At 41.6% G+C, this 288,358-nt stretch overlaps 1 protein-coding gene and 1 pseudogene across 1 annotated transcript; both read right to left on the minus strand.

The window, feature by feature from the left end:
• Positions 1 to 46,682: 46,682 nt before the first annotated feature.
• On the minus strand, positions 46,683 to 167,986 carry KCNK2 (potassium two pore domain channel subfamily K member 2; the record flags this gene model as incomplete). The annotated part of the gene is made up of 6 exons (XM_077811947.1): positions 46,683 to 47,000; positions 80,791 to 80,930; positions 92,467 to 92,653; positions 97,625 to 97,785; positions 148,417 to 148,531; positions 167,672 to 167,986. Coding segments are annotated over 6 exons (1,236 nt in total), but the record flags the coding sequence as incomplete, so codon positions are not given.
• Positions 167,987 to 276,318: 108,332 nt separating this feature from the next.
• On the minus strand, positions 276,319 to 278,369 carry LOC144262438 (E3 SUMO-protein ligase KIAA1586-like; annotated as a pseudogene).
• Positions 278,370 to 288,358: the final 9,989 nt, after the last annotated feature.

The raw sequence follows: 288,358 nt of genomic DNA on the forward strand, positions 1-288,358 counted from the left end.
CTGCAGCTGTGGCTGTCTCTTTCCATAACTGGTATTTCTCAGAGCTGCTTGGGGCATGGCTAGTCTTGCTGTCCACGGGCAGGGCAGGTTCTTGACCCTTTCCTGCCTCTGGTTTTGTAGATCCCATCACAGTGTGGAAAAATGGAAGCCCAAGTTTTATGAGTGAAAGTTGTGTACACATAGAAAACCAGGCCTCAGTTAACAATGTACCTTATAATATTAATTAAGCCTGACTTAAGGAAAAGAGGAATGTAATCAACTAACATACATTTCCTATTTAGTGAAATGTTAGACTAAAAAACATTTTTAAAATCGAGTTAACTTGCAGTTTTCACCATTTTTAGTGTGAACCTTATTCCTTTACCAGGTTTGGCCTTGCCTATGATACTAGATTGAGTTATTTAAGGTGTGGATCCATAGCTGACATTAAGAAGTTTAGAACAGTATTAAGACAGAGTAACTGTATCACTGCATATTAATGGCATTTATGAGTGACAACATAACTATTACAGAATGTTTCAATTAATGAGGTTACATGATGAGTCTGGTGGTGATATCACATGTTGTTAAAAGATATTTCTGTATATTCAATGGGTTAAATCCTTATATTTTACTCAAACTACCTCGAGTCCAGTGATGTTGAATAGGGTGTAAAGTCAGTTAAATGGGATGTAATTTAAGAACCTTAGAATATGGCGCAAAAATTTTAGTATACAATTGTGTTGATTTTCCCTGTGGGTGATATACTTTCACTGGACTTGTTAAGTACAACAATTACAGGTATATCTAACACTATAATTTTGTCTAAAACAAATAAAATCCAGTTAAACCTACTTCATACTACCCATAACATTCTTCACAACTTTTCTAAACTGAGAGCAACTTCCCATTGATAATTTCAGGCAGTTATTCTAAGTTAGGGAAATGAGATTTTCATCTACAAAATAGCTTGCGTGTGTTTATCCTTACCCACTGTGAGGAATAATCCTCCAATAGATTATCCACAAGCACAGCCTCCTTGTGCTGATGCTTCACTAGGCAGACATCATGCAAATTTAAAAAGGTGATTTGCATGAAGCGACATATGGTGTGTGAAGAACAGATTATATTAGGAACAGTGTAATAGTGAGAGCAGGAGCTGGAAGTGTGTTTAACCAGAAATGCTTTGGCTGGCATCACCAGCCCTTAAAAGGCCTTATTGTCTGTGTTAAAGACATGAGTGATGTAGTTATTTCCAGTTCCTGTTTAGGTTCATGCATCAAAAAAGTGATGGTTTCCATCAACCCAAATATAAAACACTTTCACAAACAGTTGTGGAGGACCCTCTGCATGGCTGATCTCTCTATAAAGCCCTATCATGGGGTATAGCAGCATGGCCACTTATTGCCTCCCATCTTGGTTTGGATGGTCTCCTCTCTATTTCCCCTTCGTCCTGGCCCCATAAAAACCACCCTCAGGGCACATCTACAATAAAAAAAGGCAGCCATTCTCAGAAACTGGGTGAGTTGTCTCAGGCTCACACCATAGGGCTAAAAATAACAGTGCAGACACTCCTGTTTGGACCAGAGGCCAGGCTCTGAGACCCACTTACCTTACCAGGTTTCAGAGACCCAGAGGGAACAGCTATACTGCTGTTTTCAGCCCCATAGCACAAGCCCTAATCAGCTGACCTCAGTTCTGAGACTTGGTATCATGGGTTTTGTTTTGCTTTCCAGCATAGACCAGTGGCATAGCTGGCAGTGGGAATAATAGGTCAGGGAAGGCTTAGCCTGGGCAGTGGTGCCCCCCACCCCCTCCCTGAGGCCTCCACCACCTGCTGTTGCTGCCTGCCGCCAGGGCAGGCAGGCAGCCTAGGGAGGCGGGGTGAAGAGGTGAGCAGCGGGGGTGGGGTCTCACGGCAGGCAGGAGAATGAAGAGGCAGCAGGCGAGGGGGGTCTTGCGGGAGGCGGGGGAGTGAAGAGGGATGCAGCAAACAGAAGACATTTGGGGTCTTGCAGCAGGCGGGGAAGGTGAGGAGGGATGTGGCAGGCGGGGGGGGGCGGGTGAGGAGGGACTTGGCGGTGGCGAGGCCAAGCGGGGAGGGGGCTGAGCGGAGGCAGAGTGAGCGTGGAGTCTGGGCTGAGGGTAGAAGAGGCGGGACAGGGAACTAGCCTCCCCCGGGGGAAGCTTCACCCACCAGCCATGGTGGGCCTCGACCTTCAGGCAATGACAGTCTGTGCTAGCGGATCATCTCCCCCAACGCCATGTCCCCTTCCTAGGGCAATCACCACCGGCAGCTCCTTCTCCACCGGGCTCAGCTCACCTCGCCTGGTGGGGGGGAGCCATGGCGCCTGCTCCTTGCCCCGTGCTCGCAGGGCCCAGGCGCGGTGCTGTGCATTACTGAACCTGGCAGGGACCCGGCACAGCTCCCCCGCTACCCCTCTCAGCAGCTGCTGGTGGGGGCCCAACTATTCCTGCTCCAGCAGTGGGCGGGGAATGCGGCAGCCTCCCCTCACCGTGCACAGGGTTGATTTCCCAGCACAAACGGCCCACGCTGCGTTTGGGAGGGACTAGGCCCCATGATCAGGGTGGTGGTTCCTGTTGCCTCCTTTTCAATCCTTTCCCCTTGTGTTAGCAGCCCAATGGCACAGCCAGGCAGAGGGGGACGGGGGGGCGAATACCTGGGGTGCTAATGTGTCTCTGTGGCACCGCCCCCCCAGGCCACGCCCCAGCATAGACGTACCTTCAGTCTCCAGGGCCCTTCTAAGATCAATCCTTTAATTCATTCCTCACCAGTTCCTCTCAGGCTAGCAAGAGGGTTTGTACTCAACAGAATTCAAAAGTCCAAGACAAACATGTTTTTCAGACCATCTTCCATGATGTAACACCCACTCCCAGGGTTTAGCTGGCTAGAGTGCAGCAGGAACCAAACTCATTCCACGTAGCTGTTTCTTCACCCAGCTACACAACTGCCGGTTTCCTGCATGTTCCCAGCTCACTGCCAGGCTTCCTACCTCTGGCAGTCTCAGCCACACACATCCCTGCCTACACGCTCCCCCTGCCCTTTATATTGGAACTGCCAATTTGTCTCAGGTGGGGCTGATCTTGAAATCAAGGCTAGCTTAGCCCCAGCCTCTCTAGCCCATGGGCAAGCCAGCTTGTTACATGGGGCTTAAGTAGTACTGAGGACCTTGTGCAGGTATCTTTCACTCTCGGGTGGGATATACAATCGTACTCAGCAATGGCCTAACTGTGCCTCTGTTGAAGTCAATGGCAGTTTTACTATTAACTTCAGTAGGAACAGAGTTAGCCCAATACTTAGTATTTTTTAAAATCCCACGTTTAACATTTTTAATACATTTCCTCTCACTTCCATGTGATTGTATGCATTCCACTGCCGTAAAAGTCAACCAAAAATGACAATTTGGAACTAAATTGATTATAAGACCTGATATTGTATAACATATGATTGATAATAATACATACTCATCTTTGTGCAATACAGAGACTTCCTTGATTATAGCCTTTTGAAATACACTTACGACTTACCACCACATCAACTGCCAACCACGTTGCTTAGTATTAAACAGCTAATTTTCCCATGAGCAGCCTACCTTCTTCCACTTGGGGTAGCTGACTGAACCCTTTCTCCAAACAGGACACATAACGCTTTCAAAATTTTCCAGCTTATGACAGCTATTTTTAACACTTTTTAAAAAAACAACCCTTTCTAAAGACAGATATAGAAAAGATAAATCCCAGAATCCCCTTTTCCTGTGCTGATTTGCTTATTAGTGCCATCTATTGGGAATTGTCTACTATATTATAAAACAAGGAATAGATTGTCTTCTCCCTGATGCTCTCTATCTGCATGCACAGTATGGAATGTAGTCTACTACTTGGAATAGGGGAGTACGAGCCAACCAACATCCAATTTTATTAGCCTCATATTAGGGGAAGAGTGTAATAGCTGTGAGGCTTAATTAAATGTATGTTTTTAAAGTGCTTTGATTTCTTTACATGAAAGGTGATTTCTAAATGCCAAGAGTTATTATCTCATAATATTAACATACTGTGCCTGATTTTCCACTCACAGCAGGTTTTACATTCATTTAACTCTTGACTCTTAATGGAATAACTCATGATTTCTTCCAGAGTAAAAGAGGGCAGGATCCAGCTTACCGTTACGTTGGGGTATCACTTAAAGCAACTAAATATAAAGGCCCTAAAACACAAACATCTCAAAATTATAACAAGAAAAATTACTAACAGAGTATTCACAAACATAAGACATTGGACTTTGAATACAAAAAAAATCCCCCGACAAATCTATGTTTGCAGAAGATAAAGAAATATTGACATCAAAGAATCACAGCATGGTCTCCAAACCTCCTTCCCCTCTTAATAGATTAAGGGGGAGAGTAGGATAACACATACTGAATATGTGACAGATATTGAAATATAAAAATGAAAAATTGTAAGGGTAAGAGCTTTGATAGTTATACTTTAATGATTTGTAATTATGCACAGTGAATGAGTTTAGATGAGGTAACACTTAGGCCAAGGCCTGGCTGGTGTAAGTATGGTTTTGCCAATTCTTCTCTTACGTAGAATTACTGATCAGCTTAAAATAACAGAACAAAGGTAATACGTTGTGCTGGAAGTTTTGAGGTAAAAAACACACCAATCTGTAACAAGACAAAGACTTTTACTGGGAAGACATAGAATGACATGACATAAACTGCATAAACAACAAAAAATGAAGAAGTTGGGTAAACTGAAGGGAGCACATGTGTAAAGAACAGATTATATAAAATAAAAATGGGTGATGTCCTAACAGCTGATTGGAGAAAAGTTAAGCAATACAGAATTTGAAAATGTACAAGAATCCAAGTGGCCCAAATTGGAGAGACATTGGACAAAAAACTGAAGGAATGGAACTGAAGGACTAGACCAAGGGATCAGAAGAGGCAACGACCATTATGAAATATAGAACTTCCTGGTGCCCCAGAATGTGCTAATTTGGGCCCTTTACCTATTCCTTCTTGTCTAATACTATTGTCTAGCATCAGTACATGTTCAGATAAGTGACAATATAAGTGACAATAATTCTGTCTGCAACTGTATAAATAAAGCCCAAAATGGATTAAGCCTATATGGGGTGGACTTGTGACTCAGTTTCCCAATTTAACTCCCAACAGTTACCATATAAGAACCATGAAAAAAATAGCTATGTGCTCCCTCTATAAAAAAAAAATGACTGTATAAATATTTGCCCATATGGGGTTTTTAAGTGGCTGGAATGAAAAATTGTCTTGTTTTCAGAATATATTTTTTTCACAAATGTTTTTCCTTTCTACTGTCTCAAGCTGTTCTTTAACAGTGTTAAGGAGGAAAGAAACATCAAACAAAGAGTTTCTGTTAAGATAATTTGATAAAAAAGGGCACAGAGTGTCAGTTAGAGCCATGGGACACTTTTCAGTAAAGCTTTAGGACATTTGTGAAAATGGAGAGGAAAAAAACAAACCTGTCAGATGTTAAAATCAGTCCTGAAATTATGAGCTTTAATGCTCTGCAAGCCACAGGAGGCCCTTTAGCTTGGCCTTGATTCTTTCAAGTAGCTGGAAATGAATGCATGGTGCAGAGGCAGCAGCTTCAATTAGATGTAATATTGAAAAAAAGGTTGATGGCTCTTCCTTGTTAATGAGGGAAAAACAAGTGTTCCATTCTTTGGAATAGTGCCAATCCACCCTGGTAGTCAGTACCAACATAAGATGATCACACATATCTAAATGGTACATAAAGCAGGGCACCTTACAAATGTGGTTCCACTCTGAAAAGTAACTCCATAAAAATGGCACCCTATTCCTCTACAGACCATCTCCCTCTGTGTATCAAGAGACTCTCTCTAGTGATTCAAATAAGCTTTGATATTTCCCCCCACTCTTGTTAGCACCGCAGAATCACCACAATCAGAGAGAGGGAGAGAGAAAGCTGGCTTCTGTTCTGGCTCCCAAGGCATGTAGAGGGTCTGATCCAGCTCCCCTTGAAATCACTGTTACCCTCTCTGAGGATGGTGCTTTATTTCTGACTGAGAAGAGGCCTCTGAGCCTACTCTGGATGGATATTGTTCATTTAGGAACGAACTTTTGTGGGGCATAAATGCCCCTCTCAGGGTATGTCTACACTGCTTTCCAACTTGCGTAGATACACCTATGCTAGTTTTGATCAAACTAGCATGCTAAAACCGGAGCATAGCTGCAGCAGCAGAAAAGGCTAGCCATCCCAAGAACATGCCTACGATGTCAGATGGGATTGTACTCAGGCTGCTCCCGCCACTGTGGTTACACTTCTATTTTTCACATAGTAACTCAGTCAGAGCTAGTGGTGTATGTCTACTCAAGCTAGAAATTACACCTCCAGCCCCAGTGTAGACATACCCTCAGTTCTCAATCAGCACAACCCTGCTATTTAAAATATGCATCACTTAATGGATCCCCATCTTGACTTGTCAGGTACATAATCCTTTAGTCACTTTTTAAAAATACTGATGCATCATTTAATAGTTAAAGTACAAGAATGGGAGTCAGAAAAATATAGTTCTAGCCCTGGCTGAGCCACAGGCTTGCTGGATGATCATTTAACCTCTCTGTGACAGAGTTTCCCAATCAGTAAACGAAGAGAGATAATACCTGCTGCATAAATAGGGCCCTACCAAATTCACAGCTGTGAAGAACACATTATGGACTGTGAAATCAGACCTCCTCCATGAAATCTAGCTACTGGAGGGGCAGGGGTAGGGGTAGGGGCACCACATCTGGGGGCTCATACCATTCACCACAGTCCAGCTGCTAGTCCACCAGGCTGAAGAGGGATGGGACTTCCTCTTCCCCTGCATGGCCACTCCTGGGGCTGAGATCAGACCCATCTTCAGTTACCTCCCCCGGTTGCAGGAAGCTCAGAAGCCAACACAGAAGTGAGGGTGGCAATACCCCCTCCCAAGACTGCTTTGCAACCCCCCCCAACTCCCTTTTGGGTCAAGACCTCCACAGTTATAACACTGAAATTGCAGATGTAAACATCTGAAAACATGAAAAATGCTCAAGGGAAAAGATTACAGGACTGATATACAAATACCAAACATGGATTTAGCATCTAATCATCCTGACCTTCTTAAGGAAACCACTGACTTCATTGGGAGCTTTATCCAGGTAGCACTGCACAATTGGGCCCATGTTTATACATGCCTGGGCTGATTCTACCACCCCTAGTCACACACCTTACTCCACAAAAAGTTCTACTGAACTCAATAGAACTATTCATGCAGTAGGTTAATACTCAGTGTAAGTAAAGATGCCAGCATATGGCTAACGTGAACATTTATATTGTTATCACTGAGGCTGGGTGAAACCTCACTGGAGCTGGCAGGCATGGCAGTTGCCCTTCATTCAGGATCAGGATAAATGTAAGAAGCAGTGAAATTTGGATGGCTTAAACACAACGACTAGAGGACCCTTACAGTCCCTTCTAACCCTATGGTTCTGTGATTCTAAGCTCCTTTTTGGAGTCAGATCACTGAAACAAGAAGTCATCACATGAAACACAGGCCACATGCACGACCAGTCAGAAACTGAGCTGTGTGAGCAGAGAGGTTTTGCTGGATATTGTTTGATAGTGGTGTCTGTGTCTGTAAGCAGAAGCAGCAGAGAACAAGCAGAGAGAAACAACCAATAAAACAAGCATAGAGGAAGTGAAGCACTGGAAATGTGGCCCTAAAAGAAAGTAAAGAGAGGGAGATTTTGGGGCAAAGCGATAGCTAGAAAGAGGCTTGGAACTGTGAGCAAAGAAACTGCCTCCTGTTGTTTGATTGCTACTGTGTTTGGGGAAAATAGGACTTTGTACATTCTTTGTAAATAAACAGGATTGCATCAAAGAAGTACCTGAATGCATTACCGCAAACAACCTGAAAGGCCCCGAATATCAGTTCTAGAGATATTAAGGATGTGAAAATCTGCATGCTTTTTCCTTTTTTTTTTTTTTATAATTGGATTTAATTACAATATATTTAATTAATAAAGTTTCCCTCCTTGAAATATGCTACAGATCCTTCTTTTAGTTTCATGATTCTGTATGAAGAAATGTTGCAACTTACGGATTCTGAAGTCAGACCAGAAATGAAGGATGAAAGTCCAAACTTTCCCGAGCGACTGGAAACATTAGAGAAAAGGTAGACATGTGAAGGACAACTTTCAGTTACTACTGCAGTGTAAAAACACCTACAACAATACAGTTAATTTTGTTAGCCTTTTAAAAAGGCTACATTGGGATGCTGACCACAAGGCAGCTAGTAGCCTCTAAAGTAAACTCCCCTATATGTGGAACAGCTGATCCCCTCTGAGCAACCTCTTCAGTTACATTGGTATGTGACCTACTTTTCGGGACTTCCTGTAGTATAATGAATTAGGAGTTAGCATGTGCTATTCTTGTCTGCATCTACTAGGGGGCAGCAAAAATCCTGACAAAGGAGACTCTAATTCAACTGACCAGATGCTTGCATTAAGTGAATAGTGAGTACTTCCTCCTAGTTTTGGCTGGAGGTCAGTAATACTAGCTAAAAAGCAGCACAGCTAATTAAGAATGAGCCTTGCAGAAGTAGTGTCTGCCTCTTCCTTACCACACAATCCACCAGTAACACCATGGAAGAGTGTCTTGGATCCAGGTAAAAAGAAAAGGAGTACTTGTGGCATCTTAGAGACTAACAAATTTATTAGAGCATAAGCTTTAGTGAGCTACAGCTCACTTCATCGGATGCAACAGGATCCAGGTGTAAGGATTGGGCAGAGTCCTTCTGCTGGGCTCAGAATTTTTAATACTAGTATGTTTGTTAGACTACCCTGACCAACCTCCAGACAATGAAAGGAAGAGAAATCATATGCAGCCCTTTCACCAAGCTGGTTTGGTTTTGCAGTGGTTGTGTCCTAGCAATGCAGTGGGGGAGCTGATTGAAATATCATCTTCTGGGGTTCAGGAGATCTCTGGAGAAGGGATACCAAGTCAAATACGCACAAAGATACCAACTAGCCAAAACAAACTCATTAATAGAGATAGCAGAGTTATTAAAGGGAGACTAAAATTGCCTCCAGCATGAACCTTCATCCAAAATGCAAATCGAACTTCAACTGATGGGATTTTTGCTTGATTGCATGTTTTTCTAAAGTAGCATAATCTAGTGATAAAATCATGAAACTTTGAGCCAAGAAACCTGAGTTCCATAGCCAGCTCTGCCACAGACGTCCTATGTGGCCTTGGGCAAGTCAAAGTCAGATTCAGATTCCTACACTCTAATTCCTGTCGAGTATTACCTTATTCCACGAGTAACCTTCCAGATTTCCCAGTGCCATGGAATACGGGTGGCTGCATCTGGCCTTTATTTTCTGTATCGCTGAGGACAATGATGCTTGCCTGTATGAAGTACTTTAATATCTCCAGATGAAACATTCTAAATGCAAATATGATTATTTATAAATGATGGTTTAATTCCCCTCCACCATTATTTCTCATCGGTGCATGTCTCTGTCAGGACCAGAGGTGAAAGTGACAAAATACAATGAAAAAAACAAAACAAAACACTCTCCCTCTGGTATTTCCAGCCTGCTTGGAAACATGAATTTTAGTAAATCTCACAAAATAGCTTCTTTTCCCAGTTTTTCCAGCTCAGTTTTGGAAATAGAAAGAGGTTCTGATGGGAGTTGCTTGTTACCTTTAGAGTGTTTATCTGAACCAAACCGTAACTTGGACCTTTTGAGTTTAGACAATTGCTAATGATTAAAGAACAAGTCAGTGTAAATATAGGGAGAAAACATGGTAAGTTCAGACCTGGTGTGCTATTTATATCATTCATGTTCTGAACAGGCTGTTGTATGTTTTTTTTTTCAAATCCTATCAATTATTGTGATAGTGGAAGTTTTTGTGAACCTGGAAAAAGTTTTTCAAACCAGCTAGGCTTATCAATTTGCAAGTGAGTTGTCAGCACTGAAGCTAGCAAAATGTAGCTTGGGGAATTGCTTGGGGGAAATAACTTGCCTAATTAACTGGTCCTCACTAAAGGGATCTTTAAAAAATATTGCTTTGTCAGCAAGGTACCAGCATTGTCTCAGGCACCATCATCAAAAGTGTATTAATTAGAAACAATTCTGTGATCTTTTAGAATTGTTTGGATTTCAAACAAAACTCTAGAGCCAGGCTACAGCTCTAAACTCTAGATTTGTATAGACTTTGTGACAAGTCAAGTATCAATCTGAACTAAGTATAGAACCAGACCATTTTGACCCCCTTGCTAGAAATTGATCCAGGTAGTGCTCAAATTGCAAGGATTTCCTCAATTCCCTTTGGGATTTGCCATGGTGATGAAATCTGAATACAAACATTGCTGTTCAGACTTATCATTAGCACAAAGCCATGATTTTTTTTAAGTTTTGGAACAAAAGTAATGGGATAAGATGTTTAGGATGTTTAATTTAATATTGATTTTTAGCAAGAAAAGATGGTAAAAGTCACTCTTTCCACAGAACCTACCATATCCTTGCAAAAAGTCAGGTAATTTGATTTACTGAAATGGACAGAATTTCTTTCCTGTTGATTCAAGAGGAAAAACAATCAAATTTGACTTCTATTTTAAGTACATAATGAAAACATTGAAGGGTTTAGCTGAGGTTTGGTTTTAAGTTAATTTGGTTTAGTTAATTTCATAGGCAGATGTGGGTCTAAGATCTGCACAAAAAGACCGCTGATCTGAAACACACACGCCCAAAGCCAAGAGTGCCCAAGGATTTTCTTCCACTTTTCTGCAGGCTCTCTCCTCCCCATGAAGAAGGGAGAGAGGTTTCCCTGTCAACTATCTTCTCACTCTTTAGTCCAAAATTACACTGAGGTCTAAATATGAAGTTTGCCTAGCAGGAGGCCTGAAAACAGGCTCTTGAGATTAATGGACAATATTCAGGATTTTCATATTCAATATAAATGCAATAGCATATCTATTCTTTTATAAATGTAGTATCTGCAGATAAACGTGGGGTGGGGCAAGGTTGCAATGTGTTTGTTTTTATTTTTAGAGTTTGCAAGCTGGGGTTATTATGGGTCCCCAGTTGTTGGATAAACCTACAGCAGTTTCTACAAAGGCAATTTTTCATCTTTGTTTTCACTTTAATAGATTGAAATTGTTGGTTTCAGCAGTGGACCTTGTTATCTACAATCCATGCCTTTGTCACCTCCAATTTAGTCTCCTGAAAAGAATTGTATATTGGACGACACTATAACATAATAACATTACATAGTCCCATTTGATCTTTTGGTAAATATTATATGACTTTTGGGGTCTGATTTAGCTAACGCTAAAGTCAATGGGAGACTTGTGATTAACTACAATCTCCCACTAGTTGGTAAACTAGTCCTGGTACTGCTGCGTACCCACTACTTCCACAGATTTCACTAGGAGTTGCATGTGCTTGGAGTCACTGAAGATCCAAGCTGAGACGAAGTACCACGTGCCAGAGATCTAGTTAAAATCCCCTCTGATGGACACTTGCAAGACTGCTGTGAGGGATCCAAACACTTAGCTTGTTGGGGCTGGCACAGTTTAGGCACTGTCCCTGGGTTTGGGCCTCTAAGCCTGCACTCCAGGTGCAGACCTTGTGCCTGACACCCCTCTTGGCAGATAAGACCCCCTCAGTCCAAATGCCTATGCCCCAAAACTAGTGTTCTCTCCACCCAGCCTCCCCAGCAGCTCCTGGATGTTCCCCAGACTCCCACCTTCTGGTTTACAGCTTGATTCATTGGGGATATGTGACAATGGAAGCAAACAGACAGGCATTGCACAGGGTTCTAAAACAAACACATTGCTCTTTTCTTAGTAGCACAAAGAATACATTGATCTATACAAAATAATAAACACACCTGTGTGTATTTCACTGTCTCAGGTGCCTCACCACCCTGAATTGTTCTTTGGGCTTGGGCAGAGTTCACTAGGGTGTCCAGGATTCTTCTCCCATAGCTCATGAATCATAGAACCTTCTCAGCTCAGCTCGCTTTTTCTGACCTTGGCTGGTCCCACAGTTGAACTGGACCCCTGCCCTACACACACACACACACCCTGCTGTGAAAGCCTACCCATCTTTTCCTTTTCCTGCCCAAAATTTCCTGTCCCTCCAAAAGCCTTCTGGTTTGTTTCTCATGTGAGTCCATTTTAAACTCCTATCACCTCTGTCCCTTTCTCCTTTTTGGAGATTTCCCCCTCTCTCCACTTCTCCCTCCCTGCAGACAAGATGGAGCAAATAGCTTCTCCCAGCTCCAGCCAACCCCCTTAGCATGTCTATTGTTCAGTCAGAGTACAGTTATTGTTAATGCTCTCCATCGTCCCTCTTCTGGTAAGTACAAAATAGTGGATTCCACATCCACATAGAGGCATTCCCTGTTGCAACAATTTTATAACAACTTTATAACATCAACCAGTTGTATATATATTCCCCAAATTGTCACACCACACTATGGCACAGGTCCTGCAATGAGCTCCACAATGAAGACAACAGAGTTACACCAGGGCTGAATTTACCCAATTGAGCAAAAACAATTGTCATTACCAGAATTGTGCTTTTCACTTACAGTGAAATCTGCAAAACCATGCAGGGAAACCAATGAAAAAGTCAGATTCTTTGTGCAACTTCTCCCACATTCTTTCCCCATCCTGCCAACATAGAATCATAAAGGATTGGGGTTGGAAGAGACCTCAGGAGGTCATCTAGTCCAACCCCCTGTTCAAAGCAGGACCAACCCCAATTAAATAATCCCATTCAGGGCTTTGTCAAGCCGGGCCTTAAAAACCTCTAAGGATGGGGATTCCACCACCTCCCTAGGTAACTCATTCCAGTGCTTCACCACCCTCCTAGTGAAAAAGTTTTTCCTAATATCCAACCTAGACCTCCCACACTGCAACTTGAGACCATTGCTCCTTGTTCTGTCATCTGCCACCACTGAGAACAGCCTAGATCCATCTTCTTTGGAACCCCCCTTCAGGTAGTTGAAGGCTGCTATCAAATCCCCCCTCACTCTTCTCTTCTGCAGACTAAATAAGCCCAGTTCCCTCAGCCTCTCCTCATAAGTCATGTGCCCCAGCCCCCTAATCGTTTTCGTTGCCCTCCGCTGGACTCCCTCCAATTTGTCCACATCCTTTCTGTAGCAGGGCCCCCAAAACTGGACACAATACTTCAGATGTGGCCTTACCAGTGCCAAATAGAGGGGAATAATCACATCCCTCGATCTGCTGGCAATGCTCCTACTAATGCAGCCCAATATGCCATTAGCCTTCTTGGCAACAAGGGCACACTGTTGACTCATATTCAGCTTCTCATCCACCTGTCCTTTTCTGCAGAACTGCTACTTAGCTAGTCAGTCTCCAGACTGTAGCAGTGCATGGGATTCTTCTGTCCTACGGACTCTGCACTTGTCTTTGTTGAACCTCATGAGATTTCTTTGAGCCCAATCCTCCAATTTGTCTAGGTCACTCTGGACCCTATCCCTACTCTCCAGGGTATCTACCGCTCCCTCCCTTTAGTGTAATCCGCAAACTTGCTGGGGGTGCAATCCATCCCATCATCCAGATCATTAATGAAGATGTTGAACAAAACTGGCCCCAGGACAGACCCCTTGATACCGGCACTCCACTTGATACCGGCTGCCAACTAGACATCAAGCCATTGATCACTACCCATTGAGCCCAACGATCTAGCCAGCTTTCTATCCACCTTATAGTCCATTCATCCAATCCATACTTTTTTAACTTGCTGGCAAGAATACTGTGGGAGACCATATGAAAAGCTTTGACTTTGCTTTCCACGTGCAATTGATCAGCTCATCCACAGAAACACAGAAACTGACATACATGTTTGGAAACTTTTTAAAGCGCTGGGTAACATTCTGTATGTATGTGCTCAAGCACTTATAAGGATTTTCAAATCTTGATGTCTAAAAGATTGGGGTCTTTTTGTTTGTATCTGTTGGTAGGGTTTTAGTTATTTTTTTTAGGTGTCAGAAAGAAATAAAACTCCCATCTTACAGGTACACCATTGCACAACTGCCCAGGTGCATTTGGGGATGTTTCGTCTTCTGAAACATCAGGCTGGAATCTGAAACATCAGGCCAGATTATCAATTTAATGGATCAATGGTCCAATTTTGAATGGCAAATTAAAATTATTCTTATATAACAGGACCAGATTATATGGCCATGTTATGACTTTCACCTGTACAAGTGTAATCTTTAGTTTTCAGTTAAAAAAAAAGACATTAACTTAGGGCAACTTCTGCCATTTAGACTAAAGCCAAGATTTTCAAACTTGGGTGCCTAAATTTAGGCACCTAAATCCATAGTTAAACATCTTACCATTGACTTTAGGGGCAATTCTGGGCACTCAGCACTTCTGAAAATGATTAGAACAATTTGACTTTCTTGCAGGGGGAAGCAAATATTTCTGTAGCTAAAAAATAATTTGAATAAATTTGTTACAAAGAAAATCAAAGTTAATACCTCTAGGGCAAACTTAAAATTCAGAAATATTTTTAACAAACATATGAAAATGTTCCACTGAGGACACAAGACTAAAGCCAACAGAAAAATAAGGTCATTCCTATTAGATTCTTAAGATACATTTAAAAATTATTCATTTGCATGGCAATTAGTATTCAAAACTCAGCTCAGGAAAAAAACTGCATATCCTTGGGGATCCCAGTTCTATAGGTATTTTTTAAGCTGTCCAAATGTAAATATAAAATCACTCAGAGGATCAAAGCAGCAGAAAAAAATTAAATTGCACTGTTTTTCCCTACAGCAAGATAAAGCAGAGTCATGAACGGAATCAATAAAGTCACTGATGTCACTGGCAGCACAAGCACTTCATTAGTCTAGTTAGATCGGAAGTAAACATTAGGAAGAAGCAGATTAGCTTCCATAGCCATGGAAACAGGAACTCATATTCCAGATGTTTTTTGGAAAATCTGGTAAAAATCCAAACTTCTACCCTCCTGAAAAGAGCCATGAAACTTCTGGTTTTGTCTTTGATTCGGAAAGGACAACTACATACTCCTATGCTCCACTTTTTATTTCCTTGGTTAGAAGGATAATGTCTTCATGGCTTATGCAACATCTTAAAATCTAGATGAGAAAAGAGACAGAAAAAAATGTGTGTTGTTTTATTTAAAAAGCTTAGATATCTACTATCCAATCACTCATACTTTGATTTAGCCAGGTTTTATGCTAAGGAGGTTTTGGCTGGGTCAGGACTTGAATAGGAGACCTCAAACGAACACCTACAGAAAGGTGCTGCAGAAAGTAGTGTTGGTGATTCAATGAGTGGCATTCTTCACTCTGAGTCAATAGCGAACCAATGCCTCACAATGGTGCTGGGGGCACTATGCTGCTGGAGGAACCATCTTTTGGAGAAGACAACAAAACAAGGTCTTGGCAACTAGTGATCATTAAAGACCCCATGACAATATTTGCAAAAGCAGAGATGTTGACCCTAATGTCATGATCAGATCCTAGCTCAGATAATGACATTCTGCCTACGTAAATTCCCCCTGCTTGTTCAATTACACATGGTATTCTTTCCTATCCTAAATTGTTGTAAAGTATTGCTGTGTGTTGTTAAATGGCTGCTGCCTTCGATACTCACAGGTGGTATTACCATATATCCTTTAAGTATGTTCCTGAAGAAGATCCAGATGACTGGTAACAAGTTGGTGGTGTGCTGATATTTCAAAAAGGATAAATAGAATGACTTAGGTAAATAATAGGCCAGTTAGCCTGACTTCAAACCTAGGCAAAGTACAGTAACACCAACTATGGAATCTCAGTCAATAATTAAAAGGATAGTGTCATAATTAATACCAGTCTACATGGTTTTATGGAAAATATAACTTCTCAGGTAAACTTGAACTAGTGTCAAAAACTATATCAAGTTTAGTTGATAAGGACCGCTGTGTTTGGACTAGGTGATCCTAATACACTCTATAACCCTAAAAATCTATGAATTACCAATACCTACTCTGAGCTTTAATTAATTTTAATTTATGCAAGATGCCAAAATCTGCCCTCAGCATAAACACAGAGTCACTTTGTTGATGCCTATTGAAATATACCTAATTTTCAACAATGAAAATTGGAGTATAATTTGGCCCTGTTTCTGTAAACTGCTTTGCGATCTCCCAATGATAGGTATTTACAAAAGTGCCTCTGAAATACAGTTATATATGTCAGATTTAGACTAAAGATTTAAAAGCAATAAGAATAATACTTTGCATTTCTATTTTTCATTGTTTACTGAATAATTAATTTTTACTGTGAACTCTTGATGACATAGGCACATATGTGTTCTGTACCATTTGCATTTGAGTGCAAGACATATACTTGATCACTGTATGGAATGCTCTTCAGAGTCAAAAGTTTGCTTTTTGGCACCAACTATCAAAGCTGTCCCAATGCACTGCATTTGTTTGGGTGAAATTCATTCATGCAAGGGAGATTTCCTAACTTTGAATATATTGCCAAGCACATTGGCCTCTGCTAGGTATTGCTTGTGCACAGGAATGAAGTGTTTCATTATCAATCTCAGTCTGGATGCCTAACGCTCATTGTTATCTTTATCTTCCTAAATGCAAATAAGTATGTTCTAAGGGACCCAAATAACAGGTCCATTGCATATGCTAAGCCAAATCCTGCAGTATTTATACAAACTGCATTAGGACCAAGGGAGTTTTTGCCCATTCTCCAGTGGATGGTTCACATAAGGAACATAATTTTCCAGACCACTCCGCATTGGACTTAACTCTTGTCCCAGTGAAATCTTCACTGATCCCACAGAGGAGGTTTATGAAACTTCTGGCCAATGGATTTAACACTTTTAGCAATGAAGCCCCCATGTTCAAACCCTATTGTTTGCCCATGCAAGGTCAGTTACACTTACTCAAACAAAACTCCAACAAATGTCAATGGTAGATTTGTCTGGATAAGTACTAAGTACAAAATTTGGGCCATCAAGACTAGGAGGGTGAACGCAGTCCTTGTAAAATAAAAAACAACCTGACACATCACCCAGAACTTGTATTAACTCACATTTCTTTTGTCTGTTTGAAAAAAGTGTTCAGACTTTTTTGTTGTTGGGAGTGGAATTTTCAAAAGTACTTGTTTGCCCAACTCCACAGTGGGACTAGTGCTCCTAAATCATTCAGGCATTTCTGTGAAAATTCCATGACCAGTTGTGGTGGTGGTGGATTTTGTGACGTGGACATCTGTACACAGGAAAGACGACTCAGATTACTCACCCCATTTCTCCCAAGTCACCAGACAGCACCCATCATTGACTAAATCTGCACGGGGGAAGTCTGATGATGCACTCTGAGTGATGGAAGAAAGTATTTAAAAATAAATTCACATTTTCACTTACAAGAGACAACGCGTATGAGGATGAAGCCTGTTCCTTCTACTTATGCCCTAATTTTGTTACTGCCTTGGGGAGTGACGCAAAACAGTAGTTGTGACTACTTTATTCAATACAGTCTAGTATAAACTAATTTATTTTCCACATAACTATATTTGATTTTTGCTTGTGTCTAAGCTTCAACTAATATTTTCCATATACAGCTGTGGGCATGCAAAGGAGAGGGAATTTTCTGAACCTAGTAAGCACTGAAGAAGAAAAATCAGTGTATTTTTTTGTTCATAGCAGAATTTGTAGGACTACCACAAACAGCTTGGAGCACAAGGGGTCCATTTTTCAAAAAAAAGGCCTCTAAATAGGGCATCAAACTGGTGCTTGATGTTAGGCTGACAATTTTATGTTTAGGCACCAAAATAAGTGGCTTGATTTTCTAAAGGGTTGAGCACCCAGCAGGTCAATTGACTTCTGTATGTTGCTGAGCAGTCACTTTTGAAAATATACCTAAATATGAATTACATAGCCTAATTTTTGGGCACCCAGTTGAAAATCTTCACCAGGATGGCCAACTCCTATATTTTGGCATTTTCATTGTTGCTAAGGCAAGTAAAATGAGTATGGTGTGCCTACTTTCCATTCTCACTGAATATAGAATTTAGATCTCCTGTTTAGGAGCCCCTTTTTTGAAAATTAGGCTCATTGTCAATAAAATATTGACATAGGAAATTCCATTTGAAATCCTTCCTGAACTACACCTTTAAGAAAAGCAGGAGAGTTTATTAAAACAAAACAGTTGTACTATATTCTAAAGAGTTACTTTTGTATTGGAATTATCTCGCAAATGAAGACAGTACACACTTTGGAAATGTACTACTTTTATTTAAATGTTTCTTGCCTCACCTTCGCCAACAATCATAAGATCATTTTCCTCTAGGGTATGGGGTCACCCCAGAGATTCATGGATTTGCAGGATTGAGCCAGATTTGGGAACTGCACTGCATGATGCTTGGTATGACACCATCAGCCATGGTCAGTCTGGCTGGAGCATGGACCCCAATAAACTATGTGAGTTTGATGATGATGGTTTAATTGTGCTGTGATAGGAATTCATTCTGCACCACCCCATCTTCTACTTGTCCTTTTTCAAGCTACACTCAATTACAGTAGCACCTCAGAGTTATGAACTCCTCGGGAATGGAGGTTGTTTGTAACTCTGAAATGTTCGTAACGCTGAACAAAACGCAGCTCCAGCTCCAGCAGGTCACACTCCAGGCCAGCTTTCCAGAGGCAGCTAGACAGCTTCCTTACAGGCAGCTTCTTTCCCGGGCCCAGGCAAACCTGTCCCCCACCCGACTGAGGTGGAGGTGGTGTTGGTAGGGTTGCCCACTTTCTAATCACAGAAAACTGAACACCCTTGCCTCACCCCCTACCCTGCTCCTTCCAGAGGCCCCACTCTTTCCCCTTACCTTCACCGAGGCCTCACCCCTCACTCACTCCATCCCCCCCTCACTTGCTCTCCCCCATCCTTGTTCACTTGCTCATTTTCACTGGGCTGGGGCAGGGGGTTGGGGTGCAGGAGGGGGTGAGGGCTCCGGCTGGCAGTGCGGGCTCTGGTGTGGGTCTGGGGATGAGGGGTTTGAGGTGCAGAAGGGGGATCTGGGGCCGAGGGGTGGGGCTGAGGGGTTTGGAGTGTGGGAGTGGGCTCTGGGCTGGGGCAGGGAATTGGGGTGTGGGAGGGGGGGTATGGGCTCTGGGCTGGGGGGGTGCAGGCTCCAGGGTGGGGCCAGAAATGATGGGTTCAGGGTGCGGGCATGGGCTCAGGGCTTGGGCAGGGATTTGGGGTGCAGGTGGGGGTGCAGACTCTGGGAGGGAGTTTGGGTGCGGGAGAGGGCTCAGGGCTGGGTCAGGGGGTCAGGGTGCAGGCTCTGGGAGGGAGTTTGGGTGCAGGAGGGGGCTCAGGGTGGGGGCAGGGCGTTGGGGTAAGAGTACGGGGTACAGGCTTCAGGAGGGAGTTTGAGCGTGGGAGGGGGCAGGGGATTGGGCCACGGGAGGGCGTGCAAGCTCCAGACAGGGCTGACCTTAGGCGGCTCCCGGGAAGCAGTGACATGACCCTCCAGGTCCTAGGTGGAGGCGTGACAAGGTGGTTCTTCACCCAGCAAATAGGAGCTGCAAAGCTGGCACTCAGGGTGGGGGCAGCTCACAGAGCCCCCGTGGCCACCCCTCCACCTAGGAGCCGGACATGCCAACTGCTCCCCAGGACCCATGCGGAACCAGGCACAGAGCCTGCCTGCCTGCCTTACCCCTGCTGCTCCGCCCACTTTTAATGACCGGAGCTGCCAGGGTCCCTTTTTGACCAGGTCTTCCAGTCGAAAACCAGACACCTGGTAATGCTAAGTGGTGGTGGTGAAAACAGCACATCCCCCCTCCAGGCAGGTGGGTGTGTGTGTAAACAGCCCCCCCTCCCAGCCTGGGGAGGGGAGGTGAAAACAGCATCCACAGCTGACAGGAAAACAGTGCAGACCCCAATGCTGTTCCTGCTCTGGCTGCCTTGGGCTGGCAGGGGGCTCACAGCTTTGCCAGTGAATCTCAGAGTCTTCAACTCATAGCTGTAAGTGGGTGCCCTGCAGGTGGGGGTGGGAGTATGGGTAGGAGTTGGGACAGGCAGCCCAGATATACCTACCTTTCAGATGCAATTACAGACACAGTACAGTATTTGCTTTGTGTCTGTCTGTCTGTCTCCGCTGCTGCCTGATTGGTTACTTCTGGTTTCACATGGTGTCCAGTTGACCGGTCAGTCCATAACTCTGGTGTTCATATCTTTGATGTTCTACTGTAGTAACATCACATTCATTTCGATCATGATATCAAGAAACCTTAACATTTGCAATTCACTGTCCCTATGATCGGTATCCTCAAATTCCATCCCTATGGGATGATTGTGAATTTTGGTCTCCTAATCCAAAACCAGTAAACCAGGTCTTACTTACCTTTCCTTACTACTATAATTAATTATTATTATTTATTATTTGTTGCATTAGCACCTGCAGCCTCCAGCTGAGACTGGGGTCTCATTGTGCTAAGGAGAGAGTATGAAAGCAAAGTAAAGGACGCATATAAGAAAGTACAGGGAAGAATAGGGACTTACTTCTGAGGAAACCTGTGTTGTCTGACTATGTATAGAGTAAGAACTCTGATAAGATCTTCCCCCATTGACACATGAAATGTAGTCAATATTACCATAAAAATAAAAATAAAATAATAATATAATTACTTAAATAGTGTCCCTAGGAGTAAATCATAGGCAAGCACTCTCAAGAAGGAGTAAGAGGTAAGTGACCATCAACACTATTGTCTTTTCTGATTTCAGCCTACTACATTTCAGTAAATGGGAGAGTGGTTGTGCAATAGAAAAAACAATATCAACCATCAGTCTTAATTCTGCTGCTAAGGGACAGTGTGATGATGGCTCCAGCCGTGTAAAGCTAGTAATAATTTCTTTAAAATATTTGGATTTCCTAACACCATCTATATTTAAAAACTGAGGACTCAGTCCTGAGGCTTCACTGGATTCAGTGAGGTTATCAAAATGCTACTTGACTGTTAACATTTAAAATGTGTGTGGAAGGGGAAGGGAAATTGGGAGAGTGGAGGGGGTAAGACAGCAGCAGTATAGGGTGGGAAATAAAGGTTTGAAGATTCAGTTCAGAAAAAATCCCCCAGAAGTCTGCAGGCCAGATTCTACCCTGCTATAAGCACAGGCTACTCCCACTGCAGTCAGTCAGATGTGTTGCAGGGGAAAATTTAGCCTGAAGGACACAGTGTGGACACTACCTTTAACAAATAATACATCAAAATAAGAACATAAGAACGGCCATACTGGGTCAGACCAAAGGTCCATCTAACTCAGTATCCTATCTTCTGACAGTGCCAATATCAGGTGCCCCAGAGGGAATGAACAGAACAGGTAAGCATCAAGTGATCCATTCCCTGTCGCTCATTTCCAGCTTCTGGAAAACAGAGGCTAGGGACACTATCCCTGCCCTTCCTGGCTAACAGCCATTGATAGACCTATCCTCCATGAATTTATTTAGTTCTTTTTTCAGCCCTGTTATATCTTGGCCTTCACAACATCCTCCAGCAAAGAATTCCACAGGTTGACTGTGCATTGTATGAAGAAATACTTCCTTTTATTTCTTTTAAACCTGCTGCCTATTAATTTCATTTGGTGACCCCTAGTTCTTGTGTTATGACAAGGAGTAAATAACATTTCCTTATTTACTTTCTCCACACCAGTCATGAATTTATAGATCTCAATCATATCCCCCCTAAGTCGTCTCTTTTCCAAGCAGAAAAGACCCAGTCTTATTCATCTCTCCTTATCCGGAAGCCGTTCCATACCCCTAATAATTTTTGTTGCCCTTTTCTGAACCTTTTCCAATTCCAATATATCTTTTTTGAGATGGGGTGACCACGTCTGCACGCAATATTCAAGATGTGGATGTACCATACATTTATATAGAGGCAATATGATATTTTCTGTCTTATTAGGTATTCCTTCCTTAATGATTCCCAGCATTCTGTTTGCTTTTTTGACTGCCGCTGCAAATTGAGTGGATGTTTTTAGAGAACTATCCACAATGATTCCAAGATCTCTTTCTTGAGTGGTAACAGCTAATTTAGACCCCATCATTTTATAATTATAGTTGGGATTATGTTTTCCAATATGTATTACTTTTCATTTATCAAAATTGAATTTCATCTGCCATTTTGTTGCCCAGTCACCCAAGACTAGAATAGCAATAATAACTCTCTTTAATGAAGGGATTCAGCTGGAGATATCAGGTAAACAGGATCTGTCTCTCCCACTTTCTCTGACCCCAAATACATCCTGGTTCTGGCCAGGTCAGAAAACCTATAGGTTAAATCCCGACTCAGTTGAAGTCAATGGCAAAGCTCATTTAGTTCAATGAGACCAGTTATGAGAACAGCTTCTTTCTTGGTACAGCGATATGAAAATACCAATCTGGAACCAAGAATTTAGAGGCATGTGGGGGGAAAAATTTCATGACCATTTTTTAACTTCAACAAAAGTTTGGGTTGGGTCTGGCAATCTATAATTCGATCACAGATCAAATTCTTCTCCAACTCTCAAGCACCTCAGCTGCTCTCCCCGTCCCCTTTTGGTCTGAAAAAAAAAGTAGAAATGAGATAAAACTTGGATGTGAGGTGTAGTCCTAGATCTGGTATAGATGGATCATTGTTCTTGCTGGAGAAGAAAGGATCGGCCTCTTGTGTAGGGGATCAGCACCAGTGCTGGGACTATTTAATCAAAAGAGTGTTGAACAGCATTAGGTAGAAGATTTTTTTAAAAGGCGTTGCTAAGGGTCTGATGCAAAGACCATTGAAATCAATGGGAATCTGGCCCTTCATGCAGCTTGACCCGGACAATCCATGCTTGGTTTTATCAGCATATTTGTGTATCAAGAGACATAATAAATTACTAATCTGACGGCTTGAAATCAATTACCTTTGTACTGGCAAATCAATAGTAACAGAACTAGAAATCACAAAGCACGGCAGACAAACCTGACTTGGACTGTATATATTTAATAAACTGTGTGTATGTAATATTGTTTATTTTTTTACTCTGTGTGAGGCTTACAGAAGATAAAATGTCCCTGAACTACAGGCAATACAACCAGTGAATCATTTGGTTATAGATTTGGAAGTGAATTGATCAAATAATGATGAATTTATTAGAAAAAATGAATAGTTTGACTGCTGAAGACCCTCGTCTTTATGGGTATAAATAGAACAACATAGAATAAAACATATTCATGAATCTATGGTATGTGTTGGAAAGCTGATACTTCCTTCAAATCCTGGTCTGTTGTTGCATTGTTGCTGCTTTTATATTAATCTTCAAATGCACTGTCTCATTAGTTCGGGAGCATTGATTTCAAGTTAAAATTAAATGTTTCTCAACAGCCGATCCTTTTAAAAAAAAAGCTTTAGCTCCTTTTGGGTCCATATCATTATCCACACCATATGGCCATTCTGCTTGTTTCTTTTCCTCTTTTGTCCTATCTTCTTGACAAAATAATATATTACCTTTAATCTGCTAAACTTCTTCAGAGCTGTGCTGGACATCTAACATCTCATAGGATAAAAACAAACAATCTAACGAAGAATCAAAAATAAAAAGGTCTGGAGAGATGAATGGGGTGTTTCACAGAGGAAAGTTGGCAACATTCTCTTTTTTTTTTTAAACAACACAGCAAGCTTATGGAGAAGGTCAGCTCAAAAATAAGCAATGTACACCTCTGCCTTGACATTTAAAGAAAGTAATGTATTAAATATAAACATCTTCCTGCATTTCTTCTCTGGATACATTTCTACTTTTAATTTCTGTAACATTGGCCATTGCATCAGAGTTGCTTAGAAAACCAAAACCCAGGAACACTTTTTTCCCTGTGAAATGTAATATTAAATAGACTTCTTAACCTCTGGTTCATTTTGAACTTAGGGCTTGTCTACACTGGCAAGTTTTGTTGCCAAAAACTGGCTTTTGGCGACAAAATAGTGATAGCATACACACTGCAATGTGACTTTTTTTGAAAAAAACACCTAGTTTTGGTGACAAAAACTTCCAACCCTGTGAGAAACTTGTGTCTTTTCCCCACCCTTTATTGTCAACAAACATGCAGTATAGATACCAATTCCCATGCTGCCGCTCTGGTCAGCGGTTTGAACTCTGCTGCCCTGCAGCCAACCTGTCCCTCCCCATTGCAAGCCCCGGGAATTTTAACTCTGATTTGCTGCTTGCTGGCTTCCAGAGGAGCTTCCCAGGTGGCTTCCCAGTTGAGCATGGCTGGCTATTGCACCAAACGCGCTCCCGCTTGGACCACTGCTGAGTTGTTGGCTCTGATCAGTATATGGGGAGAGGAGTCTGTTCAGTTGCAGCTGCGAGTGACCTGTAGGAATCGGGACATACAGGGGCAGATTTCTCGAGGCTTGTGTGAAAAGGGCTACGATCGGGACACACAGCAGTGCAGAGTGAAGATAAAGGAGCTGAGGCTGGCTGACCATAAGGAGTGGGAGGCGAACCATCACTCCGGTGGTGCACCTAAGACTGCAGCTTCGACAAGGAGCTGAATGCTATCCTTGGTGGTGACCCCACCTCCATCGCCGATAGCCCCGTGGATACTTTGCAGGCAGCAGAAAGGGGGGTAACCCACAGGCTGAAATTCTGGATGAAGAAGTCGAGCTAGAAGAGGATGTGGTGCTCCCAGCAGGTTTGCCCGGTGGGGCAGGCAACCAGGAACTTTTCTCCACTCCAGAAGTGCTCAACAAGGAGCAGGAAACACATGAAACTCTGGGTAAGTTGCTGTGGCTTGTGTAGAGACTCAAAAAGTGGGAGGCAGGTAGTGTTTTCTGTGAGCTGGACATTGCCCTGTGTAGCTAATCCGCACGGCCAAGCAGGGTGTCGAACATCGAGACCTGCAGGGAATCCTCCAGAGAGAGGCTCTGGAAAGTTTCCAAGAGGTACTTGTTAATCCTCTACCTCAGATTCCAAGGGATTGCAGCCTTGTTAGTTCCCCCATTGTAGGAAACTGTATCATGCCATTTAGGAGTCACTGGAACTGGGACCAAAGCGGCACATAGCTGAGCTGCATGTAGACTGGGGTGAAAGCTGCAAGCATTCAGCAGTTGTGCCCTAGTTTCTCTGGTCACCCGCAGCAGCGAGAGGTCAGCCAGCAGGTTGGCTGCTTGTGAAAAAGTGTGGGATAATTTTAGAATGAATTCCCTGCAAAGCTGCCCTGCAAGCTGTGACCTTTTTGTCCATACGCAGAATGACCTTCCCTGCACTCCTGACACTCACCATGACTGGGGTGCTCGCGGAGCTGTGGGCCTGCCTAGAGTCTCAGAAAGAAAGTGATTTCTACTAGCAAAAGGCCCTTTTTACTAAAATGTTTGAATCATTTGCTGGAATATAACAATCCCTCTTCTGTTCAGCGTAGACCTTGAAGAACACACCCTGCAGACCAGCTTCGGCAGATAAGAAAAAACCCTAGGCACAGCAAAGAAGACATGTTCCGCGAGGTGCTGCAGCGCGATGAGAGACAGACCAGGGAGCGGAAAGAGTGCTGGGGAGCCAGAAGGCAGGGCAGAAAAGAGAATGCAGCATTTGCTAGGCAAGTGACAGAGCGGATGATAAAAGTGATGGAGGATCAGACAGGGATGCTCCAGTCTCTGACACAGCTGAGCAGATCCGTGGTCGACCTCCCCTGCAGCACATGCAGATGCACAATTCTTTGCCAACCCTACCCACCTCTATGCCCACACATTCCTTTTCACTTCACAGCCCTCCTGAGCCTCCCCATCACTCCACCCCCTCTCAACAGCTCGCACAATAATAGCTGGAGCTATACACAGTTGGTGGTTTTATCTTTTTTTAACCATAAATAAAGTCGAAGATATTTAATGGTACAGCGTTTTTATTCTGTGTTCTACAAAAGCGTATAGCAATCAATTCACTCTCGGGAACAGGCTTCTAAAGCATTGTGTTGCATGGATCTTGGGCCCCAAAATTGTACAGGAATGCAACAGGGAAGCAACTCCAAAGCGGACATGTCTTACTGCCCCTCATTGTCAAAGTGGTTTCTCAAAGCCTCTCTGATGTTAATAGCAGCCCTCTGGGCTCCTCTGACAGCCCTAGCATCTGGCTGTTCAAACCATGCAGCCAAGTGCTCTGCCTCAGTGCTCCACACCTGAGCAAACATTTCACCCTTAGATTCACACAGATTATGCAAAGTGCAGCACGCGAATATGACCACGGGAATATTATCCTTGGTAAGGTCTAACCTGCCATTTAAACAGCTCTTGTGAGCTTTCAAACGGCCAAAGGCACATTCAACTACCATGCGGCACCTGCTCAGCCTGTTGTTAAAACGGTCTTTGCTGCTGTCCAGGTGCCCTGTTTAAGGTTTCATGAGCCAGGGCTGTAAGGGGTAAACCTGGTCTCCCAGGATTACTATGGACATTTCCACACCCCCCACTGTGAACTTGTGGTCTGGAAAGAAAGTCCCCACCTGCAGCTTTCTGTACAGACCACTGTTCCTGAAGATGCGTGCGTCATGTATCTTTCTAGACCAGCCTGCATTGATGTCTGTGAAAGGCCCCCAGTGATCCACAAGCGCCTGCAACACCGTGGAGAAGTATCCCCGCCTATTCATGTATTCAGAGGCAAAGTGGTCTGGTGCTAAAATTGGAATGTGTGTGCACCATCAATCGCCCTGCCACAGTTCATAGAATCATAGAATCATAGAATATCAGGGTTGGAAGGGACCCCTGAAGGTCATCTAGTCCAACCCCCTGCTCGAAGCAGGACCAATTCCCAGTTAAATCATCCCAGCCAGGGCTTTGTCAAGCCTGACCTTAAAAACTTCCAAGGAAGGAGATTCCACCACCTCCCTAGGTAGCGCATTCCAGTGTTTCACCACCCTCTTAGTGAAAAAGTTTTTCCTAATATCTAATCTAAACCTCCCCCACTGCAACTTGAGGCCATTACTCCTCGTTCTGTCATCTGCTACCATTGAGAACAGTCTAGAGCCATCCTCTTTGGAACCCCCTTTCAGGTAGTTGAAAGCAGCTATCAAATCCCCCCTCATTCTTCTCTTCTGCAGACTAAACAATCCCAGCTCCCTCAGCCTCTCCTCATAAGTCATGTGTTCCAGACCCCTAATCATTTTTGTTGCCCTTCGCTGGACTCTCTCCAATTTATCCACATCCTTCTTGTAGTGTGGGGCCCAAAACTGGACACAGTACTCCAGATGAGGCCTCACCAATGTCGAATAGAGGGGGACGATCACGTCCCTCGATCTGCTCGCTATGCCCCTACGTATACATCCCAAAATGCCATTGGCCTTCTTGGCAACAAGGGCACACTGCTGACTCATATCCAGCTTCTCGTCCACTGTCACCCCTAGGTCCTTTTCCGCAGAACTGCTGCCTAGCCATTCGGTCCCTAGTCTGTAGCGGTGCATTGGATTCTTCCGTCCTAAGTGCAGGACCCTGCACTTATCCTTATTGAACCTCATCAGATTTCTTTTGGCCCAATCCTCCAATTTGTCTAGGTCCTTCTGTATCCTATCCCTCCCCTCCAGCGTATCTACCACTCCTCCCAGTTTAGTATCGTCCGCAAATTTGCTGAGAGTGCAATCCACACCATCCTCCAGATCATTTATGAAGATATTGAACAAAACCGGCCCCAGGACCGACCCCTGAGGCACTCCACTTGACACCGGCTGCCAACTAGACATGGAGCCATTGATCACTACCCGTTGAGCCCGACAATCTAGCCAGCTTTCTACCCACCCTATAGTGCATTCATCCAGCCCATACTTCCTTAACTTGCTGACAAGAATACTGTGGGAGACCGTGTCAAAAGCTTTGCTAAAGTCAAGAAACAATACATCCACTGCTTTCCCTTCATCCACAGAACCAGTAATCTCATGATAAAAGGCGATTAGATTACTCTAATAGTTAGGGAAACCCATCTCTGCAAAGCCATCCACTGTGTCATGCACATTTCCCAGACTCACGGTCCTATGCAGTAGGATGCGATTTATTACCCTGCACACTTGGAGTAATACAGCCCCAACAGTGGACTTTCCTACTCCAAATTGATTTGCAACTGACCGGTAGCAGTCTGGATTCACTAGCTTCCACATAGCGATTGCAACACGCTTCCCTACCTGCGGAAGGGCAGCTCTCAATCAGGTGTCCTTGCGCCGCAGGTCGGGGGCCAGCTCAGCACATAGCTCCGTGAAGGTTGCTTTACGCATCCTAAAATTCTGTACCCACTGGTCTTCATTCCACACCTGCGTGACAATGTGATCCCACCAATCAGTGCTTGTTTCCCTAGCCCAAAAGCGACAGTCTCTGTATGCAGCTGCTCTGTGAATGCACAAAGCACTGATAAGTTGCTGCCATCCATATCACACGCGGGTGCCTGCGAATCATCCTCTGCTAACTTTGCGAGTAACTGTGCTGCCATGCGCGATGTCCTCACAACAGCTAACAGCGCATAGGAGGGAAGTGTGGGCTCCATCCTCTCTCACTGCAGATGCTGGCACGCACTACAAAAGACTGACAGTTGGAAAAATGGCATGAAAGGAAGCCAGAAACCTTTGGAGGAGTGGGACACAAAGTGGTGCATGATGGTACATTTTGCACATCCCAGGATGCGCCACGCTCCGTTTCCACATTCCCACAACACCTAGCGACGGATGGTGTCGCCAGGCACTGAGGGATACATACCCACAGTCCATTGCTCTCGCTGTCGACAAAGGTGCCCCAAATGTGGACACGATCTGTCGACAGAGGGAGCAAATGCAGACACGCTTTGGCGACTTTGCTTTTGTCGATTTTTCCTTGTCAACATTAGTTTCATCAAAAAAACTTGCTGGTGTAGACAAGCCCTTAGCAATGAAAAATGGACTCAGTGTAAGAGGGCAAACAAAGGTGCTTAAGTGCTTTCTTTAACTGGGGCCTGAGTGCCTTCAGCATATGGCAGGATGGAGTCCTTATAGAAATTTGTAAAGTTTTGTTTGTTTATTTTGTATGACCATAAAGAAAGTTGTAAACAGCATAACCACTAAGTGCAAAACCCCATTCTGACACCTTCACTCATATTTTCCTATGTGAGTAGCACCATGGATGGGAGTAGCATCCTATATGTGCAAATAGTAACTGCAAAAACGTGAATGACTTAATCTGTTAGCTGTAGGTGGCAACGTTAGCCTGTGTTTCTCATTCCTTAGGGCATCACTACAGAGGGGTAGAATCAAGGCAGCTAGAGTGCAATCTTATATGTTTTGCCTGGGCTTTTACTTTTTAACTATAATGAAAGCGAATATATAAACTCAAATCATTGAAGCGTGCAACTTTAACTTCACCTTAAAGTTTTCTCTGTGTGTTGAGGTTTTACACACACACACACACACACGACCGGTGACTTTTAGGGATGCACACATGTAAATGAAACTGATAAAAGTATATGTGCATTAATGTCCAGTATTTAGGCTTTTTACTTTTAGCAAATGAGTTTTCTGATGCCAAACAAAAAATATTCATGTTTTCAACAACTAGGCCATTGACATTCACTGTACTGCCACTGATGATCATACATTCACTTGGTAATATGGTTTTTAAACCATATCGTGTTTTGACGACTGCTACAAAAATACTATTAAAATGTAGCAGATTGTAACAGAACAAAATAGCAGATTTGAATTTTGCCATGCAGTCTGATGGTTGAAGAATTGATTTCTAAATAACAGCTCTGTTCACTAAGGAGATGATCCTGCATTTCTTGTTCACCTATCCCTTGCACATCAGAGTTCACAGGGGATTTTGGGTGTGGAAGGAATGTAGGCTAGGCCTTGTTAATAAAAGGACACTTTGAAAGACTGCTGATTTTTAAAATTTAATATGGAGGAGCCATGCCAGAATGACAACAATAAAGAGTAACAGTGTCTATGCCTGTTTAATTTCAAATATCTTTATATAAATAATGCATTTAGAGCTGAGAACAGGTTCTGAACAATGAGCCTTGAAGAGTGACACCCTTTGTTTTATACAGAATAGGTACATAGACAAACTTCTGCCCCACTGTCCAGCCAGTGTATCTCAATTCGGACCCGGGAGGGTCTATCTGTGCAGACAGTGTTTCTGCCTCTATACCCATTCAATCCTTGGTCTCTCCTGAGACTGCCGATAAGCCTGTCCAGCTGTAATGGTTGTATTTTGATGAGAGCTAGGCAACTTTCATTTACTATCAATCTGGATGCTTTGACTTGGTAAAAATCTTTACATCCCATAACAAATCCCCTGAGACATCTTGTCGCCTGTCTGCACAGATTCTTAGATTGCACTAGGCCTGTCATTTTATTTCCATGCCTGAGTTTCCCAGAAATTAAACATCAAGCATAATAACTTGGGTGTTTTTGTATTCCGTTGATTTACAACAGCCCAATTCCAGATGTCACTCCCACTTTCAGTAACTGTGCCATTATAATTGTTGTCCAAAAATATCTATGTATCTGGTCTACTTGTAGCATATTTTGCGCACATGTTTAAACTGCATACTGTGGGGCCCAATCTTGATCCCACTACATGTGCTGGCAAAACTTTCCTTGATTTCAATGGGAGCAGGGTAAGAACCTACGAAATGTGCTGTGCTTGGAACACTGAAATCTGAAATTGTAATCTGTTTGTACTGAGCGCAATGAACTTCGTAGCTTGTTAACTTCAAGCCACTCAGATAGAGTATAGAAATCAATAACAGACACTGACTGACTAATGAATATGAATGCAGTTCTTCACATAGTCTGTCTAGACTGGGATTTAAAAGTGTGATGTTAGATCACATTAGCTAGTTCAGTCTAATGAACACCTTCTAAAACTCTACTAGAGAAAAGACACATTGTACTTTAGCATGTGCTAAACTGATTGCATAAAACCAAAGGGGACGTCTAAGCTTTAACTTGAGTAGTTTAGTATATGCTAAAGTAGGATTTATCTTGTCTTGACTAGAATTTTAGAAGGCGTTAGATCAAGCTAACAGGATCCAACAAGACATCTTTAAACCTTCATTTAGGCAATGCCTCACACATTTTTTTTACTTCATTTAGCAATTCCTTGAGTAGCCAAATTCACCCCAGAGCTGCAAGCCTTGCTAAGAATTTCTTTTTAAACACACTCTGTATCTGACTCTCTTGGAATAGTTGTGAATCTTTACTGCAGTATACAGAGTATCGTGCCATTCGGGATCAAAGCCAGCGAGAGAGAAACAGGAAACCAGGGGGCTGGAAGTTAGAAAGTTCAAGAGTTAGTCTGCACACACCTCTCCTTCCTTCTGCACTAAAATAAAAAACTGAACCAGACTAATGTGTCTGGCTTAACTGCCTCTCTGCATGACAGAAGCCAGCTGCAGACATGGATACATTATTTTATCCTTACAGTTTTATTGGGCCAAAAAACATATTCGTTAAGTAACCTTCAGCAATAAATATGACAAAACATGTTCTTAGGGAAATATGAATACAATAAATGTGAAGAGGAGGAACAGGCATCCCATCTTTTCCTGTATTACACATTCACCTTCCTCCTGGGCATTTCGCTGATGCTCCTTGATTTTCTCTGTCGATACACTGTGGTTGCCATTAAGATCTTTATAGTTTTTCCTAATTAACGTCACTCGGATTTTCCCTATATACAGGGAATACCACAAATGTGGAAATGATAGTTACTTGTAAATGCAGGTTGTAAAGATTTTCACAACAAAAACAGTATAGGTAATTTCTCCCATATGCTTTCTATGGTATCAATCTATCTAAAGTATCTTGGTATTTTTATGACCCTCATTGCTAAAGTATGCACGTGCCTTATAATCGTTAGTGGGTTTTATCCTCACTACACCCCTGAGAGGTGGGAAAGTTTTATTCCCATTTTACAGAGGAATAATAGAGGAGCAACATAGATGTTGGGCTTGTCTTCATTGCCACAGTTAGCTCAGTTTAGTATATTTGAGTTACTCCACTTAAGCTAGCCTAGCTTGCATGAGAGAAAAGTGAGGAAAATCACACTGCGAAACAATACTCTAGCTACACAAAAGTGATTGGATTAACAGTTGATGAGCTGGAGCTACTGCTTCCCTGCTATATCACTAGCTGGAGCAAGAGCAACAATCCAGCTTCAACCCACCCCTGTATGTGCCAGCTAACATGAGCTAAAAGCACCGCTTAACTTGAGCTAGCAATTTTTGTGTGTAGACAAGAGTCAGGTTAGGGGGAAAACTCAAGTTATACCTCGAGATAACGATGCAGTGAAGACAAGCCTCAGACTAGGTCTTGCCCATGGGAAACATGTGAGTAAGCTGGGAACTGAGTGCAAATCTACTGAAACCCAGCACTGAGCTATTTCCATTTAACTACTAGTATATGTGACAACTCCCTAGCTGGCCATCAGCCGGGACTGAACATATGAGCTCTAACTCTAAAACCTATACCCCACTTGAGCTAAGGGACAAAGTCATCTCTCATTCTCTAGCAAGCTATCACTGTCCGCCACCAATTGGCCCATGGTGCCAGCCTCAACTGCCTACTTGTTATATTTTCAAACAAGCCCCTTTGTGCTTTCTCCCGTGTCACCCCACATGCTTGGGAGGCACTTCCTGTAAACATCCACAAAGCTACCTCATTGTCAACCTTCAAATCCCTCCTCAAACTCTCTTTTGCCTTGATGCCTACACAAAAACTTGACAATGGGTAGGCTGTTGGTGTGATCTCTGCACACTAACAGCCTATAGTGCTGACCAGTATTGTCTCATTGTGTCCCAGTACTCCTCCGTCTGTATCCATTTGTTGTCTTTTGTGTTATACTTAGATTGTAAAGTCCTGGGGGCAGGGACTGTGTTTTAATCTGTCTTTGTATAGCACCTAGCACAATGGGGTCCTGGTCCATGGGTAGGACTTCTAAGTAACACTAAATCTTAGAGCTTGTCCACAGGGTTTGGGGTGCAATCCAGACCAGTGAGGTCTTGCTCTACCACTTGCTCAGCAAGCCTTTACAATGGTTTGCTGCTGTAGCTCCCAGCCTGGGATACTAACAACCAGCCTATGAGCTAAAATTGTTTTGATTCCACTACGCTTACATTACATAGGAGATAAGTAAATTGCTGCCTTCTTTGTCTGGAAGGGAAACTGTTTCTCCCTGTTTGGCCTCAGACTTTAAAGCATAATATAATTAAATACCCATATTTCTTCATAGAGTATTAATACATATATTTCACAATTATATTAATCACCAGTGAGTCATTAGCTTTCAGGAAAGACCTCATTCTATACTTTAATAATACAGTAATATGCTATACAATCAGTTGGTTCAATTGCTTATCACTTCAGATTCAGCCCCCCCGTCTTCATCGACCAGTATACCTTTGCTATGTATTCTTTGAAAAATAAAACCCAGACCAAGTTTCTCTTTCCTGCTTGCTGTAGACACCATGCTGTTTCCTCCCTCGCTTTTTAACTTAATAGCTTTATTTACCTAATATGTAAAAATGGACATTCATTGTCTTTGCCTGAAGACTGGGCTTGTTAGAGAATCAAATGCACATTCCTTTGTCGAAGGCAGTCTGTGCTTATGCATTGCTTGCCAAGCACACTTTAAGAATATAATGCTAGCGCATCTTAACATCATAACTGTTTGTACACATCCTGTGCATACATCATGCAAGAATTTTAATGATTAGTGAGTTATTAATTTTCCAATGATATCTTATGTGACACTTTTCAGATAAAGATTACAATCATAGTGAGTTGGATACACTGAATTGGTCAGGCCAGCTGAAAGTCATTACCTGATACCAAGGAGCCCCTTGCCCTCTGGCACTGTAACGCTCTTAGGGCTGCAGGGATACACTGAGCTGAGATGTGAGTTATATTGATATTAACTACTGCCCCTCTGGTTAGTCTTTCAGCTTTTCCATTACAAAGCTGTATTTCAGAGAGATGACATTTTCTCATTTGATCGGAATTGTCTACCTCTTCCCTTCACTCGCCATGATTACTGGTTTCAGATGTTCTGTGGTGCTCAGGTAACGCAGAGATGAATTGTAAAGCAAAAGTGATTGTGTTTCTGCCCTTTTCCTGTTCTGTGGTGCTCAGGTAACCTAGAGATGAATTGTAAAGCAAAAGTGATTGTGTTTCTGCCCTTTTCCTGCTTCCGAGGTAGTAGCCTCAGAGTTTTCTCTTGATAAAATATTTTCCCTCTTACATTAGGTCTTTCACTTCCACCTAGTGGCTGGATGATTTTGACAAGGTCTTTTACCTCCTGAATGGTGACATCACAGGAGGTAAAATTTGACCTGTAGCTCTAGCAGACCTCAGTTGTAACATACAAGTTGTAAGCTGATACACTGAGGTCATATTTACGTCTCTATGATATAAATCTTTATTACATTTTATTCATGATTTTTCACTGTCAGGAGGATGTTTGAAGAGAAACTGCCAAATATTTTGCTTTCTGAAAATCTAGAAGACATCTTTGCCACTGTTAAAATGATCAGTGTTCTGATATCTTTTGAGATTCAAATATCTTTTGGGTCCTACATATACCTATCACAACAGGTAGTGTACCTCATCCCAGTCACTAAATGCCCAATAAGAACTATGTGGGTGAAACCAGACATAGGTGCTGACTCTGTGGGTGCTGGAGTGAGAGCCTCCCCCCTCCTCCCATGCACTTCATGCCCACCACAAACAGCTGTTTTGTGGCATGCTGAGAGGAGCAGGGACATAGTGTCCTCAGGGGAGGGGGGGCAGAACTGGGCAGGAAGTGGCAGGGCGAGGGTAGGGCTTTGGGGGAAGAGGTGGAGTAGGGGCAGGGCCTGGGACAGAACCAGGGGTCGAGCACCCCCACCCCCACCCCCGGCTGTTTGAAAAGTCAGCGTCTATGAACCAGACAATCACTATGTTCTCAAATGAACGCACACAGGAAAATGATCTAAACAAAAACACCACGTCACCTGTGGGTAAACACTTTTCACAAAGCGATCACTCCATATCTGACCTATCAGTGCTCATCTTCAAAGGAAACCTGCACAACACTTGCAAAAGATGAACCTAGGAGCTTAAATTCATAACTTTGCTCAACACTAAAAATTATGGACTGAACCAAGACACTGGCTTTATGACTTATTACAACAAATCTGTAAGTCACTAACAATCACCCCTCCCCTCTTCTTTGAATGATCCCTTGAAATATGTGTTAAAGACATGCGCTAACCAATCTTTTCAAATCTTGTATTTAGCAGTGACACTCAGAGGTAGTTTCCCAGCCCTGAAGGAGAGTTCTGTATAAGCTCAAATGCTTGTCTCTCTCACAACAGAAGTTGGTCCAATAAAAGATATTACCTCACCCACCCTGTCTCTCTAATATCCCGGGACCAACATGGCTACAACAACACTACATACATTTTTGCCACTGTCACCAGTGCTGAGTGCTTGGAACAGCAATAATGTGTGTGTGTGTCACTGCATGATTACACTAAGAGAGGAGGATAGGCAATTAGAAACCCAGGTCCATGATGAAGTTAAACTGATGTAAGTCCTGCTATGGGGACAAGGAGAAGGACATAAAGCAGCTTGCTCAAAAGGCCAAGTTGCTTCTCTTTCCCCCACCGTTTCCTACCCTTTAATAATTCACATTGTGTAAGTCCAGGGTCTTTAAAGATACTGCCAAATAGGAAGACACATAGCTTAATAGGAACAAGGGAATCTCTTTCTGGTTTTTCTCAACACACAACATAATAGTATCAAAACTCTGAGCAGCTAGGGACCTGAGCAGTGGCTGAAGATCTTTGTGCCACTAGTAAAATGCAAAGGGACCTTAAACCAGCCCTAAGTGGGATGATGAACATTTTCCCCAGTGTGGATGAAACCTGGACTAGTGTAAAACCATGCAACCTGGCTTTATGCTAGCCCCTCCTTGCATCTCCCATGTAGGGGGTGAGTGGGAATGGCTGGACATGGTACAAGGTGAGGATGAGGCAGAGCCAGAGCATGATGTACCATGCCTGTTGCTGGTCAGCGGAATAGCCCGGAGGGGACCATTCCAGGTGGCACAATTTAGAACAGCCCTATAGATGCTCCAATTTGCGCCAGGGCCACTTTGACCCCCTGGCAAGCCCAGAAATGGAATAAGTGTAACTGTGGCTTAGAGCCACCTATGCCTCCACACGCTCTCCCCGCTCTGCTGTACTGAGATTGCCGTTGGGGCTTGGCTCCAGGTCTTCATGCTGCTGCTCACTTTTTTCAGATTCAGCACTTGCCCTTTATATTGAGCTCACACTTCTCATTTCTAATAGAACAAAACAAAAGGAGTGCAAGCCACATACATACAGCAAAGAAATTGTTTAAACTATAGTCATTATGCAGGATGGCACTAAAGAACATAAAAATGTATTAAGTTAATTAACTATCGTCTATGGATTGAAACAGCCACATAATAATGGGCACTTACTTACTCTTATCTCTTTAGCCAATTTTACATTTACATATTGAATTTTTCAAGTTGGAATAATTGGGTTTGATTTTGTAATGAAAAGGGAAAAAGCCTTATTGTATTCCCTGTAGCTAAGAGTCTATACATATTTTCCATTGCCTTTCTCCACTTTTAGAGTGGTAGGTCAGAGCCTGCTCTCTAGGACACCAAAGAAATATGGAGTAACTCTACTGAAGTCAATGGACTTACACTGAAATCGGAATCTGACCATAAAAATTTGTTTCAGGTCTAAACTTGGCACGTCTGGTTCTCAGCCAAGAAGCACATTTTTTAATTCACCATTTAAAAAAAAAAAAAAAAAAGAAAAGCACTATGTTCATGTTTCCCGCTAGTGTAAAAAACCTTAGAAAACTACAAGTGCTAATTTAGTTTTAAAAATAGTTCTAATTTAATAAGAACTGTTGACCAAATTCAGAGGAGGAGCAGCAGTGCCATAGGTGAGACTGGGCTACAGCTTTGATCCTAGCTTGGCAGGTTGGATTTCATTCTTCCAACTCTCCCCTTCCCTCTCCCACACCCCCCAGTAAAATGCAGTTCCTGAGGCTTCATGGAGGTGTCTGTATCATTACCAGTGACTCCTTATTCCCTATGGCTGCTTTAATCCTACGAGCCCTAAACCTATTTCTTATTTCATACCCCCAAAAGGAAGGCTAAAGAATAAGCTTTGTTCACCTCTCATGATACACAATCTTTGTTGTTTGGCACTGAAATAAGACGGAATAAATTCATTTTTAATGCATGAACTGAGCTAACAGCAGCATTGCCTTATGGGGAAGTTCACTTCTGAGTCCTCCAGAAGGACAATAATGATGAAAAGAAGCCTTTGTGCCTATAAGCTTTAGGGCTAATTATACTCATACAGTAAGGGGCATATTTCTCCTATCACCACTTTGCACAGCAGAGCCTAATAAATATTGCTGTTTTGCTGTAGTACAAGAAGATGTATTCTCCTGAAATTGATATTCACATCCAATGACAACTACACAGTGGGAAAGCAAGTATGACTATTGGGCGAATTCTCTGCTCCATTCTGCAGCACGCTGGCTTCACATCAGCCAGATTCCCACTGAAGTGTTCCCCCTCCACCCCCATGTAGGAGGAATCTTTGCTGCTGTTTAGCTGGCAAAGGTGGCATAACTTCTTATGCCAATCCCCCTGTGCAGGGCATGGGGAAGGAGGAGCTATACTCCTCTAAGTCTCAAGCTCCACCAGATTAAAGGATTTTGCACCAGGGGTGTAAATTACAGCAGTACCCCTCCTGCTCCAATTTATACCAGGAGTTAGTAGTCCTGAATTAGAGAGCTAGCAATGGCTCTCTGCAGTCAACACTTTCCACCCTCTGCAAGCACAGCCTGTATTTGGAAAGAGTGGCTCTTTTGGTCATATCCTCAGCTCGTGTAAATCAATGTGACTCCACTGATGTCATCTTATATTACCTGAGGAGCTGGCCCCACGGATTTTCCCAAGAATCAGATTTAAAAAAAAACAAACCCTCAGAAATCTTAGTTGGTTTTTCCGCAGATGATTTTTTTCAGGAAAATTCTGAGTAGTATAAAATAAGGGGAAACTTTGGACAAAAGGACCATCTTGAAGACAACTTTAAGATAAATCTTAATTTGTCCTATTTAAGGGTTCCTTAACTTCTGAAAAGACCCAAGTATTATTACTACCATCTTCACAGACAAGGCAAAAGCCAGACACATGTAGGGCCAGATCCTTGGCTGCTCTAAATTGGCATGAATGGAACTAAGCCAGTTTACAGCAGCTCATGGTCTGGCCTAAAGTAATCTAGCAAATTTAGTCTCTGTCTCCTCTGAACCAAATTTGGCTAAACTGCGGTGATGTTGAAAACTCATATGTATCATTTTACAAACACTTTTTAGACCCAGCTATGTAATATAGAGTATCCAATTACTAGTGATAAAAATCAGTAGTAGATGACTTTTTAAATTATAAAGACTAAAGCTATTTCAAGCTGCTGTTCATCCACCAGAAAATACTGTTATTTATTACTAACTAGAGGATGAGTTTTCCCCATCTGGTTCTTTACTGTATGCACATCACATGTCTTTCCCTGGAGAAGGAAGATCTGACTGCGTGCATTTATTCTCTATGATTAGCTAGCATTAACAATTGGGTTAATAAAGTAAATCCCTTTCAGGAGTAGCCACTAAGCAGATTTACTAGCAAAAGTCATTGTAAACATGACTACAGAAATAGTCCCCTTTTGTCTGTAGACACGGTACTGTACCCAAGCTATCTAATAAATGGAAATAGAAATGACTAGTAACAATGGAGAAGAAATTGACCGAATGAAGGAATTCTGCTATTATGATTCAAATCACAAAAAGCTTTAGATACCTGAGGCCCTGTCATGGTGTATTTTCCAAAACATAGAAAAGTGAGTTGTTGTCGCTATAATTTGCTGTGTAGCAATTAGAATGTTCTTAATGTTACAACATTCATGAAATTTGTGGGAAACCTTTTACATATTCTGGAATGGTTAATTCTTACTTAGGACCAAGATATAATAGCCAGACACTGACAGAGTTGCCCAGTCATCACTGATGGAGAAAGATTGCTACTGATGCATAAAAAGTCATTGGATTCTGAAAAAAATACTGAACCAAATTGTACCATGCCACATTAGTGTCGAGAACAGTAAAATCTATACTGCTGAATTTGGTATTGTAATTTTAAAACGATGGACTACATTTTTATATTACGGTATCAGGCACAAACAAACTTGGGTCCCAGAACAAAGCAGTATATCAGCTACTGTCTATGAAATAACAGAGAATAAAACAAAATTATTCTATGATAAATAATTAGGTTTGTAAACTTTTTCAACAAGTTGATTTTATGGTTCCTGATTGCCAGAACAGCAATGTAAAAAAAATGGAAATTCTCCAGCCTTCTAGTTATAGCATATAGCACTCTATCCACAAGGGCTATTGGGGTTAATGCTCTCCTCCACCCCTACCCCCACCCCATGCTGGTTGTTTGGGAGCACAATAGTAACTTGGGCTAAGGTAAGCTCTCTCCCACACCAATCAGGTCAGACGAGAAGGAATTGCCACTCTGTGACTCAGTCACAATTCTTCCTGTGGTTGTGCAGCCTACGTGTAACGCCTCATACAGGGTTAGACCTCAGGGCATAAGTTAGAATTATATTGTCAGCAGTGTGTTTGCAAAGTAGTTACTGTATATTGTCTGAGGAATCCAAAAGTGTCATATTAGAGAATTCCAACAAATAGTAAGCCTGCTGCACCAGACATAGCACAGGCAATGGCAAAGACAACAGAGGTTTTATCCAACTGCTCCACTGACAGATTTCAGCTCAGGTTTACTAATACAATGTGTTATCTGTCAAGGAGAAAGAAATGAGTCATATCGTTCAGTGGCATTTGAGTCTGTAAAGGTCACAAACATGTCAGATCGGTCAAGTCATTTTGGTGCTTCTATGACCGCCCCTTTTTTGTGCTATTGGCTTGTGTTCATTAGTCATGAAATTGAAAATGACACTCTACCAAGATATGTAAAAATCTTGCCCAGCCTTAATAAAGCAGCAAATGCCATGGCAGGCTGAGAACAGTTCTCTGCACATACAAAGGAAAATAGGTCTAAAAGGGGAATTTGGTGCAGTCCTAACAATAGTTATTATGGCTCTACATTGGCTATGTTGGACTAGCATATTTAATAATTTAACACATTTGGAAGGAAAAAAGGAGCTGTCCTGGAACTTCAAAAGACAAGAAAGATCTGATTTTTATGTTAAAACATATATTTTTGCCAGTATGTTACAAAAATAATAATAATAATAAGATGATATCTTTCAAGAAGCTGTGTAAATGCATGTTCAGCCCCTATAGAATTTGTGATACGATTCTGTATCTGGGGCAGTGGGGGAGTGGGGAGGAGGAGGGGAGAAATCTTCAGCTAAAATTAATGTTACAGGGCCTACCGTAAACTCCACCGATTTACACCATCTGACCTATTGCACATTTTTGTCTTCATTCACTAAACTTCTAAACACTAGAACAAAACATTTTACAAATAAAGGCCACACCCACCTATACTTTGTCCCATTAAGACAGGATTTGGCCTACAATTTAAAGGGAAAGAGATAATTTCTTGAGAGATAAAAAAATGTAACAGATTCCCTGTGTACTGAAGTCTTAAACAGGAGTCTTCCCCCTCCAAATCAACTCCAAAAATCATTGTGAATAAATGTTAAAATAATTTAACAAGTAGTAATAATAATAGTGTGCTTTTCATCCTAGGATCTTAAAACAATGTACACCTCACAGCAGGCCTCTGAGGTAGCAAGTGTTCTTAAAATACCCCATTAGAGCTTGATAACTGGAGACAAATAGTGTTCTCTGATTTTGGATGATCTAGGTTTTAAGTGTCCAACCCACAGGCCTAATTTTCAGAGGTACTGAACACCAGCAGCTCCCATTAAATGTAATATGCTCAGCCTCTCTTAAAATCAGGCCCAAAGTGTCTCAAGCTGGACTCCCAAAAGCACTGGAAGCACCCACAATTAATAAACACTTTTGAAAATTTGTGCCTAAGTGACTTGCCCAGGGAACACTGCAAATCAGTGGCAGAGTTAAGAATAGAATTCAGTAGTAAGGAATGTGCTGAATGTAAGCACAGAACTCCAGAACCCCCGATATCAGAGTAGGAAGATGGGGTTCATTTAGCCCCCCATCTGCCCTTCTCACAGGTGCCTTCCTGCTAAATCCCCTACAACTATCCCCTCATCCTAGATCCGAGGGCACCCACACATTACAATAAATGTTTTCAGGAGGCCACAGGGTCCTGCTCCCCATCCCTATACCCATCCCTATGCTCTCTACCCTCTTGGTTTTCAAAAGTGTTGAGAATGATTTAGGAGAAAGGCCTTGTACAGGTCACTGCTGCTCAATCCATATAGTGCATCTGGGAGTGCAGAGACCTGATAATCCCCTAGCATGTTAACTAGGAAACCTTAGGAAGATAACAAGTGTATAGCTGATAAAGCTCTCAGGGTTTTCCTCACTATTGCATTAAGAATTATGAGGCATCTTTGTTGTCTGTTAATAAAGTATTTATTTTGTTAACATTGCTATCGGGGAGTGGAAAAAAGCGTATCCCTAGGAGGTCCACCCTTGTTGGAGGAAACAGCTATCTGCCATCGGGAAGACCCTTGTTAGGGCTGAGGGGGCTGTTGCCTCAGGAAGATAATCTCTCTGAAGACACCTAGTTGCAGGGGGTGGCTGTGGATTTCTCCTGGAAGTATGAGTTCTGAACCACCCAAGTGAACCAATACCTGCTGCTTAACCCCACTTGACATGGCTCACCCAAAATGAACCCTGCAAAATTTACACGCTGATGAGTTCTGACTCTCAGTGCCAAGCTCCAATCACTATATTTATGGGTCATCATATGGACCCACGGGAAGGAGGCCCTGGAAGAATTCCACCTGGATTTCAACAATTTCCACCCCACCATCAACCTCCACCTGGACTAGTCCACACAAGAGATCCACTTCCTGGACACTACAGTGCAAATAAGTGATGGTCACATAACCACCACCCTATACTGGAAACCTACTGACCGCTATTCTTACCTACATGCCTCCAGCTTCCATCCAGGACACATCACATGATCCATTGTCTACAGCCAAGCCCTAAGATACAACCGCATTTGATCCAATCCCTCAGACAGGGACAAATACCTACAAGATCTCTATCAAGCATTCTTACAACTACAATACCCACCTGGGGAAGTGAGGAAATAGGTTGACAGAGCAAGACGGGTACAGAGAAGTCACCTACTACAGGACAGGCCCAACAAGGAAAATAACAGAACACCACTGGCCATCACGTACAGCCCCCAGCTAAAACCTCTCCAGTGCATCATCAACTATCTACAACCTATCCTGGAGGACGATCCCCCACTCTCACAGGCCTTGGGAGGCAGGCCAGTCCTCGGTTACAGACAGCCCCCCAACCTGAAGAAAATACTCACCAGCAACTACACACCACACCACAGAAACACTAACCCAGGAACCAATCCCTGTAACAAACCCTGTTGCCTTCTCTGTCCCCATATCCACTCTAGCAACATCATCATAGGACCCAACCACATCAGCCACACCATCAGGGGCTCATTCACCTGCACATTTACTAATGTGATATATGCCATCATGTGCCAGCAATGTGCCTCTGCCATGTACATTGGCCAAACCACACAGTCTCTGCATAAAAGGATAAATGGACACAAATCAGACATCAGGAATGGTAAAAGCCAGTACAAAAGCCAGTAGTAGAACACTTCAGTCTTCCTGAACACTCAATAACAGATTTAAAAGTAGCCATTCTTCAACAAAATAACTTCAAAAACAGACTTCAAAGAGAAACTGCAGAGCTACAATTCATTTGCAAACTTAACACCATCAATTTGGGCTTGAATAGGGACTGGCTGGCTCACTACAAAAGCAATTTTCCCTCTCTTGGTATTGACACCGCCTCATCAATTATTGGGAGTGGACCACATCCACCCTGACTGAATTGGCCTTCAACATTCGTTCTCCACTTGTAAGGTAACTCCCTTCTCTTCATGTGCCAATATATATTTATGCCTGTATCTGTAATTTTCACTCCATGCATCTGAAGAAGTGGGGTTTTTTTACCCACGAAAGCTAATGCCCAAAGAAATCAGTTAGTCTTTAAGGTGCCACTGGACTCGTTGTTTTTGTACATTTACACTATGGATCGAACAATGGATAAAGGCCATGAGATAAGGGGGACCCATTCCACTCCTGAAATGATATCAAAGGAATATCTGTGAATAGTATGATAACTTTAATTTCTTGATCACCTTTGGTTTATTTTATTACATAAAGATTAAAGATTGCTGACTCAGTGTTGCTAGTTTTAGAGCCAAATTCAGCTCTGTGTTACTTCATTTACTTCAGTAGGGTTTCACAAGTGTAAATCAGGGCTCAGTTTGGCACTTATTTTGTCCTGATGAATTTAAGTGTTAGATGATATACAAAAAAGTATATCAGTAGGTACAGTATATTCCAAGGGAAGGGACTTATACAGTATATATTGTGACAAAGTTTCTCCTCTGCCTTGGTGGGTTCTGCGCTTTCTGGCGGATTTGCTCGCCTTAGAGATTCACGGCAGCCCTCAGTTTGCCCGCTTTTGCTAGAGGGTCAAACCTGCCATTTACTCAGCTAACCTCATCACTGGCCAGCATGGGGGAAATGGAGAACAATCTCCGCAGTCTCTGTTGTCCCACCTAGTGGGTTGGGGACAGGCCAGATCCCTTTCCAAGTTAGACCTTCCCTTCTGGTGTGTCTCAGAGACCAGGTCAACTCCTCCTGTGTCAGACAGGGAGTTGGGGCGGGGGGGAACCTCTACACTGGGTTCCAGCCCAGGGCCCTGTGGATAGCAGCTGTCTAAAACGTCTCCTGTATCAGCTGCATGACAGCTACAACTCCCTGGGTTACTTGCCCATGGCCTCCCCTGAGCACCTTATTTATCCTCGCCGCAGGATCTTCCTCCTGAAGCCTGATAATGCTTGTACTCCTCAGTTCTCCAGCACCACACCTTCTCACTCCCTGCTCCTTGTGCATGCCCCACTAACTGATGGGAGGTCCTTTTTAAACCAGGTGTCCTGATTAGCCTGCCTGCCATAATTGATTCTAGTAAGTTCTTAATTGGCTTCAGGTGTCTTAATTAGCTTGCCTGTCTTAATTGATTCTAGCAGATTCCTGATTGCTCTAGGGCAGCCCCTGCTCTGGTCACTCAGGGAACGGAAAACTATTCATCCAGTGGCCAGTACATTTGCCTTCTACCAGACTCCTGCCCCCAACTGGTCTGGGTCTGTCACAATATATACATTATATTCCAAGACTTATACTTTCTAATTGAAAAGTGTATTAGAATCGAAATTCAGTCCTGCCAAATTCCTTTAAAAAATGGCCACAAAACAAAATTTAAAGGTGTAGCAACCCGAAGAACATTACTGTTTAATATTTAGAAAAAATGTTTTGATTGTTGGAGTCAAGTTCTTCTTTTCATTGTTAAACCATCTTAAATTCAAGCAGGCTGCAAACGAGTATAAAGACTGTAACCTTTGAGCCCTCAAACAGCTGGTGTCTCAAGTGATTTCTCAGCATTCTGGTGGGACAGCAGCAAGCAGGAGACTCAGAAAAGCTTATTTTAAGTAAAAACTTTATTTTTCATTACAATTCACAGTTTATACATGGCAAGAAGAGCTTCTCACCACGTGGACATTCAGAACACTGTGCTGGGAGAGACAGGGGTCTTTTTCTTTTAAAAGAGCATGGCCTGGTACTAATTCATGGAACTTTCCTTAATTTAAAAGCTTACTCTCTATAAATGTTAATTGACTGATATTTACACTGATAGCATTGATTAATCAGAGAACAAGATTAAGCATCCAGAACATTAACATTCATATTTTGTATGTTATCTAATGGTCAGAAATGCTACAAATTTGTCATTTTCATCATGGCCAATCAACAAAGTCTAATTTTTCTTTAATTTGCACAGAGCCTAAATTATTCCCTTAGGGCTTGTTATATTCATTTTATGTACAGCCAGCTTACAATAGACTAAAATATGAAAAAATTTTAAAAAGACAAAATTATCCATTCCTTGTTTTTATCCTGCATTCCTTCTGAGTCTCACACACAACTATAAACAAAACAACAGATATAGAATTAAAGTCAATGCTTTTCTTTAAAACCAATACAGAAACCCCATGGATTGGCTTCAGATCTGCATATCATCAGCCTGTCCTATCTGAACAATCATCGGCATTCAGATTGTGCTATTTATCAGCTTTCCTTCATGTCTGTATTTGTATTCAGAGAAGTCTGTATTTTATATGTAGAAAGTCACAGTGATACCAGTTTCAATTGCATTCCCACATCAGTCATAGTTCCGGTGTAGGCAACCAATGTACAGTGTGACATTCAGGAAAGCACTCCAATAGGATCCAGTAGGAGCCTGGTGTGACTTGGCTTAAATAAAAAGTTTAAAATTCTTTTCAGAGAGTAACTTTCTGGCAGCAGATTTATGATTATTAGAAATTGCTGTGGTATTTTTCTGTAATGTTTTAATGAGTATGGTTATTAGAATGCACCAATTAAAAACATTTCCACATTGTATTAACTTCTACTTCCTCTTGTGATCTAGCAAATAATTTAATTACACATAACTGGAGATTTTTGGTAATCTGACACATGGGATAACATTGCTAAACAATTCTTGAAAAATAAAACCCAAAATGGATCCATAAATTCTACAGGTCTGGTTCTAATATAGTGTGAGCTTGCATCACCTGGATGAGAGTAAAATAAATATTTTCAGGGGACATTTTTGCAACTCTTGTAACTGCCGTGCCTTTAAAGCTAGATTTAGGAGTGTCGCTTTGATGTCTGTTGATTTTTGGCATCCATTCTCAATGCTGGTATCTTCACTAAAGACACCTTTAAAACATCATCATTTCAGGCAAGATGAAAGCTCAAATGAAATACATTACTCATGCAAAAAACAAACAAACAAACACAAACCATGTAAGAGTTATAGAGGTTCTGTTTCTTCAAAAGATAAGGCACTGACAAAAATTTCTTAGGTAAAAGGCTGCATAAGAATTTCTTGCCATTTACAAATGTGTTGTAGTCCATAAATGGTCCATTCCTAGGCTCAGTAAGGTAGACCCTGAAAATGTAAGGACTGATCCCTCAAAGCTACATTGTTAACATAAACAAATATAATTCATTATTTAGGCCATATGGCACATTAGGAGAAATGAACAACAGTCTGAGCACAAAAAGGCATTGGACGTTGCTTGCTCCAGCATCTATCAACAACAGAAATTCCATTCATCTTGTGTCTGAAGAGGTATGATGGTGACACTGAATCCCTATCGTGGTGGTTTCTGTTGAACTCATGCACATGTATAAAATGTTACTATCATCAATCATGGATAGGAAAAAAAAAGAAGTATATGGCTAGTTTAAGCCAAAAGCTTCTCCAAGGATCGGCATCCAAAGTCAGCACTACTTAATGTTTTCAATCACAGCAATATCTTCCGCTGCACAGTGAGGAGTCAAACCATTCATATAAATGCTGTCTGTCTTTGTTAGAGCAGGCAAGATGTCCTTCTCGCTGCAGAGGTGGTTGACTGACAGGGTTCTCTTGCAAGGGGTCAGATCTTGACTGTGGTTGACAGCGAGCTCTGCAGAGAGCTTCCTTTTGATGGAGGTAGCCCGTTGAAACTTGTCATAAATCTCCACACTTAGACGCCTGCGGGTTTCTTTGAACTCTGCCGTGACATTGGCTGTCCATTCGGCAGCGTGAGCTCTGAACTCTCCCACCTGCAACACACACAATGAAAGAGAAGGGGAGAGAAACACAACATGACTAGGCACTTCAAGGATGGTTTATATTCAGGACCCCAGAATGAATAGAGAACAAAACTGTTGCCCATTGGCACAACTCTTTTTTGGTTCAGGTTTACCTTTTGTTAAAAAAAAAAGTCTAGTTTCATAGAGTTATATTCTTTCATCCAAAAGGAAGACATATTAATACAACAAGAGCTAAGAATGACACTAAACACAACAACAACAAAAATCTATACAGTGAAAAATGTACAAGCTGATTTATATGGAATCAATAAGGGGAAGTTTCCTTTAAAAATGAGGTCCTGACAGTTGAGAACAACCCAGCTGGCCGGGGGGGTGTTGAATTCCCAGAAATCCAGACTGTGTTATGTATTGTTACCAGGGGAGATGTACAGGGTTATTTATGGACACACTTACTGTCTGTGTAAAGATCTCTGTGAAGCTTGCCACAGGATTTTCTAAATATAGATGGAAAGGGCTTTTTAAAGAAAAATGGCAGCTGCTTGTATTCTATTTTTAGCGCATGTTCAAAACAAGGATTAATGTAAGTGACAGTTTTAGTCAAGTCAGCAATATGCTTTGCTTTTTCTTTCCATTTCAACTAAGTCTGTTATTTCAAATAGAGAAAGGAATAGGATTACAATGTGGGACTCGAGGGCTGTCACTAATTATCCTGAAATGAAACCATGTCCACTAGTCAGAGAGCAGAGATGTTGTGGAGTCTCACAGCTCTATGATTCTATTGCCATTATGAAAATCCCTCCATTCTGATTGGCTACGGGAGGTGTTCTGATTTGCATAATGACTGCTATTTCTCAATTAGGAAATATGCAGATTCCTGCACTATGACTGGTTCCTGCTCTCAGCACTCCAAATGCATTTGCCAGGAACCAACACAGGGGCTGATCCACTCTCAGTGAAGACAGCAGTCTTTCAACCATGTTTCTCCTCAACTTTACACTCCGCTTAGCTTTCAGTATCAGCAGGCCTGAAGAACATGTGTGCGCACACACATGCATATGGGTGTGGGCAGGGGGTAGGGAGAGTCCAAAATTACCCTTTACTTCCCAGTGCCCAAAATGTTCAGCCTTTTGACCACTTGAAATAGGAAAGGCACTCTTTTTTGGAGAGGGGGTAAATGGAGCAAAGAAAAAGATAAGAGGATGGAGAGAAGTAAGGGAGATGGAAAGTGGGGGTGGTGAAAAAGGAGAGAAAAGCTTTTAAATATACTGTTACAAAACTTATTTTTTTTAAGGGAGCTGTGTGGAGGTTAGGGTTTCTTGCTAAGTAGCAAAGGCCTGGGAGGTGCTGAGGTGTAGCAATGGGAGGAAATGGATAAGAGGAGGGAGAAAATGTTTTCATATAAATACGTGGAGGGGGATTCCTCTAAATTTGGCAATAACCTTACACTGCGCTGATATGAACCTCAGCCTCTGACTTTATTTAACATTAACACACTGGCCTTTAACTGTACTTAGCCCAGGATACAGTTATTACACCAAGCAGAGAAAACCCTCCATTTCCCATTTAAAATAAATGAAGAGGACTCCTTGGAATGATTAGGTTGTTTTTCAGGGTTTTGTGTTTTTTGTTTTTTCAATTAAACTCAGGAACAGATATTTTTGGAGGTTATTTTTCCCTTAAATCTCCACTTTTCAGACTGTTTTAATGGTAAGTTAGGCTCAGAAAGGAGATGGTAGAGTAGACTAATGTAAATCCAAAGCATAACACATTAAAAGAATTAAACCACTTAAACAAATTACTCTAATTTGTAGTGCGGAGTCCCAGAATTTCAATCACTGGCAAACAAGCAGTGACAAGGTGAGCACATATTTGTTCACAAAAATCAAATGAAAATAAAGTCAGAGAAAGAAGAGGCTTTGCCTTTAAAATGATTATGTACATTAGCTCTGGAAGGTGGCCACAGGGCTATGTATATTTTGCAGTGCCGCTGGAAACGGAAACAGAAACACAATGGTGGTAAAAGTTATCAGCTCACGGAAGAATGATAAGGGGGTGTTTAATCCAGCTTTTCTTCTCATTGCACAAACAAAAAAGCCCCCAGATCCAAAGGTCATGTTATTAAATCTGCACATCATTCAACTTCAATAGAATTACACCAAAAATGAATGGGGCCTAATATGTATATTTTTAAAACAAGGATTCTTTTCAGTTTTGCATAGCAGTTTACGCTAGCTGAATAATTAATCAGTATTCAAGCCGGGCTAAAAGTAACACTGACATATGTACTTCAGATTTTAGAACAATAAAGCTTGTGATACCTACAGATTTTATCTGTGCCAGTACTTTTCTTAATTGTAAACAAGTAATGAAAAAAAAACCCCACCAGAACAATGAGCTAGATCCTCCCCTACATTAGGGCAGCTTTGCCCTACAGAACTGGTGTAAAGCTATCCTAAGAATGGCTTTCCCAACGACTAGAAGATCCCCTTGAGAAGGGGAATCCTTAGATGGCACAGAAAAAGCGTATGGGTTGTGTTATGATAATTGGCTCTACAAAGTTACCCTAAGATCCATTGTAAAAAGTATGTGAAAGTTCATAAGATGTTACAATAACCACAAATAATAGGTCAGTTGTTTACAATGATGAATGTTACAATAGATGCAAGAAAACCACACAGAGAAACGATTAGTCCAATCCAAATGGCCTACTGATATAAATCAAGGACTGTGGTGAGATTATACTTGGTAAACAAGACAATGTGGGAACAAAGTTACCTGTGCCAAATTTGTCCTTACAGAAATGGATTTAATTGGTGGACAAAACAATGAGGATATATGCCAACAGCTTTAATCCTTTTGGGACAGTTCATCCCCTAATGTGCCAGCATTCAACGCCTCTCAACTCTTCTAAAGGACTCACTTCCTGAGAGGAAGGCTGGCTGGCCTTGCTCTTGTTTAAGGAACTTTGTCTTCCCATTTAAGAGCTGAAAGTCATTATATTATCTTGACATCCAGTCTGCGGCGAACAGCAGAGAGGATAACAGAGGGAGTTTGCCTGGGATCTGTCTGAGAGGAGGTACGCTAAGGGATGCATTAGGGAGGCTGTGTTGGTGAGTATCTGAGGGTCTGTTGTGGGGACAGTTTGACCGTGTGCTTGACTGGTTGTTTGAAAAGTGTGAATTGGGAGTTCTTTGTTCCAGGTGAGCCTTGAGTGGGCCTGACTGTTATAAAAAGCCAGTCAGCTGAGTGGCGAACAGCAGAGAGGCTAACAGAGGGAGTTTGCCTGGGAGTTCGCCCGGGGAGAGCCCACTGAGGCTTACATCTTGCTGGCTTCTCCAAGCAGTTTCTACAACTCCTGAGGAAGCTCGTAGAAGGAAGGTAATATGGATGGGGAGCGTTCAGCTGTTGTGACCTGCACTGGATGTGCCATGTTAGTCTTTCTTCCACAGGACAGAAGCGACTTTGTCTGTACAAACTGAAAGCTGGTCTCCATATTGGAAGAGAAGGTTCAAGGTCTGGAGAAACAAATATTGACCCTGCGTTGCATAACACGAAATCTTCAGTTTCTCGACAGACATCAGGATATGGTTCTACAGGCACAATGTTCTGAAGATTCAGAGCAGGCTGTGCAGCGGGGACAGGAGGACAGTGAAGAAATTTGGCAGCATGTGACCTCCAGAAGAAGAAAGGGGAGCGTCCATGTACCAGCAGCACAGATACAGGTAAGCAACCATTTTCGTGTTCTCTCCACAGGTACTAATATGGAGAGTGGACTAGATAATACATCTGAGGGAAGGGAACAGAAGGAGACTCCGCCGATTGGAAGGCATGAAATGCACTGTCCTAGGGATGGGGGTTCCATGACCACCGCTCCGAAGAGGAGGAGGCAGGTGGTGGTGGTCGGGGACTCTCTCCTCAGCGGGACTGAGTCATCTATCTTCTGCCCCGACCGGGAAAACCGAGAAGTCTGCTGCTTGCCAGGAGCTAGGATTCACGATGTGACGGAGAGACTGCCGAGACTCATCAAGCCCTCGGATCGCTACCCCTTGCTTCTCCTCCATGTGGGCACCAATGATACTGCCAAGAATGACCTTGAGCGGATCACTGCAGACTATGTGGCTCTGGGAAGAAGGATAAAGGAGTTTGAGGCACAAATGGTGTTTTCATCCATCCTCCCCGTAGAAGGAAAAGGCCTGGGTAGAGACCGTCGAATCGTGGAAGTCAACGAATGGCTATGCAGGTGGTGTCGGAGAGAAGGCTTTGGATTCTTTGACCATGGGATGGTGTTCCAAGAAGGAGGAGTGCTAGGCAGAGATGAGCTCCACCTAACGAAGAGAGGGAAGAGCATCTTCGGAAGCAGGCTGGCTAACCTAGTGAGGAGGGCTTTAAACTAGGTTCACCGGGGGAAGGAGACAAAAGCCCTGAGGGAAGTGGGAACGTGGGATATTGGGAGGAAGCATGAGCAGGAGAACGCGAAAGGGGAGGGCTCCTGCCTCATACTAAGAAAGCAGGACAAACAGCAAGTTCTCTCAAGTGCCTATACACAAATGCAAGAAGCCTGGGAAACAAGCAGGGAGAACTGGAAGTCCTGGCACAGTCAAGGAATTATGATGTGATTGGAATAACAGAGACTTGGTGGGATAACTCACATGACTGGAGTACTGTCATGGATGGATATAAACAGTTCAGAAAGGACAGGCAGGGCAGAAAAGGTGGGGGAGTTGCATTGTATGTAAGAGAGCAGTATGACTGCTCAGAGCTCCGGTATGAAACTGCAGAAAAACCTGAGTGTCTCTGGATTAAGTTTAGAAGCGTGAGCAACAAGGGTGATGTCGTGGTGGGAGTCTGCTATAGACCACCGGATCAGGGGGATGCGGTGGACGAGGCTTTCTTCCGGCAGCTAACAGAAGTTACTAGATCACAGGCTCTGGTTCTTATGAGAGATTTCAATCACCCTGATATCTGCTGGGAGAGCAATACAGCGGTGCACAGACAATCCAGGAAGTTTTTGGAAAGTGTAGGGGACAATTTCCTGGTGCAAGTGCTGGAGGAACCAACTAGGGGCAGAGTTCTTCTTGACCTGCTGCTCACAAACAGGGAAGAATTAGTAGGGGAAGCAAAAGTGGATGAGAATCTGGGAGGCAGTGACCATGAGATGGTAGAGTTCAGGATCCTGACACAAGGAAGAAAGGAGAGCAGCAGAATACGGACCCTCGACTTTAGAAAAGCAGACTTTGACAACCTCAGGGAACTGATGGGCAGGAGCCCTTGGGAGAATAACATGAGGGGGAAAGGAGTCCAGGAGAGCTGGCTATACTTTAAAGAATCCTTATGGAGGTTACAGGGACAAACCATCCCGATGTGTAGAAAGAATAGTAAATATGGCAGGCGACCAGCTTGGCTTAACAGTGAATCCTTGCTGATCTTCAACACAAAAAAGAAGCTTACAAGAAGTGGAAGATTGGACAAATGACCAGGGAAGAGTATAAAAATATTGCTCAGGCATGCAGGAGTGAAATCAGGAAGGCCAAATCACACTTGGAGTTGCATCTAGCAAGAGATGTTAAGAGTAACAAGAAGGGTTTCTTCAGGTATGTTAGCAACAAGAAGAAAGTCAAGGGAAGTGTGGGCCCCTTACTGAATGAGGGAGGCATTAGTGACGGAGGATGTAGAAAAAGCTAATGTACTCATTGCTTTTTTTGCCTCTGTCTTCAAGAACAAGGTCAGCTCCCAGACTCCTGCACTGGGCAGCACAGCATGGGGAGGAGGTGACCAGCCCTCTGTGGAGAAAGAAGTGGTTCGGGACTGTTTAGAAAAGCTGGATGAGCACAAGTCCATGGGGCCGGATGTGCTGCATCCGAGAGTGCTAAAGGAGTTGGCGGGTGTGATTGCAGAGCCATTGGCCATTATCTTTGAAAACTCATGGCGATCGGGGGAGGTCCCGGACGACTGGAAAAAGGCTAATGTAGTGCCCATCTTTAAAAAAGTGAAGAAGGAGGATCCTGGGAACTACAAGCCAGTCAGCCTCACCTCAGTCCCTGGAAAAATCATGGAGCAGGTCCTCAAGGAATCAATTCTGAAGCACTTAGAGGAGAGGAAAGTGATCAGGAACAGTCAGCATGGATTCACCAAGGGCAAGTCATGCCTGACTAATCTAATTGCCTTCTATGATGAGATAACTGGCTCTGTGGATGAGGGGAAAGCAGTGGACGTGTTATTCCTTGACTTTAGCAAAGCTTTTGACATAGTCTCCCACAGTATTCTTGCCAGCAAGTTAAAGAAGTATGGGCTGGATGAATGGACGATAAGGTGGATAGAAAGCTGGCTAGATTGTCGGGCTCAACGGGTAGTGATCAATGGCTCCATGTCTAGTTGGCAGCCGGTATCAAGTGGAGTGCCCCAAGGGTTGGTCCTCGGGCCAGTTTTGTTCAATATCTTCATTAATGATCTGGAGGATGGCGTGGATTACACCCTTAGGAAGTTTGCAGATGACACTAAACTGGGAGGAGAGGTAGATACACTGGAGTGTAGGGATAGGATACAGAGGGCCCTAGACAAATTAGAGGATTGGGCCAAAAGAAATCTGATGAGGTTCAACAAGGAGAAGTGCAGAGTCCTGCTCTTAGGATGGAAGAATCCCAGGCACCGCTACAGACTAGGGACCAAATGGCTCCGCAGTAGTTCTGCAGAAAAGGACCTAGGTGTTACAGTGGACGAGAAGCTGGATATGAGTCAACAGTGTGCCCTTGTTGCCAAGAAGGCCAATGGCATTTTGGGCTGTATAAGTAGGGGCATTGCCAGCAGATCGAGAGACGTGATCATTCCCCTCTATTCGACATTGGTGAGGCCTCATCTGGAGTACTGTGTCCAGTTTTGGGCCCCACACTACAAGAAGGATGTGGAAAAACTGGAAAACGTCCAGCGGAGGGCAACAAAAATGATTAGGGGACTGGAACACATGACTTATGAGGAGAGGCTGAAGGAACTGGGATTGTTTAGTCTGCGGAAGAGAAGAATGAGGGGGGATTTGATAGCTGCTTTCAACTACCTGAAAGGGGGTTCCAAAGAGGATGCATCTAGACTGTTCTCAGTGGTAGCAGAAGACAGAACGAAGAGTAATGGTCTCAAGTTGCAGTGGGGGAGGTTTAGGTTGGATATTAGGAAAAACTTTTTCACTAGGAGGGCTGTGAAACACTGGAATGCGTTACTTAGGGAGGTGGTGGAATCTCCTTCCTTAGAAGTTTTTTAAGGTCAGGCTTGACAATGCCCTGCTGGGATGATTTAGTTGGGAATTGGTCCTGCTTTGAACAGGGGGTTGGACTACATGACCTCCTGAGGTCCCTTCCAACCCTGATATTCTATGATTCTATGATTCTTCAGCCCACCAGTTGGGATATCTAATTGCCAGCACCACAAAGGTACCTAAGATCCTGTATTGTATTCCCTTCCCTTGTGTTATTTCCTGCCCACTGTTTCTTTCCTTCTATCCTATCTCACTAATGTGGGTTTTCATCAAATCCCAAAGTCAACTATGCTGCATTCATCTAAACCTGCCTTGTCTAAGGAGAAAGGATCCAAACAGATGATAGCCCTGACTAAATCATAACTAACCGGAGTCCAAGCAGCAGGTGTTGTGGTCAATGTGCTAGCCAAAGCATCCACTCATAACTAACCAGAGGTGCAGCATTCCAAAAACATCAACAAAAGCCATATTTCACCTATCTTTTCTATCCTGTCTCTCCTCCACCTTGTGTCTGTCTGTTTGTTAAGAACAGGGTAAGTGAAGGCCCTTCACATCAGGGCTGAGAGTAAAATTAATCTTTTCCTTTTCATCAAAGAAAGGCTGTTCTGAAAATAAGAGACTCTGATACTTTAACTCCAAAAGGAGAGGAGACTTTGATAAGGTCTGAAGTTTGTTTTGTATAATCACTTAACCACAGTTTCAATATAAATCTTGTTTTACTTTCTTCTTCTTTGTCTGGGAGTGTGAGAGTTTAATCCGTAAATATTCAATTTGAATTAATGCTTTTGGGTGTTTGCCAAGTAACTAAGTAAAACCAAGGCCTCTGTTTAAAATTCACCCCAAAGCTATCTATCACTGTTTAATGTTGACCAGTGATGAGTTTATAAACACCTTGAACTCTTTAGGCCTTTGAGATCAATATCCATACAACAATTCCCATGCTGTCCCCACATCTTTGCATCTTCTCAGCTGTGTGAGTACTTCTCGGCTATAGCTAAGGATCTAGCCCAGATATTTCACTTTGAGACACATTGCTGACAAGTCACATTTCAAGGGATGTTGTCAAGATTGGTACATTTAAATTTAGACCTGCTGAACTAGCTTTGTTTTGATTACCATCCCTCTGCTCTGTCAGCCTGCTCCATTCTTATGCCCAGGCAAGCTACTGAAAGCCACAAGCATTCTGAACTGACCTACCCACCACCCTTTTAACCTCACTCTTATTTTTCTTCTATTGGCAGCTTCAGCTCTCTTCTCCCCACCCCCATGCTTTCCTCACAAATAACCAACTGGCTGTGCTGCTGGCACAACTAATTATTGGCAGTCCCGAAGACATGCTTTGTATTCACTATTCATGGCCACTCAGCGACATGCAGAGGACCATGCTATCTTCATAACACTTGGCCACTTGCTGTATTTTAACTGTTAGGCACATTAATTATTCAATGGGATTTTAAAAGTCTAGTTATTAGGTTATCTAATAATGAAATTCTAATAAAATCTCCTTTTTGGGGGCTAGGTGGTGTAATTGGTGAGGCTCTCCATAAATATCCCTTTGGAGACTTGGATTCAACTCCTGATTTAGATAATAAAAGACATGAATGTTGTGGTCTTATCATCTGCTCGTGTTTCAAAACTATCACACAGTTTGCCATAAATCAATTCTTATAAAATAAGAGAAAGAAGGATTGAAATGCAATGGTGCTGCACGGGGAAGCTGGAATAACCACTGCACAGGGAAGCTGGAATAAGTGCTGCGTGTCCTATGTCTGGCCCAAATTGCTGCTTTCAGCCCCTAACTTTTGTGGGCCCTGGAATGCACTTAAAGAAAATTTTTACCCTTTCAGAAAACAACATCTTTTACCATGTAACATTTATGGACTCGAGCTCAAGGGGTTATTGAAAGAGTAATGTGCAATTTCTAAAATTGCCAGAGCACATAAGCAACCTGCTCTTGTAATTTAATTCCTCCTCTGTTCATAATGACATTTCAATGAATGTTCAGGTTCTCTCAGTCCCCAAGGTATGACATTTCCTCATACTGCATTCAATTTTAGCTAAACTTGGGGTCTGGTAGCCACTTCATATCTGATGCTAAGTGATTGAAATGCCAGTTGTCTGCTGTTCAAAACCAAAAATATCTGCACATAAATTTCTACAGCAAGAACTGTTTACTTTTTCTTCAAGTCCCCTTGCCTCACAAAAATAGATTACTCTGCAGACTCCATAGGAGACATGTCTGCTTTTTTAATCAAATAATTCTGAACCATATGATACACTGATGAAGACTGCTAATCACTAACATGGAGTGCAAGGATTGGAATACGCACAATATTTCTTAAGTGCTGGTGAAAGGTATCGGAATGACAGCCCAAGACTCATCCACATAACAGATAGTACAAGTGCCAGCAGCCCAATATCTTCTTGCCAATAGAAACCTATGCTAGAACACCATCATTAAATGTGAGCAGTTCCAAGTCCAACCCCAAGTGTTTCTCTTTTTCTACAGAGGCAATCAAAAATAGATTTGGGAGGAGTTAAACATCCTCATTCATCTCAGTGGAGTATTAACTCTAGAGCATTATGATGGCAATTTAAATGTCAACAACTAACTTTTCTGATAGTTTTAAAGAAAAAAATATCCAGCTATCTTGTGACTGTGGCTAAGTCCTGAATTTGTGCACAGAGTATCTCTAACCCCAGATCAGGCATTCAGGTTATAGGTAGTTGCAACTTTTCTTTTAACCTCTCTGATCTGTATAAGCAATGTGCACTCATTTAGAATTTACAATTTATACTTAATGTGGTAATTTACGTATTCAGTACTACTTAATTCGCTTTTAATAGGAATTTTCAAACACTGCTTGTTTGCTTTGGGCTCTCCTGATCATGGACCTTTATGCTATTATGTTTCCTGACCCAACAGACACCACAGTCCCACAAGTCTTTCCATAGCAACTTCAAATGTAGCATCAGATTCTTCCAGAAATATGGTAATGCACTTATCATGGAACAGGAAAGAGCTCACTATCCTGAATAATGGAATTCATATTGAACCAGATACGCTTCTCTTGAAGAAAGACCATCAATCTGCCTAAAGTGAAAATATCAATCTCAATTGGTTATAACATAATGTGGAATATTCTCTAACTTACAAATCTCTGACACATTTATCAGATAATATAAAACAGTTAGCCACCATTTTAGTGTGACACACCTAAAATACATGAACTTCCCTGTTCAGTAACGAAACAGACCTTTGCACAGACCTTTTGCTGATGCTACTATTAGACAGGCATGCAGGATTTGGCAGGACTAGGGAAAGTCCCCAACAGCATTAGAGTGGGCTAGTGGTTAGATTAAGGAAGTCAAACCCATTACCAAGAAGCCATGAAGATAAATGGAAGTGCCCTGAAATGGCTTGAGTCATTACAAGCAGCCGTCCCTGCACCTCCGGAGTCCTTTCATTTGGAGTGCCACAAGGCTTAGTCCTCAACACCATCCTAATCAATTTCTACACAAAACTGTTGGGGGGATGGTGAGAGAGCATGGGCTACAATACATCAGTACCCCGTATGTCAAATGTAATCAGCACCCTCTTCCAGCTTTCTCAACACTTATCTAAGATCAGCACCTCCATGACGTTTCATATAGCCTACGGCCAGAAGGGAGCATCTGGCTTTTTAACACAGGCAAGACTGAGATGATGCTACTGGGACGGAAAGCACTTTGAATAGGGTGACCAGAGAACAAGTGTGCAAAATCGGGACGGGGGTGGGAGGTAATAGGCTTCTATATAAGAAAAAGCCTCAAATATCGGGACTGTCCCTATAAAATCGGGACATCTGGTCACTCTAACTATGAAGGACTTGTGTCTCTATAATTTCCCCCGCTATGTGGGACCTTTACCCTCAGATTCTCAGGTTTGTCTGCAGCCTTGCGATCCTTTGGGACTCCTCATTGCAATAGGTGCCCAAACAACCACAACAAATCACAATCAACAAAAATTCCTGCTTCCATCCAGCAATACTGAGTCCCATTCTATTAGACAGCGATCTGACCACAGCAAGGCATGCATTCATGACCTCCAAGCTTGATTCAGTCGTACTAGGAATGAAACTAAACACAATAAGAAAGCTCTAGTTGGTACAAAGCACATTAACCGATCTTCTTAGTGACACAGATTACTGTGAGCACATCACCCAGGTGTTCTGTTCTTTCCTCTTGCAGAGAGTTAAATTCAAAACCTCTCTCCTGATATTAATAGCCCTTTATCAAACTGATCCTAAGCACCTGAAAGGTTGCCTCTCCTTCTGCAACTATGACTTCCAATAACAGTTCCTATGTCCCACTGGAACTATGAAATTGTTAAAAAATAGCACAGGAGTTGCGAGAGACTTTGGAACTCCCTACCAGAAGAGGCAAGAATGACTATGGACCTTTCCACTTTCAGAAATAAATGCAAAACTCATCCTTTGACATAGCTTTCCCACTACAAGTTCATTCTCTCTCTCTCTCACACACACACACACAACCCCTATAATCTTAGCAAACAATTTACTTCTATTTACAGGGAAGGAAGGGAGATATCACTATTTCTAATTAAGATGCACTCAACTACTGTGATAATGGATGCTATATAAGGAGATAGATAAGTCCTATGTATCATAGGAGAGGAAAAAGGAAATTTTATAGTAAGTATTTCTATTTACTTTGTTTGTTTTTCCTTGACAGCTGTACTTTTACATTATTTTCTTTGGCTTGTGCATTTTAATCATTTTCCTAAAGCTACTTTAAGCCAAAAATAGGAATTAAATAACAATTTGGTGGGCTGGGGCTGGAGATATCCCCCTATTAATTCTGTAGAGAAATATGTGAAGCCTGGTTTACAGATATTCTTAAAGCACATGCTCCCAAGTCTGTAATGTCTGACAATTACCACTAATACATTCCTCCCAAGCATTGCAATTTCATTTTTCCCTGAGGTGAACTCTTCTTCAAAATAAAACTTTGAATTAATCTCTCTTGGACACAGTAGTCTGAGTCAAAACTAGAAAGAGTATGAAAGTGTCACATTGTCCTCGCAAAAGAGGAGAGTACATCATGTTTTGTCTTTGGAGAAACTCTTATGCAATATTCTCAGAAACTGTACAGTTCAGCTCTTTTTTTTAAATGTAATTCATATAGATAGGAAACAAGGCAACAGGGCAATTGTTGGGTGGGTTGATACATGGCATGAGCAGCAGAGCTGGCCTATTTCCTCCCCTACAGCTCTTCTGGCCTCTGGGCATTACTGCACTGAACTAACTTAGTGCACAGCAACAACCTTAGCCACATACAGAAGTTACTACTGCCCCTCTGTTACAAAGAGGGGTCCTCTTCAAGGCTCACGCTGCTGAAAGGCTCTTTGGGCTTCCTGGCTCTCTTTTCCATCTTTCTCACTATCTGTCCTCCTATCTCTCCTCAATGCCACTACCCCACCAAAGTAGCTTCTTCTAGACTTCTGTCTGTCATTCCCCACAATGATGGGGGAATTATTACTAATTATTACTATATATTACTATTGTATTATGATAGTGCCTAGCAATCCCAGCCAAGGATCAGGGCACCATTGTGCTAGATGCTGTACAGAGATGTAATGCAACCAAGGACAATTCCTGCCCCAGTAAGTTCATAATTTACAGTTCAAATAGTATGCAACAGGAGGCTAAAGCAAAATGATGCTATAAGAAAATGAACAGAATTGAGGAGAAAGATAGAAGTCATCAACTAGGTCAATCTAGCTGGGAGTGATTTGCATGCATTACAGCAAAAGAAAGTATTAAGGAGAGATTTGAAAGTGGAGTGGCTCTACAGATCTTCAAATCCCTTCCAGTCTCCTAACCACCCTCTACCCACTCCTTGTCATACACTGGATGTTTGCTGCTGATTTATATAAAATGCTTCATGTAAAAGAGGAGACTCTGACATCTATTTTTCCGTACTTCCATTGACGTATAGATTTGTGACTACCCATTGTAATGCTTCAGAATATGTCAATTTGTAATATTCAGGAAGGTTGGTTTTTGACGGTAAAACAAACCTGACCATGTAAAGCCATATGCACAGGTTGTCACTGGCTCAATATCTACAGGGGGCTGAATGTTTGGAGATGCAGGTTTTAGAACAGGGGTAGTCAACAGGCAGACCTTTGGCCAAATCCAGACCACTAGATGCTTTTGAATGGACCCTGAAATCTTTTTATTTACTTATTATCATTATTGTTATTGCAGTGTGAAAAATGGTTCTCTGGAGTCTGGACGTTGACTTTATCTTGACCAAAAAATTTGGACCTTGATAAAAAATAAGACTGCCCCTGTTCTAGAACCAAATTTTCAAGAAAATTATGAAGGCACTGTCCCCCTCCCATAGGACAGTGAGAGACGGGAAATACTCCAGAGAGATTTATTTTGGCTGGACTGGGCTTCTGTTTGGACATTCAATAATTTCTTTGCTCCCAATAGTATTCAGCAATCATGCAGCACTTTACATTTTCATAGCACCATATAAGCTTTAACTAATTGACGCTCAAGTGCTACTTGTTGAAAATTTTAGTGCATGCCCAAGTAAGAGTTTTAAAGATGTGGCTCACTTCCTTCTTTTTGATGGAAACAATTTCCTTCTCTCTCAGACAACGCACAACCGCAATGATGATGAGACCTACGAATGTTTATAAAAAATAAAGCCAGCTTCAATTACCTACAACATTATGCCAGGGAAGAGAACCATCAAAAGTGAGCCAATGTATTAAGGGGACACAAGGATCATGTAACTGAGTAGTGGATAATAGAGAGTTCAGTTTATTGTGCAAGCATTTCTCACAGAAGAATCCCAATATTACATTATCAGTGGCTAAATCTTAACTTTTAATGTCAAGATTTACTTGATCCTTTGACCCTTTGAGTTATAGTCATCTCTGGTTTAATTCCATTGACATGGAGTGGAATTATACCAGGAATTGATTTGGCCCATAGCTTTGGGACTTAAAATCCTAAAAACTGGAAAGTGCTTTATTTTTAAAAATAGAGTATGGATACTATTGGGGAAAGATATCAAAAGGGTATTCGAGAGACATGGTCATATCTTTTACTGGCTCATGAATAAAGTACATGCATTTAACACCTTTCATTTGGAAGGCTCCCCAGGCACTTGATAGCCATGCAATGCCAATTTGCCAGAGAAGGCGGGCACCTCCCAGAGCATGTATGGCAGTTAGGCACACAGCAGGTTGCCCAACAATAGCGGAAAGCGATTTGGAAAGCTAAGGATCCCTTTTCTCATTAAAAGATGTCACAGGAGCTTCAGGAGCCACACAGAATACTAAAAAGGGGTACTAAAGTTTCACTCCAAAAGTACTAGACTCCGTTTATTGACATTGGAAGGCTGAAGGACTAAATCAATCCTACTGGAATTTGAACCCGTGGTTACAGAGAGCTATTCTCAACTCTGTCACAAAACCATGGCTAACTTCAAGTTTCTTATGTGCTCATTAGCATGACTTTGCAACTGAAAAAGCACACTGAGCTTATGAGTCAATTATTGTCTCTCCCCTATGGGATTTAAGTTAACACACTAGCCTTCCACTTCTGGAGACCTGGGTTTCACTATGCTCCTAGCCATATTCTAAAAATGTTTGCTGTCTGCGGCTGCTACGGGGTGACAATTTCCACAGAACCGCCAAGGAACACAGATTCTTCTGGTGAGTGACCTTAAGCTCAGGAGCTAGAACTTTGCACAAATATTCAAGGTAATTTCTGCTGACTAATGCTGGAAGGTAGATACAGCTAACTCCAAGCAGGATAATAGAAGAGATTTGAGTGTCTCTCTGAGGCAGAAGGAACACAGAGCTGGGATTGAGAGAAAACCCTAAAAACAGCCTACTTGGGTGAGAAAGATCATCCATGGCTTTTTCCTTAAGTTATCAATAAAGTCAAACAAACTCCAGATAAGCAGTAAACCTGGACTATATATGCTGTGTGCATACTCTCTTCAGAACAGGGTGGGAACAACAGCTGATTACAAATACCTATATGCTGAGAAGTTGAAAAGAATGATTTCCATGAGCTATCTAGCAGTAGAATAGTTCAATGTCTAAAAATAATCCTTATGTGCTTACTCATATTTAACTTTCTGAAAAAGAACTTAAGGGATAAAAGAATACAGTAACAGTGAGTGGTTGTGTGTTTGAAACAGAAAGAGGCATGTTATATATTAAGTAACATTCCAGAAGAGGGCAGCTATTGGTTGAACATGACTTCTTCATTTCCACAATAAAGGGAAACATTAGCTAATAAGAGGAACATGAGCACAGGACAACTATTAAATGATTAATATCATTTATTTATTTTTATTTTTAAAAACTAAAAGGGTAATCACTGAGAGATCTCATATGAAAGATGTTCTTTGGCGATGAAGGTCACAAGTAGAGCTGGCTGGAATGTTCCAACTATTTGTTTTTTTATGCATTTAGTGAAAAAAAGATTTGACAACACCAAAACAATTTGTGAATTCGGACTGATTTCACAAATGTGTTTTGGTTGAGAACAACTTTAAAAAAACCATTAGACTCAAAACAAAACATTTTTGACTTTTCTATTTGCCAAAAATTTAGGCCTGAAACAAGTTTTTTTTTTTTAATTCCCAGCAAACTGAAATATCCATTATTTGCATAGGTTCAAATCCTGACCCCTCGCAGGTGGTAGAGGCCAATGGTTAGGCACTGTGGCGCGTGCTTACTACACTAATCATAACTAAGGCTCTGTGTTTATTATGGATTCCGTGACTTTCTGTGACCTCTGTGACTTCTGAAGCAGCCCGGAGCAGCTGGCCTGGGAGCCACCTGAGCAGCTCAGGCAGCCCCTGGGCCAGTTGCACTGGCTGCTGCTGGGGCAGTCTCAGGCCCCCCTGCACCCCAGCACAGAAGTTTGGGGGGGACCTCAAGATTGGGGTGTGGGGCAGTGCTTACCTGGGGGGGGCTCCCCAGAAGGGGGCTCCCCTCCCTCAGCTCCTAACTCCACATGCTGCCTCCGCCCACAGGCACTGCCCCCACAGCTCCCATTGGCTGCGGTTCCCAGCCAATGGGAGCTGCAGAACCAGGGCTTGGGGCAGAGCGGCGGCAGTACATGGAGCAAGTAGCTGGGGTCCCCACTTCTCAGGAGCTGTGAAGGGAACCTGCCCCAGCCCTGCCAACCCGCCACCCCTGGTCCCCAAGCAGCCACGGTGTCCCCTGGGCCACAATTCCCTCCCCCGAGTACCTGCGGTGTTTCCCTGGCCATGCCCCTCTAGCACCCCAGCCCCCCCCCCCCCCCATGAACACCTGAGGTGCTTCCATGGACCATGCCCCCTCTTAGCTGCTTCCTGCACCTGTGCTCCCCCAGCACCCACCACACCCCCTGGGCTGTTCCCCCAGCACCCGTGGCACCCCCAGGGCCACCCCATACAAGTTTTAGTCAGGGCTATATAGTAAAAGTCATGGACGTGAATTTCTGTTTACTGCTAATGACCTGTCCATGACTTTTACTAAAAATACCCTTGACTAAAATGTAGCCACAGTCATAACTACCTTGCTGTTACCTTGTGGTCTCCCCTTCTGTTTGCTGTATAAACCAGCAGTCTTGCTTTATATTTAGAAACAATAAGTGAAGCAGGGACAGTCTTTTCATTATACAGATATACAGCACTTAGCACAATGAGGTCCTCATAGTTGATTGGGGCCTCTAGGCACTACCACAATACAAATATTAAACAACAATATCATCACCACCACAACAAAAACACCTCAGGCCTGATTCTGGTTCCTGGCTCTGGCTCTTTTGTGCTCCAGCATTTCTAGGGGATGGAGAGAGCTGGTCCATACCACTCACCTTTTCTTTCCCCTTACCCAGATTGAGGGGGCCATTCCTGCATGGGCCATGAGCACGAGATGGCCAGAGACAGTGCTCTCCAATGATCACAGATGTCTAGGGGACTGCTCTAGTCAGCATAAGTTAGAGTAGTTCTTAGGCTGCTCTAAGGTATGCTGGGACCTGGTTTGGCCTCTGGTCAGGATGAGGATGAAAAGAGTGGAAAAATAGCTTAGAATCATCTTGCCATCTATTCCAGGTCATGCACAAGGCACAACTCAGTTGTTCTAGGGCTCAGTAGACTATGAGCCCGAGGAGTGTCCCTGAACTAGATGAACAGACTTCTTCATAGAATATCAGGGTTGGAAGGGACTTCATGAGGTCATCTAGCCCAACCCCCTGCTCAAAGCAGGACCAATCCCCAATTTTTGGCTCAGATCCCTAAATGGCCCCCTCAAAGATTGAACTCACAACCCTGGGTTTAGCAGGCCAATGCTCAAACCACTGAGCTATCCCTCCCCCCATCTTCATGTTATGTGCACTTCATTGCATTTCGTAGCTATGTTCTCTTTGTGACAGGTGCTCAGTACAGGAGCAATGTATGGTGGACTGCACTGAGCATTTCATAATTAAAACCAGAATCTACAGCACTATAACCCAAAATCGGGAAATATTGTTTTGAGAAGGGGGAAAAGGCCAAATTCCACTCAGAATCAATTCTGCCAGATCGCCACTAATGGTTAATGATACCAATACTCCTGCTCACTTAGCTAATTGCCACTCTTTTTTGAATCTCTCATTAATAAAAATCTCTTTTCCACTGATCCTGTTAGCATTGTCTGACCTATTTGGTATATGGAGATGGTCACTGTCATCCAGTATGAAAATTACTACTTCAGGGACATATGCAAAAGAGACAAAATATCCATTCTAATCATTAAAAAAAATTCCATTGCAAATTTTTTCCAGGATATGAAATTTATCAGCTAAGTGGAGTAGATTTAGAAAGTTTTCAAAGTGCATGGCACCATAGAGCAATAGCCATCCAGTTAATACTTTTCATTCATAACACCACACAAAATGTATGAGAGGGGAACTGTATCTCAAATAGATTTTTTTAAAATGCAGTTGTTGGATTAGTACATCTGAGCAAAGGCATCTGGATATATTTTCTGCCAGAACCATTTATGAGTTTAACAGTGCTTTGGGCCTCTCTAACATCTGATTCAAATATAAACGCCTAGAAACTATTGCCTTTCTGAATGCAGCACTTCTCTATAAAACACACCTCACCCAATATCCTGGATTGACTGAACAGACTCTTGGATGTGCCAGCTACAGTGAAGCACACTCCTACTCAAGATGCAAAAGCATTCGACAAAGGCTCTCATTCTTTCACAAAATAATACTAGAATTCATAACTATAAAGAGATAAGGGATTTATTAACTAAAAGTGACCTGTTTTCCCCTTTTCCTCTCATAATAATCCATTCCTCATTCTAAAAGAAGAACATGTTATCAAAAGCTGTGCACTTCCCAATTGTTACTTACATTTTGAGAGAGAAATTCAAGCTGGGCTAAAGTCATCACTGGTGTAACTGCACTGACTCGAACATTTACAGTAGCAATGAATTTGTCCCATTATACAGCACTGTGCAATTGGAAAATATTTAGGAGTCATTCAGCAAAGACTACTTCTGCATCGCCTTTCAGTTTTTTCATGGGTCTCCTAAAATTTAAATATTTGACATCTATGTCATAATATCATCATCCATTTGTATTCCAGTGGTGTCCAGAGGCCCCAGATGAGATTAGGCCACAAAGCGCTAGATGCTTTACATACACATAGTAATAGACATCACAGTGCAAATGTACAAAAGGTAGAATCTCCTATTTTTTGAGTGTTTGACTTTGCAACCTTTTCTTATAGTTTTTTGTTCATTATATCTTTTCACACACCGAAGTTAATGCAAGATTCCTCACTATAGTACATTTTCTACTCAGACCTAGTCCAATTATACCATTACTGAAGTATAGGGTCTCTCACCACTCCGTAGAGAAGTTTACTCCACAGACTAATTATCCTTGTAATTAGGAAATCTTCTATGATATTCAGCTTAAATTTACCCCTTTGTTCACCTTTCGCTCCAACTTATTTTTGCAGAGCTGTCCAGTTCTGTCCAGTTCCATTTGTGAAACTTTATGCAAATTATTTGCAAAGATACGAATTAGCTCACTGCATAATTTACATATTTTCAAGTAGTTTGTATATGACCATAACCTTCAATTTACCTAAAGATGCACAAAAGGTGGTAGCTGTGGTAGGCAGTTAGATGATGAAGGAAGCCTTGGGAATAGGTGGGTGTCGGGTAGGGCTGTCTGAGGGGAGGAAGCCAGGGCATGTGGGTTTATGAGGCTGTTTGGGTGAAAGATGAGGGTGGATGGGGGCTACCAGAGGGTCTGGGTGGAAGAAGCTGGAGAAAACTGGGAAGTAGCTAAGGGAAGTTGTGTTTCTGGGGGTGTCTAGGCACAAAACTGGTAAGGGAGGTTGAGTGAATCTAGGCATAGCTAAAGGAAGGTGGATTTGTGGGGGTGTCCGGGTGAAGCAGGGAGAAGATGGAGGAGAAATGAGTTTGTGGTGTTGTCCAGTGAGATAGCTGGCTGACTAGTGATTGGCTGAGTGGTAGCTAGGTAACCAAGGATGTAGCTGAGTAGAATGGGAATAAACTGGGGGCTAACACAATGCCCAGAGGGAAGATGGGGGCAGCAGGATGGAGTTGCTGAGGGTTGGGCAGATGGGAGTGTCTGGGGAGGAAGCTGGGCTGGTTCACCTGTGGGTAGTACAGCCTCCCCCCACCCGCATCCCTGCCACTACAGCCTCCATGTTCTCCTGCTATCAACGCTGTCACTAGCCTGCTCCACACCAGCTCCTCAGATGCAGCAGGGGAAGCAACAATATAGAAGCTATTTAGGCCACTGTGGTGCCTGCTCAGCTGGCATCGCTGGCGTGGGGAGGGAGAAGGGGGGCTCATAATTGCAACCCATTTCTGCAGACCAATAGAATGCGAGACATTCAGTCTGGGCTGCAGGAATACATGAGTGGTGGCCTGCATGAGTGTCGTGACCCTTGGCACGGCTGCACGAGATATAACCATTAAAGGAAGATAATCTGCTTCATTAACAAACACTGGATATGCCCTAGATTTCATTAAATTCATAAGTTCAAAGGCCAGAAGGGACCATTATGATCATCTAATCTGAGTTTCTGCATAATACAGGCCATAGAATTTCACCTGCATTGAGCCTATAACTTCTGCTGAGCTTAGGGTGACCAGGTGTCCTGATTTTGTAGGAACAGTCCTGATTTTGGAGGCTCTTATATAGGCACCTATTCCCCCCACCCCCGCATCCTGATTTTTTACACTTTCTGTCTGGTCACCCTAGCATAGCTACAGGTTTATATTTTAGAAAGACATCCAATCTTGATTTAAAGAATGCCAGTGATACAGAATCTACCATAGCTCCAGACAAGTTGTTCCAATGCTTAACTACCCTCACTCCTAAAAATGTGTGCCTTATTTCTAGTCTGAATTGGTCTAGTTTCAGTTTCCAGCCATTGTACTTTAGGCTAGCAGACACACATGTAGCAAAGTACTCTCTGCTATCCTCTCCCCTTGTGGGTACTTACAGACTGTTTTCAAGTCACCTCGTAACTTTATCTGGAATAAGCAGAATAGATTGACTTTTTTACATCTCCAACTCTAAAGCATATTTTACAAACCTGAAATAAGTTCTGTAACTCTTTTCTGAACCCTTCTTAATTTTTCTACATCTCCTTTGAAGTGTGGAGCACAGAACTGGATGGGACTAGAAGCAGTATTCCAGTCATGGTCTCACTAATATTGTCTGTAAAGATACCATTTCCTTTTTCCTACTCGGTCTTCTTCTGTTTACAGCGATGGATTGCGTTAGCCCTGTCTACCACAGCGCTGCACTGGGAGCTCATGTTCAGCTGGTTATTGACCACAACTGCTAAGTATATTTCAGATTCACTACTTTCCAGAAACAGTCCTATATCATGTGAGTGAGACCTACACTTTTTGTTCTTAGATGTATGATCTTTTATTTGACTTTATTAAAACACACATTCATATGAGCCCAGCTTACCCTGTATCCATTTGTAGAACTGACCTGACTTTATATATATGTTTACCATTTCACCAATTGTTTTGGTCATCTGCAAACTTTACCATCAATTATTTTATATTTTCTTGCAGATAATTGAAAATGCTGCATAACAGGTGATATTTCCTTGAAAAGAGTCCCAGCCTTTCCATTATTTTGAAAGAAACAAATATAGAGTAATATACCACTTAAGATCAAAATTTATTTTTTGTCCTTGTAACATACTACATACTTATGTAAATATACTCCCAGTGACAAATTGCTTTTATTCATAGATTCCAAGGCTAGAAAGGACAACTGTGATCATCTAGCCTGATCTCCTGGATAATAAAGGTCATAGAACTTCCCCCAAAATTCCTAGAGCATATCTATTAGAAAAACATCCAAACTTGATTTAGAATTTGTCAGAGATGGAGAATTCCAATAGTTAATTACCCTCACTGTCGAAAATGTATGCCTTATTTCCAGTCTGAATTTGTCTAGCTTCAAGTTCCAACTATCAGATCTCATTAAATCTTTGTCTGCTGGACTGAAAAGCCCATTATTAAATGTTTGCTCCCCATGTAGATATTAAGACAGTAATCAAGTCACCTCTTAACCTTCTCTTTGTTAAGCTAAATAAATTGAGCTTTTTGACTCTATTACTATAAGGCATGTTTTCCAGCCCCTTAATTATTCTTGTGGCTCTTCTCAGAACCCTCTCCAGTTTATCAACATCCTTCTTGAATTGTGGGCACCAGAACTGAACACAATATTTCAGGAGCAGTCACAGCACTGCCTAATACAGAGATAAAATAACCACTCTACTCCTATTCAAGATTCCGGTTTATGCATCCCAGGATCACAATAGCTCTGCTGGCTGCAGCATCACATTGGGAGCTCATGTTCAGCTGATTATGCACCAAAACACCCAAATCTTTTTAGAGTCACTTTTTCCCAGGATAGAGTCCCCCATTCTGTAAGGATGGCCTACATTCTTTGTTGCTAGATGCATACATTTACAGTTAGCCACAGTAAAATGCATATTATTTGCTTGCGCCATTTACCAAGCAGTTCAGATCTCTCTGGATCAGGCTACCTGTGCTCTTCATTATTTACCACTCTCTCACTTTTTGTCATCTGTAAAATTGATCAGCAATGATTTTATGTTTCCCTCCAAAAAAATGTTAAATGGCATAGAGCCAAGAACCGATCCCTGCAGGACCTTACCAGAAACATACATGCCTGATGACGATTTCTAGCTTACAATTTGGAGACCTATCAGATAGCCAATTTTTAATCCATTTAATGTGTACCATGTTAATTTTATAATCAGAATGTCATGTGGTACCAAGTTAAATGCCTTACAGAAGCCAAAGTATATGACATCAATGTTATTACCTTTATCAACCAAACCTGTAAGCTCATCAACAAACAATATCGTTAATTTGACAGGATATATTTTTCATAAACCCATGTTGATTTGCATTAATTACATTCATAGAAGATTAGGGTTGGAAGAGACCTCAGGAGGTCATCTAGTCCAACCCCCTGCTCAAATCCCCAATTTTTGCCCCAGATCTCTAAATGGCACCCTCAAGGATTGAACTCACAACCCTGGATTTAGCAGGCCAATGCTCAAACCACTGAGCTATCCCTCCCCTCAGTAAGCTAGGCCTTAAAAACCTCTAAGGATGGAGATTCCATCACCTTCCTAGGTAACCCATTCCAGTGCTTCACCACCCTCCTAGTGAAATAGTGTTTCCTAATATCCAACTAGACCTCTCCCACTGCAACTTGAGACCATTGCTCCTTGTTCTGTCATCTGCCACCACTGAGAACAGTCTAGCTACATCCTCTTTGGGACCCCCCTTCAGGTAGTTGAAGGCTGCTATCAAATCCCCCCTCACTCTTCGCTTCTGCAGACTAAATAAGCCCATTTCCCTCAGCCTCCCCTCATCAGTCATGAGGACATTAACCTCCTTTAATTCCGTATTAGTTGAGCCATGTATCAGCATCTTGTAACTTTTAACATTTATTATAGATGGAGCTAGACATGTTTGATGATACAGTAGTCTTTCTGGCATGGCGTCTACGCTGGGAAGTAGACTTACATGACAAATTGTCAATTTTATCCATCAGACAGCAGATGGACTTGACGATTCACAAGCTACTCTAAAATCCCTCACTTAAATGTAACTATTAAAACCTTTATTTTTTTAAAAAAACCCAAGACTTGCTTTACATTGCTGAAATTCTATTTACAACAAACTGATGAGAGATTTAGCATTTTCCTGCAAAAAACCACAGTGTGGGATTTTTTGGTCCAGCCAATCCCACCCACAAAGCAGTACATTTTACCTGCTCCCTCATTAGGGCAGCAGGTCCTGCATCCCTAGTCCCACAGCAGTGCTCTACCTACAAGTATAATAATTTTCCCCTCAAATTTCAAAGCAAAGTGAAGTCACTATTTTTCATTGCTGAAGTTCCAGATCCAGTCTTTAAAGGCCTTATCCAACTCCGTTCAAGTCAATGGAAATTATCCCATAAACTTGAACAGGAGCTGCGTCAGAGCCTGAGGCTGCGATTTTCAAAGGAGCCTAAGGGAGCTAGGTACTCAGCTTCCATTGAATTTCAATGGGATTTGAGCTTCTAAGTTCCTTAGGTTCCTGTGAAAATCCCAGCCTAAATTATTAAAATACTTGACCTGGGCATGTATTCTCACAGGAAACACAGCAATTTAAGAGCAGCAGCACTCAGAAGTCAAGAGAAATCCTACAAGGGAGAACTCCTGCTGAAATCTTGCCTTTCAAAGGAACATATAGTCAAAAGACCAAATTAGAGTTCAGAGTAATCGAAGTCTAGAGAATAATGAAGAGGACGTTGTTTGAGGAAAGCTAGTACTGTCAAAGCTGAACTTCAGAGAGGCAGATCGCCTACTTAAGATTAGTGCGCACAGCATGCTCCCCTGCCTTTCTGACTCCTCGTCTGTCTTGCTGTATGAATTGATTCTAGCAACAGATCTAGCCTCCAAAAACTCCCACCTCTGTCTCTGCTTGTCTTTCACTTCCCACCCCATCTGATACATTTCAAACTCTCAAGTGTGCTGCAAGAGTCTAAATTAGGGTCATCTGAACTCCTGACAGGCATGAAACATTGAGATATTACTGAGTACCCCCCATAATTAAAAATCTTCAGCAATGCAATGGCATTTCATCAAAGTAATTCTATTTTAAAAATATGAACAATTCATTTAAAAAAATCAAAGGAAGTGTATCATCAATGGGGCGGTGTAGTTTTTCATCACACCACCACTTATTCCTAACAGACTTACCTGTGGGATCTCAAAAATGGTATTATGAATGTTATTTCTGTTGGGACAATAAAATGTATTATTCCCTCCATACCTTCTGTAAATTCCTTTTTAAGCAAAATATTAGCAAAGGCAGGAAAGGTTACATAGGACTGTAGAACTTAGACAATATTAATCATCAATAAGACCATCTCCTAAGTCTCAATTAAGGACTGATCCGCTACTCTTGACTTTAGCAAAAAACCCAAGCAACGGTAATAGGGTTATGTGGATTATTATGGCCATATATGGAAGTAGCTATCAAAGACACAGACTAAAACATGGTTGATTTGTATAGGAGCTGGGGAGGGGGGCAGGAGGGGATGGGTGCTTTACAACTGGGGCTGGACTGATCCCTGGAGCAACTTAGAACATCTTGAGGGCTGCTCTCAGTTGTTTGGGCTGGTCCTGGCATTCAGAAGGCTGTTCTCCCAGTTGGAGGTGACCACAGCGGAACAGTATGGCAGCCATGCCTCCTCCCCCTATGCCTAGGGCCAGTAGTGGGGAGGAGGGAGTAATTTCTCTGTGCTGGGAAAATCCACAAAATGACTGGTTAAAGCTGGCTTTCGGACTACTTTGTGCTGCCATACCAGATTACAGCAGGTTGAACAGGGATCCAGGACCTATTCCACAGGTGTAGTTTAAAAGACACTTATTCTTAATGAGTTAATGTCCTTAATAATAGGGCTAATCTGCTCCTGATTCAGGAATTGATGTCAGGAATTTTGCTATTGATCAGTGGGAACAGGGGCAAAGCTAATGGAATCTTCTGCTTTTAGAAAGGCAGGCCTGTCGCCCTTGAACAATAAGAAAAAAAACAAAACCATGGTTAGCTGTTAATACTATTAAAACTTATATGGTCCTTGTAAACCAGGCTCTGCTTTGGCCAGCTAACACTCCCTACCAAACCTTACAGAACTGCATTAATAAGGAAATGCTGTGTCTTCCCAAATCAACTAATTTACAATCAGTTCTACTTTTCTTAGTAAAGGGTCATGACAAATCTACCATAAAACCTGGGTAATTTGCAGGCCTTATTGCTGTATTTGTAATATTTTTCTAGCTGTGTAACTCTACCGTAACTGTTGACATTAACAACCGAGGACTGTCATCAGCTACTGCAGCTTGGTTGAATAAAACATATGTTGCAGTAGCAAAATTTCTTTTAACCAATATTTATCTCATCAGTTGGTTGGACAAAAGTTTTTAGCTCTTTTCAAATGTTCTCTCGGACACTGTGGCAAATTAGTGGAGTCATACTGTAGTTTTGTTGAATCATACAGCCCATGTTAGTGCCTTTCAGCAAATACTGAAGCTGCATTTCTTCAATACTAATAGAATATCATTCATCTACATTTAACTTCTGGAGGGCACATCTTCATTTTTGGATGGAGCTCTTGAGCGGCCTGCTACAGTACTTATCAAACAGATTTTCTGAAACCTCTGGCTCTGTGTTCGTATCTGGAGAGAGTCCAAGTTACTGCATGTTTGAATATATTTTAAAAAAATATATTCTTAATATTATATTTCTTGTATAAACTGTTCGAACAACAAAGGAGAAAGGAGAAAAATACGCACACGATTCTTTTCTGATAGAAAATGTAATAATTTATGCAGGCAATACTGTTATTCCTTTTCCAAAGGGTCCATAACGTTTCTTCACAGGCTTTTAAAAGATGTCAGAATTATTCTTCAATCTGTACATCATTCCTTCAGAACCTGCTGCCTATTTAAGTGCAATTCTGTTTCTCTAGGGGGACAGATACTCTTTCAATGGCACAATTGGTTTTGCCATTATGAAAGCTTCATGTAGCCACTTCTTACAATAAGGAAGGATAGCTAGGATTAATGTTGTTCACAATACTGCACAGAAGGCTGCGGTAGCTTATTATTATGATTGGCCCATATCCTGCAGAACTTTCTGACTCAATGTTCTCCTTGACTTCAATGGGATCTTTCCTGGATATGGCTGTTTAGGTCCATCATTTTTAAGTCACTTATTATAAATGTATATTGTGTTTAATTAATAGAGCAAAACAAAATGTCTTAAAGAATTTACAAGCCAAGTTATCAAAGACAAACAAATGAGACAGGACTATAGTTCAGGTGAGGGAAGCTCTGGAGATTATTGATGATGAGAAGGTGGTAGGAAGAGTTACTGGAAAAAAAGCAGTGGATTGCAAGAGCTAGTTTGCATATGAGAACAGTGAGGCAGGCAGTATGAGTGAAGGTGTAAAGCAGAAAGTGGGCGGAGGAGACAAAAGGAGAGAGGATTGAGAAGGCATAAGGAGCAAGTGGAGGAGTACAGGGAAATGAAAGCAGAAATGTAGGCATAGCTTGTATTTTGACATCTAATACCTCTTTAACCTGTCTCATAATCCATCAGTTATGCATGGTTCTACTATCCATGATATACTAATGCTTTGCAGTTTCTACTTCACACCTTAGGCAAATCCCTATTGTCCTTAATTTTAAGCAGAATATTTTAATGGAGTCCAATATATTCCACTAAAGAGATTGAATTATTTCAGTTTTAGCCATGCATCATTTATGGCATTATAGATTTTATACTAAACTCTCTCTCATTGGATTTCATCAATTTCATTTTTCTGAATTATGACACAATGAGCAATTCCTCCAGAGTTGGAAAGAAAATCAAATGTCCCTGATGTGTAGTAAATCATCAGGCTGCTATTTAAAATTTTCTATTGCAGTCATCATTGTGGCATCTGAGTTCCAATTAGGGACCTCCACCAGAATCTGCACAGTGAAAACCAGAACAGACCATGGGTGAACTTGGCTCCAGTGTCTACCTGAACGCCAAACGAATACAATACTCAGGTTCACTCAGAATCTGCTCTGACTTCCTCGAGTGCAGAACCTTGTGGGGAGGCCAGGATCACAGAAAGTCAAGTGGGCATTCCCAACAACGAAAGAGAAAGGGGAACAAAGGAGCACCCATTTAGCACAAAATCAAGATGTAAGGAATAAAATTTTAATCAAGGCACCAGGGAACTTGAAGAGAAGAAATTCTTAAATTGACTGTGCATCAATGCTAGGAGCCCAGATAATAAGATGAAATAGAATTGTTCATTTATCAGTATGAATTTGATGAAGCTGATATTACTGAAACCTGGTGGGAAGATTCACTTGATTGGAATCTTAAAATCCTTGGTTATAACTTATTTAGGAAGGTATGAGTGACCAAAAAGGGAGGGGGAATGGCATGCTATTCTGAATCCTTATGGATTAATGTTCTAACAGATAAAGCACAAAATGGAATACTAATTGGTGTCTAAATGACAGAGAACGACAGCCTAGTTACACATCTATCTACAATGTGTAGGGGTAAATATCATGAGGACTTAAATCTGAGTGACATATGCAGGTGATCTCATGCTGCCAGGACTAAAACTTCCTTGACATTTCTACAAAATTATAGACAAATTTCTCACTCAAAAAAATGTTGCATCCAATATATGGGGAAATTCTACATTAGACCTCACATTGTCAGATAAAGAGGGACTTGATCTCAGAACTAAAAAAAAAAAAAAAAAAAAAAATCAGTGGTTGCTTTGGTGCAAGTGATCAAGACTGGATTACATTTGTAACGTGCACACATAATAAACCAATAGTATATTTATGTGGTGCTTTTAAAAGGCCAATTTCCCAAAGTCAAAAAAAATTCTGAGCCAAATCAGCTGGAAGAAACAATTTAAATAGAAAAATGTGAATAATAATTGGGAATGGTTTAAGAATATTTTACTGAAAAAGATTTGGGAACCATAGAGGAAAATCCACTGAACATGAACTCCCAGTGCAATACTGTGGCCAAAAGGTCTAATTCAATCCTTGGATGTATAAACAGGGATATTGAGTTGGAGTATATTACCTCTATGTTTGGCAGTAGTGCAATCTACTGGAGTACTGTGTCCAGTTTTGGTGTCCACATTTCAAGCAAGATGTTGAAAAGGGTTCAGAGAAGACTAGGATAATGATTAAAGGATTAGAAAACATGGCTTTTTCACGAAAGGTTCAAGGAGATCAGTCTCATTGTCTTATCAAAGAGAAGGTTAAGGGATGACCTGATCACAGTCTGCAAGTACCAACTTGGGGAACAGGAATCTGATAATGAGGGTTCTCCAGTCTAGGAGATATAACAAGAACCAACAGCTGGAAGTTGAAGCTAGACAATTTCAGATGGGAATGGTATGTACATTTTTGGAAGTGAGGATGATTAATCATTGGAATATCTTAAGGGTTGTGGTGGATTCTCCATGCCTGGAAATTTTAAAATCAAGATTGGATGTTTTTCTAAAAGACATTCTCTAGTTCAGTGGTTCCCAAACTTGTTCCACTGCTTGAGCAGGGAAAGCCTCTGCCGGGCCGGTTTGTTTACCTGCCGCATCTGCAGGTTCGGCCGATTGTGGCTCCCAGTGGCCGCAGTTCGCTGCTCCAGGCCAATGGGAGCTGCTGGAAGCGGCAGCCAATACATCCTGCACCGCTTCCAGCAGCTCCCATTGGCCTGGAGCGGCGAACTGCGGCCACTGGGAGCAGTGATCGGCTGAACCTGTGGACGTGGCAGGTAAACAAACTGGCCCGGCCCGGCAGGGGCTTTCCCTGAACAAGCAGCGGAACAAGTTTGGGAACGACTGCTCTAGTTCAAGCACAGCTATTGGACTCAAAACAGGAATTAATATAGGGAAATCTTATGGCTTGTGTTAGACAGGAGATTAGTCAGGTGATCATAATGGTCCCTTCTGGCCTTAAAAATCTATGAACTTCTTCATCATGGGGTCCTCAGTCAGTCGAAAAGGCAACCTCAAATTGTACTAATGGAGTAGCATGTTTGACCTTGAAAAGTCACTTGTAGAGCGAACTCTTTGCACAATAGGGCAGGGAACCATCCTGTATGGTTGGAGAAAACACTGAATGAGGTAACTGGGCTTTTCAAGTTAAGCTTTTACGATTTATCAACATAGAAAAAGCTTCTTCCAGACAAGACTTAGAGCATAATACCATATACTTTTATACAACTTCCTTTATACAAAGTGCACAGGAGTAGAATAGAAAGATAGTGTTTTAATATTTTCTTAGAATAGCACAAAAATTGCCAAAACTCAGACTCCACAAGCTGATTTCTGTTACTTCTAAAACCTTAACAGCTATGGCTACAACATTCTCTGTTGTGAGTACTCACAGACATGCCTGAGCAATGGGTTAAAGAAGCACACAGTGAGTCTCTGCATCTCAACATGATGAAAATTTCAGTACCTGAGGGATGCAATTACTTGAGCAAATAGTGCCAGCTATTCTAAGGTTGTATTTAATCTGACCTTAAAAAAAAAAAAAAAAAACCAGAGAGAGAAGTGTATGACAATATCCTGAACCCCTGCATTAGCTAAGGGAACATGAATATACATACATATATATATGAAGAATGAAATGTTCCTTTCTGTAGCCACAATGAATATGCTTGTTGAGGCTACAAAAGAGAGAAGGGAGGGGAAAAGGAATAGGGTATGCATTCTTGGTGCTTGAGAGAAATCTGTTTGGCACTGTACAGTGCTGCATCACCTGGCAAGTATCATTTTACTTAACATGCAATAGGGGAATGAATTTAAAAGCATCCATAGGCCTTGCCAACTTGTATCTGTAACTCTTACCAAGGATTGAGTTTGGACTCAAATGCCTACAGTGCATAGTTAAAATCAACACACGTGAAGTTTAAAAAAAAATCCAGGTCCAATTAATAAAAATAAATCTTAATGTATGACACGGTAGTACATAGAGGCCCCAACCAAGATTAGGGCTCCATTTTGCTAGGTTCTGTACAAACGTTTGGTACCGATAGTGCCTTACCCAAAGAGCTTACAATCTAAGGCTACATCTATATTTGGACCAGGAGGTGTGATTCCCATCTCTGCTCGAGCTAGTGTGCTAAAAATAACAGCGTAGCTGGAGCAGCATGGGTGGCAGCTCGGGCAAGCCATCCTGAATATGTACCCACCCAGACCCTCTGGGCATGTACTTGGGCAGCTAGCCAGAGGTGCTACCCATGCCACCTCAGTGACAGTGTTATTTTTAGCATGGCAGCTGATATGTCTACGCAAGCTGGGAATCACATCCACAGCTTCAAGTGTAGACATAGCCTAATAGAGAAAATAAAAGGGTACACAAAAGGAAGCTTTATTATCTCTGTTCTACAGATGGGAAACTGAAGCACAGAGAGATTAAGGACCAGGTTCTCATTTATACTCTGCAATGAGAAGTTAATGTAAATGAGAATCAGTTTTACGTGACTTGCACAAGGGGACACAGAAAATCCATGGCAAAGCAAGGAACCTAACCGAGAATCCCAAGGCAGTGCATCAACCACAACACCAAAATGTTCCAAAAATATTAAATTAAGTCCTTGCAGTTTCACAGAATTCAAAGCATGTTCACTGAAACCAATAGATATGGTAAACATTAATTTCTGGAGAGCTTTCAAAAGTGTAAACGGGATTTAGGAGCACCAGTTCTGTTGACTTCCAATGTGACTTTTGCCCCTAGGCAAGGCCTCTTAGGCACTTCTGAAACTCTCTCCCTTAGTGATGAAGTGCCCATCGCCACACAGAGTATCTGGGATACTCAATAAGCTTTAGATAGAACGTAAACAAAACATGGATACATGCCCAGAGAGATCAGCTTGTTTCTTTCACAAACTGGATGAAAGAAAATAGTCCAAAAATAGCAGATGATGAAGAAAAAAGGAGATCGAATTGGTAAAGATGCACTGACATGAACAGAAAGGCCTTGATCTAAACCCTGAAGAGAGCCACAAAGGGAGCCTGGCACAAATCCTCACCTAGGAGGTTCCAGAAATTGCTTTCCTGAGCTAAGACGGCCCTGTAAAGGAAAGATTCAGATGGAATATCAGGAGTACTGTACAAGAATTACCTAGCTGACTGCAATTGCCTCAGTGTAACATAGAGAGAGAGAGGTTTTTCCTCAAGTGTGTCAGGCTCAGATTCATGGGCGGCGCGGATAAAAGGTCAGGGGAGGCAAAAGTCCACCATGCAGCGGGGAAAATGGCCGTGGCGTAGGTCACCCCTCCAGAAGCGCGCCAGCCTGCCACCACTTTTGGAGTGCCGTAAGCAAAGCTCGATAGAAGGGGGTGGAATGGCACCTAGACCATGGCCCCGCCCATGCTCTGCCTCATCCCTGTTCCACCTCTTTCCCCGAAGGCCTCCCCATGGCCATGCTCCTCCCTGCCTTTTCTCCCCAAGGCTCCACCGTTGGTCCACCTCTTCCCGCCCCTGCTCTGCCTTGTCCCCCATGGCCTCCCCCTACCCCCTCTCTTCCATCGCTCACCTAAGGCAGGAAAAAGCGATGGGGCCTTGACCCCATGGCGGTTCTGGGAAGGGGACCAAGAGAAACAAGTGGCAGGGGCCTAGGGGGAAGGGGCAGAGAGGAGTGAGTGGCAGGCGGGGCCTTGGGGGAGGCAAGAGGTGGAGCCAGGGTGGGGATGGGGGGGGGAGGCTGAGTGGGGGCGGGGCCATGGTCCAGATGCCAGTGGCCCAACCCACTTCTAGGGCATTTCCGGTGCTCGCATGTGAGCCTCCCCAAATGGAAGACTCACACACCCCCTATGCTAAGATTACTAAGGGCTGTAACAGCAAGATTTGAAGTAACCTGTTTATTTATTAGCAGCCAGTGCTGAGTGGGCATCACAGATTCCTTCACCACTTTTCCAGAAAGCAAGGTTCCAAACGTGCAAATGGTTAAACATGCTGTGAATGCAAGCAATCACATGTGTACTGTCATTGACATCAGATGGATTACTCATGTGAGTAAAGTTACAAACATCCTTAGAGGTTTGCACGAATAGGGCCAAGATGAGCAGCTATCTTCTTTAACTACTGCAGAACTAATACGCATATTGTCTTCAAAGAAAGGACATTAGATTAATACCCTTTCATTAATTAGATGCCAGTTCTTTTCTCAGAATAAGTGACTATGAATTCACACTAAAAATGCACTCATATCAACGCTTCGCAATCAGCTACTTGAATGATACCTACTAAACATAGGCAACACAAGACAGCGCTAAATAAAGCGGAGCAGTTCACATTGTATCTCCACTGAAAACAATGATTCCTTGTATTGTCTTTGATTACTGCAGATTAAGTATTTGCAGATGACGTGAACCTAGAGCACATGGAATGAATATCTTGCTTCTGAACAAAATATTTTTTCTTAACTAATGAATTTCTGTTTAAAGCTTTTTAATCAAGCCTGTTCTCATTAGCCATAACCAAAAGAGGTTTTACTTATCCCCAAATGTTTACTGAAACCAAGCAACTGATTACATTTTAATTAAACTACTTTATCATCATTCCAATGATGGAAACAAATTTACATGAAAAAGCACATTTGAACTTAAACCAACACATCTGACTGTGAATTAATATGTACGTAACTGAATTAGACTATTGTAAAACACCTCTGGGCATATTTTAATGGTCCATGCCTTAGGTGCAGTGCTCTGTATGACAAGTAACATAAGACAAATTAATGTATCACTAAAACAAGTCCAGGAGTCTCTTACTGTTTAATATGACTATGTGGTGGTACATTTGATTCTTTTGCTTTACATATCTGTATCATATAGCGAAAAATCACAGGAAAATATTAGGTTTCAGAGTAGCAGCCGTGTTAGTCTGTATTTGCAAAAAGAAAAGGAGTACTTGTGGCACCTTAGAGACTAACAAATTTATTTGAGCATAAGCTTTCGTGAGCTACAGCTCACTTCATCGGATAAAATATTATTACTCCAAACACTGAGTGCATGGCTTAACTATCAAAAATAGTTCCTATAAAAAGAGACATTTCCTTCCAGCAAGATAGGTGTACTTTTCTACTGCACATATTTTCCTTTAATTGATATCTATGTTTACCTGAGTTTATATATAGTGACATAAAATCAATATATATCCAACCAGACTGGTACAAATGAATTGTATAATGACATCAGCTATTTCAGCCCATGCTGTACCTCATATATAGACAACTTTGATTCATGCCCTAAAAGCAAACATTTACTTTATGTTTGCTGTTCTCTAATCCAAATATAAATGAAGAAGCAAGTTGTTCTTAGATGCAAGATGCTCTTACCTCTTCCTTTGTCTTTTTCGATATGACTCTTAACCAGTCTCCAATCATGCTCAGGACAGCAGCAAAATAAGCAAGTCCTACAAGGATCCAAAACCACACCACTGGCTTGTAGAAATCAAGGTATTCAATGTCTGATCCCCCTGAAAGACAAAGTTAAAAATAAAGTGTTCTTCATAGTGGTATACACAAAATTGTACTTAATGCTTTCCTTTTCTAAAACACTCAATTTTAAAAATGTACATTTTTAAGGCTTTTAAAAAAATTCTTTTTCCCCAACTGAGTTTTTCACATCAGTGCAAATAAGGATAGGCAACAAAATTAAAAGAAAGAAAATCACTGAACAAGACAAGGGGCTAAATTCATCCCTGGTAGAAAAGCACTGAAATCCATTGCATTACACAAAGGATAAGTGTGGCTCAATAACTGCTATCAGGTTATAATAATTATAAAAATGAACCCACCTAACAGCTGACAAACTTATTTATAAGCACTGCTGGTTCTCCCATACTTGCTCCAAACTCCTATACTATGTCAGCTTTAAGGGCTGATCCAAGTTTAATGGAGGAGTAGGTAATATGTCAGGGTCTGGGGGGTGGGGTGGGGTGTTTGTGGAAGCAGTTAGAACTACATTGAATAGAGGCTTTTGTCTGTCTAGGTATATTCATGGTCCTCATCACTTCAGTGCCCTGAGCACGTCACAAACATGAATGACTTTGTCCTCCCCACATCCCTGGGAAGCAGGAAATAGTATCACCTCCATTTTACAGATGAGGAAACCAAAGCACATGGAGACTAACTAAACTGCTCAGGGTCACAGAGCAAATCTCTGGCACTGACAGAACCCAGATCTCTTTAAACCAAGTGCCAAGATCATCCATCTTTCCCTTTTTATTAAAAAGGAGAGAAAAATCTGTGAAATGCCCATGGTGGGGCCATCATAAAGAATAGACATTCCAATTCCACAGGGGACTCAAGTTATGGTTACCACAGAGCTTTCACTCAACATTAAGTAGTTTATATTTAGTACCACATAGCACACTGAGCACTAAACGCCACACTAGCAATTCAGCCTGGCCATGATATGATAAAGCTCCTAATCTGGAGCCTCTGAGACTGCAGATTTGGCAGCAGCATCCAAACCAGCCATGTTTATAAGCTTGTGGTTGTTATTAATCAATGAATCCACAAGTTACACGGAAATAACATACAGATTATGGAATTCTACTGATGATTACTTATTAGAGGGAAAGGCTTTTTAATGCATAGATTTAATTCTATATGTACAAATAAGAAACGTTCCTGTCAATCAAAACTGTTGGGGCAAACCCATGGATAACAAAATTTTTTATTCAATTGTGTATGAACTTCCAAAAATACAGGGAAATTCTGAATTCAGTAACATTCTGCAATTCCACTAATGGCAATGAAATGTAAAAAGAGGCGCAAAGATATAAGAACATAAGAATAGCTATACTGATAAGATCAATGGTCCATCTAGCCCAGTATCCTATCTTCCCATAGTGGTCGGTGCCAGATGCTTCAGAAGGAATGAACGGAACAGGGGAACTATCAAGTGATCCATTCCCTTTCGTCCAGTCCCAACTTCTAGCAGTCAGTGGTTTAATACCTGGCACATGGGATTGCATCCCTGACCATATTGGCTAATAGCCACTGATGAACCTGTCCTCTGTGTACTTACCTAATTCTTTTTTGAACCAAGTTATACTATTTGGCCTTTACAATATCTTTATATTTTACCTTATTATATACTCAGACTACTATCCTTATAAAATTGAGGTTTGAGTTGAAATTATACATCAGCAACATAGGGAGGAAAACCTTAATATAGAATGTTGTAATTTAAGGATAGAAAATTCATTGCCAGGATAAGGTGGAAAAATATCACTTGCAAGTGTGAATTTAGCAGCCACAAATAATGAGATATAAAATGTGCTTGACTTGACAAGAAAAATCTTATCTATAAGATCCACTACTGTGTTTAAAATGAAATGACAGCCATTAAAAATGATGAAAAGACATTACCGGCTTTCTGCGTGCTTGCTCAAATGTAGTCTACTGGACAACGAGGCAAATGGATGTGAATGAGGGTGGTAATTTGACACATTAAAAATGTTGGTCAAATGTTATCTAATTGCTTTCAAGACAGAATGAAACCTTGAGCTACTAACTGAGCCAGAGTTACGTATTGATGAAAAAGATCATGTACAAAATCTTTTTCGTATGGACTGCAATTCCCCTTACTTATGCAAAGAGATGGATCCTCAGAAATAGGTAACACCCATTTCTCCCAATTTAATGAGGATCTTATGTTGGTATGGCAGAATATTTTTCATATACACTTTTTATTTATTGAGATCAAATATAAGATTTAAAGATTGCCTGTGATACGGGAGGAGTTCCTCTCATTTGTCTTAGAACACAAACATGCAGAAATAAGAAGGATATGGAAGTTGCTCATCATGAGAGCAGCCTGGGAGGAGATCTCAGACTTCATTTTGCAGCATTTTTTGCTTCTCCATAGCAGATGTTATTCTTGCAGATATTTTATCATTATTTTAAAAGCAGAGGTGCTTTTAAAAAGTTTTAACACAAAAATGGTAGTCCTTCTACCGTATTGAATTATTATATACTTGTTAGTTTTTATACTGTGGAGTTTGTTAACAAAACAACTGGAGCTGCACTATGCACTATTTTTATTTCTCCTCTTGTTAAAAAGGTGATCCATGAAGGGAAAGTGCAAAATTCCAGCAAGTTAACTAAGTGTGATAAATACACTCAACAGCCAGCCTAGGAGGGGCATTCAGCAAAATTTTCCTTTATAAGTGACTTTCTTCTTTTAGATCCCAGAATATTCACCCCATTGCAGCTGGCTCCCACTCCAAGCGATGGCTCTGCCACCAATAAACCTTGCTGGAGTCTGGAAATAGTCTATAGGAAGTCAGGAATGTGTCCATTTAAAATAAATTGCTTGGTCTTGCACATATAGGAAAAACATAAAGGAAAAACTATTTTAAATATGGAAACCCCCATATATATGTTTTAAAGCCCTCAGCATTTAGCTGACTCACTAAAAGCTGAGTCCATGCTACAACAAGCTTCTCTAGCAGCTATAAAGTCACAAGCATGGTGCATGCTGCAGCATTATTCAAAGTGGGAGTCAGATAGTCCCTACAGAGATGGTTGTGTGGCACCAAGCCTGGAGCTAATATGCTAACTTCTTCTCTTCCTCTGGCTGTGGGAAGCATTCAGCACATAAGGTTAAACCTCATGGAGTTCTGTAATAAGGTTAACCAAGAATCTCATTAAATTAAATAGGTAAGAGAATGGGATTCAAATCACTAATACAACTGTTCTGAAGTTAGAGTTAATGAGATTCATTAACTATTGAATCACAGTTCAGATGAATGAGTATGATAGCAAATGCATCCCCAATAAAATGTATGAGAGTAGCCAGCTAATGAATTTACCGGTTTATACAGTAAAAAACAAAATAAAAGAAAGGAGTTCAATATGTAACACATTTGCATTGACTTTTATGCAGCATAATCATTTACTCAACGTTGTTATCTCTATTTTAAAAGCCAGAATGCTCTATTTAGCAAGAAGCTGAACCCATTTGAGCATGTTTTCGTTGCAGAAACAGTACTGAGGGACAAAATTCTAATTCTTTGGCCAGGTGGTTTATGCAGCCTGGATACAGTTACTAATAATGACCATGGAGAAGAGCTGTGCCCCTCCACCCGGGGACATGGTCTGTTTGATCTGTGCACAGATCCATTGATCGCACCCCTTGCCTGCCCATAATCCTCCCTCCATGGGGCTCTATAGAGGTCCACCACTGAGACCTCCTCACTAGTATGCAGGGGAGTGTGGAGTACACCAGGGGTCTGACCCAAAGCCCTTGAAATCAACAGGAGTCTTCCCATTAACTCCAGTGGGCTTTAGACCAAGCTCCAGGATGGAGTCTACACTACTGCTGCCGCTCTGCACATCTTCCTCACAAATTAGTGATTTGGGACTTTCAATGGTTACCTAATACATCCTAGAATCTGGGCCCAATCCAAAAGCCCTTACTGAGATACAATCCCTCGAACTCCAATAGAAGTGTTGTATTAGTAAAGACTTCCAGATTGGCTCCCCATTGGCTACCAAACTGAGAATGTTAAAAAAGCTACTTTTACAGAAATACAGTATATTTTCATATTGTTTTAAGCAACCATTGAAACAAAAGAGAAATGAATAATTATTTCTGTAAAAGTAGCTTCTTTTTTTGTTTCAGACATTTAAATATATATTTATTTATATATAAATAAATAAGAGACAAGATAACCCCTCCAGTGTTGTAAGTTTCAGTATAAAGAGGTGGTTACTCTAAAGCTAAGGCTTCAAATATTATTAGTGCCACTATAAAGAATGCTCTTCTCCTGGCTCTGGTGAGCTGTACATTTGGGACAGCCAGCCAAAGCCTTTCATGCAGATATGCAGGACATGTGGCAGAAGCAGTCTAAGGTAACAGGGAACTAGGCCATTTTGGCTTTATAAACTGTAACTAGTATCTAAAGCATATAGGCAGCTACTGCAGAACAGGAAGAACAATTACAATATGCTCTCTCCAGTCTGATCTATTGAGGAGGTGTATAGCAACATTCCATACTAACTGAAGCTTCAAGTAGCCTTCATAGTTCACTCCAGGTAGAGCTTATTGCAACAATCCAGTCCCGAAGTGACGAAGAATGGTTTATGTCAAAACTGATGTAACCCCAGTTATAGTTATAAGAACTTATCAGAAATATCATCTAGAGGTGGAACATAAACTGCGCTGCAGTGACTAATACACTTAGCATTCCAGCTTTACAGGGTTGTGTGAAGCAAAAACTGTCATTAGTATTGAACTTTGCTTTCAATTATAGGCTAAATAATTTCATTGACTCCAGTACATTAGTGGAAACATTTAAGTCTCCATCTTAACGTTGTTAGGCCATTTCTGTGCCCTGCAGACAATGGCAGCACTATCAATAATGCCAATATACTGAATCTAAGCACTGCAGAACACCGTAAGGAACTTTAAGGTGAACTTTAAGGCGGAGGCAAGTAAAGAGGATATTTTGGAGTCAATTTTCAAAGTGGTGAGCATGAGATATGCAGGCAAATCTTACCATGTATCAAACTGCACTGTTTGTGATGTGAACTTACAAGTCAGGTCAAGTTTATTAATAATGACTCAGCCATAGGCCAAATGTGCCAAAACCTAAATATAGCACAATAAACTAAATTCAGAATTTTAAAATCTATATAAAAACAAATTTGAAAGAATATAAACTAATTAAACCATATATGCTTCCTACGCCACTGGTCTTTTCCTTCTTTTAGCACTTGACCATACAAATAGGACAACCCCTGGGTGCATAGATATGTTGTCAGTTCCTAATAAGTATTCTGTTTTCTGAGAGTTTCTAGAAAAAGGCATCCAGGACAAAAACACTGAAAGCCATTTTGATCTCAAGTGGCAATACAAATTACAATATAATAAATAACGGGGTAGGACTTCTACCTGGCCAGAGCTGCATGGACATTTGGTTACATTTCTCAACGCTGGTATATTGGCCTTCTGAGTAAGCTGACTGCATGGATTGAAAATAGAAAGCTCTAAAGGCCCTCTTCCTTAACTTGTTATTGGACAAACTGTCTAAATATCTGGCATATTGATAAGTATTTTTAACAAGGGGGAATCAAGATAACATATTGCCATGTCTAGTTGCTTATCAATATCGTCTAGTCTCAGCTTGACTAGGGATTTCATATTTTTAAACTTAAATCTAATAATTTCCACTTATGAGAGGTCTAGAGAATGAAAAGAATTTTGAATGTACTCTAACCAAAAAAAGTATGTGAGAAAGCCCTGCTGAACAGTTTCTCTAAGCAAAGCCTTTCCAAACATTGTGGATGCATACTATGAATGTGAAACCAAAAATTGATATTATGGATAGTAAAGAATTCATGCTTGACTCGGCTCTAAGAGCAGCTGGGGTAGTACTTGGGAGATCAAGAATCTTTCTAAGAAATTTGTTTTCAATCATTTTCAGTCTCAAGGGATTATTCCATGCCCTTATTTCCGCACCATGCAAAATTTGAGCTTATACCTGACACCTTGGCCTCAATCACTAAGGGCAAGAGCAATTAAGTTGTCTCAGTGAGCCTACAATATCATGCATACCTATGAAAATTCAAGCCTAACAGACTTGCATAATTTATTTATATGCAGCTCCCATCTTTGACCTTTGTCTAATTTACTTGAGTTTTTGGACATCTCATTTCAATTATATATAATACCTGCCATATTAAGATTAGCTATTTCAGAAAGGCTTGACAATACCTGTTCATCCACCTGTTATCTACTTTGCACTATTTTTATATACAAATAATTTATTCTTGTATTACAAATATTGTCGCTTTGAGGCTAACTTTAGTACCTGATAATATCTTTCATTATACTGAAAGATGACAGATGTGACATGAAAAAGCTCTCCACTTTTGACCTTCATAGAACATTTATATTACTGGCCTGATTTGTTCTGTACTATTAAAGTCAATGGTTTCACTTCAAAGCAAGAGAAGGAGAGAATTTAGAACCACTGTGTCCTATTTTTCAACAGAGGATATTCCACAAGCCCTGTCTCTTACTTCATTTTCGCAAATAGGAACTACAGCTGTAAAGCTTTGTTCAGTTATGGAAATTATTTCTTTCTCAGGGACATGACCTGCAAATTAGATGGTCTACCAACTACCTAATTCTGCCCTGCTTACCTATATTGATTAGTGCCCTCCTCTACAAGTAGCCTCATTGGAATAAAGGACACTACTCATGTAGGAAGATACTACACCATGTGAATAAAGGTGGCAGAATCGAGACCTATGTTAATTAGACACTTTTATTTACATAGCAACCAAAGCACAGCACGCAATTCTGTTTATATCAGTGGAGTAACTCTGGTTTACACCTTTGTAAAACATAAATTTACGAAAAATGAGAGAATAAAATGCAACATAAAATAACTCAATGGTGAGGTCAACACATCTTGTTAAAACTATTATTTATGTTTACATGGTATTTTGTTTGATTTTTATAGTACTCAGGAAAACAAAATCTTTAGCATTAGAAATCAAAATACAGGATATGGATCAATGGAATGCCACATTTTACCAGTCACTTTTTATTTTCCTCAGTAGGTACTGTAATATTCCATTTGAAAAGTTTGTCACTTTGTTATGTGTCGTGGCAAAATACAATATTTTGATACTTGTTTTTGTCACAAATTCGAACATCAAAATATCAAATCCTTTCACAGGAAGAACATTATATAATTATTTTCTTGGACATATAACAAAAGAACTCTCTCTCCATCTCTCTCACCCCTTTTTTCCCATCCTGGGACACTGCAATCCTCTATGGTTGCTTTAACATATCCTACTCTAGTGGAACTAGCCACTTAAAGTTTCCACTGGTTCCAAATGGCAACTAGGTTTTGGATATAATAAAGATCTGTTAGTCTACTGCTTCCTGGGAATACTGAGTCTCGAACAGAAATCAACAGAGACAAGGAGAAAGAGTCTAGTGGCATCTACTCAGGGGTGAAAGTAACTTAAAGGACTTACCGGTTCTCTGGAGTCCTGAGCGGGGGGGGGTGTGGCCTCGACTGGAAGAGGCGGAGCCTTGACTGGAAGAGGCTGGGCCTTTAAATACCCAGGCCCTTTAAATCAAGATTTAAAGGCCCCAGGGCTCCGACTGTGGCTGGGAGCCCTGGGGCCTTTAAATCACCTCTGGAGCTACCGGCTGCAGAGGCAGCTGGGAGGACCGGGGCGATTTAAAAGGCCCCAGGCTCTGGCCGCCGCTACCGCAATGGAACTCCAGGCCCTTTAAATCACCGCTGGAGCCCTGCTGCCGCTACCCCAGGGCTCCGGCAGGGGGGCTCAGGTGGCACTTTCAAGGGCCCGGAGGCTCCGGCTGCTGCGGGGAGCCCTGGGGGTTCGGGGGGGTGCTTTAAAGGGCCTGGTGCTCCCTGCAGCGGCTGAAGCCCCAGGCCCTTTAAAGCACGGCTGGAGCCCTGCCGCCACTACCCGGGGCTCTGGCAGCGGTGGGGGAGGAAAAGGGGTGGGGGAGGCTTTAAAGGGCCCAGGGCTCCCCACAGCAGCCAGAGCCCCAGGCCCTTTAAAGCGCCCACCTGGGGAAGCTGGTCCGGTCTGGCACGGCGTACTGGCTCTTGCCGGTACACCGTACCGGACCATACCGGCTTACTTTCACCTCTGCATCTACTGGAATTTCTACCAAGGCAGCCTCCATTACAGCCTTTCAGTTTCATTACTTTTCTCTATGTCCAAATTCTTCTGTTTGCTCCCTTCCTTGTCCCAGCTACTCCAATACACACTCAATCTCTCTCTCTTGTCTCCCTAAGGATTCAAGTCTCCTCCTTACTTTTCTCAGCCTCTTCATGTCTTGTTTTCTGCAAAGCTCCTCTCTTTAAAAAGTAGTGAGGTCTCGGCAGGTGTAAGATGCCAATCTGGGGACTTGCCTCTTCTCTTTAGGCACAAAACAGGCACTATTCAGGCAGTGGAAGTGGCAAGCTACACCACAGTGCCCAACCAGCGTACCTTAGTTCTGACCTGGAAAGATCATCCCTAACGTATGGCTACACTGCAGCTGGGAGTGCTTCCCAGAGCAGATAGACAGACACATGCTAGCTCTGCTCATGCCAGCACACTAAAAATAGCAGTGTGGCAGCGGTGGCACGGGAAGCGCTTGGGCTAGCCATCCGAGCAGGTACCCAGAGGGTCAGGTGGGCTTATATTCAGGCAGCTAGCCTGAGCCACTGGCCGTGCCAACAAAGCCACACTGCTATTTTTAAGCACACTAGCTCAAGCAGAGCCTAGCATGTGTTTGTCCACCAATGCTGGGAAGCATGCTCCCAGCTACATTGGAGACATACCCTAAAATGGAGAGGAGGGAGGCTACTTCAGACTCAATTAAAACTTGGCCCTCACTTCTGAGACGGCAGCAGTGCCAGTTGTAAATGAATTTTTCAGCTGTAAGACACCTATGCACTAAGACCTGGACTACAGCTCCATTTTTACCTGCCGCATGACGCAACTGTAATAAATACAAAACTAGGCATCATTTCACATTTTACAGCTCCAACAAACTAGGAGATTTTATTCAGCTGATGCACACTACTGTCTCAAAAGCATACAGGATTTACCCACTACTTCAGCAGAGCTAAATAGAAAAAGGAGAAAGCCATGCTACAGTGACTTAGCAAAAACTTAAATCTTAATACAGTACATGATCCCTATTAAGTAGCTAACTTGCAAACGTTCTGTATGCTTTCTCATATCTAATAAAGAAACCTAACCATTAAGTTAGCTATATGTTTAGAATTATGGAGAAATGAACTGATCTTTGCAAAATATTCCAGACACCTGCTGCTGATGCAAAATAAACTAACTCACAAACCAAGGATAAAGTTTAACAAATCAGCAGCCAACTTCAGATCTGTCGCAACCATTCTGAGTGTCACAGCTACAACAGAGATAGAAGTTTGATGCTCTTCCTCTGAAACCATGGGCCCTTACAACTTGAAAATCACCATTACCAGTACAGGACCCAGGACACAAAAGCAAGCAGTTATGTGGTACACGCATTGACTACATTACTATATAAATACCAGTCTTCTGCACATTAATCTGAGTGGAAATAAAAATCAATAGTTTCATGTTAATAGTGGAAATGTGAAATGAAAATGTATATAAAATGAACTATTACTGAGCAAAATCATGCCAGGATGTTCTGCAGAAAGATAATGTGTTTTCTGGTAAAATACAAGTTTTAATTATACTGTGCGGTGCAGGAACAAAATTATATCAAGTGAGCCCACGAAGAGACAAATGTACAAACATTTATATTGAAAGAAATGATTAACGTGTACTCAATGTTTCAGTTATAGCCAAGTGGGCCATTTCACATTATGCCCCTACTATAAATATAACCAGGCCTTGCATTAATGTACTGCTGATTGCATCAAGATAATATAAAACACCCAAAGCTTTGGCTTTGAAGCAGTGTGTCAGCTTTGACATAGTGCTAGCCAGCAGCAGGTGAATCTCACTGGAATCACAAATTCTGAGCCAATGTCTACTCCTGCAGCCAGAACAGCAAGCAGAGGAAAGGAAGAGAACATAAAGACCATAGAAAGGAATATGGGAGAAAAAACAGCAAGAGACATAAAACATAACATGCATTCACATTTTATATTTATGTGTATGTCACACAAACACTATGTTAAAAGAACATTACAGTTTTCCAGTCAAGCACTCAAAAATTAGGAAATGCCACAATTAAGTTTGCCAGTGCAACCTTAATTCAGCCCCCTTGGGCATAAGCATTATACTACAGTCTTTAATTACATGATCACATGCTATATTTTACACAGGGTCTCTGCCTCATTCAGTGCACAGGCTAGATGTGAATAAATCCCAGCTGCTAGGAGCAGCAATTGCAGAGAAAGACCTGCTCAGTTCCTGCAGCCTTGGATGAAGCATGTTTAGTCACTCTGTGGGGATTTTCCACTGCATGCATGAAGTGAGCTGTAGCTCACAAAAGCTTATGCTCAAATAAATTTGTTAGTCTCTAAGGTGCCACAAGTACTCCTTTTCTTTCTGTGGGGATGGTGCATGTGCAGTCCAATCAGCACTTGGGAGCTGTGAGCATGCTCACAACAGAAAAAACTCTTCAGAAAAATGTAGCTCCCAAACTCTAACAAGTTTTTACCAAGCGTATGTGAACTGTGACTTTTCAAAGTCTATAATTTGGCCAGATTTTTTACAGGAACAGACACATTCCTTACACCAGGACAACCTCCCTGCCATGTTTCAAGTCCCTGCTAAAAAAACATGGAGGCATTAAAGCTTCTCAAAGAAACAGTTATAGGATTTTTTTTTTAAACGTGGACAAATAATTTTTCTCTATCCTCATTTTGAAAAGTGGTTACAGGGTTTTAGTTAAAACTTTCATTAAAAAAAACCAGACATTCAGTATGGACATTTTCAGCCCAAACAGTTAAAGTTTGGCAAAGTTATAAGCAACTGAAAACAGGGTCTTGTAATGGAAAGTGCCACACAACCTTAACTCCAGCACAGTGCTGCCAAATCTGCCTATCACATACACACACACAAATAGATACAGGGCGAAAGTGAACACAGGAGACAGAAAGCACAGAAAAAGAGAGAGCATGACAGCTAGGGATGTTTGTACAGCTGAAACCAAATTCTGAAACAATATTTTGACAAATGAGAGCAGAAGATCACCACTGTCAGAGCTGTTTTTAAATGACTCCAGTGTAAAAACCAAAATATTTAAGAACCTGAAATAATTTACTTATTATTATAATGTTGTACTTGTCTAAAGTAAGAAAAAAGTATTACAAAGTTAAAACAAGGTTTTTTGTTCTTGTTCATGCAAATGATTCTGATTGAAATAGCAAAAGTATCTACATTCTGATGGTTACATGAACGATAGTTATATTAATTATCACAATGCAAATCCTGTATAACTATTAAAAATATTACAGATTTAGGTTGCGATAAAGAAACATGACAAAATCTTACCTGCAACATAGTCACCAAATCCAATGGTAGTTAAAGTGATAACTACAAAATAAATTGCATCTAATGTGCTCCAGCCTTCTATATGCTTGAATATTACAGCAGGAAGAGCAACAAACAGCACACAGCCAAACAATATGAATATTATTGTTGATATGATGCGAATCTTTGTCTGACTCACATTCCATTTCTACAGAAGAAAGGGAGAGGAGAGAAAGAAAAATCCATGGTTAATAAAACTGTGATTGTACTTGAGCACCTATCAAATCCAGAATGAGGAGCATCATCTTTACTAAGGAGCAGAGCTGGATGAATAATTAATTTTTCAGTTCATTGGCAGTTAAGAAAACAAAAATCAGTCAACCAGAATGGCAACAAAACGTTTCAGAATTTTTGGTAAACTGACACAAATCAACAGAATTTTTTTTTTCTGGTCGAATGAAATATTTTGTCCAACCAGAAATAAAGGGTTTAATTTATAAAGGCATTTTAATCCTTTTGAAAAATAAAAGCAAAGGAAATGAAGGGCTGGAGTCACAAAATGGCCAGAGAAGGAGAAGGAGCTCTACTTATAACCTTTAGCCAGTGGGTATGCACTCAGCTGGGATGCGTGAGATACAGGTTCGAATCCCTAATCTAAACTAGGGATTAGAATCCAGGTCTCTCCCTGCCAGGTTGAGTGCCCTACCCTCCAGGCTATTGATTATTCTGGAGTGGGTTCCTCTCAGCCTCTCCTGTTAAAGCTATTCTACTTCGCACAAATAATTAAATATGCATTGGAGCAGGGCCCCTCTTTTCTCATCAACATCTCAAATAGCTCCTAAGTGTCCTTGTGAATCCAGCCCGAAAAAAAATTTAGAGCTGAAATGATTCAACAAATTTGTGACTAGATTTCAGTCTACCTAAACTGCATTTTTCAGCACATAAACTATTTGTCTGAAATTTTTTTCCCAGCTGCACTCAGAAGGATAGGATATTATTATTCTGGGTACGTCTACTCTGGAATAAAAGAGCTGCAGCTGGCCCAGGTCTACCGATATAGGTTTGTGGGGCTCAAGCTGCAGAGGTAAAAATGGTGTGGTGTGTAGATGTCCCTGGGTCCCAGAGCTCAGGCTTCAGCCCAAGCACAAATGTTTGCACAGCAATTTTACAGCCCCACAGCCTGAGCCCCTTGAGTCAAAATCAGCCAATCCAGGCCAGTCGCAGGAGTTTAATTGCTTGTAGAATTACCCTCTGAGTCCACCACAGGAAGAGAGGTTTTTATTCAAAGCACACGTGGATATTCCAGGAAACATCTGCAGACTCTGAATGTGATTCTCTTTTTGGTCTGAACGAATGGCATTTATTCCACTAAGTAATACTAAAGTTTCAGCAGATTTGACATACTGGCATACTTAACTAAATGTTTAAATGGGCCTCAAATGGCTTCTATTTTTGTGGGTGCAGTTTTGTACCTGCAAGTAACTATGAGTAAAAATCATGCATTTTAGCCTCCTAAATATCTGACTGCACCCACAAATCAGGTAGTTGCCTAACTATATTGGTTCAATTAAATGCAGGCAGAAAATTGTACCCACAAAATTTGAGACTTTCTTAAAATCTGGCCTATTGTAGAGACAATAAAGGAGCTCAGAAAAGAGCTTAACTGGTTCCTGATTGACCTTTCCTTACATTATTTTTAACTAGTTTAGTGCTTGTGAAAGCTAGTCCAGACAGTCATCAAGACCAAAGCCAAGCTTTTATCATTCAAAACCAGGAAGCACAGGCTGTGGTGATGTAAAATCTCCTATGATGTGACTCAATTTTTATTTTATTTTGCTGGTGGGGAGTGGGAGGGGAAAATCACCTCTAAGAGTGAGAGAGCCATTCAGTGTCTGACTATGGAAATCAAACCTGCAGAGACTGCCAACAAGGGAGCAAATTGCTAATGAGTTTTAAAACATGGATACTGTGACAAATTTCCTCCTCTACCTTGGTGGGTCTTGTGCTTATTGGTGGATTTGCTTGCCTTGGAGCTTCACAGCAGCCCTCAGTTTGGCCGTTTTCATGAATCCACAGTCCAGGTCAACTCCTCCTGTGTCTCAGGAGTTGGGAGGTTTGGGGGGAACCCAGGCACGCCCTCTACTCTGGGTTCCAGCCCTGGGCCCTGTGGAATGCAGCTGTCTAGAGTGCCTCCTGGATCAGCTGTGCAATAGCTACAACTCCCTGGGCTACTTCCCCATGGCCTCCTCCCAACACCTTCTTTATCCTCACCATAGAACCTTCCTCCTGGTGTCTGATAAAGTTTGTACTCCTCAGTCCTCCAACAGTATGCATTCTCGCTCTCAGCTCCTAGCACCTCTTGCTCCCAGCTCCTTACACACGCACCACAAACTGCAGTGAGCTCCTTTTTAAACCCAGGTGCCCTGATTAGCCTGCCTTAATTAGTTCTAGCAGCTTCTTGATTGGCTGCAGGTGTTCTAATCAGCCTGTCTGCCTTAATTGCCTCCAGAAGGTTCCTGATTGTTCTGGAACTTTGTCTGTTACCTTACCCAGGGAAAAGGGACCTACTTAACCTGGGGCTACTATATCTGCCTTCTATTACTCTCCTGTAGCTATCTGGCCCGACCCTGTCACAATACCTATCTGTTAGGAAATGAATTAAGCTATTTTCCACACAGGGAGACAATTAGCCAATAAATGCAAATAGAGCTGGTCAAAACTTTCCAGAATCTGAATTTTTCAACAAAAATTTTCATGAAAATTTTGATTTCTGAAGAGAAGTAGTAAAGAATGATCAAAACACCTCGTGATGTTTTCTTTCCATTTTTTCAGCCAACTCTAGATGCAAATGGCTCTTGGTTGCCAATGATCCAGCTGGGTTTGAAATGGTGGCTTTGAGCTGAAAGTCAGTACCCTGAGCCTTTTCTTCTCACTTGTCTTAAAGCCAGCATTTGCTTGGTGGATGAAACTGTCTGGCATAACACCGTTCTGCATTGTGAGAATCTCAAAAGCAACCATGCTAGCAGACAGTTCCTACTATAAAGGAAAACAGGCAAACAATATGGCATGCTGCACAGAATTGGTCCCTTTGAACCTACAACAGTTGCAGTGCTGGTACAAACAACAGGAAATTGCACTGCAAATTAAGGCTGCTAAATAAACATGTATCTAAAAATGTAATATGACAGGTACTGTACCACCTGCTGCCACTGGGACAACCAGTGCTTGGGTTGTAGCTGTAACTGCTTTAGCCACTGGAGGCTGAAGTAGATCTAGATGCAACTGAGGGACTTCTGGCCCTACAGCACAACAGGCAGCCACAGAGAGAGGCGACACGGAGGAGGAAATACACACTTCTGTAGGTTTAACTAGGCAGAGGCAGAGTATGCAGCTGTCTGCACATGCTTCTTTCTGCCTCTGCTCCTGTTTTTCCAGATCCAGCAACAAGTGTGGGGGGCAAGACTCATTGTGGTGGGCGTCAGGTAGGAATGGAGAGGTTTCCATGTGACAGTCCCTACTACAGTGTCTTTAAAAGGAGCAGTTTTGCCAACTTTCAAATTTTTATTGCAATTCTTGCAACCATTGGTGTTTCTCTTTAAGTCCTGGCTGCTGAATTCCTGTGAATATGTAAGAATCTCAGGTTTCATTTTATGTTTTTGAAGTGTCCACCCTTCATGGCTGCAAAGATAAGCATGAAAGTGTGACCTCGGTGCACCTAAAGGCTCAAAAACCAGAAAGCCAATAAAAAGAAACCCAAAAGTACTTTTCTAAAAATTGCAATCCTAGAGGGCCCTGACTCATTGATTTTTGAATGTTTGGGGTTGGCAACTTGCTCCTAAGTTCCCCCGGGGCAATTTTTGTGCTTTTACAATTACACTGTCCTGTTCTGAAAAGATGTTTTTCTCTGCCCTATTTCTACTGTAGATTAAAGACCAACCCGAACAGGGGCCACTTGCTCAGCCTTCGAAGACTTATGTATGTGAGTAACTTCACACGTGAACAATCCCATTGACCTCAGCAGAACACCTGATGGTGTCATAAGTAGGACTCAGGCTTCAACTATGCCAAGAAACACTGAAGCCAAGACCTGTCAAATACACATGAAAAAAATGAAATAAAAGGAGAATTTTTTTTTCTAAACAGTTTCATGAATTGTAGGTCTTACTTGTAACAACAGAGTAGTACAAATTTTAAAAAAAAAACATACTCTGAAAGTTAAGTTGCTAGTGTCCTTTTAGATATCTGTTTTATGGCAATCCGTGGGATAAAGCTATTATAGGCTCAGAAAAATAAGTGTATAGAACAGGCAATGGGATTCCATTTCAAATGGATTCTTGTGTATGTGTAAGCACAATTTTTGCGTACTGCCACTTGCACATGCTTACCCCATGTAGTCACACTTATAATGAAGCAGAAGAGAGCACTGGCCAACTAAAACCCTCTAATCTCTCTCAAGTTCTGTTTTCTTTACAGAGAGTCTTTCTTTCAAAGACTATATTCTTTCCGACCCCCTGCTTTTTAAAATTAAACAGAAGGATGCTTGTTTTAGTTCAGGGGAAGTGCTGGAGAAGAGGAGAGTCCAGCGGTCACTTCCTGTGCTGTGGGGGCTGTAGAAGGAGAGCAAGATCTCCATACAGTTTGGGGAATGGAAAGGCAACAGAAGGGCCCACTAGAAGGTGTAGCAAGGAAGTCCAAGAGTTCACTTCCTGCTCACTTTGAACACTGCCTATAATATCAGTGTATGCTTTATCTATGATTTACCATAAATCTCAAAGCGCCTGCACCGATTCCCCTGTATTATCTAAAGTAATCCCATTCAGCCACATTTCTGTGTCAGTGATTTCTTACTATAGTGCAATACTATAATTTTTTGAAACAAACTGCTGCTGCTCTAGAATATTTTAAAGGAAAATAAAAAAGATAAGTTGATTGATTTGGATCCAATTTCTCTTCCCAGTCATAATTATTTTAGGAAACTGAATCTGAATGTATATGTTGAACTTCACCCCGTTCTCTATCAACAGTGTTGGATAACATGTACTTACAGTAACCTTCAACACACCTTTTGCCAGACATTAACAATGACTCAATGCATTATTCTCTTTAAAAAGTTTACTGTATTTTTACTTAATTTTAAAGTGAGGAGTAACATTTAGGACAATATATTTAGCATACTTACAACAAATGTATCTTCTACTTTGGCAATTCCTTTTCCAAATATGGTCCCGAGTTGATCTCCAACTCCAGCCAACAGAAAACCAAACAGAGGAATTCCCAATAAGGCATAGATGATACAGAATATCTTTCCACCTTCTGTACGTGGCGAGATGTTCCCAAAGCCTACATTACAAACAACTTGGGCTATTTATAAATTACTTACACATATTAAATTACATGTCCAAAAGTATTACAGGAGGAGAAAACTTAAGCGGTCCCCATTGGATCAACCACATTATACACTGTACGTTTCTATAGATTCACCCTTATAATTTGATTTTCTCATTTTCCTCATTCAGAGTGTTGTCCAATTAACCAATTTGTCTCCCTTATACGTATAATTCTTATATTGCTGAATTTTTTTCCTTCTCCCACAGAGTAGCTTCACCGTAGAGGCTGACTCCTTGCACACCTTACTCAGGCAAATCTCCCACTGAAATCACTTGGAGCAAATCTTCCATTGACTTCAATGGGAGATTAACCTGAGCACAGGGCGCAAGATCAGACCCTACTAAGTGGAAATTACTATAACTGGAATTGCAGTTTTGCAGACTGCAATGCATTGAAACTGTATGCAGCTTACATTCAAATGTAGTATAAACACTGTTCCAAGATCACAACGAGCCACATTTTCAAGGGAGGCAGCATGAAACCGCACATTTGGATGAGCAAGATGAGGATTTGTACATTAAGTGGGACTGTTCATATACTTTAGGACTGAAGAAGCGCACACATACAGGTTTTTGCAGGCACAATAAGACTTTGCAATTTGATGCCACTGTCCATTTGAAAACTCAAATCACTTACAAAGATTATTGAATTTAGTTAAAAACATACTTCTAGCATGCATATTAGCTCTATTTCAAAACAGGTAAATGGAGGTATAAAGAGGGGCATTTGAACTTCCAGAATGCAAGAGGTAATACAAATAAGTGAAGCTCTTTTTTGTATCTAACCCAATTTCTGTTTATCTATTTTGAGCACCCTGGTTTGGCACCAAAAACAAATTTTCTTCATATGCAACATTTTGTTTATTTTTACTATTGCCCTTCTTGAAATTAGAGATAAATCAGAACCAAAATCCTGTATCCAAACATCTCCCCTTTTCCAACACATACACACTTTGGAAAATTTTAAATGGAAATCTGATTATGAATGCTATGGCTTGAGCCATACATTGGAAATGTTTGTAATAAAGTATGTAGCAGTTGTATTGAACTAAGAAAAACATTGTTATTTCAAATTTCAAGAATGCAAAGTATCCCAAACCAAATTTATGTTGCAGGCATTGTATTATTCTTAATAGAAACACTACCGGTATCCTTTTGTATACACAGGGGCCAAAATGATCCCTGGAATAACTCCCCGGAAGAAAACAGAATTATACAAGGTATGAATTTGGCTCAATATGCCTTAATGTAACCTTCAACCTTAATGTAAATTCCCAGACAAAAAATGAGTTATGCGGGAATTAAGGTTGAGTACACATCAGGAATCAACAGCAAAAAATGTTATCTGTGTTGTAATTATCCCAGAATCAAGCATTATAAACTCAGAAAATTCAGTTAAGGTTAAATGAAATGCCAACCTATTGAGGAATAGAGATGCACAGTTAGGGCACCTAAACAATCTTAACTCTGCTCTGTAGTGACACTATGCAAAAAAATCACAATTATAATTAAAACATTTTAGCATTTGTGGTCTCTTATTAGACTAAACTGATTTTAACTAAATATATGTTTTCTCCCTTCCCTGCCCACTACCCCCATGATGTCTCTATGGGGCAGTGTAATACAGTGCTCTGAGTTAATCTGGAGCCAGGACTGGAACCACTGAGGTTCACCATTCAGGGAGTTGTAAACTGATGCATTCCCACTTTACTGCACCAAGCAGATCTCAGGGCACGACAGAATCTGGTCCCAGATTTTTAAAATAAATTAGCTTTTGTTTACTGATGGCCAAACCAACAGAACGAAACAAATACTAGTTAGTCTTGTTTAATTAACAGGTCTGTGTATATGGCTACAGTACTTTTGAATAGATTCTATTGTTCAGTTTTTATAAGGCCTTTGCGTGACTTAGAGCCAAGCATCTAGGGGCACCATGTGCAATTCAAACTCTTGTCTTTGGCAATAGCCCTTGATTTTGGTAGAGCAAAGAGACATATTTCCCTGTTCCATATCCTCTCAGTAATGATAAAATACTCACCCAACTAAGCATACTCAAAAGAAAGAGACTGTTTTTTTCTTTTTGACTCTGACATTTCCATTTCCATTCCTCCCACTGCTGTCAGAGGAGATATGTTTCTTGTGCACTCTATTTGTAATCTGCTACTAATCACTTCCAGGACATCTAGTTCCCATTCAGGTCTATATATTTACATATTTACAGAGACATACTTTACATAGGAACCAGATTATGCATCTCTTTGCTTTTACGGCCCTCAACGACTTGTATATGCTTTTCATAACAGATTTTTTCATGTAGAAACACCATAGAAAAGGTCTCTTTTTAATTAATTACATATGAAGGGTTCTCACATACACACATTCTGGATTAACAGCCAGCCGTGAGAGGTGGTGCAGTGTACCTCTGGCTGGATGAGCACTTCTCAGGAAAAAAGAGGATGTGTTTTGGGATCTATCATTATAACTTAGTGCCCTAGCAACATGGTCTGTTATAAGATTTCCATCACCCACACAATATTATGTTTCATAGTAATATGCTACCATGTATTACAAATCAGCCTGTCTTGATAGCTACATTAATTGTCCCTAAATAATAATGTCTTATTACTTCCCCACATTGTGAGGTATTCTTTGATTTAGGGAACGGGAGAGTAAATTTACTTGTGCTTATTGTGGTTGATCTAATTTTTGAACATTTTGTCTAAAAGAAAGCTATGGTTCTCTAAAAACCATCAGCAGCATGCTGCTCCTACATAACAAGAGAGAGAAACTACATCCCACATAGCTTCATCGTGCTGATCCTAGCACATAAACCGTAAGGACACCACTACATGCCTCCAAGTATCATGCAGCTCTTTTCTATTTTCAGTGATCACATAGACATTCACAGCATTACTGTACTTGCTATAGCTCTATCACTGAATAAGTTACATGGCAGCAAAGGTCTTCACTGCAGAGTTCTCTCTTTTGCTCCATTAGCAGCTCTAGGCCCATCCAGATGCTGGATCCTGCTCCCAGTCTGCCATATTGGCTGAATTACCTCTCCGAATCAGCAACGTTTACACCCCTCCACACACTCTCTCCTCCCGTCCCCTGGACCAGCATTTGTAAATAGAAACATGGCTGGGTTCTCAGGCTCTGCACACAGGTCAGCACCACAACCACACAGGCAGTTGCTGTGCAAGGAGAGATTCTTCACACCTCCTGTCCCGTGTGTGTTTCTATTCCTCTAGTTCTGGTACATAAGTGATTCCTGGATCTAGAGTCAAAGTATTTCTTTCTAACAGTTTGTGGACATGAACTAAGGCAGTGTTTTTCAAACTTTTTTGGCTGCATACCCCTTTCCAGATAACGTAGCCTACCACGTTCCCCCATCTGAGATAGAGTCATAATATACCTATGATTAGATTGCCCAGTCTTACTAAATAAAATGCATTGTCCGCCATTACAGGATTTTTCTCGCCTACCCCAGTTTGAAAACCACTGAACTAAGGGATCCAAAACCCACTGAAGTCAATGAAAAGATTCCCCTGAAAGAGCTTTTATCAGGCCCTATCTGCAGGGAACTAGAAGAGAATCACACATTTTACTTCCAAAACTGGGTCACAGACAGAATGTCCCCTACCTTACTTTAATACACCGTAGCATGACTTACCTCCTGGTTTCCTAAAATGCCTTCCATGCTGTGTTAAAATGCTAAGTGTGCCACTAATGCCCAAAGGGTTCGTGTGCATTTCGAGTATGTTCTCTGACAGGTAGTTATAGACAGATACAAGAAACACATTTTAAAACCAAGTAGCTTCCATTCACCCATGAGTGAACCAAGACAGGAAGGGCATTGCAAATACTGCTACATGTTCTATTCAGCAAGATAACACATTACACAGTCTATGCCCATTCACTATGTAGCTAAGTTATGCTGTTTCATGCTCTGCAGGCTAGATAATAACATGAGAGTACTCCATATTGCTAAAGCTAAACTGTCTCTTTATTAAAAAGAACTATTTACAGAGGTGCTCCAGCTGCAGTAAGCATTCAAAGCACATGTACACACTCGCTTCCTGGTGCCTCCTCTAAACTCTTCTCTCCAACAACCTGTGTTCCCCCCTGCAAGTTCCATGCAGGTTGCTACACCTTTCCATTCAAGGATTTTTGTTGTTGTATATTTTGTGCCAGTATTTGCTGAGGCCACAGGTTATTCATACATAATGCACAACAGGAACATGGCCTTTACTGCCCTCCCATTGCGACCTACTAGGCCTCATAGTCCTTCAAGGTGGTGATCTTTGAATAAGTCTCCCATTTGCAATGCTGAGAAGTGAAAAGTAATGCACATCGGATAAATAAACATCGGAAAAAAATAATCTGAGCTATAGATACAAAATGATCACTCAAGAAAAACCTTGGAATCATTGTGGATAGTTCTCTGAAAATATCTGCTCAATGTGCAGCATCAGTCAAAAGAGCAAACAGAATGTTAGGAACCATTAGGAAAGGGATAGACAATCACAGAAAATGTCATTATTCCACTACATAAATCCATGGTACGCCCACACCTTGAATACTGCATGCAGTTCTGGTGGCCCCATCTCAAAAAAGATATATTGGAATTGGAAAAGGTACAGAAAAGGGCAACAAAAATGATTAGGGGTATGGAACAGCTTCCATATGAGAAGAGAGTAAAAAGACTGGGACTGTTCAGGTTGGAAAAGAGATGACTAAGGGGGGATATGACAGAGGTCTATAATATCATGACTGGTGTGGAGAAAGTGAACAAGGAAGTGTTATTTTCACATAACACAAGAACCCAGGATCACCCAATGATTCTCCAACAACAGGCCAGCTGATGGCTGAGGCTCTTTCTAAATCTTCCTTGTCATAGATCTGGCCTGTCTGTCCAGTGTGCCTGCTATCTGCCACTATTATGCAGTTTTCTTTGGTTTTGTTGCCACCACTGTCCTGAGAGGAGCTGGGTGGGAAACAGTTTTCCCATCCCATGAAGCTTTGAGATTTCAAAAATGTTCTTGTTCCACATCAGGACAAAAATCAAGCCTTTTCCATGTGTTCTGAGAAGAGAGATTGGCTATTCTGGGTTGGGTCTATCACCTGTTGGTCAGGGCACTCATCTGGGAGACCCAGTTTCAAGTTCCTGATTTGCCTGACTCTTGGGAGGGTCTCTCATTATTTCCTGATGGAGCTGTTCCACTTAGTATGAGGGAGAGAGAAAGAGAGAGACTGACTGGCTCTATAGCCCAATGGTTAGGGCACTCACCCGGAATGTGGAAGACCCAAGTCCCTGCTCCAATGAATATTTAATTATTTAAACAATGTGCAACAATTCCAAAGAGGAGAGAATGAAAAAGACCGAGCCTAGAATAGACAATAGCCTGGTGTTTACGGCACTCACCTAGGATGTTTTAAATCCAGGTACAAAACCCTGGTTTGGAGCAGGAACCTGAATTTGAGTCTCCGACAGCCCAGGTGAGTGCCTCTGCGGTGAGTCTCCTCTTTCACGTTGAAGATATTCTGGTGTTTTACTGTGATCAAATCCATAACTTGACTGCCTTGCTGCCCAGCAGTGGATGGTGCTCCTGTGTGTCAAACTACTATAAACTTCAAGTGATAATGTCTCCTATTTCGTGGGTTTCTTATCCACAGTCTGAATTTGCCCACTGGCCTCAGACTGGTTTTACTGTACATCACCGCCACTTGTTCACATTTCTCCAGTCTAATATTACTGCCTATCGGTGTAGCTGTGATTACTTGGCAGCTGGCTCCACAATCCAGCTGGAATTGAATTGTTCATTGGTTTAATAACATAGTTGCAAATGTGATCGTTGAATAGCTGGCAGAGTTCTTCTTTAGTGCATGTACATTGTGAGTCCCAAATCTGATCAAGTTACACTGCAAATTTCCTCCTCTTCACTGGAAATCTCTATGTCCTCAATTACTGCATGCATGACTGAGCTTTTCTTTCCTGGTGTCACTGCAACATCAGAACATCAAGTGGTTCTGTTTCCCACACCCCTTGCACCATTGCCACTAGGCTGGGTGGTTTTTATTCTGCCTTTTGTGTTGCTTTCCAAAATAGATACACTGGACCATGATGCTTATATTGTTGGTCATTCTGTCTCTGGCCTGAGTCCTGGGTTCCTTTAGCTTGAGCCTGCATATTTGTTTTGCACTAATGGCAGTGGGTCTGGGTTTTTTTAATCCTTTCACTGGACCGTTCAGACGCCCTTGCTATTTTGGAGACATTTATCAAGTGTTAGAGCTATTTTTCCTCAACACTCTCTCCTGGAATCATGTCTCCCACAAACATCCTGCCTTTAATTAGGGAATGTCCAAAGTTATATGGGAGTGTTAGAGTTCTCAGCTCTGTAATATGAATATTTATTCCCTTTTCTGCTTCTTGTTGTTTGTTGTTTTTTGGTGGAAAAAAATCTCTTTCTACCATCTCATTCTGCCTGGGGTCAGAATACTCATCCAGCACCTTGATCAGCCGTCCCAGTGTTTTGGGCATTATTCCCAGGAGCAGTGTCCCATCTCCTTCTCATCCTTTTCCCCCCACACAATGAGATAGTAAAAAAGCTTCATCCTTCATTTTCTCATTTTTTTTCTCTAGGGCATGGTCAGGTCTGTATACAGACTGAATTCTTTCTCCCACACTCGTGCAAGGCTTTCGTATGGAGATCCAGTATTCCCAGTGGTCTCCATGCTGCCTCTTTGGTGTTTCTAGGTCCTACTTTCTTTGTCTGTTAATTACACCCTCTTCTTTGTTGTGGGTCTCACTAAAATGACCACTACCACTATGTTTTGTATACTGTGTGCTGGGTCATAATAAGAGAGGACTCCGTTTTTTTAAAAACTGAACTGGCTCTTTATTAAAAGAACTCTTTACTATTTACAGAAATGCTGCAGCTGTCCTTCCGAACATGTGCACACAGACTGAGTTCCTGTTGCCACCTTCAAACTTTTCCCTCCTGCAGCATGCATTCAATCTTCCCTCCAAGTTCCAGGCAGGTTACAGTCTGCACTGCACATGCATGCGTGGCTACAAATATTGGTCACATGTGCCAAAATTTCTTAGCAAATTAAGTGCCAGATCCAAGACTAGAACCTACATTGATTAATTCTGCCACCAGCATTTAACCCATTAAGCCCCAGTGTCAGCCAATGTATCGAATCTCTGAGCATTACCCTGTTTAAAAATGTGGCTAATAATAATGCTTTCCAGTTACTTACTGATTTTCCATCTATATGTCTCAAGCACTTAACAAGGTTGTTAAACATTCTTAACCTAAATACAGTTTATATATTTATATATGGGGCACTATGGCTATTGGAGAGATCAGGTTTGTATTTCTAACTTTGCCATAAGATCGCATGTTAACTTCTGACAAGTCATTTAACTCTGTTTCTCAGTTACCCCATACACAGATCCCAGCGTTTCCTTTCACTATTGAGAAGTAGTCTTGACCAGTTTGGAATTCAGCTATGAAAATATTTTCCCTCATCCCCTTTTTTCTTATTCCATCTGCTTCATTGAAAGAGAATTGTGTGCTTTAAACATTTTACTATTCTTGCCCTTGAAAACTGCCTCTTTTGTGAACCAGTATTAAAACATACCTGTACGTTAAGAAGTGTATTTTCCCTGAGTGGATCAAAGTTACAGAGAAACACAAAATATTGCAAAATCCCTAAGAGGTTAAGGATTTTTTACTCTTAAAAGTCCTTGCTCAAAAAAAATTCAGAGAACAGCCTAGTTGTTAATAAGACTTACACCTAAGTGTCTTGAAGTGAAAGGATGTTTTACTTCTTTATTTTTTGGAGGCACAAGAGGGACTTCAATCATCTTCGCAACGCGACTGAAGCTGCAATCTTAAATAAAGATAGGTTATCCCCTCTCCCTAATAAAACAACATACAGCTGATGAGCTAAGACTGGAGGCCTTGGTCTTCCTGTGCCACAAAATACAAGCTTCCACCACTAGAGCAAAAGGAATATCTCTCATAGCTGTCACCTACAGAAACACTTTTAATTTTCTTTCTACGCTGTAATGAGAAAATAGCGGGTAACATGCTAGCCCCACCCTGGAGGGCCCAATTCAATGCCAAAACTCCCGCAGGCATCAATGGGGATTGAACCAATACTGAGATGTGTGCCAGCTGGTGTTTTGCTAACTGTTTCTTCACACTTATTAAACGGTACTATTAATACCACCAAAATGGTGAAAAGCTGATGAACCTAAAATGTAGGTACTAATCCTTAAAGCTTTCAATGAGCTGGGGGGACAGCTGCCTTTGAGATTGCTTCTCTTCATGAGATCTGCCATGACAGCTATGATCGATGCCTGATGGAGTCCGCAATGAAACTCAGTGTGATTAAACTTAACAGACTGTATATCTGAGTTATTTTATATCAATTCTGAATTATAGATATTTTATTTCCAGGGTAAATCCTGAAGTTATTGCTCAGTTCTTACTCAGGCAAAACTCCCACTGACTTCAGGTATTTGGGTTGACTCTTGCTGTGCATACTGTAGCCCTGATTCAGCAAATTACTTAAGCACAAGCTTAAATTCATCCCTACTCATCAAGCATTTAAGCAAGTGCATATGTACATATCCGACATGCATACATACATACACAAAGATGTATATAATCTACTAAACAAAGTAGTAAAAAAATGTATTAGCAGATTTTAAAAGTCATGAGGTAGCAGAAATTGTTCCTGGAACTCAAACTGTCCTATGTTCTCTTACTTCCTAGAATTTCACTCTGCATGAGAATCTCTTGGTTCTGATGTTATTTGAGGAGTTAAACCAGGCACAGCTACAGGACAGTAAAAATATTTTTAAACCTTTCAAAGGACTAATAATTAATTCTGTGTTTTCAACTTGTAGGATACTTAAAACGATTAGATAGATAGATAGATAGATAGATAGATAGATAGTCTCTATGATGTTGCTTTCTGTTCAATACAATAGATGTTACGCACTATATTGCTCACCAACATTATAGAATGGTCCCAGTTCATTAGTACACGTGAACATTTACATACAAACATCTAATAAATTGATTAACTGAATCCTCAATTAATATTCTGACTTGAATTCTTTGATACAGCCATAAATGCAAAGCTGGGAAAGTTTGGAAGTGAACAGAGAGGGCATCTTGTAACGTTGGCCTGGTGCTTCTAACACTGAGTTCTCAAAAGATGGGTCCCTGAATCCAGAATTGTTACTGTCTGTGATATAAGCAAACACAAAAATTATGATCTGGAAATATGAAGTACACTATCACGTTTTATTGGTTTTGGTCCATGGAAGTATTTTTGCTTTCCAGGCCCTTCTTGCTTCTAAAGCCATCCATCCAGCACAATTTTCCATGGAGAGCAATTGCACCAATCAACAAAAAAATTGCACCATCTCTAGGTTACTTTGCTGTTAAATGTGTAGGCCATATCTTTTCTTGAATTAACTGAAGTGTTCCATAATATCAAATCACTTCACCTGGCTATGGGAAAACAGAACAAAATAGAATGGAACACTTTACAAGATACCGATAGACTTTCAATTAAGGGACCTTAAGTTAAATTGGTTGAGACCTTCAATTCAGATCAAAGTGAGGCTCAGAAAGTAGTAGAATATGCCCTATGTTAGAAAATGAGTGGCATTTAAAAGTCATTTTTCACTCCTGCCCCCCACTAAAACCGATCTTAAATGTATATGCAGACCAAGCATGTGCAGCCCAGGCCATCTGATTCAGAAGACATATTCTAGACCAGCTCTGATGATGTATCTTGTGTGCTGTTCTTGGGTCAGGTGCTGAACAGAGTTTGGCCAAACATGCCAGCTCAGCATGTTCAAATTTGAGGGGACTGAAGTTGTCTCTGAAAACAGTTTTCAAACCTGGCTTGCTTTCTAGGGTAGACAGGGCTTGTTTTTCCTAGGAAGGATATCAGGATTTGTTTTTAATAATGGACAAACCAAAGGAAAAAAGACTTGGAGAGGTGATAGCTAAAAGATCAGGAGCTTATTTGAAATCTTTGAGGGTTCCTCTCCTTTGTGTGCATGACACCCAAGGGCACACCCCATCACCTCTAAAATCCCTGGTCCTCCCTAATATTGGTCTCAATTCTGTAAATAGAGTGCCTCTTCGAGGGTGTTGAATCTCCTCTGCTCTCTCAGTCACACCAACAGAAGTTGCAGGCATTCAGTACCTAGTAGAATCAGGCTCTTTGGTGTCCGATTACCTTTTGGGAGGGCTGTGAAGCCTGCTGTTCCCCTCTCCTACAACAAAGCCCTCTTAGAGATGGTCCGAAGTGGGTGAAATCTCACTACCATTGCCTGACAGGAAGACGAGTCAGGATGGGAGAAGGACATTCTCTGAGGGTAGATATGGGCACTGTCCAAATTAAGAGGGTTGGGTCGTGTGTGTGTGTGTGTGTGTGTGTGTGTGTGTGTGTGTGTGTGTGTGTGTGTGTGTGTGTGTGTGAACTTTTTAAATATCAGTCCTGATTTTTTTCTTGTCTCTGCCTCTAAAAAGTGTCACCAGTCTTCAAAATAATGGGCACAAACATAGCTGACAATGCAACTATTCCCTTTTCTTAAGAACCACAGTATGTCTATGACCTGAAGGACAAGGACATCTGTTTAATGAAAGAAATCATCTCATGTTGCTTCCCATTTAACATTAAAGCATGGAGAGTTTAGGGACAGAACAGCCATAATGCAACCCATGAATAATACATTTTAATGGTTTTTAAATAGCATAGCCATAAGTACTGAAAAGGGTCAATTAAATAAACTACAGTACACCCAATGCTGCCATTAAACCTGAAAAAGCAAAACAAAAACAAAAAAACAAGATTGGGTTGGGGGTGGGATAGCATTTTCTATACTCTCATGGTGGATACAAATCTGTTGATTTTAGTTACTTAATTTTGAAGGCACTACAAATTTCAGCCCCATTTCTAATACAATATCATAAAGTGTCAAACAAACATTCTTAAAACTCAAGTTGTTTAGAATGCATAACAGAAGAGAACTCATATGAAAGTCTGAGGGCATTATTTTTTTAAATAGTCAGTATCCCATTGATGGAGATTTACAAATTCCAGCAAAGGCCTGAAAACTTCTAGTAGCTCAGTCCCATCACCAGCTCTAACAGAAATTCGATGACAACTTTTAACAGTTATGAGGTTCACAAGGGTCACTACAGTATGCAACAGGAGAAATCCACAGAACTTCAGAATCCTCAGGCTACATTCTGAAAAAAAATCATCTTCAGAAATAAATCTATCTGCACATATTGTTTTAAACATTTATTTCCCCTTGCTAATTAAAATGGGAAAATTGCATGTAAATGTAACCCTCAAAAATATTTAGAGATAGATGAATTCTGCAAAACATTGTTCAAACACTTTCACTCTAATTCTGAATTTTAAAGTATCCAAAAGGGGGAGGGGGAGAATTGATTTTGCAATTAATGATTCTGAAAGTGTAATTCCACCAACTGTAAGCAACACCTTCGATCATTAAAATGGATGGAATTTAAAAAAATCAGATTTACTTTCCACTCCTTCTGCTGCTTGCATTTCACCTGCTGCTGTATGGACAGTGAAAACAGAGTGGTCATTTTAGGTTTAAAACTCTGCAGTGCAATGTTTAAATCCAAATAATTTTCTTTTCTTTTTTAATTTCAAGAAAACATTTCTGTTCATTTTAAGTTTTTTAACCCTAGCCCTTTTACATTCATAGGACCAGATTTTAGAAAGTGCTCACTGACTTCAATGGAAGCAGCATTAGGCCAATGCTGAACACTTTTGAAAATACCACCCCTCAGATCTAAATGCTTGGTCTTATACTAATTGATGGTGTAAATTCAAGAGTTCATCATAATTTTCTGTTTGTAACTTCCTAATTAGTTGCTTACCAGGTAACTGTGATATCACAAATTGAAGACTAAAGCCAGATTTTCAGCTCCATTTTAACCACACCTGCCTTTTCTATGACTACAAATATTTCTGAGAACCATGTGTGTCCTAAATACCTAATTTGCAGGAACAAAAAGGGAGGCTATTTTTTTTATCGTTGTTTTGTATTTTTTAATGTGACTCTCTGACTTCATGTGGAGAAAAAGCAGCATGACATCTTAAGCAGCAAATAAATCTTTCTTGTTTACATGCAAATAGCCTGAGAACAGATGAAAGCTAAGTTTTCAAATTCTTGTTTGGTTTTCCACTGACTTTAATGGGAATCATGCACTAAATCCTTATATTCCTTTCTTAAAATCACATAGGTATGGGATTCTGGGATACATTTCAGCTAGTGCTCTTCTAAATTCTTCCCATGCTCATGTAAAGGCACTAATAATATCACTAAAAAGATGAAGTTCCAAAGAACCTGATGTGCTGATACCACTCTTTAATCTGTCAACGGACTAGCAAGTAGTTCTCTGAGGAAAGCATCCCTACCACATCCCACATGCTTAAATTTAAATCAGTGGGATTTACGCACATGCTTAAGTGCTTTCCTCAATCAGGCCTTACAGAGAGACAGGGAGACAGACACTCTCCCTGTGATCCATTGTAAAAACTGCAATCAAAGGCAGATATTGCCCCAGGATGAAATTCTAGGGTCTAGGCTCTCCTAGTGGTAGACCCTTAATATGTAATTCCTCAGATCAGGGTGTGTAAGAATCTTACACTTCAGGATACAATGTAAAATGCATCTTTTTGTGTAAGCCTTCACTCAGTGACAATGACTGCAAATGGTTGGAACTTTCTTGGGCACACACTGAGAACCTCCCTCTTAAGCAAGCAGAATAACTGATGGCAATTATATTATAGAATAATAGCAATGTAGGTATGGAGGGGACCTCAAAGGATTATGTAGCCCATCACTCCCAGTTCCCCACACTGAGGCAAGATTAAGTATACCTAAACCATCCTTGAGAGGTGTTTGTCTAACCTGTTTTTTAAAACCTTGAGAGACTGCGGGGATACTGCAGAGAGCAGAACCCTGAGCTAAGAGGCCCGGGAGGGACACGGAGGGCCTGAGGCAAGCGGGACATTGGCCAGCAGAGGGCACTCCAGAGCTGGAGAGCTAATTCCCAGGATGACCAGCAGGAGGTGCTGCACCAGTGAGTCATCGCACCTTGCTACAAGGTCCCTCCTCAGTCTTCATTTCTCAAGATTAACATGCCCAGATATTTTAACCTTTTACTCATTGGTCAGGTTTACAAAAGCTGTTATCATTTTTGTTGCTCTCCTCTGGACTATTTCCAATTTGTCCACATCTTTCCTAAAGTGTAGCACCAAAAACAGACACAATGCTGCAGCTAAAAATTCAATAGTGCAGAGTAGAGCAGAACAATTACCTCCCATGTCTTACATACACTACCATTAATACATTCCAGATGATATTTGCTGTTTTCACAACTGCACATATTCTTGGCTCAAATTCAGTTTGTGATCCACCATATCCCCCAGATCGTTTTCAACAGGACTACAGGCTGGCCAGTTATGCCCCATTTTATATTTGTGCATTTGGTTTTTTCTTCTTAAGTGTAATATTTTGCATTTGTCTTTATTGAATTTCATCTTGATTTCAGACAAATTTTCCAATTTTATCTAGACCATTTTGAATTCTAATCCTGTCCTAATACATGCTTGAACCTCCTCCCAGCTTGGTGTCATCTGCAGAATTTATAAGCATATTCTCTACTCCATTCTCCATGTCATTAATGAAAATATCGACTAGTACCAGGACCCAGGACAGATCCCTGCAGGACCTCACTAGATACATCTTTCCAGTTTGACGGCAATCCATTGATACCTACTCTAAGAGTACAGGAAACTGAGACTGTACGCAAGAGATTTTGTATAACAAAATAGCACAGTGTTACTTTAGCATGCATTGTTAACTTCAGAAATACAATAAAACTGTAAAAAAAAACAGGTGCAAAATATGGATTGGAAAAAAATATCCTTTTTTTACCCAACTTTCTAGAAACTTGCCAGAGGTGTCACCTGACAGAACATAAAAATGCTCCAAAAACATAGTACCACTGAGGTATATTGACACATGTGAATGTATTTATTTACAGGAAAAGAACCTTCCCAGAAATATACTCAGACCAAGCACTAACACAATCAGGAACCCAAACTCGGAGCCTTGTGTATTGTTCTAAAAATACAAGTAGTAAGCTGTCAAGGTTCCTTCCCCACTCTGATTTCTAGATGTGGAGACCTGCATGAAAACCCCCTAAGCTTATTCTTACCAGCTTAGGTTAAAAACTTCCACAAGGTACAAACTTTGCCTTGTCCTTGAACTCTATGCTGCCACCACCAAGCGTGTTAAACAAAGAACAGGGAAAGAGCCCACTTGGAGACGTCTTCCCCCCAAAACATCCCCCCAAGCTCTACACCACCTTTCCTGGGGAAGGCTTGATAAAAATCCTCACCAATTTGCATAGGTGAACACAGACCCAAGCCCTTGGATCTTAAGAACAATGAAAAAGCAATCAGGATCTTAAAAGTAGAATTTTAATTAAAGAAAAAGTAAAAGAATCACCTCTGTAAAATCAGGATGGTAAATACCTTACCGGGTAATCAGATTCAAAACATAGAGAATCCCTCTGGGCAAAACCTTAAGTTACAAAAAGACACAAAAACAGGAATATACATTCCATTCAGGACAGCTTATTTACCAGCCATTTAAACAAAAGGAAATCTAACACATTTCTAGCTAGATTACTTACTAACAAGTTCTAATACTCCATTCCTGTTCTGTTCCTGGCAAAAGCATCACACAGACAGACCGTTTGTCCCCCCCCCCCAACTTTGAAAGTAACTTGTCTCCTCATTGGTCATTTTGGTCAGGTGCCAGCAAGGTTATCTTAGCTTCTTAACCCTTTACAGGTGAAAGGGTTTTGCCTCTGGCCACGAGGGATTTTATAGTTCTGTATACAGAAAGGTGGTTACCCTTCCCTTTATATTTATGACATAAGCAATGAAAAATAGACTGTATCATGCATTTGCACATTACAGGACCAGTCTTTCACCCTTTGAAGTCAATGGGAATTTTGACACTGAAGGAGCAGGATCAAGCTGTGACAGATATTGCAATTCCATGCAGTATCTTTGGGAGCCGTTGTATTAAAGTTATATAGGATTGTGCTCCACTCCATGGAGGAGGATTACCACAGCTTCTCCTGGAACTAAGAACAAAGGGATGATTAAGATGACTCACTTAAATTATAAACACTTGCAGAGAGGTACCACCCTCAGGTATGGTGGCATATACTGGTTCAAACTGTTTTTTCCAGAGACAGACTAAAAAAGTGCTTTTGGCATAAAAAGACTGAGTTTCAACTGACTGAAGGCCTTCTCTCTGATCTAGCAAATGGACAGGTCCTTCTGTCCAAAGGGGGCCTCCACAACCTTTGCAAAAGGGTTCAAAAAACTCTGGCTTACTAGGGCTCCATATGAATGATGGGTGACTCCTGGTATGTTTAGTGCGTGCTTAAACCTGTTCATTGTTTTTACTGTTTTCTCTGTAATGCTGTTACCTTAAAATAAGTGTGTTTGCTTAGAAAGAGCTGTGTGATCACTGGGAACTGCTGGCAATACATGGTTCATAGCCCTCAAAGAGAAAAAGCAAACCACAGGCAGTGGCCTTTAAGCAAGCTGGCTTGATGGGGATATCAATGGAAGGCAGAGAGCTGTGCAGTCTTAAAACCACTGGTTTGAACTGAGTGGGACACTGGTCCCTCACCAGAGTCAGGTGATGGCTGGAGACCTGAGACCTGACTGGGAACAGCTGGAATGGACCATGGAGGGAGGTGTACAGGTGCAGTTACCCTGAAACTGTGACACAAGCCTTGACAGAAGAAACATCAAGATGGGTAGAGAATATCCTAAAAATCGTTTGTACACGGGACAAATAAATATATATGGCATACACTGTTAAAGCACAGAGGCTGGCCTGTTCTCTCCCACCACTATTTTTGTCCCTATGAATGTTAAATCCCAAAACTGCAGTATTCTCCATTCTGATGAGGTACTTGTATCTCACAAGATCCCAGGTATAAAGCATATGAATCACATTCTCAAGCACATCTAGGTATGTTTTTGACAATTAAAAAACTACAAACTGCGGGAAATGCTGTAGGTACCACAATAGCACCACATCACTCTTCATAACGAATCCTGAAGGCAAATCATTCAGTAAACTGATAAGTAAACTTTTCAGATATGGACACTAGCCAAAAGAAAATCAGAACCACTTCAACAATACATTAAATTCCATCCATCAATAAAAGTTCAAAATAGATTACTCTCCAAAACAATTCTATCTCTTAGATACCACCAGCACAACAGCATATGGTGAACTGCAAATAGCCATATACAATAACACAGAGACAAGAATAGCTGTCTCAGAGAGCATGCTTCTTTCCCTGCACATCTTAAAACATCCATCATATAGGGCTAAACCACCTGATGCTATTACATCTATTTTCATTTTCACATGCTAAAAGGAGCTTTCGGAAAAAAAGGGCTATAAATCTGATCTCTGCACTTAAGAAATATAACCTGCGCTTAACAGACCCTGGCATGAAGTGTTTCACCACAACCCGCTTCCCCAATTAAAAACCACATTGTGTAGCCCCAACTGCATCATAAAATCCACACTCACAAACCTTCAATAAATACCACTGAGCTTAAGTAAATATCTATTACAAGATCGATCCTTCCCACAGCAACTTTGGTATTATCATTTTCATGACCTACAAATCTAAAACCAGTTGGTACAACCGAAGCACCCAACTGAACAATTTATGCTGGTAAACATGGGCAGTAAATCTAAAAATATGAACCAGCACAGCTATTTCAAGTATATGTAAACCTGAAGAATAAAAAAAAAATTCCAAGTCCAATTATTGTTTTCTTGCACTTACAGTAATGATAGCTGGGGTTTTTTGCCTATTGTTCATTTTATTAAAAATGTAAGTTCCTCAGAACAGGGATTTTGTCTGCTCCATTGTACCCTCAGCATATTTTGAGCACTCAGCCAATAATAAAGAAACGGAAATGTGTTTTCTTACCATACATTGTCTATTTAGAGTCTTATGCTATGCTCCATAGACAGTGCCTAAATTAGTGAAACTGCACAAAAAGAAAAGGAGTACTTGTGGCACCTTAGAGACTAACCAATTTATTTGAGCATGAGCTTTCGTGAGCTACAGCTCACTTCATCAGATCCACGGTATGCATCCGATGAAGTGAGCTGTAGCTCATGAAAGCTCATGCTCAAATAAATTGGTTAGTCTCTAAGGTGCCACAAGTACTCCTTTTCTTTTTGCGAATACAGACTAACACGGCTGTTACTCTGAAACCTGAAACTGGACAGAAAGTGAGAAGCAGCATGAACATTTTGTGAGTCAAACTTTAAAACTGAACAAAAAAAGTTGAACAATTCTCACAGACAGATTGATGTTTCTTCTTTCATTCTTTTCTCATTGTAACCCCTAATGCCCTCAAACTGGTGATAAACACATCAATCTCCTTGGGCATGGAGCGTTTCTTATTATGTGTCTGTACAGTGCCTAGCACAATGAGGTCTCAGTCTTGGCTAGGGCCTCTAGGTGTTCCTGTACGACAATTAAGAATAAAAATGACAACAAAACTTCTCCCTGCCCTTAGAAGGATCTTGAGGTTCCTGAGACGAAATGAGAAAACTTGGCTTCTGGCTCCTCTTTACCTCCCTTTCCCCATCTCAACAAGAAAACCTCCCACCCTCCCTGTCCAGCCCTCTTCCTCAGCTGACCCTTGTGAGGCTCCTTCCACTGCAGTTGTCCTCTCTTGCTCCTCACCTCAAGGCAGATATAGAGCCTCACATTCCTGCCTGCTTTACCTCAGCCACCAGCCCCTTTTCCCTGTACTGACATCTTTGCCACCAACGTACTGGTTTCTGGCTTCAGCTAGCTACTACTGCAGCCTGACACCTCCAGCTGTTTTCTGCCTGAGGGAGGGAGCAGGAGCTTACAGCAAAGTGAAGTGTGGCATCCTGCACCTGGAGGCTTGAGGAGGACGGTGGCTCTCAGTAAGAGGGAGGAGGGCAGGGATTTTTCCCATCCCAAATTAACTGAATGAGCTTCTGCTTATTTGCCCCTCTGGCCCTTGGAACCTCCACACACACAGGTTTTAGGGGTCATAGCAACCAGTGAGCCTCTGGTAGCACAACTCCAATGGAACCACTCTGCCTAGATGCCAGAAAGGGAACTGTGCCTCAGAGCTAATGTGGAGGCCCAAGAACCCCATACAGATGGCGCTTTGCTCCCAGTGGATATCCTAAGACCAGTATGTTCTGGGAACTTGAACTACTTAATTAGTCCTGTGTGGGGTAGAATTTGGCTGACAGTTTCAAACGCGCTTGTTACTAGCGCAGTTTTGATTTATAATATAGACAGGGCCTTACAAACCAGCACTGAAAGCTCTTGGAAACATTATCAAAGAACTACCCTATACTGAGTTTGACCCCTTCAGAAATACTTCCCAAGAAACACCACTAATGTCATTCCAACACCACCATTTCCCAACATGTTGAGTTTACTTGTCAGGCAAAAGCTCCACAGAGAAGAGAACAGCAGAGTATATGGTGTCACAGACCCCTATGATAACTAAGTGTGTATACACGTATCAGCTGAAGATAGCACCCAAGAGAAACAAAGACATTCAAAGGAAGTTAGAAAATTGTTCCACCATATATATAAATATCAGCTGCACAGGAGAAATAGTTAGTCCCTTTGAACCAAACAGTGATTTCAAAAACATAGATAATAAAGGACAAAGAAATGACTTCTCACAGTTGATTTGCCTCTAGCCTCTTTGTACTGATCTTAAAAGGAAATCTCCACAACACATGAAAGCGACAATGTGCACTTACTTTACAACAGATGGAAATACTAAATTTATGATGAAAAGTACAACCATATATAGTTTGTGTACAAATCCATATATATTTATAAACATTATATATGTGTGTATATACATACACATAGCTACATACGTATATGCAATTATTACACATGTGTACATTGTATGTATCTGCAAATCAGAGAATATAAGAAGATAGTGACATACTGCTCTTATTGGCATCTGTATGATTCATGATTGCTGAATCCAGTTTAAACAAATGCCAATACATTCCTTATACCCTCACATACTCTCATGCTTTGGTTTGGTTTTTGCCATATTACAGAGAAGTTATTTTAACTCCTAGTGGCTCTGAGCAAGGTAAACTGACACAATCATAAAAACACCTCTGTCCAGTCCATATTAACACTCCCACTAGCACCAATGAAATCGCTCCAATGTTAGACCAATGGAGGGGGGGGGGAAATTCCTAAAAGATCTCAGGGCAGAAGCACCTGACTTGACTGGACAGGCAGACTCAGTTTCAACGCTACCCCTCTAGCATATTGTCCGCTGAGATAGCATGTGTTGCATGAAGATGATAATAAGAAAGAGCAAGATCTGAAAGTCTGTGCACTGCAGCAAGTCTTCATTTCAATTTATTTTAGGTTGATACTTTTGGGGTAGGTAAGGGTAGGGGTAGAGTCCAGAACATGCTGGAGGTGGGAAGTAACAGAGCAGCAGCTGGAAGCAAGTAGGAGTTGAGTATTTGATTGAAGGGTGGGTTTAAATGCTTTAAGCAGAATAAAAACACATCCGCCAGTAAGAATATTCAACTAATTAAAAAATTAACTGAAAGAATGTGGATGGGGAGAGGGCTTAAAGAGTATGGAGATAATTTAGACATGTAAGGAGGTAAATTCTGCAGTACAGAAATTTAAGAAGTGACACATTAAAAGAAACGACTGAAGAGATTTCTCAAAGAGGTCTCAAAATCAGATTCTGGAGCTACACATATTGCTGGCATGAAGAGATTTTAAAGATTGCATGTATGTCCAAATACTCTACGGTATTCAGAAACCTACTTTTAAAGTGGATCCTGGTAGTATTTGCCATGTTAAAGATTTAGGAAACCTTATTTTAAAGTATGATTTTTTCCAATTGCTCTCAGATGAATTTATATTAAAATATCACAGAACAGCCAGCGAGGAACACAAAATGTGACAAGTTCAGAAAGGAGCTAGAGTAGTATGCTACTATTGCAGGCAAAATATCAAACAGAAGAGTGAAAAATGTTGAGTCAAAGGGTACGTCTACACTATGAAATTAGGTCGAATTTATAGAAGTCGGTTTTATAGAAAGCGTTCTTATACAGTCGATTGTGTGTGTCCCCACACAAATGCTCTAAGTGCATGTAGTCGACGGAGTGTGTCCACAGTACCGAGGCAACCATCGACTTCCGGAGCGTTGCACTGTTGGTAGCTATTCCACAGTTCCCGCAGTCTCTGCCGCCCATTTGAATTCTGGGTAGAAATCCCAGTGCTTGATGGGGCTAAAACACTGTCATGGGTGGTTCTGGGTACATATCGTCAGGCCCTCCTTCCCTCCCTCCCTCCGTGAAAGCAAGGGCAGACAATCGTTTTGCGCCTTTTTTCTTGAGTTACCTGTGCAGACGCCATACCATGGCAAGCATGGAGCCCGCTCAGCTAACCGTCACCGTATGTCTCCTGGGTGCTGGCAGACGTGGTACTGCATTGCTACACAGCAACAGTTTATTGCCTTTTGGCAGCAGACAGTGCACTATGACTGGTAGCCATCGTCGACGTAGTCCAGGGTGCTCTTTTAACCGACCTTGATGAGGTCAGGGGCGCCTGGGCAAACATGGGAGTGAATCAGCCAAGTCATTTCCCTTTTAAGTTTCGTTTCATGGCGATTCAGTCCTACCGGCAGTGCACTGTCTTTTAATCAGCAGCCAGCAGAAGACGATGGCCAGTAGTCATACTGCACCATCTTCTGCCGAGTACCCAGGAGATGACGATGGCTAGTGGTCGTACTGCACAGTCTGCTGCCAGCAAGATGTATAAAGATAGATGAAGTGGATTAAAACAAGAAATAGACCAGATTTGTTTTGTATTCATTTTCTCCTCCTTCCCTCCATGAAATCAACGGCCTGCTAAACCCAGTTTTGAGTTCTATCCTTGAGGTTTTGACTTCTATCCATGAGGGGGCCATTCTGTTTCTCGCAAAGCCACCCCCTTTGTTGATTTTAATTCCCTGTAAGCCAACCCTGTAAGCCATGTCGTCAGTCACCCCTCCCTCCGTCAGAGCAATGGCAGACAATCATTCCGCACCTTTTTTCTGTGCAGACGCCATACCACGGCAAGCATGGAGGCCTCTCAGATCATTTTGGCAATTAGGAGCACATTAAACACCACACACATTATCCAGCAGTATATGCAGCACCAGAACCTGGCAAAGCGAAACTGGGCGAGTAGGCGACATCAGCACGGTGACAAGAGTGATGAGGACATGGACACAGACTTCTCTCAAAGCACAGGCCCTGGCAATGTGGGCATCATGGTGCTAATGGGGCAGGTTCATGTGGTGGAACTCCGATTCTGGGCTCGGGAAACAAGCACAGTCTGGTGGGACCGCATAGTGTTGCAGGTCTGGGACGATTCCCAGTGATTGCTACACTTACGCATGCGTAAGGGCACTTTCATGGAACTTTGTGACTTGCTTTCCCCTGCCCTGAGTCACAAGAATACCAAGATGAGAACAGCCCTCACAATTGAGAAGCGAGTGGCAATAGCCCTGTGGAAGCTTGCAACGCCAGACAGCTACCAGTCAGTTGGGAATCAAATTGGAGTGGGCAAATCTACTGTGGGGGCTGCTGTGATGCAAGTAGCCAACGTAATCAAAGATCTGCTGATATCAAGGGTAGTGACCCTGGGAAATGTGCAGGTCATAGTGGATGGCTTTGCTGCAATGGGATTCCCTAACTGTGGTGGGACCATAGACAGAACCCATATCCCTATCTTGGCACCGGAGCACCAAGCTGGTGAGTACATAAACTGCAAGGGGTACTTTTAAATAGTGCTGCAAGCACTGGTGGATCACAAGGGACATTTCACCAACATCAACGTGGGATGGCTGGGAAAGGTACATGACGCTCGCATCTTCAGGAACTCTGGTCTGTTTCAAAAGCTGCAGGAAGGGACTTTATTCCCAGACCAGAAAATAACCATTGGGGATGTTGAAATGCCTATAGTTATCCTTGGGGACCCAGCTTACCCCTTAATGCCATGGCTCATGAAGCCATACACAGGCAGCCTGGACAGTAGCCAGGAGCTGTTCAACTACAGGCTGAGCAAGTGCAGAATGGCGGTAGAATGTGCATTTGGACGTTTAAAAGCGCGCTGGTGCAGTTTACTGACTCAGTTAGACCTCAGCGAAACCAATATCCCACTGTTATTACTGCTTGCTGTGCGCTCCACAATATCTGTGAGAGTAAGGGGAAGACGTTTATGGCGGGGTGGGAGGTTGAGGCAAATCACCTGGCTGCTGGTTACGCACAGCCAGACACCAGTACAGTTAGAAGAGCACAGAAGGGCACGGTGCACATCAGAGCAGCTTTGAAAACCAGTTTCATGGCTGGCCAGGCTACGGTGTGAAAGTTCTGTTTATTTCTCCTTGATGAAACCCCCCGCCCCTTGTTTCACTCTACTTCCCTGTAAGCTAACCACACTCCCCTCCTCCCTTCAATCACCACCTGCAGAGGCAATAAAGTCATTGTTGCTTCACATTCATGCATGCTTTATTAATTCATCACACAAATAGGGGGATAACTACCAAGGTAGCCCAGGAGGGGTGGTGGAGGAGGGAAGGACAAGGCCACACAGCACTTTAAAAGTTTAAAACTTTAAAACTTATTGAATGCCAGCCTTCTGTTGCTTGGGCAATCCTCTGGGGTGGAGTGGCTGGGTGGTCGGAGGCCCCCCCCCACTGCGTTCTTGGGCGTCTGGGTGAGGAGGCTATGGAACTTGGGGAGGAGGGCAGTTGGTTACACAGGGGCTGTAGCGGTGGTCTGTGCTCCAGCTGCCTTTCCTGCAGCTCAACCATATGCTGGAGCATATTAGTTTGATCCTCCAGCAGCCTCAGCATTGAATCCTGCCTCCTCTCATCACGCTGCCGCCACATTTGAGCTTCAGCCCTCTCTTCAGCCCACCACTTACTCTCTTCAGCCCGCCACCTCTCCTCCCGGTCATTTTGTGCTTTCCTGCACTCTGACATTGTCTGCCTCCACACATTCGTCTGTGCTCTGTCAGTGTGGGAGGACAGCATGAGCTCAGAGAACATTTCATCGCGAGTGCATTTTTTTTGCCTTCTAATCTTCGCTAGCCTCTGGGAAGGAGAAGATCCTGTAATCCTTGAAACACATGCAGCTGGTGGAGAAAAAAAAAGGGACAGTGGTATTTAAAAAGACACATTTTATAGAACAATGGGTACACTCTTTCACGGTAAACCTTGCTGTTAACATTACATACATAGCACATGTGCTTTCGTTCCAAGGTCGCATTTTGCCTCCCCCACTGCGTGGCTAGCCCCTCATCCCTCCCTCCTCCCCATGGCTAACAGTGGGAAACATTTCTGTTCGGCTACAGGCAAACAGCCCAGCAGGAACAGGCACCTCTGAATGTCCCCTTAAGAAAAGCACCCTATTTCAACCAGGTGACCATGAATGATATCACTCTCCTAAGGATAACACAGAGAGATAAAGAACGGATGTCGTTTGAATGCCAGCAAACATGCACTACAATGCTTTGTTCTACAATGATTCCTGAGTACATGCTACTGGCCTGGAGTGGTAAAGTGTCCTACCATGATGGATGGAATAAGGCTGCCCTCCCCAGAAACCTTTTGCAAAGGCTTTGGGAGTGCATCCAGGAGAGCCGCGAATGCCAGGGCAAATTAATCATTAAATATGCTTGCTTTTAAACCATGTATACTATTTTAAAAGGTACACTCACCAGAGGTCCCTTCTCCGCCTGGCAGGTCCGGGAGGCAGCCTTGGGTGGGTTCGGGGAGTACTGGCTCCAGGTCCAGGGTGAGAAACAGTTCCTGGCTGTCGGGAAAACTGGTTTCTCCGCTTGCTTGCTGTGAGCTATCTACAACCTCATCATCATCATCTTCTTCGTCCCCAAAACCTGCTTCTGTGTTGCCTCCATCTCCATTGAAGGAGTCAAACAACATGGCTGGGGTTGTGGTGGCTGAACCCCCTAAAATGGTATGCAGCTCATCATAGAAGCGGCATGTTTTGGGCTCTGACCCGGAGTGGCCGTTTGCCTCTCTGGTTTTCTGGTAGGCTTGCCTCAGCTCCTTAAGTTTCACGCGGCACTGCTTCGGGTCCCTGTTGTGGCCTCTGTCCTTCATGCCCTGGGAGATTTTGACACATGTTTTGGCATTTCGAAAACTGGAACGTAGTTCTGATAGCACTGATTCCTCTCCCCATACAGCAATCAGATCCCGTACCTCCTGTTTGGTCCATGGTGGAGCTCTTTTGCAATTCTGGGACTCCATCATGGTCATCTCTGCTGATGAGCTCTGCATGGTCACCTCTGCTGATGAGCTCTGCACTCACCTGCAGCTTGCCACACTGGCCAAACAGTAAATTCAAATTCAAAAGTTGGCAGGCCTTTTCCTGTCTACCTGGCCAGTGTATCTGAGTTGAGAGTGCTGTCCAGAGCAGTCACAATGGAGCACTCTGGGATAGCTCCCGGAGGCCAATACCATCGAATTATGTCCACAGTACCCCAAATTCAAACCGTCAAGGCCGATTTCAGTGCTAATCCCCTTGTCGGGGGTGGAGTAGGGAAATCGATTTTAAGAGCCCTTTAAGTAGAAAAAAAGGGCTTTGTCATATGGACGGGTGCAGGGTTAAATAGATTTAATGCTGCTAAATTCGACCTCAACTCCTAGTGTAGACCAAGGCTGAGTCTCAGTGGTCTAAGAAATAATGAAATCTACTTTAAACCCCCAGCACATTTCAACTTCACAATAATGAGATTTCCACACATGCCCTCTAAGGCCCTGACCTTCAGTAAGACTCCTCACATACTTAAAGTTAAGCATGTGCATAAGTGTTTTCAGGATAGGGACCTAACATCTTAACTCCGTCACGTTTAGAAGATTGTATAGTACTTTTAACTGTGCTTATGTTATATGCTTCTGTCCATTTACGGTACAAATTTCATAGCAATATGTACAAATACACTTGATTTTTTTATCTAAACCTAAAACTTCTGTCTGGTATCACCTTACTGATTTAATTTAACTTGATATTTCTTTATTGGGTAAAAATGATCTTGAATGTTCTGTCGGATTTAAGCATGACACTGATGATAGCATCATGTGCTACACGCTATATACAAGAAACACTGTAGTGGGAATTGGGGGTATGCAATAAGCACACACTTCAACTGGGACATTCTGAACAAGCCATTGTTATGATTTATCTTAAAATCCACAGTACTCTCAGTGGCTCAGATGCTGATACCCTTGTCTTTATTTCAGTGGGGCTGCTTAAGAAGTAGGTACTATTCAGTGTGACTAAGGATATCAGAATCTGGCCCAGAGGCAAAACAAATTGGTGGGTTATATATTTATGATTAAAAAATAAGGTCGTTCCAAATGGTGTTTTCTTTCCTTGGTTTAACCAATTTGCAATATTGTCATTTATGATTCAAATGCAATAGAAACACTTTACGTATCTTCAAGGAATCCTTTTCACAATCCTAAACTTTCTCATCTTTATCATCTCTGTGCAACTATGTAGTGGCATGCTGGGTCTACTACAAATAACAGGTATAAGGTCACTTCTTTCATCTTCCAACAGCCTTTAATGCTGTATCCCTGTCATTAGATGTAAGGTGTTTGTAAGGAAATCAGGATAACCCATTATAATAGGACTGCTGCTTACTTCGTTGCCCCTCCTAGCCGGGGTGACTCCACAAGTTTCCCCCTCTGTTTTACCTCTCTTCAGGGCTCTTTCAGAACTCACAGAGGCTTTGGTTAACAAATGCCCTGTCCGGGGTTAGTTTAATATCAGAACCAGTTTACAACCACCCGGAGTCCCAAACTCAGTCCATTCCAGCAACACAAAGAAAAAGTCCATACTTAGCGCATAAACTCATAGACTTTAAGGCCAGAAGGGATAATCATGATCATCTAGTCTGACCTCATGCGCATCACAGGCCACAGAACCTCACCCACCCACTCCTGTAATAGGCCCATAACCTCTGGCATTTTCCTCTCACGCCCAGGGCTCTTCTTCCATCCTGGTCTGATCTCTCAGCCAGTCCTGCCAGCTCTCCCTCACTGGGGCTCTGACAACTAGTTCCAAATGCAGTCAGGGTTTCCCACCCCTCCAGGAGCCTCCTAATCACTGGTCTTTATTCATCAAGCTCCCTAATGCCATGGGCCTGCAGGAACCATTTTGTTTTTTATCCCTGAAGTGTCCACCAGTATAGCTGCAGCTCCCTGGACTTCCCCTTTTCAGTGCAGCCACCTTCTGCTCCACATAGGGAATTGCCTGATTCCCCTCTGGTGTGGCTTATTCCGTAATCAGGATTGGTTTAGCCTAAGGGTCTCCAGCCGACAGGGCAAGCCATCCTGTTACACTCACCTTTGGCAAATTTCTGACTTCGTCCAACAGAGTCATGGGGAGGTGGGAATAAAGCAGTTCCAGCTGTACATCCAGCTCAAAAGTCACCCCGCAATCTCAGGGGAAGATAGCTAAGGGCACGGGGCCACCATGCACTGCTTATTGCCCTTCTGAACAGGAGTACAGTATACGGCCACAGCAAGTGCATACTGCTGGCTACAGCCTATATCCTAGCTTGGATAGTCCCATAACTGGCAGGCTACACCCCCTTGGGGGATAACAATACCTAGATATTATACAGCACTTTTCACCCATAGATCTCAAAGCGCTGAACAGGGCACACTAATGTAGATGCCACCCATTTAAACACTATGGGCCTGCTTCTGCTAAACTCTCATTGTCTTCAATGGAAACAGGTTAAGCGCCTATGAAGGGACCCTACTCTGCTGCTAATGTGGGGAGAGTTTGGGGAAAGAGACCCTCTTTGCTTTCTTTTTCCCTACCCCCTTAGCACACCTGTGAAGCATAGGACAGGATTTTGCTCTGTACTTTTTGCACAATCTGCCAACACCTGGAGAAGGGAAAGCTCTTTGGCCTTGAAATGAGTGTACTAATAATTATTTGCTTGACTGATAACTAAATTATCTATATTGCTTATCTTTCATATATTGTATCTATAAATTCAATTACGAGCTTTGCTACTCTAAGCTCACTGTTTTCAGAGTGTGATGGAGAGTGTGATTATTTATTTTTAATTAAGTCCAATTTAATGTTTGCACAGGAAAAGTGGGTCACCTGCAACAACTTCTTAAGTTTTTTTTAAACAGCAAATATGAAAAACTAGAATGCACTAATTATGCAGTTACTAGGGAAACAGGTTAGAACAAAATAATATAAGACAGATATGCTCTCATTCTAAGGTTTTAATCAGCAATAAAAAAATCTGTCAGATTTTAGGGTAGCAACAAAGAATATCAACTCCATGCAAGGGTTAGTGTTGGCACAGACATGAATTCGAGAACCACAAGGGGAAGGAGTCAACAGTTCAGCAGGAGCTCTGGTTTCACAAACAGTGCCATTAACCAAACAGAAAATGGACCAGCTCTAGATGGCCCTGATCTAAAGTCAACTGGAGCCAGTGAGAGTCCTTCCATTGATGTCAATGGGGCTATGGATCAGGTCCTAACCAGGTAAGTATGGAACTAGTTTATTCATCCCAGGAGAAAAATAAATCATATTATCTTTCCAAAATTCAGGTGAAAAGGCTGTTTCACAGACAGATCCTGGCCAAACTATGGGATAATAATGAGACAATTTGTGACAAATTCATAGAAAAATAGAACAAATGAAATAGATAACACATTTCATTTCTCTAGAGAGGTTTAATAGGCAAGATGAAAAAAAATTATACATTCTGAAAGAGAAAACATGAGCAGAGACAGATCTGTAGACTTCCTCTTGCAGTGCTATATTTGATATTTGTAAGTTCAAACAAATGCAAACCCTTTGGAAAAGTCCTAAAAAAATTAGAGAGAAAGACCACCTTTCTTCTAATAAATTTTATAGGATGGTTGAAACATTCTATAGAAAGGTGATCTTCCTTTTAAATTAAATTCATATTTAGAGTAATTTATCCATTTGGTTGCAGTAGGACATTTCCACAAAAGAATAAACCCATATTATGCAGGATAATATCACTAATGCCCTGTGGTCTCTGAAATTTCCTTATCTCCAGACCCAAACATGTACAGAAAACAACTTTCAGCCTATCTGCAAATAATCTAGAAGTCTGATTAATAATGATCATTGCCCCAATCTAGTGCTGCCTCCTTCACACAACAGTACCTGAGCATTCTCCACTGCAACCACCTGAAGCAGCCTTCCCGTACCTCTTAATCTGACCATTTCTTTAAATCTCCCTTGGAAACATTTTTTTTGTCCCTTACCTATACATGTTACTTAAGCTATTCCAATTTTTATTATAGAATGCTCTGTGTGTTTTTTAACTCTGTAAATCATCCCAGTATATAGGAAATAGAATTTCTCATATCATATTATACTGTTGGTCCAACAAGGCCAGTACTTGCCTCTGGCAGTCGCCTGTTACTTCAGAGTAGGGTGGAAAAATCCCACAACATAATGCACCTTTACCATTGTGTCAGACTATACACAGGAGAAACAAATTATCTCCTGTCCTTTGTGCTGTTCCACAGAGAGTTTGTATTTTGCAGAGAGTGTGCATTTGACACTAAAATTAATTTTAATGTAAACATTATATAACTCTAACACAAGAGCAAACAGAATCAGAGGTTGATTAGTAAAGAACGGAATTATCAGACACACACACGAATATGATTTGCTGGGCAAGAGTCAACACAATTTTCATACAGGGAAATCATGCCTTACTGATCTATTACAATTATTTGAGGGAGTCAACAAACCTGGGGACAAGGGTGATGCAGTGACTATAGTGTACTTGGACTTTCAGAAAGCCTTTGACAAGGTCCCTCAGCAAAGACTCTTAAGCAAAGTAAGAAATCATGGGATAAGAAGAAGGTCCTCTCATGGATCAGTAAAAGCCAGGAAACAAAGTGTAGGAATAAATGGTCAGTTTTCACAGTTAAGAGAGGTAAATAGCAGAGTCCCCCAGGGATCTGTGTGGGGACTAGCGTTGTTCAACATATACATAAATGACCTGGGAAAAGGGGGTAACCAGTGAGGTGGCAAAATATGCAGATGATACAAAATTACTCAAGATGGTTAAATCCAAAACAGACCGCAAAGTATTACAAATGGATCTCACAAAACTGGATGACTTGGCAATAAAATGGCAGATGAAATTCAGTGTTGATAAATACAAAGTTATGCAAATTGGAAAACACAAACCCAACTTTAAAGATAAAATGATGGAGCCTAAATTAGCTGTTACCACTCGAGAAAGACCTTGGAGTCATTGTGAATAGTTCTCTGAAAATATCCACTCAATGTGCAGCAGCAGTCAAAAAAGCTAACAGAATGTTAGGAACCATTAGGAAAGGGACAGATATTAGGACAGTAAATATCATAATGCCACTATATAAATCCATTCCATCCAGACCTTGAATACTGTGTGCTGTTCAGGTCTCCCCATGTCATATTAGAATTGGAAAAGTTATAGAGAAAGGCAACAAAAAAGATTAGGAGTATGGAAGAGCCTCTATATGAGGATAGATTTAAAAATATGGGACTGTTCAGCTTGGAGAAGAGATGACTAAGTGGGGATATGTCAGAGGCCTATAAAATTATGGATGCTGTGGAGAAAGTGAATAAGGAAGTGTTATTTACCCCTACACATAACACAAGAACCAGGGGTCACCCAACGAAACTAATAGGCAGCAGGTTTAAATAGAACATAAGGAAGTACTTCTTCATACAATGCACAGCCAATCTGTGGAATTCATTGCCAGGGGATGCTGAGAAGGCCAAAAGTATATCTGGGTTCAAAAAACAATTAGATAAGTTCATGGAGGATAGGTCCATCAATGGCTATTAGCCAAGGTGGTCAGGGATGCAGCCCCATGCTCTGGGTGTCTGTAAGCCTCAATCTTACGAAGTAGAATGATGGAATAGATAATAAATCCCTGTTCTGAGATGGACAAATCCTCTGCCCAGTGCTTAAGCCAAGTAGGTGCTCAGGAAATAGACAGATGTAGGGACAGGCACAGAGGAGATAGACAATTCCTCCTCTTTCAGGTGGAGGAGCCGTTTTACTAAGGCTACTACAGTCCAACAGCTGGAATGAGCTCTGTAGCTCTTATGCATCTCCACCTGGCAAGTAGGGAGAGACAAGGATGGGCAGATCCATGCAACAACAGGTTCCCTGTAGCTGCTTTTCCCTCGCAATTGCTCCTTCCTGTGCACTGCCACAAAGGGAGCCCTCATTTATCTTCATCAAGAGCCTGGCTGCTGAGTTCTCCAAATAATCTGCAGTCTTCTGATCAGCTTGGAGTCCATCAAACAGTATTCAAGCTTGGATCCCATAAAAAGCATGAATTACTGCCCAGGTCAGCTTTCAGGAGGACAGGGTGAAACCTGGCAATGTTGTTGACAGTATAAGAGAATTTGGATACACCTGAATGTGTTCTAGCATATTTACACCCAGACTGCTGACAGACGAGACTGATATGATTTTACAGTGGTTGCCATTAAAATGGATACAAATGCCTCTGTAAGTTATTGTTTGTATTACTAATGTAGCTGTGTTGATCCCAGAATATTAGAGAGACACAGTGAATGAGGGAATATCTTTTATAGGACCAACTTCTGTTGGTGAGAGAGACAAGCTTTCGAGCTACGCAGAGTTCTGACCTAAAGTTTGTCCAATACAAAACGGTACTTCACCCACCTTGTCTCTCTATGTAAGTTATTACAAGGTTAATTCCTAAGGGGAATTCCTCAAATACCATGGACCTCCTTGCAAAGGAAAAGTTGCAATGATTTTAATGGCAACTACTATAGAACTATTTAGGTGAGAAAATAATTGAAAGGATCGAGATCAACCATTGCTTGGGACTCAAACACATTATTTCAGTTTTCCTGATTAGTTTTCTTTTTTTAAGTGCTGTGCCAGCCAGAAATTTATACCCAGAAGACAATAGATCACAGTCTGAGTCTCCTAAGATGCCTACCATACCAGCAAACTTAGAAGCCAGTGTAGACAGGACTCAGTAATAATTTTTACCATTATTATCTAACTTAGCCATTGCTGGAAGAATAGTGATAAGACATCCCATACATTTTAATTATGTCACTCAGAGGAATTACAAAACTCTTTGACCTCTGGTGCAGAAATTATGTCCTGCTTCCAGAAAGCTCAGAAATTAAAATTAGCAGTATTAGCTACATATTATAAAGAGATCTCAGATATTTCCTTAAAATGTCATCAATTAAAATTAGCAATATAGAGACATTTGGGATATTTCTTAATGTTATCATTATTATTCTTTATTGTTTCTTCCCCCATCTAATTCAGGTCTCCATTGTGTGAGGCACTGTACAAACACCTATAAAGACACACTGCCAGCTTTAAAGACTTTGTGATCTAAATAAATAAGACTGACAAAAGGCTGGGGAAAGGGATACAACACACAAGCACAGTGATTAGGTTGATGGTTGGGCAAATGTCAAATTAGTTCCATGTTTGTTAGGATGCATCATAAAGTAAAAAGCCTCAAAGACCCCTGAACCCAGATCATTAATCCATATTTTTTCTTTTAAATATTTTGTTCCAAACTACAAAGACTGAAAATTTAGACAAGCTGAACACAGTAGTCTTTATTAGGTAAGATGTAGACTATAGTGTCGACTAAATTATGCTCTCAGATATTCATGGCTCTGATTTAAATAATCTATCCCTAAGAAATAATTTGTTAAATAGGTGTCATATATTCTGAAAAGCAGCAGAGGAAATGAGTCAACCCTTCTCTTATTAATCATGGGAACCATCTGAATGAGGAAAAGAAGAGTAAGACAAATTTAAGCAGACAAGAAAACTCAAAAGAGAGCAGCCAGAATTGAGAAGCATCAGTAATATGATAACACATTATGGTATCATCTAAAGCAGACACTCTGTAAAAACAACAGGTCAACTAGAAATAACAATAATTAGGCTTAGGTTTAGGAAGTTTAAAGGAAAAAAACAGTATTGTGAATTCAGACAGTGAAAAACAGCAGCTGTATATATAGAATAAATTGTATTGAGAAGGGAGCCCTAGAAGCTACTGTACTATCCCATATTTAAGAAGACTGAAAACTTTTACAGTGCAGAAAAAGGATTTAAGGGCCAGAACCTCAGCTGGTGTAGACAGTTGTAACTCCACTGGCTTATATATTAGTTATATACTGTAAAGGATCTGACCCTACAAGCATTTCATCTTCAAAGAGAAAACTTTCTTGGGACAAAGAAGTTTTGTAACTACCCACAGAGTCAGAGAGGGGTATTTTTGCCAAATCCCCAAATGGCAGAAATCTGAGATGCTATATTTGAGAAACATTAACCTCAGACTATTTGCCTAGACAGGAGAAAATAAGGAACCAAGAACTGAGAATAGCAAGTCATTGATCACCAGGAGGAAACAAATTGGACCTGATTGTAAGAGCGGAGATGAAACCAGACCAAAAGAGAAGAACCTCAGTTTTTGATCTGGATACATTTCTACCCATCCTCCAAGACATCCTGGGAGATGAGAACAATCAACAACCAGAGACTTCCAGCAATTTCACCCTGAACCTAAAACAGAGTACAGTGTAGATATCTGGCACATATCAGACAAAGTATAGCCTAAACACACATCGAACCTGAGAATTCCACTAAAATTGTGATGCAGCTGAAAAGAGTAAAATATCTAGTTGATGGAAAATGTCTGAACAATGTAGTGAAACCCCATACCTGTGCATGCTGCAGAGCCAGACAGAATGAGAAAATGAACTTTACCATCCAAGTAATTTATTTTAAAGGCATTTTACTATCTTGGGGCCATTCTAGCTCATGCTGCAGATCACTTTCTGTCTATTTATCTATGTATTTACATGGCCCTCTGTGACGGACTACACCCCTGTGATTCACACCCTACACACTATTGTAATAATCTCTGCACAATGTATGCCTTTTAAAGTATCATTTGAAAACTCATAATTTGCTGGCCAGTATTGTCCTTGTAAAATATGTGTGGAAACATTGTATGTGAAGTTATAAGATTCCCAGATATGATATTATTAACACCTGTTGCAAACCCCACAACCCTGGCCAGGCAGAAGTCAGGTCTGTCCTAAACAAAGGAAGGAATGTGTGCTTCCCTTAATGTGCATTTAAGCAGTTAACAGCGTCATCAAGCAAGAAGAGAAGACAAAGGAAGTTCAAACAAGTGAAAAAAAATCAGGGAATATTCTTCCACATAGACTCTTTGTTTCCCGGGTTTCAGCTGGAAATGTTTTTCAAGAGGGGGACTGAAACTATAAAATGGAGGGACGAACACCCCCAGGCACCCACCTCTCTCTTTCCGTGCCCGTCGCATTCACTGCACCTGAAGAGACAAAGGAAGGTTTCTGGGAGAGGGGTCCCAACCTAAAGAGTTTGGTCAGTAAGACTGCTGAAAGTATGTGCTGAGAAAACTTTTCTTTGAATCTAATGTAGTTTGTTAATTTAGGCACCAGTAAGTGTTTTATCTTTATTTTTTGTAACCATTTCTGACTTTTATGCCTCATTACTTGTACTCACTTAAAACCTCTCTCTTGTTAGTTAATGAATTTGTTTTACGGCTTTATCCAATCCAGTGTGTTCAAATTGAAGTGTCTGGGTAACTCCATTTGGTATAACAAATTGTGTGCATATTATTCCCTTAAAGGAATAACAGACTCGATATATTTGTACCTTCTAGGAGAGGGTTGGGCAGTACAGGACATATGTTTCTGGGAGAAAATCTAGGACTGGGAGTGTGCTGGGGTCACCCTGTAGTAATTTTTAAGGGTGATAAGAGCCAAAGGGTGGTTGGCTGGCTGGCTGCAGCACACACAGACAAAGTTGGGAGTAACTTACATGCTGGAGTCTCTTTGTGGGCAGTCTATGTTGGAGGCTACAGCAGCAAGGCACTGTAAAGGGCACCCCAGGTTACAGGGCAAGGGTGACACAGCTACTCCTTCGTCTGGATTGTACCCTGATATGTCACCCCCTCCCATCTCCTTAGTATCAAAGCACACTGCATCTCATGGTCTTCAACTGGACAACTTGCTTGAGTAATATCACACTATGATCACTCCGAAAGCTAGAACCATGCTGGAGAGGACCCTGAAGGATGCCATCTGCTGCCAATACGTGGAAAACCTGATATGGAAGCTACACCACAAGGCGTTCGAGGTGATGTGCAAATGGGACGCCAGCAACCACTTTCTCCCCGGGGGCAGCTTCACCTGATTTGCCGACTGGAGGTTCATCCACAGGACCCAGCTCAACTGTGTCCCACTGAATGGAGCCATCCACCATGGGAATTGGGACAAGTGATGCAGGAAGTGCAGTTACGCCAACAAGACGCTACTCCACATCCTGTGTAGCTGCAAGCCCCATTTGAGAGCTTGGCAGCTGCGACACAATGCCATCCAAGATCGCCTGGACAGACCCATCCCGCCACCTGTGGGGATGGTTGCCATAAACTCTGCCATCCCCGGAACTGACAGTCAACTGCGACCAGACATCGTCATCACCAATGAGGACCGGAAGATCATCATGGCGGACATCACAGTGCCATTCAAGAACAGGACCCCGGCCTTCCACAATGCCCGAGCTCGAAAGGTAGAGATATACGCCCCTCTGGCCGAAACCTTGAGAGCTAAGGGTTACCAGGTCCAGACACATGTACTGATCATCAGAACCTTGGGTGCATGGGACCCCAGTAACAAGCAAGTGCTGAGAGAATGCGGAATCAGTCAACACTATGTTCGGCTGATGTGGCAACTCATGGTGTAGGATGTCACCAGGTGGTTGAGGGACATCTACATAGAACACATCACTGGGCATCAGCAATACCAGGAAGGATGAGCTGGAGTGCCGATGAAAAGTAACAAATACTTTCCTCATGGATTGTATTTTCTAAATGGACATCAGCAATACCAGGAAGAATGAGCTGGAGTGCCGATGAGAAGTAACAAATACTTTCCTCATGGATTGTATCAACCTAATTCTCAATTATTGAGTGACAATCTCCACTAATTGATATATTCTCCTTTCCACAACCAAATCTCTATAGAACTTTTCATGAGTGATGTACCCGAGTATTTGGATTCTAATATCTAAACTGTATTGTTAAATCTATTCACCTAATTTGGGTTATTGCTGATTATGTACTCTATGTATCAAATAACTTTTAAAAACTAACTTTGTATTTGTAGATAATCTAAGCACTATACCTAGATGTACAGATACTTTTTTCCCAACCTATGTATTATATATTTTTTAACATTAGCTTTAATAAAAAATTTAAATATGCTAGCCATTGAGAGTAAGGGAGGCAGAACTGGGATGATAACATCCATTGGCCACCGGGAGCTGCAGGCAGCTGTGCAAATGCAAACAAACTGTTTGGTGGCCCTACAAAGGATTACCCTGACGGGCCGCGTGTGGCTCACGGGCCACAGGTTTCCCACCACTGCTCTGGACTATGGACTTATACAAATGGAAGCATTCTAACCAAAGGACTGAGGACCTTCCAATGATTTGGAAGCAATCAGAGATTTAACAAGCCAGCAGTCTATTCCATCACTGCTACAAGCCTGAACCAAGATCTTTGCAATTATTGTACGTATTTGATTCCTTTAATTAATTTTAACTCTCATCTTTCTTTCTTTCTTTGTTTCTTTTTATAAATAAACCTTTAGATTTTAGATACTAACAGATTGGCAACAGCATGGATTATTGGGTAAAATCTGAGTTATATATTGACCTGGGTGTGTGGCTGGTCCTTTGGGATCAGAAGAACCTTTTAGTTGATTAAATAAGTTTTAAAGAACCACTCATCTTTAAGTCTAGTGTTTTTGGTGGTGATGCAAGGACTAGATTGCTTAAGGAAACTGATTTTCTGACTTCTTGTTAGCCAATGTGTTGAAACAGAACTTTACTTTTGTTGCTGGTTTGGTATATCTTATGGGAGAATAATGACCAGTTCTGGGGTGTGTCTGCCCTATTTCTCAGCAGTTTGTCCTGGATTTGGTATTCTCAGTTGTGACCCATGGGGGCACAGTTACACCATCATGTTTTCTTTCTGCAAAATGGGGCTAACATTTAGATAGTTCACTGCGGTTGCTGTCATTTCCCAAAACATTCAGAAAAAAGATGTCTTATAAGTGCCATGATAATTTTTTGCCTCTAACTGTGTTTGGTTTCCTCCTATGTCAATCCAGATAAATGGATGAGAACTCATTTTATACAATGAAAAAGAGAAAAGCAAATCTCCAGTGAAGTCACCACCCCATAAAACTGGCTATTTGACCCTATACAGAGGCTTCCTGAAAAATGACTACTAATTCTTGAATAACTAAATAAATACTCTAAGAGCAGTTCTAACTCTCCCAATACAAAAAAATCACACCAAGGATGCCAGAGCTGGAAGAGAATGACTTAGAGAAAGTAAATTTACAAGAAACAAAAAAATACCATTCTTCAGCATCTTCCTATGCCAGTCAAGATAGTTGGGAACGTAAATGGCAGTATCCAGTATCAGGACAGAGGATAGACACCTAAAAACAAAGAACAACTGGTAGACTGCAGCTTCAGCGCTAATGGACACTCATCACCCACTATTTATTTTTCAGCTGAGCTATTATGCAGCTTTCCTTCCCAGTTTATGGCCCCTGCCTTCCTGCTGGCTGTTCCTTGGCCAGGCACAGGGTGGCCAGGAACTCCATACTATGTGAAGGACTGTTGGAGAGACTTCTGTGACCTACCCTTGCTCCTCCAAACTGGGGGTTCTTACCACCACCTGCCTTTCACCAATTTCCGAATGCCTAGGGTGCTTTTGAAAATGTGTCTGCTCTGTGCATTTGGTGGCAGAAATCAGGTGCACAGTCATCACTACCCTGGCTTTTGCACCCAACCAATTCATCTGCATTATCAGTACAATTCCTAATTTTCAAACACCTTTGCACTGTTTGTTTGCTTGTTACATTGCTTTTGCAGATTCTGGCTCTGCACACATGCCTGCTCAAACAAATGTTCACTTTTGAAAATGTAGGCCCCCTGAGCCTATATTTGTCTGAGCAGAAGCAATGCTATAGCCACACAGAGCCCCATAAAATATCTCCCTATGCAGACCTCATAGTAGGATTGGGCCATAGGAGGAGTGAGATTCTTCCAAAGAATTTAAGGAGTTTAGAACCACAAGTCCCATTGAAAAAAATCAATGGGATTTGTGCTCCAGAATCCATAAAGTGGTTTTGAAAATCTCCCTCTACTCTTTATTTCTTCCCAGCACAAGTTTTCCAGTTAGTTTTCAGTGGGAGAAAGCTACTGGTGATAACAGGAACATAAGAGAGAGAAAGCAGCATAAGGAAGGCAAACATACATAACATATTGATGGATTTTCTTTAGACTCTTCAGTGATTGATACTATGTTGTATCATGCTAATGATAAAGCGACTCTGACTAGACACCATCTCCACCTCATTTCTTTCTTCAAGAAATCTATTGGCACTATCATGCTCTCAATCTGATTGTACGTCCTATTTCTTGAGCAATGAAATTGTAGTTGCTTTTCAAATTATTAAAGACCACAGAAATGGTAGAATCCATAAATCTAAGAGGTACTATTTTTATATCAGGTTAGACAAGCTTTTTTTATTTTTGTTTTTAAAAAAATTTAACTGAAAAGTTTTTATCTTCCAAAACCTCAGGTCAGCATCCTGTCTTTCTACAGCAGCATCACTAAAACATAAAACAGTACAGGGAACTGCACTTCTTGTGCTACTGTAGGCATTAGCGAGGTTGTCAAATCTAGCAGGAGAAATACATGAACACTGAATTCATATTTTGATGAGTAAGTAAAGGAGGAACTGATTTTAGATTATATTTGGCCAGGTTCTCAGTTGATGAAAACTGGCATGGTATTATAGCAAATAAATAAAAATAAAATTGGCTACTATGGGACAGATTTCCAAAATTGCTCAGCAAGAGATCTTCAAGTACTTAGTACCCAAAATTGGGGCTAGATTTTCAAAAGAAAAGGCACCTAAATAAAGGTTTTACTTTTGTGATGCTGGCTGACCAGGTCATGCAAGAGTATATTTGGACCTATTCACTTGTATATTAGTATAGATCAGTAATGCTCAACCTGCAGCCCAATCAGCACACAGCTGGGGCCCATGTGATCATACAGGTGTCAGGGCCATACAGGTAGTATATATATTGTGTGGATGTGGCCCAATAACATATAGAGAGCTGCATATGCGGCCCACCATGGTAAACAGGTTGAGAACCACTGGTATAGATCAAAATGCATGTAAATATAAGTATATGCAGGTGTTTAAACTTCACAAAAACTAGTGGAATGTTACTTGTATTGTTTTCACTTACCTGTTCCTGTTATAATGTAATAGTAAACATTTACATTATGTATACCCACCCATCAAAGAAATCTTGTGAAATGCTAATGAAGAACTTAAGGACTTTAACAGAAAATGCTAATTTCAGAGCAAGTGGCCATTATGTATGATGGTCGGAGGTCAAAAGACTAAGTGCATTCTTCACTCACTGTCATCAAAGGAGAAGCCCATGTGGCTAGGGACACTGTCAGCTTGCTTTCTGTGTGAAGAAGCTATAAATATGGATTCTAAGAAAGATCCTTCAGCTCTGAACTGTTTGGACTCTTACAGGGAAGTGCACCAGATGCAAACCAGAGATCCCCAGAAACAATCTGGGCACCCTGAAAACACTTTTGGGAAACTGGCAGTTTATTACATCACTGCCACCTTTTGGAATTACAAACTGTGATTCACCTGTATATATATTTTACCTGCTTTAACCTCTCAATAATTCTTGTTCTTTTTTCTTAGCCAGTAAACCTTTAATTATTTTACTATAGATTTGGCTGCCAGCGTTGTCTTTGGTGTACAATCCAGAATACCAATTGATCTGGGGTAAGTGACTGGTCTCTTGGGACTGGGAGAAACCTTATGTGGTGTGATTTTTGGTTTAAGCGACCATTATCACAAAGTTCAGGTTGTCTGAGTGGCAAGATAGGCTGGAGAGTCTCAAGGGACTGTCTGTGACTCCCTGGTAAAACCGGTATAGTGATCCAGGAGTTCACATTTGTTACTGGCTTGGTGAAATCTAATTAAAGAACACACCACCAGCTTGGCGTATCTGCCTGTTTCTGACAGTCTGCCCTGAGGTAGGCCTCACAGTCATGAGCCACTCCAGATAATGTGACAACTTTCAAAAGTGGCAACTTTCAGCAGCCAGTAACGCCTACTGTGATATTTATGGTCAGATTTTCAAAAGAGCTTAACCCCCAACATACTGAGCTTTTTTGAAAATTCTGACCTCTTATAACTATTTGACTGAAAGGTGAAGCCAAACAGCTGTGAATCATGCAGCACAGGGTGGTAAATAAGTTAACATGGTCAAAGGAGAGTTTACCATCAGCTTACCCAGGAGATCTACAGACTACATAAAAGTGCTTTTATAGTGACCTTTTATAGATAAATACAAATCATGACTCAAAATCACATGCTTTCTTCTATATTTTGTAAAGGAAGTAAAGCACAAGATCATGTAACTTTGCTGAGATTTCTTCCAGATGCAAAATCTTGTGACCCTCTCCCTTACAGAATTTGAGGCTCTGGTGGTTAATTTTACCAGTCCTGATGCAATTACTAAAACCAAGAAATAAATGAATGGGGTATTATTTTACTCAGACAAGCATCCTAGAAATAACTTTGCTACATTTAGCAGTTTTCTCATTTTACCCCAGTAGGCTTCACTTGCACCAGCATCAACTTACTATAATGTGAAAATTTCGAAGTTCCATACAGTGAAAATGGGAGACCATCTATTATATCACAGTTGATTTTTAACACAACAGCAATATTTTAGCAGAGCTAAATGTACAAAGTTGGATTTCCCTGTTGGATTCCAAAGTTGAATTCCTGAGGTAACTGAACCTATCCCTATCTCTCCCCTCACTCCCAAAGTCTGTCTCTTGTTCCCATTTGAGTCAGGCTGCTCCTCTTCCATGCTGCTTGATCACCAGCAGGTGAGCACTGAGAGCACACAATTGCTCTCAGTTCCTGTCCTAAGCATCATAGTTCTTGGAAGCATCAATTACCGGGAAAGTACGGCTCAGTCCCAGCAGTCCAAGGATGGGGCATGCTCAGTACAGATGGAATCTTTGAGGAATTTAACTGCCAAACTCTCACAAGTCTCTTCTTAACATGTGCAAACTGAGATTTTTTTTCAAACTTACAATTTGGTCAAATTTGGGTGGTTTTTATAGGAACACCAAAAGGCATTTCATAGAATCATAGAAGATTAGAGTTGGAAGAGACCTCAGAAGGTCATCTAGTCCAACCCCCTGCTCAAAGCAGGACCAACCCCAACTAAATCATCCCAGCCAGGGCTTTGTCAAGCCGGGCCTTAAAAACCTCCTAGGATGGAGATTCCACCGCCTCCTTAGGTAACCCATTCCAGTGCTTCACCACCCTCCTAGTGAAATAATTTTTCCTAATAGGTAACTTAGACTCCCACACTGCAACTTGAGACCATTGCTCCTTGTTCTGTCATCTGCCACCACTGAGAACAGCCGAGCTCCATCCTCTTTGGAACCCCCCTTCAGGTAGCTGAAGGCTGCTATCAAATCCCCCCTCACTCTTCTTTTCTGCAGACTAAATACGCCCAGTTCCCTCAGCCTCTCCTCATAAGTCATGTGCCCCAGCCCCCTAATCATTTTCGTTGCCCTCCGCTGGACTCTCTCCAATTTGTCCACATCCTGTCTGTAGTGGGGGGCCCAAAACTGGACGCCATACTCCAGATGTGGCCTCACCAGTGCTGAATAGAGGGGAATAATCACTTCCCTTGATCTGCTGGCAACACTCCTACTAATGCAGCCCAATATTCTGTTAGCCTTCTTGGCAACATAAGCACACTGTTGACTCATATCCAGCTTCTTGTCCACTATAATCCCCAGGTCCTTTTCTGGAGAACTGCCACTTAGCCAGTCGGTCCCCAGCCTGTAGCAGTGCACTTGTCCTTGTTGAACCTCCTCAGATTTTTTTTGGCCCAATCCTCCAATTTGTCTAGGTCACTCTGGACCCTATCCCTACCTTCCAGCATATCTACTTCTCTCCCCAGCTTAGTATCATTTGCAAACTTGCTGAGGGTGCAATCCATCCTATCATCTAGATCATTAATGAAGATGTTGAACAAAACCAGCCCCCCAATTAAACCCTGAGGCACTCCACTTGATACCGGCTGCCAACTAGACATCAAGCCATTGATCACTACCTGTTGAGCCCAAAAATCTAGCCAGATTTCTATCCACCTTATAGTCCATTCATCCAATCCATACTTCTTTAACTTGCTGGCAAGAGTACTGTGGGAGACTATATCAAAAGCTTTGCTAAAGTCAAGGTATATCACGTCCACTACTTTCCCCATATCCACAGATCCAGTTATCTCATCATAGAAGGCAATCAGGTTGGTCAGGCATGACTTGCCCTTGGTGAATCCATGTTGACTTTTCCTGATCACCTTCCTCTCCTCCAAGTTCTTCAAAATGGATTCCTTGTCCCTAACAACACAGTCCCCTCCTCTGCCAAATTTCAGTTCTCTGCTCTCAAGTATGAAGGTGCTAGAGCTTTTCCTTGAATTAATTATAAGTTTTTTTTTCTAACGTGGGCATAACAATTTATTTTTCTGTAATCTTATTTTTAGAAATGGCTGAACGATTTCTGCTGAAACTTTTCAAAAATACTCATCCCAAAACTAACACCCAGCATGGAAAATTTCAGCCAAAATGGTTAAAGTTGGGTTAAGTTATAAGCGACCATAAATACCATCTTATAATGGGAAATGTTGGGCACCCTAAGTATAGACGACACTACCAGCTCCCTTTACAATTCAACAGAATAGAAGCAGAGATCTAACAGACATATAAAAATGAGAATGGAGAAGATAGTATCTACAAAGCTATTGAAGACAATGTTTTATACAAGAACTGGGGTGAGTGGATGGGAAGGCATGCAAGAAATTAAACTGAAGAAAAAAATGTGTGCTAAAGGCATGTAGATGGGATTTCTTTAAACAAAATAGTTCTTTATGTTAGAATCATATATTTTTGAAGATAGAAAAAATACACTACTAAAGAGCAGAAATGAGGTGTGGGGAGTGGATTGTGTGCAAAGTAAGAGGCGGAGGGCCACTCTAGTTCCAGCTCCTAAAACCCCTCATCCCCTAGCAACCACCTATGAAATGTCTGTCATCACCACATATTCATAACACCATTTGCTTCTCTGCCACCTTCTGCCTGCACCACCCCGATGAGTATTTGCAACAGGTTACTCTCCCCTTCCACACAGAAACATATCCCTGTCTGAAGCTCCATGACTTCTACTTAACCCTTTGCATTTCCAAGCCAGTAATAGAGGGAAGGTTCACTGCTGTGGCTTGATGGTGCCTTAACTGGAACCCTTGATAGAAAACTGAGGAAGGTTCTCTGGCTGGCAAAATCCCATCGGTCACATACTGCAAAGGTCACAATGCAGAAAAATTTAAATAACTTGAGGAAGAGCCAGAGAAGAATTTGACTGTAAATCCACTGACATCAAGAGATTTACAAGGGGGATGAACTAGGCTCATGATGTGGCATATGTTAATTCAAAGTAGACAAGCCTAGAGAGTGTTCTTGGCATTTTTCCATTTTAAAAGTCCCTGAGTTCCTCATCAGCAGAAATTTTCAGACACACAAAGATAGGTAGTAGAGTGTTTTTCTGATAACATCTCATACAGTCCTAATCATATTCAGATTTCCCTTTGCAATTGCGTCTGGTAAGGTGGAGTTCACAGCTGTATAGAATCTACATTTGTTTGCGTCTTTATTTTAAGAAATATCTATATACCAATTCCTTGTATGAAGTTAATTAGGCTCACACTTGGTGCTTTCTGACAGTAGGTTATTGCAACATCCTATTAATCTTTGACAGCCAGTTTCTGTAGCACTCAAGTAGAGGAATGCCCCAGAGGAATTTGCATCAGCAAAATTTAGTGCATTTATTCTAGGTTTGTTCAAGTGATAGCCTTGTATTGCAAAAGTCTGAACTATGCCAAGATGGAACAGAACATTTCTTGGCCAACTATTTTATATATTCTTGATCATTATGAAGTCTTAGCATGTATAACCAGGTAAACCAATACCAGCACTCCTTTGAAATGTAACATTTATACTGATCCTTGACAGCTCACTCACATGTTTATGGGAACAATATAAATGACCCCTCGTTCCAGGGCTTGTTCTAAATTGTGTGGATGTTTGGAGGGGAGATAAGTGTGGGTGGGAAGATGTTACTTCGTCTGTTTCATTTAAATTATATGGTGCCATTAAAAACTACACTGTATGCTTTTGCTGCTGGGTAGCACCAAAAATGAAAAAGAAAATAATTTGATGGAGATGAGTTCATGATACTACCTTGTCCAGCTGAGCCAAGGAGAAAGGTCATTTGCAAACTCAGATGTCTACAATGACTATTTGGCATTATACAATATGTTTGTGCTTTTGGTTACTGAGTTAACACATATTCCTTACAGTTGCAGTGAAAGTCTGCTAGCAAGGACAGTTAGCAGGACCATTTTATAACTGAGTCAAATCAATAAACTACACAACAAGAGTTGTTTAAAAAGTGCTGATTTCACAAAAAATACAATCATCCACAGAGTTACATTCTTCCACAGAGCTACATGCAACAGTCTTCATGATGAAGTTGTATTTGAACATATGTAGACCAGACATCTAATTACAAATGTGAAATTACAAAATTTAATTTTGTCTGTCAAATGCTAGTTCAGATCTGTAGACTAATGTGATCCGCCTTCTAGAATGCCAACAATTGTTTGCTATTTGCAATTGTTTCCTAAAACAGAAATAAAAAAAAAATCTCTGCATTTTATTTCAGGAAAATATGCGTATTTCTTTATGCTTTATGATAACACTTGATATCTGTAATAAGAGTCTAGGGATTTGGAGCCAAAAAGCATGAGCATCTTAGTATTACAGTGTATTGGAAATTTAAGTTCATTATTGTCATGGATGGGATCAGTGCAAACTTTGGTGGCTTCAGGCACGGGATATGCATTTTCACCCAAGACATCAAGTTTCAGGTGCACATAATAACTCTGGATGGCAAGCCAGCCAGAACCCAAGTTGATGAGAAATGTAGAGGCTGGTGAAAAGAAGACTGAGAGAATAAGGGGGAGAAAGAAATGGAACAATCTGCTTTGTTGACTTGGTTATAGAGGTTGCCAAGAAAATTCTTTGACTGGGGCACCAATACACCTAAAAAGTATACTCCAGAGCTCAGAAGTTACCTGTGAAGCTCTGTGGAACCATTAGATTCTTACATATGGGATGACCTAAAAATAGGTGTGCAATGCAGCTGCAGCCAGTCCTTGAGACACCAGAGTCTACCTCACAACTGCTGTGTAAAATGTTACATTCTCTGGTGGTTTAAAAAGTTACAGCTATTAAATATTATTCCTGTTGTTTGTGTAATTCTGATGCTTCAAGAAGTCATTGTCGACAGACTGGGGAAAAGGCGGCATTATTACAGCTGGCTGTGGTGGAGCTGGGATATTTGTTGGAGTCTACGGGCATTTTTTCATTATGAACGTTGTTACTGATGGATTTGTGTGATGAGAAAGCTGCCATAGGGAAAAAAGCCAAGTGAGCTCAAGGGACTGCAGAGGGTCTTGAAACTTTCACCTAACATGTTTCTTTTTACTTTTCTATATGTAGGTCTGACACTGGACTTCTGGAGAGAGAGTTCCCCTTTCCTCACCTGGTATCTAGTAGTGAATTTTCCTAGGATCTAAAATGTAAGGGTGCTTCTCATGGAGACAGGCCTATTAGTTCTTCTCCTTCCAGCTTCCTACCAAGAGCAGGCAAAACTGAATGTGCACAGGCAACAAGGATTGTCCAGAGCAGAAAGTAATGGTGAAAAAGCATTTTTCCACCCTATCTGCAGCGCTACCTCAAGTTTGATGTATTTCTTAACTTATTTTGTACAAAGGTCCTGGATCAGGAATGCCTTAATAGCATAGCTATAATGGGGAAAAGGAAGATACCTTATATTTTTCGTCATCCATAGTTCCCCAGGGAACTATGGTTAAACATGTGATCCAACCACCCTTTTTGATATGTCCCTCTATTGCTTACCTCTTTGTGAAGAGGTAACAGAGGGACATAGTTTCTATATGAAACTGAACAGGGAGACATGAGTTCCAGGAAGCCATCATCTATTCCGTGTATATATCCCGAGTGGCCTTATTGTTTCCTATTTCTTTGCCATACCTGTAACAAAATCTTGCCCCCAGCAAGCACGGAACACCAGTGCTAGACTCTGAGGTCCCTTCTTGGGCCAGGATCTCACATTGCTGAACAAAGCTAAGACCAGTTCCTTTTGACATACTTCTCTGTGTCACATTCCCTCTACTTGCCACTGAACATCAGCCATCTCTCAGCCATGCCCCCCCTGGCTCCTTTATGGTCCATTCTTGCTGGCTGACACGCTCAATTTTCACCCTCATCTCCCTCAGCAGCTGAGATTACAACTATCGGCTGGCTTTGCACTAGGGATTTCTGCACCCTTCATCTTTCTGCTGTTGTCAATAGGACCCTTCACTCACCAGCCTTGGGTGATGCTGAGCTGTTATCAAAGAGCTGTGTTTCCCCCAATGAGACTCCACCAGCCCCTGCCACACTGCTGTTGCAGTCAGACACAACCAACATAAAGGGTTCCTACATTCAAAATCTTGCTCTGCTCAAAGGGATACAGCAGAGACCACACGGGGCCATGGCATCTGCACCATCCTGCTCCTCTTCTCACACTTTTTTACAAGGCAAAGTCACCTATTTTTTTAAAAAAAAACCCTAAAATTGAAATGTAATTAAAATTAAAAGTGTTAAACCCCTATCCTTCAAATAAATACTGGTGTGTTATCTTTGCTTTTTGTTTACTGGTTACTAATTCAGTAATTTTGGATACCCCAGTCAGAGAGCCATTAGTGAGATTTCGCTGCTGCTGCTTTCTTCTCCTCTCAGTCCAACCTCTCTCACCTAACTGCATACCTCAAATGAGAATTTCAAGTAATCACTAGCTTGACTTCTGGGTTTGAAAAAACTATCGCCCCAGGAACCCAGCTGCAAGGCACAGAGCTATAATGAATGCTGATAGCTTGTGCTTGCTTTGCCCACATCTTTCTGGGTTTGAGTGAATCTGAAACTGCAGATGAAATTCAAAGAATGTGAAACCATATGCATCAACAGCATCTAGAAAGTCTGTCAAAATCGGCATGGTTTGAACAGCTCTATCTACCTATGTACTCATGTTGCTCCATCACTACAGTATTTGAATTTACCCAATTGAAAACTTTTTTCCCCTTTAGTCCCTCTGCTTGTGTGGCAGAGAAAAAGGTTCAAACACCATGATGAATCCCTAATTATAGGTTTGTCAATCCCTCCAGGTAAGTGGTAGCCAGTCTACTTGACAGTGATGGATAAATATATAACAGGAATTGTATTCCTGGGAGAAGATTAAAACAAAAGTTCTATAGAGGCAAACCTTTCAGTTGCCTTAAGAATTCTGAGATGCCTAGATGCTACAGTGATGACTGTGGTAGAAATGATTCGATAAAGATCTATATAGATGAGCAATTAAGAAAATTCAAGGAATGTGCTATCAGCTGTTACACTTAATAGCTATAATTTTCTGTAAATGGTAGTAATACCTTTTTCATGTATTCAAGTACATGGCTGAGGTATTGCTTGTTATTAAAGAATGAACAAATATAAGAAAATAATTATAAAGTTCCCTCTGGAATTCTGCATAGACTATCTGTAATGTTTGGTTGAGTCACCTGAAAACTCTTTGGGGATGTCCATGGCCTGCATTTTCAGTCTCATGAGCATTTAAAATATCAAGTTTGGTAACTGCCATCTGTCCCAAAATTGGCAGGAATGCCTCAGTTTCATCAAGTGATACTGAGTCCTGATATTACGGAGCCTGAAATACATTTAGGACAGAAATTCCTAAATGTATTTCAGGCTCTGTAATATCAGGACTTAGTATCACTTGATGACACGTCATCATGCTATAAGCAGTCAAATCACACACTGAGAATACTTTTTTTTTTGCAGGACCAACAAAACTGCAGCAAAAAATGACACTAGTTCTGATTTCATCACTTCTCTCAGGGTTTTCATGGCAGCCAAATTTCCAGCACATCACAAGCCCTCTGCACCATCATCAATTTGCATCCCTTGCCTTGTCTACACTACTGGGATAAGTTGACCTAAGTTACGCTGCTCCAGCTACATGAACAATGTAGCTGGAGTCGACATAGCTTAGGTTGACTTACTGCGGTGTCTACACTGTGCTGCATCGACAGGAGACACTCTCCCGTTGACTTACGTTACTCCTCTCGTTCCAGTGGAGTACCGGAGTCAACCAGAGAGCACTCTGCCATCAATTTAGCGGGTCTTCACTAGACCTGCTAAATCAACCCCCCACTGCATCGATTGCAGTGTCAATCCCCACAGTGTCAATCCCCACAGTGTCAATCCTCTGTGTCACGACGAGATGATGCGGTGTCAAATATGTTACAATGTAAAGCCAAGACTTTGGGCGGGGGTAACCAGTACATTTCAGAAGTGAGGATCATTTCTATTGCCTAATTCAGTTTAGTATGTAGTTTATTAATCTAGGAAGGATTAGAGAAGAAACAAAAGAACAAACAGTTCTTAATGTAGTGCCTGTATTACTTAGAAACAAATATAAGCTCTTGCGCAGGACAAGAGCTGGTCAGGAATTTTCCATCAGTGGAAAATGCAGTTTCTGCACATTTGAAATTTCTGAAGGATTATTTTGATTTTGCCAAAATGTTTTGATTTTCTGTTAGGAAAAGTGATACAAAATGTTTAATTTGGGGTCATTTCAACCCAAATCTAATTATTTTGGCTTATTGAACTGATCCAAAATGTTGCACTTGAAGTTAGTTCAGCATTAAACTGCATTTTCCTGTTGTGGCACATTGCCTCATGGGAGATGTAATTCTGAGACCTAATACCCCCATTCTTTTCTATGGACCAGGCTTGCTGTCCAGAGTACTTCTCCTCTGTGCCTAAGCAGGATGGTACATCAAGGAAGTCATGTGGCTGCTTGAAAGGTCACCTGGCCTGAGAGTATATGGCCCTAGGAAAGAATTGGGGCATGGAACCTGAATTACAACTTCTATGTGCCACCATAGAGGAATGCAGTTTATTATAGAATTGACTCTAGATGAAACATTTTGGGACAGTTCAACAAACTGAAACAAAGCACATTTAGTTTCAGAAAAACCAAAATATTTTGTTTTGATAGCAAATGCCAAAATGAAATATTTCACCATTTCCAAATCTTTTATTTTAAATGTGTCATTCCACAAAAGTTTTTGATATTTCAATTCTTTGTCCTGATTTGGGTCACAAACAAACGGTTGAAATATCAGAATGTCCTGCAGGAAGGATATTTCGATTTCACTCAGTTCTATTCAGGACTGTGCATGCCGGTTTATTTGGAACTAAATGCCTTATTTCTTCCTATTGTTTAAAATATTCAAAATAATAGGAAGAAATGAGGAATTTAGAAACAAAACCATAATGAACTAGAATAAGTTCTTGACCAATTCTAATACATATTACACCATTAAAGTGAGATTAATTTGAGGCAAAAAAGCCTATTGATATTAGATAAAGAAGGATGACTCAAGCCAATATCATAGCCTTGCTTCTGAATTCCCTTGATTTTGTTGGTATGCATTAGATTGACATTTATATTTTGATCATTTATTTTATGTTTCACTATAGGTGAAATCCTGGACTCATTGAAGAGAATATGAATTTTGCCATTGACTTCAATGGGCCAGGATTTCATCCTATATGCTGATTGTTTTGGTTGTTTATGACTTGCCAAAACATTACATACATACACATACATTATTATATAAATGCACATACACACACTCATGTATATGCATGGATATAAACTTACAGATAATAAATAGAGTATAAAATGCACCTATATAAAAAAGGAACTCAAGTCACCGTATTAAACACAATTGAAGAGAGCATCCTTTTCCTGGAAGAAATGTATGTAAAGATTACATTACAATAAAAATGTTAACAGTGCTAAAATGATCTGCATAATTGCCTACATGCTGCATTTATAATTTTATTTTTTTTTAAATTAATAAATATTTTAGGGGTGCCAATTCTATCCCCTACGGACTTATCCCATAATTTAAAATATACAGGAGAACAAAAAGGACTGCCCATACATAAATTAATATCTAGGCTATAAGGAAGCTGCATTGTCTTGAGGTCAGAACAAAGGACTTAAAAAGTCAAATATTGTTTTTATTTACACCTGCACAGCAGAGCAATGGCTCTTAAGAGTTTGAAAGAGTCTAGGATGCCAACTGCTGAATAAGCATGTGACCACAGACAAATCATCTGGAAGCTCTGAGCTTCACTGACCCCAACAGGAACTTGCTGAAAAGCAAACCAAGCTGTTGCATGCTAGTCTGACTATCAAAACCATTTTTATAATGGACTTAGGGCTTGTCTTCACTACGGGGGTAAGTCAACCTAAGTTACGCTACTCCAGCTATGTGAATAACATAGCTGCAGTCGACGTAGCTTAGGTTGACTTACCCAGGTTTCTTCACTGCGCTGCATTGATGGGAGATGCTCTCCGGTGTACTTCCCTTACTATTCTTGGAGAGCTGGAGTACCAGGGTCAACCGGAGAGCACTCTGCCATTGATTTAGCGGTTCTTCACTAGACCCGCTCAATTGATCCCTGCTACATCGACTGCAGCAGTGTCAATCTCCCCGTAGTGAAGACCAGCCCTTAGTAAGGTTAAATTGAATCCCCAGAGATTTTTCATCTCTCTTGGAATTTATAAAGGACAACAATAAAAATGCTTGATTGTAGAGATTTGCAACTCTGCATGTCTCAATGGCTTAATGCACATATTTGATTTAAAATGTCTAATATTGAGCTATTTTGATAACACAGCTACTAAATTCAAATATACTTTGTCCTCACAAAACTGCCATAGTTACTATTAATCCCCACTGCCACCCACGCACACACATATTTAAAATTAAATTACAGCTCATGTACTGTAAAAATATAATAAGTTGTGTCCTACCTATGGTGGTAATAACAGTGCCAGCGAAGAAAAAGGAACTTCCCAAGTCCCAGTGACTGATTTGAGATGTGTTTCTTAAAGGTATGATTCCTGCATTTATTGCTGACACTACGTGCTGCAAGTTTAAAAAAGATACTTGTCAATATTCATGAAACATAAACAATGATGTTAACATACATTATGCAGTAGATTCACAAAGATAAAGCCACTTATTAGATGTAAACAGCGAAAAAGAGAAAGGCTCACTTTGGTCAGTTGGAGTTTTGCCGTTGACTTTAATGAGGCCAGTATTTAATCCTTAGAGTAAATCTCAAACATAAAGGACCAATTTCTGCAGTCCTTGATGTCTACTGGAATTTTATTGTGTCAGGACAATAAAAACACAGTTGGACCTCAAGGCATTGAGCGCTTGATCCAAAGCCCACTGAAGTCAATAATAAGACCCTAATTGACTTCAATGAGTTTTGGATCACCCTAACTAGATGAAACAATTAGAATTAAAAATGTAACCCTTTCTCTGTATGCAGAAAAACACATATTACATGAACACTTTACATTTAGTTTCCCAACTACTGTTCACATTGACTCCATGGAACTATCTGCAAGTAAGGAAAGCAAGATTCGGTCCATAGTTTTAAAAAACAGAGCCACATCATCCCATCAGTTGTTAAGGAGAGATTCCCACTTATATCAGTGGAGAAGTCTGTTTTAAAATGCTGGTAAAATATGTCCCAGAGTAATTTTATGTCAAATAAATTCCAGTTAATTAAGAACATTCATAGAGGATAGAAAATGTAATAATTAAATATCTTTAATTGTATGATAAGGTTATTAAATCTTCAATATGCTAACCACAAATTCAGAATTAAATATTATACAATAATTATCCATATAAGTTGACCTCTAGATTTATACTATTATATATGTAATACAGGTAATTACTGAAAATGTATTTCTCAAACACATCAGTTCTGTCAATGGAAATGAATGAGCACAATTATTGTGAAATTTACATTTTCACAAAAAATTCCCAGATCCTGCAATGTCATCTCACGGAGATTTATCTTATCACAAAAAAGTCCCTGTGTAGCAGTTTCTAGTGCAGACCCATACCAGTATTTATTTTATTTTTAAACACCAAGAAATAATGCTATTTTAAAACTTATTAAACTGTTTTATGAAATATAAATTAAGGGTGTATTCTATAACATTCACTTAAAGCAGAACAAATTTTACAAGTGATCATTATAATGGTAATTGGTGTTTCAAAAACCAACAAACAGTACAATATTGAAGTGAATGTTTTAACTACCCAAGGCCTAAGCACAGGTATTGTGAACTTAGCTATTCCATATACTTATTCTGGAATAGCTCTCCATGTGGACATTCTTCCAGTGACTTTATTCCAGAATAATACAAAGTTAAGTAATTATTCCAGAATAAAATCACTTTTATTCTAACACACACTGGGGAATTATTCTAGAATAGAAAATTAATAAAATTAGAACTATTCTAGAATAGCTATGCCAGTCAATTTCTCTCCATATAGACAAGTCCTCAGAGCCAGCATGTTCAACTTGCTACTTTCAAAGGTCAGTTGCTTAAGTAGTAGCTGTTAGGAAGCCCAGGACTGCAACTATATGTCTTTAAAGGTTTTAATTTTGATTTGCTTTAAAAATAGCCGTGGCAGATCTCAAAGGTCTGAAAATTCAGGTGTGTATCCAAAAGTTTGGATGCCTATTCATAACTTAACTCTAGTATGCTTTCCCCATCAGGGTGTTTCATTTCACAAGCACCCGCTCCTGTGAGCAGCTGCATACTGACCGCTCAGACAACAAGACTAGGTGTTTGTAATATGGAGCACCAGGGGGTGAAAGCAGAGCTGCAGGCTTTCTGCGCCCAGCCTCAAGGCAAGGGATCTCTTCCCCCATGCTACTGAAAGACAGGTTGTGTACAGACACAGCTCTCCTCCCCTCTCACAGCGCCACAGTGAGAAGTCAGGGTGATTGTGGCTACTGCTCTGGGTTGGAGCTGAGATCAGAACTCCAGTGGATTGCAAGCCCACAGCTCTCCCCAACTCTAGATCAGAGAGAAGTGCTTTAAGCCCAGTATAGGAACAGGGACTTCCAGGAAACCTTAACCTCCTCTTCCCTCACCTCCCATCCCCCAAAGAGACTAGCATATTTTAAAAGAGGTGACATACTATTATTATTAAATAGTAACACATAGAAATAATAATGTCTAGCTCTTACACAGTGCTTAATTATTAACCCCAATCATCACATTTTTAAAATAAGAAATGGAAGGCCCTTAAATGAAGATAAGGGGCAGGATTGTCTTCTTGCCTAATACTGGTGTAAATCAGAGTTACACTAGTGTAAAAATTGGTGAGAGAGAAGAATCAGGTCCAGTATCTGTAAATTGTATATATGCTTACTGACAGTGCTCAGAAGACATATAAACTACTGTGACTTAATATTATATTTATGGGGTTAGGGCATACATATAGAATCACAGAAATGTAGGGCTGGAAGGGACCTCAAAAGGTCACCTAACTCAGCCCCCTGCACTGAGTAGACCTAGACTGTCCCTGACAGGTGTTTGTCTAACCTATTATTAAAAACCACCAATTACGGGGATTCCACAAGCTCCCTTGGAAGCCTACTGAAGAGCTTAATTACCCTTACAGTTAGAAAGTTTTTCCTAGTATCTAACCTAAATCTCCGTTGCTGCAAACTAATCGTCTTGTCCCACCATTGGAAGACATGGTAAGCAATTTTCGCAGTCCTCTTTACATATTTGAAGACTGTTATTAGGTCTCCCCTCAGCCTTCTCTTCTTCAGACTAAACATGCCCAGTTCTTTCAACCTATCCTCATAGGTCATGTTTTCTAAATCTTTTATCATTTCTGTTGCTGTCCTCTGGACTGTCTCTTGAATTTGTCCATATCTTTCTTACAGTGTGGTGCCAAAAACTGGACGCAGTGCTCCTGCTGAGGCCTCACCAGTGCTAAGTAGAGCAGAACAATTACCTCCCATATCTTACATACGACACTCCTATGAATACATTCCAGAATGACATTTGCCTTTTTTGCAAGATCATGCTATTGATTCACATTCAATTTGTGGTCCACCATAACCCCCAGATTCTTTTCTGCAGTACTACTGCCTAGCCAGTTATTTCCTATTTTGAAGTTGTGCATTTGATTTTTCCTTCCTCAGTGAAGTACTTTGTACTTGTCTTTATTGAATTTCAACTTATTGATCTCAGACCAATTCTCCAGTTTATCAAGATCATTTTGAATTTTAATTCTGTCCTCCAAAGTGCTTGCAACCCCTCCCAAGTTGGTGTCATTCACAAATTTTATAAGCATACTCTCTACTCCAGCATCCAAGTCATTAATGAAAATGACTGTGGGACTTCACTTGATGTGTCCTCCAAGTCTGACACTGAACCATTGATAACTACTCTTTGAGGAGAGTTTTTCAACCAGTTGTGCACCCACCTTATAGTAATTTCATCTATCCTATATTTTGTTAGTTTGCTTTTGAGAATGTCATGTGGGAATCTCATCAACAGAACTTGGTCCAATAACAGACATTACCTCACCCACCTTGTCTCTCTAATATCCTGGGATTGACACGGGTACAACTACACTACATATGTGGAACTGTGTCAAACCTTTCTAAAGTCAAGCTATAATATGTCTACTGCTTCCCCCTGTCCACTAAGCCAGTTACCCTGTCAAACAAGGAAATTAGATTGGTTTGGAATTATTTGTTCTGAACAAATGCATGTTGACTATTACTTATCACCTTATTATCCTCTAGATACTTACAAACTGACTGTTTAGCAATTTGTTCCAGTCTCTCTCTCTAGGTAGCAAAGTTAGGCGGATTGGTCTATAATTCCCCAGGTCCACCTTTTTTGTCCCTTTTTAAAATAGCTATAGTTCAGATTGTAAATATATCGAGTAAACAAAATTCAGAATTCACTGTTGGATTGGATCTGGACAACACGGCCTTGTGTACATTAGCACATTCTACATCAGTTAACAGTAATGAGTGAACCTGGTATTGATCACTGTTTAAATGTTAGTGTAAAAAGACAAACTATTTTAAGCAACATGCCAAAAAGATCTGTTATACTAATTTAGTTATGCAATAATAGTAGTATACAAATAGTCCTTTTGCTCTTGGAAATTTTGCTGTACTATATTCAGACCACACTTCGGGGTGCAGCATGGTTTCACTTCAATGTGAAAGGGTTTTGATCATAAATCCCTGCACCTGGAAATGGGAACATATTTCCTAGTGTGTATGTGATGTGGTAAAGCAGGAGATCAATACACTTTTATGGGACTATCCATGAAGTGTTGTGGTTCTTTCGTATTGCAGTAACACTGTACAGAGCAATGCACATGTTTTTAAGCAGTTTTACCAAGACTGACCTTTCTAATGTGATAGAGGCAAAATATTTTCTGCACTTTTTACTGTACATCATTCTCTCTTATATATAAGGTCTGTTCATCTGTAAAATATGAGGATACATTAACACTATCAATGTCATACCTATGGTACACTGCAGTTGATGACCACATCAAGAGATCTCTCCCTTGGTCAAAAGGTACAACTTGAAGATGTTTTTAGTCACAAAGGGACAAGAGATGCCAGTCTCCATTATGCACTTGTTAAATTTTAAAACAAACAGTTTTGTGCTTTCTCCAGTGCTGCCCTTCACGCTTGGAAGGAGCTCTCTGTAAACCTCCGCAAAGCCCCATGATTATCCACCTTCAAATCCCTCCTCAAAACTCTCCTTTGCTGTGATGCCTACAAAAAACCTGACTGTTTTAGGCTGTCGGTGTGCAAAGACCACGGCCTGTGATGCAGACCAGTATTGTTTCCTTGTCCTTCCACATCTGTCTGTCTGTCTGTCTCCAGCTGTCGGACATAAATTGTAAGCTCTTTGGGTCAGGCATCATCGTTTTGTGTTCTGTGTTTGTACACAGTCTAGCACAATGAAGTCCTGGTCCATGACTAAGGCTCCTCAGTGCTACAGTAATATAAATAATAAATAATAATATCTCCAGTTGATACAAATCCACATAGTTCCCTACATTTCAGAACTGGGGATGTGGTTCAAAGCATCCAATATAGTCTTCGACATCTCTCTTTTTAATGTGTCTGCCCTACTGACCACAAAGTTACCTAGAACCCTGGTTCCCAAACCTTTTAGTACTTAGAGATATTTTGGCTCCTCAGAACAAAATACAATATTTTTACTGACTCAGGAAACCAGATTCAATAGTTCAAGAGACTAGAGTCAAGAGGCACACTAAAGTTAAGACAGTTTTGTGACTTTTTTCAACTATATGATGTACGCTTAATGATAAAAGCCAATCTAATCCAGGTTTTTTCAAACTACAATTTGAAAATATGGATTTGTGGCATGTTTGGACACAGCCTAAGATTTTACCAACAAGGATGGGCCTGGTTCAAACTTCATAGTTGCACAATTGGTTGAATCTCTGATAGCACCAGACATAAGTCAGTTTCCAAGTTTAAGCTATTTCTCTGTTTAATTTTCACAGAAATCATTGCTGAAAATCCAGACTCACAGAAGCAACATTTTCATAGCTTCATTACTGAGCTCTCTGTATTCTACTCTAACAAAAATCCAGAATTCCTGGTTTGCTCGATTTGAAAACTTGGTCTTCAGTGTATGATTACTTGATAATTCTAAGAGACTTTCTTGAGCCAGGATACTTAATGTTGGAATGGAGTCAACAATTACCGAGAACGGGTTCAGAATCCAGTCAGTATCCGGAGATTAATGTTCAACGCCAAGAAAATATTAATCAAAATGGGAATACAAGACAGAAAAATTAGTTAATCTTTGGTCTTTAATGACATTTTGATTACTTTCACTTTGTTCTTTTAAAAAGTCTGATAACATTGGAAACATCTCAATAATTCCCTTTTCAGTGTGATATCACCAAAGACAACGTTTCTTCATGAATCCCTTGCTCTTCTCTTTTAAATCTGGTATATTTGTACTTCCACCTTGAAGTGTTAGGTTCAGTGCATTCAATTCGCCAAATACGTCCATTACGTAAATCAAGAAGTCCACATTACATGTGTAATCTGGAAGGTCTGTTTTCCCAAGGGAGAAATCCTCATTTCATTATGCAATTCAAAGAGGGTTGTAACACTTTCCCACAGCCCCACCACCAGACCTCCCTGTGAGTGGGCTCAGAGCTCATCTAGTCACACGGCATACTAAAACAATATGTGTGTATTGCCTGGGATTGTACAAAATTAACCATTTTAATAACAATTTTAAGGGCCTCATGTACTTCAGGTTGCAACTTTTTTTATGCCAAAGCTTGGCATTGAATTATGCTGTGTATCCAGACTGCTGCTGATGCCACTTTATTTGTGCTGAACCTCCACTGGTCTTTCTGGTCATAGCTGCTGCCTCGTCAGTGCAAAGCCCCACTTATATAGCCCAGTTGAGACTTTCCTCTGCTATGAATTGGATCTTGAATATTTGCTCAGTAGTTGTTTGAGATTGAGTAGTTGGGATTTCTTTGCAAAATAGAAGTTCTTCAACTATTGGACCAGCTGTGACAAATCTCTCATAACATAGAAGCTTAGCCATATTGGCTATGTGTGTGGATTCATCAAGGTGCAGTGCAAAATATTGACTCTTCTTTCCTTGGTCTATCAGCTTGGTCTATCCTGGACATTTTCTGCAAGGTCATCCATCAGTGCATTGACAGATGGCATTATGTGACATAGGAATGGTTTTCATGGCTGTGTGCTCGCTAATCATAAGTCTATACATCTACTATTGCTGGAAGTAGAAGGGTCTTGCTATGGTACATGCCTGTTTGCATTCTGCACTTTGCATGGCTACAATATAAGATGCTCCTATGGCTCTGTGAGGAGCAATTGTTTCTTTAGACAGGATTTTTTTATTCCCAAACTACAGGGGCTCCCCCATGAACCATTTGTGGCTCCCCAAGGGAGCAATGGCTGACAATATGGGAATCACTGACTTAAAATAATAGTATAAAACTTCTGTTGATTTCACTGGGGCCAGAATTTCACCCTTAATATACAAATTGCAAGATATTTATTGCCAATGCCTATTTATCTTTGATTCTGTTTTCCATTTTATTTTGTCAGTCTTCTGCCTTTCCCCTTGACTGCTGCCTTGCTGTAATAACAGTGAAAGCATAGTCATTTCATTTGTCACAAGTTTGGCATGACACTGCCATCTTTACTTACAATTTTTTTTTCCTGTCAACTTTGTCCTTCATTGGCGCAGCCCTACTTATCCCGTGGTGTAATTAAGTCTGTGTATCTCTAGCGGTGCTGTATATCTTTCCTTTAGCCTGAAAAAGTTAGAATCATGGAAATTCTGTATAATCTGTACTTTTATCATCGCTGACTCCAATTTATTCCATTCAGCCTCTTGAGATGGTTTACAAGATTTTAACAGGACGGTTCCCGGACTTAACTTTACTACTATAAATTGTAAAATGTGATCAGATTAGTAGACTAAATTATTTTTTCTGTGTTACCATAATTCAAATTCTGACTTAAAACTCACCTCTGCTGCACTGCCTATAAACCACTCAACAGTAGCTAGGCCATTGGTATGCTGACACTTCCACTTATTGAGCTAGTTAGGATTGTTTCTCTGGCTACCTTATCCCCCTCAATTTATTTGTTTATCCATCTGTTATGGTCTCATCATATGGTGCCGCGAGACTGTAAACTCATTGAGCCAGGGACTCTCTGTTTATTATGTCTGTGTGCAGTGCCTAGCACAATGAGACTAGTTGAAGGCTTCTATGTGCTACCATAATATAAAATAATAAAATAATAATAATTAATAAATACAGTAATAGTATTCAGAATAGTTTGTTCACAACTTACTGTTCTTTAATTCTTTTTTTCATGGTTACATTGTGTTCTATTTCTTGGCAGTAAAGAGAATTGAGGTAAAATTTTCCAAAGTGTCTAAGTGACTTAGGACCCTAACGCCCATTTTCAAAAGCAGTATAACCACCTTAGCAGCCTACGTGAGTTGCCGAGCTCCTAAGTGCCAATATAACTTTTGAAACTGAGACTTAGGCTCCTAAGTCACTGAGGAACTTTTTGAATTTTTGCCTGAAAACTCAGTCTGTAGCTTTTCTACTTGAAATACGAGCAGTGCCAAAAACAAAGCACTGTCAACTTTGAATACTCTTTTAAATTCAGTATCCACTCTGTATCCATCCTTTAGCTATGCAGCCATCTCAAAAGGGTCAATATCCACATACGGAATCTTCCCCAAAGTCATCCACTCCCACAGTGTTACTCCAAATGCCCACACATCACTAGCACTGGAAAATTCATTGTTAACAAAGCTTTGAGGAGCCATCCACCACACTGGCCTGCTTTCATTATCTCCCAGATAATGATAATCCATGGGAAATAGGTCTTGGGATAGCGCATTGTAAGTAATCTTAACCTGAAGTGAATCATCAATGACCCAGTTTCTAGTAGCCAGGTCTTTGTGAGTAACCTCCCTTCTGGCTAAATAGTTCATTCCACGGGCAATATGAATAGCCATATGAATAAGATCCTGCTGGGAAATTGCCTGAGGAGTGTTGGCCTCTACCAACTTGCACTGGCTCAGGATCAGTTTAAGGTTCCCCCAGTCCATGTAAGGCAACAGCACTATGGGTTTCGCTGCATCTTCTATACAGACACGGATGATAGGGAATAGGTTCCTATGAATTCCCTTTTTACAGTAATTTTAGAAACTTTTTTCTTACTAATACATGGCACAGTCATTAATTTGTCCTTTTCATACTGCAACACATTGGGATCATATAGGAATCTGTATCTAGAGGCTGTCTCAGGTTTGCCTGATAGCCTACCATACACAACTGTGTGAATAGACAGCTAAAACTAGAGACAAAGTTTCAGCCTTCTAAAGCAGCAAGTTCCCCCTGTACAAAAACAAGACAACTGTCCTAGTTCCAGAGTTCCACCTAAACAGTGTCTTCAGTAAGGCAAAAATGGAGCAAGTAGTATTGAATGCAAGCAGTGAATATTTGCATTTGTCTGCTTTAGCTACTATGCTTTTATGAAACGATGTAGTATATAATCATGAGTACTCATCAGAAACAAACTGGTATTGTTTCAACTAGAAACAATACAGCTCTATTCTAGCACTGCACTAGTCCGGCTGAGTAGTTAAATCCTTGACTATCTATCCAGAGATAAAAGTGAAACCATCTTAAAATATCTTTCTGATTAAATACAGAAAACATACTGTTTTGTTCCCACTGATTTCTCAGCAATCAAAAGTAGCTTGTGGTTCCTGGCAGTACATAAACAAGGGACCCAATGCTAGGAATAGTCATGAGGCACTACCTAGACACAGGGAGTTTAGCAGCATGTTGGATTCAGCAGATGGATCCCCTCAGAATAGACTGGTGGTCCGTTCTGAAATAGGGACTGGACCAGACTGTTGACAGGGATCTTTTACAGCAGATCAAGTCCATAATGCAGATTCCTCTACGCTACGGTGTTGTGCATCAGGGATACAGGCAGAGATGGCATGCTTGACTATGGAATGAAGCAGATAATAGCATCCAGAAATTTATTTTTAGCAAGAATGGAGTAGACAGGATCTAGGAAAGGGAGAGGCACCTGCATGGAAATTAGGGAACACAAGAAGGTGGGGAAACAAGAGGAGAAAAATAGAAATAGGCCACAATTCAACAAGGTGGGACAACTCATATGGTTACAGTTAAGAATGAGCTGAAGTGCTTTGACTGGCAGGGGCATGCATGGAGGTGGAGGCACAAAGTCCAGTACCTGGGGCTTCCATGTGTAAACTGCCTTAAGTGAGACACCTCAAATTGTTCCCAACACTCAACAAAGAAGTTATATGTACCCTTGATATTTGCACTTCCTTATGATCTTCAGTTCTCAAGTGCTCCAGAATGGCCTTGTATATAAAAAAACTGATGCAACTGCAGTTCGAATTGCCAAAAGAATATCCTGCAGCATCAGTTTTTCATAGACAAGGTCTTTCAAGGTTTTCAAGCCTAACACCTGCTGCTTGCAAGCTGGGAACCAGCCAGAGCACGGTGTGTTGTTTTGTGTGGTGTGGGGCTATCAATGTTAACAACCACCCACCTTAAATCCCCTGGAAAAAGAAAACTGCCTGCATGGTAGCTGTGCAAAATAGAATATCCCACAGAAATGGTGCCCTTAATTTTGTGGTTAAAATAAATGATCTAATTTTAATAAATCAAGCTCATGAATCTCAGATTTACAAAGTATATTTCAGGACATACACAAACCCTGTGTCTCAGTCAGGGACATATTATGATAGCTCCAGAAATGACACAGCAAGAAGCGTTTTAAGCTTTTTAATACCTGGAAGAGAAACAAGAAATCCTACTTAATCATTTTAACTGCATAATAGTTTTCTATTGAATCTGAGAGGTTGCATCTGAAGGAGCCTACTGGCTAAAATTAAAGAACACCCTTCAGAAAATGCAACAGCATTGGTTTCCTGGGACTAAGAGACAAGATGTGAAACATTTTATGCATGGAACAGAAAGTCAATTAAAGGAGAGGTGCAGTGTAGTGAAAAATATATTCTAGTTACATCTAGTTACAAAAAAGAGTAAAAAGAGCTAAAATAAGTGTTTAAAGTGTCAAATATTTTTAAAGAGGAAATTAATCACATAGGAAGCAGTTATGATGAAAGTTAAGGCACAAGAAATGCAGCTCCAGTTATTTTTATAACACCCACAATCATAAGAGGCTTTTCTCAGAAGACAAAGAGAAGACAGATTCCTACCTAAAAGAGTTCACAGTCTAAATGGTGAATGCATAGACAAGGGAGATTTTAACCAACACAAGGTCAGGGTGAAAACAGACATAGGTTGTGGAAATATGATGACAGGGACCCTAGCCTTGCAAGCTAATCTGCGGAGGTGGATCTCATGGGGAACACCATACAGATCACCTTGTGGGAATGGGGTCATAGTCACTCAGGTTAGATACATCCAGGTGATTCACAAAATATTTCTAAAAACATGAACTCATATTTTGTAGGAACTCAGTTTTCAGGAAGAACCTGCATACTTCGGAGCAAGCTGGATTTAAAATTCTGTGGCAGAGTCCTTCACTATAGGGGCACTTTGGTGCAGCAGACGAGACTCTGTGGCATCTTCATTTACATTTTAAAAAGTAGGTTTTTCCTGAATTAAATAAGAAAATTAATACTACACTCAGTGCCTTTGACCCCCGTGTTGTTTATTTTGATATTACATTCCCTACCAGTTTGTGATGTGGGATAAGCACATGTGTAGGATGTGTCTGCTAAAAGAATCAGCAGTGAAATATAGTCATTAACATTACTGACATCTTTAGTTTTAAGTCTTAAGGTACATTTAGTTAAAGTGTAATCTGTAGGTTTCAGCGTTAACATACTGAGATAACTGGAGCAGTTGACACTTCTCTGCAATATTATTTCAGTCTGTGCAGGCTCCAATAGGCACCTTAACACTGTGCTCTGTTCAGGCATAAGGCAGTAGAGGAGATGGCAGAATGCAACAGGGAGGAAGGAATGAGCAAAATATCTTTTTTCACTCTAGCTGGCTCCTAGGATTCATACAGATTGATTGTTCCTCACCGCTATGAAGCAACCCAGCAGTCAGCCCTGGGCAATCCGCTTTGGCTCACACCCCACTTGTTGGGACACACCAGTCTAAGGTATTTTAACCAAGGGATGACATTTCTTTTATTTACAACATTTTAATGCTTATGTGTTATATTACTTTTCCGTTGAATATAAACAGATTTTGTTGGGTTTTATTTTATAAGGGCCTACCTTAGAAGCTGAGCTTCACTTAATTGGGTAGCATTTAAATAAAAAGTTCTTCTCATTTCTCTAATCAATTTTCTCTTTGGCAGGAGATGACAAAGTAGAGCTCTTATTGCCAAGTTCTCACTCTACTCAGGCATCCCAAAATACATTGCAGTGCTGACTTCATTCTCTCTTAGGAATAACTCTAGAGTAAGGAAGCAACCTATGGGCTGGGAAGCCAATCCATTTTTCCCCAATAGACAAGTGTGTTGAACATTCTCATTTTTATATTCTGAGAGGTATATATTCTGTAGGGTATAGAATACTGGATATAAAATAAGAATACTGACAATGCTAGGAAGTTGTTGACTACACAGTTCAGTCGGACTCACCTTTCCCCACAGACAGACATTCTGCACTTCCATTTATTGTCTGTGTGGAGCAAGAACTCAACATATTAACGAAAGCAACCAAAAAAAGTGTGTGTGTATATATATATATAAAATGATACTATAATAATACTGTGTGTATATATATATATATATAATGATACTATAGTTTCACCTGAGGATTGGCCAAAAATAGGCTGATCATTAGAGATGTGTATTGTCGAATGTCTTCAAAACTCTGTTACTGAGCATGTGTGCACAAGTACAGGAGGGGATTCTACCAGGTACTTTGCATCTGAGATTGCAAACTGCCTCAAACAGTTTCAAATTTTCAGCAGCTGGTATACTATAGGGAACAATCCTACACTAGATCTAAATAGATTTTTTCTATCTCTGATTCCTGTAGTTCTTTGTATACCAGTTGCTAGAGAACACTTTTATTCTGTTGTATGGCAATTCTTTGTTAAGTTGGCCCTACCACACAACGCAAGATGCTCAGACTGAGCAACAACAACAAAAACACCTCTCAGGTTATTTACAGAGCTTTTGTTCAGCCAAAAAACGACACAGCAGCAAAGTCTCTGGCCACATTCCCTTCATGCAGTTTAGTAGTCTGCAAACTCTAAACAAGATTTAAAAAAACTGAACAAAACATAAGCAAGACAGATCTTGCATCCCTAGAGCTCTCCATCCTGACTTCAGCAAACCCATCTTTTTCTCTCCTGATAATAGCTGAGTCCCTTTTAAAGACCCTCTCAACTGAAACTTTGAAACCCTAGGTTTTAATCTAAAAAATGAACAGCTGTCTGGCTTTTTTTGTGCCTCTTCCTATAGGGACCACTAAAAGGTAGTATAAAGTATAATAGCAAGCTCCCCTCTAAAAGGCACACATCCCATCACGTGCTGCTGTACATTGCCAACTTGATTGTTGCCATGCACAACATATGGTGTACCAGGTGATATTACCTGTAATATTGATTTACGTTAGACTGGCCTAAAATGGCACCGAAAGTTGGCATCCAGTGTTTGAACCCTAACCCCACTGACTGCAGAGCCATTGTGCCTATGGTTGTGCATGTTTTATGCCTTCAGGACTTAGGCAATATCTCAAAAATCGTTATGCATCTTGATTCAGCACCGAGGGTCACACATTGCTGTACTTCATCTCAGACAGGTTTATATTACAGGATACAGAGCAGACAACTGGCATGGTTTCCACTTAAGATAGTTTGCAGCACTGGATCATGGAAGTTAGAGATGGAAAAATTAATTGATGGCAATTAATTGATCTTTGACTACTAGCGGTAGATATGCCCAATGGCCTGTGATGGGATGTTAGATGGGGTGGGATCTGAGTTACTACAGAGAATTCTTTCCTGGGTGTCTGGCTGGTGAGTCTTGCCCACATACTCAGGGTTTAGCTGATCACCATATTTGGAGTTGGGAAGGAATTTTCCCCCAGGGCAGATTGGCAGAGGTCCTGGAGGGTTTTCGCCTTCCTCTGCAGCGTGGGGCATGGGTCACTTGCTGGAGAATTCTCTGCACCTTGAAGTCTTTAAACCATGACTTGAGGACTTCAATAGGTCAGACATAAGTTAGGGGTTTGTTACAGGAGTTGGTGGGTGAGATTCCGTGGCCTGCATTGTGCAGAAGGTCAGAGTAGATGATCATAATGGTCCCTTCTGACCTTAAAGTCTATGATTCTATGATTAAATCCATCTCTCTGCCAAAGCAGGAGTGATACCACTGGACTGGGCTGACCCTCCCTCCCACCCCTAACATTTGTTAGCAAAAGCCAGTTCATTGTTCTTAGGCAGCTATTTCACCAAAAAGGTGAGAGTGTCCCATTTCATTAGCCTTTTATATATCCTAAACTGAATAACATTTGTCCATTTTCTCGTGCTTCATATCAAAACATATAGAAAAGTGGAATACATTCACACTTAGTACCCTGGAGTGATCCATACCCTCCCATGAAACTGTAAAAAGACAGTCTTCCAGGAATTCAAGCCAGCCAAGGAAACTGTGGGTGCTGAATAGTTGGCATTAATACAGTCTTGTTACCACAAAAGAACTGCTGTGGGGTATTTTGGATATTTTCTGATACCGTGGCCTGAGTGCATTATATTGTATTATAACAAGTTGTCATAAATATAAAGGGAAGGGTAACCACCTTTCTGTATACAGAACTATAAAATCCCTCCTGGCCAGAGGCAAAACCCTTTCACCTGTAAAGGGTTAAGAAGCTAAAATAACCTCGCTGGCACCTGACCAAAACGATCAGTGACGAGACAAGATACTTTCAAAGCTGGAGGGCGGGTGGGAGGGGAGGGGAACAAAGGGTCTGTCTGTCTGTGTGATGCTTTTGCCAGGAACAGAACAGGAATGGAGTATTAGAACTTGTTAGTAAGTAATCTAGCTAGAAATGCATTAGATTTCCTTTTGTTTAAATGGCTGGTAAATAAGCTGTCCTGAATGGAATGTATATTCCTGTTTTTGTGTCTTTTTGTAACTTAAGTTTTTGCCTAGAGGGATTCTCTGTGTTTTGAATCTGATTACCCTGTAAGGTATTTACCATCCTGATTTTACAGAGGTGATTCTTTTACTTTTTCTTTAATTAAAATTCTTCTTTTAAGATCCTGATTGCTTTTTCATTGTTCTTAAGATCCAAGGGTTTGGGTCTGTGTTCACCTATGCAAATTGGTGAGGATTTTTATCAAGCCTTCCCCAGGAAAGGAGGTGTAGGACTAGGGGGAATATTTTGGGGGGAAGACGTCTCCAAGTGGGCTCTTTCCCTGTTCTTTGTTTAACACGCTTGGTGGTGGCAGCATAGGGTTCAAGGACAAGGCAAAGTTTGTACCTTGTGGAAGTTTTTAACCTAAGCTGGTAAGAATAAGCTAAGGGGGTCTTTCATGCAGGTCCCCGCATCTGTACCCTAGAGTTCAGAGTGGGAAGGAACCTTGACACAAGTCACATGGCAAAGAGAAGCTTTTATTAGGAAAAAGAGAAACTAGATGGACACTATTAGGCTAGTGAATTTTTTCTGGGTAAACACAAATTTAAATCCTTTCTAGGCTGAATTTGTGCTCTCAATCTAGTCCTCCTGGTATTTTCATATCACCAAACCACTTCACAATTTAGTAGGATTGACCCCAATTAGAAACTTCTGATGCTCAAGACTGTCCCAGAACTAGGATAACCAAATTATGCAGGTCAGAACTGATCTGGATTGGAAGACCCTTGCATCATAAGTTGTCCGAGCTCTGGCTAGTGACAAATCAGAGTGAATATCTAGAGCACTAAATTCAAAATCAAAAGTTTAGTGTTTCACTATAGTTTGAAGTAAAGGTAAAGACTAAAGAGAATATTGTAATGTGTATGTTCTGTAATTTTCTTCACATACAACTAACCATTACAGCTACCTAATACTGTAGTATGCATTATTTTCAGACATATATCCTTTAGAGGATTTCTAAAGTATCATTCACACTGATGTGACTTTTTCTTCATCACACTCATTATTTTTGTATTCACATAGAGTAATCAGAACTGAAGAAATGCTATATAAAAATTGTATTAAGAATCAGACATACTCAGAAAAGCCAGGTTATTTTCTTCAGTAATTTAGTATCTGTTCAAAGGTACCAGGTTGACAGCAGTGTGGTATGAAGTCTTCCATTTACCCTAACAAGGTGCATAGCATTATCTTCCCACAACTTTTAGGCCAAACATACCTCAGCTGTGTTCAGGAAGGACTATCTTTAGCTATGTGTGACAATTCAGCACCACGACACTTCACAACAAGAACTTGCTCTAAAGTAAAAAAGTATTGTAGGGTGCAGGGAGAAAGGAATAGCTTCAATAACTTTAAAAGGCTACCATTTTTGGAACCCAACTTGACTAAAAAATAAAATTCCCAAACTATAAAAATTTTCCATGTTTTACCAATTTAACTTAAAAAAATAACATACTCGAAAAACAACTTTGGTAAATCAGTCCTCTGCCTTAAAAATTTGCAGTAAAACAAGTGTCTGGGAGACTTTAAAGCCAAAAGGGACCACCATGATCATCAAGTCTGACCTCCAGTACATCACAGGCCACGAAATCTCACCCACCCACTCCTCTAATAAACCCATAACCTTTGGCTGAGTTACTGAAGTCTTTAAATCATGATTTAAAAACTTCATGTTACAGAGAATTCACCATTTATTCTAGTTCGAACCAGCAGATGAACCAGGCCGCACGCTGCTGAGGAAGGCAAAAAAACAAACAAACCAGGGTCTCTGCCAATCTTGAAAATTCCTTTCCAAGCCCAAATATGGTGATCAGTTAGGCCCTGAGCATGTGAACAAGATCTATCAGCTAGACACCTGGGAAAGAATTGTCTCTAGTAACTCATAGCCCTCCCCATCTAGTGCTGCTGGAGATATTTGCTAATAGCAGTTGCGGATGGGCCACATGCCATTGTAGGCAATCGCATCATACCATCCCCTCCATGAATTTATCAAGCTCAGTCTTGAAACAAGTCAGGATTTTTGTCCCCCACTACTCCTGTTGGAAAGATGTTCCAAAACTTCACTCATCTGATGTAAAGCCCTACATGGGACTATTTTTTTAATCTTGCTCCCATCCTGCCCTGAAATATCTACTCCCACCTGCTCCTGCATTGTTTCTTTTATATTTATCCCACTCCCATCTGCAAAAACCTTAGATTCTGCAAATCCCACAACAGAGACAGATTTCCCCGTGCTACCAAAAAAACCCACCTCACCACAGTTGGTTAATATGTTATATATATAAATGGAATTCAGACACAATTTTTACCACTAAAAGAATAAAACAAATCTTGCTTTAATCATGTAAAAAAACACTTTAACTCCTGTTATAATAGACATTAATCTCTTTCAATCTCTCACTTAAATTTAAGTATTAAAACCTTTATTTAATAAAAAAGAAAAACTTGCTTTGCACTGCTGAAATTCTATTTATGACCAACTGATGAGAGATTTAATGTTTTCCCACAAAATACCATAGTCTGATTTTTTTGCCCACCCAATCCCACTGGTAACAAAACATTTTACCCGCTCCCACTATTACAGCAGCGAGTCCTATGGAATCCCAGTCCCACGGCAGGGCTCTACTTTGATGGTTAGACACCTTCATCTAATTTCAAGCCTAAACTTATTGATGGCCAGTTTATACTCATTTGTTCTTGTGCCAATATTGCCCTTAACTTAAATAACTGCTCTCCCCCCCTGGTGTTTATCCCTCTGATTTATTTATAGAGAGCAATTGGATCTCCCCTCGGCCTTCATTTGGTTAGGTTACACAAGCCAAGTTCCTCAAGTCTCTTCTTGTAAGATAGCTTCTCCAGGCCTTGGGTCATCCTAATAACTCTTCTCTGCGCCTGTTCCAGTTTGATTTCATCTTTCTTAAACATGGGAGACCAGATCTGCACACAGTATTCCAGATGTGGTCTCATCAGTGCCTTGTATAACAGTACTAACACTTCCCTAACTCTACTGGAAATACCTCGTCTGATGCAGCCTAGAATTGCATTAGCCTTTTTTACAGCTGCATCATATTGACAGCACATCATCATTCCTGTTTTTCTCCTCTTCTGTTGCTTCCAACTGATACGTCCACAGCTTATAACAAAAATTCTACCTGTTAGTCCCCAAGTGCATGACCTTGCACTTTGTTCTATTAAATTTCATCCCATTTCTATTACTCTAATTTTCAAAGTCATCCAAATTTTCTTGTATGACATTCCAGTCCTCTCTGTATTGGCAATACATCCCAATTTTGTGTCATCCACAAATTTTACTAGCTCATTCCCACTTTTTGTGCCAAGGTCATTAACGAAAATGTTACATAAGATTGGTTCCAAGAACGATTCCTGAGGAACTCAACTAGTAACCTCCTCCAGCCTGACAGTTCACCTTTCAGTATGACCAGTTGTAGTCTCCCTTTTACCCAGTTCCTACCCACCTTTCGATTCTTGTATTAATCCCCATCTTTTCCAATTTAACTAATAATTTCTCCTGTGGAACTGTATCAAACGCCTTACTGAAATCCAGATTACAGATTACATCTAATGCATTTCCTTTGTCTAGAAAATCAGTTATCTTCTCAGTGATCTACTTTTTGTAAAAACATGTCATATTTTATCCCAATTGCCTTTTTTACCTCTATGTCTTTAACTACTTTCAAAATTTGTTCTAAGACCTTGCATACAATTGAGGCCAAACTAATGGGTCCGTACTTTCCCAGATCACTTTTTTTCCTTTCTTAAATATAAGTACTAAATTTGCAATTCTCCAGTTATAAGGTACAACCCCTGAGTTCACGGTGCAATTTGAAACACCAGAGACTATGATGAGCCAGATCATCAAGTGGTGTAAGCAGACTTCAACAGAGTGACACTGATTTAGCTGAGGATTTAGCCTTTCAATGTTGGAAAAAAATTTAAAAATCAAGATTTGTAATGGAAATAGCTAGCTAATATTATTTTGCTGTATTCAAAATAAAAAACTGTGGAAAGAAATGTACAGCTAAAAGAGAGAATTGTTTGCTAAAGTAATGATAAATCTGAACTTTCTTAAGGTAATGGTTGGCCATGCTCTGCTTTCCCAATATTGACAAAGCCAGTAACTTAGCTCAATCAATACACCCATTCCTCTGTGAACTATTAAATAATACATATTGCTAATGAATAGTCATTTAATTAGCACAGGCGCATTCAATTTAAAAGTTGTCTATAATGCACACTGAACATAAAAAAATCAGCAATGACTTTTCAGCTGAAGCCTCATTTGAAAATGCTATTGCCAACCTTTCTGTCTTAAGTTAGACTTCTTGCTACATTTGCAGCTCACGTGCTGATACAGCAGTGTCCCATTTATTATAGAACCATTGCTATAGAAGAATTCATTCTTTTAAAACATAAGAACAAGTTACTTTTTTGCATGAATTACCTGAATTAGTTCATCGAGCTCCGATGCATTCACACAGGAATGCTCAGATACAAACGTCTGCTTCTGAATCACAATGGTGGCTCTTTGGGAAGTTTCATGTGGCTGCTCCAGGGCTTTGAAGACAGTGGCTCCAATTATTAAATATACAACAACCACCAGAAAAATCGTTGAGACCGTCTTCCATTTCATAACATTAATAGCCGAATCACATTCCTCCCGTGACGAGAGCACTGTGGGTTTTGTAGAAAATGATAGCCGTGGTTTGGAGTTCTGAGTAGCAGATTTGGGATCCAGCAAGTCAGGTGCCGCCACTAATAAAACAGAAAAAGAATGTTAACGTTGACAGCGTTGGACAGAGGTGTATTTAGCTGTACACGCTTCTTGCCAGAAGGTGACAGAGATCCTATTAATTCAAAATAGAGTTCATAGATAACTGTGTTATAAATGCATTTCACTTGTACACCATGTTATATTACTATAGAATTACTGGTTTCAGCAACTGCTAGGACTAATAATATGCTATTTATATGTACACACATGCATACACACTTGCATTGTTTACTATATATATATATGTGTCCTCTATAAATACTCTGCAAGTGTAGTTCTAACATGCACTATTTTCCCTATTTTCTTGTGTTCCTTTAAATCAGTATAAAAAGGTATTTTTCAGTAGAGCATCCTCACATCTTGAATAATCTTAGGCATTGCTAATATGCTTCTCAGACTACATTTTAATTCAGCATTAAAAAACTATCAGGAAAACAGGACTTTTTCCTTAAGTCTTACATACCCTCAACTCTGAATTCAGATACTCATTAGAATATTTGCAGTTCACTTCCAAATTCCCCCCACACAGGTAACTATAAAAATAATCCATTATTAATCCTAACACTTTGAAAATACCTTTTAGAAAATACCAGGAACACATGTGCATGCCTACTGGAAAAGTCAATCATCTTATTATAGGATATTTGATTGTTTACTGCTACAAGAAACCCACTGGGACAGTAATGATCACCTGAGTGTGTTATCAAGTAGACCCATAACTTATGTGATTACACCTAACTACACTAGTAATTAGATAAAAATAATCCACATCAAGTACACTTAAAGGTCTCCTGAGGGAAGATTGCAACAATACTATATTTAAAATGATTAATATATTTTGAATGGCTGCAACACCACTTTCAGCTGTTGTGGGGATAGCCTACTTCTAAATGTAGATTCAAAAGTCTCTCTCTCAGGTCTCTGGAAGCTGGGCATGCCCCAGAGGAGGGAGGGAGTGTCATTTTCCACATGGATAGGATCTTCTCTTGAGCACCCGCTGGAGGTTAACCTACAGGGTTACAGGAACTCACATTCTCAAAGAATCGTGCAATACAGGTCAGAAGAAAAGCAGACCTACGAAATTAATACAGTGGACCTGAACCCTGGGGGGGAGGGTTAGAGGATGAACAGGCAGCCCAAATGAAAAAGCTCCGCTCGTGACTCGGGGCACAGCTGTGGTATAGTTACTGTTCAGCTCCTAGAAAACTAGAATCTGGTTCTAACTAACCGGGAGCACCAGACCAGAATGCAAATACCCTTCAAGTGTAGTGGGCATGGAATACTGTATGAGGCTACTGATATGCCCCTGTACAAAAATTGATGTGTGTGGCTAAATTTGGAAAGGACACCTGGTTTAATAACTGCTCTTTCAAGCTGTGCTCTCTCCTGGGATTGACATGATTTGTGATGGGGGGGAAGGGGACGGAAGCGCCATCACATTTTCCTTTCAGTCAGAACTCCCCTTGCCAGTCGGAATTTTTCCTACTACATTATCATGACCCTCTGTCCAAACCCAAAACTGGGGGCACCTCAGGCTACACCAAGCCTCGTGCTGTAGACTAGGAAACTGCTCCTCTTTCTGCCTAGCTTCAGCACTTCCAGACACACACAATCCTAGCACCATGAAGAAGGGCAGACCTGCCCCCCACTTTTCCTGCTACACTCCTGAAGCCCGCTGAATGCAGCTAACAAAGGAGAACAGGATGGCTGCGAGGCGCCCTAAACTGATCCACCCAGTGATGCTCTGCATCCCTCCCATCAACTTTCCCAGCCCCCTGCTGACACCCATCCACCTTGCCAGGAAATGGGATAATGCAGTCGACAAGGGCATTTTCACACTCCCGAGAGGGGCAAAACGTGGACGCTCCAGCCAGAACGGGCCCTGCCCCTATCCTTCACTCCTCTCCCCAGCAGCAAGCTCGCAAGGATGCGCTGGGTTTAAAGCCCTTGCAAAAGGCATCCTTGCAGAGCGGGGTTTGGCTGGAGAAACGGTCCGGGTGGGAGCCCGGAGCCCAGCCTGACCCTCCCGGACAGGGGAAGCTACACCCACCTTAGACAAAGGAGAAGTGTTAAAAACAAAAGGCAGGCGGGTGTTTAACCAAGCCTGCAAAATCCGGGACGGAGGCGCAGGAAGGAAAGGGGCGAAGAGAGGGACTGAGCAGCTCTGGGTCCCCCCTGCGAGGAGGCATTGGGAAAGCGAGGGAGCATGCAGCATTCAGGCAGACTTTGATCTAGAAACACACGCCATTGTGCCAGTACTCACTTCTTATTTACAGACCCGGCGCCCTCTCCTCGCTTCACGGGCAGGCATTTTTTCAGGGCTTGGGTAGGTGCCGTTTGACCAGATGGAAAGAGAGAGAGAGAGAGAAAAGGACCAGACCCAGGGCGGGTTTGCTGCTGCTGAGCTCAGATTCCGCGCGGAGCGGAGCCTGGCGTCCTCCCTGACACTGGAGGGGTGTGCGCGATCACGGGGTGTGTGTGTGTGTGTGTGAGAGAGAGAGAGAGAGAGAAATCACCCTGTGATTGCCGTGTGTGTGATCACCCTGTCTCTGTGTGTGATGGCCCTGTCTGTGTGTGAGATCGCCGTGTGTGTGTGTGTGTGATCACCGTCTGTGTGTGTAATCACTGTGTGTGTGCGTGATCACCCTGTGTGTGTGACTCGCTCAGGCGCCAGGTGTGCCTATCAGCCTCTTTCGGTGTGTGGCTGCCAGTCCCTGAGGCGTCTGTCACAATCTCAGTGTGCCTGTGTCTTTCGGTCTCTGTGTGTGTGTGTGTGTCCGCGTCCCGCTGTCAGTCAGTGTGGGCGGGGGCCTGTCTCCCCTCGGCCCCGCTTTCTCCCGTGTGCATCTCAGCCCCGGGGCCCGGTTCTCGGGCGGTGCCTGTGCCCCGCTCTGTCACTCTTTGTCTCGGGCACTGGGCGTGGGGTGCCTGACTCTGGGTGCAGCTGCGCGCCTAGAGAATTGTGTGCGTGTGTGTGTGTGTGTCCCCTTGCTCTCCGCCTGTGTGTGTGTGCGTGTGTGTGTGTGTGTCCCCTTGCTCTCCGCCTGTGTGTGTGCGTGGGCGCCCGCTCCTCTCCTCATTCTCTTTCCCCCGGTGTATCCCAGCCGCTGGGTGCCTCTCCCCCTTCCTCCCTCTACCCCGCTCCAGCGCCAGGGGCAGCTGCATTCTCATCTCGATGAGCTGCCCGGCATTTCTACCCGGCCCCTTCGCTCGGCAGCGCAAGGACCAGGCTGAGGCAGATGCTGCAGGGATGAAGGGGGAAGAAAAAGGTTAAGAAAAGCGGTCCACGCAGGAAAGATAAATCCCAAACTGGTGGGCGCTGACTTGGGAGCCCCCAGGGGAGAGCAATGGGGTAGAGGAAAAGCCAACAGCCACCCCCACCACTGAGACACAAGACCTGCTCCTAGTCTTCGCTACGGCCCCCAGGGGATCTTCCTCCCACAGCTTCCCCAAGAAGGGAACTTTTGAACCGGACGAAATATCACTGTAGCGAGCAGAGAGCCCTCAGTCCAGACTTGGGAAAGTTTGAGTGCAGCGAGCTCTCACATCGCGGGGACCCCGTCTATTTCTTCCTCCTCCGCAGATCTGCGTTGTAACCTCCTGAGTCGGTACTTTGTGGGGAGGAGTTTATCACCTGGGAGCAGAGAGTCACCGCTTGGTACCTCTCCCATACCATGCACAAGCTTCTGCTTGCTTCCAGTTTGAATCGGCACTGTAAAGGAGAAACTCTGCTTCCACTGCGATTTTAGCCCTTGGCTTGAGATTTTTGTTATGTTTGTCACAGACTGATCTTAGGTCTCCTGGTTATCTATCAGCTGTGACATTACCCTTGGGTCAATTTCACAAGTGGTTAATAGGTGAATGCCCCTTCAAGATAAAATGTATTGCCAGTATGCAGCAATAAATATCTACCATCCACCTGCCATCCTTCCTCCCCCGGCCAAAAAAAAAAAAAAAAAGTCAGAACAAATACAAATAGTCAAGAAGCAATAATAATAAATTGGTTTGGGTCACAAACATTTGAAGCCAAAGGCTGTATCGTTAAAACTGCTGAAGTATGGCATTCCTCCCATAGTTTATAGGCTATAATCCTCCTTGAATCAGAAGCACTATCACTGAACTGACTTATTTTAAGGCCTCTCCCAATTAAAGTGACATAATACAAATTGGACAAATGGATACATTACTGAGTTCCCCAGAACTCTGATTGCAGCAGTATCCATCATGCCAGTCTTCTCTAGGGCCTTCATGTCTCTACAAGACTCAGAGTATAACTCTAAATCTCATCTGCTGTTTCAGTCTGAGCTTTGCAGACCACTCACCACCATTGTGGCCTGGCAAAACAGTTGTTGAGTAATAAGAGACATTGGGCCAAATCCAAAAAATCCAGTTGCAAATTGTGCTTAAATCACACAGTACCATTTCATTGCCTTAAGAGCATAATCTTGAAACAATACAAAACATGTAAGTAATTTCATTCATGCAAGTATTCTACTCAGACTTGTCACCCCAGTAAAATTACTCACTAGCTTAAATAGTTGCAGGACTGGGTTCTAATACTATGTAGGAAAGCAAAGGTTTGCAGGATCAGGTCCCCTTTTAGTAGAGAATCCAGATAGCCTGGTGGTCACTGCTTATTTACATGACCCAGCTCTCTTCCTTGAGAGCTTGGAACATTTCATACATAAAACACGACCATCTTTTCACCTTCCCCCTGAAAGGTTTGCTACCCCTAAGCCTGTACAAATACTTTCTGTTCTTTTCATGTGGAAAATAATCATTTCATAGGATTCCTTCCAGTCCCTATGGGAAAACGAGCATGAACACTTTCTTCCACGCAGCGCTGAGACAGTAAGGAATATTATGGAAAATAGTACCACATGCCTTTCTTTAGTTATCTAAATGTTTTGGATGGGATTCTTTTTCCTGAGTTCTTACAAAGTGCTCAAACAGGGCCAGATCCACTGCCCATAATATGAAATCAGTGGAAACCTTCCAATGGCTTCAATGGGTTCGGATCAGGCCCTAAATCAATACATTCTGTGAAACAGGTAGAAACTATTTTGACAACACAAGAAACTCCACTCCAGGAATTACTGTATTGTATCCATAAATCTGGTACCTGAGAAGCAGTCTCTGGGAAATTAATATCAATGTGTCAACTGCATACACTAATTAGCTATAATTTTCCACCTGAGACAATCACTGGTAACATTCTTGACTGAAGTTTATTGCTTTCTTAGAAAGGAGTCTAGATATGCCATGGCACCCACTTTCAGTGCACTCAGCGCTAATGCTACCAGATGTGGCATTTTTAAGAGATGCTTCTTGAAATCCAGAAAGAACATTTCCATTGGTGTGGTACAACAAAAATTGTTGTGTAGAGGAACTCCTTTTCTTGAGGCCTTGTAGAGCTCTTCCATCTATTCTGGAGAGTCATGACCTCCTATGTGTTTGTTGTAACCTACACCGCACATTGTTTGAATATTTGTGTGTGACCATTTTGCCCTCAGAGTTGAAGCTGACATTTGAACAGTTTGAAGTGTCAGTATTGTAGCAGTTCTGAACTTTACTAAACAAACACACTCAAATACAGCCCATTGCTGACAAAACATACCACCAACCAACATGGACAGGATTAAATAATAGGAGGGGTTACAACAGGAGACTCTAAAAGGAGAATCTGCACAAACTCCAAAGTTCTAAAGTGCGCAACACAGGGAAGTAATTCAGTACATGAAAGTTATGTCAAAACTTGTCTGTTACATGTTAATTACAGAGAGAGCCAGGGGACATATTACTGGCATGAGTTTGGAATGGCAAAATTAATCACATACAGTGGCTGCTGAAAGCTGCCCAAAAGGAGGGATATGTTAAAAGTACGTTCAACAGAGATGGATGGATGGGAAGAGTGCAGGTGAAGGAGTCAAAGTTACATGATAAACAAACAACATATTCATACTATGAACAGCTATAGATGATCTAAATATAGATATGACTATAACATATCTGTAGGGAAATCGTTGTTTCACAAAAATACATCACTGTAAGCAGAGTTGTTCCAGTGTAACAGGAAAAGGCCTCACTGCCAAAATAGCCCCGTCTCTTGGGGGCACTTCCTTTATTCCCCTTCAAGTGTGGGGGCACTTCCTGTCTGAAAGGCTAGTCCTTCACTCTTAATGAAGAGCAACTGCATTAAGTATGAAGTTAGTGACTCTTCCTTAGCCCTCTCCCAGCTCGCTTGTGGCAACTTCTCCCATTCCTTCTCTGCTCAGCCTGATAATAGGCTTGCAGTGCAGTATTTAATACTTATTTGGTCACTGATAATTTCTGTGTTCCCAAAGGATTACCACAGTGGGATTTCACTACGGGGAAAATTCTACTCCCCTCCCCCTGCAAGACAGAGTTTTGGCACCCCTGTCAGAAACACAGCATCCCAGGCCTAACCACACAGGAGAGGCAGGATCAGGGGCAGGGCAGGGCAAGAATCTGGGCATGTTTTGCTACATGCATACGTATCTATGCACCGTCTTCCTCCCAGTGAACAGGAGTGCAGCTCTGATGCTGAAGTACTGGTTATGAAGTGAATTTTTTGACTTTTTGCAACCTGGAAGAGGATTTGTACTTGAAATGCCATGCATTTCCTTACAAATTCCTTGACTTTGATGGGACTATTCACATACTTAGAGTTCCACATATGCTTAAATGCTTTGTTGGATCAGGGCCTTAGAGCATGGGCTATGTGTTAGGTATAGGATTCAGGCTGTGTGTTGGGGGGTATAAGCATAGTGAAGCGTCTGTGTAGCAGGAATGGAAATTCATTGAAATGCATAGAAGCAACTTGAGACTTTTGGAAAAGGCCAGACCCTAGATCCCTTTGAAGTCAATGGCAAACCTTAAATGAAGTTTCATTATAGCTGAGTTCAAACTAAGTAAGTTCTACTGTACTTGGTTTACAAAGTTAATTTTAAACCTAATTTTATTCATTCAGCAGGTCTTTTTTTAAAGTGGTCTGTCTCTAAGTTTCTTTGGAGACATTAAGATGTCCCTGGCAGGTCTAAGTATGGCTAATGAGGATACTGGGGCCATATTCTGCCATTAAAGTGTTAGTCATATCCTTCCATGGAAATCTGCATGAATAAAAAATTAATGACCTATGGCTTGTCCCTCCCACGTGCAGATGGGATGGGTATAGGCTGTGCTCAGAAGCTGTGTAGGTAGCAACCTCACAGTGCAGTTCAAAAAGGGGTGCACTCAGTTTGGTGCACTGCAAGCTGTACCTGGATTTTCTCCCAAATGAAAGAGCCAAAGTAAGGTACAGTGGGGCATATTGGGCATGCCCATCACAGCGGTCCTAAGTCTTCATCCACAATCTGGAAACTGTTATGTCTGCTCGGAATCGGAGTGCAACCAGCACCACTCCCAACTTACCTGGCTGTTAAATGGTGTTGCACAGAACTCAGCCACTCCCATCTCCTATAACGTCTCTCCTAATGCACTGCTACTTGCCCTCTGAAGGAATGAGCCCATCAATTCTCATGTATGTTATGAAAGACTAACTGCATTAACATTGCATCAACCAATGTCCAATCTTTAAAATCAGACGATATTTAATTGTAATATTTTACTGAGGAAAAAACACGTTGAGAATAGATATCAAGGAGTAACACCTCAATAACAGTAATTATTACACCCACATGTCTGATTTACAGTGTGATAAATTATTTGCAAAACAGCTAAACAATTATCTCACATCATCAGTTCGTAGAAAAATGTTTGTATATGCCTGTCTATTTTCATACAATGCAGTTGTCAGTCTTAATTGGGCTCTAATTCTTTCCATCTCTCATAACTCTTATTCACATGCAGTAAGTGAGAAGATGTTTTAGAATTCATGAAGGAGGTGCTGTTGTAATTAAGATTGTAAATCTATATTTTTCTTCACTGGTTTGCTAATCTCCCAGTGGGTTTCTCTCCCTGCCAAGTCATATTACAAGATCTAATAGGATTTATTTCTCAACAGTTGTTTTTTTTTTTTTGCTTATTTTTTTTGTATTTGCTTTCACAAATCTGTTATCCTCGGACAATCTCAGAAGAGGCAGTTATGACAAAGTCTTTGTTGCCACTCTTCCACAGATAAATGTGAATTACTGTCTGTCACCAAGTTATGGATTACTTGTGTGCAGAAAAAATGGATTACTATTTTGAATTAATATTCTATTGTGGAAGAAAAGCTAGCGGTGCTCGGGGCTGCTTCCAAAATTCATTGCCAATGTTCTTCTGTAATTAACTTTGTTTCTTTTCTTCATTTTTGCCTAATTAGTCTAGGTTCAGAGCAGGAGATCCAAGTTCTATCGCTGGCTCAATCACAATTTATACAAGTCATGTAATTCCCCTGTTAGATTTTCATGGCAGTCCTGGAAGATTGATGATCTAGATATATAGACATGATCTTTCTATTTTGTATACACACAGAGAGGCAGTGATAGACTACACTAGTACAAAAAAAGACATGCATATGCTATTACATGCATTAGGCCTGACAAAACAGTCTTATTTAGGTAACATTTGCACTGACTGTAAGGGCAGTTCGGCTTGAGCAAGGAAGTAAAGCCTTGCCTTGCAGAGCTCAGAATCTCCCTTTTACATTCGTAAAGTGCCACATACATATGTTATAGCACTCTAGTAAAAGCTACAATGATCTCTACTACAAAATCCTTAAATAAAAAAGTTTTATAGGTATATATTAGGGCTGTCAATTAATTGCAGTTTACTCACGCAAAGACGCGATTAACTCAAAAAAATTATTCGTGACTAAAAAAATTAATTGTGATTAATCACAGTTCAAATCACACTATTGAACAACAGAATACCAATTAAAATTTATTAAATATTTTTGGATTTTTTCTACATTTTCAAATGTATTGATTTCAATTACAACACAATACGAAGTGTACAGTGCTCACTTTGTATTATTATTTTTGATTACAAATATTTACACTGTAAAAATGACAAACGAAAGAAATAGTATTTTTCAATTCCCTCATACTAGTACTGTAGTGCAATCTCTTTGTCATGACAGTGGAACTTTCAAATGTAGATTTTTTTTTTGTTACATAACTGCACTCCATAACAAAACAATGTAAATCTTTAGAGCCTACAAGTCCACTCAGTCCTAGTTCTTGTTCAGTCAACCACTAAGAGAAACAAGTTTGTCTATAGGTGTCAGAGTGGTAGCCATGTTAGTCTGTATCAGCAAAAACAACGAGGAGTCCTTGTGGCACTTTAGAGACTAATCAATTTATTTGGGCATAAGCTTTCGTGAGCTAAAACCCACTTCATCAGACACATGGAGTGGAACATACAGTAGGGAGGTATAAATACACAGCATATGAAAAGATGGGAGTTGCCTTACCAAGTGGGGGGTCAGTGCTAACGAGCCAATTCAATTTAAGTTGGAAGTAAGCAATTCTCAACAGTTAACAAGAAGGAGTGGAAATCACTTCTGTAATGTTAATGAGATCAATGTAAACAAGGTGGCCCATTTGAAACGTTGACAAGAAGGTGTGAGTATTTAGGAAGGGGAAATTAGTTTTTGTAAAAACAACAAGGAGTACTTGTGGCACTTTAGAGACTAACAAATTGATTTAGTTTCTGTAGTGACCCATCCACTTCCAGTCTCTATTCAGGCCTAATTTGATGGTGTCCAGTTTGCAAATTAATTCCAGTTCTGCAGTTTCTTGTTGGTTTTTTTAAAGTTTTTAAAGTTTTTTTGTTGAAGAACTGCCACTTTTAAAGTCTGTTATTGAGTGACCAGGGAGCTCGAAGTGTTCTCCTACTGTTTTCTGAATGTTATAATTCCTGATGTCAGATTTGTGTCTTTTGCGAAGAGACTGTCCGGTTTGGCCAATGTACATGGCAGAGGGGCATTGCTGGCACATGATGGCATATATCGCATTGGTAGATGTGCAGGTGAACAAGCCCCTGATTGTGTGGCTGATGTGGTTAGGTCCTATGATGGTGTCTATATTTACAAGAGATAATGCTCCACTTCTTATTTACAATGTCACCGGAAGCTAACAACAGGCGTTCACATGGCACTGTTGAAGCTGGCATTGCAATGTATTTATGTTCCAGATATGCCAAACGTTCATATGCCACTTTGTGCTTCGACCACCATTCCAGAGGACATGCTTCCATGCTAATGATGATTGTTAAAAAAAAAAAGTGTTAATTACATTTGTGTCTGAACCCTTTAGGGGAGAATTGTATGTCTTCTGCTCCATGCTTTTACCTGCATTCTGCCATATATTTTGTGTTATGCTAGTCTAGGATGACAACCCAGCATATGTTATTTGATTTAAGAACACTTTCACTGCAGATCTGACAAAACACAAAGAAGATTCCAATGTGAGATTTCAAAAGATAGCAACAGCACTCGACCCAAGGTTTAAGAATCTGAAGTGCCGTCCAAAATCTGAGAGGGACAAGGTGTGGAGCATGCTTTCAGAAGTCTTAAAAGAGCAACACTCTGATGCAGAAACTACAGAACCCAAACCACAAAAAAAAAAAAAAAATCAACCTTCTGTTCGTGGCATCTGAGTCAGATGATGAAAAAGAACATGCATTGGTCTGCACTGCTAGTTATCAAGCAGAACCTGTCATCAGCATGGATGCACATTCTCTGGAATGGCGGTTGAAGCATGAAGGGACATATGAATCTTTAGCGCATCTGGCATGTAAATATCTTGTAACGCTGGCTACAACAGTGCCATGAGAACGCCTGTTCTCACTTTCAGGTGACATTGTAAACAAGAAGCAGGCAGCATTATCTCCTACAAATGTAAAAAAATGTGTTTGAGCGATTGTCTGAACAAGACGTAGGACTGAGTGGACTTGTAGGCTCTAAAGTTTTACACTACTTTATTTTTGGATGCAGGGGTTTTTTTTACATAATTCTACATTTGTAAGTTCAACCTTCATGATAAAGAGATTGCACTACAGTACTTGTATTAGGTGAATTGAAAAATACTATTTCTTTTGTTTTTTTACAGTGTAAATATTTTTAATAAAAATAAATATAAAGTGAACATTGTACATTTTGTATTCTGTGTTGTAACTCAAATCAATATATTTGAAAACGTAGAAAACATCAAAAATATTTAAATGGTATTCTATTATTGTTTAACAGTGTGATTAATTTTTTTTAATTGCTTGACAGTCCTAATATATGACACTGGAAATCACCAAAAATAGTATTAGTCTTTGTTACATAGTAAGCCACAAGTACAATTTAAAAGACACAAAACAGTCCAGACAAATGCAAGAGAAGAAAATACAGTCCAGACACTATTAAGTATCACACAGGCAAAATCAGAGAACTCACTAGCAGAAATAAAGAAAACTGATGAGCAGATATAAAAAGGGGAACATTATGTATATTCTATGTTTTAAAAGCATCTGACCCAAGCTAGATGGCAGCAGCTATAAAAGGACAGCATTTGTGATATATACATATGGAGTATTTTCAAATGTGCATATGAGACTCATTTCTGGTAGTCTGTGTGTATTACCGCATGGAGATCTGTCTGGGAACGATGAGGTATATTTTTTCAACAACAAAAGGCATTTGGAAGAAGTCATTTTTTTATTACATTGATAGATTGTTCTAAAAGGACACCTCTTATTTTATCTCCTCCCAGTTATTTTGGATGTCTTTTCCTACTCTCATGCCAGGCACAGAACTCTTAAATCACCAGTATGGGTCTGAGCCATGCACCGAGGCTGAGGTCAAACTATGATAGTTGTAAATAATGATTATTTAACTTAAATAAGTTTTCATACCTAGATTCCTAACAATAAGCTCCCAAATTCATATTTAGGTGCCTAAATAAATGTGGCCTGTGATTTCTAGAAGTGCTACGTAACCTCATCTCTCATTAATAACCTGACATTAGATATCCAGATCTGAGAATGCTATCATGTTTGTCCAATTAACTTCATAATAAGCACCTCCTGCCCTCACTGGGGAGTGAATCCCTCTTTGGGCACAGGGAGGGACAACCCCTGCAACAACCTGGGTGAATGAGACCCACTTTTCATAAAGTGCTTGGACTCTGACAAGTGCTACCTTAGTACTGCACGTCAATATTGCACATTGGAGTAAATTTCACTTGTAGATAATAGGTTAGCAGCAATATTGTTCAGTGCTGCCATCCTCAGACACTGAATCCCTACATTTTTTAAAGAAGTGCATAGCATTTTGGCCACAGGATATTGGGCTTCAGGAAGGAATCACTGGATGAAATTCTATGATCTGTGTTATGCAGAAAGTCAAACTAGATGTTCATAATTGTTCCTTCCAGCCTTACAATCTGTGTGAATACCTTCTCACATTTTCTACAGATAGGGCCTTTCAGCTGTGCAATACAACTCCGGTTGCATATGTTAAGAAATAACGAGTTCCTTGTATTGCACAGAATCATAATATGTTTCACTTTCAGTTACAGGGAACACTATATACTGAATGTTCCTCCAGCCCAGGATCCAGGTATTGACTCAGACTGCAGGAATCAATGGGGAAAGCATGTCCCATGTTCTTATCCTTGCACAGATGTGAACACACTCCACCCAACAAGGAGAGTCAAGCAACATTTAGGCCTAACATAGAAAATGACAGGAACAACACTGTGATCCATAAAGCCTGAATAAAGTCTCCCTATGCAACGAATGGGAGAGAGAGGTGCTTTCAAATAGGATTCACAAAGCTAGCACACTACACGGAAGCTGCCTAAACTAGCCAATCGGAGATGCCAAGTAGAGGGGTGTATGCTAAGCCCCACCCTTCTCACAGAGACAGACACTTAAGTGCAGGCTACAAGGACGCACTGATCTCTGCTTGTGGTCCGCGAACCAGAGGAAGATAGGCATTTGGCTGCCTAAGTCACATACAGGGCCTAAAACAAAACAGCGGGGGGCTGGCCCTCCCTCATAACCTTTAGCCCAGTGGACAGGGTACTCACCCAGGATGCAGGAAACCCTCAGTTCAAGTTCCCCCTTCACCTCAGGGGGAGAAAGGATTTGAACAGGGATTCGTCACCTCTCTAGCCACTAGATCGCAAGCAGCCCGTCAGGGTAATCTGCTGGCAGGCCGCAAGACAGTTTGTTTACATTGACCATCCACAGGCATGGCCGCCCACAGCTCCCATTGGCCGCATTTCACTGTTCCCCGCCAATGGGAGCTGCGGGAAGTGGTGCAGGCCGCAGGGACAGTCAATGTAAACAAACTGTCTCGCGGATTACCCTGATGGGCCATGTAAGGCCTGCGGGCCGCATGTTGCCTACCACTACACTAGACTATAGAGTCATTCTAATTCTTTCTCTGGCCAATTAATATTTAATTATTCAATTAATTAATATGGAACAAACTCAACAGAAGAGACTGAGGGAACCCCACATCCGAATATCCCGTAGCCCAGCGATTAAGACCCTTACCTGAGAGGTGGCCAATCCCTGTTCAGATCCCTTCTGCCCCTCAGACAAAGTGAGGACTTGAACCAGGCATTTCCCACATCTGGAGTGAGTACCCTATCTGTTAAGCTAAAGATTATAAAGAAAGTCCTTCTCCTCCATCTCTGACCATTCTGTGTGAACTTGGCTGAGGGACCCAACCCGCTAGGCAACCTTTGAGCACACCTCCCGCATCTGACCTAGGCAGTTGAACCCCTATCTTCCCTAGTTTGTAAAGAAATCAATTTCTGAAATTCTTGCTTTTCTAGCTTTTCATGTTCTTCCTCATCACTTTACATTTTAAGGAGATTGCTGATTCAAACATTTATATAAGGCTTCATCCAATGCGCACATCTTAAAGGGAAAAACTACAACAAAACCTGTCCCTATGGAAGCTGTAAAAATATCTCTCATCCCAACTTAAAATGTTGCAGAGAGTAAGTTCTGAAAATTGTGCTCTTAATGGTAATGTAGAAGTGCCTAAGTGAATAAGAGCCCAGATCCTATTTTCAAAAGTACCTTGGGGCCAGATTTAGAAAAGTACTTACGTGCCTAGTGAGAGTTACAAAAATACATAAGCTAAATTGCCAAGATAACACCCTGGGGCATAGCAATGCCGAATTGTCCTTTCTGCCTTTGACAAATCTCACACAGAGAACTAAACACATGTACATATGAGTTCCCAATCACATGACAGAAACAATATACCTTTAGTTGCTTTTGGGTACATTTATCATTAATGGATATCATAACCTTATTCTTTAAATACTAGAATGACAATACCTCTCTTCAAAGGTTTCATCAAAGTTACGTGCCTGACACTTAAAAAGTCAAACTACCCAAGGATGCAGCAATACAAGAAAATCCCTGCTTACCCAGTTCAAACACAGTAATTAACAGAATGAATCAACTTCAACTAAAATAGATCAAAGAAACTTTCCATTAGTTGACTGTTTAAAATAACTCCACGAAGAAATCATTTATTCTCTAGTGATCTTTTTCAGCACTCTTCTGACCCCCAACAGATTGACGGTGATGGAAGAATAAAAAAACAAAAAAAAACAACAACCCCCCCCCGCTCATCAGAAATCCTTGACCTTACTACTGAAATATGTGCTATTCCCACCCTCTTTTAGACAAATAATCAACCCAACCTGCCAACTGTCCGAACATGCCAGGTGTTCAATATAAAAACTAGTAATCCAAAATGATTGCCTGAAGAATAACCCCTAATATATTCCATTCATGTAGAGTATTTGGCAGTAAGCTCTATGGGGAAAAGAACAGTCTTATATTTTTGAAATGTCACGCACCTATGGCTCAACAGAAATAAACAACATTAATATGGTGTAATATGTACTACTAGTGAATCAGCAGTGACACACACACCGATTTATTACTTATACATAGTTGCAGATATAAATGTCACACACACACACTCTACATGCATAGGTCATCATTCATCTACAGCTATATTAAAACACTTTTACTAATGAGATAAATACTACAGTAGAACCTCTGAGTTACGAACACCAGAGATACGAAGCAGTCAACGACACACCTCATTTAGAAATGGAAGTATGCAGTCAGGCCACAGCAGAGACAAAAAAAAAAAGACAAATACAGTATCGTGTTAAATGTAAACTACTAAAAAAAAAAAGGGAAAGCAGCATTTTTCTTCTGCATAGTAAAGTTTCAAAGCTGTATTAAGTCCATGTCCAGCGGTAAACTTTTGAAAGAACAACCATAATGTTTTGTTGAGAGTTATGAACATTTCAGAGTTATGAACAACCTCTATTCCCGAGGTGTTTGTAACTCTGAGGTTCTACTGTAGTAGTTTAGTGATCTTGTATGCAAATAGGAAAGCTGAACTCTACTGCAGCTCGCATAAAGGTTGGGGCTGTCACTAAATAGAACAGAGTTCTGAAAGAGAGCTGCTTGTGTGAATTTCTAACCTAGGTGTCCTTAGCCTCTGTTTGCCAGAAGCTGGGAATGGGCGACAGGGGATGGATCACTTGATGATTACCTGTTCTGTTCATTCCCTCTGGGGCACCTGGCATTGTCCACTGTCGAAAGACAGGATACTTGGCTAGATGGACCTATGGTCTGACCCAGCATGGCCGTTCTTACATTCTAGAGATGAAAGGCTCCATATCCCTTTGTCAATTTCCTGAGAGCCCTCCCTATAGACACCCCGACATGCAAGAAGTTGTGATAGTACCAGCAATGTCATGCACCTCATCTCCAGATTTTTTTAATGCTACTGCATTTGTAAAGCGAAAGCAAGCAAAATCCAAGCTGTAGAAACAGAAACAAGGAACCAGATTTTAAAGGTATTTAGGCACCTAACTCCCACTGATTTCAATGGGACTTGGGCACTTAAATACTTTCAAAAATATGGGCTCAGGTAAAGTTATCCTCTCAGTTACTGTACATAGGTGCAAGCCTCTTGACTTAAGTTGGATTGCACCAGTGTAACTCAGAAGTTTTGGCCCATGAACTTTTTAATTTCACCGTTATGGGCTTTGTTCCAGGCTAGCATCTGTAGCAGCGGGATAAGGAGACAGGACGCAAGTCTTGGGTAGAGAAACATTAGAAGAGCTCATAGACTCATAGACTTTAAGGTCAGAAGGGACCATTATGATTGTCTAGTCTGACCTCCAGCACAACGCAGGCCACAGAATCTTAGCCACCCACTCCTGTAATAAACCCCTAACCTATGTCTGAGCTATTGAAGTCCTCAAATAATGGTTTAAAGACTTCAAGGTGCAGAGAATTCTCCAGCAAGTGACCCGTGCCCCACGCTGCAGAGGAAGGCGAAAAACTCCCAGGGCCTCTGCAAATCTACCCTGGAGGAAAATTCCTTCCTAACCCCAAATATAGTGATCAGCTAAACCTTGAGCATGTGGGCAAGACTCACCAGCCAGACAGCCAGGAGAGAATTCTCTGTAGTAACTCAGATCCCACCCCATCTAACATCCCATCACAGGCCATTGGGCATATTTACCGCTAACAGTCAAAGATCAATTAACTGCCAAAATTAGGCTAGCCCATCAGACCATCCCCTCCATAAACTTATCAAGCTTAGTCTTGAAGCCAGATATGTCTTTTGCCCCCACTGCTCCCCTTGGAAGGCTGTTCCAGAACTTCACTCCCCTGATGGTGAGAAACCTTCATCTAATTTCAAGTCTAAACTTCCTGATGGCCAGTTTATATCCATTTGTTCTTGTGCCCACATTGGTACTGAGCTTAAATAATTCCTTTCCCTCTCTGGTATTTATCTCTCTGATATATTTATAGAGAGCAATCATATCTCCCCTCAGCCTTCTTTTGGTTATGCTAAACAAGCCAAGCTCTTTGAGTCTCCTTTCATAAGACAGGTTTTCCATTCCTCTGATCATCCTAGTAGCCCTTCTCTGTACCTGTTCCAGTTTGAATTCATCCTTCTTAAACATGGGAGACCAGAATGCACACAGTATTCCAGATGAGGTCTCACCAATGCCCTGTATAACATTACTAACACCTCCTTATCTCTACTGGAAATACCTCGCCTGATGCATCCCAAGACCGCATTAGCTTTTTTCACGGCCATATCACATTGGCTGCTCATAGTCATCCTGTGATCAACCAATACTCCGAGGTCCTTCTCCTCCTCTGTTACTTCCAACTGATGAGTCCCCAGCTTTTAACAAAAATTCTTGTTATTAATCCCTAAATGCATGACCTTGCACTTTTCACTATTAAATTTCATCCTATTACTATTACTCCAGTTTACAAGGTCATCCAGATCTTCCTGTATGATATCCCTGTCCTTCTCTATATTGGCAAGACCTCCCAGCTTTGTGTCATCCACAAACTTTATTAGCACACTCCCACTTTTTGTGCCAAGGTCAGAAATAAAAAGATTAAATAAGATTGGTCCCAAAACTGATCCCTGAGGAACTCCACTAGTAACCTCCCTCCAGCCTGACAGTTCACCTTTCAGTATGACCTGTTGTCGTCTCCCCTGTAACCAGTTCCTTATCCACCTTTCAATTTTCATATTGATCTCCATCTTTTCCAATTTAACTAATAATTCTCCATGTGGAACCATATTAAATGCCTACTGAAATCGAGGTAATTAGATCCACTGTGTTTCCTTTGTCTAAAAAATCTGTTACCTTCTCAAAGAAGGAGATCAGGTTGTTTTGGCATGATCTACCTTTCGTAAAACCATGTTGTATTTTCCCAATTACCATTGACCTCAATGTCCTTAACTACACTTTCTCCTTCAAAAATTTTTCCAACACCTTGCATACTACAGCTGTCAAACTAACAGGCCTGTTGCATGCTATACATGACTAGTGAGCAGAAGGGAGGAAAGCCTGGAAATCTTTACCACACCCAGAAATCAGGATACCCCCAAAAACAAAAATTAATACTTTTTTTTTTAAAACATTCTGTTTCCTCAGACAGAAGGCTGCTCCTTTGAAAATGCTGCATTGGGATCCAGGAGAAAATCCTCATGACTTATTCCATTTCATTCTTGATATGCTCACCCCCGCACACACACACCAAAAATGGCATTGGAAGGACCCAGTAGTGGTCTACTTGGCAGTTTTGCTGCCACCACCATGTCCCCAGAACCATGAGTTATGAAGTCTGCGTGCTCTGTGGGACTTGGAGCACCCTGGCGTTCAGAACTCAAGAACACCCATGCTGGAGGCTAGATTCTCCCTGTGCCCTAGAGCAGGGGGGATGCACTGTGATTGGAATGCTAGTTGAATCAACCAGATTTCCTCTTCTGGGCTCCCAGAGTTTTCTCTACAGCTTTTGTCACTGGTCATTTAGCCAGGAAACACTTATTATTGGCACCCGTGCTTAAACAGGCCAAACCTCGAAGCCTTCTCTCCATTTTTACACAGTTCTTATTCAGGCAAATTCACACTGACAGTGGAAACTTGAAACTTGACAGGCATTCAGGGCCTGATCTGGAGTACCTTGAGTTCAATAGGAGTCTTTCCATTGACTTTAATGGGTTTTGGATCAGGCCCTCAATGCTCTCAGTACCTAGCTGGCTAATTAACTTAATGCGAGTCCTGAGAGAAGGGTCCTCAGAATTTGACCATTAGTGCATGAAAACACACACAACAACACTGGCCAGATAACACTGGGAGTAGGGAGACTTTCACTAAACCTGAGAAATAAGCATCTTCTTTTGTTCACTGTGTATATATATCTGCAAATGGGGCATGTATAAAACAATCTTCAAGATGCAGTACCCGACAGTAGACATACTATGTATGAAATAGATTGAAATGTACAGTCCAAGCCTGCATCCCTTCCTAGGACTAATCACATGACTAAGGGTTGCTGAATCTATCTATCTATGCCCTCATTACCATAGTATCTGAGCACTTCACAACGTTTAGCATATGTATCTTTTAGGGCTGTCAAGCTATATAAAAAAACTTAATCATGATTAATCACACTGTTAAACAATAGAATACGATTTATTTATATATTTTTGGATGTTTTCCACATTTTCAAATATATTGATTTCAATTTCAACACAGAATACGAAGTGTACAGTGCTCACTTTATATTTAGTTTTATTATAATTATTTGCACTGTAAAAATAAAATAATATTTTTCAATTCACTTAATACAAGCACTGTAGTGCAATGTCTTTATCATGAAAGTTGCACTTACAAATGTAGAATTATGCACAAAAAATTAACTGCATTCAAAAACAAAACAAAGTCCGCTCAGTCCTACTTATTGTTCAGCCAATCACTCAGACATACACATTTGTTTAAATTTGCAGGAGATAATGCTGGCCGTTTTTTGTTTACAACATCACCTGAAAGTGAGAACAGGCATTCGCATGGCACTGTTCTAGCCAGTGTTGCAAGACATTTACATGCCAGATGCGCTAAAAATTCATATGTCCCTTCATGTTTCAACCACGATTCCAGAGGACATGCATCCATGCTGATGATGGGTTCTGCTCGATAATGATCCAAAGCAGCACAGACTGACGCATGTTCATTTTCATCATCTGAGTCAGATGCCACCAGCAGAAGGCTGATTTTCTTTTTTGGTGGTTCGGGTTCTGTAGTTTCTATATCAGAGTGTTGCTCTTTTAAGACTTCTGAAAGCATGCTCCACACCTTGTCCCGCTCCGATTTTGGAAGGCACTTCAGAGTCTTAAACTTTGGGTTAAGTGCTGTAGCTATCTTTAGAAATCTCACATTGGTACCTTCTTTGCGTTTTGTCAAATCTGCAGTGAAAGTGTTCTGAAAATGAACACGTGCTGGGTCATCATCTGAGACTGCTATAACATGAAATATATGGCAGAATGCGGGTAAAACACAGAGCAGGAGACATACAATTCTCCCAAGGAGTTCGGTCACAAATTTAATTAACGAGCATCATCAGCATGGAAGCATGTCCTCTGGAATGGTGGCCAAAGCATGAAGGGGCATAAGAATGTTTAGTATATCTGGCATGTAAATACCTTGCAATGCTGGCTATAAAAGTGCCACGCAAACGCCTGTTCTCACTTTCTGGTGACATTATAAATAAGAAGCGGGCAGTATTATCTCCCATAAATGTAAATAAACTTGTTCATCCTAGCGATGGCTGAATGAGAAGTAGGACTGAGAGGTGTTGTAGGCTCTAAAGTTTTACATTGTTTTGTTTTTCAGTGCAGTTAGTTTTTGTGCATAATTCTACATTTGTAAGTTCAACTTTCATGATAAAGAGATTGCACTACAGTACTTGTATGAGGTGAATTGAAAAATACTATTTCTTTTGTTTATCATTTTTACAGTGAAAACATTTGTAATATAAATAATATAAAGTGAGCACTGTACACTTTGCATTCTATGTTGTTCCAAATCAATATATTTGAAAATGTAGAAAAACGTCCAAAATATTTAGCATATTTCAATTGGTATAGTATTGTTAACAATTCAATTACAACTGCAATTGTGATTAGTTTTTTCAATCACAATTAATTTTTTCGAGTTAATCGCGTGAGTTAACCGTGATGAATGGACAGTCCTAATATCTTTACAAAACTCCCATGAGGTCTGGAGGTACTATTATCTCTGCCTCACAGACAAGACATTAAGTGACTGTGCCAAGGTCACACAGGAAGTTTGTGATAGAGCAAGGAATTAAACCCAGGTCTCAGGATGGTACCCTAACAACCCCTGGATAGAGCCACAGATTGTAAAATGTCCAAATTATGCCTTTGGGTGTTTGCATGCAGCTCCCATTGGAGTCACATATGCATCTCTGAGAAAGGAATTCAGCCCTTTGTGCCAAAACAGTTTCTCTTTCAGAGGGTACAATTTGCACACCCAAATCCCCCCTTGTCCAACTACCATTCTTACCACTAAATGCCCCAGCACTTGAAGAAAGCACTCACTTCTTCCACCAACAGGATGCTGGCCGGTGCCTATGCATGGGTGCATGCTATCCTTCCTCTCTTTTGCACCTATGCAGGGGTTGGCCAAAATCTGACCCTTGGGATCGTACAGTGCCAGAGCCCAAGGGAAGTGCCACAGAAAATGCTGGACCCCTTTCATTGTATCTTGACTGCCAATAAAGCTTTCAGATAAATTCACAATCCCTTCTAGAGCTACAGCATTTCTGTTATGATTCTGTTGCTATTTGCCAAGCACCAACAATATGTCCACTGTAGAAAATGCAGATATTCAGGCACTCTGCACTCCAGATTGCTTGCAGGCTAGAAGAGGTGGAAAATAAGAACTGGAAGATCCAGAAAAATGATTTATGAAGGAATGTTTTAAAATACCCTCTTTTCCTTAAATTTTTTCCCCATTTTAACTACAATAATCCTTGAATCACAATGAAAATTGGGCAGGTTTATACTACATTATTGTCATGAAAGTGGATTGCTCTTCAGGATCTTCTGAACTCATCGTTGCTCCAAAATTAGTTAAATTTTAGTATATTGATAACTTGAGGATGTTTCTGGTTTAGGAGGTAATAACTGTATATAGGGCTGAAGAAACTCCCAGGCCAAAGTGTTTACAGCAAATAAGCATTTAAGCTCAAGGGCAATAGGAGTTTATTAGCTGAAGATGAGGTTATTGCTGAGTGAGGTAGTATTCTCAGGTTATGTAATTAAAATTGTAATTAAATATTCAAATATTAAACGAAGGAGAAAACAAACTACATGAAATGAGCTGACAAAATGCCAAGATGCAAACTATAGAGGAAACCAGACCAAAAGGCGGTTTTCGCCCCTTTTATTATCATCTCTTCTCACCCCCCTTAACTTTCTCCCCTCCCTGCATCTCTATTCTCTTCATCTCCACCCTTCTCTCCCTACAGACCAGCAAGGTTATTCCCCGCCACAACATAGGTCTGTTTATACCAGCGGTTCCCAAACTTTTTACCTCATGCCCCCTCTTACCTCTGTCTGCATCTCCCTGCCCCAAGCCAGGAGTGGGGCCACGTCTCCAGTAGGTGAGGCCACAGACAGGGATAAGAGGGCCAAGGCTAGGGCCACAGCTGGGGGCAAGAGCAGGGCCAGGAGCAGAGCTGGTGGGTGGCACTCCCTCCCCAGCCCCATGGGGACCTCTAGTTTATACTTTGTTTAGAAACTGAATGAGGAGAAAGAGGCTGGGTTCTCCCAGTAGAAACCAATGATGATGAAGGCATAAAGAGGACAGTTCTTCTGAGGACGAGAACCTTGCTGTAAGGAATGAAGGATGGGTTTGTGAAGAGAGAAGGGAGGAATGAGGGAAATGAATCAGGAGTGTGTGTGGACTACCATGAGGAAGGTGGGTTGGTTGGTTTACTTACTGTTTTGCTTGGAACAGTTTCGCAGCCCTGTTTTCTTTGCTGTTGTGAATAATTTTTCCTATTCTTGGGTAAATTTTGCAGTATTTCTGCTTCATCCAAGAGGAGCAAGAAGCTGACATGGCATCTTGAAAAGTCTAAGTACAGATGCCAGGAGAATTCTAGCAGACATACTAAGGGGTGATACATGCATATTCACAGTGGCATTATTGGAATGGAACTTTACAACCATTATGCTACTCCCTGCATTCTGACTGGCTAACCGGCACAAATAGCCAGATTACAGTGATTCTTCTACTTCCCTATTATTGAATAGTAACACTACAATTATGAAAATTAGACATCCATGACCAGACTGCAGAAAAATCTCTAGTTAGATATTCATAACTGTACAAGTCCCTGCACTCTGAATGGCTGAGTCCATGTACAATGTTATATCATGAAGAATAAACTCAGCAAAATAGTGTTTTCAAGTTGTGTTCACCTATCGCTTTTTGTATTAATAATTACAAGGCTTGCCCCCTCCCAGGTTACTCAAACATTAACAAAGGGAAAGAAGAGGCTGTTATAAAATTTAGAGATAGTCTTAACTAAAGAAGGCACACATCCCAGAAGACTCCCTGCAACAGTATTTTGTATTAGTTGCGCTAAGATTTTTAGGTCCACTGCCTTCTAAAGAGGACCAGTCCTGTATCTTGTGATCATGGGGTTATTCCCAGTCAGCCAAACTCCTCTCCCCACTGGTGAGCCTGAGAGACTGGGCTGGACAATGGGGAAGTCAGTGGGGAGAAAACTGGAGGAATCCTCCCTTCTGGACCCAAAAGGGGAGTGTTTTGATGTTCCAGGCTAAGGGCTTGTGACCTTCAACAAGGGTTGACAAAACACCAGAGGATCCAACCGGAGGCAGATCCCTCCAGCCCCACCGCATGTGCAACAGCATGTAGAATAGCCCACGGAGTTTGACACCATGCAGGGGTATACACTACCTGCATGCCATTCTTAATGCCTACTTCCCAACTCCATAGCAGACATCTACTGTATGCATGGCCCTCTGCACCTGGGGAGGTGAAAATAGGATTGTCCTGGTGGGAAAGCAATATTTCTATACTGGAAAAGCACTGAGTTTAAATAGCATCTGCAGGTTTACTAGAAATCCTGAACTTTTTTGCAAAGCTTGCACTTTCCTCCTTCAATAGTAAGCATGCTTTCTGGATACAGACCTGTTTATCTTTCCTGCCATTGTATTTCCTCTGTCAAGAGAAACTTTTATCTTTTTGATCCAGTGCAGTTTTAATTCAGTTCTGAAGAGAATAAAAGGCATTCTATTAAACCACCACACTGTTTAGTGCTATACTTACACAGACGCTGGCTGTATTTTAAAGAATCCGTATGGAGGTTGCAGGAACAAACTATCCTGATGTGTAGAAAGAACAGTAAACATGGCAGGCGACGAGCTTGGCTTAACAGGAAAATCCTTGCTGATCTTAAACACAAAAAAAGCAGCTTACAAGAAGTGGAAAATTGGACAAGTGACCAGGGAGGAGTATAAAAATATTGCTCAGGCATGCAGGAGTGAAATCAGGAAGGCCAAATCACACTTGGAGTTGCAGCTAGCAAGGGATGTTAAGAGTAAAAGGGTTTCTTCAGGTATGTTAGCAACAAGAAGAAAGTCAAGGAAAGTGTGGGCCCCTTACTGAATGAGGGAGGCAACCTAGTGACAGAGGATGTGGAAAAAGTAATGTACTCAATGCTTTTTTTGCCTCTGTCTTCACAAACAAGGTCAGCTCCCAGACTACTGCACTGGGCAGCACAGCATGGGGAGGAGGTAACCAGCCCCCTGTGGGGGAAAGAAGTGGTTCAGGACTATTTAGAAAAGCTGGACGAGCACAAGTCCATGGGGCTGGATGCACTGCATCCGAGGGTGCTAAAGGAGTTGGCGGATGTGATTGCAGAGCCATTGGCCGTTATCTTTGAAAACGCATGGCGATTGGGCAAGGTCCTGGATGACTGGAAAAAGGCCAGTGTAGTGCCCATCTTTAAAAAAAGGGAAGGAGGAGGATCTGGGGAACTACAGGCCAGACAGCTTCACCTCAGTCCCTGGAAAAATCATGGAGCAGGTCCTCAAAGAATCAATTCTGAAGCACTTAGAGGAGAGGAAAGTGATCAGGAACAGTCAGCATGGATTCACCAAGGGCAAGTCATGCCTAACTGACCTAATTGCCTTCTATGATAAGATAACTGGCTCTGTGGATGAGGGGAAAGCAGTGGACGTATTGTTCCTTGACTATAGCAAAGCTTTTGCCACGGTCTCCCACAGTATTCTTGCCAGCAAGTTAAAGGAGTATCGGCTAGATGAATGGACTATAAGGTGGATAGAAAGCTGGCTAGATTGTTGGGCTCAACGGGTAGTGACCAATGGCTCCATGTCTAGCTGGCAGCCAGTATCAAGCGGAGTGCCCCAAGGGTCGGTCCTTGGGCCGGTTTTGTTCAATATCTTCATTAATGATCCGGAGGATGGCGTGGACTGCACCCTCAGCAAGTTTGCAGGTGACACTAAACTGGGAGGAGTGGTAGATACGCTGGAGGGTAGGGATAGGATACAGAGGGACCTAGACAAATTAGAGGATTGAGCCAAAAGAAATCTGATGAGGTTCATAAAGGACAAGTGCAGAGTCCTGCACTTAGGACAGAAGAATCCCATGCACTGCTACAGACGAGGGACCGAATGGCTAGGCAGCAGTTCTGCAGAAAAGGACCTAGGGGTTACAGTGGACAAGAAGCTGGATATGAGTCAACCGTATGCCCTTGTTGCCAAGAAGGCTAATGGTATTTTGGGCTGTATAAGTAGAGGCACTGCAAGCAGATCGAGGGGTGTGATCATTCCCCTCTGTTCGACGTCGGTGAGGCCTCATCTGGAGTATTGTGTCCAGTTTTGGGCCCCACCCTATAAGAAGGATATGGAAAAACTGGAAAGAGTCCAGCGGAGGGCAACAAAAGTGATTAGGGGGCTGTAGCACATGACTTATGAGGAGAGGCTGAGGGAACTGGGATTGTTTAGTCTGCAGAAAAGAAGAATGAGGGGGGATTTGATAGCTACTTTCAACTACCTGAAAGGGGGTTCCAAAGAGGATGGATCTAGACTGTTCTCAGTGGTAGCTGATGACAGAACAAGGAGTAATGGTCTCAAGTTGCAGTGGGGGAGGTTTAAGTTGGATATTAGGAAAAACTTCACCACCCTCCTTGTGAAAAAGCACTGGAATGGGTTACCTGGGGAGGTGGTGGGATCTCCTTCCTTAGAGGTTTTTAAGGTCAGGCTTGACAAAGCCTTGGCTGGGATGATTTAGTTGGGGATTGGTCCTGCTTTGAGCAGGGGGTTGGACTAGATGACCTCCAACCCTGATATTCTATGATTCTGTGATGCTCTCAAGAACATTTACACTCTGAAGACACTAGTCACCCTTTCATACTGAAGAGCTCATAACCAATCTTCTGCTATTTCACAGTTTCCAAGGCACATTGGAGCCAAAAGCTTGTAGAATTCATCTGACAGAACCCATCTATATAGAGTTTCCTTTTTGACATACCGGCCCTCTTTCTTACCAGGCAACAGGTAGTGGGTTGAACTTTTATAGTGGTGTTTTATTATATTCAAGTTGTGTTAATTACCTGGTATAACAAGTATAGAAGCGAGGGGCAAATTCAGAACATAACTATCAGATCTTTCTTACCCTACATTTAGGAAGACAGAATAAATGCAAGGAATCCATTTAACAATGACAAAAAAGTGCATTTTACAAGACTAATAAAGGATGTTTTTCTTCTCTCCCATGAGGATCTTAGTTATTCAAGGACAGAATGTTTGGTTTGTAGATGCTCATTCAAGGACTGACTTTTCAGCTGCAACTTTTTCTAAAAACACCCCATGTGTACAGTTTCTATGTATTCTTAGCTAAGAGATTTCACAGCAGATTAAATCTTGTACCCTTGTTGGAAGTGCAGAGGTTAAAATTTCAGTTCCCTTTGGATATTTTAATATCAGGTTACAACTATATATAATGAGGTAAAAAAAAAAACCCCATCAAAAAACCGTAAGGTATTCAAAACACTTCAAAGTAGCCCAGGGAAAAAAAAGATCCCCAGAGCCCTCACCATCATTAAGCAGTAGAACCATAAAGTGGTTCATGTGCATCTCATAGGAAAAGGCCACCAAGAAAACAAGAGGTAAGCGTTCTGCAGAGGATCCAACCTCAGTCCTTTTCTTGGCTCTTCACAAGGAAGGGTTAGGGCTACTGTAGAAGTAACACACACACAAAATAAAAATCGACTAGCCTAATTTTCAAAAATGCTGAGTACCCTCATCTCCCACATTTAACTTCAAAGTCAGGCCAGATTCATTTGGGTGCTTAAATATGAGTGAATCACGGGAGATCTGACTAGATGATCATAATTGGTCCTTCAGGCTTTAAACACTACGATTTGGGGGATGAATTTTAGGTACCCACGTTTGAAAATCGTGGTCACAGCCTCTGCCATGAGGTATATGGCCATTTCCATAGCAGCACTGACAGTCTCTAGAGTCAGCCACACCTAGAGAATGCATCACATTGAGGTTCTGAGAGGAATCTGAAAGATCCTACAGGGTTTCTTAGAGGTGAAGTAACAAGTTGTGAGAATATAAACTGTGGTGACAGCACTCTCTCCAGAATACTGCTAAATGTATTATATTCACAGCAGGTGGCACATGATGCATTTGCTTCAGAAGAAAATCTAGTATAAAATGAGAGGTTGGTGAACAGCTGAAAGAGGTAGCTGAAGTCCAAGTCTCTGATGAGGAGTTTTTCTTTATTTCCAACACAGGAATTTTTGTGAAGGGTGGGAAGAAGTGAAAGGAGTATTGGGAAGGGCAACGGAAATCCAAATAATTACCCTCACCTCAACCAGAAGAAAACCCAGCACACATCTAAAGGGAAGTCAATCAAAGTTTAGCTTTATTCATCAGGACTGCAGTCCTAGGAACCCTTAATGACAGTGTTCTTTATTTTATAAATTATACTACAATCATAAGTCTGATCACACACGGTGGCTTTAATTTAAATTTAAGCTATGTGGTTTTACCAATCTGCAAGAGATTTGACCTTTCAGCTGCCTCTCTCAATTACCTAACACCACATTTAGGCAATGCTGCATTTCTGGCTTGGAATATGATGGAAATGAAAACAGAACAACAAAACAGCAGGCATTTCTCAACTGGATAAAGGGCAACGAAGCTGGAGATTCTGTTTCAAAGTGATTACTGCGAAACCCAATCCATTCTAAAATGAATACTTCACTAAACAGCACTTCATCTTTCAGATGATTGCATTTGTGGAACAAGGTTTTTTAAGAGTCTGCCAATTTCTAGTATAGCATAACCTATGCTACTTAAAATATGGTGGGGTGTACTTTTAAAAAAATCTAAGCAGTCTATACATATCATGCAATCATTTTTGAACTGCATGAAGAGATAAGGAACAGAATCAGGACTCATAAAATAAAAATATTCTGTCAACTTCAGTGCAATGTTTGGTTTGTGTAGAAAGCATAAGGTTGTGCAACATGGTTTGATCCATAACATGGCAGTTAGCCAGTCTTCTATACGCCCCACTTTGACATGCTGTTCTAATATGGGCCTCTATGCCTGCACAGAGACCCATCAACTTCACCGGGACTATAGGCATATGTATTGGCAATACAGATAGAAAAAGTGCATTATAATACATTTTGACCACTCAAACCATAAAAATATAAATGAAGCTTCTAATGTGGGTTACATATTTAGAAGCAGATTGTGTTGTTGCAACTTAGTTTTAATTTAAAAAGCAATTTAGAGAGCAGTTCTGTCTTGTTTGCAAGAAATCCAAGAACAGGACAATAATCTGAACTCAAGTAAGTACTGAAAAAATATTAAATTGTGATGTGTACAGTAGGAGTCGAGAATTTAAAAAGAAATTGCATATTATAGCTAAATATAATCTGCAGTGGACCTGGTAGAAAATATGAAATTTGTGTTAATATGCAGCTGAAAATAGTTATTAAATATACTAACTACACTGAACTTGAGGCATATCGCTTCTGATCCAAAGTCCACTGAAGTCAAAAGGCTCCACCTGACACCACTAACCTTTGAGATCATGCCCACAGTTCCTAAATAAAAACAAGGGGTTTTTTTGTTTTAGAAGACTGAGGTAGTAGTTTAACCTACTGCACTTTTAGGAAGCATAATTAATTCCTTTGAATAGTAACTTTAAGAATAAAGCACTGTGGTAATGAAAAAAAAATCCATGCTCTTAATAAGTTTTAATTTTCAGGTTTCAGAGTAACAGCCGTGTTAGTCTGTATTCGCAAAAAGAAAAGGAGTACTTGTGGCACCTTAGAGACTAACCAATTTATTTGAGCATGAGCTTTCGTGAGCTACAGCTCACACGAAAGCTCATGCTCAAATAAATTGGTTAGTCTCTAAGGTGCCACAAGTACTCCTTTTCTTTTTTTAATTTTCAATTATACCTTTAGACATTTGCTGTCATAAGACATGTCAAGGTTCCTCCCCCACTCTGAACTCTAGGGTACAGATGTGGGGACCTGCATGAAAAACCTCCTAAGCTTATCTTTACCAGCTTAGGTCAAAACTTCCCCAAGGTACAAAGTATTCCACCCGTGGTCCTTGGAATGGCCGCTACCACCACCAAACTAATACTGGTTACTGGGGAAGAGCTGTTTGGACGCGTCTTTCCCCCCAAAATACTTCCCAAAACCCTGCACCCCACTTCCTGGACAAGGTTTGGTAAAAAGCCTCACCAATTTGCCTAGGTGACTACAGACCCAGACCCTTGGATCTTAAGAACAATGAACAATCCTCCCAACACTTGCACCCCCCCTTTCCTGGGAAATGTTGGATAAAAAGCCTCACCAATTTGCATAGGTGACCACAGACCCAAACCCTTGGATCTGAGAACAATGAAAAAGCATTCAGTCTTTTACAAGAAAACTTTTAATAGAAAATAGAAGTAAATAGAAATAAAGAAATCCCCCCTGTAAAATCAGGATGGTAGATATCTTACAGGGTAATTAGATTAAAAACATAGAGAACCCCTCTAGGCAAAACCTTAAGTTACAAAAAAGATACACAGACAGAAATAGTTATTCTATTCAGCACAATTCTTTTCTCAGCCATTTAAAGAAATCATAATCTAACACATACCTAGCTAGATTACTTACTAAAAGTTCTAAGACTCCATTCCTGTTCTGTCCCTGGCAAAAGCAGCATACAGACAGACCCAGACCCTTTGTTTCTCTCCCTCCTCCCAGCTTTTGAAAGTATCTTGTCTCCTCATTGGTCATTTTGGTCAGGTGCCAGCGAGGTTACCTTTAGCTTCTTAACCCTTTACAGGTGAGAGGAGCTTTCCCCTGGCCAGGAGGAATTTCAAAGGGGTTTACCCTTCCCCTTATATTTATGACAAGACATTTTTTATTTTTCCATTCAGCGTGTAAAGGTTTTCTTACAAAATGTAAGAAATCAAAATATTTCCCTAAAATATTACTTCCAAATAAAAGTATCACTCAAACACACCGAGTTTGCAACCCCCGCTGTCCCTGTGATGCTATCATTTCTGTGCTCATGCTTGCATGTTCCTAGATAGGCAACCTGTGTCTGTGTCTAGCAAGCTCCTCTCTCCTGGAAATAGGTATGCGGTTTATTTAGAAAAAAATAAAAGGTACAATCCCATTTGAGAATTTACAGTACGGAATCACAGACATGCGTCCAATGTTAAGGTTGAAAAATAGTTTTTGTTCTAGGTCGCAGTCCTGTGGCCCTTATTACCATGACTAGTTCATTAGCAGGATTGTACATGTGAGTAGGGGGTTGCAGGCCTTAGTTTATCCACTTCTAACTTTCTCACAAAGCGGAATGGTGGGGGGAAGCCTCTCTCCATCTTCCAGTTTGTTATGATACTCAGACTGGAGGAGAATGTTTTGTTTTATTTTTGAAACATGTGAGTTAATTAGCTAATTACAAAAATTACAGGACTGAGAAGAGTATCTATTTATAAAAACATCCTATTTTTCTACCCACTCATGACCAGAGCTTTGTGAAACCTGGTGGTTTCAGTTCAGAGGATCTCATGGGAATCTTTTTCTGCTTCATGTGAGTTCACGTATCCTGAGTTTTGCTTTTTAATCTCATTGTTCCTGGAATACATATAACAGTTCAAATAGTTCTGTGTTTAAAAAAAGCTGCCAAAAAAATTCTGCTTTTAGGCACAGAGCAGTATGTTTTCGTCAATCTGCAAGCACACATTCCGCAAGAAAAAGCTATACTGAGATAAGGATCACTTTCTAAAATACACTATCTCAAAGAGTTTCTAGAAAGAGAGACTTCATTTGGCCTACTAAGAAAAACAACTCACAACCACCTCTGTTTAGTCAAATGCTCCTGAAACAAAGTGCATTTCTTTAAAGACACACATGTTCTAGATAAGAAAGGCTCACACACAAGAATGGCCATACTGGGTCAGACGAATGGTCCCTCTAGCCCAGTATCCTATCTTCCGACAGCTGCCACTGCCAGATGCTTCAGAGGGAACGAACAGAATGGGGAAATTTCATGTAAAGCATGACGTTGTGCCCCTGACCATCTTGGGTAATACCTATTGATGTATCTATCCTCCATCTAATGTATCTAATTATTTTTTGAACATACTCCTCCTTTTCAGTACAATCAGCACTGGAGTACTCAGAGAAGAGAGGCTGATTTTTAAGTCTGCATTTGCAATACAGGACTTACTAGTATCCGTGTAAGAGGGTTGAAATGTTTTTTTTGTCATGGTAGACCTAGCACCTTCCCCCACAACAGAAGACGATGGAAGCATTCTTCCATCGACCTAGCTGCCAGTGGTTAGGCTGGTATTACTACAGTGTTCAGGGATGTGGATTTTTCACACCCTGAGCACCACAGAAATGCCAACCTAAATTTGAAGTATAAGGAAGGCCAAAGTGTACAGTAGCTTTAGGATGAGCAGGGAGATGTGCTTCAATTCTCTGACATGTATGATACTGGCAAATTATACTACAGCATTTTAACACCAAAGGATACAGAAGTTACAGTGAAACAGAACCACCTATTTTATTTACACAGTGCTTGACATTCCATTTCAAGGCAGGTAAAACAATAAATACTGATAAAAGAAAACTGATTGTCCGCTCTTTCTAAAACATTTTCATTAAATCCAAAAGTTTAGAAAGAAGTGCCCATATGTTGTTTCTCTTCTGCTCTTGCCTCTGATAATTTAGCCAATAAAAACACTTATTGTTGCTACCGAGGCCTCAACAGGCCAAACCTATGAACCTACAACTCAGTTCTTATTCAGAAAATTCACACTGGACTTCAACAGAAGCCAGAAAACTGGCAGGCATTCAGGGTCTGATCCAGTGCCCGTTGAATTCAATAGGAGTTTTTCCGGTGACTTCAATAGTCTTTGGATCAGCCCCCAAATGTTTTCAGTATCTAGCCAGCTAATAATCTTCAAAGGGAGTTTGCTGGAGGAGGGACCTCAGAATTAGGCATGAAAACACAAGAGACAATATTAACAAGATACATTTGGGAGTAAGGAGACCTCCATTATGTAAGAGAACTAAACATCTCCTTTTGTGCAGTGTATATAGCTCCTGGATGGAAGTGAAAGCACAGTGGAAAGCAGCACCCACCAGCCCCAAAACATTTAAAATCATCAAGTCTATCCATGCATAAATATGATCTGCAAGATGTAGTACCCAATAGTGGCCATACAAGGCATTAAACAGTTTTAAAATTTGGGGCCTAGACCTCCAACCCTTCCCTGTGTCACAGAACGACTCTCATGAGTAAGAACTGTTGGATCTACATATCCTAGATACTTATATGGTCCCCCATTACCATAATATCTCTGCATCTCACAATCTTTGATGTATTTATTGTCACAACACCCCTGTGAGGTATCTCCATTTTACAGATGGGGAATTGAGGCCGGCAGATAGATTAAGTGCTTGCCCAAAGTCACACAAGAAGTTTGTGGCGGAGCAGGCAATGGAATTCAAGGGTTCTCACATCCCAGGCTAGCATCCTAACCACTAGATCTCCCTCCCTCCAGTGGATGGGGCATCTGATTGTAGAATGCCCAAAATTATCTTTGAATACTTGCATGCATCTCCCCTCAAAGAGAATGGAAGTCACACTTGGACCTCTGAGAAGGGAAGCTGATCTTCCCTTCTCAGAGGGACTTTGACTCAGTAATGTCTTGCAGGCAGCAGCTTAATTTCTCTGAACTAAGAGACAGATACAAAGTGATGCCTCTTAAATTTGCAAATTGCCCTATGGCGTGCTCAAAATCTCCAGAGAACTGTACCCTGTACAGAATTTTACTCTGTACAATAATTAGTAAAGAGTATAGTGCAAATAATGCAATCTAATTATTTTAGGCAACATTAGCAAATTTTTAAAGGGTGGCTATTGGGGCAAGACCGCCACCTCTGTTCCTCTAGCTTTCTGCAGGGAAGAAGGCTGAAGTGGTGTAAATGGATCTTAAAAAACCCATATCAGGCCAGGAGGCCCCCATCACGTAAGTATGGCCTACATTCTTTGTTCCCAGATACATACATTTACACTGAGCTGTATGAAAATGCATATTGTTTACTTGCACCCAGTTTACCAAGGGATCCAGATTACTCTTAATCAGTGACCTGTGTTCTCTTCATTACTTACCACTCCTCCAATTTTTGTGTCATCTGCAAAACTTTATCAGTGATGATTTTATGTCTTTTCCCAGATCATTGATAAAAATGTTAAATCGCATATGGCCAAGAACTGATCCCTGCAGGACCCCTCTGAAAACACACACACCCCTCAACCACGATTGCTCATTTACAATTATATTTTGAGACCCATCAGTTAGCCAATTTTAAATCCATTTAACGTGTGCCATGTTAATTTTATACCATTCTAGTTTTTTTAATCAAAATATCACGTGGTACCATGTCCTTACAAAGTCTACGTATATTTGCATCAATGCTATTATCTTAATAACCAAACTTGTAATTGCATCAAAAAAGCTATAAAGTTAGTTTGACAGGATCTATTTTCCATAAACCCACGCTGATTTGAATTAAACTACCCTCCTTTAATTCTTTATTAATCTTCCCACCAGGTTTCAGTAATACCAACTAGATCAAATTTATGCTAATAAATTAGCTTCCAATTCCTCTTGTTCGTTACTGAGGGTGCTAGTATTGTATAGACAACTAAAGAATTTATTCTCTTCATACTTTTTGATTAATTTTGTTCTCAAAATATCAATTTTGTGCAAATTGAGTGCTCACATCTTCCCTCTTTTTACCTTCCCCTTTTTGTTATTAGTTTAATGCCCTCCAGCCTAGCCCCAAGAAAACTGGTCCCTCTTCTACTAAGATAGAGGTAATCCAAAACTATACAGCTCTTTCTCCCCATAGATGGTGGACCAATGTTCCACCAAGCCAAACCCTCTGTCAATGCTGCTTCTCTAGACAGCGGTTCTCCTGCAGAATCTTCTGCCTTCCTTTATCCATGGAACAAAAGGATCTCAGCAATGATCGCTTGGACATACATCAGCAAACTCAGAAGTGTGCTGAAGAATAAATCTATTATTTGTGAGATAGCACTGACACTGCATCACAGGGCGATATGAACCATCATCAACGGATTCTTACTAGTCATCTTCAGAAGCCTACCGAATCTTAGAGTGACATCTTGTGGCACCTTAGAGACTAACAAATTTATTTGAGCATAAGCTTTCGTTTTAGCCCACGAAAGCTTATGCTCAAATAAATTTGTTAGTATCTAAGGTGTCACAAGTACTCCTCGTTCTTTTTGCTGATACAGACTAACATGGCTACCACTCTGAATCTTGTATATTGGCTCTGGGAAGACAGCACACTCTCCTGTTGTCCACCTGTCCTTTGCAGAAATGTTCTTTCAGTTCTTCTGGGTATTGAATCCCCAACAAGAATAGTCTGTCTTCATTGGACAGATGGAGAACTCTTTAGGGGCAAACTTGATTTTCTTATGGGTTGGACCAAGCTGCCATCCACAGGTATGACCTGTATATCTATTCATTCCCTTGGACCAGCTGGATCTTGAAAGATATCTTCCACACTGAGAACCTGGTATCCTTCTGGAAATGTCTACCTGTACAGAATTCCTCCTGGTCCTCTTCCCTCTGCTGGCCACAGCCTGCCTATCCTTGTCTGTTTCCAGCTGCATAGAATGCCCCCATATTCTTTTCTATGAACTGCCAGGCCTTCTCTGACATTTTCCTCTGTCCATCTCCTTCATGGTCAGCTCCTTTCTTCTTGATTATACGCTGCAGGCAAGATAGGCTGGGGAATGGCTAGTTTGAAAACCCCACTGAGGCTCAGGCATGATCCGGGGTTCTGAGCAGTTCATTAGCTGTGGAGCAGCATCAGGACTTAGGTGGCTTTGTGTATGTCTACCTACAGAAACTTAAGTACCTACAGAGTTTATCAGTAGTTGAGTGGTGGTTGTGAGATTTCATTAGCACGTAAATGTTGGGTTTAGGCACCTAAGTACCTTTGTGAATTTAGCCCTCGGTGTTTCCAACCCCAGTGGGGTAAAAAGAAAGGGGAGAAGATACACCACTCCCCCTGGAATGCTGCCCAGGGCACAATAGTATGCATACCTATGTGCATTATTTTGTTATGTCACCTTCATCTCATCTTCACCTGAAGCAGAACAAGAATAAAATTCTGATCCCCCATCCCCCGCCCCACTCTCCCATCAAAGAAATATTACATTATTTTTGGGTAACTCAGAAATCATTAAAGAACTGCACTTTTGTTTATTTACTATCCTTTTTTAGTGTACTAGGTAGTGTGTCAAAATACTAAGCAACTAATAAAAGGGCAAGATTACTTTTATCAAGAGTCCTTCCTTCTGCACGAGCCAAATAATCAAGAAGGAAGAGATAAATCATGCAGTGGAGGGATGCCAAAAAGAAACTTTGCCTTCCTATTACTCTGAGGTTTACCACATCAAATTTAAATGTTTAAACAACAAGAAAGGTCACAGATAGTTTGCTGTCAGCACGGTCCAGCTTCCATCTCTTTAAAGAGGCAGCCTTTATAAAAAAAATGTGCCTTTAGATGTAAAGAGTCCTCTTCCCAACCCAGGTTAGTTATGAGGGGAAGGAGAAGCAGTGGTGCTGGAACTAGGGGTGCTGTGCACACCCTCTAGCTTGAAGTAATAACACCACCAAATACTTAAACAACGTCTGCAAGCACCCCCACTATAAATAATGTTCCAGCACCCCTGAGGAGAACTGACTATTCCTTACATGAATAAAGAAATTAAACCAAAATCTGGGTGCTTGCAGACGTTGTTTAAGTGGATATGCTTTACAAATTATTCGCCCAACCTCAACACATATATTTTTGTTTGTGAGGTGTCTGCAACCATCATAGTCAAATTAACTTTTTTAATACAAATAAATACTTAAAATATTTACACACACACACACACACACACACACACACCCTACTGACTGCTAAAATGAAACAGCCAATTTGAAATCTAATGAGGCAAATTGGGTGAGGGAATATCTTTTATTGGACCAACTTCTGTAGGTGGAAAGGATAAGCTTTTGAGCTCCACAGAGCTCTTCCTCAGGTCTGGAGAAGGTAGCCAGCGTGTCCAAGCTAAATTTAAGGTGGGACAGATTGTTAAGCATAAGGAGTTCACACATGCTGAAGGAGACCACTTGAAATGGGCAATTAAAGGTTAGCAGGCAGTAGAGCGTTTTACAAAGTGTTGTAATGTGCCATAAAACCAGTATCTCTGTTAAGTCCATGGTTTTGTGTCCAACAGAGTTATGAATTTAAGTTCCCAGGCTCATCTTTTGAAAGGGTTGTGCAGGTTTCCTTTGATGGCTAAGATTAAGGAATCTGAGATGGAGTGACTGTTTTGTGGAAAGATTTGTCCCAAGGTGATAATGTTGTTCTCTTATTTTACTGTGAGTTCATCTGAGAGTACAATGATTATCTGGTTTTCCCACACAGTTGTTGCTGGGGCATTTGATGCACTGGATGAGGTACATTACACATTGTGATAGGCATGTGTAGGACCCATGCATCTTTACAGGAATGTTGTGCAGCATATTGATCATTGTAGCAGTGGAGATATGTCTGAAGGCTTTGCAGCTGTTGTTCTAGCAAGATCTGGTGCTGCTTTGAGTTGGCGTGTCCTGGTCTGTGGGAGTTTGCATCTGATCATGAGCATGGCAGGATTGCGGGGCGGAGTTTGAAGGCCAGAAGAGGGATAAGTGAAAGATTTCTTGCAAGATGTGGTCCCCATCAAGTATGGGTTGCAAGTGTTCGATGTTACTCCATACAGGTTCCAGTGTGGGGTGGTGGGTGACAACTAGGAGTGTGCAGCAAGTGGGGTTTCCCCCCCCACTTCTGAAGCAAATTCTTCTGGTGCATTTGAGTGGCCTTTTCCAGGATGCAATCTACTTCCCTTTTAATCTTAACTGTTTTGTTGTTGTTATAACCCATTGCACTTACAACTGCATCTTTTGTAGAACACTTCCCTTTTTTAGTGATGGCAGTTTTAAGGGTGTATCCTGGACTTTCTCTTTGGAGCAAATTTTGTGGTATTTGAGTGCCTGCCTGTCGATAACAGATTTCTTGGTGTGTCTGGGGTGATTGCTGATCTGTGGAGGCAAGTGATCAGTGAGTTTCTTGTATATAGCCATTTTGGGGGCTCTATTGTTGAAGCTGATGCTGGTGTCGGAGTGTTCTAGATAAAGTTTGATAAATGGAGAGTGGTTGAAATTGTGGTGGAAATCTATGAGGGAGTTTAAGTCATCTGTCCAGAGGATGAAAATATCATCGAGGTATATCGTTGAATTTGTGGTGCATTTTCCCAGAAATTCTTCCTTGTACTGGTCCATGAAGATGCTGGCATATTGGGGTGCCAGCCTAGTACCCTTGGCTATTCCCATGGTGCAGGCAAAGTGTTTGTTGTTGAATGTAAAGCTGGTGTGGGTGACAATGAAATGGATGAGTTTGGCAAAGTATTTCGGGTGGACTTCCGAGCATTATTCATTACCTTGTAGGTATTTAAGCCAAGCTACAATGTTGTCATGGTGAGAGATGTTGGTGTATAAGGAGTTGACGCCCATGGTGGCAAGGATGGTGTTCTGGGGGAGGTAGTTAACGATGCAGAGTTTCTGGAGAAACTCGTTAGCGTCTTGGAGAAAACTGTCCCTTTGCAAGGTGCGTGGCTTTGAGGATGGTTTCTAGGAGTCCTGATACTCCTTTAGTAACAGTGAATGGCCAAATATGATGGGTCTGCCTGTATTACCTTGTTTATCTATCTTGGGAATCATGCAATTTGTAATCTAGTAATTTTAGAAGTTTTTATGTACCATACCTGCCTCAGAATCTCATGGGCAATTTGGTGGAGGGGAGTGTTAAGTGGTTTTTTTTGTGAAGACCCACACAAACTGGGCACCTTAGACACTGACCAAGTAACTAAATATGGAGAGAAGATGGTGAGAGTGGCGGAAGGATGGTCTAATGGAAAGGGAGCTGAACTGTGAACTCAGGATGCCTGCATCTAATCTCCAGTTCAGCCACAGAGTTCCTGTGTCTCCTTGGACAAGTTACTTAGCTCTATACCTCAGTTCCCCCTTCTGAAAACTAGGGATAATGCTTACCTACCTTATAGGGGTGTAACAAGGATAATATTCATTAATTATTGTGAGGCATTCAGATAATGGACAGATGGGGGACATATAAGCATATAGGCCTGGATCCACAAAAGGAACTTAGGTGCCTAGGGGAAAAAAAATCACATGTACAACATTGCAATTCACAAAGCCCGATTTAGGCACCTAGGCTTCTATATAGTTAATGAGGAGGGATGTGATTCACAAAACCAGCACACTAAGCAGGGAGTCATCTATGCTAGCCAATGGGAGATGCCATCGAGAAGGGTGTGGCCCTGTGCCCTGCCCCTCTCATGTGAATAGGCAAATCCCAGCTGCAGGGAGGCTCCTATCTCTGCTCGTGAGCCATGAAGTGGAGGAAGATAGGCAGAGAAGCACCTAACTCGCATTTGGGACCTAATGCAGTGAGCATGCTCAGAGGCTGCCTAACTGCACACAAAACAGCCTGGGGAGATGTAGGGGGGGGGGGAAAGGCAGTCCTTCCTTCTAATCTTTAACCCAGTAGTTAGAGCACTCACCCGGGATGTGAGATAACACCAGTTCAAGTCCTGCCTCTGCCTGATTAGAAGAGATTTGAACAGGGGTCTCTCACTTCTCAGGTGAGGCTCCTAACCTCTGGCCTATGGGATAGTCTAACATGGGGCTCCCTCACTCTCTCCTATTGAAGTTGTTACAATTTAATTATATAATTAAATATTAATTGGGCCAGAGAAAGAGAGACTGACACCATAGCCCAGTGGTTAGGGCACTCTCCTGGGAGATAGGAGACCACTGTTACATCTCTTCTCCCCATCAGCCAGAGGGAGAACACAAACTGATGGTCTACAATGTCCTGGTTCATTGACGCCTCTGAAACTTAGGGGAGGAGATAGGCATCTGGACACCTAGAGCAAGGCAGCAGCATGCATGCTCAGGGGAAATAACTTAGGCACCTTGAGAACTTTTACTGCAAAACCTTCAGTGCCAAGTGAATTTAAGTGCCTATAGAGATAGATAGTAGGTGAGCAGCAGTTTTGTGGATTACAGTGACACCTAAAAACAGGCCTTAGGTACCTAAGTAGCTTTGTGGTTCCATTATTGGGCATGTAGCTGTGTGGAAAGTGCTACTTGGCTGTCATGATAGCAATAACAGAAGGCAATGGTTTTCAAATGTTTTCATACTGTAGATCACTTCTTAAGACTTAGGTCTTTGTAGATCACATCCTCTTTTACTCCTTCCCTCCAGTAGCCATGGTAACTGATTACATTACGACAGTATTAAACAGGACAAGACAAAAAGAAATTCACGTCAATGTGATGCTGCTTAATTCTGTCACCTTCATTTTGTATTCGTATTGTTTATTTCTTCTCCCTAGGCATAGGACTTCACACTTAGTAGGACTGACTTTCTACTTATTGTCTGGTGCTCACATTGCTCCAGTCTCACCAGGTCTCTTTGTAGTTTACTTCTGTCCTGTGCGTTTGCTACCTTCCCAAATTTCACATCAGTCACAATCTTCACCACCGTTGAGTTTGCACCAAAAGAAACTGGGCCATGAGACACAGCACAATCATACAGGCTGCGCCCAAGTGTAAATAGCTTCTGAAAACAAAGTGCTGAGCAGACCTACAACTGCAAGAAACATCACTGCTTGAAGGAACATAAGGTACAAGAGTTTAGTACAAGCTGTCTGGTAAGACCACTGACCTAAGGCACTGTTTGACCAACTGCCAGTCCTGCAGATGTTTTAAACATCTGGAACTTGAAAGTGCTGCTGTGGGACACCCTCCAATTCTTTTATCTTTCTGTTTCAAACATGACACTGTTTTAAAGCATCTAGAATTTCCAGTTCTGGCTTCCTATTTTTTATTCCCCCTTACACACTTCCACCTCAGCCTCTCAGGTATGTTTGGAAAATGAAGTCCTGGTAAGTGCTATTTGGGGTAACAGGATGTTTACTAGATTGTAATATTTCCTCTGTTAAACTAGCCTCTCTAATTTTATATTATGGCTTTACTGGCAATGTCTATTCTGTGAGTACACAAATAGCAACATGGCTATGCAGTCAGAGTAAAGCCTTATTAGAGACTACTTTAAAAACAAATACTGTCTGCTCTGAATGGCCCTTAAGCATGATGTTATTATTCACAAGATTGAGTTTTGCTCCACTGTCCATGGCCAAAATTTTCCCTAGCCGTTCTGTTGTACTGTGCACCAGTCAGCTTCTGCTAGGCCCCCAAGAGTTTGATGCATTTCACTAGTGTAGTATGACTACACTTTGAGAAGGATGAAAATTCTAATATAAATTAAAGATAGTATTAATAAACTTATGTAAATTTAGCCCTCCAATTCTTCAGGGTTTCTGGAGAATCAGCTCACACTCCCCCTACTGCATTCACTTGCTTTGTCAATTTTATTGATGGCCTTCATTAAGGGCGGAGGAGGGGGGAAGAAGTCACATCCACCACAAAGAACTGATCGTCTTTGGAATGAGATCGCCATCTCATTCTGAATTTACATGGCTCAACTGCTGTTTGCTTCAGGATGCATATAAATCCCACTAAATCTATCTAATAATGGATACAAGTTTCCAGTAATATCACTATTGAGCATTAAAATTTTAAGTGGTTAAAACCGATGCATCAATCTTAAGTCTTTCAGTTGCATTTGAAGTACTGGAGCTTGCAAGGTACAATTAAGTAAGTTATTACAATTAAGCACAAGGTACAATTAAGTAAGTAATACAAGTAAGTATTACAGGCACCCATGAGCCATAGAACTGAATGCACAGCAGATAAAATTCATCTTCTCCCTTCTCCCAAAATAGTGAACAGGTTTTATTCAAGGAACTAATTTGGGGTTTGAGGCTAGGAGGCGACTCCACTGACCCTGCCTGGTCCTGCTTCAGCGAAGCACATGCTGACTTCTCTCCAAGGAATTCCTCCCTTATGAAGATAACCTGGCCACTGGATCTTTTTAAGTGCTGTCCACGTAGTCCCCTACTGCAGGCCAACTCTAACACTGCTTTCTGCACCAGCCTACTGGGACCTGATGCAGAGCCCAGGTTCAAGCCATGCCCTGTAACACTAATGCCAAGACAGCCTGGGTGCCGACCTTGTTTGGCCACCTTCCACAAAAGGGTGAATTATTCTCAGTATGAAGAATTGAGAATTAACTGTTGGCTTCTGAATTTGCTTCCTGTGGCTGGTTAATGCCACAGTCCTAATATAATTTTACAGACAGAAGGGGCCCAATCCTGCTATGTGTCCATGTGTGACATTTCCTTTGACCGTAGGTAGTTATTTCCTTTATTTTTACGTGGGAAGTTCTCTTTTAAACTAAAAGAAAAGGAGTACTTGTGGCACCTTAGAGACTAACAAATTTATTTGAGCATAAGCTTTCGTGAGCTACAGCTCACTTCCTCGGATGCATCCGATGAAGTGAGCTGTAGCTCACGAAAGCTTATGCTCAAATAAATTTGTTAGTCTCTAAGGTGCCACAAGTACTCCTTTTCTTTTTGCGAATACAGACTAAACACGGCTGCTACTCTGAAACCTTTTAAACTAAAGTTGCTTAGATTTCAGATTGACCACAACACCTGCTGTGAAGTTATGTTCATCACATAAATACATAGTCACATGTTGTATTAAATGCAGATTGTATAACAACAATATGGCTGTGTTCCATTATGAGGTTGAAAGTTATTAACATAATAAGTAGGGTCATCATTTCAAATGATGGCTGTATGCACATGTAATTAGTCTGTGTATTAAATATTCTGAGAACCAGATTCTGGCACCCTTACTGATGTTGAATAGCACCTTCCTCTGCAAGCAGGCTTAGTGCTCTGCTTGAATTCTAGTGTAGGTAATTGCGTTCTGCCTACCTAAGTGCTCCCTGTGGTTTCACAAACGTATTCTTCATATTTTGTGCTGGACTGATGTGTAATGTTCTTGCGAGCTGTTAAACAGCTGCCATACTTCATGCAGATTTGGGTGAAATTATGATCTTGACAAGTCTGTCTGTGTCTCACCTTAGTTATTTGGGTATCACTGGAGACATTATTCAAGATACATTTAACATTGGCTTAATATTTAAATTAGTATTGAAAATTAAAATATTTGTCATTTTATTTTTCTTCCAAAGTTTCAAGACTGTGTTATAAGCTAGTGACTTGCAAATTATTAAAGAAGTTTCCTGTTCAAAGGAGACAATAGCCATTATTCTCTAATATCACATTGACTTCCCATGGGGTGGGGAAGTGAGAAGTAAAATAAGGTGAGATCACTCAGAGTTGTATTTAATTCCAACTTTTACAGCAAAGTTTCATATCTTAAAAATAGGTTTATGTAAACCTATGATTAACAGAAGCTCAAGTTAAAACCAGTGAATGATGGCACTATAATAAAAAATAAGGGCTAAGTATTTGAGAAGATATCATTTTAGCATAACCCAGCATGCAAAACAAAGATGAATCCTACTTCTATTTCAGAAATACCAAGTTATGAACAATAATCCAAAAAAATTGCAAATGAAAACATTTACATTCAAGAATTAACTTCTATAGAGAGGCACTAAGAGCTTGTCCTGAAAGGTGATGGGCTTCAGCCCTAATCCAGGGAATCACTTAAGAATGTACTTAGTTTTAAGTTCAATATATATTTGTCTTAAGTAGGACCACTAAGTACTAACGTTTTCGAAGAAAAGCAAGCATTTAAGAGTTTTGCTGGGTCAGAGTGTTCAGCATATTTCAGGATTGAGCCCTAAATAGATATGGAAGTGTATGTGTACTTCAAGATATATCATTGGTGTATACCAGGTCAGATCAAAGAAGAATTGAACTTCATAAATGATAACTGAAGACAGATTACAGAGAAATTAGTGAATTTGCTTAAATTTTCTCATCTAAATACAGAGAAAGTTGAGATACATACACATAATTTGTCCATTAAATAACGTAGCTACATATAAACCTTAATGTAAGATCTTAGTTTCAAAAGAAACCGGACAAAAATATTATCTGTTTATTTGGATTTGGCAGGTAAATTGAAAGCCATTGAACTGTAGCTTCAAGATAGAAATTAGTTCACCTGATCCACCAAGTCAAGCTCCAGAGTCTGATCAGATATTCAGAATTACAATACCACCAGAATTATGCAGTATGGGCTATTAGTCTATAGTAATGATACTTACAGTAGGAGTTATATCTTCTTTGTGGGTTCCTCATTTGGTGATGTAATTTTCAGAAGTCACCATCTTTTTGTTCTTAGATACAGCAGTTCCTCCATGGTTCCTTTTAAGTACTGTTTGGAACAAGCTGTTTCCTCATAGCGTATTTCCTTAAGTACATATAAATTCTGTGCTTGGATTTCCTGTCCAAAACACTCAAGTGTATACAAGAGTCAGTCAGTCAATCAGTAATAAAAAGTACATAGCACAGGGGTGGGCAAACTTTTTTGCCTGAGGGCCACATCTGGGTATGGAAATTGTATGGCAGGCCATGAATGCTCACAAAATTGGGGGTTGGGTTGTGGGAGGGGGTCCGGGCTCTGGGGTGGGGCCAGAAATTAACTCAGGGTGCGGGAGGGGGCTCCAGGCTGCGGCAGGGGCACTGGGGGGGGGGGGTCAGGGGCGCAGGCTCCAGATGGCGCTTACTTCAAGCAGCTCCCAGAAGCAGTGGCATGTCCCGCCTCCAACTCCTATGCGGAGGTGTGGCCAGGCAGCTCTGCGCACTGCCCCATCCGCAGGCGCCTCCCCTGCAACTCCCATTGGCCTTGGTTCCTGGCCAATTGGAGCTGCAGGGGCGGCGCTTGGGGCGGGGGCAGCGTGTGGAGCCCCCTGGCTGCCCCCACATGTAGGAGCTAGAGGGGGGACATGCTGCTGCTTCCGGGAGCCATGCGGAGCGGGGCAAGTCCTAGATCCCGCTCCCCAGCAGGCGTTCAAAGTCCGAATTAAAATGTCTGAAGGGCCGGATGTGGCTCCCGGGCCACAGTTTGCCCACCCCGACATAGCATGTATACGGCATTTTACATCTTCAAAGCACTTTACAAATGGTAGCTGATTTCATCATTTACTTTGTTCACTTTCCTCCTGAAAAAAATTACTGAGAGTCCTTTAGTAGATTGAATACTCAAACGTAAATGGTTCAGAAGATTTTTAAAAGGCCAGAAATTCTTTACTGTGAATGAAGAGATCAAAATCATTAGTCCTATTTATTCGGTCTCTCCAGAGTATGTACCATTCATGAACAAAATATGTACATGCAGTATGTCATGCAACTGCTACCGTAATAACATCTCAAGTATATTTTAGAGGCCCACGGTGCTTTGAAGTACGTAATGTTTCTGTTCTTTAAAAAGACAAAAGTTATTTTTACGCTCATGAGCTTGCTAAGCGCAGGCTTTTCATGCTTGTAGTAACATTCCTGGAATCTATTAATGTGAACTGATTGAGAAATTAACCAATCCTCATAGGATTTGATTTTATTGTTCCTTATTACATTTTAATCAATGGGGAAAAAAATAAGTTACTAAAATTTTATTCCAAAGTCCAACATATTGTAAATACCCAAGAATTACTTGAAGGAAAAATCTCTCTCTTTGGCTGCACACAGCTTTTTGCAATGCTCAGAAGTTATAGATTTGAAGCATATTATGTTTATGTAAGTTCCAGGGAAAGAGAAAAAATATGCCATAGAGTTATACATGTTCATCTGTTTAGAAAGCAAGTTGCTCTGGTACACTGAACCTATAGAAATTGGTATGTGTCATATCAGCCTAAAATCTGTAGAAACATAAAATTGCCATAGTAAAGTCATAACAAAAATACAGCTGAGCAGTACTATTTTAGGTAATGTGGTGATCTAGTAGTAATACAATCTGTTTTGGAATTTCTAGGCATACCATATTAGATTTTTGAACATCTGGTTTTAATAGGTCAATAAACGTGATAATACTCATTATACACTATTTTCTAATACAATTTCACAGTACAGACATTCATCTACAATAAAGGCAACTTTGCAATCAGAGAAAACTTGTTTTGATGTATTCATTATTTTGTGACTTTCAATTGTGACCATACATTTCCTTGTGCCTAGTCAGTAATCCTTAGTGTATATTTGCATACTCTGGATGAGGCAAAAATCATCTGGAAGCTTTGCCCACCATTTAAATCTGCTATTGGGCCCAATCTTGTTCTCACTGAATTCAAAGGGAGTTATGCCATAGATTTCAAAGGGACATAGTTTGGGCCCAGTTCTTCTGAACAGAGCCACACACGATAAGCTTTAGAGCAGGAGTCGGCAACCTACGGCCCGTGGGCTGGATTCGGCCCACGAGTCATTTTAAGACAGCCCGCAAGCTCCCGCTGGGGAGTAGGGTCTGGGGTTTGCCCCGTTCCGGCGCTCCAGCAGGGGTGCAGGGTTGGGGGCCGCACCACAGGGCTCCTGGAAGCGGCAGCATTGCCCCCATCTGGCTCCTATGTGCTCCAATGGCCCCCTCCAGCACTCCAATGGGACCTGCAGAGGCTGTGCCGGAGGATGGGGCAGCACGCAGAGCTACCTGGCCATGCCTCTGTGTAAGAGCCAGAGAAGGGACATACTGCTGCTTCCAGGAGCTGCTTGAGATAAGCACAACTTCGAGCCTGCACTCCTGAGCCTCTCCTGATGCCCCTACCCCAGCCCTGATCCCCCACCCACCTGCCAAACCCCTCAATCCCAGCGTGCAGCACCCTCCTGCATCCCAACCCTCTCATCCCCAGCCCCACTCCAGAGCCTGCATCCCCAGCCGGAGCCTGCACCCCTTCCCACACCCCAACCCCCTGCTCCAGCCTGGAGCCCCCTTCCGCACCCTGAACTCCTCATTTCTGACCCCACCCGAGAGCCCACACCCCCAACCAGAGCCCTCACCCCCTTTTACCTCCCAAACACCAATTTTGTGAGCATTCATGGCCCACCATACAATTTCTATTCCCAGATGTGGCCCTCGGGCCAAAAAGTTTGCCCACCCCTACTTTAGAGCAAAATATTGTGCCACTGAGCAACAGTATAATATTCTGTTTGTGGACTATCTTTATGCTGTCTGTGTTGTGGCAATGTAGCCATTTCTAAGTCAGTCTGATTAGCATTTAAGCATTCCAACCATTTCTAGCATTGCCACTTCTAGTGATTTTATGAGTCTTGTGATATTTGATGTTTTTCTTAACACCTCAGCTCTTGGAGTAAGGTAAATGCACAAGGTTGGGAAAGAAAAACATGAATCCTAAAGTCTCAGAATCAAATAAAGAGCTCCTAACAATTTCTTTTACTCATGACTTTGGGGGTCTGACTAATGATTTTTGAACAGTTGGGGTTGGTAATACTGGGTTGGGTTTTCAAGTGTGTGTGTGAGAGACTGCGTAAGTTAGCATTATAGTAAGAATTGCCCCTGTGTTATTTGTTAGTAATTCTGTGATACAAGTAGCTCTGCAAGTGAAAGATATTATTCTATTTTCTTCTTTAAACAGCTCAAATCTTATTACAGACACAGCTGCCATTTTATGTTTCGGTTCAGATACAGAATGTTACTTTGCTCTCACTTACTTTGAAATAAAGGTAAACTAGGCTGAAGAGGCATTGTTCTCCCTCTCTATGGAACACACAAATGTTTTAAAGGTGCCCCTGAAGCGGCAACAAGAATCTGTCCCATAGGAAACCACGCACCAGGACTTTTAGGTTATAAATAAGTAAAGATATTATTGGACCTGAAGTACATACTATACTAGTGAGGCACTGCAGATGCTAAGCTAGTGTAGTTCATGTTGCAATTAAGAGGTATAATTTACTAATTGTTTTTCACAGGACATGCTTCTGTGCTCTAATTCTGCATGGGACCCTTGACTTGTTTATTTAGAAGTGAAAGGATTCACCTGGACTATTATTATATTTTCTTTATTTAAACAATCAAATAATTTCACTATTAGATATACATATACAGGGCCTGTTAGGCACAGTTGCAGGTCTCATTTCTGTGAGCAAGTGCCACAAGTATGTGTGTGAATCTGGTACTTGTGCGTTTGAGAACCAATTGTGATTAGTCGTGTATGGAACAAATCAGATGGAATACTCCTTATTCATACGAAGTAATAATCGGGTTAACTCCACTGAAGTTAGTGGAGGCTCACTGGTGTACAAATCAGTTTGAGAGGAAAATCAGGCTTTGTGATCCTATGACTAATTAACCAAATTTTCTGAAACTTCAGGAAATGCAAATTTTACTCAGAGAACATGTCCTAGGAATCAGTGCAGACCCAACTCTGTTTTATTTGAGACAGAGAGAGCATAAATCCTGTTTTTAGTGCCAACAACATAACCTTAACTCTAGCATTGTCACGGCTCTGTTATAATCTGGGATTTTTAAAAAAGTCTTATCAGGAAAACTGGTAAAATAGCTCTCCCCACATTGCAGCAACACTGCAATTTAATTCTGCCCTGCTCTTTGCAGCTTGATCCTTTCCTTCCTTCTCCCCCCACCCTGCCCTCAGCAGCCCTCTAGTCTCCTCTTTAGAAAGATATTTACATAGTTGGCCCCAGAAGTCATCAATGTCAAACAGGATCACTAGAGCAAAAAGAAACGGGTTCCATATGTTTGTCACGCTTTATGAAACAGTTCTGCTTAGGTTTGTTTTCTGTTGGTTTCAAATGTTTACTTTAATGTTCAGCTGTGGTTTTTCCAGTGTCCTTTACAATTTGTGCATGTGTATTTTCTGCAAGTAGGAAACATTTGTTTGGATCTAGTTTATCAACACTGAAACCCTTAAAACGTCAGCGAGATCACCGCAACATTTTTTCCTTTTCCACAAAGAGACAAAGTAAGTTGATTTGCAATTACCTTTACACTGTTTTCCTTTTTGACTACATCTTAGAATGAGAAAATATGGTGACTTATTTGCTCAAAGTGTGACATCCACATACTCTGTGGTTCTAGGCGTGTTAGGAATACATGAGTCAGTGTTCTTGCACTCTTTCAATATTAATGGTCCTCTTTACTGTCCTCTACCTTTAGACTACTTATGTTTCTCAGAAAACAACCAGAGAAATAGGTAAAACAAAATACTCTTGCTGGAAGATTGCAGCATAACACTATTTTATTTCTTAGAATTCAAAAACACACGAGAAGCCAAAAATAAACCAGACACACAAAGCAGGCTGCTCCCTAAAATAGAGAGGCACAAGTTACTCCACCTTACTGTAGACTGGCTGTCTGCAAAGTGACGGCTCCGAGTCCCAGGCTTTTCTACAGAGCTCCCCAGCCTGCAAGCAGGACTAAGGAACCCCCTGCTCTTAAAGCTATAGATTGCAATTCCAACACAGTCCTCAATATTACACCACAATAATAGACCCCAGAAGCATTCTCTCTCTCTTCGACTGCAGTAGTTAGCCTGCCATCAGAGTAAAACATTGGTTAGTACCACCTTAGTTGGCAAAAATACTGCATAAAAATGGTTCAAAGACTTGAAAGTATATTTTTGGTTTTCTTCCATAAGCCCATAAAAACACCAACAGGTTTATAACAAATAAGAATGAGTCACACAAGTTACCCTTCTCAGAGGGGGATAACAAAAGCCTTTCCTGTTTACACTGTTCAGATTTTGGTCTCACACCTTAACTCTCCTTTGTGATAAACTATCACAAATGAGAAATAGGTAACATTCCCCTCTTCCTTTTTATAAATCACAAGCCTGTTAATTAGCCCCAGCAGGTTCCCCATTGCTAGGCTAAATCTTCCTCACCGAGAGGAACTGGACTCCATTCTGACACCTGAAACAATGGGCCAAATTCAAACCTGATGCATTTAGGTACTCTTCAGCTGAATTTTACCACGTCTGAATTTGGCCCATTTGGTTGTGGGAAGGAAAATTTGGCTCCTACTCTGGATAAGGATATTAACTTGCTCTGCACCAGAATGCGGGGTATACACTTCCCATTACCTTTTTTTTTTCCCCAAAACATGCCTTCTAGGAAATATCAGACTATGCAATGGCTATATATAGTGCCAATGCTACGATGGCTAACAAAACATAGGATTCAAAAGAGTTCATCATTGGCCTAACTCTGCTCCTTTTGCGGGGGAGGGATAGCTCAGTGGTTTGAGCATTGGCCTGCTAAACCCAGGGTTGTGAATTCAAACCTTGAGGGAGCCATTTAGGGATATGGGGCAAAAATTGGGGATTGGTCCTGCTTTGAGCAGGGGGTTGGACTAGATGACCTCCTGAGGTCCCTTCCAACCCTGATATTCTATGAAGTCAATGGAAAAACAATGATTTTGAAAATCCCAGCCATATGGTCTACCAAGGATATAAGAAAATAAATGAGCCTTCTGGAAATTGTTTTTCTTCTTAAAAGCACTATGCTACCAACAAATACATAAAAATGAGGATACTTTATACTTCCCTAATGCCTGAATTAAATCTCACACCACCACAGCCCTGAGGTAAGCATGAATTTCTCCCTTCTTACAGATGCAGAAACTGAGGCATAGTAAGGTAAAAACCTGCCCAAGGTTAAACAAAATGGCAGAAGAAGCTACTGAACCCACACCTCTAAACTCCCACAAGGCTTCATGTCAGCTAAGCAAAGCCACTTAAAATGGGTATCAAAGGAGGACTAATAGCACTGAAAGCCAACATAAACTGATCAAGAACATAAGGAGAAAACAAAAGAGAACCAACCAGCTCTGAAAGATGTTACGCTTGAGCATTAGCAGGCTGCACTAGGGAAGAGACTATTTCCAAAGACAAGTAAGTACCTTGCTCTCTAACAGATCTGCTAAAGACTTTGAAAAATTGCAGAAGAATCTTATCGTCCATTGTGATTGTGAAAATTGACTAAGCTGTGAGATGGTCTCTAATAGCCACATCTCAGACTTCCTAGGGCTTTAAAGACATATACATGCTAAATATTTATTTTTTAAACTATATTATACTAATGTGTACTTTGTGCCTTGACTTTTCAAATTTGTGGACCTGTTCTATGCTAGTTTAGATTAATTTTAATATTGTTTCTCGCGGTATTGTCAGGTATATTTTGTTAGTAGAATCTTCTCAATACTCCCAGAGTACAATATCTTGTAAATGGTTTCTGTTCACCTTCAGTGTTACAGCAGGTCTGCAGAACCAAATTTGTTTCAGCTGTTGACACTGGTGGCCCTAGACATAAGAAACTATTTATGCAGCTGGGTCTCTTTGTTTTCACTTAAACAACTAAAAGAGAAAACCCCCTACAGGAACTGGAGATGTGAATTTTAGCTGCAAAATATTTTTTTAAGTCGTATACGTTGGGCACATGTATTAGCAAGAAAACAGTTACACAATAGGAGGCTAGTATAGCACAAAGGCATAATTTCACTGTTTGTGAGCATTCAATTAAAATGAAAGGTGGCAAATTCAAAACTGGACAAAGGAAATACCAAAGTGGGATGCTGAAGCAAATACTTACCAAGCTTCATAGAGAAATTGGACACTGATATGAAAAACAAGAATATCCAGAGCTGTTATAGATAGTGCTAACAAAGTGAATCTATATAGATACAGACAGGGAAATAAAACCCCATATCAATGCTTAAGTAAATCTCTATTTGCCCGGGACTGAAGTCAGGCTTACAGGCCTGTAATTGCCGGGATCACCTCAGAAGCCCTTTTTAAAAATTGGCGTCACATTAGCTATCCTCCAGTCATCTGGTACAGAAGCTGATTTAAATGGTAGGTTACAGACTACAGTTAGTAGCTCTGCAATTTCACATTGAAGTTCCTTCAGAACTCTTGGGTGAATACCATCTGGTCCTGGTGACTTATTGCTGTTTAATTTATCAATTTGCTCCAAAACTTCCTCTAATGATACCTCAATCTGGGACAGTTCCTCAGATCTGTCACCTAAAAAGAACGGCTCAGGTTTGGGAACCTCCCTCTTATCCTCAGCTTTGGAGACAGATGAAAAGAATTCATTTAGTTTCTCTGCAATGGCCTTATTGTCCTTGAGTGCACCTTGATCATCCAGTGGCCCCACTGGTTGTTTAGCAGGCTTCCTGCTTCTGATGTACTTTAAAAAAAGTTTGCTATTACATTTTGAGTCTTTGACTAACCGTTCCTCAAACTATTTTTTGGCCTTCCCAATTGTATTTTTACACTTTATTTGCCAGTGTTTATGCTTCTATTTTCCTCGCTAGGATTTAACTTCTACTTTTCAAAGGATGCCTTTTTGCCTCTCACTGCTTCTTTTACTTTGTTGTTCAGCCATCGTGGCTCTTTTTTGGTTCTCTGTTTTTTAATTTGGGGTACACATTTAAGTTGAGCCTCTATTATGGTGTCTTTAAAAAGTTTCCACGCAACTTGCAGAGATTTCACTTTTGGCACTGTACCCTTTAATTTCTGTTTAACTAACCTCCTCATTTTTGTGTAGTTCCCCTTTCTGAAATTAAATGCTACAGTGTTGGGCCATTGTGGTGTGTTTTCTGCCACAGGGATATTAAATTTAATTATATTATGTTCACTATTACCAAGCAGTCCAGCTATATTCACCTCTTGGACCAGATCCTGTGCTCCGCTTAGGACTAAATCAATATATAATTATAGTGGCATTAATGTACATTTCAGCTTTACAGTTGAGACAAGGGGAGTGGGGCGGGGGCAGTAAGTTTTTGTCTGATAGGCAGATCTGCAGTATGCTCTTGACTCCTAAAACAGGCAGCAAGAAAGCAGCAGACCTGCCTCATGGTGGAAGCCTCCTTATGTAGTTATAAGGGCCAGATTTTAAAAAAGGTATTTAGGTGACTAATGGGATTTTCAAAAGCATGGGTGAAGTTAGACATCTATGTGCTTTTGAAAGTCCCATTAGTCACCCAAATACATTTTATTTTAAAAGTCTAACCATGGTGATAGAACTAGATTGGGATAATATCATCACTGGAAAAAAAAATAAAGTCAGGAGGTAATTTGAACCCCAAAAGATTGGCTAGTCATAAGATAAAAAAGGGGGCCATGTCACTACCTTAAGTTATCTCTAAAATATTTTATGACCACAAATTTTTCAATCTAGTCTACTTCTCAAATTCATCAGTGGTGTCCTGCAGCTAATTTTATTTTTCCTGGAGTAGGACCATGATCAGTAATTGATTTGCCACGTGTTGAAGTTCAAAATCATGTATTTGGTACTGCTGAAAATTAAAATACAACTGTTAAATCTCAGTAATGGACCCAGTCCTAACTAGAATCTTTCTAATGTAATGTATCTATTTATGAAGTGTACACAAGTCCTGTTTATCTTCAGAGGTGGCCAAATCTATACACATGAAATTCCACTTGCAGAAACTCAAGCTAAGACACAGAGTCCAACTTGAGATATACCAGAAAAAAGGAAACTGCTTCTGGTATTTGATCTTTTTTTTGCTTATTCTCCTATGCAGCCCTCATCCACCTATGTGGGAAGCCCTCACTCCCAATTCATCAGCCTTTCATCACATAGATGTAATTGTTGTCAACACCTAGTGAGGTATAGCTCTGGAGGTTAATGCTAACAGCTGGTCAAGATTTTTCCATTTAACTGCCTCTCCCCCCCAAAAAAAACAGTAATATGGGGGTTTTTTAACTGAAAACTTTTGCAAAAATCTTGCCATTTTTCTGAATTTTTGTTGAAGTTTATGGCACTCAGTGGCAGAAAAGGAAAATAGGGCAAACAAAAATCTAAATTTTGCAACACATTTAAAAACACAAAACAGAAACAGTTTTTTAAATGATGAGCTCTATTTCTCAGACAGTAGAATCTATAATCAATGTCCATTAGAGCCAACTCATCTTCTAGTTTCAGTCCAGACTAAAAACAACTGAGGGTTGTCTTAATGATCATCCACGTGCTGTTGATACATCCAGCCCTTTCTATGAAGAGAGTTTCAGATAAAAATACATTTGTAGAATTCATTCATAAAATGCATTTCATTAACCCAGTTGCCATAACAATACATTGAGACATTTACCCATGCTCAGGATGTCTAAAACATGAAATTTTGATTAACAGATCCTCATTATGAAATGGAGGAACCCATCCACCTCAGTGAGCCTTGTAGAAACAAACTGTAGTGGGTGGACAGCTCATCCCTATCCCAGTTCACAGAGCTTCTTCAAAATAATTCCTAGAGCAGATCTTTTAGAAGAAATCCAAATCTTGATTTAAAAGTTGTCAGTGAGGAAGAATTCCCCATGATCCTTGTTAAATTGTTCCAATGGTTGATTACTCTGACCATTAAAAATCTATGCCTTATTTCCAATCTGAAAAATTATAGCTACCACTACTTTTCTTTTTTTTAAAATTGATTCTCAAGGGGTCCAAACCCTCAACTCTTCCTCAGGTAAGCCTTTCATTGCAGTCGCTGAGAGTTTTCCCTGAATAAATCTTCAGTAAGGACTTTGTTTGGTCTGTGTGCTGGATTGGCTGATGTTATAAATCTGGTCACAAACAGTAAGTCGCATGAACTCATACTGCTTTTAAGGAGAACAGTATCTTTTAGAACAGTTTCCTGCAACTATTCCCCCTTCGGTGTTTGTTTTGAACCATTTTGGCATCGCTCCTAGTCCATCTACTAGAAGTATAAAAACATTAAAAAAAAATCTTAGCAGAAATCTTGCCTGTTTGAAGAAGGGTGAAAAAAACCACATTACCTACCATTGTTCCTTGAGATGTATTGCACATGTCCATTCCACTGTATGTGGATGTTGTCCGAGAATTTTCTCTCTCAGTGGTACCCATCAAGGCAGCTCACGTGCCCTTGCCATCGTGCCCCACTGAGTGCTGGTATGGGAGGATGGAGCAGACCCCAAGCCTCCCCTCAGTTTCTTCATCCAAGACAGACTCCATCACAGAAAGGAAGGCGGGTGGGACGTGAAATAGATGTGTTCAACACATCCCAAAGAACAACAGCTGTGAAAAGGTAGGTAAACTCTTTTTCTTCAAGTGATTGAACATGTCCATTCCACTCTGGGTAACTCACAAGCAGATTAATATGGAGGTAGGATCCAAGTCTACCTGAATAGGGACTGTAGAATAACCTGTCCAAAACTGTTCTCATTCCTGGACTGATGGAAATGGCACAAATGAGCACCAATGTATGAACTGATGACCAGGTTGCTGCTTTACAAATGCCTCAAATAGGTACTTGCACTAGGAAAGCTGCTGAAGCTGCTTGTGTTCTAGTCAAAATGAGCCAATACTCTCAGCGGGGGCGTGACATTATCTAACTGGTTGTACTCACAAATGCAAGAGGAAATACTCTGAATGGAAGCCAGTTTACCTTTCACCCTGTCTGCAAATGTGACAGTTAACTGAGCTGAGGCTCTAAAAGATCTGGTGAGGTCCAAGTAGAAGGCCAGCACTCTCCCCTCACATCCAAACAAATGAAGCTTCTGCTCATCAGTATACATATGAGGCTTCGGGGAGTGAAGAAGAGTTGACAAATAAGTGGCCTAGTTAATGTAGAAATTGGGAAACCACCTTTGTCAAGAACTTTGAGTGAGGGCAGGGGTAAACTTTATTCTTATGGAAAACTGTAAAAGAAGAATCTCAATTCAACTATTTTCCTTACTGAGGTTATCAGTAATCAGAAATGCCACTTTTATAGAGAGGTTCAAAGGGAGGTCCCATTAAATTTTGTTAGCATTAGGTTGAGATTCCATAGGGGAACAAGTTCCTGCACCTTTCTGTCATCTGTCCAACCATTTCAGAAATCTGACAGTTATAGGGCTGGAAAAAAAAAAGTCGTCTACTGCCCACTGGAGAGGGGAACACTGACATCTCTGCCAAATGTACTCTAATGGAACAGTCAGACCTGGATGTTTTAGGTGCAGCAGATGATCCAAAACATCGTTAAAAATGGAAGCCTGCACTGGAGAGGCAAATTGCTGCCGAGACCAGACAGAAAAATGTTTCCATTTAGCCAGCTAAGTACACCTACTTGAAGACTTTCTGCTACTCAGAAGCACTTCCTGAACTTCTTTCAAGCAAGCCATTTCACTGGTGTCACTCATGAAGCACCCACACTGTCAAGTGCAGGGCCTATATGTTGAGGTGGAGCAGACAGCCACGGTTCTGAGAAATTATGTCTGAATCCAATGGGAGAGGCAGAGGAGCTCTCACTGACAATGCTAGTAGGGTCAAGACTGATGTTGCTGAGACCTCAGTTGTGCTATTAGTATGAGGGAAGCATGATTCCGTTTGGTTTTGAACAGGACTCTGGGTAGTAATGGCATCAGAGGAAAGGCATATAGCAGGGAGTTCATCCATGATAGCAGAAACCTGTCCATCAAAGAACCCAAACTGTGACACCTTTGGGAGCAGAACTGACAGCACTTTGTTGGCCTTTGTTGCAAACTGGCCCACTCTGGGAACTCCCACACAGCTGGAAGATGGACCTAACGTAGCAACTAACCATTTGTGGTGAGAAAGACCTGCTTAGATGATCTGCCAACGTGTTCTGCTCTCCTGGAAGGTACGCAGCTTTGAGGTGACTGGAGTTGATTGGGAGCTTTGCATAAAGTAGACAGTTGAGACAAATGGGCCCCGCCCTGTCTGTTCTCATAGAACATAGTCACTGTGTTGTTCATTAACATTATCAGATTTCTCCCCCACAATATGTGAGAAGAAGGTTGAACAGGCTAGATGGATAGCACGTAGAGCTCTGATGTTTATGAGTCCTCAGATCCTGTGGAGGACCACAACCCTTGAGTTCGTAGAGTTCTGATGGGTGTCCCCAGCCTGGGGATCAGGCTTCTGTGACCAACACGAGCACTGGTTGCAGAGAAATGAAGGGAATTCCTACACAAGTGTTATGAGGGTCCGCAAACCAGTCCGGAAAGAACAGAGTTCCATGTGGAATGCAAATCACTGTCTAGTGAATATTGACAGAGGACATATAGTGATGTTAGCCATCCCTGAAGCCTCCTTAGGTTTAGTCGGACGTGCTGTACTGCATAGGTACATACTGCCATGTGCCCCAGGAGTCTGAGGCAAGTGTGAACTATAGTAACAGGATGTTCTTTTAGATCCAAGGCCAAGTCTTGAGTATCTGGAACCTTGACTGGGCAGAAACACTAGGGTTTTGTCCCATCCACGAGTGCGCCCAACGATTCTAAAACCTGTGCAAAGAATAGAATTTATTTGTCCAGACTGAGTAATAGCCCCCAGCCCTTGAAGGCAGACTGGATGATGGTGATGCTGAATAGTACCTGAGACTCAGACCAGCCATTCATCCAGGCAGGGGAACAATCTTCTCAGATAAGCAGCTAACAACACCATGCACTTTGTGAAGACATGAGGGGCTGCTGACAGGCTGAATGGAAGTACTGTGAATTGGTAATGGATTCCATTCACTACAAATCTGAGAAAAGTCCAGTGGGCCAAGAAGATAGTTATACAGACCTTTAAGCATCTGTTAAGTCGAGGGCAGCATACCAGCCGCCCTGTTCCAGGGAAGGAACAACGGAAGAAAAGGTAACCATGCAGAAATTAATTTTCTTCAGGTATTCGTTTAACCTTCTTAGATCTAAAATAGGTTCTTGTGCTCTGGGAACAAGGAAACAACAGGAATAAAAACCCTTTTCCTGAGGATCTTCCTCAATGGCTCCTTCTAGAAGGAGAGACTGGACCTTGCTGAAGAATGGTCTCATGAGAGTGATCCCTGAAGAGGTATGGGGAAGAGATGATGAAAAACAAATTGAAGGGAATATCCCAGATCCACTGTACTTAGAACCCACTGATCTGATGTGATGCGAGTTCACACATGAAGAAAGTGGGATAGATGTTTGGCAAAGATATGGGTAGGGACAAATTGGTCTGTAATATTGTTCTGCTGTCCTTGACAAACTCAACAAAATGTATGTTTAGACGGGGCTGTTGGTTCAGAAGAACCTGCTATTGCAGATGATATGGGGGGCCACGGGGAAGAGGCTGCCTCCTGTAATTCCTGCCCCTTTTTCTTGGGGGCAGAGATATAAAGTTCTGATAGCTGTGAGTCTGCTGGGGACAAAACTGCTTCCTCTTTGTCGCTGATGTGTAGATTCCAAGCAACTTCAGTGCTGCCCTGGAATGTTTTAGACTATGCAGCCTATCGTCCAAGTTTTCCAAAAAGAAGGAGACCCCTCAAAGGATAAGTCCTGTATGGTTTGCTGTACTTCAGGAGGGCAACCAGAAGACTGCAGCCACAGATATCTCCTCATAGATATGGCCAACGCCATGGATCAAGCTGCTGAGTATGCCACATCCAAGCTGTCTTGGAGAGCTGTCCTTGCCACCAGCTTGCCCTCCCCTACCATCAGAGTGAACTTGCGTCTCGAGTCTGTCTTTCTCAGGAAGTGCACTCTGTATGGTGGTGCTACACTCTGAGTACTCTCTGAACCTGATGGCTCCACTAGAGAGCAAAGGGCCACCCCCAGAAGGAGACACTTAAGTCTCACTGCTCTCTCTTTTTTAAAGCAAGGCTTAAACCCACTACAAACGTGTGACACTTGTCACTGATATGGAACTCCTCCAAACATTTTAGGCAGTTGGGATGTGGGTCACTGGATTGGCAGTGGTCTGGCACATGACCAGCAGGACTTAAATCCCAGAGATCGAGGTATGCCTCCAGCACAAGTCCAGGTACCATGAATCAAATATGGTCCAAAAAAGACCTAAAAACTGAAACCTAACACTAACCTGTCATTCTACATTATATCTAACTAACTACTAGCCACTAAATGACAAAAAACAGATTTATATACAAAAAGAGTACGGAAATAAACTTGTGACTTTATTTATTTAGCATTTGCATATTCGCCGAGCCAAGAAATAGCATTCTTAGTGGCCAAGTGGAGTTCTCGGAGCCCACCTCTAAATTTGGCTATTGGGCACTCCTCGACAACTGGTATCATTGTTTGATATGTACTGCAGCTTGGATTGTCTTGAAAACTTCAACAGTGCTGGTTGGCTGCACAGAGGCCTTGCCCAGTCTGGAATCAGTTCAGAAGGGCCCACTGACAATATGGCAAAGCCGGGAGCACAGGCACTAGGGTCTGTGATGGGAACTGATTGGTGTTTGATGTTAAGCATCAGTCTTCCCACCACAAGGACTCCGCTTTCACGTCCTGCCATGAAAGAAGCGTAGCTGGTGGGATAAAAATAGTGACAGCAAGACTGGAAGCACTCCAACAGTAGTCACTTGTGGCAAGAAGAAACTGAGGGGAGTTGGGGGAGGCTCCATCCTCTTACACCGGCATGCAGTGGCACACAATGGCAGAGGGCAATCAAGCCACCTGACAGGTACCGCTCAGTGAAGAAGTTCTCTGACAACTGTGCATGAGTCATGCTCACAGCTACAGTGGAATAAACATGTGCAATTACTCAAAGAAGAAATAATATCTGTTCCCCCAAGATCTTGTAGTGAAGAATCCCCTAGGAGATGTTCCAGAGACAGAGGGATAGCAATGTTCTTTAGCTACAGAAAATATGTTCAGTCTAATTTACATAATTATAAACATTAAAACTAAACTGACAGCGACATGTACAGCATCAGGAAAGCATTGGCATAGAAACACCAAAAATCAAATACAATTCAGAGTCCTTCTCATTCAGAAGTTAGACTCACTGGGGTGGAGGGGGGAGAAGTCACTGTTTGCTCACTCTCCAGGAGTAAAAACCTATTTAAAACTTATTTCAGGTATTAAATGGTTATAACTGACTGTGGAAACACATAAAGACAGATTTGATGATTAAGGAAAAGCTATTTTTACTAGACATTTGTTAAAGCAGAAACACACGATAAGGGGAAAATACAGTATATGGCAGAAATGTGCTGTAATGTCCAAGCTCTTTGCTATGCTCAGCCAAAACCTGACTGGCTAAATCAGACACTGTCCTAAATTTTTTCCAGTTCCTCAGTCAGGGTATCCCTCCCCGTCCCATCCTGTAACCATACAAATCTATCCTCCTAAGGCACAGCTTTTGTTGTTTGCACAGCCGCCAGCTAGGTGTAGATAGGATAACCAGACGTCATCCGGGGGGAGGGGAGCTTGGCTGCTGGTGGAGTCGGCGCCTATGGCGGGCAGCAGGAAATAACTCCCGCGTATTTGAGACCCCTGGGGTGGATTAACAGAAGCCACTTCTAAAGGCTTGTCAACATGGGCATACTGAGGAAAGTTAATCAAAATCAACTAATCCCTTCCAAAGAGAATTAAAATAAACTGAATTCTTTCATTCTAAGTGAGAGGATCCACACAGGGTAAAATGCAACTGAATCCACTTTCAATTCACACCTTTAGTTAATTTGATTTAATTTTCCAGAGCGTCCCAGTGTAGCTAAACCCTAAAACTGACAATATGATTCAGTAATCTGAACACTATGTGATTTTCTTTAGGAACATGGGTTGTCTTCTTCATACTGCATCACCTAGAACCCAAATCTGCCATCTCTGTCTTGCACATAACCCTGTTTTCTGTGAATTAACAGGTTTATTGCAGAGTTTTGAATAAATGTGCTGGGTAAAATGTATCCCTGGAGTAACCTTGTTGAAATCAATGAAGTTAATCCAGCATGAATTTAGCCTTTATTTCCCATCCCATCCCCTGGATTACTACGACCCACAAGAAACACATCTAGTTACATCAACAGATGTTTTAGGAGTTTTCTTTAGCAAAACCTGTGTGTGTGTGTATATATATAAACTCACTACATGTAAAATAGTGGTGGTGCATTTTCCATGTCCATGACATGAAACTCGTTAATCTTATGCTAATAGCTATCTTCTTAGCTGCTTGTGTCAATATGGTGACCTCACAAATACATAGATTGTTCAGTATGCCACAAGTCATCCTATGCTAACAGAGCTCCTAATTACCGTGGAGACTGTGGATATTTAAAACAACGTAACAGCTAGAGCAGTGGTTCTCAACTGATTACACATTGTGGGCCACATATGCGGCCCACAATGTGTTATCTGGGCTGCAGGGGCCAGGTGGCAGGGCAGCGGCAGCCCTGACGCTCACCATGCAGGCCGGGCGGCTGCCCCAGAGCTTGGGCTGGGCGACAAGGCTGCGCAGCCAGACCCCTCTGCATTGGGGCAGCTGTGACCCCTGGGCAGCTGGGAACCCGGGCCAGCCTTTAGCACACAGCTGAGCTGGGCCGCAGCTGTGTGCTAATTGGGCCGTGTGCAGCCTGCCGGCTGTGGGTTGAGAACCACTGAGCTAGAGAGATGGTGCTGTCATGGCTTGCTTTACCACCTGGATTCCATTTATGTAGTATGTTTGTTGACCACTTTGGTACATCCAGAAGCTTTGCTTAGTTGTTGTATCTAGCCCATCGTTTATTGCAGTGGTTCAGGGGGTCTGCCAAGCAGGGCCAATGTTAGAGTCACAGGGGCCCAGGGCAGAAAGCCGAAGCCCCACTGAAGCTTGTGGCCCTGAGCTCTGCCACCCGGGGTTGAACCCGAAGCCTGAGCAATGTAGATTTGCAAGGTCCCCATGCAACTGCCCTGCTGGTTACCCCCTAATGCTGGCCCTAGTTTTGATAACGCAAAAAAACAGTTGTTATGCCACAGGTGGGCCATGGAGTTTTTATAGCATATTGAGGGGGCCTCAGAAAGAAAAAGTGTGAGAACCCTTGGTTTATTGTCTTATTGACATGGCTGTAGATGAATTAGGCTGCTGAGAGGAGCAGCCACACCTCTTGTTAAAGTCCTAGGCACCTTGAGTGAAATCCTCACCTTACTGATGTTAATAGGAACTCTCCCATAGATTTCAGTACTGATATTTGAACTCTACACTGTTATTATTTTAAACTTCCTTTAGATCTTCTAAACATTCAAGACCTAACTAAGAGTCATGTTGCATACTTTTCACTGTCACTTACATCCTGTTGCATTACATAGAGAACATGCACTAGTGTTTTGTGGCTCTAGCTGCAATGTCCAGTGGATCAGATTTTGCCCCGCTATATCAGTGAAACCCCAGTAACTTCATATCTAATTATTGTAAACATTAAAATCCAACTATCATAGTGAGTTGTACTCCACTTAAATATTTACCTATGCAGAACTAGAGTGTTCAGTACAGTATGTATTCCTGAGATGCAGCCCATGAGTCAAGTCCTGCTGTGTATGAAGTCAGTGGCAAAACTCCAGATTTCTAAATCAGATCCTGTAAATCAATTATGTTGATTTATATAGACTGACTGATTAGGTTGATATATAGATTTCTACTAGTGTGAGATCAAAACCTTGCGCATTGTCTCTTTCCCTAGCTCTACTATTTTCCACTTCTGTAGCTCAAAGACATTCATACTGAATCACTCCTGTGACAAGCAAGAACACAAGGTAGAAACATCACAGCTGTTAATGACAGTTATGGAAGACCTTTCCCACTGACTAGCAGAGAGATCTCATTCCCTAGAATCTTTTTTTCTTAGATAGTGAAGGAACAGTTATTTTATCAGTGTCACATTACAAACTAGCTTCAAGAGTTTTACTGTTTTCAAAGCTCTATTGTTAGGCTCATCTCCTCTTAACACAAGATGACTTGTTATTTAACAGGTTTCAGAGTAGCAGCCACGTTAGTCTGTATTCGCAAAAAGAAAAGGAGTCCTTGTGGCACCTTAGAGACTAACAAATTTATTTGAGCATAAGCTTTCGTGAGCTACAGCTCACTTCATCGGATGCATTCCACTGAGTGCATCCGATCAAGTGACCTGTAGCTCACGAAAGCTTATGCTCAAATAAATTTGTTAGTCTCTAAGGTGCCACAAGTACTCCTTTTCTTTCTGTTATTTAACAGTGGTCTGTCACACCTTTCTGAAGTCATTGTGGCTGCATTTATCAATTCATTGCTATTCACCAATGTCAAGACCAGATAAAGAAATATTGTGCTTTATAACTGAATGCTTTAAGTTGCACAACTGGCTTAGGGTCTTAAAGATCCTAAGGGAGTTCAGGACTACTGTAGCAGAGCACACACTGTCCTGCCGGATCGTGTCTCCCACCTATTCTGTAAGGAGAGAGCAGAGTTGCAGAGACTGGCTCCAGTGTGGGTACACCAAACAGGAAGTTTCCTTCCAACAAGAAAACCCAGCTGCAAATGCCTAGCAGACAATTATGGCCTCTTTGTGCCATCTGAGAGGTACTCGGAGGCCATAAGCCACGTAGTGACTAACTCTAACTTTTATCAAATCATTTATTTGTATTCTAAGGAAAGATATCTTGATTTTGCTATTAGACAAAGACAGATATCCATAACAATTCCTGAATACCCAGATAGCACCACTATTTTATGGGAAGTTACAGTACGTACCTCAACCTTCCAGGCAATGCAAACACACAACCAACATGAGGGATACAACAATTATTTATGCGGAAACCCCCCCCCCCCAAAAAAATGACGTTGGATTTCATGTAAATAATTCTCTTTCATGGTTCCTTATTTTTGATGCAAGTAGTTTTTAAACACTAAGGGCATGGCTACACTTGCAGATGTAGAGCGCTGGGAGTTAAACCAGCCTTTGGAGACTGTAGCAGGGAAAATGCTGCCGTGTGTTTACACGGTAAGATTCAAGCGCACTGGCTTGAATTAGCACATTAGCAGCTCTTGCAACGCCACAGAGAGCAGTGCATTGTGGTAGCTATCCCAGCGTTCAAGTGGCTGCAATGTGCTTTTCAAATGGGGGTGTGTGTGGAATGTGATAGGGAGTGTGTTGTGTGGGGAAGAGAGAGTTGGTTTTTGGGGTGCTGAGAGTGTGTCAGCATGCTGTCTTGTAAATTCAGACAGCAGCAGACTCCCCTACCCCCAGCCTCTCTCTCTCTCTCTCTCTCACAACAAGCAGCATTCCACAGTAATGGTTGCTTTGTCCCAGAGCAGATAAGCATGCCGGCTGTCACTGCTGTCAATGGAGCTTTGAAAGGGGATATCCATGTTCCTACAGCTGAGTTCAAAACAATGACAAGAGTGGCCACTTGACTTCAGGGATTATGGGATGTTTCATAGTGCAGTAATGCAACACCTCATTTCACACTAACGCTGGGGCGTTTCAGCCGAGGCGCAGCAAGCTTTATGCTTCTCGTGGAGATGGATTACCAGGAGCGCTCCAGCTGCAGAGTCTGGCACTCTAACTGCCTGGCCAGCGTGGACAGGTTGGGAGTTAGGATGCCTGGGGCTGCTTTAATGCGCTCTAACTTGCGAGTGTAGCCAAGCCCTAAAAGGAAGGGCATGCCAAGTTTGTGTGGATTAAACTGAGTGATTTCCTTCAAATGAGGGACACTTGAGGAAGGCTTGTGTGTAAGTCTCAGAGAAAACTATTGATCACATTTTAGATTTATTTTTTTCTTTAAACAAACATCTCATTGTAGACCTTTAGTACATAAAACCCAGTTGGCCATCTGGAGATTAGAACACAGGCCTTCTTCAATCACACTTTGGTAAAGCAACAGGATGACAGCGTAGGGACTGAGCTCCCAATGAGATCTCAAGTTAACACCATACGAAAGTTTTGCAAATATTACTAAACGTAATATATTTGAACTACTGTTTTTCCTACTGTTAAATGTTAGAGCTGTATGCAGTGTGTTCATACACAAAGTGTAGTAATTGAACTCCAGTGAAATGGATGATGTGAATGACACCAGAAAATTAACAACTTATGAGAGATGATGGCCCTAAATATATAGTCTGTGCAAAGTGAAAGCTGATTTGGAAGCCACTATGCAACCCCTCTCCACCCATGCTGTGTATGTACAAGAGACCCCCACACACCATGATCTTTATTCATTCAGAGACAATGATGAGCAGTGGAAGCAGCTTCTATTAAATCACTTTGAAGGTTGCCTGCAGAAGAAATTTCTGAAGCATCTACCCATCTTTCCTTTGGTGCTCATTTTCATTATGTGCAGGCCTAAGATTATGTCATGGAAGCTATGAAGACTGCCAGAAATCTCTCTGACATTTTTGCTTATTGCCCATGACCAGTCCCTGTCTTTTACTAAAAATAACTGTGACAAAATCTTAACCTTAATTATGTTTGATCAACAGACCATATAGAATGCAGTCCTGTGGGTAGGCCTTCTGATGCTCTTGACTTTTCATTCAATTCTTTTATAGCTTGTGCCATCATAGGAGAAGGCACATGAAGAAAAGGAAAATTCACCTCAGATTACAGGATTCAATAGTACTATAAGCTAGATTGTGATCTCCACAACAGTGGTACAGATACAGAGGAATTCCTCTGACCCCAGTGACAGTACTGCAAATTGCAGCAGATCAGAAACAGATTTTTAATGTGACCCATCATTCAGCATTTCTTTGTTTAAATGAGCTTTTCAGAACACCACTTGTGGAAAGGCAAAATCCATCTAAGAAGGCAGAGTAGCAAGCCTACATTAAATATTCTGGCACTGATTATTTTCTAAAGAAAAGGCAGATGATGGAGGTCTATCCACAGAACAGGTATATTATAGACAGTAGTACTGTATAAATTTAGCTTTGTAAAGCTCAAGTGTTGTTCATTTATATTATACAAGTTCACAGGAAAGAGCCCCTTCTGTTTGTGTTAAAACGCTCTTTAAAATAAATTGATGTAGTATTTACTGTAGATGGTACAAAGTCATCTGTTTATGACTCCAATAGCAACCTTTTGTTCCTCTATTTGGCTGCTCAGGATTTCTGAGAAGGAAATTATACTGATAATTATTTTCCCTAGAAATTCAGGGCAGAATAATCACATCAAATCATTTCACTAATTTATGCATTTTGTTATTTGTTCTGTTGGCCCATTTTGTCAGGATGACCATCATATTCAATATCCTTGGTATATTAGCATCCTGCAGTAATGTATTTAAGTTGGGCATGTTATTGTATTTTTGTCTTAAGTACAAAAATAATAGAATGAGATGCAAGATAACTAAATACAAGATGTATGGGCTTATTAAGCTACGTATTTGTTTCTCCTACTGGTTTGTTGATTTAAAATGTAACTCGACAGCAGATTCAAAATACAATACAATTTACTCATTACAGACCAAATCCAAGGGCCAGCAGTCCCAGAAGTGCAGAACCTTCAGTAGTTCTTTGGCCCAGACAGGCTCTGTAGAAACAGATGGAAAAATCTCAACAAGGAGCTGGGCATCTTTACCCTTGGAGAGAGGAAGAGAGAGAGGGAGACACATTCTTGTCTGGTTGCCTATCCTCTACTTCTCCAAAAGTGTGGAGTCAGACTCCATACAGCCCATCTCCCATACATGACAATTGAGTCCTAAGGACCAGTGTCACTAGAAGACATATGCATGCACTTCATCTCCCCAAAATCCAGAAAGGTGAGAAGGTTCTTCCACTCACTGACAAAAAACTAGTGAGGGTCTGACTACAGACTTTGGCAAATCCTTCATTAGCCCATGGCACTGGAGTATGAATTGCATGCAGAGTAGGCATAATGGCTTTGGCAAGTATCCTAAATTAGAATTTCAGTTGCCTTTACTTCTTTACTAATGAAGAAACCTAGCAAAGTGCAGAGTGACATGTAATAATTTTCAACTGGTTCCGATCTTATTTTGATTTGTGCTAGTTCATTATATTTTTCACATATTGTAAATCCAGTTTTTATTCAAATATTAAAATCCATAACACATGCATAGGCACTAACAAAGACAACACTGGAAGACAGACATTTCTGAATTCTAATCCCACCTATTAAATGCAGACTAAACTTTTCACCTATTTAAAAAGCAAAGAAACCAAGGAATAGGACATGACAGATCAATTATTGCCTTTGAATTGTATAGTATCAGAAACTGCATTGGAAACTTACATCCTCACTTTTTATTACCACCAAAACTATAATGTTAATCATGCCTGCTGTAACCCAAGAACCTCTTTCTGCCTACTGGCCAGCAGGTTAGAAGAATATCCTGATTTTGGTTTATACTTTGGTAAACTAGAATGTATGTCACATGATATCTTAAATGAAAGCCAGGGTCACAGGTCATTTATATCACTGTGAAATCTATGTCCAGATACTATGTATGGAGCTATGTAGATCTACTGAAAATATGTTCTAAAGTCTGTATCAAAGCAGAGCCATCTGGCAGAAAAGCTGTTAGTCAAGACATGTTTATTCACCTGTCTTTCTTTTGAAATGTAAGTTTTGTCTCATTTACAAATGAGTCTCGCATCACCCATCTAAGCTAAATGCAGATAAATGATTGTGAGAATTTCAGCCAACAGGTATAGAAACAGTGTGGAAGAGAACATTGTCTTGAGACACACTTCAAGAGGTTTGCTAGACTATATTTAGGGAATAAAGACAACATCCCTGCCCCCACTCCATCCGGCATCTTGAAGCAAACAGCAGCATGTTTAAAATCATGAAAAATGAGATGACAACCAGTCTTGGCTGAAACACTGCAGAGGACTTTAGGGGTAAGCTGCTTTAGACAGCACGTTAGACTGTTAATTTTAGTTTCTAGAAAGCACGTTATTATTTTATATGTAACCTTTTATTTCCATTATTCGTACACTCACTCTCTCTCAAAATCTTTGGTAATATATATTTATGTGAAAACAAGAATAAGTTAAGTGTTATGGTATTAAACAAAGGAGATGATCCTAAGTGGACCCATACAAGCTGCAGTGCGTGCTGTTCCCTTGGGGACAGCAGGCCTGGTATTTCTGTGGGTGTTCAGTGGATAAGGGGCTGGGCACTAAAGGGGAATGCTTGAAACGAACTTGCAGACTGGGGCCCACCTATTGTTAACCTGCAAGGCAAAGTAAGGTCTAGTATTTCCAGGAGGAGACTGCTTGAGTGGCTCACGGGATGGTGGTGTTAGGGAGCTGACACCATCACACCTGTGCATGTTTTCTTTGATATACGGATTTAAAAGCCTTAGGAGCTTCACTTCCTAAAAACTGGGAAATGATGTGACTGAGTTTCCTCCCTCTACCATAAGCAGAAATAAGTCTTCCGATGATACGGAGCGTACTGAAGCCTAGATGGAACTTCCGGAAGGCAGACTGGGCTCCTTTACAGAGTACTTAGAATGGAGCATTGTAACCATCCCATTACACATCTCTTCCATGGAAGATGCAAACTGGCATTTTTGTTGTGCCATTTTTAAAGCTGCAAGTGCAACAATTCCATGCAGCTTCTGTAAGCAGAGTCAGGATGAGCTCCACCCTGACATCTGGTGGTGAGGTGTGGCAAGTTGTGGAAAAGAACTTCAGGGGCTGATCTCATTTGCATAGGCACACCCCCCCCCCACCCAGAATGAGGCCATAGCTGCCCAAATGGTCACTTTGGCTGCTGTGGGATCCCCAGTGTCTCTGTTATTGGGGCAGGAAGAATAAAGTGTTATTACCCTGATTATGGGAATCAAGGACAGTGGAACTGTACTTGGCCTTTTGTTATGATGGAGGCACTCACCATCAACTAAGTAGCACTCGCTAGGCAAGGGACATGGGTTCCAAAACTTGGTGAACTGAGAGAGGCTTGAGACAGGCATTAGTACCTGGTGATGTGGGCCCCTTTGTGACTGCCTGAAACACCAGTTGTACCTCTGTCTCTCTCCACTGTGGAATGTCAGAGCTAATTTTGGGTCTATTAAGTGTCTTGCTACAGGTACTGTGCTGAATTCATTTTGGCCTTATGGTGCACCAGCACTCCCACTACTATGAGCTGAAATCACTAAAGAGCTAAAATCACTGAGGGCTGAAATCACTGACCACTGTGTCAAGTAGTGGGGAGCTGGAAGATCTAGAGTGCAGTGGTGCTGTTTGTGGATAGGCTGGCGGAGCGTTCGTGAGACGGTGAGTGGAGCCCTGTGGGGCAGTCAGCTTCAGGTCACATAAGGTGCCCCTTACCTCTCCCCCCCTCCCCCACAGGCACATTTTTAGCCAGACTGGGGAGTAACACGCTGCAGATGAACTTTTGAACTCTGGGGCTGGACTTTTTGGACTTTGGGTGATTTTTTGGATTTCTGGACTCAAGAGACGTTTGGGTTGTGGGACTCAAGAACCCGAGGGAAAGGATGTGGCCCAATTTGCTGGGGTGGGTCTTTGCTCATGGTTTGGTTAATGAACACTAGTTGTGGTGTTTTCCCAATTTAATGCTGATGTTGTTTACCTCATGTTATTAAAGATTCTCTGCTACACCGAGACCCTGTGCTTGCTTGCGAGAGGGGAAGTATTGCCTCTTTGAGGCGCCCAGGGGGTGTGTAGGATTTTCCCAGGTCACTGGGTGTGGGCTCGAGCCACTTTTGCATTTGCTTTGATGAGAGGGAACCCCTGTGTACTGAACCCGGCCCTTGCTGCTATCAACTTGGCCTGGCAGAAGGGTTACACTTCCAACCAATGTAAATTCCATGTTTGAAAGAGGATTGTGCAGACCGGCTGAGGCAGTATGAGCAGTTAGGTGATCTGGAGATTGCAGATCATCTTACAGAATCATTCCCCTCGCCAGTCTTGCTGGCGGGAAGCAATAGTGGTGCTTAACTTTACACAGTCAGTCAAGCCAGAAGAGATGGAGCTTAATTCGTCGACTAGGTGCAGCTCAACATCCATATGCACAATCCAGGCCAGCAGTGACTCCAAATCAGATTGCCAGTCATCTGTTGAAGGACACCAAAGCTCCTGTTGACAAAGCTATCATATGACAGGTAAAGGGCTGAATGATTTAAAAATGGGTACAGCTCCTGGATATGATCGAGTTGCACCTGAATTCATGAGACATCTGGGTCCTTGCACTCAGGAATGGCTCGTCAGAGTTTTGTGTGAATCCAGATTGCCTAGAATCTGGCAACAAGCGAGGGTCATTGCCTTGCTGAAACCTGGGAAAGATCCACACTTGCCTTCTAGCTACAGACCAATTTCACTTCTAAGTGTCTGCTTTTAGGTGCTCAAGCATCTGATTTTGGAAAGAATTTCACCATCTATGGAAGGCATGCTGGCACCAGAGCAAGCCAGTTTTCACTGCAGTCATAGTACAGGTGATCAAGTGCTGGCATTGGATTCCAACATAGGCGGAAGAATGGTTCAGTTTTCCTTGTCCTGACCATGGCATACAATACGGTTTAGCACACAGGCCTGTTGATGAAATTGTCTAGAAATATATCACGTTGGTTAGTATGTGCAATGGCTCAGTTTCTGAGAAATCACCATTTCTGTGTGCATATTGGTGCTACAACATGTGCTTGAAAGCACCAGAAGAAGAATGACCTCCCGCAAGGAGGTATTTTCTCCAACATTATTCAACTTATATTCGAATGACCTACCACATACCGGGTCCCACAAGTTTGTTTATGCGGACAACATATGCCTCGGAACACAGTCACACTCCTTTGACATACTTGAGAGTGCCCTGAATGCAGATATGGTGGTTATGGCAGATTATTGTCGTCAGTGGCGTCTGATATCAAGTGAAAGTAAGACTGTGTTGAGTATTTTTCTCTTACATCATGCACAAGCAGGCAGAGATCTGAACATAGTTCTCAGTGCTCAGCAAATAAAGCACGATTCACACCCGGTTTATCTAGGTGTCATGTTGGATAGAACTGTTCACATATCGTGACCATCTTACAAAGACAGCAACTAAAGTCAAAAACGTGCAACAGTCTGCTCAGAAAACTGGCCAGAACGACATGGGGCACCAATGCCCAAAAGTTACGCACTTCAGCCTTGGCACTCTGTTAGTTGGTAGTGGAGTATCACACTCCAGTATGGGCTTGCTCATCTCGCACAAAGGTGATCAACATACAATTTAATTGCACCATGTGTATTATTTCAGGCACACTTAAAATCTATTTCTCTACCATGGTTACTGGTTCTCTACAATATTGTTCCACCCAGTGCTCACAGAGAGGAAAGCGTAGTAAAGCTCATGACAAAGCGGTGTAATATGCACATCTACTGTTAATTAAAGACTTGTTTAATTCACCACATGGTCATCTGCCCTCATGCCACTTGTTGCGGGTAAATTTACAGGGTAAGGGATTTATGGTAAAGGTTGGTGAGCGTCATGGTCTGCTGAGAAAGTGACAAATCATTACCTCATCTCGGACCCCACTCAACATTAATCCAGGTTTGATTTACTGTGAAGGCAATGGAGCCTTCTGAACCAGTTTCATACCAGACATGGAATTTGTGCTGCAGTCGAACTTCAGTGGTGTTTAGAGACAGTCACTATGTCAATGTGGGCAGCCACAAACCATAACACATATTGGTCTTTGTGCCTTGAACATCGTTGATAAGAATGCTGTGGCTTGGCTTCACCGGATTGCATATGCCAATTAATAAATAAGTGGTGTGCTAGTCAACAAAAGTTCCAATGCAAAACATATCAGCTAAAGAGCTGAAATTAAGCTATTATGTTAAACAAAGTCATTACAACAATCTCTTCCTGAATTATCTGCATTCTCTGGTGCAAGAGGAAGGGCTGACTGAGGGCTTGTCTACACTGGGAAATTACACCACATTAGAACATGACTATGACCTTAAAATCAAACACAGAGGGCCTTAATATTTACATCCATTAAGACCCCTTTACACTTCCAAGGTGATGTAGGAGGCTTTAGCATAAATGAAAATCCAGCCCTGAACGTAGCCAGAGACTGCCCTGTTTAACATTGTGTTAGTTACCACTGCAATTCCCCAGGGTCATGTTCTAAAATGGATGTAAAAGTGGCAAAGAGTCTTGTGGCACCTTACAGACTAACAGACGTATTGGAACATAAGCTTTCGTGGGTGAATGCTCACTTCGTCAGATGCATGTAGTGGAAATTTCCAGAGGCAGGTATAAATATGCAAGCAAGAACCAGGTTAGGGATAATGAGGTTAGTTCAATCAGGGAGGATGAGGCCCTCTTCTAGCAAGTTGAGGTGTGAACACCAAGGGAGGAGAAACTGCTTTTGTAGTTGGCTAGCCAGTTACAGTCTTTGCTTAATCCCGAGCTGATGGTGTCAAATTTGCAAATGAACTGAAGCTCAGGAGTTTCTCTTTGAAGTCTGGTCTTGAAGTTTTTTTGCTCCAGGAAGACTACCTTTAAATCTGCTATTGTGTGTCCAGGGAGGTTGAAGAGTTCCCCTACAGGTTTTTGTATATTGTGTGACAAAGCTCTGTCCTTGCCTCCATGGGTCCCGTGTTTCCTGGCGGATTTCTCTAGGCTCAGCAGCTCACTGTGACCCTCCACGTAACCCTTCTTTCTCTAGAGACAAGGGTCACAGTCTACTGAGCCATTTTCATCATAAGCCAGCAAGGGAGGTGAGGAGAAGTTATCCTTCCTTGCACAGTCTCTGATGTCTCCCAGTCTCAGTGATTAATCAGGGGGCAAAGGTGCGGGGGAGGAGCCCGGGCCCACCCTCTACTCCATGCTCCAGCCCAGGGACCCTAATAGTATCAGCTATGGTAGCTGACCTTTTAGAAACATGACATGTACAATTCCCTAGGCTACTTCCCCCACAGCAGCCCTCACTTCCTCAAGCTCCACTTCACCCTTACCTCTGGGCCTCCATCCTTGTGCCTGATGTGGTGTGTACTACTCAGCCTCTCCAACAGTGCAACTTCCTTCCACAACTCCTGACATGGACATCCACCTGATGGGCTGGGAGGCTTTTAACTAGTTTCAGCCAGCCCCTGATTGGCTTCAGGTGTCCCAATCAACCTAGCATTCTCCCTGCCTTCTGGAAAGTTCTTAATTGGCCCCAAGTGTCTTAATTGACCTGGAGCAGCTTCCATTTCACTTAACCTGGTACCAGGGATTTGTTTAGCCTGGAGCTAATATATCTATCTGGCCTTGACCCGTCACAATTGCCATTCCTAATACTGGATTTGTGTCCATTTATCCTTTTATGTAGGGACTGTCCAGTTTGGCCGAAGTACATAGCAGAGGGGCATTGCTGACACATAATGGCGTATATTACATTGGTGGACGAGCAGGTGAATGAACCGGTGATGGTGTGGCTGATCTGGTTAGGTCCTGTGACGGTGTCGCTGGTGTAGATCTGTGGGCAGAGTTGGCATCGAGGTTTGTTGCATGGATTGGTTCCTGAGTTAGAGTTACTATGGTGCGGTGTGTAGTTGCTGGTGAGACTATGCTTCAGGTTGGCGGGTTGTCTGTGGGTGAGGACTGGCCTGCCTCCCAAGGCCTGTGAAAGTGAGGAATCATTGTCCAGGATAGGTTGTAGATCACTGATGATGCGTTGGAGAGGTTTTCGCTGAGGACTGTATGTGATGGTCAGTTGGAGTTATGTTGAAGAGAAGGGAGTTACCTCAACCAGTGTTGAAAGGGCCGTGTTGACAGGGCCAATCGATCAGGGCCTGTCAACACTGGCTCTCCACTTGTGAGGTAACTCCCTTCTCTTCATGTGTCAGTATATAATGCCTGCATCTGTAATTTTCACTCCATGCATTTGAAGAAGTGGTTTTTTACCCACGAAAGCTTCTGCCGAAATAAATCTGTTAGTCTTTAAGGTGCCACCAGACTCCTTGTTGTTTTTGTGGATACAGACTAACACGGCTACCCCCTGATACTGGTTACCACTCAAGAAAGAGATCTTGGAGTCATTCTGGATAGTTCTCTGAAAACATCCACTTAATGTGCAACGGCATTCAAAAAAGTGAACAGAATGCTGGGAATCATTAAGAAAGGGATAGATAATAAGACAGAAAAATATCATATTGCCTCTATATAAATCAACCCATTGTATGCCTGCGCCTTGAACACTGCGTGCAGATGTGGTTGCCCCATCTCAAAAAAAGATATATTGGAATTGAAAAAGGTTCAGAAAAAGGTGACAAAAATGATTAGGGGTATGGAACAGCTTCCATATGAGGAGAGATTAATAAGATTGGGATTTTTCAGCTTGGAAAAGAGGTGTCTAAGGGGGAATATGACAGAGATCTATAAAATCATGACTGGTGTGGAAAAAGTAAATAAGGAAGTGTTATTTACTTCTCATAACACAAGAACTATGGGTCACCAAATGAAATTAATAGGCAGCAGGTTTAAAACTAACAAAAGGAAGTATTTTTTTCATACAACACACAGTCATCCTCTGGAACTCCTTGCCAGAGGATGTTGTGAAGGCCAAGACTATGACAGGGCTCAAAAAATAACTAGATAAATTCATGGAGGATAGGTCCATCAATGGCTAATAGCCAGTATTGGCAGGGATGGTGTCCCTAGCCTCTGTTTGCCAGAAGCTGGGAATGGGCGACAGGGGCTGGATCACTTGATGATTACTTGTTCTCTTCATTCCCTCTGGGGCACCTGGCATTGGCCACTGTTGGAAGACAGGATACTGGGCTAGATGGACCATTGGTCTGACCCAGTACGGCCGTTCTTATGCACAGTAAGTTATCAGTTTCCAGAAGGAGTCATAAAGTTATGTGCATGACATTTATTTAAGGTTATTATAGGAGGAATCAGACAAATCATGGGTTTCTAACTCTTCCTCATCTTTGTCGGGAAGGAATAGCCAAGCCTATTACAGAGCCCTGTGAAGAGGGCCCCACATGGTATGGACAGTGTGATGTTACAAAGTAACAAATAGTATGGGACTGTAATGTTATGTGCCATTGTAATAAGTCCAATCGCAATTAGAATAAAATACTGCTCTCAGATGTCCATGCATGTCACTCCCAGGGGGAAATCACCTGTGTGCATCCAAAAGGAGGATTTGTTGTGAATATTTTGACATTGTCAAAGGCTCTCTGAAATAATAATCAAAGTCCCTCACCAAAGGCTCTTAAGCAAAGTACAGTACTACACTTACAATTCAGTTGATCACTGCTCTACTTAGGTATGGAACAAGTTTACAGGTGGGCCAAAACCATAACTATCTAGCTGAACCATGCTGCTCACCTTCCCTCTGATCTTTGAGGGCTTGGATAAAGTGAGACCTGAATCCAAACCAGCTTTGAGTTTGGTTTTGCAAAGGTAAAACCCTATCCTACAAAACCATTCTTGCTTTTATCCATTTCTACAACTGAGCCAATAAATACTACTACTTATATGGCACCATAGATATGTACAGTCCTGAACATAGGACAGCTGTGCTCAAATAAGAACCTGGGTCCCTGCCTACATGAGTTAAAAAATCTCCTCTACCCCACACCAAGCCTGTGTTGCCAGACTTGGCATAGGGGGATTCTCTGCGACGGGGGAGAAACAGTTCTCTTCCCCAGATTCCAGAGTACTGTAGTAGCAGAACCATTCCATGGTTGTTCCTGCAGAGCCTACCAAACTCCAGTGCTTCTGCTCCATCAAGGGACAATGGTGGGTGGGTGAATCCAGATAGAGGAGGAGTCACCAACACGGTTGTGTGAGTAAATGCTTTTTAGAGTTCAGGCTCCCTGAATCCTCTTTCCCTTCTGCCCACTGCAGCATTCAGTTCCACATTGGTTCCTGTGGAACAGGGGGAAAGATTTGCCCTTCAGGACATGTTCTATACCATACCATCTTAAGCAATATGATGCCATATAGAAGCAGGTGCTCACTGTAGCAGAAATTGATGTTAAATTTATTTCCAGCGCTATCCGTCAACAAGCTATTTAAGGCTTGTCTCTATATTTTTATCCTTCCTGCCAGTCTGAGTTTCTGGATGATTATTGCAAATTAATGATAAAGATAATAGCAAAATAGGCTTCCTTCCAGTGGCTGGAAACATGTTGCTCCAACAGTTTACTGCAGCCAGAAATTACGGATTGCAAGAATCAAATCATGCTCTTTATGTATTAGACAAGAGACAAAGGAACAGACGTTCCTGCTACCATTTCAATCAAAGGAATGACTCTGATCATTTCATTAAGGCCTATTTAAAGGGGTAAGTAAACAGATGTAAGTAAAGTAACCAGGGCAGATGAATTTACGTTGGTTCTTGTGTGTAATGCCACTGGGGTTACAGATTTTACGTGATGTGGTTTATGCTAGTTTTAGGTTTAAAAGTAGTAGCCCCAATCCTGCAATCTTTGTGCCAAGGTCAATGTTGCAAGGTGCTGAGCACTTGTTAATTTTCATGTGTTGGCCCAAGTATTGTCACGCTGTCCATTCTCTTGCAAAAGCTAAACCTTATTAGTTTAGATATTTCCTTAACAAAATTGTTTCATGCCTAAGTAATAGTTGGGCATCACTGCATGCAGTGACTACAGACAAAAGCTTTTTTAAGTCCCTATCCTCCAAGCAGTTGCATTTACATACACCACCACTCCCCAATCTCATGTCTTCACAGAGCCACACTGAAGTCAATGGACTCTTCACTACCACAGCTAGTTACAGAATCAGGGTTTTAGTTTGTTGGTCTAAATCCTGCCATCACTGTTCCTAGGAAGGAAGATTTAGAAGTAGTAGGGTTTATTTAACACATTCCTAGAGTAGTGAAGGTATACTAAGTTGCATAGCAAGCTAAATAGGCATTGCAATACATTTAGTTTATGATAATACAATCCACTGAAAACATATGAAGGGGGGAAAAAGAGAGAGAGAGAGACACACACAGAGGAATATAATCGATTCCTATCAATACATTACCGATCTGTTTTTCAAAAGCGTTGAGTCCTCATAGTTCCCATTTATTTCAGTTGGGGCTGGAGGCACTAAGCACTTCTGAGAATGAGTTCCTAGAACTTCTAAATAGGTTTTGCAATGTAATTGCATTTAAAATGTTATTCTCAATATTTGTTTTACTCTATTTGTATTGTGGTAGCGCCTAAGAGCCCCACGCAAGGATTACAGCCTGTTGTGCTAGGCACTGTATAAACAAACCAAGAAAACAATCCCTGCCCCTAAAATCTTACAATCCCAGTCTGCCATGTCTGGACTAGCCACTATATACCATAATGATGAGCAGCACAGTATATATAGACAGCTAGGCAAGCTCTTCAGATGTTTTCACCTCTTGCAAGTATAACAAAAAGTTTTATTTGTGTTTTAACAAGAAATGTTATTTTACTTTCAACTCTATGGTGAAATCTCCTGGATATGCCACATTCAAGTACAGGATAACAAACACAAAAACACAGCTTATATGTGTAAGCTGTGTTCAAAGTTTGTGCTTGCTGATCTGCTTGTGCTTTTAAGATATTAAGTTTTTAAAAAAGCAAGCTGATTAATGTTTTTCTTTTGGTTTATTTTTATGAGTCACTCCGCTAAGTATTTGCATTAGCAGGTCTCCTGCTGCCACTAGATCGCTCAACCATGTTTGTTTAGTTGCTGTGCCGCTTGTAAAGTGCAACAAGGTTGAATTTTTCGGGGTCTCCTTTTGGGTTCTACTAAATGTTTAAGTCTAAGATTTAAACAGTTGATTAAACACCCAATCCTGCAACCCTTCTGTGAGTAGCCCAACTGAAGTGGGACTACTCACTTGGGTAAGCGTTGCAGGACCAGACTGATGTTTTTATTGTAATTTTCTTTGTATTTTCTCCTGCTGGAGCTGTATTAAAATGGAGGGCAAAAAACAACATAGCTGAAGTGTCACTATCATTAAGTGCAATGCTTTTGTTTTCTCTTACGCTTCAAAATACAAAGCTATTTACTATGAACTACTTCTCAAACAAAAGACAACCAGGGATTACCATTTTTAAGCCACTCTGGAAAGAAGAATTATATTTCCATCTTAACATTAGAAGTTCTTTAACATTTTAGAGATGCTTCATGTTAGAAGCCAGCATCTTGACTGGGACTGGCATTACCTTACTTCTACAAAATAAAATGTAATCAAAGGTCTTGTTGCCTAGTTATATCAGAGTGGAACTACAGTCAAGGTTGTGGCTATGTTGACTAGCACCAACAGTAGAAGCTAAGTCTAAGGGAGATTGAAGAGTTCCTAGATTTCTCTGTTTCCCTTTCTGAGGCTGCCCATCCATACTCTGTTCAACCTTCTGAATCTCTTTTCCTTATCAGATTACTCTCTCAGCAAAGCTTTACTTCCCCTCTCCAAGATTGCAGGTATAAGGAGAGAAAAGGAGACTCTTAATTAAGTACAACAGGGGTAAAAGCCTTTTCCACTAAACTAAAATGGAATAAAAGTCTCAGTGCTTACCTGTTGACGAGGAAGCCTGTATCAGACCAGAGATCTTCTGCAGCTGAGACTTTGGGTCCCAAGGGAAGCATTTGTAATGGCAGCTCTTCAGAACAGCACTACTTCTGCCACATCAGATGTTAATGGTATTTTTCCTTCTCTGCAGTTGATGCAATGGCTGATGGGAGAAAAGGGAGTGTTTAAGGACTATAAAAGGTTTTAGGAGACTTAAAAAGTGTTAGTATGTCTGAGAGCAGCCTTCTCTTGAATATTCAGTTAGGATCTAGGCAAGTTTGTCTTAAACTGCAGTACTACTCTGAAAAGTGACCCATTGTATCTTTTTACTGATCACATCTGTTCCCTGTGTGAATTCAGAGTTGCATCTGCTGACTTCTGTAACAAAAACACTTTTTTATTACTTCTTATTCCTGCAGCACCAAAACAAGTCAGGAAGAGCGAGCTACATCTCTGTTTGTCTATCATTGACAGAACTATGTCATGTGTGATAATTTCAAGGCTAACCAGTTCACATATGTGAAGATCAGCTGGTCAAGTGAAAGTTAAGGCATAACTTGCAGAAACTTTATCACTGTGATGATGTGCAAGGTAATAAGAACCTCACTTAATGATTGGATCTCTGGTTGAATTTGTAGGCTTAAGGGAAAACACATCTTTTCAATTTGAAATGTGCTTAGATTATAAGTGAAGCTATTGGAAGATATTAAAACACAAGATTTCACAAAGCTAGCATGGAACTTCTCCTGATATAAATACTATACGGTTATACATACATATTAGCTGTTTCTCTTTATGTTACCTAGTAAATCAATATATTAATTAACAGGATCAGTTCCTGCTGGAGATTTTTCTTAACAAGATAACCCCAAAAATCTCTCACTAACGTGCACTGAAATTAAAACCTGTTTTTAAAGACCAGGGACCACATTGTACCATTGATTTTAAAACTGAAACCTCACTTAAGAGAATAGCAAATATGGTCCCAAATCACTCAACATTTCCACCTCACTATTTAGTTTTAAATACACATACACAGATACTGCTAAATAATTTTCTGGTACAGCTAGGCAGGTTCTACTGAATGTAGAATCAGAGAAGCTACCACTACTAGGAGCAGAGTTCTACCTCCCCTTTGTGCAGTTGTTCTTATTAAATCTAGTGAATAAAGCACTCAAGTTCTCAATACTCTCCTACTTAGGATGAATCAGCACAGTTTCCATATCTTTGAAAAGAAACTCTTGGAGTAATATTTAGTGCTTCTCTTTCTTCATGTATGCTTCTTCTTCACGTATGCTCATTTTCTTTCAGAAGTCTCCTAGGTTAAGGTTTAAGGATGTCTCTGTTCTAGACAGAATAGGTTTGTGGTCTAGACTACAAGGTATTTGTCATACAGCTAAACCAGTGTGTTTTTTTTTTAAACAAGGAAAAACTGCATGAATACTATTTGACTTCTGCATGTGCCAACGTTCTACAGAGCTCACAATTCTCTGGAGTGTTCACTATTCAGGTGATTGATGCTGTACATAAACTGAGATCTTTCCAGTATCAGATTCCTTTCTTCCGAGGTTACTTGCAGACATTAGACTATTTAAGTATTCTTTATAATATTGGGAACAGACAAAGGCTGGCCACATTGTTTCATTTTCAGCAAGTGTTTGAGAAAGGGCTCTTAAAGTGATTTACTAAAGAAGTCAGGATCATTATCTCCATTTTAAAGATGAGAAAACTGAGGCAGGGAGAGGTGAAGTGACTTGCATAAGATCACAGAGCAGGCCAGTGACAGAACTGGGAACAGAACACAAGCCTCCTGAGTCCCACACTAGCATTCTGTCCACAAAACCATACTGCCTCCCTAATTAAATATATTTGGTAACAAACAATGTTTTTTGAAATATTTCAAAACCAAAAGTTGGTGATAAACAACAGATCACAATTTTTTGCTGGGAGTAACTGTAACAGCCTTTAGGATAGGTCACCAACTGGGTTTGAACATAGAACCTTCATCTCTGTAGCACATACTTCTACCACTTCAGCTAAAAGAATGGCTCCTTTAACAGGCAGAAATCATAGGCTCTTATTCTCTGTGTAGACCAGCCACCAGAGAGGGACATAATACACACTATGCAAACATGGTACATGGAGTTGGGAGAAGTTTTTGCAATGATCCTTGAAATGAAGAGCAAAAACATTTGAACGAAAGTCTCACTGAGACTTGCTCCTTGATCACAGAAGGAGAAAAGTAGGTGTTTCCCATGGCTATAGCACAATAAGCTCCAAGATAAACTCTCTTTCTCCATATTTACTACCAAAGGGTAGAATTTGGCCCTTTTGCCAAATGCAGGTATCCAGCCCTCCTCCTAGTGAGCAATATGTTCCCATGACTGATACAGATTATAAATTGCTGCTAGAAGAGCGGGGTACATTTTAGTGCAAAACAACAGGGCAACACCAAACCACAATACCTGTGACTTATCGTAGACACACTGCTTGGGCCATCTCAGCCAAAGTCTGAAATAAGGGTGCGGGAACTGGAAAGGAGTCAGGGTAACTGTAATATGGGATACTAGAATACTATTGAGCTTTCTACAGAAAACTCATAAATTAATTTTGCCCTGCAGTAACTTCTGCTCTGCAATTTATACACTTCAGTGGTTTTAAATGCACCCAAGTAACAACAAGCATTATTTGTCATGCACAGAGTGTACATCCATATCCTCTGTCAAATAGCAGGTGTAACTCACTAACTAATTGTGCTGTGTTCCCTTGTGGCTAGATCCCTGAGGCTAAGCATCTGTTACTACTAACAGCAAATAGAGCTACTTCTTTCAGTCACGTGGTTAAGGGCTGTGCCTTGTAGTTCCAAGGTTTAATGTCTGCTGATGACTCAAGGTGGGAGTTGCATGCAGTCACATATGCTACACATCTTACCTATACATGATAGCTGGGCAGTTTTAGCTAACATTGTTTTCTGTACTTACTCCTCCCATTGCGGATTTTCCAGTTCCCATATGATTATCTAGAGTTACTAACACTTACCTTTGGAGCTACGTAATCTGAAAGGCAGGAGATATAGCGGTCTGGATAAGCATGCTTTAGGAGTATAGCAGACCCCACCAGGTCCTCCATGGAATGTCTCAATTCACAACAAGCTTGGCTTACGCTTCAGTCACTTTTCTGAGATGTACACACTGGACTCTGATGATGGAGCATATCCCCCTAAGGGCTAGCTGCTGCCTCAATTATATGTCTACAACTCCCATCATCATAAATGAGAATTTAATCTACTAAACAAGAGGAGACCATACCTTTAGTAAGGTCATGCCCTCAAAATGATTACCACTAATGTGCTCTTACAATAAAGCCTGTTTCTAAACTCATTTGGAAGACCAGCTATTGACAGTTAAACAGCGGATTATGATTGTTAGTTGATGGCTCACATATGACTTACTATAATCACTAATGTATTATTCTGCCAGTATATACTATAACTATTTTTTCTGCTATTCTTTTCTTTCTGGTAGGCTGTAATCATTTCCCTCCCCTCCAATTCCATCCACAACATTATATTTCTGGGGTGTATTTGTCATAACTATTTGAAAAAGATGCCTGTTAGAAAGTGTCTAAATATATGATTGTCTTGAGTCTGAATGTGCAGTTCCCTGGTTATTTTATCCTTCTCTCATATTAAACCTTTGGCACGAAGGCTTTTGTCTATAATTCACTGAAGCTATAGCCCTGGATGTCAAGAACATTATTTCTATTAGCAGTTTTAAAGCCACTGTAGAGTTCTAAATTTTTAATCTGGTGAATTGACACTTTTTATCACTCAGGCTGTACTTACCACATTTTAACAGCACTTGGAGTCCTCTTCACACAAGAAGTGCTCTATAAATAAAAATTGATTTCTGGTTAACCAACCACACCCAGACATATTTTTCTAACCTTTGCAGTAGAAATCCCAGTCTCAAGTCTAAAAATAGAAAAGAACAATCTATAAATAGACATAATGTAAAAAGCTTTTAAAATACCCTGTAAACACTACTGCTTTGAAATAAAATACTGTATTATTTACTAGATGCTCTGAGGGGATGTGAAATCTCATAGCAGGAAAAATAATCCTATAAATTAGAGATGTTGCATGGAAATTCTGGTGGTGCCAGAATTTTGCACCCATTTTGCACCAAAACTTTTGGTGATGCCACTGACTTATTGTCAGACCTCCCAACATTTCATGTGGCTGAGGTTGGGCCCTGTGACCCTGTGTGCCAAGTCACAATGCCACTCAATAGGGGAACCCTCTCTAACATGGGGCAGGAGGCACACTGCCCCACCTTGGGCAGCCCTCAACTTCTCCGGGGACAGAGAGGTTTGGGGGTCAGAGTGGGACAGGTCTGCAAAATCCCATCTGTATTTCTGCATCAGCTTTACCTGGAAATTCTAGGGAGGACCATGCCCTCGTCTCCACCTGCTGCCCCAGAGATGGGTGAGGTCACGGCCATCTTTTGCACCAGTTTTGCACCGAAATTGAGGTGACACCGAAGCCACACTCTGCGCCCCGCCCCGCACGAGGAAGAAGTTCAGTGATTGCTCTGGGCCATTTGCTGGGGGCCGGGGGAACCCACAGGCCAGGCCTTGTCCTGACGCAGCAGGAGGAGGGAAGCGGCAGAGGGCGGGAGGTGCAGCCCCCTCCTGGCCCAGGGAAGGATTGGCCGCTCACAGAGCTCCGGGAGGGGCGGCTGCGCTCCCCGGCGGGCCCGCGCTCGCTTGGTTTCCAGGCGGGGTCCCGCTTGCCCAGCGCCGCTCATTGCTCCCCGGGCGACCGGCCCCTGGTTCCCGTTGTTCTGGGGATAATCACGCGGCTGAGTAGCCCTTCCCAAGGCCTCGGCACATTTCCTCCGCCCGCCCGCGAGGGGGGTGGAGGGACGCCCCAGAGGCTGCGGCGCTCCCCGGCGCAGGGGGACTGAGCCATGGCCGCAGCCGGCGCGGCTCCCCCAGGTAACCAGGGCGCCGGCTGCCAGGCGGGCGGGTGCAGAGTGAGGCGTCCTCGCTTTAACTACAAAGGGGAAGAGAGAAATACTGGGGGGGAGCTGGGATTTGAAATACTGGGTTCCTCGCTGGTCTGACTGGGTGCTGTATTCAGTCCGTCGAGCTCCAAGTCCCTACTCCATATGAGACAGAGGATGGATTTGAACTAGGGCCTCCCATAGTCTTCCTGAGTGCTCTAACCCCTGGTCTATTGAGAAAAAAGGACAGTATCTCATTTCTCTTGTGAGAAGGGACTCACCTGGCTTAGGCTCCTAAGGGTATGTCTACACTACGAAATCAGGTCGAATTTATAGAAGTCAGTTTTTTAGAAATCTGTTTTATATATTCGAGTGTGTGTGTCCCCACAGAAAATGATCTAAGTGCATTAAGTGCATTAACTCGGCAGAGTGCTTCCACAGTACCGAGGCAGGCGTCGACTTCCGGAGTGTTGCACTGTGGGTGACTATCCCACAGTTCCCGCAGTCTCCGCTGCCCATTGGAATTCTGGGTTGAGATCCCAATGCCTGATGGAGCTAAAACATTGTCGCGGGTGGTTCTGGGTACATATCGTCAGGCCCCCTTCCCTCCCTCCCTCCGTGAAAGCAAGGGCAGACAATCGTTTTGCGCCTTTTTTCCTGAGTTACCTGTGCAGACGCCATACCACGGCAAGCATGGAGCCCGCTCAGGTAACCGTCACCCTATGTCTCCTGGGTGCTGGCAGACGTGGTACTGCATTGCTACACAGTAGCAGCAACCCATTGCCTTGTGGCAGCGGATGGTACAGTACGACTGGTAGCCATCCTCGTCATGTCCGAGGTGCTCCTGGCCACATCGGCCAGGAGCGCCTGGGCAGACATGGGTGCAGGGACTAAATTTGGAGTGACTCGACCAGGTCATTCTCTTTAGTCCTGCAGTCAGTCCTATTGAACCGTCTTATGGTGAGCAGGCAGGCGATACGGATTGCTAGCAGTCCTATTGCATCATCTTCTGCCAGGCAGCCATGAGATGTGGATGGCATGCAGTCCTTCTGCACCGTCTGCTGCCAGCCAAAGATGTAAAAGATAGATGGAGTGGATCAAAACAAGAAATAGACCAGATTTCTTTTGTACTCATTTGCTTCCCCCCCTCCCCCGTCTAGGGGACTCATTCCTCTAGGTCACACTGCAGTCACTCACAGAGAAGGTACAGCAAGGTAAATCTAGCCATGTATCAATCAGAGGCCAGACTAACCTCATTGTTCCAATAAGAACAATAACTTAGGTGCACCATTTCTTATTGGAACCCTCCGTGAAGTCCTGCCTGAAATACTCCTTGATGTAAAGCCACCCCCTTTGTTGATTTTAGCTCCCTGAAGCCAACCCTGTAAGCCATGTCGTCAGTCGCCCCTCCCTCCATCAGAGCAACGGGAGACAATCGTTCCGCGCCTTTTTTCTGTGCGGACACCATACCAAGGCAAGCATGGAGGCCGCACAGCTCACTTTGGCAATTAGGAGCACATTAAACACCACACGCATTATCCAGCAGTATATGCAGCACCAGAACCTGGCAAAGCGATACCGGGCGAGGAGGCGACGTCAGCGCGGTCACGTGAGTGATCAGGACATGGACACAGATTTCTCTGAAAGCATGGGCCCTGCCAATGCATGCATCATGGTGCTAATGGGGCAGATTCATGCTGTGGAACGCCGATTCTGGGCTCGGGAAACAAGCACAGACTGGTGGGACTGCATAGTGTTGCAGGTCTGGGACGATTCCCAGTGGAATCTGCGAAACTTTCACATGCGTAGGGGCACTTTCATGGAACTTTGTGACTTGCTTTCCCCTACCCTGAAGCGCATGAATACCAAGATGAGAGCAGCCCTCACAGTTGAGAAGCAAGTGACGATAGCCTTGTAGAAGCTTGCAACGCCAGACAGCTACCGGTCAGTTGGGAATCAATTTGGAGTGGGCAAATCTACTGTTGGAGCTGCTGTGATGCAAGTAGCCCATGCAATCAAAGATCTGCTGATATCAAGGGTAGAGACCCTGGGAAATGTGCAGGTCATAGTGGATGGCTTTGCTGCAATGGGATTCCCTAACTGTGATGGGGCCATAGACGGAACCCATATCCCTATCTTGGCACCGGAGCACCAAGCCGGCGAGTACATAAACCGCAAGGGGTACTTTTCAGTAGTGCTGCAAGCTCTGGTGGATCACAAGGGACATTTCACCAACATCAACGTGGGATGGCCGGGAAAGGTACATGATGCTCGCATCTTCAGGAACTCTGGTCTGTTTCAAAAGCTGCAGGAAGGGACTTTATTCCCAGACCAGAAAATAACTGTTGGGGACGTTGAAATGCCTATATGTATCCTTGGGGACCCAGCCTACCCCTTAATGCCATGGCTCATGAAGCCGTACACAGGCAGCCTGGACAGTAGTCAGGAGCTGTTCAACTACAGGCTGAGCAAGTGCAGAATGGTGGTAGAATGTGCATTTGGACATTTAAAGGCGTGCTGGCGCAGTTTACTGACTCGCTTAGACCTCATTGAAACCAATATTCCCACTGTTATTACTGCTTGCTGTGTGCTCCACAATATCTGTGAGAGTAAGGGGGAGACGTTTATGGCAGGGTGGGAGGTTGAGGCAAATTGCCTGGCTGCTGGTTATACGCAGCCAGACACCAGGGCGGTTAGAAGAGCACAGGAGGGCGCGGTACACATCAGAGAAGCTTTGAAAACCAGTTTCATGACTGACCAGGCTACGGTGTGAAAGTTCTGTTTGTTTCTCCTTGATGAAACCCCCTGACCCTTGGTTCACTCTACTTCCCTGCAAGCTAACCATCCTCCCCTCCTCACTTTAATCATTGCTTGCAGAGGCAATAAAGTTATTGTTGCTTCACATTCATGCATTCTTTATTCATTCATCACACAAATAGGGGGATGACTACCAAGGTAGCCCAGGAGGGGTGGTGGAGGAGGGAAGGAAAATGCCACACAGCACTTTAAAAGTTTACAACTTTAAAATTTATTGAATGCCAGCCTTCTTTTTTTTGGGCAATCCTCTGTGGCGGAGTGGCTGGCTGGCTGGTTGCCCCCCCACCGCGTTCTTGGGCGTCTGGGTGTGGAGGCTATGGAACTTGGGTAGGAGGGTGGTTGGTTACACAGGGGCTGTAGTGGCAGTCTGTGCTCCAGCTGCCTTTGCTGCAGCTCAACCATACACTGGAGCATACTGGTTTGGTCCTTCAGCAGCCTCAGCATTGAATCCTGCCTCCTCTCATCACGCTGCCGCCACATTTGAGCTTCAGCCCTGTCTTCAGCCCGCCACTTACTCTCTTCAGCCCGCCACCTCTCCTCCCAGTCATTTTGTGCTTTCCTGCACTCTGACATTATTTGCCTCCACGCATTCGTCTGTGCTCTGTCAGTGTGGGAGGACAGCATGAGCTCAGAGAACATTTCATCACGAGTGCGTTTTTTCTTTCTTTCTAATCTTCACTAGCCTCTGGGAAGGAGAAGATCCTGTGATCATTGAAACACATGCAGCTGGTGGAGGAAAAAAAAGGGACAGCGGTATTTAAAAAGACACATTTTATAAAACAGTGGCTACAGTCTTTCAGGGTAAACCTTGCTGTTAACATTACATACATAGCACATGTGCTTTCGTTACAAGTCGCATTTTGCCTCCCCCTACCGCGTGGCTACCCCCTCAACCCTCCTCCCTCCCTGTGGCTAACAGCAGGGAACATTTCCGTTCAGCCACAGGTAAACAGCCCAGCAGCAACAGGCTCCTCTGAGTGTCCCCTGAAGAAAAGCACCCTATTTCAACCAGGTGACCATGAATGATATCTCACTCTCCTGAGGATAACACAGAGAGATAAAGAACGGATGTTGTTTGAACGCCAGCAAACATACACTGCAATGCTTTGTTGTACAATGATTCCCGAGTATGTGTTACTGGCCTGGAGTGGTGAAGTGTCCTACCATGGAGGACGCAATAAGGCTGCCCTGCCCAGAAACCTTTTGCAAAGGCTTTGGGAGTACATCCAGGAGAGCCGCGAATGCCAGGGCAAAGTAATCCTTTAACATGCTTGCTTTTAAACCATGTATAGTATTTTAAAAGGTACACTCACCGGAGGTCCCTTCTCCACCTGCCAGGTCCAGGAAGCAGCCTTGGGTGGGTTCGGGGGGTACTGGCTCCAGGTCCAGGGTGAGAAACAGTTCCTGGCTGTCGGGAAAACCAGTTTCTCCGCTTGCTTGCTGTGAGCTATCTACAACCTCATCATCATCATCATCATCTTCTTCGTCCCCAAAGCCTGCTTCCATGTTGCCTCCATCTCCATTGAAGGAGTCAAACAAGATGGCTGGGGTAGTGGTGGCTGAACCCCCTAAAATGGCAGGCAGCTCATCATAGAAGCGGCATGTTTTGGGCTCTGACCCGGAGCGGCCGTTTGCCTCTCTGGTAGGCTTGCCTCAGCTCCTTAAGTTTCATGCGGTGCTGCTTCGGGTCCCTGTTATGGCCTCTGTCCTTCATGCCCTGGGAGATTTTGACAAAGGTTTTGGCATTTCGAAAACTGGAACGGAGTTCTGATAGCACGGATTCCTCTCCCCATACAACGATCAGATCCCGTACCTCCCATTCAGTCCATGCTGGAGCTCTTTTGCGATTCTGGGACTCCATCATGGTCACCTGTGCTGATGAGCTCTGCATAGTCACCTGCAGCTTGCCACGCTGGCCAAACAGGAAATGAGATTAAAAAGTTTGCGGTTCTTTTCCTGTCTACCTGGCCAGTGCATCTGAGTTGAGAGTGCTGTCCAGAGCGGTCACAATGGAGCATTCTGGGATAGCTCCCGGAGGCCAATACCATCGAATTGTGTCCACAGTACCCCAAATTCGACCCAGCAAGGCCGATTTAAGCGCTAATCCACTTGTCAGGGGTGGAGTAAGGAAATCGATTTTAAGAGCCCTTTAAGTCGAAATAAAGGGCTTCATCGTGTGGACGGGTGCAGGTTTACATCGATTTAACGCTGCTAAATTCGACCTAAAGTCCTAGTGTAGACCAGGGCTAAGTCCAGGAGAGGGTTCATGGCTGTGAATCCTCTGTAGAGGGAGGCACCTCCTGTTGGGCACCTAACTCTTTGCAGAGTGGGTCTTAGGCCACATCCATCTCCTTGGCGTTTCCTTTTGGCTGGCTCAGGCAGATATCTACTCAGGTGTTGTGCTTTTGGGCATTCCATTCTTAGATGCCTACCTCTCCCCATGTGTTGTATAGGGAGCCAGGGTGCCTAACTCAGTTCTGTTGATTTCACAACGCAGCAGGACACTTAAAAGTTAGGCATTGCAGCTTTGAGTCTAAGTCCCCTCTGTGGATCTAGAGCAGAGAGATTTCACTTGAAAAGGGATTCTTACTATAATATAGATGGGCCTACAAACATGGCAGGACCCAAATAGAATTGAATGAGCCCAAATCAAAGTCAAACATGTTTGGAACCGTATCTGAGATTCCAAGCTTATCTCTACAAAGGAACAAATTACAGCTCCAGATCTGAACACTCCTGAACTCTGGAGATGTTCAAATCCAGGCCTAAGCATTAAGACTAAACATGGCTGCTCTGTCTTGGATGAACTGAAGAGGAAAAAGCAGAAAGTTCCTTATACCTGTGCAAACAGCAACAATAGTTCATCTCTTTGTGCTGGGGATAAGGGCGAGGGGGAGGAGGAGGAGATAGGGTAGTTGGCCAATGCTGCTGGCAGTGGCTTCAGAAGGGATAAATTGAAGGTGGAGCCATGCCACATCCCACTCTCAAATCAAAAACCATTCAGTTGCCAACAGACAATAAATGTTAGGTTTTGCAACTAAAACCCAAGGTATTTTGAAGAAAAAATGTCAGTGCAAAATTTTTCACAGGAAAAAAAAAAATCAGGACCTTGTAGGATTGGGCCCATAATTGGAAGCTCCAAACATTTTGCTTTCAGGGCTAAATACTGCCAAGATTATTCTGTATCTAATGTTAAAACAGCAATTAGCATCCCAGAGATTAATTTCCACTGCATGTAATTTTGAGTAGCTTGTGATGGCACCTCAAGACCTCTAGAGCTATGAAAGAAAAACAGGTTGCAAATCCAAAATTTAATTGGTAGAAAGTTAAAAAAGAAGAAGATAAAAATCTAACAAATTGTGACCATTTTGTAGTTTAGCATAAACCTTCCATTGTTTGCAGTTGATTTCCAGGATTGCAAATTAATGGCCCAGAACCTCAGCTGGTGTAAAGCAGCATGGCTCCAGTGAAGTCAGTGGAACCACACAGATTTACACTGAAGAGATGGCTCTACAGACACAGTTCTGCAAACCCGTTTTGTGCAGGACTCCTATCAACTGTAATGGGAGATTTGTGCAATGAGAGGGAAATCCTGTCCCCACTGAAGCAAATAGCAAAACTCTTATCAGTGTGGCCATGATTTTACCTTGATTTGCAATAGCGATGAATGAAAAACAAATAACTAAGAGTGAAATCTTGGCTCTAATGAAGTCAATAGAAGTTTTGCCATTTACTTCATTGTGCCAGGATTTCACTCTTAAGAGTTTTGGAAGAGATATGAACCCTCATACTCCAAGGCATAAACCAATTATAATTAAAGAGAGATAAGGAAGACACTATACCTATGAACAAATTATTCCATAACTGCAACTTCTTCTGAAGTAACTGGTCATTATTGCAGACAAGAGTCTGGATTAGGTGGACTGTTGGTCTGTTCTTGTACAATCCTGGTAAAACATAGTCAGTCTCTTCATGCAGCAGATTTAAATTGCTGTAATTATACCAGATTTTTATGTAGTTTTTCTCAGTTGCCAAGAAATAAAAGCCAACAAAAAGAAGAGGCCAACACTCTCAGGAAAATAAGTTTTGTTAACTATGTCAATACAGTAGAACTTAACTAATTATCACTTTGCTAAACTTCCTATTTGATAATTCTCACAAATAATGTGGTGGTCTCACCCCAATTCTCAGGTCATTTTTAATAGCAGAGCGATGTCTCGTATTACTAGGATGACTTTTTAAACAAAAATATGGTAGTCTTTTTTACTAATATACTATGAGAAATCTTTAATAATTACTGTAAAACTAAACTGCACGTCTGTCAAAATAAATGAAGTGATACCACAGCTTGGATTATTTAACCGTATTTATTCACTTAAGGCCAGATTTTCAAAGGTATTTAGGTGCCTAAAGAGGCAGATAGGTGCCTCGTGGAAATTTACGAAGAGTCTGATTCTGTGAGTTGCTGAGTATATCCCTTGAGTTGCTGAGTCCCCTCAACTCCTGTTTAGTTAATTTCAGTTGGAGTTTACACTGATAATTCACAATGGGGCTGCTAGTCATTAGTGCCAGTCATTCTTTTAACACATTATAGTTATTATTATTTATTTGTGTTACTGCAGCTCCTAGGAGCCCCAGTCAAACCAGAACCCTATTGTACAGGGCGCTTTGCAAGCACAGAATAAACAGACAGTCCTTGCCGCAAAGATCTTATAGTGTGTAAGAGCCATTCACGACTGTTTGGCCCCATCCTGCCATGCTGCACATGGAATGAATTCTAATTGAAATCATCAGAACTTCTGTGCTAAATGACTAGAGGATGAGGCTCTATATCAGAGGTTCTCAAACTGTGGTACACAAGTTCCATTCAGGTGGCCCGCGGATAGTTCCCTCTAAAGTGCGCGCCTAGGCGGCCGCACACAAGAGAATGAAGGGCCAACTCACCTAATTAGTGGAGCCACACAAGCGTGGCTCCACTAATTAGGTGCCTGACCCAGGAGAAGATGCACATGTAAGGTGAGGTGGTGACCTTGAGGGGAATAGGAGATAGGTGGGAGGGGGCAGTGGGGTGAGAAGAGGGGGTGGAGGGAATTTGGGACATGCAGGGCTATGGGGGCCCAAAGAGGCGACTTTCCCCAGCTCCAGGGCTGCGGCTGCCGGGGACACATGGCCCTCCTTCCCAGCCCCAGCTCGGGCGCTGCCACGGCTGGGGGGAGAGGGAGAGACACCCCTCTTTCCCAGCTCCAACTCGCGGGCTGCCACGGCGGGGGAGAGGGGGCACATCCATCGCATTAGAAAGGTAAGACTACTGATAATAAAATATGAGTTGTGTGCTTTTGTTTGTAGAACAAAAAAGTTTATTATTAAGGTTTTTTTTATATAGCACATTTATCCAAAGCACTTTACAAGAGTTAGCTAACGGTACAAACAACATGTGGAAAGATCATTAAGTGGTCCGCTGAGACCCTCAGCAATTTTCAGGCAGACTGAGAACCACGGCTCTATATCGTGATTTCCACCACAGTATCTGTTTAGACAAGTCCAATTAGATAAAACAGAGATTGTAAATGATATTTATTCTGCTTCAGTTTCACCCGCATCTCTTGACCATGTAACTTTAGATTAACTATAAATTGTTTTTAATTTTTTTTCTAGTAATTTAGATATCAGCAACTCTCCTTAAAACTTCCCAGTTGTGCATTAGATAATTAGCTAATGTGGTGTTAGCGATTTGCAGCATTCCCGGTACAGTAGTTACTAAAAGGAACACTTGGGGAATATTGCTAATGCTAAGGTAATGTTACTTAGCTATTTAAGGCAGTTGAAGTGTTTTCAAGACAGCTATTGAAGTAATTGTTAATAATCGATTGTACAAAAATATACTGATGTATTATGAGGATGACATCCTCTTTATTGTATCCATGATATTTAGGCAAAAGACCAATATGCCTGTATGCACTGTTTCATAATTAATTATAACAAAAAGTTTGCAAAGAATATAAAACCTCATTCTTCAGGATTTAAGTCAATCTAGAGAGAATGAGGATGAGATCTAACATGGAGGGGAGGGCAGATTATCCTACATCTCTACCTACTTCAGGTTTCTTACACCTTCCTCTGAATTACCGGCCATTGTTGGAGACAGGATACTAGACTAGATAGATCCCAGGGTCGGATACAATATGGAAATTCACATATGTTCCTATTGTTTCATTGTCAGCATATGTCACCAAAGGGAGGGGGGCCAAAACTTCATAGTGTTTAAAGTTATAAAGTCCAATTCTCCCTGATTCTCCAAATTGTGCCTGTTGCTTGCTCTGGTGGACTGCTCTGGCATAGAGATGCTCTGGCCATGTCCCCCCAACCCCTAAGCTCGGGCCTGTATGAGTGGATAGCTAGAGTTGCTATGTTGGCTTTGTGCTGCCCAGAGATTCCCCTACTTGTGAGAATTCTTAGCCAGCCAAATTCACTGGCTTTATGTTCCCGTTTCTCTGGCAGAACAGATCCTGTAGGTCTACATGGTAGCAGACATTGCTTTTACTTTGTGATACCTTAAGTCAATTATCCATCACCAGTATCAATTAGAAAAAAGCCATTAGTACAGAGCACTATAGCACCCAGTGTTACAGTGGAGAAGGATCGTGATTAATGTACTGTAGTAAGCTTCCTGGCAGCCTGACCAAGTGCAAAGCATGCCATTGAAGCATCATCAATTTAAAAAAAAAAAAAGCTGCTGTCGTCTTCTTCTCCCCTGCAACCATGTATCTGTTATTTCTTTCTGTGCTTCTGTTGCTTCCAGAAGAGCCTATATGACTTTTTCCTTGCTAACTGCTGTGAACCAACGGGTTTCAAATGTGAACTGCAGTCTCTGGATAGGATGCTATGTTCAAGACTGTCACCTTTAATGTACTACACCAACACATCAATTTGATTTACAGTCCCCTGGTTTCAACATAGAAAAGTAGCAATAATAATAATAATTAATAGATCATTCTATTTTTTATATTCTATGAAAATACATTTTGTAGTTCAGGACCCTTATTGAACACCGCTCCAAAGAGCTATAGATTGTATCTCAGCATTAATCAGAAACAGAGAAGTTTGATAACTCCTTACCGAATAAAACCGAACTCATCTTAAAAATGGATTACTTTTTTCTTTTTGATCTCATTGACATTGTCATTCTAATATTGTGGTATAAGAAGGAGAAGTATATACCTTACCATACCGGTGCTGAAATAGGAGGAAATAAGTGGAGAGAGTAAAGATCTATGTAAAGTCACAGAAAATAGTAGAGAACAGTAATGAGTAATCCTCATATTAAGCATCCTTTCTCCACATCCTTCAAACTTTTTGGATTTTATTTCCTTTTTAATCTTCTACTTTGGTGTTTTCTAGTAAAAATCATTAAGTTCAACAAGAACATTTATACTATCACAATGGTATCTAGGCATCATATGAAATGTATCAGTTAAGGATATGGATATCTGCTATTGCATTTAGCTGCTGCTAAGTGGATTTTTGACCTTTATTTAATGGGAATGACCCCCAGTTTCAGCCCCTGATGTAGTTGCATCAAAACCAGCCCAAGCTACACCGATAGAACTTATACTGGTTGCAAGCAGGGGTAAACTGACCAAAGGCAAACCACATCTTTGCCCTTTCTACAGCAAGGGATTGCACTGGTGCAACTATGCTGATGTCTGAAACTGGTGCTAAATCCGTAGGAGACAAGACTAATTCCCAGTGTAAGTTATACCCACGCGAAACTCCCTTTTACTGGCAGAGCAGAGCAAAGAGTTCTCAGAAGTTGGCGGGCTATCTTACTGTGGCACTTTGTACCTTGGGGGAACACCCAGCACCCCCATGTTCATCTTTATAAAATGATTGTGTGATATCCAATGCAAAGTTTGTCATGTTGGGTGTCTTCAGAAGGCTGATGATGCACTGAGCATGGTTGTTACAGTGATGTTTTAGTAATTGTTATAGTGATGTTATAGGTTATAATTTCATGTATATAGTTATGAGGCTGAAAATGTATCCTCATGTCTTAAAGAAAGCCCAGACAAAAACTTTCCAGAAGCAGAGGGGCAATTCACACCTCATCAGGGCGTGGATGGGACAAACCCAGCCCAGCCTCACAGGAACAAAGGGCGGTGGCCTAGGCAACAACAAAAGAATCTGTTAGATTCTCGAGGGAGTCACCCCTCTTTCTTTGGTCAGTTTGGAACTGTGATGAGGTAATGCTCACCTGACTCTGAAGGGGTGGGGTGGGGGCAAAGCCAAGAAGGAGGAAAGGACATGATGATCATTGTGCCAGAGAAAGAGAGAGAGTGACTCTGCACTTTAGTGAAAGAGATGACAAAGCATATTTCATATTTCCATGCACCAGTCACCCTGGTATCTACATCCTTTCTCCCACCCTCTGCCAGTCTTGGCTTTTTACATTGTAAGGTCTTCAGGGCAGGGAGTGTCTCTCACTAGGCAGTGTCTAGCACAATGAGGCCCTGATCTCACTTGTGATTTCTAGGTGCTACTACAGTACAGTCAATCAATAAATAATCTAGGTACAAGTAAGTACTGAAACATCACAGGGACCATGCAAAGGATGTCAGGAGAAAACTTTTAGGCAATAGAAATGGGGATGACTCTTAGCAGTCCAAATACTGTCTTTAAGGAACCTAAAATAATAAGAACTTCAGTTAATGTGCAGGCAGCAGGTTCCTGGTCATCAGAAGTGATAGCATTTGCCTATTTATTCTTTGCTCTTACTTGCCCAGGAGGGGGCCATATTCTTTGTTAATGAATGCAGTCTGAAGTGTTGTGCCTGCAAAATGCCTTACCTTAAAGTGTCTCTGCCTTAACTGAAACAGGTGCTTGACTGTGCTTCCTGCCAAAGCCCACCAAGATGCAATGGCTGGGCTGCATGCTTGAGAAGCTGTTTGGCTGCTCTACCTGGCAATTAGCTCATTTGTCCTGCCACCACATGCAGGTTAAACACTGATTAGCAGGCACCCCAGTGTGTACAAGTTATCTCATTTGGATACTGCATAAGAGATTGCAAGTTTTAGTTGAGCCATGACCCATATGCTACAGAAAGGCATGTTAGAGTGTTACCCTGTTGCAGAGGGGGTGAGTAACTGCAACTTGAGAAACAGGAGCTAGCTAATTAGCTGAATAAGGCTAGTGCAATTGGGAAGTTTTAATTACTATTTAAGATGCTTGAAAATGCTGTTAGAAAATTATGAGACTAGTACTGGTTGTAAGAAATGCCAGTAATGAATGCAGATGCACAGAGCAGTATGGATGATGTACACAACTCTAGACTGAGTCAAAATGTAGAATTAATGCTGCTAGGTCTTAAAAAAGAAAGACATTTCTAAATATCCTGCCAGCTAAATCTATTAGAGGCTACCATTCCAGGTGCTATTAATGAAAAGTGACGAAGAATGGTCAGAAGCTGTTTGTGAAGTTAAATTTGCCCCTTACTTTCATGTGTTCCTTATTGTATTTGTCTTCTGTTCTTATTTTTCAGTTTTTATGGGGATAGATCCATGCACAACTCTCCTTGATATCAAAGGAAGTTGATAAAAGCTATGCTTTTTCCCTCTTTCATCTCTCTCTTGCTGTTTTTCACCTTTTCTCTGTAGTTACAATTATAGTGGTGGCCACCTGGTGCCAAAAAGCCCATTCAGAGTGAGGTTACTCTTGCTCCACTGAGTAGTCCCACAGCTGTCTAGCCCACTGCTAAAAAGTGGGCATTCCTAGCCAGGGAGGGGCATAGTCTGGGTAGTTTGGGTATGGGCTGATTGAGAACTTCCTGGAGGCTCTCTCTACTAGGGAAGTGCCTATGGGTCGCTGACTGCTGTTTAAAGTGGGGGTGAATTGAGTCTGGAGTGGTGAACTTGGTCTTTACAAGACCTGGTAGTTAGATACTAGGAAGTGCATCCAGCTGGGACTCTGTATAGTACAGACAGAGTGAGCTCTATATAAACGGCAATAAAGAGCTGTTTGGGATCTTCTGGTTTATGTGATGTGAGCTGCTTCTGATACCAAACCAGGAACACTACATCCTGTAGGTATTCTCACAGTAGCCCAGAGCTATTACAGTCTATTGGGAAACTATCCTGAGTTTTAAGAAGCTGAAAAGTGTTAACCAAAGTGTTTTAAAATGTGCTTTGGTGGTGGAGTATGTGCAGGAAGAACTGGTACTGTGTGCACCATTAATAGTACGTCTCAAATATTGTATTTCTGTATTGCTGGGGAAGAAGATCCACACCCACTTGAGTCCAACCTTGCATGGTTAATAGAAAACATCTGAAAAATCCCATGCTGTATCTGTTTAAATGTGTGTCATCAAACTCACTTCTCTTTCAAATTTTGCACATTCCTAGTACTGGGAACACCATGTGGCTACTTTGAAACCACACCATAATATGCCTCCCTAAATTTGTAAAACAAACAAACCCCTACATTAGAAGTAGAAGTGTGTGATACAAGACAGCATAACTGTAATGAATAGTGTGACAGGGGACAAGGCTTCATAAGGAATTGCCTTTGTCACTATCTCTTTTGCAGAAGGGGTCAAATCCTGCCAGGGACAAAGCACTCTAAATTGCCATTGAAATTCATGGGAGTTGAAGGTGCTCAGCATCTTGCTGGAGGTGCTCAGCAACATGCAAATTCAGGCCCTTTATCCTTGGAGAATGATCCTCTCCTACAGCAATAACTGCTCCTTTTCTTTTAGATGGTCTTTAATCTCTTCTATTGTGTTTCATTCTAAATATTCAGGGAGAGTCTGTCTCCTCTTTTTTGTGAATGACACTATCAATGTCTTGTTGTTTTTGTGCATTATTATGAGGTGGAACCTAGCAAAGTGCATCCTGAGTTCTGTAATTTTTACTTAGCGCTTCTAATGTTTACTTTCACCTTCTTATAGTTGCTGTGCCTTATAGTCACTAGAAAGAATTTCCTGGGTAGGGCATTTCCTTTTGTCTACCTGCTTTAAGAGTATCTGATTTTTCTTCTATTTAATTTACAGTCTGTCTCCCATTAAAATGCTATATTTTGCATCAGTGCCTGGTTCTTTCAGCAACAAAGTGTTGCATTTTTATTTCACAAATTATTTTTGTTATACTCCAGAAAAATTAAAGCAGATGCTTGGTACAGATGCAAGCAGTTGCTGGAGACATCATACAGGGGATAGTGAGACAGTACAGTTAATATGAAACTGAAAAGAATACAGAGAAACTGGATAGAGATTATACAGACAACAAATACACCATTAAATAAAAATGATAGTGCACTAGCCCAGGCCCTGTCACCCCTCTGCCTCATGGCAGCAGAATCAGGCCTGGTAGGTTGATTTTCTGATGGATCAGAAATCAAAGATGGGGAGTCAGTATATATTCTTAGTACAATTTGTTCATTTACTCTGTATACCCCAGTTCTTGAACAGAGGTGATCATAATAGGCATGCAGGTAAAGCCCTCTTTCAGAAGTCTCAATCCAAAACCCAACAATGTTGAGTTCCCAGGTAGTAATGTCTACTCTGATAACTGACTGTAGTCAGAGAGATTAAGGCAGAGAGCAAACTCTTGCTGCTTGCCATAGCTTCCCCAAAGAAAATACTTCACAAAACCAAACTGACAGTATAGCATTCCGTCAAAGACTGTATGCTGCTCACTAAGAAAAAGAACTCGTAACGCTATGTGTGACTGCCATCTGGTGACTTCCACCAGTAAATTTTTGTGGGAAAGGTGCCAAAATACATCCGGTGTATGTGAAGCCAAAGGGATGTTAGCATGCGGTAAACTGCATTGTTGAATTGGGGCCTTATTGCACTTGTACCATTTTCTACAGCAGGAGGGTACAAAGGTGTAGGTGATTTCCAGTATCAGTGTTTCAGTATCAGACAATTTGCTACTGCAAATTTGCAATTTGATATTCTTCTGCATCATTAAAGGCCTGATCCTGCTCAAACATCTTGCTCAGTTTTTACCTCAGGGGAGTCTCCTATTGACTTCTTCACTTGGAGATTTATCACGGAACAAGGATGTCAGGATAAAATGGGGCACAAATAAGTAATCTCCGCATTTTTTTAACAATTTATCACAAATTCATTTGCGAATTAAAGTTCTTTTAAATAAAGTGACCTTAACTCTATCCTCTTTTCTACAGCTCGTTCACAATAAATAATAATAACGATAATAATAATTAATATTGTTGAAACAAGCCTAGATTTCTCCAGAGATAATTTACTAATGTTGCCTCAGAAGGAATAAAAAGATGAATGTGATTAACAGTAATATTTTAAATTCTGTCAACATGCAGTGCAGGGTATCACAAATGTTAAATTAATGAAACAGACAGTTCCTCTTTAAATGTTAAGTCAGTTTATTAAAGGATGATCTAATTATTATAATGGCTTTCAATACTAAATGAATAAAAGTGCTTGAGAAATAAATCTTTTTTTAATCTTTTTTTTTAAAAACATTCTGGACTAGCATTGTGGAGTTGAGCGAGGAACTTCCTTTTGTACTTATCCTGCTGTGATTATAGGGCATGTTCTTGTAAAATGAGACACTGGCCTTTAGTTCAGGGCTTTTATTTACTTACATTAGGATTAGAAATAGTAACAGAGGGGAGCACAATCCTCAATCTTAGCTCCCATTGATTTCAAAGGAAGATTAGCCTATGTAAGACTCCGTTGGAGGTGGCAGGATTTGGTCCAAATAATTTTATTATCCAGAACCTTCACAGCCTCCATAGTTTCAGTGCTCTAGACACTGATGTCGTCTCTTAACTGCATCCCTTTACAATTAAGAGTGGTGGCCAAGATTGTCAATGATGACTAGTGATTGTGGGATCTTCCATTTTTTTAGTGTCCAAATTGTGAATACCAATAAAGGGGTCTGAATTTCTGAAAGTGCAGCGCACCTACCCTCTCAAAATCAGGCACCCTTTGAAGGGGTCTCCAGCAGCCAAACTCACTAGCCACTTTTGAAAATCTTGACCTTAGCTTTTAGTTATGTAAGCACTAGTTAGGTCAGTGGGGTTGCACAGGTATATCTGGAGCAAAATATTGTCCTGGAGTGCACAGACATGAACCAAAACAAGGGCTCTTTTGTCAGCATGTGGGTGCAGCTAGACACATTCCATCTGTTACGCACTAAAGGAGAATCTCTGGGCTCCTAGGATCTGCAAATTAAAGTTATGCCTCCAAATTGAAGGAAGAGTTTTGTTGCTTTTTCTGGTTCTGATGGCAGAGTCACTATGTCCATAGAGGTTGCTGAGTTGCCCCTTCTCACTGTGGCTCATAAAAGTAATTCCAAAGAGAATTTTTTCTAAACTGATTTAAATGAAACTGGTTCAACTTCTTCCTGTAGACAAGTCCTTTGGAACCTAAATCCAATGAGAATTAGGCTCCTACGTGCCTGAGGGCTTGTCCATGTGACAAAGTGCACAGGGTGTGAATTTAAATACATTTAATTAAATTGGTTCAAAAGTCTGTGTGGATGCTCTTATTTTAGTATAAGAATGGCTTATTGTGGTTTAGCTTGAATTGATTAGGAACAAGTTTAAGCTAAATCAAAATAAACTGCTCATACTGAAATGAGGGTGTCTAGGGAGTCTTTTGCACTGGTTTAACTATATCAGTTTAAAAGCCAGTTTAAATTATGTTGATGCAAATTGCTCATGAAAACAAATGCTAAGTAACTTTTCAAAATGGGACTTAGGCACCTAAATCATGTAAGCAGTTTGGAAAATGTACCGCATTTCCTCCTTTGAAATAAATTTCAGCAGTCAGCATTGTAATAGACCTTCATGACGTCAATGCAATTCAGTTTTCCTTGTCAGCTTCTGTACTTACTTCCTCACTTCTGAAGCTACATAGGGCTCATTTCAGGGTTTTGTTTTAGGTCTGACTTCTGTGCTGCAGCCACATTTTTTCCCCCCATATCTTTAGAAAAGTAATTCGTGTTGTGTTCTTTTCACTGCTCATGCTAGCCATGAGTCATATTACATAGCAGCATGCTGGTTTGCCTTTTCGTTAGCGCAAAGGTTTATGTGCTCCACAGTGGATGCCTCACACGATTGTATATTATGTGACATTGTGCAAATGTCAACATAGTACATTGTTCTTGTATTGAGGAGATTCTCGGGAAGATGCTGCTGTAACAGGGAGTTTTCTCCTGAGGTGATTTCGCCAAAGTCTTTGCTAACGGGTAATGAAAATGGGGAGGAGGGGGAATATTGGGGAGATTTTTCAAAGAGGCAGTTAGATGCCTGAGTCCTATTTAAAGGCAACAGGAGTAGGGCATGTCTCCCTATACTATTAACAGAGGACCAGATTCTCCTCTCCCCCATCCTAGTTTTTTACCTCTGCAGGACAGCCTTGTTCATGTAGGAACCATGATGGCCAGGAGTTCCCCAAACCAAGGCTATCCTGGAACACCTGTATGGGGATGGCACAGTGGGGAGGGATAAACAATATATATAGTTGAAGGCTGCTTGCACTTGTGCCAGCTTCTTCTGGGAGCTGGGAGAAGGGGTGAATCTGTGGTGAATCTGGCTGTCCTGCTCCTCCAAATCTCAACAGCTGGAACTGTGCAGAGTCCCCACAGAAGAGCTTTCATGGGGTACCCCTCCACCATGACTCTCATACTGAAATCTGCATGAGCAAACTTCATTCCACCTAGCTACATGTAAGAGGAGGGGCTGAATAAAGTATGTGCTGTGTTTGTAATTGGAAGGAGCGCTCTTCCTCATTAAAGGCCTGTTCCGAAACCAATTGACGTCAGTGGAAAGACTTCCACTGATTCCAGTGGGGTTTGGATCAGGCTCTAAGATGGTAGATTATTAGTATAATAATGCTATCCATTGTTACAGAGCTCTTGATGTTCACAAACACTTATAGATTAGGCCTCTCAGTACCATTCTGAGAGAGATGTAAATATTATTGAACCCATTTTTACAGTGGAAAACAGGCTCAAAGATGTTCAGTGACCTACTCAAAGTCACACAGGAGCAACTCCTCGTCTGACTCACACCCTTTACAACTTCAGTGGAGTAGGTGGGGTTCCTGGATTTTAAGTCATAGCAGCTTGTGGCTCACAATGAGTGCGCTGGGATAAGAACCCAGGAGTCCTGGTCCTCTGCTCCCTGCCTAGGTAATACGTGAGCACTCTGACCACTAGGCAACATTCCTCCCTTGTCATCTCTTGGCTCTGGGACAGCTGAATATTTCCTGTTTTAATAAACAGCTAACCAGTATTTTTCCTTCTTTTCTAGGATCCCAGTTAGCCATAGTCCCCAAGTATTCCATGATGGGTCCTTTCAGAGGACACATGAGTATCAAAAGTAGCCGTAAGTACTAAAATGAATACTTGAATGAATACTGCAAGCTCTATCTTTCAGGTGATAATATAAATATTTGTGGGACCTATATTCATTTTGTGGAAATGGCATTATTTAATAGAAAAAGTTTAGTGGTTAAAAGAGATAAAACAGACAGTTGTCTATACCATGATTGACTGCCCCCGCTAATGATTATATTGAGCAAGTAAGATTTTGCAAGCAATCCAGCTCAGGATCTTTGCCTGGAGCAACTTTAGAGGAACAAATTGAAAATTTGCTCTGTAACTGAAATTTCCCTTTTAAGTGCATTCCCCCTGTGACAGGTTGGATCACAGAAATCCCCTTGGGGTTGCCAACTGATGTGCCAAGACTACTTCTGCCCCTGCTTTCCCTGCCAGCTTGGGACTCCAGAACCCTGCCTGGTTGTGCCAGACACGCTTGCCGGCCACAAACACAGACCTAGGTCTGAACCATATCCCACAACTGCAAGCTTAACTGAAAGCAGCTTAAGAAGTGTTCCTGTCTCTAACACTCAGATGCCCAACTCCCAATGGGTTCCAAACCCCGAATAAATCTGTTTTACCCTGCATAAAGCTTATGCAGGGTAAACTCAGAAATTGTTCGCCCTCTAAAGCACTGATAGAGAGATATGCACAGCTGTCATCCTTCCCCCTCTCCCCCCTGGTATTAATACATACTCTGGGTTAATTAATAAGTAAAAAGTGATTTTATTAAATACAAAAAGTAGGATTTAAGTGGTTCCAAGTAGTAACAGACAGAACAAAGTGAATTACCAATCAAAATAAAATAAAACACGCAAGCCTATGCCTACTACAGTAAGAAGACTGAATACAGATTAAAACCTCACCCTCAGAGGTGTTCCAGTAAGTTTCCTTTTACAGACTAGTCTCCTTCGAGTCTGGGTCCAGCAATCACTCACACCCCCTGTGGTTACTCTCCTTTGTTCCAGTTTCTTTCAGGTATCCTTTGGGGGTGGAGAGGCTCTCTCTTGAGCCAGCTGAAGACCAAATGGAGGGATCTCCCAGGAGTTTAAATAGACTTTCTCTTGTGGGTGGACACCCCTCCCTCCCCCTGTGTAGAAGCCCAGCTACAAGATGGAGTTTGAGTCACATGGGCAAGTCACATGTCCATGCATGACTCAGAACTTACAGGTAGCGGCCATGGTTCACATGCTACCTTGAACGTTCTCAAGTAGACTTCTTATGGGGATTGGAGCCTTCCAAGATCCATTGTCTGTTAAGTGTTTCTTGATTGGGCACTTAACTTGCAAATTCCCTTCTAAAGAAGCTGGCCAAATGCCTTACTAAGGCTACTTAAAATCAAACCAGTACACAACCAATATTCATAACTTTGAATACAAAAATGATACATGCATACAAATAGGATGAATAGATTCAGTAGACCATAACCTTTACAGAGATATGTTATATGGCATATGTAGCATAAAACATATTCCAGTTATGCCATATATACATTCATAAGCATATTTCCATAAAGCCTTATGGGGTACAACATCCTACAGGACATCCAACATCCCCCAACCCCTGCCGCACCTTACCCACAAGCTCAGTATGGGTTTAGTCCTGCAGTCCTTTCATGAAGGCAGGCAAGAAACCTCCACCAGTCTAAGTGCCTCCTGTTCAGGAGCCAGACACAGTCAGAGCCATGTACCCTCTTAGTACAGGGACTGCTGCCTGTTAGTGCCCATAAGGTGCTAGCCTCCTCCAAAAAGAACACAGGGGGCAGAGAGCAGGCCATTCTCCCACAACAGGTTCCCCCACACCAGCTACCAAAGTTGGCCACCTGCACAGGAGAATGTATGCTGCATTCCCTGAAGGGGACTGCAGCAGGGACATTGCTTTTTCATACCTGGACAATCAGGCTGCACTATGGTTGGGAGCTGTCTCAGGCCCAGTGCCTGCCAGAGCTCCTCCTGCAGGGTTATCCCTGAAAATCGCAACAGAAATAATCACTCTATAAGAGGGTAGCTGGGGATAATTAACAATTAAATCAAAAACCCAAAATAAGAGGATGTACCAGTGTGTATCCTAGCCATCACTGTGGCCTCTCTGCTGATAGGTCATTATTATTATTGTTATGTGTACACCTAGTAGCACCTAGGAGCCCTAGTGATGGACCAGGACCTTATTTTGCTAAGCGCTATACAAAACACAGACCAAAGTGACGGACACTGCCCCCAAGAGCTTATGATATAAGTATACGACAAGAGACAACAGGTGAGTACAGATAGATGGGGGAGCATAAGACACTATGAGACAATGTAGGGATGATAGGCAGTGATCTCCGCACATAGCCCCTAACCATAGCCCCTTCTCCCATCTTGCATAAATTTATGCACACACTTCTGGGGAGGGACTCTGTGTGTGTGTGTGTGTGTGTGGATTGCATCTGGCACATGGTGCGTGCTACCACAGTCTAAACAACAGCAATAAAAAAAATAATGCCCTCAGTCCTTCCTTACGCAAAACTCTCATCCCAAGGAGCCAGTATTGAGAGTATTTCCAAGGGGACTTCGCTTTTTTTCCCTTCTGTCACAAGGAGGATTATGAAATCTAGAATCATACAAATGAAGAGACTTTGAGAAGTCATCAAGTCCAGCTCCATGCACTGAGGTAGGACCATGTAAACCTATATGATCCCTTAACAGGTGTTTGTCCGTGTTCTTAAAATCCTGCAATGATGGGGATTCTGCACCTTCCCTTGAAAGCCAATTCCAGAGCTTAACTACAGTTAGAGAGTTTTTCCGAATATCTAACCTAAATTTCCCTTGCAACAGTTTAAGCCCACTACTTCTTGTCATAACTTCATTGAATATGGAGAACAATTGATCACAATTGTCTTTATAACAACCCTTAACATATTTGAAGACTGTTATGAGATCCCCCCTCATTCTTCTTTTCTTAAGCCTAAACATACTCGTGGTGGTTTTTAACCTTTCCTCATGGGTCAAGTTTTCTAAACTTTTTATCATTTTTTGTTGTGTACTCTCCTCTAGACTCTCCAATTTGTCCACATCTGTCCTAAAGTGTAGTGCCCAGAACTGGACACAGTACTCCAGTTGAGGCCTCACTAGTACCATGTAGAGCAGGACAATTACCTCCAGTGTCTAACGTACAACACTTCTGTTAATACACCCCAGAATGATATTAGCCTTTTTTGCAACTGCATCCCATTGTTGACTCATTCAGTTTATGAACGACTGTAACCCCCAAATCCTTTTCAACTGTACTACCTCCTAGCCAGTTCTTTCCCATTTTGTAGTTATGCATTTGAGTTTTCCTTCCTAAAGTTAGTACTTTGCACTTTATTGAATTTCATCTGGTGGAATTAAGACCAATTCTTTAATTTGTCAAGGTCATTTTGAATTCTAATCCAATCCTCCAAAGTGCTTGCATCCCCTCCTACCTTGGTGTCATCAACAAATTTTATAAGCATACTCTCCACTCTACAATTCAAGTCATTAATGAAAATTTTGAATAGTACTGGACCCAGGACTGACCCCTGTGGGACCCCACTAAATACCTCTTCCCAGTAACAGTGAACCATTGGTAACTATTCTTTGAAAGTATGGTCTTTCAACCACTTGTGCACCCACCTAATAGTAAATTTGTCTAGACTGCATTTCCATAGTTTGCTTATAAGAATGTCATGTGGAACTGTGTCAAAAACCTTACTAAAAATCAAGATATATCATATCTAATGCTTCCATTAGGCCAGTAACCCTGTCAAAGAAGGAAATTCGTTTGACTTGGCATGATTTGCTCTGGAAAATTCCATGATGGCTAATCCTTATAATCCTATTATAAGTATAAGTGCTTACAAACTAATTGTTTAATTATTTGTTCCATTATCTTTCCAGGTATCAAAGTTAGGCTGACTGGTCTATAATTCCCCAAATCCTCTTTGTTCCCCTTTTTAAAGACAGGTACTAAATTTGCCCTTCTCTAGCTCTCTGGGTCTTCATCTATCTTCCAAAAGGTAATGGTTCTGAGGTTGCTTCAGCTACTTCCTTAATTGTATTCGAGGATAAATTTCATCAGGCCATGCTGACGTAAAACACATCTAACTTATCTAAATATTCTTTTACTTGTTCCTTCCCTCTTTCAGCATGCGCTTCTTCCCCTTATTGTTATTATTAATTGTGTTGAGTATCTGGTTACCATTAACTTTTTTAGTGAAGCAAAATAGGCATTAAATACCTCAGCCTTCTTGATGACATCAATTAGCTCTCTTTTTAGTTGTAACTCATTTTGTGCCTTAGCCCTTCTCATTTTGTCCCTACTTGCTTGTGCTATACTTTTGTGCTCCTCCTTAGCAATTCATCCATGTTTCTACTTTTTGTAGGATTCCTTTTTGATTTTCAGGTCATTAAAGAGCTCCTGATGGAGCCATATTGGCCTCTTATTAGTCTTCCTATCTTTCCTTTGCATCAGAATAGTTTGCAGTTGTGCCTTTAGTATTGTCTCCTTGAGAAACTGCCAGTACTCTTCAACTCATTTTTCCCTTAGATTTTCTTCCCATATGATCTTATCTACCAGTTCCCAAGTTTGTTAAAGTCTGCTTTTTTTGAAGTCCATTTTGTTTATTCTGCTGCTCTCTTGCCTTTCTTTCCTGAGAATCATGACATCTATAATTTCACCGAACTTGCCTTACACCTGCGGATTTCCTACCAGTTCCTCCCTGTTGGACATAATCAATCCTAAAATTGTTGTTCCACTGGTTACTTCCTTCACTTTCTGAAATAAAAAGTTGTCCCCAGTATATTCCGGGAACTTATTGTAAATTTTGTGTTTTGACATATTACTTTCCTAGAAGATGTTTGGGTAGTTAAAGCCCCTGATTACTATCAAGACTTGTGTTTTGGATATTTTTATTATTTGTTCTAGAAATGCCTCATCCTCTTCCTGATTTGGTGATCTATAGAAGACCGCTACCATGATGTCACCCCTATTTTTCTATCCCTTTTATCTTTACACAGAGACTTAACTGGTCTGCCTCTTATCTCCTTCTGGACCTTAGAACAAATGTATATATTGTTGATATATAATGCAACAGGTCCTCCCTGCCTCTCCTTCATGAGCAACCTATATCCCTCAATACTGATTATAATTCCAGATTTATCCCATCAAGCCTCTGTGATTCCAATTAAGTTCTAATTTAGGTTATGGACTAATACTTCCAGTTCATTCCCCATACTCCTTACATTCCTGAATAGATACCTAAGATGTGGAGCAGATTCCCCCACTGGTTTCCCTTTTGTTGCTTGTAAGACGCTATTATAATTTTCCATGTCCCCAACAACATCTAGCCTTCTCATAAGGTTGCCTTTTTATGCTTACCTGTGGGCTTTTGTAACCTGCCCTCATTGAGCCTAGTTTAAAGCCCTCTTCATTAGGTAGGCGAGTTGGTGTGCAAAGCTGTTCTTCCCCCGTCTTGGTCAAGTGGACCCCCCTCTCTTCCCAGCAGACCTTCTTCCCACAACAGCATCCCATGGTTGAAGAATCCAAAGCCCTCCCATCAACACCATCTGGGCAGCCAAGTGTTCATCTCCAATATACACATGTCCCTGCCTGGGCCCTTACCCTCAGCCGGGAGGATGGATGAGAACACAACCTGCCCCCAAGACTCCTTCACCCTTGCTCTCAGAGCCCTGCAGTCACGGCTGCTCTGCGCGGAGCATACTGGGTAGTATCATTAGTGTCCATGTAGATGAGCAGCATGGAGTAGCGGTCATAGGGAAGGACGAGCCTCAGCAATTGCTTTGTGACGTCTCAAACATAAGCTCCAGGCATGCAGCACACCTCCTGGGTCATCATGTCCGGTTGGGAAATGGATGCCTCCCCCACCCCAGAAAGGAGTCCCCAGCCACCACCAGCCTACACCTCCTCCTCTTGAGTGCAGTGGCTGTGAGCCTCCCAGCTCTGGAGGCAGATGGCTCCTCCTCAGCCATTGGGGTCTGCTCCTCACCTTCTGTTGCCAGTACAGCATATCAGTTCTTGACCTCCGTGGACAAGGAACCTTGGAGGTGAGGGAAGTGGAGCACTGTCCATTGGCCAAGGTGGCCAGCAGCCAGTCTCCTCCTTATAGAGCAGCTGGTTCTCCTTCCCCCTCTGGTGCTTCTGTAGTCATCTAACATCCTGTCTCAGATGTTTTCATGTGCGTCCTGTCGATGAATTCCTTGTACTCCTGGATGCAACATAGAGAAGCTGCCTCCTCCTGCGGCTCTTACCTACTTCCTGAGGGACTCCACTAACAGACACCTCTCACACCAGATGGTTTCCCCCGCCTGACTTTTGCCGTCAGCGACATGCAGGCCGCATTCCCAGCGAGTCAAAACTAGGGCGTGAGTGGAAGCCTGTCTGATGGGAGGTCCACAATTGCAGGCAGGGGAAGAGCAGGCAGTGAGGTTGGCGGTATGCCATTTTTTTCCCATTGTGGCTTCTTCCTTGTAGAATACCTACCTTCCTGCCTTCCTCCACTGGCAAACTTTCTTAGTCTCTCAGCTGCCTTCATCTTACCAGGCACTGAGAGCCTGTGTGCTTTTTAAAGTGTGGGCCGCACACACAGCTAGAATGGGTGACTCATTTCCTCTCACTGAGCTGCTTCCAATCACTGGCCTAGTCAATCAAAAACTGCACTGCTCTCACTTCAAAGAGCCCTACTAGAGCTCTTCAAAAAGCCATGCTAAAAAGGCAGGTGTTAACTCACCTAACTGTGTATCTTGAAGCTGGGACAAGGTAGGTGAGGTAATATCTTTTATTGGACTGACTTCTGTGGGTGAGAGAGACAAACTTTTGAGCCACACAGAGCTCTTCTTCAGGGCTTGAAGCTAATGTTCGTGGTATTATTTGATAGATGTGTTCCAGCTACACCAGAGGATGTTTTCCTTAGACTAAATTGAGCTGGAAACTACTTGTAAAATGACATAATTGTTCTAAAGACGCAAAAGTGACTTTTCAATTATTTCCTCTCAGTCTCTCCCTTGGGAGAGTTGTTGGTGGCTTGTCTAATTTAACAAGAGAAAACACAGCTCATTATATGCCACAGGTACTATAATGTTTCCCATTCTTGGCAAATAAGCTTTGACATTAATTCTTTTTTAAATAGAAGCAACAGTTTTCACTGTGGCCCTTGAAGCAGGGGAAGTGTCTCCTCGGGCAACGCATTGGGAGTTAGGTTGAGGAAAGGGGAAGTAGTTCAGTTTCTGCATGGTGACAAATCAGCTAATTTTACTGGGGATTTTTTATTATGTTTTAAATCGTAAAACATTTTATTAAGTTGAAAAAAGAAATGAGTTAAAAGATATTAGAGCAACCTGTAGTAGCTAGCCCCTTATTAAGCCTACATTGAGATTTGCACGTAGGATCCGGCAAAACACTTAAACATGTGCCAGAGTAGCAGCCATGTTAGCCATGTTTTGTTATCTGCAAAAAGAAAAGGAGTACTTGTGGCACCTTAGAGACTAACAAATAAATTTGCCACAAGTACTCCTTTTCTTTAAATGTGTGTAACTTTAAGCACCTGTAGTCAGTGATGAGCTGCCAAAATCTTAACAACCGGTTCCCTATAAAAAGTTCTGATTTAAGGGATGTGCCACAGTATGTATTTTTTGTACCTTTTTCCATAAGAAGTGGCAATGCATTGAGTCATTTGGGAGTCATACTTAACAATAAAAAACATTTTAACATGTTTATTACAATAGAAACAAAGTATTGCTTTCTTAAATGAATTTAAAATACATTTGAAAAGAAGAAAATATAAAGAAGAGATGTATGAGTAAGCAAACGATAATAATATTTAAGAATGAAATGCCTGTTCTTGTATTTTAAAATATGACGTGTGAACTACTTAGGTTATTAAAAATAAAAAGTGTAATATATTCATGTTGAAGTATACAATGCAACAAGCAATATTTTAAAGAATATTTAAGTACATTATTTATTACTAATTAGGTAGTAATTTCCAAATGGCTTCTTGATCTTCTCCATAATCTTTGGTGTTGGATACACGAACTCTGGTATCTAATGCAGATTGATGACTTCTCATCCATGCTTTAATATATGGTATTGGGTTCCAGGAACTTAGTGGTTTTCCCAACAAATTGATGGTCATAAAGCTTGAGATATGTGTAATTGTTAAATTCACCCTTTTATCACTACAAATAATATTCATCAACGAAAAAGCTCTTTCTGCTTCTGCAGAACTAATTACAATTGTGTTAATAATTTGCTTTGCTTTCCTTATTGTTTCCAGATCAGGAAGATGTTTTGGGTGAATGTTATTCTCTACATAGTCATGAAAATCATTTAAATTGACTACAAATTTTATGAATTTGTTTAATTCATGCACTTTTTCTTCTCCTGATTTCCAGGGTAACCTGACTTCTTCAATATTCCATGAAGTGGGATTCATAACATTGAATAATTCAACTATTTTAGGTGTATTACTAAAATGACCTAAATTATCTTCTTTATATTTAATGTGATTTTCGTTTAATAATCTTGCCTTCATTTTTTCAATAATACACTCTATTACTTTATCTCGTGGCAGTGATTTAAACCTTACATTATATTCAAACTCTATGCATTTAAAAGCACCACTTTCTATCATTTCATTAATTCTATTTTCATGTATACCAAAACTATCTTTTAATTGTGTGAAAAAATCAATCGTTCATTTGATTAGCTGATCTGCCTTTGTTAAACTCAATTGTCTCGCTTGCAGTGCATTTGATAATAATGCAAGTTCATCCAAAATGTCAATCATTAATGCCAAGTCTTTTAAAAATTCTTTGTTTTTCAATCTTTTTTCCATGCCTGAAAATTTCTTATTTTTGGAAAAATAAAAATAAAGAGCTGGATAAGCTCTCCAGACCTCTTTGACAGCTCTAAGGCTACAAGAAGCCCATCGTGGACCAAAAACACGGCCTGTTTTGATTATTTCAATATATAGTTCTTCAGAAACTTGTTTAAGTTCAAACTGACTTTTATTTGACTGATGAAAAATTGCATAAATCTTGTCCAAAAAATCTTGAAATGGCTTATTTCATTAATAACATTTATAGTATCATCTAAAGCCAGGTTTAGCCGATGATTCACACAATGCCAAATTGTTATGTTTGGAAAATCTTGAATGAGTCTTGTAGCAACTCCAGATTTATGTCCAAGCATGGTGCTCATGCTATCAGAACAAAATCCGATTAAATTTTTCCTTAAATATTCTGTGTCAAATCCTGTATCGGTTAACGTATTTCTCAAAGTATTGTAAATATTTTCTGCTTTTGTTGATTCTAATTCCACTAAATTGAGAAAAATTGTTGGTGAAGAATCTTGTAATTCACATTTTATAAGAATTACAAGCACAGTTTTACTTGAAATTGTAGAAGCTTCATCAATAATAATAATACAACTCTTTGAATTGTTTTCAATGATTTTACTAAAAATTTGTTTTCTTATTAATTCAGCAATATACTCTACGATTCTGATGGCTGAAAATCGAGAATTTAGGCTGTTCCCTAAATCGGTTTCATTCTTAATTTGTAGCTCTACTTCATCCTCCATGTCTGACATTGGTCAGTTTCTTTTTACTAAGCTGTAAACTATGTTGAAAATTTTGCTGGTTATTGCAATATTTTTTTTCAGTAACTTTATCAATCACTGTAGTGAGAGGTTCTTTTTTAGATTCATTTAAAATATTTATAACTCTCACATGAGAGCTTGATTCGAAATGTTCCTTCATTTTTTTTTCTTAATGAAGCTTGCTGAACTTTTTTATCAGTTCCCGATGCTTTAATAGTACACTTCTGCCATTCCGAAGAAATGTGTAAAGATTTTCCTCCAAGGACCCCCAAATGTGACATATTTGCACAGTGGGAACAGCCAAGTTTTTTTGCCTTCAATTATCAAACCATTATATTTCTTTAAAAAATATTGTGCCTGCTCGGCAGTCCAACAGTCGGGTACTACATTTTCACAATCATGTAAATCCTCTTCCATTGCGGACACATTTTCAGATGATTCAACATTAAAATATTTTCATCACCAAAATTATTGTCATTGGCGTTTGCAATATTCAAATATTTTCACTACTAGAACTACTGACTAATGATTTTGTCATTTTAGTGGAAAACCAGTCACTAATGCTTTTCTGGCGTTTCATTATGAAGGGTAAATAATATTGAATAGAAAACTTTAATCTTCGAATAACAGTCCAGTTAGTATTACACACCGAAATATCACACGCAATTTACTAGAAACAAACAGACCGACTGTGACGTGTTGAATTGTATAGAAAACAGTTGAGCAAGTGCACGAATGAGGCAAGTGCAACCCCTGTTAATAAAATAATAAACGAGACGTTTGTCTTGCGTCAGGACGAACTTGGATGCGACCGAGTCTCAGCCTGCAACGACATTACATGCGCACGCGCATAGCAACATAAATCTTGAACTATCTGTTTTAGAAACGGCTCTTTAACTGCTAGAATTCTGTGTTCCTTTACATTTGAAGTTTATTTTGTATACTGTATTACAAGTCTTCATTAATTTAAGGTTTCCCGTGCCAGTTATAAATTTTACATTTACCTGAGCCCCCCATGGAACCCCAGAATGACAGTGGGCTAAGCGGGGCCAATGGCTGGGACCCTGTCTGGCAAGGGGCCGGCGGCCAGGACCCCAGTCTGGCGGCGGGCTGAGCAGGGCGGCAAGGGGCCAGCAGCCGGGACCCCAGCTGGCAAGGAACCCCAGGTTCTGTCTGCCACCCCGCTCAGCCTGCTGCTGGACTGGAGTTCTGGCCACTGGCCCCTTGCCAGCTGGGGTCCCAGCCCTTGGCCCCACTCAGCCCGCTGCCTGGCTGGGGTTCTGACCGGGGTGCTGGACAGAACCCTAGACCGGCAGCGGCTCACCCGCCGCCACTCTGGGGTTCCAGCCACTGGCTCCTGCCAGCCTGGATGAACGGAACTGAGCGGAGCTGGCGGCTGGAACTCCGGCTGGCAGGAGCCGGCGGCCAGAACCCTAGACTTTGTCCGCCACCCCACTCAGCCCACCGCTGGACTGGAGTTCTGGCCGCTGACCCCTTGCCAGCTGGGGTCCCAGCCAGGCAGTGGGCTGAGAGGGACCAATGGCTGGGACCCCAGCTGGCAAGGGGCCAGCGGCCAGAACTCCAGTCCGGTGGCGGGCTGAGCGGGGTGGCGGACAGAACCTCAGACCGGCAGCGGCTCACCCGCCGCCGGTCTGGGGTTCCGGCCGCTGGCCCCTGCCAGCCGGCGTCCCAGCCGCTGGCCCCTCTCAGTTCCGTTCACCCAGGCAGGCAGCAGGCTGAGTGGGGCCAATAGCTGGGACCCCAGCTGGCAAGGGGCCAGCAGCCAGAACCCCAGACAGTCAGCGGGTTGAGCGGGGTGGCGGACAGAACCCCAGACCGGCAGCAGCTCACCCGCCGCCGCTCTGGAGTTCCGTCCGCCGGCTCCTGCCAGCCGGGGTTCTGGCCGCGGGCCCCGCTCAGTTCCGTTCACCCAGGCAGGCAGCGGGCTGAGTGGGGCCAGAGGACCCCGCCTGGCAGCAGCGTGCCAGTAAAAATGGGCTTGCCTGCCGCCCTTGGCAGGCGTGCTGCAGGTTGCCGACCCCTGCCCTATTATTTTCTACACCATTTTATAAGATTAAGATTATTTGTTTTAAGATAATTTTATAACATTTGTTTTCCTAACAATTTTTAGCATCTGGTTGTAAAACTGCTTCAAAATTTAGCCACCAGTTCCTGGGAACCGGTGCGAACTGGCTCCAGCTCACCACTGCCTGTAGTCTTATTGCTTACTGTAAAGGCAAGCGGAATTTTCAGACCCATGTTTGAATAGAGGTCCAATTTCTGAATTAACTTCCATTATCTGTATGAAGTTTGCATATGAATTATTTTAAACATGGCTTAGTCCAATCTCTTTTAAAAACTTGAGATTCAGAATTTTCTCCCTAGCAATGTAGATTTAGCTAAAGGAAATCTAGAAAGCCTCCTGCCTCTGTTAAATCCAACTGTGATGCTGGGTACGATTTTCTTTGGATGCAAGTACAGAATGTTTCTTATCTAAAAAGGATGCATCTTATTATTATATATTGGGGAAAACTATCTAGGAAACGTAGAACCAGGAATGAGCTGTTAAAAACAGTGATAAATGTCGCAACACTGATTCTTTTTCTCTCTCATTTTGAGATGTCTCTTAAGTAATTTACTGTAGTTTAACATATCTTATTGCACAATGACTAATTTACCCAGCCTTCATAGATTGAACTGTGGTAGATTTCTTCTGCACATCATGTCTGAAGAAAATCTCATGTCGGAAGATATATTCTCCATCATAAATCTGGAAGTAGCAATACAAAAGTTTGATTCACAATGACTGGGATAAAACACGTCTCTTCCATGTGGCTGATAAATCAAAATGATTTGAAAAGCATGTAAGAGGTGACTTTGTTCTTCACTGTGCTTTTAACTGAAAACACTTTGCCACTACCCTTAGCTTCTCTGCTAGAATTCTACTTTTCTGCTGTTTACAAAAGACACTAGGAAGTCAACTTTTTTTTTATCATACTTTATAATAAGGGTACTGGAATTATACTGTCATTACAGTGCGGTTACCCTGTACATGTGACCCCCATTAGTATGGTGTCTGAGCACCTCGCCATCTTTAATGTATTTACCCTCACAGAACCCCTCTGAGGTACGGAAGTACTACTATGCCCATTTTACAGGTGGGGAACTGAGGCACAGAGAGGCTAAATAACTTGCCCAAGGCCACACAGGAAGTTCAGGGAATTGAACCCATAAACACTTTTTATTATTTCTTATGTAAGAGCAGAGTGCCCACAGTTTGTTTTACTGCAAAATTATAGTAATTTTTCTGATCCAAGAAAGAGTCCTATTTTATGAAAGACAAGAAATGAAAGTAGTATAGTCTTTAGCTTCTCGAGTTCAGGGCCGTAATTCATTTTGGGAAGGATGTTACTCATGCAAATGGATTTTCCAGCCAATTTTCCCCATCTAATGGTTTTATTATTACACTGTTCTTCTGTCACACTCCATTGTTTTTTCTGCGTGTATTAAAACCAGCCTGTCACTGCAGGTCAGCAATGGATTTTGGTGTTTCCCAGAAAGAAAACTGCATCTTTAGTGACAAGGGTGTAAGTCAGTATACCGCTGTTGATTGAAGTTAATGGAGCTATGCCAGTTTACGTAACTAAGGCTACGGACAGATGTCTACAAATACTTTGTTTTGATTACTGTAAAACATTTGCCAATGCAGGATAAGCCTGTGTAGAATAAATTCGTACAGTTAGCAAAACTTATGAAAAATTGTGCTTCTGAGATTTTGCAGATAACTCCCAAAACTATGAAATATTATGGGCCTGATAGAGAGCCTTTTACTTATATTAGTAAGTATTTACTTCCATGAGTGATCGACTGAAATTGGACTGTTCATATGTACAACTACTCACCAGCAGTGTGAATAAGTGGCTCACAGTCTAGCTTTACGTTCATCTGCCTCAAATATGGGGTCCCATTGTGGTGTCTTTGCTCTCATTCAATAGTATCTTAGATCACAAGTAGTCCCCTTGACTTCAATGGGACTGAACATACGTGTGCTGTAACGTACTATACAGTGTGAATAAAGATATCACAATCAAACCCTTGTTTTGCACTACTAAGTTCTAAAGAGTTTTATAGCAATCTTATGTTCATGTCTATGGGCTGTACGGTACGTGCCTGTCTTCTCCATAGTTATAAAATGCCATCTGGCTAGAACCTTGACTTGTGCTTACATGTTTTGTGCATAGCATCAAAACTAGGGTTCAAGAGCCAGACTAAGGCCCTGTTCCTGCAACTGATAGTATTCAGATATGCCACTGTGTCTGGGTACCCCACTGAAGACAGCTGGGCTCTGTGCTAATGCCTTTGCACAGTGAATTGCAGTGACAGGATATTAAACAACAAAAACAAGATGAAACAAAATGAGGATATAAAGCATCAGTGCTCAGATCCTTCTTTCTGCTCTTTCTTGTATAGTTGTTGATGTGCTCAAAGTGCTATACCAACATTAATTAAGCCTTAATGCATATATTTGTCAGTAGGATCATCCCTGTTTTATAGATGAGGGACTGTGAGCAGCAGAGAAGGCTACATAGCAAGTCAGCAATAGAGCCAGGGTTAGTCCCAGACTCCCAACCCTGTACTCTTTTTCCAACTTAAATTAAAAGTTTGATACTAAATGATTAACTACAACTATACCTTGGGGACATGGAGGATAAAGCAGTCAATCATTTACTTTACTCAGCTACAAAGCTGAATCTGAATAGGTTGGGCTAGTTACCCTAATTAAGAATTTTTCTGCACCTGTTGATGTAAAGGTCCAAGTCAAGTTCCCATTCTAGCCTCCAGTATTCTGTTTAAAATTTGTTACTGTTGTCTGCCAAAGACTGTCTATCCACAAAGCCTGTGTCATGCTTGGAGAAAGAATCCTGGACTGGAAAATTACTGTACATTGTTCAGAAAGGGGTTAAAATAGAATGGAGAGTGCTCTCATATTTAAAAAAAAAACTGATGGAAAGCCATTCATTTAAGCCTCTAGATACCATTTTCTACCTCCCCTGCTGAAATACATAAATCAATCACATGTCTATCCTCAATCCTGCTGGCAGACCCCATGCCTGCACAGAGTTGCAGACCCCATGCCTGTACAGAGTCCACATGGGTGAAGGGGGCCACTGTGTAGTTCTGGGTTCAGGATCAAGACCTCATACAACTGGGATTCACAACAGCTTGACTATTAGTGCTACATAAGAGAGAAGAATTTACTGTCCTCTTCTCTCCATCTCTTTTACCATTAGGTAACAAACCCTCTGTAGCTCAAAGGCAACTTTTGTTAGACAAGGGGAAGATTCTGCCTAATTCTGGAGGAAAATGTTAAGGGACCTAGTCCTGCAAACATTACCAGACATTGCTCCCACTCATAGTCTCACTGATTTCAATGGGCCTGTGCCTAGTGGTAAGTGTATGGGGGAATCAAGCCCTGAATTTGGACTCAGCCTTCAACAAACATTTAAGACTAACAAACTGCTTGTGTATTTTTCACTTCATTGTGGGCTAAGATGAAGTATTTAAGCATAAATAGAACCAAGCTGCAAAATTCATATTCGGATTTAGATTCTATGCTTCCCCAGAGTTTAGGGGTATTTGCATTAGAGGTTTTGATTTGGCCCATTTGAGGTATAAGGGCTAGCTGTGGAAATTTAAGGGCTTGTCTACACAAACACTTAGTTCATAGCAAGCTGGGGTGTAAATCTACCCTGCAGTAGCCTGCCCTGCCCCAAGTGTCTGTGTGGACCCTGCTGCTGGGCACTAAAAGTTTCGTAGTTCACTTTAACCTACTCCCATTTCAAAGCACCTTATGGAACTTTTAGTGCATGGCAGCAAGGTCTACGCAAACACTTAGCGTGGAGTACATTTACATCACAGTTTGCCACGTACTTACTGTTAGTAGAGATAAGACCAAAGCCTAGATCTAGGTTTGGATTCTGAACTTCCCCAAATTCAGGAATGTTCAGTTAATCATGGGTTTTGCGTCAGGCCCTTTTCTGATTTCAAGGTGAGTTCTGAAGAGGGGAATGGACTCAAACTCATAGGCAGAGAGAAAGTGAAGCTGCATAGATGAAAGAGTGACTGTGGACAGTAGTGGAGAAGGCACAGAAAAGACCATGTTGATAGAATAGGACTGTGCACATGGTGGATTAGGTAGATATGAGGTTAAATAGGTAAGGTGGAGAGTAAGTCAGTATAAAGTTTTGAAAATCATGAGGGAAATGCTGAATCATTTCTGAAGTGGATGAGAAATCAATTAAAGTAATGGAGGATTTAGGTAAGGTGGCCTCATTTTCTGGACCACCAGAACAGTTTAAACTGAATATTCTGGAAGCCCTGTAGTTTAGAGACTCGAAAGAGTGCTGTCTTCAATTTACAGGGGAATAGATCTCCACTGTGCATCCCAGTTTAATTCAGTGGGCCCAGTTCTGCCATAATTTACATCCATTCAACCACACTCACAACAATGGGGTTTTCAAAGTGTAACTGTGGATATCATTTAGCCCAGTATTGGTGAAGCAGTTAGAGACGTGCAAGCGCATTTCTTTCCAATTCCCTCGCACAGTCTCCAGCTTTAAATCTTTCAAATGGCAGAAGTTTATCATTAAAGAGAAGATTAAATAACAAACTAATTTTCTCCAGAGATATATAATGGTAAAGAATAATACATAAAGTATTGGTGATTTAATAATACACAGACAGTTCTCATACATGTATTGCAAACCACAATTTAAGTATCCAGAAAAATTTTAAAAAATGTTGTTTTTATTACAAGCGGAATGGGGCAAATCGTTTTTTAAAAAAAGTTAAAGCTATTAATGCCTGAGAGAGCCATTTCTTAGCCTCTGGACTGAAATAAAATTTTACTCTTTCAGCTTTTTCTCCTGGATCTTCCTGCAAGCTGTCAACTCAGTACATTATTCAAGATCACATGGCAACCCATTATAGGAAATTGCTGTCCTCCAAAGGTATTTGAAATCTATCATGATGACTGTAGCCATCAGGCTGATAGATAAAGTCATAGTTAAGGGTCAGTTGGTTACACTTGTTCTTGGCCAGCTTGCTAAGTTTCCCCGCACATTAACTCAATGGATGTCAGTAGACTTGAAAACCCAAGCACAATATAGTACATTCAGAGGACTCCAGTAGAACATATACAACTATGTTCTAAGTATGACAAGTATGTGATGTGACATACCAATCTGGAACTTGAAATCTGGTTTCGTCTCAGTATTGAAGATCTTACTGACTGTGTTTCACTTCTTGTAACTAACATGCCCTTGAAAGATGCCTGATGGCCGGCTTTGGACATTTAAGTATGCTTTCAGTAGAGCAGGCACAATATGGCAGAACCAGTGCAAGTGTTACTGCCTCTGCTCTTAAAGTGGAACAGCCATCTTCAGGGTAGTTCCCTTCCCATGCCTGTTCAGCTGAGCTGTCAATCCAGCACTATTCACACAAAATAAGATATTTATATGTAGAAGAATGGTTAGTTAGTAAATCTGGGATTTGGGTTGCCTTTGGAGTACCGTTCAAATAGCATGGTGTCCCTTTGCCAAGTAGTAGCAGATTTCAGGGCCTTGTGGGTCAGTTTCTCATTTGAAGTAGAAATCAAGTAAATGGAATATTTTCTTAGTGTTGTTTGTTAATGTACAAAAGAACTGTTTCCTTAAATGGAGGTACTCACCAACTGCACATGGGTAACTCCCTGCACATGGGTAACTCCCTGTTGTAGAAACTCCTGCTAAATCACCATTGCCCTTCACCAAGAAGCAGCTCTCTTGGGCCTCTGTTTCAGACGCCACCTGGACTTTCATAAACACGCTACCCCCTATTCCTGCCTCAGCCTCTGTGTTTTACCTGTGAAAGCCCCTAGCCCAAAGCTCCTCATCTAGGACCATTTGACCACTAAAGGTTACCCTGGGCATCAACCCTTCTTTTTTGCAGCTGCTCTGTAATACAAGAGAACATCAGGACAGGTTTTGCCACACAGTCCCCTTATTTACTATCTGGGTGCTTATGCATCGTTGACTCACAACAAGCATGTCATTACTACCTTAACAATTGCTACTCTTACAAATCTCACTTATTTTATTTTTCTCAATAGAGTTAAAAATGTTACATAGTCAGAGCCTGGTTCTCCACTCTCCTGTGCAAATACGTGATGGAAAGGATCTCATTAGCTTCAACGGGCTTTGGGTCAGAACCAAGATAGAAATAACACCACTGACGTCAATAGAGTTTTCACTGGTGTAAAACTGATGTGAGGTGAAAATCAGGCCCTTGAGATTTAAAACATGATAGTCAAGAGAGACAGAGGAAAGATTCTTGCAGGTTAATTTATGTTGTCTCTTTGTTTGGGTTTAGTATTATGATGATGCATTATTTGTATTATTGTAGCAACTAAGAGCCCAAGTCATGGACTAGGGCATATTTTTGATGGAGTTGTGTCTCCAGTTAAACCAACAGTCTTTGTAGACCACACACCACATTATTTTTGCATGTACCATCTCAGAGAGGCAATTGATATAAGGAAACCCTTTTTTACCATTTAAAACCACAATCACATTATCTTATGAGCTCTTCATATCCTTCTTTCACTTTTATCTCCTTGCCTTTTTCCATAAATAAAGCTCCTTATTGTCTGAAATCCTCTCCTGGACTGTGCCTCCACTCCTCTAACACATTTCTTCCATAAAGGCTGCGAACCTCTTTGAAATGTTAACAAAAGTAGGAATAGAAAAAAAGTGGTACTAACAGGACAGTGAATGGGCCATTTGCCTCCCTAGTATCCTCTCGTAGCATGAGGTCACTTGGCACAGCCCTGTCTCAGTTTCCCTCTTCAGCTCAGCCCCCTCTTAAGAACTCTACACACAAGTTCTTCTCTCATTCAGCAAAGCCCCCCTCAGCGCTGGATTTATTAAGTTAAAGATTCAAAATAAAAGTTCTCAAATCCTCATGAAGTTCATATTCCCAGTCTTTCCTGCTTGGGGTCTCCCACCTGAAGCCTTTTCCCCCAAAGACTTGAGTTTCCCTGCTGGAGCCGACTCATTCCCATCAGACCCTGGAGTCTCAATCTAGCTTCACTGTGGTTGTCTCCTTCCCGATGCTCTTTATAAGGGAATCCCCACCTCCGTACTGAGCTAATGTGGGGTTTGTTGGATGGGGCTGCCCACATCCAGGCCTCTGGCCCTTACAGGGGCAGTTCACTCCATTTCAAGAACACATGCTAAATATCATTGCACAGTAACTTGTGTCATGTTGTGTGCTTCCCCCCTCCTTTAGCTATTTAGGTGTCAATGTTCTTGCGACAGGGATCTTGTTTGTAGAGCACTGTAATGGGGTGCATACCATGCCCTATAGGATTCGGCCCTTTGGCCCCTCTCCTTAGGGACTCAGGGTCGCTCCTAGCTGGTGCAACATCTGTGCTCTTTATGTTGTGTCCTTTCCCCACCACCAGTTTCCCGCTAATTTACAGGCTATTTACATGGCTTGGCCTCACACCCGCCTGTCCAGCAACAGACTAGTAGGCTCCCTCTGAGCCTGACCTTTTCCTCCTGGTCTCTGCCCCCTCCTGCTTCTTCCACTTCCTACCAGTCTTTTAGCTCCTGCTAATGAGGCTGGCAGGTGCTGGCAGTTTCCAGGCAAGCTCTGACTATTTACCCAGCCCCAATCCTTTCCCCCTGATTGGGGCTGGGTGGCAGGACCTGATTAAAGGCTTTCCTAGCAGAGGCCTGCGAGAAGCATCTAACACATTTTGGCACTATATAAAGAGCCAAAATGGGTGAGGGATAGCTCAGTGGTTTGAGCACCGGCCTGCTAAACCCAGGGTTGTAGTTCAATCCTTGAGGGGGCCATTTAGGGATCGGGGCAAAAATTGGGGATTGGTCCTGCTTTGAGCAGGGGGTTGGACTAGATGACCTCCTGAGGTCCCTTCCAACCCTGATATTCTATGATTCTATGATTCAAGTATTTATCAATGTCTGTTAAAGTAGAGTGTTTTCAGAATACTACATTAGAATTTTTTCAGAATAATAAATACACTAGAATGGGTCAATTTTAGAATCTTAAAGATATTTTTCCTGATTGCCAGCTTTTGAATCTTGTCCATCCAACTGTAGGTGCTCACCTCAACCCACTGACTCTGATGCCAGTGTATGGAAATGGCTCTTACTCTTCGGAGTCAATGACTTAGCCAGCTCAAATATTGCTTTAGCATGGGCTACTTTAATTCTCCTCCACAATACACACTCTCCTTTAATGCTCATGCATCACTACATACTATGTGGTGGCTAGAAAAACAGTCAGGAGCTACAGTGTGGTACAGTGTTACATCTTTGTTCTGGAGGCAAGGATACAGCCGT

The sequence above is a fragment of the Eretmochelys imbricata genome, chromosome 3 (assembly GCF_965152235.1).
Source record: "Eretmochelys imbricata isolate rEreImb1 chromosome 3, rEreImb1.hap1, whole genome shotgun sequence".
NCBI classification, from domain to species: domain Eukaryota; kingdom Metazoa; phylum Chordata; order Testudines; family Cheloniidae; genus Eretmochelys; species Eretmochelys imbricata.